The 258,683-nt window shown below is 41.0% G+C and overlaps 1 protein-coding gene across 3 annotated transcripts; it reads left to right on the top strand.

Moving 5' to 3' along the window:
- The first annotated feature begins 29,998 nt into the window (after positions 1 to 29,998).
- Positions 29,999 to 162,550, top strand: ppargc1b (peroxisome proliferator-activated receptor gamma, coactivator 1 beta). Of its 3 annotated transcripts, none has more exons than XM_078411562.1 (12): positions 29,999 to 30,104; positions 127,446 to 127,622; positions 136,849 to 137,040; positions 138,708 to 138,830; positions 139,687 to 141,064; positions 142,508 to 142,547; positions 142,783 to 142,856; positions 144,582 to 145,431; positions 149,955 to 150,051; positions 157,897 to 158,018; positions 158,128 to 158,279; positions 161,222 to 162,550. In XM_078411562.1, exons 1-12 carry the CDS (start codon positions 30,027 to 30,029, stop codon positions 161,323 to 161,325), a joined length of 3,387 nt encoding a protein of 1,128 aa, XP_078267688.1. In that variant the 5' UTR covers positions 29,999 to 30,026; the 3' UTR covers positions 161,326 to 162,550. The 3 variants fall into 3 exon arrangements, with proteins under 3 accessions (XP_078267688.1, XP_078267690.1, XP_078267689.1); XM_078411564.1 differs by having other exon boundaries at positions 139,687 to 139,879; XM_078411563.1 differs by lacking the exons at positions 29,999 to 30,104; positions 127,446 to 127,622 and having other exon boundaries at positions 137,010 to 137,122.
- Positions 162,551 to 258,683: the final 96,133 nt, after the last annotated feature.

A 258,683-nucleotide genomic window follows, 5' to 3' on the forward strand; every position in this document is an offset into this window, starting at 1 on the left:
ACTTCTTCAGTCTGAAGAAGGGTCTCGACCCGAAACGTCACCCATTTCTTCTCTCCTGAGATGCTGCCTGACCCGCTGAGTTACCCCAGCATTTTGTGTCTACCTTCGATTTGAACCAGCAGTTATTTTCCTACATAACTATTGGTAGTTACTACCACAGCTGCTATGTCTAGGTCAGCTCATCTGACCCTGTAACTTCTTTACAGTTGTCCTTGTAGTACAAGTATGAACATCCAGCTGGTGATGATCCAGTAGCCTATTCACCACACGATCAATGTGCCCACACCACTGTAAAACCATTGGTTAAATGATGAATATATGCTGATGGATAGAATAATCAAGAGATGCCTAGGATTCTGATATGAGAGTGAAAGTGAAATGGTTAACCTTTTTCTCAAGTGCGTGTTGTCTCGGCCTCACGATTGCAGAGGAGTATTCTAATGACACTGGCTTGGTACACCTGCTGTGTGTTGTCCTTGTCCGACAGTTGGTCCAGACTTTTGTTTTCTCAGCTTGAACAGGACAGGACAGCTGCAGCCTTTTCAATACACCTATTGATTTCAGCATCAAAGCACAGCTTGCTGGTGATGCAGGCCCTAGATATGTGAAGCTGTTAACAATCTCAAGTAACACATTTTCAGTAATATTTGCTACGTGAGGATAGTATGGTACTGTCCTGGCCCATAGCATTCATTTTCCTAATACTGATGTTCAATCCAAACTCTTTACAGGCATCCAGAGAGTCTGCCTATTAACTGCTAAGATGTTCTTCAGTATGCGATGCTGGTGTGGTGCCATTTCGCTGAACACCGACCCTCATTCTGCCAAGGCTAACTAATAATAATAATAATAATAATATTCATTTATTGTCATTGCAACGAGTACAACGAAATTAAAAAAATAGCCAATCCTGACGGTGCGTACAAACATATATGCAATAAATGCAAAAACAAATAAATACATAAATACAATTAAATACAATTATATTAAGTACAAGATTTTTTAACGGTGTTGCCTAGTGCAAAGGTAGTGTTCAGTTCTCGTATGGCCCTGGGGTAAAAACTGTTCTTAAGTCTGTTTGTTCGGGATTTGATCGACCTGAAACGTCGACCAGAGGGCAGATGAACAAACAGACGGTGGCCGGGGTGGGATGGATCTTTTATTATTTTGCCTGCTCTACTGAGGCAGCGTAGGCTGAACAGGTGCTCCAGGGAGGGCAGTGAGCAGCCGATGATCTTCTGGGCCGTCGTGATGACCCTCTGAAGGGCCTTCCTGTCCTTTTCTGAGCAGCTGGCATACCATGTGGTTATACAGTATGCCAGCAGACTCTCAATGAAGCAGCGATAGAAGGACAACATGAGCTTCTCCTGCAGGTTGGTTTTCCTGAGGATCCTCAGGAAGTGGAGTCTCTGCTGTGCCTTCTTTACTGTGGTGATGGTGTTGGTGTTGGTAGACCAGGTAAGATCCTCTGCTAACCATTTTAACTCCCCCTCCCGTTCCACACTTACATTTCGGTCTGGGACCTTCTCAATTGCCAGAGTGAGGCCACACGCAAACTGGAGGAACAGCAGCTTATATTCTGCTTGGGTAGCTTGCAACCCAGCGGTATGAACATTGAATTTTTCAATTTTAGGTAACCTCTCACAGCCACCCCCCCCCCCCCCCTTCCCTTCTCTGTGCCCCACCTGGACTCTCACCTATCTTTTTCCTACATGCCCCCCCCCCCCCCTTCCTGCCACCTTTACAATCACAACTTTTCAAACCTGTTCACTCCTTCCCTTCTTATCTCTGGCATTTGTTCCAACCATCTGCCTATCAACCCCCTCCTCGCCTATGCCGACCTATTGTCTACTGCACTTCGCTTTGCTTCTCACTTTTTCCAGCTTTCTTCTCCCTCCCCCCCCCACCCGCAATGTCCGATGAAGGGTCTTGACCTGAAACGCCATCTATCCATGTTTGCCGGATATGCTGCCTGACCCGCTGAGTTACTCCTCCAGCACTTTGTGTCCTTACTGGTATGGTATTGTTGGCATAGAGCAGCTCTGTTATAAGCACCTGCTATGTTGCTGCCTTGATCCTTAGGCATATAGGACTGAACAGTGTAAATTGGTACCCTCTATGGATAAGCTACAGGTATATGATAGCAACAGTGAAGGATCAATGCCAAAGAAGGTTGCCTGAGGATGTGCAGGAGTTTTGATGTTTGCCCATTATTACTGACCTTACTCTTTGTGTTGTCATGCAAACTAACTTCAGTAGGCAACCAGTTGCCATTAGCAGTTTAAATAAACTGCTCCTGCTCACACAATAGATTACTTCGGTAAGGTTGATAAAAGCAAATATGTAATGGTCAGATTAAGGTGTACCCAGTTCTAGAACCACTCTGGGACATGGGGTGATGAATTCAACTAAGATCACAGGGATGGGATTCATTATCTGGGGTTTTGCCCATGGCAAGTGAGTGGATTGCTTCATTAAACTCCTCCACTGTGGTTCAGGATCCAGCTCTCTTGTGACAGGCAGACTCTCTCTGTGCTTAGACCCTTCTCAGTGATGATGTTTCCATTGGAGAATAATTCAAGGTTGCACTCCACCTTCTCCATCTGTTTATCACGATCAGTGATGACCTCCCCTGCCTCAGTTTTCCATGAGCTGTTTCTCTGCTGTCATCTGATGCCTTTTTAATCCCATCATACATGCACCTTGTGTTCCCGATGTCAGAGGACAACTGGATGCTCATTGGCACAGCGCCCAACATCTGTTGGACTTTACTCTGACCAGTCTTATTGCACTCAGAGTCTTCTCATTTGGGTTTCTCTTGTAGCTCTTGTGAGCAAATCACTTTCCTCAATGACATGTTCAATGGCAAGAATGTTGGCTTGAACCAGTCATAATATTTTCTGAAGAAGGGTCTCGACCCGAAACGTCATCCATTCCTTCCCGCTGAGTTACTCCAGCTTTTTATGTCCATCTTTGGTTTAAACCAGCATCTGAAGTTCCTTCTTACATATAATATTTTTTTTCTTGTTTCCCACATATTGAGACTACAGTGTTGCAAATAGTATCTCCAGTTATATTCCAACATGCTTCTGCATTCTCTCCAGGATTGCCAGAGTGGAATCAGGAACTGTTGATTTTCATCCAACAGACTGTGTGACCAATGTTGGTGTAGGGAAGGCCAGTCAAGGCACTGATGAGGATGCTGTGATGAGAGACACTTTGGAATCCAAAACCCTTCAAATTGCTACCTTAACAATTCAAGAATTTTATTTCCATCAGAATACAAGTATTGTTTTATATTCCATATTTCCTTAAGACATTTTCCAGACTTCTTGATGACGTAGAGTGAGGTCATTTGGCCCATCGAGTCCTTTCCAGCTCACTGAGCATTCTCATTCCCCCACTAATTTTCTCTCCAATGTATTTTCCTTATGCTCCCATCAACTACCACTTTCCACACGTGGCAATTTACAGTGGGCAATTAGCCTCCCAAGCAGCATGCTTTTGGGGTGTGAAAGGAATGTGAGCAACTGGAGGAAACTAGAGGCAACAGGGAAAACATTTAAACTATACAGACAGCATTGGAGGCCAGGATCGAACTCTGGTTACTGGAGCTGTGAGACCGGAACTCTACCTACCGCTCCACATTCTCTGAACAATTTTATTAATTTCTAATAGGTTGTATATATTATTGGCATGCGACAAGTAATGTAGACATGCATGATATGGATGAGTATTGCATCTCTTAAATTCATGAAAGTCAAACTCAGGATAGTTGTACCTGGCAAATATAATTTAAGTAAAATATAGACTATTCAGTATTTGGTTAAGAGACATAACAAATAAATAGGGAATAAACATTCAGTAGGGTAGGTATTACATGTAGACAGAGAAAGATTATTTTATGTTTCAGGTCAAAGACTCTTCATTTATAATATTTTCTGGTTTTATTTAAGTTGGAAAAGACCATGCTAACATCCAGAACACCAGGTTCTGCTGCTTCTCTTTAATCCAGTTTGTTGCTTTTTCATTAACAGATAGTCAGAGGTTAATGTGAGCCGGGACATGAGTGCATTACCAAGGCACGTTAGAGATGGGAAAGATTTGCTGTACTGACCAGATTCCTGTCTGAGACCAGACCAGATTCATGGCTGGGCCATTGGTTAACACTATCAATTGGGCTTCAGAATGTTGCAGCTGGTTCAAAGAGGAGAAGGCCTGTACTGGAGTTGTGGCAGTGGGAGTGGGTTGGAATTCTAGTGGTTTATGGACAACCTATCAAAATTAGGGGAGAGCGTTGGGAGTAGTGTGATGAAAGACACAGCTTGTGAAACTTGCAAGGTGTGTGACCGATCCTTCTGGCCCACAAAGAATTCATAGAGAAGAAACTATTTAAAATTTAAAAGGAATAGGTGATATTTCGGGTCAAGACCTGAAGAAGGGTCTCAACCCGAAATGTAACTTATCCCTTTTCTCCAGAAGTGCTGTCTGACCCGCTAAGTTAATCCAGCATTTTGTTTCGATCATTGGTTTAAACCAGCATCTGCACTTCCTTCCTACATATTTAAAATTTAACTTGGTTTCTGCTAATTAGTTGCCTCTTCCTGCCAAAACTTCTGCTATTGGCAAACAATTCATTTTTCCTTATTACTAATATATCATCATTGTTCTGATGATATCATCAGGCTCTGAATGTTGTCTGAAGAAGGGTCTCGACCCGAAACGTCACCCATTCCATCTCTCCAGAGATGCTGCCTGTCCTGCTGAGTTACTCCAACATTTTGTGTCTACCTCTGAATGTTGTCTGTTTAGTTTAGAGGTACAGTGTGGAAACAGGCCCTTAGGCCCACCGAGTTTGCGCCGATCAGTGATCACCCCGTACACTAGCACCATCCTGCACACACTAGTAATAATTTACAATTTTACTAAGCCAATTAGCCTACAAACCTGTAGGAAGGAATTGCAGATGCTGGTTTAAACCAAAGATAGACACAAAAAGCTGGAATAACTCAGCGGGACAGGCAGCATCTCTGGAGAGAAGGAATGGGTGACGTTTCTGCTCGAGACCTTTCTTCAGACTGAAGAAGGGTCACTAGACTGAAGAAGGGTCTTGACCCAAAACGTCACCCATTCCTTCTCTCCAAAGATGCTGCTTGTCCCGCTGAGTTACTCCAGCTTTTTGTGTCTATCTTTAGCCTACAAACCTGTACATATTTGGAAAGGGGGAGGAAACCAGAGCTTCTCGGAGAAACCCCATGTAGGTCACGGGGAGAATGTACAAATTCCATACAGACAGCACCCATAGTCAAGATCGAACCCGGGTCTCTGGCGCTGTAATGCAGTAACTCTACCATTGCGCCACTGTGCCACTTTTCATAATTTCAACATATAGGAATTAAATCATCAGCTCTGTTTACTTAAAAATTTGATCATCTTTCTATGTTACATGCACTTAAACACAAGAGGCAACAAGCTCTTCTGCAAATATTGATTATTTTTTCCTGGTAATTATTATAATTACAGATATTCCTAACTAGTCAATACTCATTAAATTCTATTCTAGCATTTAAACTTCAGTTTTGCTGGTGCTTAGAAATACAAACTTTTATTTCTAACTGTGAAATAGACTCCACACACTTAATTTTATAAATTAGGTGTCAATATGCAAATATGAAAAAATGTAGTGATATCTTCATCTTTTTAAAAATATGGGATTACATTCCCCCATCTTTCATAATTTTTAACCTATAGGAATTAAATCATCAGCTCCGTTTACTTCAACATTTGATAATGAAGATGTATTTCTTGGTTGTTTTTATAGGGTTATTGAGTTAGGGAACATGAAAACCAACCGAGTGCCTATCATTAAGTGTTCATTTACAGTACACTAACTCTACACCAACCTCACATTCCCATTAACACAACACTGGGGATCAAGGACAAATCCAAGTCACCGTGATACGGCAGCTCTGCTAGCTGCAGCATTGTGCCATTTCTGGCGTCACTCCAGAAAGGAAAACAAGCACTTCCTGTGTGACTCATGGGTGTGTGGCTGATGTGCCTTTTGTACAGTCATGCTTCATACTGTTATTTGCCATGCAACACTCCTCTTGGAGCACCAAATTGTCTTGTGTGCAGCCAGCGATAATCAGGTCTTCTCACCCCCAGCATCTGAATGGGACCTGTGTCAGATTAGTCCTGTGTTTACATGTTATCTTTTGGAGGACCCTTCCCAACACAATACCAGTGCCCATCCTGCACCCATTGATCTTACACTATCTTCTACTACTCCACCCACTAATCTCTGCCTCAATGGCCCCCGACCCACAGATCTCACCTTTATTTCTACCATCAATTCAGGGTTCATTTTCCCATCCTTCTGATCGTCCCCTGCACCTCTAATATTCTTTGCAACTATTGATGTTCCTCCCCAACCTGATGACTCCATGAGGTTCTGGCCATACTATCTGACTGTTGAATCACCCCAGGCATCCACAGGTTTAGATTAGTTTACTGTCATGTAGACCAGGATGCAATGAAATTGCTTGTTTGCACGAAGCTAATAGAGAAAGCAGTATACAGAGAAATGATAAAAAACAAAAAATGAGTGCAAAACAACAAAATAGTGCAAAGAATAAAGTGCAATCTGAAGTAGTGCAAAACAAATGCAATGATGTAATAAGGGAATGAGGTAGAGTTAAGGGTAAGATTAGATTGACACAACATGCTGGAGTAACTCAGCAGGACAGACAGCATCAATAGACAATAGGTGCAGGAGTAGGCCATTTGGCCCTTCGAGCCAGCACCGCCATTCAATGTGATCATGGCTGATCATTCTCAATCAGTACCCCGTTCCTGCCTTCTCCCCATACCCCCTGACTCCGCTATCCTTAAGAGCTCTATCTAGCTCTCTCTTGAATGCTCCACAGGATCACTGGAGAGAAGGAATGGGTGATGTTTCGGGTCGAGGCCCTTCCTCAGACACTTCCAAGAGGAGGGTGTGAAAGGGGTGATTGGTTCAAGAATCTGATAGCTGAGGAGAAGAAACTGTTCATAAGTATGGGCATCCAAGCTTTGGAGCTCCTGTATCCTCTCCCACTTTCTTGAGTTTGACAAGAAGAAACCACTGCCCAATATGTCGAGTGAACAGGATTTTGATCCACTTGAGGGAACCTCTGAATCCATCCCCTCCACCAGTCAGCATCACAGCAAGAGGAGCAGGACCACGGCTAGCTCCACTGCAGGCTCCACCACAACAGCAAATCAGGTAGAGGAGAGAGAGGCAAGTCAGCAGGAGCTGATCAAGGTTGTAAGTACCATTGGGGAAAATTTTGGCAGATTTCTCTTCTCATCTATCCATCCATCCATCCATCCACCCATCCTCTTCTTTTTTTTTCAATTTACCTACCTGTATCATACTCATTTATGTTGCAGCTCATGCAACAGGCAACAGAGGCCAGGGAGGCCAGACAGGCCATGACACAGCCCCAGACACCACGTGAGAGGGCTGTTGACACCTTCCTGAGATTCTTAAAGAATGAGCTGCTCAAGATCCCAGAGAACGTGTGGTTCAACCACACCATCGCTGCCATGACGATGGCCCATAAATTCTCCCAGCCGGTAAATATTTTAAGTAACCTTTATGGAATTTGGGGACATTTGACCTTAATATTTATCTTAAAATTTATGTTTTTGTATGAAATATTCGCAATGAATTCATGTGTGTAGCAGACTCTGCAGCAGATGGGACAGCAACAGATGGGACTGATGGGACCACCACAACAGATGCCACTGACGGGACCACCACATCAGCAGGCTCACCAGGTATCTAATTTTATAATACTTTTTGTGAATTGGACTTGAAATTCTTTGTCACACACAGCTTGTTAAATGTTTTGACTTATTTGCCTTCCGCTTAATATTGCTATGTTTCTGTGTTGCAGCCACAGTCACTGATGGGACCACCACAGATGCCACCCCCTGTGATGTCATACTCACAGATACAGCAGTGGCAGGCTACATCAACACCATCACAGCAGGTCGCCCTAACTTCCACCTACACTGCCTTGCAGCCTGCAAGATCAAAGTAGCTTCTCTGTGCTCTCAGCTGCATTCACAGACTACCCCAGCCTTGACACACCCAGACCTGAACCAGTGACACCAGAGGGTGCCCCCAGAACAGAAACCCAGGATGTAAGTGTGGACTTGAGTTTGAGGTTTTTTTATCAGATCACCCCTCAGACCCCTATAATGTGTCCAGATATGATGTTAAGTCTTATGTTTGAAGTTTGAATTTTAAAGTTTGAAGTTTGAGGTTTGTTGAAACTCAACGACCCTCCTTGGGGTTTGGGAGTACATAAATAATTGAAAAACAATACATATATATAAATTTTATGTGATTACAATATTTTTGTATGTTCTTATCAACCTTTTTTTGTTGTCAAAACTTTTGTTTGTTTCAATATCAATAAAGGAAATGCTTGACATTTTGACAGCAAATTGATGTATGAAGATATTGTATTTCAGAGTAGTGTCCCATGGCATCACTTTCAAATAGTCATGATGCAGAATGGTTGGAACCCTACCATACACCCCCTTTTATAGGGAAACTGGGTGATTACATTGTTTTGGAGGCCAAAATGATGTGAATTGTCTTCAGTTGTCTTCAGTTGTCTCCGACAGGGTCGTAGCTTGTCTTAGCTTGTCGCGGGTGGATGTAGGTTGACTTTGGTTGCCGTAGGTTGTCGCCTGTGTGGTCGTAGGTTGTCGTAGGTGTCGTCGTAGGTTGTCGTAGGTGGACGTACTAAGTCACGACGATTGGGTTGCCGGTTGTCGGTAGCTTGCCGTTGCTTGACGTCGACTAGGTGGTAGGTTGTTGTAGCTTGTCGTAGACATTGTCGTAGGGGAGGGTCCAGTCGCCGTTTTTTCGGCGACCTGCTGCGACTATGACAGTCGCCGGCAGTCGCCTAAAAAATCGCCTACGTGGGACAGGGCCTTAACTGTCACAAATATCTTGTATATCTTGTATCAAAGCATGATGTGATACTGGTAAAATCTATATTTAAATGCTTTTTTTCTACGAGTTGTGCATTCTCTTTACTATTTCAACTTGACTTGTTGCTAGCCACAGGGACAGCAGGTCATTCTATGTTAATCGTTTATGTTTTCTTCTTTGTATTTATTGCAGCATTTACACATAACTGCTACTCTAGATTTGTACTTTTGATTAAACATAAGAATATGCCAATAGCAGATGAATTATGATTTACCCAAAATTGAAAAAAAAATTTTGGGGGGGGGGATATTTATATCTTTGAAATTGGTCATTGTTCCTATATATTCCATATGAAATATCAAGTAGCTTGCTGATTTAAGATGGGATATCAGTGGTGTAGTCATCTACTGAGGACTTGCAACAGTACTTACAGGCAGTATGTACTATCCATTGGAACAGAAAGAAGCACCAGACAACATGAATGGAGAACCTACAATGGATATGCCATAAGCTCTCAAAACTGTTATGATAAAACATCCAGAAATAATTCTAATAAAATGTCTCAAAAATCCCATTTAGCTTTTCCATGAGGAATTGTGGTTCAATTACCATTGGAAATTAACTCTGACAAGTATGAGGTGTTGAATGTCAAACTAGAGCAAGACTTGCACAGTAAATGGTAGAGCCCTGGAATAGGGAGATCTGTGAGTAAAGGTGTACGGTTCCCTGAAAGCGGCAGTTCAGGTGGACAGGATGGTGAAGTACTGGCGTTCTTACCTTCATTCGGAATGCCAACTTGGTCAGCATGGAAAAGTTGGGCCGAAGGGCCTGCTTCCATGCTGTGTTGCTCTTTGACTTTATAACTGGTTACCTCATGTACTAGTATCATCCCAGACAAGATATGGTGATTATTCATTGAGCAGAAATAAAAGTGAAATCCGTGTTGGAACCTCCTGCTTTTTACAGCAGATGATCTTCGGGGCAAGATTCGACTTTTCAAAAATCAAAACCAAAGCAGAGGTACATTGGTGCATAGATGGTCTCTCCATTTTAGCATTATTGAGAATGATCAGCCATGATCACATTGAATGGCGGTGCTGGCTCGAAGGGCCAAATGGCCTCCTCCTGCACCTATTGTCTATTGTCTATTACTCCCACTCAATCCATGACCCACAAACAATTGTGAACTGCAAATCACCCCTTCTGTTGTAACATGAACATGATCAAAAAATACTTACAAAAATACTTTAATTTGTGGTCAGATCAGAACCTTCAATACATTACCCAATTTGCTCCATTTTAATTAGAACTAGGTGCCATTCTGTTCGCAGTAATCTGCAAATATGGTCAAATTGGTTACTTTTTTGGCTAAAATATTTAAGTTTTTGTGTATGTGATTTTCCATTTATAATTGTTGACCATGGATCTCAACCGCTGCTGAAAATTCCATAGGCCTCATTTTTGAGAAAGATTGTGTTTTGATTGAATATCAGAAATGTGTAACCATAAGTTATTGCTGTATCTAATTTGCATTGCAGAATAGCTTGTAGCAATAACTTAATTTATAGTTACAAAACGCCTTTAAGGAGCAAAAGATCCTTAAAGGTATTTCACAGGAACATTACTCAACAATATTTGACACTGAGCCATATGAGGAGTTATTAAAACTGACGACAAAATATTTAATCAGAGTGCTAGGTTCTAATGTGAACCTGAAAGAACAGAAAATGGCAAGGAGAGGGTAAGTTGAGCAAAGGATTTCCAAAACGTTGGGGCGATCACAATGATCACAACTGGTGCGGTAGTGGAAATCAAGAGAGCACATAAGACAAGAAATGGAGGAAAGGCACAAAACGCTGGAGTAATTCATGCAGGTCAGGCTGCAGCCCTCTATATGTGACATTTTGGATCGGTGCCCCTAGTCAGACTCCCGACCTGTAATGTCTCCTATTGATGTTCTCCAGGGATGCTGCCTGAGAAACACTCGTGGCAGAAGCTCCCAGAGGGCCGCGACCTACAGGGGGAAGCCGAGCCAGTCCTACATGGTTGAACTCAAGATCCACTGGACCACACCCTGCAGGGAGCAGCTGCAAAGACAGCCCCTGCTCATAGGACCCAGCAGACCACGGCCTGGAATGGATAGGTAACTTTTCGTGTCAAGACCAGTTCTTCAACTAATTGTAATGGGGGGGGGGGGGGAAGGAGAAACCTAGAATAGAGGCAGGACTATGCCTGTTCTGTCCCCACCTCTGTAGGTTGAGACAGGTGAGGAGGGTTGGATCGGCATATGGATGGAGTAAGTGACAAAAGGCTCGAGATGAAAAGGAGACAATTGAGTGTCTGATAAGAGAGATGAAATGTAAAGCCAGAGGGAGGGATATAAGTGGAAAGGGGGGAGAAAAGAGGGGCAGAATAGTGGGAGAAATGGGTGCGCTACAGGAATGTGGAGGCGTGGGGTTGGGGCACTAAAAAAAGTGTAGGGAAGAGGGGTGGGGGGTTACTTACATTAGATAATTCAATGTTCATACCATTGGGTTGCAAGCAACCCAAGCGGAGTATGACGTGCTGCTCCTCCACCATCCATGTGGCTGCATTCTGGCAATGGGGACGGCCTGGGACAGAAAGGTTGGTAAGAGAATGGAAAGGGGAGTTAAAATGCTTAGTAAGCAGGAGATCTGGTAGGCCTTGGTGGACCGAGCGCAAGTGTTCGATGATATTGTTGCCTAGTCTACTCTTGGGCTCACCAATATAAAGGGGGCCTATTGGAAGCACTGAATGCAGTAGATGAGGTTTGAAGAGGTGCATGTTTCACCAGAAAGGGCTGCTCGAGTCCCTGGATGGAGGTGAGGGAGGAGGTATGGGGTCAGATGTTACATCACCTGCAGTTGCAAAGGAAAGTGTCTGGGGAGGAGGGGGCAAATTGGGTAGGAAGGGATGAGTGAACCAAGGAGTTGTGAAGGGAAAGCGGAAAGGGAGGTGGACAGGAAGATGCAACTGACGATGGTTCAAAGTTGAAGGTTACGGCGATGATGGAGAATGGTGTTTTGGATACGGATACTGGTGAGGTGAAAGGAGAGGACCAGGGGAACTCTACTCTTGTTCCATCTGGGGAAGGGGGTGCGAGATGAGAAATACAGGACACAGAGAGACATGGGTGAGGGATGTATCCGCAATAGCAGGGGGACAAACATGTGTATTAAAGAATGACATCTTGGATGTCCGGAGGGGAAAGCTTCATCTTACGAGCAGATAAAGTGGAGATGGAGAAATTGAGACAAAGGGATGGCATTCTTGCAAGAGGCAGTGCAGATGGAGGCATAGTGCGGATAGCTGTGGGAGTCAATGGGCTTGAAGTAGACATCAGTTGATAGCCTGTTCCCTTGTGATGGAGACAGAGAGATCGAGAAAAGAGAGAGATATGGTTCAAGTGAATTTGAAGGTAGGGTGGAAGTTAGTAGTAAAATTGATGAAATCGTCGAGCTCTGGGGGCAGCCCCAAAACAATTGTCAATGTGGCAGAGAAAGTGTTGTGGAATGGTGCTGGGGTATGCTTGGAACAATTTCTGTTCCGATATATCTCAGAAATCGAACCCTGTAATAATCTAGGGACTTCCTGTACATGGGACATACCATGAGTCAGGATTCAGGTAGCAGAACAGGAGTTTTGGCAGGTGGAAACTCATCAGGAGAGCAATGAAGTAATCCAGCCTCAAGATATAAAAATCATAAACCAAGGTTTTCAGCAACAGATGGGTTGAGACAGGACCCTGTTATAATCAATCCACATGCCTGGTTTTATTATAAATTCCCCCCTATGTAAGTTATGACTCATTTTTAAACACATATAATTTGGTTATTTTCATCTCCTAATTAAGAGATTTAAAAAAGGATCCACAATATAAAATAAGAGCAGAGATATTGCAAACATTCAGTAGTTTAGGCAACATTTGGGGGAGAGAAACGTAAAGCCAATGTTTCAGTTCACTGACATTTCAGCAGAACGTAAAACATCACCAAAATGTAGCATAACTCTTATAAACTTGTGCAATTTGACAATCCATTATAATTCTGAGTTACTTGTGATATTTGTTATTCTCACAATTCTGAAGAAGGCCTTGCTGTCATTATCATTTGTTAATAAAACAAACACCGAATGTGAAGATTTCTATTTTTCCAATTTTACTTAATAGTGAAGGTCAAGAATGCTTTCCTCCAGATTTACTCCCTGTGAAGATTTTGCGCAGTGACACACAGACGTATATTCAGAATGATGGATGATACATGCAGAGTGCAGTTTCAAATACTTACTCTTCTTACTTCCTGAACAGATAGAAGGATGCACCTTCAAGAGAATTTTGCTGAGAAACGCTGTAAAGACATCTTAAATGTTTTCTTGCATTCTATTGTCAGCCTGCAGTTAAACAAACAAAAGATTTGAGACTTAATTTGCCATTTTCCACAGTTTTGCTCATGCAATCTATTTCTGTAGACACTTCAGTTGATACCTAGTGCAATGCTAATATGAATCATGCAGCAGCAGTGTCCATTCCTCGGGCTGTATGATTCATCTTCATGAGAGCTGAAGATGGTTATTGCGGGTCTGTCTCTCACTATGAGCTGTAATGTACAGTACATCATGTTTTGGAGTACACACATTAAAACCTAACTAGATTTGGTCCTATCCAGAGAAATTCTAGAAAATTAAACTCAGTGACAGTTGAAAGTTGATAACAGTTTGATGCAGGCTTCTGCATTAAGTCTGATCAAAACCATATCTAGGGATTCTTTATAAGAGAGAGTGATGTGGAGAAAGGAGAGGAGAAGGAGAGAGAAAGAGGAGATTGCAGAGAGAAGGGAAGAGAAAGAGAATGAGTGTGTGTGTGTGTGTGTGTGTGAGAGAGAGAGAGAGAGAGAGAGAATGTGTGTGTGTTGTGTGAGAGTGAGAGAGAGACAGAGAGAGAGACAGAGAGAGAGCATCACAATAAGAATCTTTACTGTAAAGAGCAAAACCATAGTGCAAATCCTGTACTATGACCAGAGCCTTTGCAAACTGTGGAATCCCTCTCTACCTGGGGAATGGAGTCTTATTCATTGAGGCTTAAAAATGCATAAAAACCTGTTCAAGTAAAATCACTAGTTCTGTATTTGTTGCAAATGCAAGTTCTGCAACAATGCATTCTGTAAATTATCCGGAAATCAGCAACAGCATGTTTCAAGTATTTAGTTTCTCACAAGCTAGCACCAGACGTTACTGTTGGTTTTAGACTGTGGTGATTGTGAGGACAGATAGTTACCTAAATCACATCTGAAAATTCAGGGCCAAAGTCATCCAAAATGGAAATGTATTGGCATTTGCTATGAACGGGTCCTCCCACTGAGCTAGAACAACTGTTCATCATATTGACAGAAAATTATGAACCCTCAGATAGACACTGGAAGGTATAGGCACAAGAGCTTACAATGCTGGAATGTTGAGCAAAAAACACAGTGCTAGAGAAACTCAGCATGTCAGGTAGCACCTGTGGAGGAAATGGGCAGATCACATTTCAGGACCATTCTTCAGACAGATGTAATGGGGGACAAAAAGCTGGAAAAGAGAGGTAGCAGTTGGAGAAAACATGGCAAATGATAGCGGATGCAGGTGGGGAGGGGGTGATTGTCAGATAGGTGGCGATAGTGACAAAGGCTAGAGGTGAAATGGAGATAAAAGGGAGTCAGATAAGGAGGGGTGAAACATAATTCAAGAGGGTGGAAAGGGCCAGGCATGAGATGAAAGGAAAATGTGGATCTTGGAGATGGGAGTGTGCTGGGTGATGAGTGAGAGCAAGGTGACTAGGGTGCTGGAAAAGGAACAAGGTGACCTGGAGTGCTTGGAAAAATGTGTGAGTACCAGGGTGGCAAGGGTTTGGGAGGGATGGGGAGGGATAGAGGAAAGAGAAGGGAGGGAAGGTGGGTATGACCTGAAATTGCAGGTCAATCTTCATACTGTCAGGTTGAAGATTACCCAAGTGGAATATGTGGTGTTGTTTTTTTCGAGTTTGCAGGTGGACTCACTCTGGTAGTGCAGGAGGCCAAGGACAGAAAGATCGGTCTGGTAATGGGAAGTGGAAGTAAAATGGAGCCCCAGCAGGTGCGAGTGCGAATGTTCGGCAAAACGGTCACCTAGTGTATGCTTGGCCTTGCAGACATTGCAAGATGTTTAATTGGAATTTGTATACGTAAACACATATGTACAATGGTTTCTTTGAATGGGTTGCATAAGCAAATGGTTGAAGTTTGGTTTGTCAATTCTTACTGGTCAGATTCTTTGAAGTGTCAACATGAAGCTGCCCATTCCAATAATCTTCCCATATATTGCCCTATCTATTCATGGTGCCCTTCATTGCCATGCCAATTTGTCAGTACTTAGACTCATTGGTCAAACAGTTTTTATTATCTAATAAGGAAACAAACATGCTCAATGCTTTATTTTATTTGCTATTGTCTCTATGATTTCTCTCCCGGATTGCTTGCACTAGTATCCTAGAAACAATTCTTGGTGAGGCCAATCTAGATACAGTAGTTAGCAACCCAGGCTGAAACTTAATACCAGCAGCTGATGGAATTACTGTTCACTGTGGTGTATGTAAATAAACTATTTAACTGATTAAGTAGTTATGTTTGGAGACTTAATCATTTTGATGTTTTTCCAAATGTAAATTGATTAAGGCTACTCAATGAGTAAAGATTGAGTTGAATGGGTTTAGATTCTCTGGAGATTAGAAGAATGAAACATATAGGTTTCTGAAAAGGCATGAAAGTTGAATGAGACGTGGAGACACAACAGGCTGCAGATGCTGGAATTTACAGCAACAAACATTTGCTGCAGAAACAGCAGTCTGAGCAACATCTGTTGGAGGACACAGGGTGTTGGAGTAGATCCGTGGGTCAATGCAGCACCTCAGGAGAACATGAATATGTGATGTTGATGCTCAGAACCCTTCTCAGTGATGTTTATGCTCAGACCCAAAACTTTGCTTATCCATATTCGCTTGAGGAAATGCTGCCTGACCCGCTGAACTACTCCAGCACTCTGTGATTTGTTTTGCGAACACGCATCTGCAGTTCCTTATTTCAACATCTGTGGGAGAACAGGAATAGTCGACATTTTGGGTCGAGACCCTGGATTAGGAGAGAAACTAAGACGTGTCGCCCTTAGCTGGAGAGTTTAGGATTAGAGGGTCATAGTCTTAGACATTTTGTAACATCAGAGGGCATATCTTCACATAAAGGAAGTGAATCTTTGGAATTTTCCATTTTAGGGAGCTAGTGGTGTTAATGTGTAGTGTATCTGTATGTGTACCTTAAGGAAACTTTTTTGAGTATATTGTGGTGTGGTGTATGTCCCTGACTTGATAAGTGTGCCAATGTTTATCAATATGTGAAATGGTTTACTGACAATTCCATTTAGCAAAATGTCTCTTTGCCAGGACATGCTGGCAAAGTATACCCTTTTAACTATTTCATTTTTAACAGCACTCCTATGCTCTTGCTAAGTACTTGGCCATCTTCTTAACTTTGATAGTTTTAATAGCTCAATGAAAGTATCTTGTATTAACCAAACAAAAATTACTTACGCACTACGTGTACCATGTTGTACCAGGCACTGCCGTCAATTGAACATTTATTAATTACTCTAGTTTTAAGGTTTGCATGATACATGAAAGAGCTGTCAGGATTGGGATGTTGCTGCTTGAGTGGCAGGACCAGGATCCAATGTAAGGATGATAGATTTGTAGAGACATTTTTCTGAGTGGAGAAGTGATGGGGGGGAGGTAGTAATTATGATGAATAAGTCAACAACAGTGAGACACATGAATAGACCCTGCAAATGAAATGAATGGAAACATTCCAGAAGATGAATAACTTTATTAAGGTCTCAGCAGAGGGCATAGAGAAATGCAGCCACACACAAATGGAGGGTAACATCATTATCGATAGTGATTCTATTAGTGCCATGAATTACAGATAGAGAGTTATTTGAGACATATGAAAACCATGAAGAGATACAGGTTCACCACCAATTTTCCGGCAACTGGTGGTCCGGCATCTCCTTTAATCAGGACAACATTACGAGAGTGCACTTGAATTTCCCCGAAAATATGTCGCAAAGGTTGAGTGAAGCAGCTGATCTCGACTCCACCAATACTTCTGTGCCGATCGTCGGATTGAATTTGCCTCCTGTGGTCCTGGAACTCTCCGGAGCTGGCAGGTCCATTCCTATCGCCAACATATTTGCCGACTCTGCAGGCCAGCATCTCGGTCCACGAATGCCGTCACTTCTGTTAGTTCGGCAAAACGGATAATATGGCAAGACTCTGGAACCAAGGGCACCGAAAAAATCGGTGGTGGACCTGTATTTTTAATATAGTGTAAGAAAATAACTGCAGATGCTGGTACAAATCGAAGGTATTTATTCACAAAATGCTGGAGTAACTCAGCAGGTCAGGCAGCATCTCAGGAGAGAAGGAAAGGGTGACGTTTTGGGTCGAGACCCTTCTGCAGACCAGATTTTTAATATGGTTTATTGAAAATCTACAAGTTTGGCATATTACTATGGACAAAGGAAATGGTTGGCGATTATGCGGTTAAGCTGGAGACATTGACAAAATGAGGTATTTTCCATTATTGTGGGATTAATTAGCAAATGAAGCAATTCAGGTAAAACTATTTTACGCAAATATGCAATGGTGACTTTAATGAAAGTAATATTTAATAATTTGAATCAGTTTTATTCAAGGTATGATTCCAAGATGCAAGCAGGAACAAGTCCACAATAATTGGAGTGATGACATGGTCTTCAACAATGTAGCTGAATCACATGGATACTACATTGGATTTGGCAGGAAGCCAATAGGTCACATGTTTGCAAAAGGCAGGAAGGCTGCTCGGCATCTGGGTGCCAAAGGTGAAAGGGTTTGCTATGGATGTTATGGCTCCAAAATGCCTCAAATAATATGTGACATAGAGTGAGGCATATAGCAGAGGCATGAAGATTGATTGAAGGAGCAATTTTATAAGTGTACAAATTGAAACTGCAGCAAGTTTGTTGTAGGCCAGGCTACATTATTTATGGGACGGAGCATGATTGTAGGAAAGAAGTATAAGAAAATAACTGCAGATGCTGGTACAAATCGATTTATTCACAAAATGCTGGAGTAACTCAGCAGGTCAGGCAGCATCTCGGGAGAGAAGGAATGGGTGACGTTTCAGGTCGAGACCCTTCTTCAGACTGAAGGAATTGTAGGAAAGTCTCTCCAGGTTTTGGGGGAAGGTGAACTGTTGGTTTGGAGACACTTGGGTCCAGTTATCTATAATAGACATGGGCCATAGGTACTCACCAGCAATCATGCATGTGGATTGAAGATTGACACAAAATGCTGGTGTAACTCAGCGGAACAGACAGCAACTCTGGAAAGAAGGAATGGGTGATGTTTCAGGACAAGACGCTTCTTTAGACTGAAGAAGGGTCTCGACCCGAAACGTCACCTATTCCCTCTCTCTAGAGATGCTGCCTGTCCCACTGAGTTACTTCGATTTAAACCAGTCTTTGGTTTAAACCAACATCTGCAGTTCCTTCCCACACGTTGATTGGACTGAATGACTCAAATGACAGGGCTATTTATTTGAAAAGATCTTAAAATTGTCAAGATCTAGAGCCACTGTGGTACACTGGCACCATCCAAACAGTCCACTTTCCAACTCACAGATAATGGCAGACAGGCTTCAGTAACAAGCTGCAGTACCAATAAAGTACTTTTGGGAACATGATGGTTCAATGGCTACTATGCAGCTATGTGGAATAGTGAGAGAAGGCAGTGAAAGAGACGGCTCTCTGCATGAAGGCAATTACAGTCACCAAAGAACAAGCAGTGATGCACTGGCAGCATAGGAGATGAAATTTGATGATCGTCATCTGTGAGGCTTTAGTTGAATAGAGAAGCAAGCAACCAAACGTGAGATCTTCGTGATAGAAGATAAGCCAAAAGTTTGGCTGAAACATGCAAGTACTGCATGTTGAGGAAATTTGGAAAGGTTGTTTAATTTAAAAGCAAAGGGGTGGGGTGAAAGCAAGTGACAATGATTCTCTGGAAATTAGCTTAGAAATCAACGAACAAACATCAACAAGAATATACCTTCCCTAGAAAAATGAGAACATTGAGGGCAATGTTTCATGAATTCACATTGCTGACTGTTCTTGTGTTAGCCAATTAAGGCTGATCATTTCTATTTTATCATGGATCAGCAAGTGAAAAGGGTAATCATGATGGTTGTGAGACACCAAGGCTAATGGTGTTCATCACAGAGGTACCTGAAGAGATCACCATGATATATTTTACCTGTGAAGTAAAATAACAAGACAGACACAAAAAGTTGGAGTAACTCAGTGGGTCAGACACCATCTCTGGAGAAAAGGAATAGGTGACTTTCGGGTCGAGACCATTCGTCAGACTTTTCAGATTGAAAACAAAAACCTGGCCAGAGAATCAGATCAGGCTGAGATATTCCAGGGAAAAGACAGTTTGTGTCTGGAGTCTATGAAAGATGTCTATTATGATTGCATAAGTCAAGGGCTTCACTTGAACAGTGAACTGATTTTTTTCAGAACAAGGGAACTATTATTAACATTGATGACAAGCACTTTAGAGAAAGAATCCATTATATGTTGGAGCAGAAAGACAGTGCCATTTCAAAGGAGTTTCAGCACAATAGCTTTGCCATTACAGAAGTCCACAAACATGGTGAGAAGCATAGGGCTCAAGATGTTGTGGAGTAATACCAATTAAATCTGGCACAAACAATATAATGAAGGAGATGCACATATGCGTTCTGGAGAAGAACTTTTGCTATTTGCAGAAGAGCTAAATGACCTCTATCAAATATAGACTGAGCTGGATACTTTAAGAAAAGACTGCATTGCAATGAACAACCGGCTCAAAAGCTCTTAAGATACTATGTGAGATGTTACAGAGATATAAACTCACATACACTGTAGATAGAGTGTAGCAAGACAAACTGATAATAGATAAGGCACAGACTTGGAGATTATCCAGAAAGAGGAAATTAGAGATGCTTTGTGAATTTAAAAATCAACAGCTAGAAAGTGGAAAGGTCCAGTATGTATGAGTCACGGTGGGTGTCAGGGCGCAAGATGCAATGGAAATGCATGTATGAATTAAACAGGTTTAAGAAGCAATTGAAATAAAGATGAATATGAATGAGTGTGCTATATCAAGAAATGTACCAAATATAATGTATAATCATAACTACTGTGGTAGTTGACCTTAGCTGGGTGTTGTTTTATTTAAATGGTTTGGGTTTACAAATGACACAGGAAGATGGTAATCAAGAGTATGTAATTCCATGTATTCACAGTCATGAAGATGACTAATTAAAGCCATAGATGATGAGCAGGAAGTAAAATAAGGGTTTCATGAACAAAAACCAAAGAGCTGACGGAACTCGGCTCAGAACAGTCTGAAATAGGGTCCAAACCCTAAACATCATCTATTTATTTCATTCCATAGATGTTGCCTGACATGCTGGGTACTGTCAACATTTTATTTATTGTCAAAGGTTCCAGCATCAGCAGTCTCTTGTATCTCTGGACTTTCATGAAGTCCATCTGGAGAAATAATCTACTAGAATTATAAGGGTATAGAGTGGATATTCCAGAGAAGTCAACACATGTTGCATTGATGAATCCAGTCAACAAAGAGACCAAGTAATCAATTGAATGTGTAGTTTGCTGAACCTGCAATTATATATTAATAGAAATAGTTAATTGATTACATCCTGTTATCTGTGTAAGGAATTGATTATTTGAATGGGTTTAGTTTCTATAGTGTACTCTTAAAAACTGACTATACCATGTGGTATGACTTTTGATAGGTTGTTGTAACAGATACATTATTCAGAACTAAAGGGAAACAAGTTCAATCAATGGTGATTGTACTCCAGCCCCTGGTCTCCCGAACCTCAGGAATCGAGCCGCAGCATACAGAACACACGTGTTCTGAGGCTGAGATCTGAGGTACTCATTCACCAGGTCATTCAAAAGGATTGACCTTACTCTAAACATATTGCTGTCATATCCTTTATCATATAGTTTACAGTGTACTATGTTTACATATTCTGTTGTGCTACAGCTAGTAAGAATTTTGTTGTTCTATCTGGGACATATGACAATAAAACACTCTTGACTCTTGACATCAATCAGTCAGAGGCTGTGTAGCAATCTCTCCCTGCTGCACCAAAGTGCCTTGCCATAATAAAGCTTCATGATAAGATTCAGGTAAACATGGACATCTTCCCACATCTTGGGAGCCACCACTCAGTGAAAGCCGACATTAATGACACAATGCACCAGCATAGCTTTTGGTCAACTGAGGGTTTGACAAAGCAGTATAGGGCAGCAAGGTTTCTTACCTTCCTTTAAGGTTCTCTGACGTGGACCAACTACAACAGATATCTCAAAGCGCTGGAAAAATACTAACAATGCATCTTTGTAAAATTCTTTAAATTCAATGGAGGGATAACCCATCCAATGATAGCATCCTCTCCCTTGCCAACTTCTCAAGTAGTGATGTCCTAGTTAATCTCAATGTGCTACACTGGGCAGGTCTTTCAAATGCTCAATACCAGATTACTAAAGCAATTAGTCTATTTTGAGCTCTGCCAAGGGAGATTACCAAACAGAAAAAAAAGGACTCAAGGATGTGTTCTAAGCTTCCTTGAAATGCAACATCCCCACTGACTCGAGGGAATCTATGGCTCAAAACAGCAGAAAGTGCAGAAGGAGCATTCCAGAAGGCATTGTAAACCTCAAAACCATGAACAGAATCTGACAAAAGCCCAGCACAAACAGTAGGCAAAGTGGATCACCTCACCAACTACCCACCAATCCTTACCCATCTGAGAAAACGTCTGCTTAGTTGTCGAGAGTATTCAAGATGATATATTATTGTGTTTTAGATTTAGAGGGAACTCAGGGATATGGGGAAAAGGGAGTAAGATTGATGATTGTCTATGCAAAAATGCAGAATAAGCTTAATGCGAGAGGAATCTGCTCCAATTCTGTTTCCTATGTCATTAAATGCTTCGGATACTAAGATTATGTAACAATTCAGATCCTCACAGTTCATGCAAATGCAATTGAATTCCTTCAAGTAATCAGGATAACACCCATTGAGAATTCTATTCTTTTGGTTTATAATGAATATCTCAAGTTTGAAAATTAGTCAAACCAAGCATTTAATTTCTGGATAACTATTATGGGACAAGTAATCCAGCAAAACTTTTCAAAAAGCATTAAAAGAATGCATTCAGAGCATTCCTTCAAAGAGCACATATGAACGGTAGTGCCACTCACTTTATGGTGGCAAGTATGAAGATGCTGAAATACTACATTAAGTGTATGACTAAAATGAAGCAACTGCTAACTTCCTATTTTAATTTCCCCAAAAATGACTAGATTTTCTTTTTTTAATCCTTTTTATCTGCCGTTCCCTTTGATCGAACCATAACTATTAACAAATAGCAAGATTGGTATCAATACAACAATGTTGTATACAGTGTAAAATAGTGCAAAGCTGGAAATGTGAACTGGAAACAAAAAAATGCTTGAAATACTCAGCAAATCAGGTGGCATCTATAAGGAGAGAAACAGAGTTAGTGTTTCAGATCAATGATCTTTCCTCTTCAATAAATTATACCTACTAGAAGATGGAGCAAATTTTGATTTATTTATTATTAATATTCTGATATTTATTCTGAAACCTAAATCTGGTGCTTGCTCCACTGCAGATTTATATGGCAAATTTGTTGAAGCAATGTAATACCTGACGGACACAATGTTAAAATGTTGAGGAAATTAATAATGAAGGATACAAGTAAAACATTTGCAAAACTACAAAACTTCCATATTATACAAAACCTCTGTGAGATGTTACATTTTTCTGATCTCCAAGAACACAGCTAAGCTCATATATTGATACTATTTTTTTAAAATCCATCTACAAACATAGCATATTAATATGCAAGTTTGTTTTTAAATTAATAATTCAATTTCTGTGATTCTCTTGTAAATGTATTTTTATTTTATTTTTACTTTCATCTGTTATATGTCTATAACAGTTGTTGAAGCTGTCAATGGAGCAGCACTCTCCAAGGATATATTTAGTTTTTAAGGCCCAGTGACTGACATCTAAACAAATGAACACTTGCCTTGGTTCCGTCTGATCGACATTGGCCAAAATGTTGAGGTCAACATCAAAGTGTCACATGAACATTCTGTCATGGGCCATTGCAAATAACAACCTTGTCAGCAAGCGAAAAAAATAACGCCAGCAGATATCATTCTGATAGATCGAAATGTTTTCATTTTATAAAACCTATTGCAAATACTGATTTATATATTGGAAATGTTGACATATATTTTGAATTTTGCTCCAGCAATATCACCTCAAAAGCTGTTATTTGTAAATACTTGATGTGTGCCTAGTGGCTTTATAGCATTATATTCTCAATGGCTCATTTCATTCTTTTCAGCTTAACTTTTCAGTTCTCACGAAGCATCTTTGACTGGAAATGTTCAATAGACAATAGACAATAGGTGCAGGAGTAGGCCATTCGGCCCTTCGAGCCAGCACCGCCATTCAATGTGATCATGGCTGATCATTCTCAATCAGTACCCCGTTCCTGCTTTCTCCCCATACCCCCTGACTCCGCTATCCTTAAGAGCTCTATCTAGCTCTCTCTTGAATGTATTTAGAGAATTGGCCTCCACTGCCCTCTGAGGCAGAGAATTCCACAGATTCACAACTCTGACTAAAAAAGTTTTTCCTCATCTCTGTTCTAAATGGCCTACCCCTTATTCTTAAACTGTGGCCCCTGGTTCTGGACTCCCCCAACATTGGGAACATGTTTCCTGCCTCTAACATGTCCAACCCCTTAATAATCTTATACGTTTCGATAAGATCCCCTCTCATCCTTCTAAATTCCAGTGTATACAAACCTAGTCGTTCCAGTCTTTCAACATATGACAGTCCCGCCATTCCGGGAATTAACCTAGTAAACCTACGCTGCACGCCCTCAATAGCAAGAATATCCTTCCTCAAATTTGGAGACCAAAACTGCACACAGTACTCCAGGTGCGGTCTCACTAGGGCCCTGTACAACTGCAGAAGGACCTCTTTGCTCCTATACTCAACTCCTCTTGTTATGAAGGCCAACATTCCATTGGCTTTCTTCACTGCCTGCTGTACCTGCATGCTCCCTTTCAGTGACTGATGCACTAAGACACCCAGATCACGTTGTACGTCCCCTTTTCCTAACTTGACACCATTCAAATAATAATCTGCCTTCCTATTCTTACCACCAAAGTGGATAACCTCACACTTATCTACATTAAACTGCATCTACCATGCATCCGCCCACTCACACAACCTGTCCAAGTCACCCTGCAACCTCATAGCATCTTCCTCACAGTTCACACTGCCACCTAGCTTTGTATCATCGGCAAATTTGCTAATGGTACTTTTAATCCCTTCATCCAAGTCATTGATGTATATTGTAAATAGCTGCGGTCCCAACACCGAGCCTTGCGGTACCCCACTAGTCACTGCCTGCCATTCTGAAAGGGACCCATTTATCCCCACTCTTTGCTTTCTGTCTGTAAACCAACTTTCTATCCATGTCAGTACCCTACCTCCAATACCATGTACTCTAATTTTGCCCACCAATCTCCTATGTGGGACCTTGTCGAAGGCTTTCTGAAAGTCGAGGTACACCACATCCACCGGCTCTCCCCTGTCAATTTTCCTAGTTACATCCTCAAAAAATTCCAGTAGATTAGTCAAGCACGATTTCCCCTTCGTAAATCCATGCTGACTCGGAATGATCCCGTTACTGCGATCCAAATGCTCCGCAATTCCGTCTTTTATAATTGACTCCAGCATCTTCCCCACCACTGATGTCAGACTAACTGGTCTATAATTACCCGTTTTCTCTCTCCCTCCTTTCTTGAAAAATGGGATAACATTAGCTACCCTCCAATCCATAGGAACTGACCCGGAATCTATAGAACATTGGAAAATAATCACTAATGCGTTCACAATTTCTAGAGCCACCTCCTTAAGCACCCTGGGATGCAGACCATCAGGCCCTGTGGATTTATCAGCCTTGAGTCCCATCAGTCTACCCAAAACTTTTTCCTGCCTAATGTGGATTTCCTCCAGTTCCTCTGTCACCCTAGGATCTCTGGCCACTAGAACATCTGGGAGATTGTATCCTCCTCAGTGAAGACAGATCCAAAGTACCGGTTCAACTCGTCTGCCATTTCCTTGTTCCCCATAATAAATTCCCCTGCTTCTGTCTTCAAGGGACCCACATTTGCCTCGACTATTTTTTTCCTCTACACATACCTAAAAAAGCTTTTACTATCTTCCTTTATATTATTGGCTAGTTTACCCTCGTACCTCATCTTTTCTCCCCGTATTGCCTTTTTAGTTATCTTCTGTTGCTCTTTAAAAGAGTCCCAATCCTCTGGCTTCCCACTCTTCTTTGCTATGTTATACTTCTTCCCTTTTATTTTTATGCTGTCCTTGACTTCCCTTGTCAGCCACGGGTGCCTCTTACTCCCCTTGGAATCTTTCCTGCTCTTTGGGATAAATTGATCCTGCAACTTCTGCATTATTCCCAGAAATACCTGCCATTGCTGTTCCACAGTCTTCCCTGCTAGGGCCTCCTTCCAGTCAATTTTGGCCAGCTCCTGCCTCATACCTCTGTAATCCCCTTTGCTATACTGTAATACTGATACCTCTGATTTTCCCTTCTCCCTCTCAATTTGTAGAGTAAAACTTATCATATTGTGGTCACTGCCTCCTAATGGCTCATTTACCTCGAGTCCCCTTTTCAGGTCAGGTTCATTACATAACACTAAATCCAGAATTGCCTTCTCCCTGGTAGGCTCCAGTACAAGCTGTTCTAAGAATCCATCTCGGAGGCACTCCACAAACTCTCTTTCCTGGGATCCATTACCAACCTGATTTTCCAAGTCTACCTGCATGTTGAAATCTCCCATGACCACCGTAGCATTACATTTGTGACATGCCAATTTTAGCTCCTGATTCAACTTGCACCCTATGTTGAGGCTACTGTTTGGGGGCCTGTAGATGACTCCCATTAGGGTCTTTTTACCCTTACAATTCCTCATCTCTATCCATACTGATTCTACATCTCCTGATTCTATGTCACTCCTTGCAAGGGAGTGAATATCATTCCTTACCAACAGAGCTACCCCGCCCCCATAAGCAATGATTCATTGTTTATCTTTGCACAAATGATGCCTGCCTTGCCAAGTGTTCCCTGCATTTTCTGTTTAATCTTCTGCCTTAGTGTATTAGTGAGTTGAAGTGAATTGGGTGCCAGATTTGCAGCGGTGGAAGGGGATGTCATCAGGAAACATTATGGGGTAAGTGAGGAGAACAAATGATAGGCACAATTGTGGTTAGAAGATGGGGGATGATTTCACTTGTGTAGATAATGAAAATGTTTGAAAGGGTATGTAAGGAATTGGGGTATAAAAGTTCAGACAAGGATATTACCTGAGGGTGTTGATCAGACTGGACTCATTTGGACAGAGGTTTACAGAGATGATCAGAGGGGTCATAGGAGAGATGACTGGGCATGGGAGTTGTTGGCCAGATGATAATTGAGCTTGATCAATAACTTTGGAAAATTCCTCACCATCCTCCATCTGCTCCATGATTACATGTAATCCTCAGCAAATGATCCACGTCAGGCTGGTTCAAACTGAATCCATATTATCACATCTGTTCTGTTCTCAATCAATTCTGATGAAGGTTCTCTGATGAGAACTTGTTCCTCGTCTTATCAATGCTGCTTGACTTGCTGATTTTCTGTTTATGTGCTTGAGTTCACTACTGCTTGCTTCATATTCCTCAAATGCTCTGTCTGAATTCATCTTCCGAAACCTTACATAAGCTTCCTTTTTTTTTAACCAGATTTACAACTTCTTGGGCATCCAAGGTTCCCTTACCTTGCTATTGTTATCCCTCCTCGTTACTGGAAGATGCCAGTCCTAAACTCTAATCCGCTAGTGACTAGTGACTTAAATGACTCGCATGTGTCAGATGTGGACTTACTTAACAACAGCAGTTTACAATTTACTTTCTCTAGCTCCTGTCTAATAATGTTGTAATGAGCCTTATCCCAATGTTATACTTTTCCTCAAGTTTACTCAGTGACTGGATGTTAAGAAACAGAAATGCATGTGTGTGTGCACAGTTAAGGGCTGAGTATCAAACCATCTCTATTCTTTCACTGCAGTGCATGAGAGAACTCTCGCACTAAACATCTGTAACAGTGGCGCAGCAGTAGAGTTGCTGCCTTACAGCGCCAGAGACCCGGGTTTGATCCTGACTACTGGTGTTGTCTGTCTGTATGTTTTCCCGTGACCTGCGTTGGTTTTCTCCTGGAACTCCAGTTTCCTCCCACGTTCCAAAGACATACAGGTTTGTAGGCTAATTAGCTTTGTAGAAAATGTAAATTGTCCCTAGTGTGTTTAGGATAGCGTTAGTGTGTGGGAAGTGCTGGACAGTGTGGGCCAAAGAGCCTGTTTCTGCACTGGATCTCTAAACTAAACTAAAGAAAGGTCCTTTACCAATGCATGCCCACTACATCCCAACGGTCAAGATTCACGATGAGACCTTGGATAATTTATCTCTGGAATTATCTTTCAGCAAGATCAGAATCTACCATGTCTTTCAAAGCACCAACACAGCCTTTGATCATTTGAGGAGAAGTGTAATTCATAAATCCATTTTCTTGTAAAACCTTGGAGACATAGGCAACATACAGTATAGTAGCATTAAGGAAGCATCACAAACATTTCTTCCGAGAAATCTTCCCAATCTACCAGCATAAATGACAAAAACAATATCAGTGTGCTTTCCCAGGCCAACAGTCCTGGCATCAATACTTTGACCATACTCAATTAGCTCTGATACACATAACATATCCTCAACATGCCTGACATCAGACACCTAAAACAAGTACTTTGAACACTGTCATGATATTCAGGAAGATTGATAAAATGCCCTCAAAGCATCCACGGCACAAGTAACAACCTCACCTATTTAATGGAAACTCTAACTTAAGAGCACTCAAATTAGTTGAGAAGCATTGGGTAATGCCTCGCCCATGTGAGCAAGTGGAGCCAAATAGTGGAAGGACCACATAGCAATCCAAAAGATCCACCCATTATTTGAATCCAGCACCACCTCCACTATTTGTGCCAGATTTTGCAAAGGACTCATTAATCACTTCAGAACCCACAGAAGTAAGTGATCATTGACCCAAAAACTCTGTTGAAGAAGAAGTGTGAGATAATTCTACCCTGAATTAATTTAAAAAACTGTCCAGATCGCAGTTCCTTCCACATCCAGTTCACCAAATTGCCAACTAGGAAATCTAAAGTACAATTTGTCTTTGTGTACTAGAGGTGTGTGTGTATTTGCTTGTTGAATAGCATATTGATAGGCACACCCTCCATTATGCAAAATAGAATTTGGGGTGTCTAAAATTGATTGTTATTAAATGATAGACCTTACACAGTGTACTCCCACAATAAAAACACAGCATTCCAGAAATGCTCAGCAGACCTAGTAGTACTTGTGGAAAGATTAACAGAGTTAATGTTTAAGGTTGGCAATTAAAAAAAATATCAGAATTCAGATCTTTCGCAGAGTTCACCGACCTGAAATTTTAACACCACTTCCATCTCCACAGCTACTTTCTGACCTGCTGATTACTGTATTTGCAGTATTTCTAATTCTTGTTCATTGAATGTTTTATGCACAAACAAATTTAATCCACATGCATCCACAAACTGAGGGAATCACCATTCTCGGCCTATAATTCCAGAAATAGATCTCATCTCTTATCATTGACACAGAAACACAGGATCTCTTCAGTCACATAGAATTTTGTTTTGAGCGCATTTATCGTTAGTGTTTGGTTCTGAATTTCTTATTTTAGGTTAATTTACTCTTTGAATTAATTTTTTTAATTTGTCTTGAAATTGTAATAATGTACCCTTTTAAGCGACAGTGTTTTGTTGACATTAACGTTATCAATTTTTCCTACTAAATTTGAAATACCATTCATTATTTGTCATTTGAAGCCAGTGAAATGTCTGCGTTGTAAACAAAGTGTCCAGCCACCCCAAAACCTTTCGTTTTTTTGAAAGAATGTTTTTAATTAAACTTTTCGATTCAATTATCACCCAATTTTATTTATCGCAAAAATGATTAGAGGACTTCTTCTGGTCTTTTGGAGGCCAAGATGCTTCTGACCATAAGGAGGTGATTACAAGAATAACATCCAATGTTTAAATCTCCAGATCGTCCTGAGTGCCTTAGGATATGATGTTTCAATTCATATGCTTTAAATGTAGCCTAAAAACCTGGAACTTTTGTTTAATTCCCCCTGTACAATTTTATTGATGTTATTTCCTGTTGGGTTTGGTAAGCGATGTCTTTCGAAGCGAGACAGCTACTGATACATGCATTTGCTTCACTCGATAATCGGAGAACATGAAGTGGAATGTTCACCTCGTCTGACAGTTACAATATTATTGTATTCCCACCGTTAATATCAATAGCATATCACTTCCTGCTTTTCGATAGCAGAGAAAAACAACTGTTGCACTTCCATCCGGCAACTATCACTGACTATCGGTTTGTTTTTTTTCTTCTCCCGAAGCCCGCACACAACAGCCGAGCACCACGAATCCCAGCCTCCTAACTGGGGAACCCCCTCAGCACACACCGAGCGAGCTGTGTTGCATTCACGGCGTGCAGGACTTGCAGTACCGCCACCATCCACCAGCCATGGTCGGGGCAGCGGTGAGGCCACACTGCCGGCTCGGCGAGGAGGATCGCAGCAACCGTGTCACACAGCGCGGGAAGATGGCGGATTGCTCGCTCACGGACGAAGACTTCTCTTCATTCGTCTTCAATTACCTGACAGAAAACGCAGAGTCTCAGGTAAGAAGCCGTGCCCCCTTGCTGGGCTCGGCTGCCTGCTCGGTCCGCCGGTCGGGCGGGTGGATGCCAACGCTTCCCTCCCCATGGCATAGCATGCAGATGATGTCGGGTGCCGGAGCTGGAGCGAGTTGGGATCGTGCATTGCCGGTCTTTCTCTGTGGAAAGTCATGTGCATGAAGTGTAGTGACGGCGAGCGGAGGGAGCACCGGCTTGACTAGTGCTGAGAACTCTGGCCCGGGAGCTGCAGCCTGAGTGACGGCTGGTTGTCTGATTGTCTTTTTGCTACATGTTCGCCACATTGTTGCAAGTGTCATTGCAGGGGGCTCGCTTCCTTCCTTCATTCATTCAGGACACGTGGGTGCACAAAGTTACAGCAAATAGCTCATATTCTTCTCGCAGAGGGGCCGTAATTCGTTCCAAAGTGTGTGTGTGTGTGTGTCTGATCGCGTGTGTGTGTGTGATAGAGGCGTAGATGCAAAATTAATATACAACTTCTACTTTTTTTTGCCTAAAATTCAGCCGATCGAAGCAAGTCGGGTTGGAATGGGGAATTAAAAACGTATCTTTCTGTTTCCTCTTTGCGGCCAATTGGAGTTGGCTTGTTTTATTTTCACAATTCTTACAAAAGCAGTGGGACAGATTGATTCAATGATGTGGGAGCTTGCGTAACTCGGGATATTTCCTACTCAACGTTAATGCCTGTGCGATGGATCTTTGGGAAGACAGATGACGCTAGCAAACTCTGGTTGTAGCCACTTTACAATTGGTGACATGTCTAAACTCGCAGCGTTCGCTCAAAGAGGCGTAACTGAATGTCAACTGGGTTGTATAGCGGTTACAAGCCTTACTTTTCCAGCCCTCAGCATGTTGGAAAATGTACCTCGTAGAAACTTGTATAGTTTCTTGAATGCGTATATATTTTTTTAAATGCCATTGATGTTTGCGCAGGGGATTATTGTTTTTGCATTCTAATCTCCAACATTTGCGTGACCACCGCAAAAAAACATCTTGAGAAATGCTAATCATGCTTACGGTATTATTTCATATCATTTATAAACTACAACTCCTGATAATGTACATTGCGTAAGAGATGCGAGCACGGGTTATGAAAGACAGTTTGATAATGTGTCACATGAGAGCTTGCTGCACCGACGAATGCTGACGTCTCTGCTTTACTACTGGGAGCTGAGAATGAACCCGATGCCACTGCATTTCTGGCACCACACGCTGCGCATCTCAAGTAGAGCGGCCACATAGTGCGTACTCTCCAGTAATTAAAAACAAACCTCTTGTTTTGATTGTAGAATGTCACCATGTACGGCTATACCAGGCGATCGCGCCTGATCAGACTCCGGCAAACTTGTGCATGCAGTTTCATGGGTCCAGTGATGCAGCAATGTCCTGTGCAAATTGAAAGCAAATGATTGCAGTCCCAATAAATGCAATTTTTCTGACATGTTATAACTTTCTAAGTTGTGGCTCAATATATCTAATATATTAGGACAGTGCGAAAGCTTTTTAATGGGTCACCTCAGTCTGACCCATTACACTGCCATCTAATGTTACAGTTATTTTTGGATGAAGCTGCATCTGGATTGTAACAGCAGCTGAGAGAAGCAACGGCAGCATTTGAAGTCTTGAAACAATCAAGCCAATATACGCATTGACTGATGTGGGTCGGTAACAAAGCACATCAAGAGTTAAATTTAAAGTATATGCTTGGATGGAAAAGACTTGGAAAATTACACTGACATGTTTGGCATGGGTTATATTGAGAAATATTGAGCAAATTGAGAAATATTTACTTCAAATTGTCTCGGGTTTTATTCTGCAGTCTCATATTCTTTTTTTAAAAAAGGCCCATGAACAGATGCCAGAGATGAGCAGCTTGTGTCAGTTGCTGACATGGAATAGTTGAACAGTATAGGAAGGAACTGCAGATGCTGGTTTACACCGAAGATAGACACAAAATCCTGGAGTAACTCAGCGGGACAGACAGCATCTCTGGAGAGAAGGAATGGGTGACGTTTTGGGTTGAGACCCTTCTTCGGACTGGACAACATTTCCTCCTTTTTTCCCCCACATTCACAGCATCTATAATGATTGTAGGGAAGGGCTATGATCCACCAGTTCTGTGATTAGAAAGAATACGCAGTTTACAATGGTAAGGGCAATCAGAAAAATCATTCAAAACTTCACTGTCTCTTCGTCTCACCATTGTATTTGTTGAGTATCTTACCTTGGAAGGTGAGGTCGCTACATTCAGACCCTTGCAAAATTGCTTTTCTTACAAAAATAAAATGCAGTGTTACTGCATTCACGAATTAGAGTCATAGAACGATACAGTGTGGAAACAGGCCCTTCGACCCAACTTGCCCACACCGGCCAACATGTCCAAGCAACACTAGTCCCACATGCTTGTGTTTGGTCCATATACCGTCATACCTGTCCTATCCATGTAACTGTCCAACTACTTCCTCTGGCAGCTTGTTGCATACACCAACGACCCGTTGTGTGAAAATACTACGCCTCAGATTCCTATTAAATCTTTTCCCCTTCACCTTAAAACTATGTCTTCTGGTCCTTGATTCACCTACTCTGGGCAAGAGATTCTGTGCATCTACCTGATCTATTCCTCTCATGATTTTGTACACCTCAATAAGAATACCTTTCATCTTCCTGCGCTACAAGGAATAGAGTCGCAGTCTACTCAACCTCTCCCAATAGCTCAGACCCTCTAGTCCTAGCAACATCACCGTAAATCTCTGTACCCTTTCCATCTTGACACCATCTTTCCTATAACATGGTGCCCATAACTGAACATTCACACTCTAAATGATGCCTCACCAACATCTTATACTCCTGCAACATGACCTCCCAACTCCTATACTCATTATAAACGTAAACTATGTGTCACTATATGTATAACTCTATCTGAACTGTCGCCTTGCTGTGGCCAATGTAAACCTAGATATAAATGTCTACATTCATAAATTGACATAGATAAGCTTAACAAAATATATTGCATTAACCCTTTGTCACTGAGGTGGACATCAATTTAGTTTCCAGGCAAAAATTAGAAATATCCCAGATTCATTGTTTTCTTACTTCCATTATCAAAACCACTCTTCACACTCAAACAAAACCTGTTCATCCAAGTCTGAAGCTGTCTTCTTTCTTTTAGAAGGACACAATTTTGTATATTCTCGAGCTTGTATTATGTGAGCAAAATAAGGACTCATCCTGGTATGGTGTCTCCAATATGGCAGGAGATGGTGGGCTCTTGGATGGAGATGGGAAAAAATGTGGGGTTACAGTTGAAAAGAGAATGAGGAGGCTTCAGTTGACAGATGAAATAACAGGTGGTTTTGGAAAGAGAGTCCACTGATGTGATAGCTGATGTCTTTGTAAATTCTCCACTTTGCTCTTTGCTCCAACACGAATGTCCCTTTCAATGACAGAAATTGTAAGCTGGAACATGAGGTTTAATTATGAGTTTGGAGACATATGTAAATAAGGGTGAGGAATTTGACTTCAGTGTAAGGGCAAAGGATTCCATTGGACAGCACTGGTATAATATGCGGGGTGGAACGAAGCACAACATTGGATATGGTGGTGGAGTTCTCAGTCACATTGTTACTCAGAGCAATGACATGACTTGCACTAATGAATATATTTTCTCAAGAGAACATTGGCTGTCATCTCAGTAAATTTTATATGACTCTTTAGCTTAGCAACTGTACTGACAGCTAGCAGGTGTATTGATTAATAAAATATGTGTAACCTTTTATTACATTGAGGTCATCAGCTTTGCGAAACAGTATTGATCACGTTGATCTATATTAAATCACACCAACTTCAGGTTGGTTAAGACAGGATCAACAGGTTAGAAAGGGCACCAAGTAGGTTCTGCTCAAAGGTGACCTCTCATATCTTAATAATGCTAAAGGACTCAGTTGAGCTGAAGTACAGATGTATAGTATGCTTTCTAGCATGCACTACTGCAGAATCAAATTGCTTCGCCACAGTCAGCAAGTTCTTTGCTTGCCCTACTTAATTTTGCATAAAACCGAGAACCAGCTCAAATATATATTACACCAGTAGGGGGCGCAGGACTTGTAACACTTCAGCAGGCATTATATAATTATGGATCAAACATTGACCAAGTAGAATATCATGTTTGGAAAGTGGGATTATTATCTGATTTTGCATTCTTAAGCCATAATAAATAATAGTCCAATGAGTTTTAAATTTTAGTAATATTTGAATTCAAAACTTAAGTTGTTTATTTCCTGCAGTTAAACAATTCCTTATATTTGTTTTTTTGTACTTTTAAAAAATGATCATGTTGCCGTGTGTGGCAGGTTGTATTACCACAATAGTAAATGGTTTTCAATGTGATATCTAGTAGGAAAATTCATAAATGTATACCTCAGATAAGCATAACCAATACACACCTACTGCCAATGCTTTTGTAGAATACAATTGGAAATGTTTGAAAGAGTGGATGAAAAGAAATTGATTTGTTCATCAAATCATTTTACTACCTTCATTTTATGACTGATTTTTGTTTCAAAATACAGAAAATGCTTGTCACCATTTCTATGAAATGCTTGTTATATCAGTCATTTGATTTATCTTCTATTGTTTTGATGAATTTTATGAAGTGTTACAATGTTAATTTCTTGCTTTTATTTGCCTTATATCTCTTCCATAATCAAACATATTTATTAGTTTGTTTAAGATGCCCATGCTGCTTAAATGGTGGACGTTATTTGGGATTGGGGTGGTTTTATTTAGATAGCAGCTGGTATGTAATAGTGACATGAAGTGCTATGTTACAATAGTGCATGGATGTAGAAGTACTGAAGAAGGGTCTCGACCCGAAACTTCACCCATTCCTTCTCTCCAGAGATGCTGCCTGTCCTGCCGAGTTACTCCAGCATTTTGTGTCTGTCTAGGATTTAAACCAGTATCTGCAGTTCCTATACAGTAAACCCTCATTTTAACGGACTTCTTTACAACAGATTTTGGTTAGAGCAAAGTACCTGCCAATGCCACCCCTAGCTCGCACCACCTGCTTGGCTGTTACAGCCCAGGTTTCTGACGCCACCCCTGGCTCATGAGGTGTAGCGAGCACTTCTTCACCCACTGCATGGTTCGGTTGACGTGGCTGTCATTTCAGCTCACTTTGACGCCCTTGGGGCAGCGCTTTCTTCAGGCCGCCACCAAAGACAAGATGCGCTTGGTCACTATGGGACTCCCTCCACTTTCACCAGCTCCTGCTTTTTCCTAGTTTTTAATGTGAAAGGACACAAATTGCTACGGTAGCTTAGCAGACTGAACCAGTCTGAAGAAGGGTCTCGACCCGAAACGTCGCCCATTCCTTCTCTCCTGAGATGCTGCCTGACCTGCTGAGTTACTCCAGCATTTTGTGAATAAATACCTTCGATTTGTACCAGCATCTGCAGTTATTTTCTTACAATACTCCAGCACTTTATATCCTTTTGTGTGTTAACCATCATCTGCAGTTCTATATTTTAACTACATACATTGATAATACCTTACTTGATTATAGGTGACAATTGGCAATAGACCATTCCCCTGCCCCCTCTTGGTCCGTTATTACAAGGGTTTACTGTACATCTCAATGATACAACAACCAAGGTGAGGTATATAACTCCACACTGTTGAACTATTACAGTAATCTGAGCTACTTGATCTTATCAAACAAAGAATAGGCTGGTTTTAAAAATTATTTTGCATTAATGTATGCTAGTTCAAAGTCTACGAAAATATGCCAAACCCACTGCATGACGTGTTGTTTAGTGTTCTCCATTTCTGTCTTCATTATTGCCCTTCTGAAGTTCTCTTGGTGAAGACAGTTCATGTACACTGAGATTTACACGTGTCTCATGCTTACTAATCTGGAAATAAAATAATGCGTCATGGGTTATATTTTGCAAAGCACATTGTCACATTTTAATTCTCAGGATGCCAACCACAGGCCCATGTTTCACTTCAGTTTGAACATTCTCTTTTGTGCGATGTAAGAAATTTTAAGATTGTGAAATGCAGTTTAAACCATCTTAGAGCAAGTGCTTCATCAATACACTGATGGACAGAGATTTCAAAGGTCAGGTAGATCATTGAATCCATTAAGTACTGTCAGATGTTCTTCGAACAAACTGGAGTAATGCATAATATATCAGATAAAAAACAGTTTAACTCAGTCAGTAAAACATTTTTTTAGGTTTAGGTTTCTTCTTGTCATGTATACCGAGGTACAGTGAAAAGCTTTGTTTTGCATGCTATCTAATTAAATCAGACAATACTATACAAAATACAATCAAGAGAAAATCAAGTACTATAGGTAGAGCAAAGGGGGAGACACAGAGTGTGCAATATAGGTCTCAGCACAGCAGTTTAGTTTAGTTTAGAGATACAGTGTGGAAACAAGCCCTTCAGTCCACCGAGTCCGTGCCGACCAGCGACCCCCGAACTCTAGCACTATCCTACAGACAAGTGATAATTTTACCGAAGCCAATTAACCTACAAAACTGTATGTCTTTGATATGTGGGAGGAAACCGGAACATCCAGAGAAGACTCACGCAGTCATGGGGAGAACGTGCAAACAACATACAGACAGCATCCGTAGTCAGGATCGAACCGAGGTCCCTGGCGCTGTAAGGCAGCAACTCCACTGCTGCGCCACCATGCCTGCCCCAAAATACACCAGTACCTTGCAGTACACCTGTTCCATAAACAAAGCCCAATGTCCACAAGGGTGTAGAGGTAAATTGGGCAGTACCCTAGCTTATGGAAGAAGTGTTTGAAGCTAGATAACAGAAGAGAAGAAGCTGTTCCTGAGTCTGGTGGTGTGTACTTTCAAGCTTCTGTATCTTTCACCTGTAGTTGAAGCAATTCTAAAGGAGCTTGAATAATTCAGTTTAAGAATTTAGAGATACAGCGCAGAAACAGGCCCTTCGGCCCACCGGGTCCGCGCCGCCCAGCGATCCCCGCACATGAACACTATCCTACACCCACTAGGGACAATTTTTTTAAAACATTTGCCCAGCCAATTAACCTACAAACCTGTACGTCTTTGGAGTGTGGGAGGAAACCGAAGATCTCGGAGAAAACCCACGCAGGTCACGGGAAGAACGTACAAACTCCGTACAGTACAGCACCCATAGTCAGGATCGAACCTGAGTCTCCGGCGCTGCATTCGCTGTAAGGCAGCAACTCTACCACTGCGCCACCGTGCCGCCAATTCTAAGCTATTTATGGAAAAAATTGTTTTCTGTGTGTAGGAAAATAACTGCAGATGCTGGTACAAATTTGTGGTACCTTTGCTTTCTGTGTGGGAACATAAGAAAGAGGAGGTGAAACTAAGAAAAAATAATGTGATATCTGCATTCTCCTTATTCCCATAAAGCTGGTTAAAATGTTTGTAATGTCATTTGTGGAAGGAAATATATTCTTATTTTTTGAGAAGTATGATAAATTTAAAGTACCATGTCAGTAGCAGTATGCTTTAGCCAGCATACTGTCAAAAGTCCTAGAACGAATTCTGCTGGATAGATTAAATGAATTTGTTAACTCCACAGATAACCAGTTTGGTTTTAAAGCTAAACATGGCACTGACTTGTGTATATATGCCTTAAAGGAAATTGTAAACAAATATAGATGTAAAAACTCATCAGTTCTTATGTGCTTTATTGATGCTTCCAAACCCTTTGATCGTGTTAATCATAGAAAGTTGTTTGTTAAATTGAGTCAAAGAGGGATGCCCAAGTACGTTGCAGGGATTCTGGCTTACTAGTATTCCCACCAGACTATGCAAGTAAAATGGGGCAATAGGATATCAGCCCCATTTGGGGTTAGCAATGGTGTTAGACAAGGGGGAATTTTGTCCCCAGTTCTTTTTAATCTCTATATTGATGATCTGTCCAAGCAATTGAAAGCCTGTAATAATGGGTGCATGATTGGTAATACTCTAGTGAACTATGTTATGTATGCAGATGATCTTGTGGTCCTTAGTCCATCTAGCACTGGTCTTCAGCAGCTCCTTACTATATGTTCTGTGTATGGTGTGGAACATGATATCAAATATAATGCTGGTAAAAGTGTTGTTATGATCTGTAGAACCAAAGAGGATAAATGTATAAAATTTCCTGATTTTAAATTGTCTGATAATAATCTTAGTATCTGCAATAAGGAAAAATTCCTTGGACATTTTATTACAGAACAAATGACAGACGATGAGGATATTTATAGGCAACGCCGCATGATGTATGCACAAGCAAACATTCTCTTACGCATGTTTAGTGCATGTACAGATAGAGTGAAGATGTCTCTGTTCAGAGCATATTGTGCACCACTTTATACTGCATACTTGTGGTCAAACTACAGAAAAGCAAGCTTACAGAGACTTCAAGTAGCTTATAATCATGCTATTAGAATATTACTTAAGAGACCTAGATGGTGTAGTGCAAGTGAAATGTTTGTGGCTGCAGGAGTCAATACTTTTACAAACTGCCTTAAGAAATCTTTAGTATAAATTTATTTGCCGGATTAATGACTCTGAAAATGAAACATAAGGTTTAGCACGACACGCTATCAATCCCAGCTGTGGAGACATTGGGAGAGTTGTCTCGTTGTAGGACACTGATTTTTTTAAATTCTTGGTTTTAAACCATGTATTGTGCTTTTGTGTGTAATTTATTGTGCTTTTGTGTGTAATTTATTGTGCTTTTGTATGTAATTTATTGTGCTTTTGTATGTAATTTATCCAAGGTAATGTCTTGTCTTGTATCTGGATCCTGAGTCTGTAATAAAGTAAAGTAAGTAAGTAAGTAGATGGAGAAGAGGAAGTAAAGTGGATCAAAGGTCCCCTTTGGGTTTGGCCAGGGTGCTGGCAATACAACTTGAGAACCGGGAGTTCTTAATACCAGGGTATCTAATTATCAGAACACTGGCATCATAACACAGATGCCAGAGATGGATGGAGGAACTGGAAACCCTCTCAGTAGTTTGTCTAAAGATAAGTAAAAGATGTTTCATTTTGGTTATTACCACAATTTCTCAATGTAGGAATTCTGCTGGTGAGCAAAATTTAGGAAGACATTTACCTTATGCATCCCTTAATATCTTGTGCATCGTAAATCTCAATACATCCCATGCATGTTTTTTCTTGAGGAAAGCTAAAGTGGTGGGATAAAAACCTAACACAATTGGATAAAAACACAAAAGTGTATTGGGAATGTACACAGAAATACAGGGAACGGAGGGGTATGGATCACATGCAGGCAGAGGAGATTAGTAACTTGGCACCATGTTGGACATTGTAGGCCAAAGGTCTATTTCTGTGTTGTACTATTTTCTATGTTTTGAATAGAAATATTTCTCTGATCCCATTGGACAATCAAGACCAGTCCTTGAGGTTGCATTGACTGATTAACATTATAAGGCAATTCTTGAATAAGGTGATATTTCCCTATATAAACAGCAGTCCATTCACACACTGGGAATTTGTTATGGGGTTCCACTAAAATATGTCTGGGAAAAGAAAGTATCTAGCACCAGCTTGGTTCAGCCTTTGATAACTTTAGTTGTGACCTCTGAACCTCCATATTCATATTCAACTGAATAATTGATCTGCACAAGCACAATCTGGTACCCTTATTATTTTATAAATCACAATCCTATTTCCTTATGTTTTGTTCTCTAACATAGTAGGCATACTGTCTGGCTAACAAAATTGCTCTAAATGCTGACATCAAAGGAATGTTGTTAATTTGCAGCAACAAGTTTGGAAAAGATTAAAACAGACTGGAACTTGTGTGTTACAAAAGGAACAGTGATAGTGTGAGTTAATTAGTGAATCATTTGTGTTGAAACCAATTCCTATATTCCTCCATAGCTAGTTTCGCCATAGATCCAGCGATTGAAACAGTACTATTTGGTTTCTTTCTGACAAACAGCACAGAGGGTGTGCTGTGGTATGAACATGTGACTGACAACTCCTTTAGTTTGGAAATTTGTGCTTCAGCTGTGTTGCATAAGTGTTCTGTAATGTTTGATAATGTGGCAAACTTGGCTGGATCTCACACTTGTTCCATATACGTATGCTCTGACTGGCCATGGAATCTCAGATATCCTCAAAAATTCTTTCTCCAGCTCTTGTCTCCATTTTTGGTTATTTTTCAACATACTTCCTTTTATACTACTTGAACATTCCTGTTTAACTCCATACATGTACTTTTATGTTAAAAACCTATTTAAAATAAAAACAAGTCTGACTACTTTCAATAGCTTTGGTGAATGTGCAAAAGAATACTTGCACAAATTTATTTCAAAGCATTGCAGTAAAATGTGTTGGAAGTAATCTTGCTGTGTTTATTGATTTCTACGTTTAAAAAGTAATGATTTTGAAATGTGTGATTGTTTTCGGATGCAGAGGTGTGCGTTTTGGCCTTTGTAAGATCTTTGCTAAAGTTGTCAGCAATATAGGGTGTAAAGTGATCATTATTTAATTGAATAACCTGCAAGTACTTAATTATTTTCTAATAAAACCTTGTCATTTTCCTCAAGTCACAAGATGACTTACTGGTTCTTGCTTTGGAAAGGGCCAAGTGAGGGAATATGGATAACCTATTATTGTGCTGTACCTGCTCTTACTTTTCCCAACGTCCCTGAGAGGACTGCCCCCCTCCCCCCACCCCCCCCCCCCCCCACGCCGTGTACAACAGTCTTCTAGATTAGGTATAACCTGGAATTCATAAACTGCTGATATATTTGACTTTAATCATTTCACAAAATCGCCACAACAGCATAATTTGAAACTGAATATGGGAAGGAAAATGTAATGAACCATTGACAGGATGACCTGTTTGACACAAGTAATCAAGGATAAATCACTGCTCCTTCATTGTTTGAAGAATTTAGCCCAAAAATGTAGTTAGCAGCATTGTTTGCTAACTCCTGAACTGTTTGAGTACCATTTTAGTACAGTTTCTTCATAATCTTTTACCTATGTTTTTTAAAAATAAATCTCTCATACCCTTCAAGTACTGGGCCCCATGACCAAACACCTATGTTGCATGATGCTGCACCTGTTCATTATATCAACAGTCTTGTGATATGGAGAAGGAAGCCACTATTTTGACACATGCTAGTGAGAATTATCATTGTCAGCATTCAGTTCATGTTATTTTAAGCTGTCATTAAATGGTGAGAACTTAAAATGGTCGAGTTCAAGAATGGATGGTAAACAGGACATGTTAAAGTTGTCCGTCTGTCAAGCCCAAGTAGTGGGAAAATTGGGTTAAGTTTTAAATACTTTTCTGTATTACTGATGTTACAATGGTGAATACAATTCCAAATAGTTATATGTGAATTATTGTTGAGATGCCTGGAAGGCATAATAATGAGCTAGACAAATGTATGTTCTTTCATGTTCTTCTTTGGATTACTGAATAATAGATAGTTAGTTTCTCAGCACAAATGTTTTACCTTACAAAGTACTTTCTGGCTAAAATTACACACTTTAACTAACAGTGTTGCACTGTCACGTTCTTTAGTGTTTGGTAAGGTTTCATTGTACTATAAATATTGTGAAAATATGTCAGGGTATTTTTCACAAAATAATATTTAGTCACTACAAAATTTCCAATCTTGGAAAACGTATAATAGTGTCAGTGTTGCCACTAACTGCTTTAGTTTCTGTTTTTGACACTTTCACCAAAGGACTGATTAATATTTGAAAATGCCAGCTCCAACATGTCAGTTGTTGGATTATCCTTTCCTATACAAATTAGACCAGGGAGCTGAATTCCAGCAGAGAGGCGTGAGCGACATCCTTGGTGTTAAATCAGCATTTGATTTGTGTGCGGTATCAAGGAATCCTGGTAAAACTGAAGTTAATGGACGCAAAAGGGAGTTGTACCTTACACAAAGAATGATGATTATAGTTGTTTAAGGTGAATCATCCCAGCCCCAGGATATTGCTGAGGTGGTCACATACGCCTCCGTATTCAACTACTTATTAAGCGAGCTTCCTTCCATCATGAGCACTAATCTTCACCGGTGATTGCGGATTGTTCAGTTCCAGCCACCAACTTCTTAACAACAAAACTGTCCACCTCCAGTCATGGGCTGATTAATTGTGTAGCTTATATGCCAAGCGCTAATCATCTTTAATCAGAGGCACCCTAACCACCTACACTTGACAATCAAGGCATTACTGTTGTTAGCCACTGTCAATATCCTGGATTGGCACCATTACCTAGAAGCTTAACTGGACCAGTTAATATAAATATGGAGGCTACAGGAGTAGTAGGCCAGTGGTTGGGTATGTTGCAGTAAGTGACTTACCTCCTGACTCCTTGAACTCTTTCGATCATCTACACAAAACAAGCGAGGAGTGTATGTATGGAATGCTTTCCGCCTGCTGAAATAAGTGGAATTCAATGTATATTACGCAGCTTGATTCCATATAGTAGTTACCAGCTTAATTGTCTCCCCTTTTTCTTACTAATAGTTTGAGACATTTAATGGATAATTAGTGACAGAAGAAATATTACAGTGAGCTACAGGTTTGAGATTGTCTAAAGTCATTTCACACGTAACTCTTTATTGTCCACAGTTATGCTAGTGTTATATACTTTTGATTTTTGGGTCAAACCATCCACAAAAATTCCTCTTTCTGTTTGATATCTTTATTATATTTTTCCATCCTTTAGGTTTAGTTTTTCATATAAAATATGAAGCAGTTTCTAAATCTGTGCTAGATATAAATTATAATGCAGCTGTTGCATAATACGCACTTTAAATGGCAACCAGATTTACACTCTCAAAGTGGAAAATTATGCTGCCTTTACTCTCTCGCCCTTTCAAATATCAAGTCAATAACTTGCCACAAAGAAGGTGACGTGCATAAATCTGCTCGAAAGCCGCAAAGTAACTTTAATTGTTTTACAAATGTAAAACATTGTTGCAAAGGAACAAGGTGGGATTAAGCAACCCTTAGAGCCTATTCCAACATATTAGGCAAAATACCTGGACTCCATTTTCTGTCTTTGAGTCTCTTGTCCAGAGTAGGTGAATTGAGGAACGGAGGACATAGGTTTAGGATGAAGGGGAAAAAATTTAATATGAATCTGAGGGGTAACTATTTGACACAAAGGGTGGTGGGTGCATGGGACAAGCTGCTAGACAAAGTAGTTGAGGCAGGGCCTATCCCAACATTTAAGAGACAGACAGGTACATGGATAGGGCAGGTTTGGAGGGATATGGGCCAAATGCGGGCAGGTGGGACGAGTGTAGCTGGGACATGTTGGCCGGTGTGGGCAAGTTGGGCTGAAGGGCCTGTTTCCACACTGCATGACTCCATGATCCAGATCCCTTGATCTAATAGGACAAAATTTGACAATCTCACTCATAAATGTTTCATTACATCCAATATCTAGTCTTTGGGAAGAGATTTCAAGATTTCTATTAGACCATGCTCCTGATTTCTGAATGACCTAACAATATGAAAGGACATTATAAAGAAATACAGACTTCCTACATTTGGACATCTGTTCAATTAGATCAAAGCTGATTTTTGACCTCAGCACCACTATCCTGCACTAATTCTTTGATTCCCTTTATATCAAAATATCTACTCCACCTACTGATGTTAGGTTAATTGCTCTGTACACAGTTTTTTCTCTCTCACTCATTTCTCAAATAGTGGGGTGACATTTGCGACCCATCAATATGTCAGAGCCATTCATGATTCTGTGGAACTCTGGAAGATAACCAGTGCATTTGTTAACTGCACAGCTACCTTATTAAAAAATAAATTGCTGGAATTTGAACTAGTTTAGTTTAGTTTAGAGACACAGCATGGAAACAGGCCTTCTGGCCAACCAACTCCACGTCAACCACCGTACACGAGTTCTATCCTACACACTGGGGGCAACTTACAGAAGTCAATTCACTTACAAAACTGCAGGTATTTAGAATGTGTGAGGAAACCAGAGCATCCAGGCATAACACGCGCAGTCACGGGGAAAACGTGCAAACTCCGTACAGACAGCACCCCTAGTCAGGATTGAACTTGAATCTCTGTCTCTGTAAGACAGGAACTCTACCGCTGTGCTATTGTGTTGCCCCAAAGACAGCTGTCTACTGTCAGGCAGCCACTGTGGACAACCCTTTTTGGGTCGGGACCTTTCTTTACACTGAGTTCCTCCATCAGTTTCTTCTTTACGTGTGTTTCTACCTTTTTCAAAACTTTGCTATGCAGTCCATTGGATCTTGGGGATCAACTTTCAATCCAATTATTTTTTTTCAATGCTTTTTATTTGCTACTGTTCATTCCATTCATTTCTTCAATCACATTGTATTGTTCTCATTTGAGTTCACTGTCATTTGTTCCTTCTCCAATATAATATCTCCTGTTTCAGTCTCCAAGAGATCCACATTAACTTTTGATCTTCTTTGTATTTTCCATATCCACCAATGCTTTTACAGACCATCGTTATATTTCTCACTAGATTACTCTTGTATTTTGCTGCTCCTCTTTTGACGAATTTTGAAAAAATGAAAATCTCAGATATACTGTTTTTTTGTAAACATTGTAAGCCTTGGATCCAATTCTTTCTTTAACCTCTTTTGCTAGCAAGATGGACCACTGTACCTATTAGGGTTACATGCCATAAAGGGAGAGATATTTATTACAAGTCACTTGAAATGTTACTATTTGCACATTTACTGTCATATTATCAACGTTGTTTTTCTCAGCCAACTCATTCCTGTTATCTTTGTAGTTTCCTTTCCAGAGATATAATTTTATTTCAGATTGTACTATATCACTATCAATCTTTATACAAACCTGTATTGCGTCCCTACTTGAAAATAAAGCTCTTTCGGTGTCATTAGAATAAAGCAGAACTTTATTTTTTCAGTATTGATGACAGAAGTAGGAGTTCTGGAATAAAACCATAAGATGGAGAGAACATGAGTAGGCCAGGCAAAATTAGCTGTGAGGAAAACAGTTTATGTTTCAATTAATCTCTCATCATCAGACCAGTATTGAAGTTGGTGCTTCATGTTTTGAGGTAAATATGATCTGCTAATTTACCAAGAATGCTATTCTGGCATAAGAACTTGATGGGAATACAGATGAACAAATATAATAAATTATTTATAGACGATTGTAGCCAACTGGTGATGCATAAATGTCTTAAATATCAAAGGGTTGCTTCAGGATCAACATCTTTCGTTGTTGGCTTCAGATATATGAATTGTGATTAATGACACAGTGTTGAGGAAGATAAAGAGGAAAAGAATGAGTTTTCTCCCTGTTGTGTTCTTTGGAGTAAGGCCTGTAAGGGGAGTCTCACCTGTGAGAGATTCTGTTTATGAAAGGATTTTTCCTCATAATTAGCATGAAAAAATAAGATCTTGCTCTCACAAATATGAGAGATAACTGGGCATTTGCATCTGTTTGGGCAGAGAAACTTAAAGATGCCATTTATGGTTTTCATTGTTTACCAGGTGTGAATTAACAGCCATTAAAGAAATAGGAATTTTTTCACATGTTTAATGTAACAATTTTTCATCACAGTGATCCAAATGTTATATATTTATAGATATTTATATGGCTCAGTTTAATAGCTGCTGATTTTAAGTATCTTAAAATGGCATGCTGATTTTATAACCTTTTCATAATATATTTTAGATATTTAATGTAATCTTTCAAACAAAATGCTAATAGTAGTAAATTGAGATAGAACTTTAACCAGCTGTGGTATGTGCTCTTTTAAGATGAAAGAAGCTAAGGCAAAAATATTTTTTAGGGATGGTGTTATTAATTGTAACTATCCCAATTATTAAATAAAGTAGGGCGCTGAATGGAAGTCTTTTCAAAGTCTTATAGAATTGATTTATAGAGACTATAACATTGTTCCTGTCTTGGGAAAGTTACACTGACCTATGTGCTTAAAAAAACTAATCTTAAAGATAAGGTTGCCTGTCAGTGAATATTGCTTTATTTTTAACAATTGAATTTGCAGTATTCTAGCTGCTGATACACATTTTTAATGCAAACTCGTTGCCTTTGAGTTAAAATGTATAGGAAGGAACTTCAGATGCTGGTTTAAACCGAAATCATCTGCGGCTTGTTGCGCTTGCAATAAGCTGGGAACCTTTTCCAATCTTCCGGGTTTTGTACTTGGCGACCGAGGGAATTTTTTTTTTTTTAAACCAAGATAGTAATGGAGACCAATGGATGTGCAGAGGCAACATTATCTGCGACAGAAGCGCACCTGGGCTTTGAGGTTTACAAACCCACTTATTCCCACAACTATCTCGACTACACTTCTTCCCAACCTGCTTCCTGCAAATAATCTATCCCCTACTCCCAATTCCTCCGACTACGACACATCTGCTCCCAAGATGAGGTGTTCCATACCAGGACATCTGAGATGTCCTCATTCTTTAGGGAACAGGAGTTCCCCTCTCCCATCATAGATGAGGCCCTCACACGTGTTTCCTCGGTACCCCGCAGCTCCACCTTTTCTCCCCCTCCCCCTAGTCGCAGCAGAGATAGAGTCCCCCTAGTCCTTACTTTTCACCCCATCAGCCGTCGCATACACCACATAATCCTCCGGCATTTTCATCAGCTCCAACTTTCCCACTTTCCCACCACTAGTTACATCTCCACCCCTTTCCGCCTTCCGCAGAGACCGTTCCCTCTGCAACTCCCTAGTTATCTCATCCCTTCACACCCAAACCACCCCCTCCCCAGGTACCTTCCCCTGCAACTGCAGGACATGCAACACCTGACTATACCTCCTCCCTCGACTCTGTCCAGGGACCGCAACAGTGCTTTCAGGTTAGGCAGACGTTCATTTGCACCTCCTCCAACCTCATCTACTGTATCCATTGTTCAAGATGTGGATTCTTATACATCGGTGAGATCAAATGAAGACTGGGCGATCGTTTCACTGACCACCTTCGCTCAGTCCGCCTGGACCTACCTGATCTCCTGGTTGCTAAACACTTTAACTTTCCTTCCCATTCCCACAATGACCTTTCTGTTCTAGGTCTCCTCCATTGTCAGAGTGAGGCTAAATGCAAATTGGAGGAACAGCATCTCATATTTCGCTTGGGCAGCTTACAGCCCAGTGGTATGAATATTGATTTTTCCAACTTTAAGCAACCCTGGCATTCCCTCTCTCTCCATCCCTCCCCCACCCAAGTCTTCTCATTTTCACCCAACAAACAGCTAACAATGGCCTGTTTTCTTTATCATGGTTACTTTTTTTGCATATCTTTCATTCATTGTTCTATATCTCTCTACATCATCGTCTATATCTCTCGTTTCCCTTTCCCGTGACTTTCAGTCTGAAGAAGGGTCTCGGCCCGAAACGTTCCTTCTCTCCAGAGGTGCTGCCTGTTTGTGTCTATCTGAGGTTTAAATCATATTGCTTGAGTTAATTTCATCATAGTTTAAACAAAAATATTGTTCTAAACTGTGAGGGGCTTGGACACCCCTTAAGACACCCCTTTAGACAAAATAGGGCTTAGAAGCAAGTATAGCATATGACCTCTCAAATCTGCTCTACCTTTGAATAAAGTTATAGCATATGCTACTTTTCAGATATTACTTGTATTCCTAGATGACCTTGGCGACCAAAACTTTATCGATTTTTGGCAGGAATAGACTCATTGACTGAGCATTTTGAGTATGGGTTTTCCCTCTGTAAAATAAGACCTATCAAATAGCATGTGAAAAGTGATGAGATGATCTTTTTATTTGCTGCGATTTTAAGAAGATTTGTTAATTTAAGAATTGGATGAACTTCATGCTCTTCAGGTGTTGCCATGTATTTTTAATCCAGGTAAAAGACCCACACATCTGAAGTAACTCAGCGGGTCAGGCACCAGTTCTGGAGAGCTTAGACTGGTGACATTTCGGGTTGGGACCCTTCTTCGGACTGATTGTAATGGTGGCGGGGTAGGGGGAGGGGAGAAAAATGGAAGAGAGTTGGGGTAGGACAAAGCCTGGCAAGTGATAAGTGGATACAAGCGAGGGATGTTTTGGATTGGTTGATGGTTGGGTAAGGGCCAGAAATGTGAAAAAAATCAAAAGGTTGTGAAATCGGAGACAAGATTCCTTTAGTTTATTATTGTCATGTGCACCGCTGTTCAGTGAATAGCATTTGTTCGTATGCTATCCTGTCAAAGAAAAGACTGTACCTGAATACAATCAAGTCGTCTACAGTGCACAGATAAAGGGTACGATATTTTGTGCAAAAATATAACATTGAAGTCTAATTTAAAGATAGTTCAAAGGTCTCCAATGAGATCGATGGGAGGTCAGGACTGCACTCTAGCTGATGAGAGCACCGTTCAATTGACTGATAACGGTTGGGAAGAAACTGTTCCTGAATCTGGAGGTTTACATTTTCAAACTTTTGTACCTCTCACCTGATGGGAGAGGGGAGAAGAGGGAGTGACCGTGATGAGACTGGTCCTTGATTATGCTGGCGGCCTTGTTGGGACAGTGTGAAGTGTAGATGGAGATAATGGAAGAGAGGCTGGTTTGTGTGATGATCTTGGCTACGCCCATAAATCTCTGGAATTTCTTGTGGTCACGGACGGAGCTGTTCATGAACCGCTCTCTGATGCATTCCAATAAGATTCTTTCTAAGGTGCATCTGTAGAAAGTTGTTGAGGGTTGTTAAGGATATGCCAAACGTCCTAATCCTTCTGAGGAAGCAGAGGAATTGATGCGCTTTCTTGGCCATAGCTTCAAAGTGGCTGGTCCAGGAAAAGGAGGTGTGAAATGTGAAGTCAGAAGATGGAATATAGGTGGAAGAGGATAGGAGGAATGGGAAAGGGTGAGATGGGTGTTCATCTAGGTGGGGCACAGTGAACAGAGGGAGAGAAAAAGGGGCTGGGGTTATTTGTAGGTTAGTTACCTTCAACTGGTGAATTCAATGCTCATACCATTGAGTTGTAAGGTACATGTGGAATATGAGGAGCTGTTCCTCTAGTTTGCGTGTGGCCTCACTCTGGCAATGGAGAAGGTGAACACTTGCGCTCGGTTCACCAAGGCCTGCTGGTTTTTCTAGTTGATCTTTTTAACTCTTTCACAACCCCCTACTGACCATTATGCGCTGGTTGAATTGTCCAATTTGGGGTATTTAAACAACTCCCCCCCCCACCCCACCCCCTCCGCCCTTCCCTGTGCCCCACCTGGATGCACACCCATTCCTTCTTTTCTCCTTTCTCCTGTCACCTTCCACCAATTTTCCTTCCCCTGGCTTCAAATTTCACCTCTCCTTATCTCAATACCTTTTCTCTTTTCATCTCTGGCCTTTGTCCAACCATCTTTAAATCCCTGTAAAGCGTCTTTGAGTGTATGAAAAGCGCTTTATAAATGTAATACATTATTATTATTATTATTATCTGCTAATCAAAACCCTCAATCAAAACCCTCAAAACCCTAATCAGTATCCATCTATCACTTGTCAGGCTTTGTCCTTGCCTACCTCTCTTCCAGTTTTCTCCTCCCGCTGCCAATCAGTCTGAAGAAAGGTTCTAACCTATAACATCACCTATCCGTGTTTTCCAGAGACGATGCCTAACCCGCTGAGTTATTTCATGACTTTGTATCTTTTGTTGTAAACCAGCATCTGCAGTTTATGTTTCTAGATTTTGCCGAATATTCTTGGTGAACTTCTATAGGTGTAAGGTAGAAAACATACTGACTGGTCGCATAAAGACTTGAACTCCCAAGAATGAAGGAGGCTGCAGAATATATTGCCCAGTCTAAAATTGGTATTGATCTCCTCATCATTGAAGGGATTCACCGGAAGTGTTGCCTCAAAAAGGCAGCTAATATCATCAATGATTTACGATACCCTAGCCATACTCTCAAGGTATCACAAAATGCTGGAGTAACTCAGCAGGTCAGGCAGCATCTAGGAGAGAGGGAATGAGTGACGTTTCGGGTCTCACCTTCGACTTGCACCAGCATCTGCAGTTATTTTCCTACATTACTAGCCATACTCTCATCTCGTTCTACCATCCTGAAGAAGATATAGGATCTGGGAGCTGTGTCCTCCAGGTTCAAGAACAGCTGTTTCCCAGTAACCATTAGGCTCTTGAGCCACACTGCTACCTTAGCAATAAACTACTATGGACTTTGTAGAGGTTACACCACGTACTTAAGCTTGCATTATTTTTTTTTAAATCCATTGTTTCTGGTTTCATGTAATTATTCTTGTCTCGTTGCTTTATCCAATTTAACAAATATTTTTGCTTGTAATGAACCGTACTTTTAACAAAATACTTTTGCATGTTCTGATCAGTGTTTATTTGTGGCTATGTTTTGAATGTGATGCCAACCCCTATGATCCATTACCCTGAATGACGTTATTATGAGAGTGGAGTTGGAAAAATATTGAGACAGCCATTTAATTAGCTGCATTAAAGACGTAGCCAGTCCTGCTCCATCTGTTCGCATTAAGGATGCTTAGATTGGTAATGTTTTGCCTTGTAATTGCCATTAATAAAAATGCCAGTGGACCATCAAGTACAAAAACAAACAAAAACAGGTTCAGAAATAATATAATCACACACTGGTTACAGCATGAAAGGAGGCTGTTTGGCTAGTTGCTTCCACACCAACTCTAAGCAATAGCGATCCACATCACTACCTACATTCTTTCCTTTCTGATAGTTATATCAGTTTCCCTTTGAATGCTGCAATTGAATCCACCTCCGTGCTTTGAAAGTGACTTCAAAGTAGTATAAGGAATCTGTTACCTCGTCCAAGAATAGGAACTTTATATTTTACTGAGGATTTTGAACACACAGGAAATTACGGACTCTAATCTTGATCATCTCTAACATTGATCACTCGATGTTCATTGATAAAGGACCTGACAGCTTACAGTAATTTAGATTGATCTTGACCCTCTAAAATCTCACTATTTCCCTATTTTTAAAAAGGAATTGTTGCTAATTACAGTGTTTTTCATTAGTCATTTCCTGGCTTTCTCCCACATCCCTCCAAACCCTTCAGCTTATTTTCTCACTGACAAACAGTTGAAACACATGAATGTTGCACCACTGTTTAATTTAAAATTAGAATCAAAGACCTGCAAAAGTAAAAGAAAACCAAAATATTAAATACAATTAGAATTTACTAAAATGGCAGTATATCAACAATTTTGTTTTTAATTTGTCAGGCCTAAAAACACCAGTATGTGCCATTTTGTTGTATCATACCATACCATAGAGAGGTTCTGCTGCTTTGTTTCTCACAGTTTAATACCCTTCAAAGCTGAGTGAATGTTACTTGTCTAGTTAACTGATCATTGTACTACGTGGGAATGACAAATGAGCATATTGTGAGCAGATTCAGACTAGACAGGAACTTAAACTCAAAGATTTTGTAGGTGGTATCAGGTTTACCGATGAACAGAGGTAGACAGTTCTGGATTTTATTCTAGATTCATATGTAGTTCATACTAGGCATTCTGACTGCGCAAAGCATACTAGATCCATAGATTTTTCAACTGCACGATACTAATAGGCACGTTTCTGAAATAAACAATTGAGATCCTTTAAGGAGTGATACAATTTTTGCATATTCTCTGTATCAGCGATTTCATAACTGCATTCATCTTGAGGACATGAGGCCATGAATTATATTTAATGTATGGCTTTTAGACTGCAAGACAAGTGACTAGGAAAACAGTCCAGTAAATAAATGTAATATAGTAATTTACACCATCTATTTCAAGCACTTCTACAGAACTTCTGTATTTGCTTCTGAACATCTACATGTAGAGTTGTCCAGTGACTCCCAAAATTACAGGGTCCTGAGAAAGGCCAGCCCTTATGTGGCTTCCAAGGCACTGGGAGAATCCCAAATTCACCTGAAGTTTGCCTGAACCTGAGGGAACCTGTGAATTCTGATCGGAAGGCACTGGGGTTATCTTCTGCCTGATTTCCCAACTTAATGAGGGGCCATGTCTAGGAATTTTCTCTGGGGATTTAATTGAAAAATTCCTTTCTTTAGACACCATTACATCATCAGTTAAAATAACACATTGCAAAAATTGAAATTCTCAGAATTTTTACAAATACATAAAACTTTAATCACTTTTTATAAATACTTAAAACTTTAATAAATTTTCACTACATTTTTGCTTCCAATATCAGAGCTTAGGGATGATGTCATAAATCATATAAAAACCTGCAGTAAAAAAAAGCAAGGCGCCAGAAGAACTCAGACTGAAGAAGTGTCCTGACCCAAAGTATTGTCTGTCCTTTTTTATCAGTACAGATGCTGCCTGATCTGCCGAGTTCCTTCAGCATTTTGTTTTTTGCACATGATTCCAGCATCTGCAGTCTCCTGTGTCTCTATAAAAACCTATAAACTGTTGAGGCCTTACATTGTTTGCGAACTTTTGTTTTCTCAAACTTTAGAAAGTTGGTGTCAGTCACAACAGTTTGATTCTGACTTGAGACAAGGTGGACTCTCCATTGAGAGTTTGTAATGCATTGATCTAGAACAGAGCCCCTAACTGTTATTTTCTCTCTTTTTAATTGAAGCATACCCCGGTACTCCAGTTGAATGTAAGTTTAAGGCAGACACATAAACAAACTTCTCCATTCACTGAATAATGAGAGAACAGAAAGAATTAAAGTCAAAATTTATCTTCAGTTTCTATTATACACAATACTGTTGCAGTTTCACATTGTACTTTGTTTCCTAAATTTGATTCCTTTGAAATCAGTTTGCATTTGGTGCTGTTTTGCATTTCGTGCAAACAACCAAGGGCAGATTTTTACTCTGCTCTTTTAAGGTCAAAAACAATTGTTGCAAAATACATATCCAAGCATCAAAAAGCAAATATTTTGATGCATTTGTTCTTATACTGTACATAAATGGTAATAAAAACTATCTTGTGTATACATTCGGGAGAACACATTAATATCTGTTCCTCCTTCTTCAAACAATTGCTTTGGAAGTTGTCTCGAGTGATAGAAGTGAATGAGAATACTTTTATTGCATAATTCATCCTGAATTTTATGGTTACTTTTCTTTGCTTATTGATGTTCAGTTGTGATAAGAGATTGGATAATAGAAAGTTGACCTCTGCACTGTTATGCAAGGAGATAATGAAGGATGGGGGCCTTTTGTTACAGTTCAGTGGTCGAGAAGAGTTTTGAATTGTTTAGTTTGAAAGCTTGTCTTCCATTTCTGATGTTATTGGCTCATGAACGTAGATAATATTTCCAAAATGCTCTGAACGTGTATTGATCGTAACTTTGACCTGAATTGTTTAAGGACATTAAAAATATTTTACAGCCTTTTTTCCTACTTACTGCCCTCCAAATACAGATACACCCATGAACTTTCAATGTTTCTGTAAATGCTATCTGAAAGATAAGGTTGAGTTCTTTTCCTGCATAGCTTATTGACATTTAAATTCCATTGGGAGTTTGGACATACATAACAATAGTTAACATGGAAAGACATCTTCAAATGTCTTTGAAGAAGTCATTTTGAAGAATGCATTTCTTTGTCATGCATTAAAGCTGGGGAAAATGCAAAATAAACCAATTAAAGACACCAAGGTAAAAATCAATCTTCATTGTTGATGGAAATTGGGAATTGACCACTCATGCTCTTCTTCTCGTTCAGTTCAATTCTGGCCATTCAATCGGAAACTGTTTATCATTGCAAAATTAGGTTATGCTTGGATCTAAATTAATATGATGCCGAACTTCAGACTTATTCACACTTCAGTGTACTAGCCAGTCTATAAGTAGAAACAGTAAAGATATGGTATCATGGTTTGGAGTTGGATGACCATTTTCTTTAACAATAAAATGCTACAAACTTTCTGTGCTTAAAATTTAGATTTCTGAAAAGGAGATATAAAGAACTACATGTGCTGATTTACAAACAAGGACACAACGTGCTGGAGTAACTCAGTTGGTTAGGCAGCACCTTTGCAGAACATGGATCGGTGACATTTTGGGTTGGAACCCTTCTTCAGACTGATTGTGGTAGGGGGAAGGAAACTGAAAGGGGGGGATGGGCAGGACAAAATCTGGTGAATGGCAGGTGGATACAGATGAGGGATTGTTTGATCAGATGGTTGGACGAAGACAAGAGATGAAAGGACAAAAGGTGTGAGAAAAGGTTAGAAGAGGTACAAATTGTGAAGCCCCAGGAAAAAAATGGAGATGGAAGTGAATGGGAGAGAGGTAAATGGAAAAATAAACAAATAAGGGGAGTTGGTTGTAGGTTAGTTACCTAAAATTGGGAAGTTCAGTTTTCATGCCATTAGCTTGTGAGCTACCCAAGTGTCATTTGAGGTGCTGTTCCCCCAGTTTGCATGTAGCCTCACTCTGGAATGGAGAAGGGACAGAAGGTTAGCACAGGAATGGCAAGGGGAGTTGAAAAGGTTGGCAACTAGGGATCCATCAGGGCTCGGCAGACTCAGTGAAAGTGTTTAGCAAAACGGTCGCTGAGTTTACGCTTGGTCTTACCATTGTAAAGGAGACCATGTTCTCCAGAGATGCTGCCTGACTCGGTGAGTTACTCTAGTGCTGTGTTGAGATTTGTAAAATTCTGTCATTCTCTTTATGAGTGTTTGCCGTGAGTACTCTTGATAGGGATGAGTTTATTTATTAACGACATCCATTAAAACTAGGTGGACTAGTTCTGCAGTGCTGTAAAAGGTCTGATACAAAATGAATGATCTTGGGATGGTTCTACTTGCTTCACGTCATTCACAAAGAAGAGAGACATACGTGCTTTATCAACAGGGGGAAAAAACTGTACCATGAGAAAAACACTCTGGGGAAAAAAATCTGTTTCCATGTAACTTCCCCACAGTTATCAGACATCATTGCCTCTTGAGAACACAGTTCATCAATTTCACAGCAGGTGAAATTAACAACCAATTGCTTATATGGACACTGGCAATGATTATTAAATAATGTATCATACAACCTTTAGTATTTTTAGCTTTTACTAACAAAAATAAATGTATAGCTATTAAATTCTTTAAAATCCTGTAGGGTAAAATACCTGGATATTGTCAGTCTGAAACACTCTAGCCCCTAATCCACTTAACACAATTGTTTCTGCAATGTGATTTTCTATCGTAAAGGGGCAGCACTGTGGCACAGCTAGTAGAACACCATCCAACAGCACCAGAAACTCTCGCATGACCCTGACCTTGGGTACTGTCTGTGTGTCATTTGCTCACTCTCCCTGTTACCACGTGGGTTTCCTCCAGGTCTCCGGTTTCCATCCACATCCCAAAGTCGGCAGTTTTTTTGGTTAAATGTTTTCTATAAAATTGTCCTTATTGTGCAGGGAGTGGATGATAATGTGGGATAACATAGAATTGGTGTGAAATGAAAAGCATTGTGCAAATAGCATTTATTTTTTTAAATTTCTGAGGTCTTTATTACAAAAAACCCCACAATTTGAATATTTTTGTATATATTGAGTGGCTGACAGGTGGTATCACTTCCATTTAATTAGCCTTGAGGATTTTCAAAATGGCCAATATTTTTTTTTCCTTTAATTGAGTTTGTGTCTTAATGTATTGGCTCAATGCTGAATGTTGGCTCCTAAGGCAGTTGTTCAAATTATGTTTGAGCTGAAGTAGTAAACCTTGGCTGTCAGCTCATACAACATCACTCCACTTCATGCTTATCCTTATGGATTTGGAATGGAATTATTATGGAGTGTGCATTACTGTCACCTGATTTAAGACGTACCATGATTCAATATTCAAGCTTTTGAGGAGCATGGAATTATCAAGTACAATCCAGCGTACATTGGCATGTTATCTGCATTACGATGATCGGTTTCCTTTTTACTGATACTGGTCAGGATTTAAAGGTTTTGATTTTATGAGACTTTTTCCATGTTAATCGTGTCTGTCATCCAAGAGGGCAAAACATTATGCATTGACCAATGATGCAGTATCTAGAAAAGCGATATAATTTCAAAATAGCTTTTTGCTATCTCAAGGTCACCCACTGATTGGATCGTGACGGCTACAATATTATAAGTATTTTAAGTGACTGTTCTTTTCAAAGTATTTACAAACTTAAAGGAGAATGTTAAGTAATGTTTTATGATGTTGGTTGAAATTAACAGTTGAACACGTTTATTATGAAACTCGTCCCTTAAACACTAACACTAAAAACACTAACTTGGGTTACAAAGTGCCTGAGGCAATGTTTCAATGTTTAAAGTGAAATCATGTACATGTGAGTTTCACTTTGCTATGCTTTAATCTTCCAGTAGGTTTTTGCTTTGTTTATATTTTTTTCTATGTTTGTGATTTTATTAATTGATTATTTCATTGACTATATCTAAATATGTAAATATTGTGTTAAATTATGAGTGTTGAATGAATCCCACATAGTCAACATGTTCGCAGAACCAAGATTTAATTGACGTAACAAATGACTAATCCAGTGCAGCAATGATTCAATGCTCTGCTCCAATGTGTCTGGAATTGGCAAAAGGTTCTACCTACAGTCCTCCAAGGTGAACCTAGTTGCCATTATGGAGAATATATTAATTTGTGCTAAAATATTTTTGCCCCTTTACAAAATAAACATACAGTGCTAAATCTTTTGAGCTTCACACATCTGCTAATGGCTTGTGAGATGTATGAACCATTTTAGGGAATAAGTCCATGAGCCGTCATATCCAAAGAGAGGAAGAAAGCACACACTCCAAAGAAGAGGCAAGAATGGAATTGGAAAATTTACAAAAGGCAAAATCTAAAGATTGATTCATATCCAAAATGATGCACAGGGAGGAAATCATTCAGCATCTCCTTGAAAAGGTGTGGCAAAGGAAAATGGATACATTACTTATTAGGCATTTACCTATACCAATGGATTTAGTGATCTAATGCAATCAAACATTATAAAAGCAAACTTTGCACCAGTTGCACTGAGATACTATACATTTGCAATAAATAATGCAATGTGGATTGAGTAAAAAATAAGGTAGGAAATAATAATTCAGACTAATAGCAGGAGGGCAAAAATGCTTCCCAGGAATCAGTGTTGGGAATAGTGTTAATCATCAGATACACAAACGATTTGGACAAAGTATTTAAAAACAATTTGTCAACAATTGAGCATGTGACTCAAATGGGGGTATGGTTAAAATAGTGAAAGATTCTGATGCAATAAGATTTTAGCAAAAGATTTTACAGAAAGAGTATTTGCATTTCAATATGTGATGATAAAGTTTAGTAGGCAGCAAGATTTAATAGTTTGAACATTAGGACCTAGAAATTAATCTGTGCAATTTCAGGAGAAACTGATATTGTGCAGGCCAATATTGAGCATGTCTGGAATAGTAATGCCAATCATTAATGTCAGATGGTTTTTGTTTGCCAATGGTTTTCAGGTATCTCAGGATTGTTTCTCTGATGTCGAGCCTTTATCCAAATAATGTAAGCAACAGTGCCACAACTAAAACTTGTTTCCAGTGAGGTTTTCAGCTACTTTGCTCCTCATCACTCACAGGAAGGAGGCTGAAGGGTCAAACTCCATATTACTTAAATGGACATTTCTCCTGAAGTAATAGATTGAGTACTGCACAAGCTTCTGGAAAGCAAGCCTCAGGTTGATTGACTCAAACTGGGTTCTCAGCCATCACACCTCCAGGTGTGGTCGGTCTCAAAAATACAGATGAGAAATGCCAGAAAAAATTGTGCAAAAAGAGAAGTGATACTACAGTACATTCCACAGGTCAGAACAATTTGCCGCTTGAGGTTTGATTGTGATCTCCGAAATTCGCAAGTGCAGCTCGTGCAAGTTCCTGTGGTGCTCTCAGAATAAAGGTCGGGATCACAATCACATGCAGGGTCCTTGCAGGGTGTCTCATCTGATATGTGGCAACCACTAAACTTTTCAGTTGCTGGTGCATTGTAGAAATCAAGAAAGGTTTTACTGGCAAAGCAGAAATTAATTTTTGATAATGTGGCACATTCACGCCTGGAAGAGGAATTTAGCTGCATTTTGAGGCTTCCAAATATCTACTTATTCTGGACCCAGTGCAAAGGAAAATCCACAAAAGCCAAATTCTAAAGATTGATGCAGATCCAAACTGATGTGTAGGAATGAAGTTCAGCCAGCACTTTCCTGAAAAGGTGTACAAAGGGAAAATGGATACATTGGTTAACAGACCTTTAGTTCTACCAATGGATTTAATGAACCAAGCACTGTGCAAACAGACTTTGCACCAGCTGCACTGGGATACTATCCATTTGCAATAAATAATGCAGGAAGGCTGGAGTAAAGATAAGATGGGAGCTAATTGTAATGTTCACATGCACCAAGGCTGGAAAATTATATTCTTGTTGCGGCTTTAGAGGCACAGTAAGAGCAATAATACAACAAGTACATTTTCAATAAATAAATTATCAGTTATTCTAAATAAACCAGACCATGACAGTCCAAGCCAAAGTTCACAGTGCAGCCTCAGTGTAAAGTTCATTGTGGTTTAATGATGAGATATGGTTATTATTTAGGTTATGCAAGGTGGCTACGAGCTTGATGGTTGACGGGAAGAAGCTGTGCTTGAAGCTGGTTGTACAGGCACCTCGCGTTTTACACTGGGGCTACGTACTTGAAAAGCAGTGTGTAATTCGAAAACGGATAAATGAACCATATGCAACAAAGCTGTCAGCAGTAAATTTGAGTGCATTATTCCTGAAGGGGCATGTAACTCAAGCCTTGTTAATAAGGGAACAGGTGCATTATTTCAAAAATGCATAGATCAAACAGGATTACAACCCAAGGTTTTGTAGCGGGTCTTAGGCTCCTGTACCACCTTCTCGATGGCCTCGGAAAAGCAGTCAACATAATTAAAGACATCCTACCCTGCCATTCGTTTTTCTCCCTGCTCCCGTCCAGCAGAAGGTACAGAATCTTGAAAGCTCAAACAACCAAATTCAGGAACAGCTTCTTCTGCTCATTTATCAGGTTTCTGAATGGTCCTTCAATAAGCTAGGGTATAGTTCAAGTCATATCTCTGCCATTGAGGGTTGCATTTCTTTGAGGTCAGAGTTAAGGAAGTTTTGTGCAGCAGCTTCAATTCAGATACTTCCTCTCTCATTTTAAGTGAGTTCTTTGTGTTACATTGAACTTCTATTTTTGCCTTCTAAAGATTAATAATTTACTTCTATTCATTGAAGAATAGCTAATTGACACAAGTTTTTTAAAAATCGTTTCTGTTGTGTTGAGTCAATTACTATTCAATAAGGTAAGTTCTACTTTCACTGGAGTAACATTTTCAGATTGCAGAAAAAGAGCTATTCTCGGATAGACACAAAAATCTGGAGTAACTCAGCGGGACAGGCAGCATCTCTGGAGAGAAGGAATGGGTGATGTTTTGGGTCAAGACCCTTCTTCAGTCTGGAAGCTGAGTTACTCCAGCTTTTTGTGTCTCTCTTTGGTTTAAACCAGCATCTGCAGTTCCTTCCTACACAAGAGCTATTCTCACATGGGGAATGAAAAGGAGTTGCTTATTTTGAATCTTGTGTACTTACCCGCTCTCCTCGCCCCTCCCCCTTCTCAAACGTTTTAGCTGTTTTCCTTTTGCAATTTTAATTTTAGTCTAAATTCAGTTGCTAATTGAGCCGATGGAAATAATTTGATATTTAACATAATTTTATTGAATTTTAAACTTTCAATTACTTTGTTGTCTGAATAATTCAAAGTTTTATTTTCACGTGCAACCACATCCAATATCTGACCGTGAAAAGCAGATCGGGCATTGATAGCAACCTGCTTTGGCTTACTCCCAGAGAGTGCGATCTGCAGTCTCGAGGCCACACAGTCAGCTGATTGCTTCAGTCATTGGGATTCTTATAATGCTCATTCATCTGATTACTTATATGGCATCTGAGCATCAGGGATTTAGAGGAATCTTTATTTGCATGGTGCACAGACACCTGATCCCATTGAGTATAGAGGCCCAGTATAAATGCCCTTGCACTATATTTACACAGAGTAACAACCCTACGTATTCCGACTTTTTACCTCAGCTTTATTTCGAGAACTTAAGTCTTCATATATATTCATTGATGGGTGCACTGGCTTCAGTAATCAATGTCACCGCAATGATTTATGGTATTGTTGGTTGCGTGTGGGATCATTGATATTTTGCCTACTGCTCTGTGCAACGCCTTTTAATGCTCTGTTCAACTTCTTCAATCCCCCTGCTCATTTTTTTATAACCCTGCAAAGTTTTTCTTTTTTAAATATTAACCCTTTTCTCTTTTTAACGAGGCATTTGATCTGTTTCATTCACCTTTTCAGGCAACATATTCAAAGCAATTTACAGCATCAGAAAAAACCCATTCTCTTGCCAATTACTTTAAAAAAATCTGTTTCCTCTTAGTGCTGTTCTTGTAAATGAAAATTGTTGTTCCCTCTTTTCACTCTCAAAACCCTCTTAATTTTGAATACGTCTATTAATTGTCTCCTTAACCTTTACTCTGAGGTAGGTGCTGGGAGTTCAACTGCATTTCTGGCAATAGGGCAGTGACGGGAGAAATTGTTATTCTTACAAAGAGTGGGGTGTGGGATGTTTTGAGATTTAAATGGTGAATAGACTAGAAAGAGGAAATGGTTTCATTTGTGATAATTGAATGATTGGGTCCATTTTAATGATATCCAGAATTGACTGCCTTGTTAAAGGTCATTTCATAGAACATACAGAGGGTGGTGAATGTGTGGAATTCATTGCCACAAAAGGCTGTGGAGACCATGTCAATGGATATTTTTAAGATGGAGATTGATAGATTCTTGATTAGTATGTGTGTCAGGGGTTATGGGGAGAAAGCAGGAGAATGGTGTTGTGAGGGAAAGATAGATCAGCCATGGTTAAATGGCGAAGTAGACTTAATGGGCCGAATGGCCAAATTCTGCTCCTACAACCTATGAACTTATGATCTTATATGCCACAGGAACAGGCCCTTCAAAGCACAATGTCTGTGCTGACCATGATGCCAATTTAAACTCTGCAGCACCACATGGTCTATATCCTTCCTTTCCATGCCTGTTCATGTGTGTGCTTGAATGCATTTGAAACATTGCTATTGTTTTTACTTCCATCACATTCCCCTGCAGTGCATTCCACCAACTGCCACTCCCTTTATGTAAAACAAAACTTATCATATAAATCTCCTTTAAACTTTCCCACTCTCACCTTCATACTTTTCCCTCAAATACTTGACATTTCCACCTCTGACTATCGACATTACCTATGCCTCTTAAAATTGTGTACACTTCTATCAGGTCACTCCTCAGCCTCCAACACTCTAGAGAAAACAATACAAGTTTATCACACTTGTAGCATTTGCACTCTGGGACATAGAGCTGCCTGTCCTGCCCTTCTCTCAATCGCGTTTCTGTTATGACTCTCACATCCCAGTCTCCTGGGCCCTGAGGTCACCCATCTTGCCAGTTAAGCCTCTTGCATTGAAATAAATCACTTCATTTGCCATGCCCCTGGCTGTCTCCTGATCCTGCTCTCTTTGACTACAGTATTTGCCCAGCTTCTCAGCTGTCTCTTTTGTGCTCTTGCACTTAATTTAAAATCTCTTAATTTAAAATCTCCCGAGTAGCACTAGCAAATTTCCCTCCCAGGATATTGATCCCCCTCTAGTTCAAGTGCAACCCATTCCTCTTGTACAGATGACCTCTGCCCCAAGATAAATCCTAATGATCCGAGAACCCGAATCCTTGGCCCCTGCACAAGCTCTTCCGCCAAGCATTCATCAGGCTTATTCTTCTATTTCGGCCTTCACTAGCACATGGCATTGCAATAGACAAGAGACAATAGGTGCAGGAGGAGGCCATTCGGCCCTTCGAGCTAGCACCGCCATTCAATGTGATCATGGCTGATCATTCTCAATCAGTACCCCGTTCCTGCCTTCTCCCCATACCCCCTGACTCCGCTATCCTTAAGAGCTCTATCCAGCTCTCTCTTGAATGCATTCAGAGAATTGGCCTCCACTGCCTTCTGAGGCAGAGAATTCCACAGATTCACAACTCTCTGACTGAAAAAGTTTTTCCTCATCTCAGTTCTAAATGGCCTACCCCTTATTCTTAAACTGTGGCCCCTTGTTCTGGACTCCCCCAACATTGGGAACATGTTTCCTGCCTCTAACGTGTCCAACCCCTTAATAATCTTATACATTTCAATAAGATCTCCTCTCATCCTTCTAAATTCCAGTGTATACAAGCCTGTGATCACTGCCTTTAAGGTCCTGCCTTTTAACATTATCATACCTTATTACATTCCCTCTGCAGCATCTCGTCCCTTTTTCATCCGATATCATCTGTGCACAATAATTTCTGGCCGCTCACCCTCCCACTTGAGAATGTTCTGCAACTGCTCAAAGATGTTCTTGTTCTTGGCACTCAGAAGATACCAGACCATTCCTCATCTCATCTTCATCAATAGAATCTGCTGTCTGACCCTTAACGACTGAATTTCCTATCAGCATTGCTCTGTCTGACTCCACCGTGCCTTGTTGAGCCTTGGAGCCAGTCATGATGCCACAGACCGGGGCTGCTGCTGCTGGCCACTGAGACATCACCCACCTCCACCGTAACACTCACCAGAGAGGTATACCTGGGGTAATGGACACAGGGGAACACTGCACTATCTGCCTACCCTCTCTACCTTTGCTGGTGTAAATCCAACTACCTGCTACCTGCATGTTAGGTGTGGCCATTTCATTAAAACTATTTATGATCTTCTCCAACATCTTCGATGATCCTGAGCGCATTCAACTCCAGGTGATGTTCCTTGACTCGGTTAGTCAGGAGCTGCAGCTGAACACGCTTACCACAGGTGCAGTCACTATGGTTAGCGGCACGGTAGCGCAGCGGTAGAGTTGCTGCTTTACAGCGAATGCAGCGCCGGAGACTCAGGTTCGATCCTGACTACGGGTGCTGCACTGTAAGGAGTTTGTACGTTCTCCCCGTGACCTGCGTGGGTTTTCTCCGAGATCTTCGGTTTCCTCCCACACTCCAAAGACGTACAGGTATGTAGGTTAATTGGCTGGGTAAATGTAAAAATTGTCCCTGGTGGGTGTAGGATAGTGTTAATGTACGGGGATCACTGGGCGGCACGGACTTGGAGGGCCGAAAAGGCCTGTTTCCGGCTGTATATATATGATATGATATGATAAGTCTCCCTGATCTCCCCCATCCAGCAGGAGGAGCACATCACTGCCCTAACTGCCATCCTGATTGCACAGTCTGAAGAGTAAAGTGAAAAGACCTTACCTGTTCTTACCTACACCTCTGCTCAGCTTCCTTGCTGAAGCCTCACAAGCCGAAGCCTCAGCATTTATTCCTCAAACATTGCATTTTGGAACTCCTGTATATATTGTCCTTCGTACTATTTCTCTGATTATCATTTATTTCATCCTTTATTTTACTCCAGAATCATTGTAATTGAAGATAGAAGCTAAAAACATAGCAGCCTGACTGGAACCTAATGTTCTTCTGAAATCATCTATATACTAAAACTCCCGTTTGTTTGTTTGTTCCTGAACTGCAGCCAAAACGTTACACGATAGCGCGGCAATTTTAGGCCCACCTTACTCACCATCGTCCTTTTGGTGCTAATGGAAGAAGTTTCATTGAAATCGGTGTTATATTTTTTAAGTTATTCACATTTTAAAGTTTAAATCTATCTCCTAGGGAGGGAGGGGGGAGGAGGAAGGATAAGGGGAGTTAAGGGGGCTGGAGTGCGGAGGGGAAGGGGGAGGGGGGTGATGGGGTGGAGGAGGGGGAGCGAGGGGGGGAGGAGGGGGAGAGGGGGAGGAGGGGGAGAGGGGGAGGAAAGGGGGTGAGGGGGCGAGGGGAGGGAGGGAGGGAGGGAGGGAGGGAGGGAGGGAGGGGGAGGAGGGGGAGGGGGAGGGGGAAAGGAGAGGGTGCTGCAACAATGCAGGAGAGGTTTGGGCCCAACAGGTCCACTTGGTCTAGTTTTGATTAAAATTCTGCAGTATACAGATTTTTCGAATAGGGATAGTTGAAATGTACACAAAAGTTGATCTCAGTACAGTCTGTTCTTAAATTCTAATCTGATGAACAGCTTGCACTTGCATTAAACTCTGCATCATTTATTTAATGGCATTCATTCTTCTTAAGAAGGAATATGATGAATTGACAATCCCCTGTCTGTTTTATGCAGTGCTTTCCCTGAAACTAGGTTAACTTTGTGACCTTGAAACTACATTTTGACATTAATCATTTTTATTTTGCTTCAGTTACCTAATGTTTGTTAGATATTTAAACTTCAATCATTTAAGAATAATTAGCACCCTATCATTGGGAATTTACTGGGAAAAGGTTTGGCCTAAACTGCGGTGAATTTCCAGGATCTGCAGATTAAAATATTTCACTTGTGCAGTTGTCACCACGATGAGCTGAGAATGTGAATTTGATGGGGATATTCCATCGCAAGAGCTTGATGCTGAACTCACCTCAGCACCCAATATTACTCTTCAAAAGGGGAACTTTAGTAGAAAAATCCAAACTAATATTTTTGATCCACTGGTCTGCTAAGTATAGAATTAATTTCATTCATATTTAATTAAATGTAATGATAAAATGTTGCACCTGCCTAATTTTTATAATTCGTAGTATATGACATCTTAAAGAGAAGCTCGCTGTACTACATTTGATGGATTATCACTGGGTATTAACTCTAAATAGACTTGCCAAGCCCTGTCTCAATAAGACATGTCAGAAGATTTGTGAAGTATTTGGATCAATATTGATCCACATGATAACTTATCCAAAGCATATGAAATGGACATAACTGGCACACACCAGGTAGCCCTAGCAGGTACCAAAGCCATTATATCTCTGTAACAGATATCAACAATCAGTTTGCATATTCTACCAAACTTACTGCTTAATTTCTGATTAATATGTACTACACAATTCAATGTCTGTTGTATACTTTGGAATTATCCTTTTGCTGATTACATTTTATTTGAATCTTTTGCATGGATTTATAATGCCCTCTCATGATGATGAATTTGAGTCGGCATCAGGAAGGAAAATATTGGCACAGCAGAGGACATATGCTACAACTTTTCTCTCAGGACAGAAACAAATACAGATCCTCCCCAGGTTACAATGCACAATGTATGTACAGCTGTACTTACAAACGGCCCTTTGGGAAACCATGGGATGAACCTCGGCTACTATCAAGCTGCAATCATCTTCTGTCACGGGGGACCTCTGCTCACAACAAAATCTGAATGGTTGAGTTGACGTACTAGTTTAACTACACGTGGCCCTTGGTTGAGCTTTGTGTATTTTGTGTAATTTAAAAAAAAAATATTGAAATATATTTCCTGATGGCCTTGTTATGAACAGTTATCAGGAAAGGAACCCTGCCGCAACCTGTAAGTGACTTTTGTTTATTAACAATCTAATAACTAATCACTTTTATGAATATTATTTCAATTGCAATTTTGGATTCAATATGCTCCTTTACTCCTTAGAGAAATACTGCAGTGTGCAAACTTAGTAAATTTTGATATCCTGTACCTGAACAAAAATAATGATTTGTGTGCTTCATAATTCTATCGGCTCCTTTCTGATAGATTACAAAAGTGAATCCTTCGGATTAAAGTTTGGTCAACTAGTGTGTATTGTGGGATGTCTTTTCAGGACATTTAAAGTACAAACAAATGTTATCTTCATTGTGCAATTAAATGCAAATAAGCAAAACATTACATTAATCTAGTGATGTGCCTAATATTGTATACATACACACAGCCTGCCTCCATTGCACCAGTAGGTTTAGAAAGGTGCTGATGCATATCCTTCAGAGCCTCCATTCTTGAAAGGATAGCACGTGGATTGCTGCCAAAGCTGGAATTCAGCACTATTGCTGATCATTAAGAAAATGAAAATATGTATACCAGGTGACAGGATAATTTGTAAACCGATCTAAGGAAACCTCTCAGTGTTCCGGGAAAAGCAATCGTTAGTTTCACAAACAAAAATTATTGAGTGGCCTTTCATCTTTCCTTTTTTTTGGAGAAATGTATAATTTACACTTTGCAATTGCCCAGGTTAGAATTGTAAATGAGAAATGATTGCAGTGAATGTGGGCTCCTCTTACTCTTATTCGGCATCCTGACTTACCCCTGTTTCACCATATGTCTATCTTATGACTAAGAGCCTACCGCATGAGCAGATGGATTCAATATATGCTGATGAAAGTAAAAACTTTTATTTTTGCTCCTGTTTTATTGTTGCAGAAGATCCCTAAGAAGCTATCTTTTACCATGTTGACATAGGGCTATCTGGCAATATTATCCAAAAAATAGGGTCAACCTCTAAATGTGCATCGATGCTGCCTAACTCTTTGAGTCAGACTGTTTAACCTTGGGAGGTTAATTGACAGAAACCACTGTTCTTACAATACAATACAATACAATCTATCTTTATTGTCATTGTACAGGGGTACAACAAGATTGGGAATGCGACTTCCATTTGATGCAATAAATTAATTAGCTAATCAGTATTAATTTAAACAACCCAATGAAACAAATTAGAACAGTTTAAAACAGAATAAAGTGCAAGTAGATCTGTGCCGGTTCACTGTGCGATGTGACCATCCAGCTCAGCAGGACCAGTTCAGAGCAGCTATGGCCCTGGGGATGAAGCTGTTTCTGAGTCTGGAGGTGCGGGCGTAGAAGGCCTTGTAGCGTCTGCCTGATGGTAGAAGTTTGAACAGACTGTTGCAGGAGTGTGAAGAGTCTTTGTGGATGCTGGTGGCTTTTCTGAGGCATCGTGTGTTGTAAATGCCCTCCAAGGCTGGTAGCTGTGTTCCGATAGTCCTCTGAGCTCTCTGGACTACCCGCTAAAGGGCTTTCCTCTCTGCCTCCGTGCAGCTGAAATAGCACACAGGGATGCCATGTGTTAGGATGCTCTCTATGGTGCAGCGGTAGAAGATTGTCAGCAGCTGTTGAGGTAGACCAGACTTTTTCAGTGTTCTTAGATAGAACAGTCGTTGCTGCGCCTTCTTGACCAGCGCAGCAGTGTTAGTGGACCATGTTAGGTCCTCCGAAATGTGAGTGCTCAAAAACTTGAAGCTGGACACTCTCTCCACACTGACCCCATTGATCAACACTTGCTCTACAAATGTTGATATCTCCTACTGTTTATCTTCAGTTCTGCCTTTCCTATGCACTTACCAAATACACATTTAATAACTACAATACCCCTGCTCTCCTCCCATCTAAAATGTTTTGCAATATTTATCTCTCCAAACAATTATATATTTTGGTCCAAGTCATCCGTGACTCTTGACCTTTCTGAACCTGCATTTTCGCTCAGAAACATCTATTTAAAATGGCTAACCTTACTGGCTAATGCAACATTCTCATTATCCAAGTGAAAGGCTACAAGGATGTCCACATCATTTGCGCCAAGACAGGTGCCATGATTGCAAGACTGACTACCACCTAACCCACTTAGCCTTGAGTCAAAATAATGGCGACAGCAGAAATGCTGCCACAAGAAGCTTAACATTTAATGTCTCAGGACTCTGCAAAATTAGATCTTAGTCATAGAGTCATGCAGCACGGAAACGGGCCCATCAGCACTACTCGTCCATGCTAGCCAAGATGCATAGAGGCATGGAGTGATGCAGCATGGAAGACAGAATTTCACAGATGTCCTGACAATTCCCAGCCAACATGAGCTGTGGTGTGTTCACAGTACTTGGACTGCCCTGAGGTCCACCATAATTAACAGCTGTGAAGAAACTCTTAGCTTCTCTACCAGAAGACACCAAGATAGGTTAGATGAAAATAATGAAGAGGTCCAGGAGCTAATTAACCACAAGTACAACACATTCTTGCATTGGAACTGCCATCATGCCTCCGGGGGAAAAATGCACAACTCTGGAGATAGTATAGGCTGTGTTCGAACAAACATAACTCATGACTTCAAGAACAGATGTTGGATGAAATGAATGCAAGAGGTCCAGTAACTGTAACATATGCAGACTACAAGATCATTTACTTCTCATGTCACTGAAAGCCAAGAAGAGAGCAGAACTTATTAAGGATAGTGAGGTGAAGATAGACACAAAATGCTGGAGTAACTCAGTGGGACAGGCAGCATCTCTGGAGAGAAGGAATGGGTGACGTTTCGACCCTAAAACATCACCCATCCCCTCTCTCCAAAGATGCTGCCTGCCCTGCTGTTACTCCAGCATTTTGTGTATATCTTCAGTTTACATCAGCATCTGCAGTTCCTTCCTACACAAGTATAGTGAGGCAATCAGTTCCTGCTGGATCTCATCTGAGACTTTAAACTTAAGGGATGCAGCGTGGAAACATGCCTTTTGGCCCACTGAGTCTGCACCGACCAACAATAACCCCATGCACTAGCACTGTGCTACACACTAGAGACAATTTATAATTCATTTAACTACAAGTCTGTACGTCTTTGAAATGTGGGAGGAAAACGGAGCACCTGGAGAAAACCCATTCGGTCACAGGGAGAACGTACAAACCATAGTCAGGATCGAACCCGGGTCTCTGGTGCAACAACTCTACTGCTGTGCCACTGTGCCTCTACTTGAAGTGGTGACTGTAGGGCCTCGGGCCATAGTATTGTCTTGCCACCATCTGAGACAGATGAGAGGCTGAAATGTTAATATACTTTTTCAAAAAACTCAAAAATCCGATGGCTCAGAAATTGAAAGAACCCTTCCTCTAGTTTGAAAATACCCACTGTAGTTTTAAAACCTGGCAGAGAGCAATTTCAGACACACTTGCATACTCTCATCTTCCACATCTGAGAAGAGGAGGCCATGCCAAGGGATCTAGGAGATGCCATAAATATGACTATCATTGACAAAAGTGAAAAATTGTGTTCCTGTGTTAGCCAAAGGGAACGCCATCTTAAGGATTTTCCTCAACCATCAGCTGCCGGTGGCCAAAGAGGTACTCCTTGCAATGCAGCGTGGATTCCATTCATCAAGAGGTAAAATGGACATGTCATCCACCACATAACACCTCTTCAAGAAATTCAGGGAGCAGCATCAGCCACCATCAATTATGTTTTGTGACTTTACAAATGCCTTCCTCTCTGACAACCAAGAGTCACATATGGCTTCCTCAAAATCTCCTCAGAAATTTGCTGCCTTACCCAGCAAAAGCTGTGTAATCAAAAGCATGGCTTCCATGAGGTACTGATCAACTCCTGCTCTTGTTTTGTTACGTTCTTGCAGTAGGGAACAAACAAATGAAATGAGCAGTGCAATCACCTGATGGTTGTATTCTAGTTTAATCAAACTTTTAAATTTACAAGTTTTTTTAGATTTGAAATCCTTGAACATTGTTCGAACCATGCACTTTTATGAGGCACAGTTAGAAGGCATTTAGCACAACAGTAGAAAATCATTATTGCTTAAATATTAATTGTCTATTGTTGAATACCTTAGTTGTAAATCATGAGGAAGCCGAAACATTATTTCAAAGACAATATGTACTGAAGCAAAGCCACTTGCAAAATTCCGAGTAAATTGGCAAAGGTTAACTAATGTTTAGCAATAGTTTGGACCTCAAAATGTAGCACCGTAAAGTTGCTATCAGGTTTATTTCTCAATGGAATATTCCAAGGTGCAGCATTTGGTTAATATCCAATATCTCTTATGTGATGTTAGTCTGACTACTGCAGATTAGAGATTCAGAGAAATAACATCATACAGCATTGCTGAAAAACCTTGGACCTTGTCTAAGAATGAATCTTCGAGTGCTTATCTGGAACAAAATGCCAAAAAGCAAAGGTCATTGAAATGGTTATAATCTAAATAATGAAGTATAATAAAAATAATAATTTATGCAATTTTTAAACTTGCCTTACCAAACAACTATTTTCAAAGGCTCAATGAAAGTTTTGGAGTTAAATCCGCAGATTCATAGTTCACAGAAGCATACATTCCAGGAAAAGATTTTTTAAGATCAGTTATCAGTGTTTTATGGCAAAATAACATAAGATTGTGTTACAAAAGAATAATTAAGCACATAAATGAGCATGAAACATGCTACATTTAGATTATTCTATTTTCTGTAAGGAAATGGTTCTTTCCGAGAACATTGTTGGCAATCAAAGGCTCACTTACAAATACTTGATATACTCTAGAACTCTGGATTGTAAATTTAGATTGTACCCATTAATTGCCAAATGGAAAAATTCAGATTATTTTATTTCATATGCTATAAATAATTTTGAATTGTAATAGGATAATTTTGCAGTGAAAAGAATCCGAAACGAAATAAGACCTAAACAAAATAACACAATGTAACACGACACAGTGTGAGAGCTGCTGCCTCCAAATGCCAGAGACTCGGTTCGATCCTGACCTCAGGTGCTTATCGGCAGAGTTCGTACGTTCTCCCTGTGACCACGTGGGTTTTCACTTGGTGCAGGTTGGTAGGTTGGCTTCTGTAAAATGTTCCTAGTGTGTGGGATGCAAAATGGGATGACATAGCGCTAGTATGAATGGGTAATCAATGGTCAGCGTGGACTTGGTGGTCTGAAGGGCCTGTTTCCATGCTATATCTCTAAACTAAACTAAATGTGTTTATTGTAGGATGCTCCACAACTGCATGATACTATATTTGACACTACACCAGGCCTAGAAAGGTATCAAGACAGATTCCTCTCTCCTAGATGCTGCCTGACCTGCTGAGTTAATCCAGCATTTTGTGATACCTTCGATTTGTATCAGCATCTGCAGTTATTTTCCTACAAGACAGATAATATCAGTGGAGAATATTTAGCATTTTTTAAAAGTATATATTGTTTGAATGAATACCCGGTCACTAGTTTATAACATATCTCTATGATCTATGAATCTATGTCTTTAGTTGCCATTTATTAATAAACCAAGTCAGAGCTTTATGGTGATGGTATTACTTAAGAATACACCGATCAGCCAAAACATTATGACCACTGACAGGCAAAGTGAATAACATTGATTATCTTGTTACAATGGCACCTGTCCAGGGGTGGGATATATTCGGCAGCAAGTGAACAGTCAGTTCTTGAAGTTGATGTGTTGGATGCAGGAGAAATGGGCAGGAGTAAAGACCTGAGCGACTTTGACAAGGGCCAAATTGTTATGGCCAGCCGACTGGGTCAGAGCATTTCTGAAACAGCAAGGCTTGTGGGGTGCTCCTGGTCAGCAGTGGTGAGTACCTACCAACAGTGGTCCGAGGGGGACAAACTACAAACCGGCGACCGGGTGTTGGGCGCCCAAGGCTCATCGATGCACGAGGGCAACGAAGGCTATCCCGTCTGGTCTGCTGTGGCACAAGTCACAGAAAATTTTAATGGTGTTCACGGGAGGAATGTGTCACAATACACAGTGCATCGCACCCTGCTGCGTATGGGGTTGCACACGGAGGACCAACAGCATATTAGGCAGGTAATCATAATGTTTTGGCTCATCAGGTCATAATGTTTTGGCTGATCGGTGTAGAGAAGTTATCTTCAGTTGAATTACATTCAAACTGGAATTGACTGAAATCCACTGCACTGCTAGCTACCCCAGGGCATATTCAGGTATAAATTATTTGCAACCCACTGTGCATGTGAGATAAGGCTGCCTGCTTCTTTCTGAACATCAGGTGATAATCATTTCATTACACTGCAAGTCGGAGTGCGACTTTAATCTGACAGACCTTTATACTACTTAACCAAAGCCGAATGTAAACATTCCAGAGTGGTTCACTGCCCTATATTGTGTAAATGTCGCGGGTCAGAAATTTAATACAGGATTGGCCTAGGTAGATTATCTGATGAACCTAACAGAGTGATGGGCACACAGTCATGCATTCTCGGAGTCTGCAGAAATAAAACAGTTTCCTTAATTTAGCAGCCTCTTTTAGGAAGGATCTCAAGCAGATCATTCCCACTCATTAAGTCTCCTTTGGCTTTCTGCTAACATCCCAGCTGCTCTGCAGTTCAACTCCTTTGTTTTATACCTTTTGGAAATTTACCTGACGAAAACCTGCAAATTGCTGACTTAAAACATGGACTTGGCCTAACATCCACAGCCTTCAGGAGGCAGAATTTCTATACTGTTTTTATTCTAATTAACCCTGATTCCCCTCTTGATGAGCTGTGCTGCATTGCTAAGGAATACACCCATATTCTTGATTTCCTTCCCAGAAGAAATAGTATCCCTTACCTCTCCAATTACCATTTTTATCATTTTGAAGATTTCATCCAATCACTGCCCAAACAATCTACATTCATAAGTTTGCAAATCAAGTTTCTGCAACTTGCTTTGATAAATTAGCCCTTTCAGCTCCAATATCAGTTTGGTGAATCTGCTCTATGCCCTCCCTCAAGGTTAGTTGCTCAAACTGAATGCAGTTATGCAATTGGAATCTGACCAAACCCTTTTTCAACTGGGCCCTTGTGCAGTGTCCTTGTGTACTATATGAAGCATGCAAAGGAAAATCTCAAGTTGGTCTGTGATCAGGTTTGGACGCATTGAATTTGATGAGCAGAGCGATGGGGTTTCAAGATAGTCGAGTGTTTAAATGTCAGAGGCACAAACAACAGAACAATAAAATTCCTACTTGCGGTAGCTTAACAGACCTGTAAATGCAATACACACAGGCAATATGAAAAAAAAAAAAGAGAAATTAGTAAATTAATAATCATAATACTAGCTCTAATAAACAAAGTTGTTAGTATAACGAAAGACAGGCGATGGAAGTTTATAGTTGCTGAGGTTACTGTTGTGTAGTGTTCAAGAGCCTGATGATTACTGGGAAGAAACTATTCTTGAACCTACTAGTTACTGGTTTCAGATTCCTGTACCTTCTTCCCAATGGTAGGAACAAAATGAGAGTGTAGCCAGGCTGGTGTGGGTCCTTCGATGGTGGGGAGGTCAGTACCTGTAACAACCGAGCAGAGCCAACCATCCCCTGTAATCTCCTTCCTTCCTGGGATATCGAGTTGCTGAACCAGGCTGTGATGTAACCAGTCAGTATGCTCTATACCGTACAACCGTAGACATTAATTTGAGCATTTGTCGAAGTACTAATTCACAGTACTATTAAAACACAGTTGTTCAGATAATGTCTAATGACCGGCGTGCCTCAGTGCAACTTGACCTACTTCCCAGGCAATGCTGTCACGGAATATAATTCCACATATATCTAATGCTGAAACTGCATCAGCTGTGCAAGTGCAGTTCATGGCCAGAAATGCTGAGCTGAATTCCACTGAAGCACAATTCAACTAGGAAATCATTGCAGTTGTATTCCTCTTGTTAAAATCATCGATTTTGACATCCGTATTGTACTTATAAAAACATTGGTCTTGCTTGAATTTCTTAACCTCTAGTATGAAGAGCTGGAAGGCATTTTTATGGTAGAATGGAAAAGGAATGTATAATGTGGTATGCTTATCTTTATAAACAAAAATGTCTATCATTTGTGAATCAATCTCAATAGACTTGTCCCACCCATAAAGTTTAATTGATTTGCGACTTTCAATAATTAAATGCCACAGGGCATTGGAAAATAATTATAGGAACAGTTGCTGGTGACATCTTTATTCTATATCTTTATTCTATATCATTCAGAAGGGAAAACACACGTCCAACTCTTTGTTTTGAGACCTTGATGGCACCTTTGCATTACAATATCATAATATTGTATATATTAATGCAAGATAAAAATGTGTTACCAGGCTTTAAGGACCTTCCCCACTGTGATTACTTTCTGTGTTCAAACTTAACAGACAATTTATTCATACTTTAATTATAAGACAAAGGTCTGGCATCTATGTAGCACTCCCAATGTGTATTTTCAGTAAGTCTGGTGTCAGGGGACAAAGAAAAAATTCTAGACTTAAGATGCACCCAAACAAACTGATATAATGGGTGACGTTTCGGGTCGAGACCCTTCTTCAGAAAAAAACTTCACTCGTCAGTCTGAAGAAGGGTCTCGACCCGATACATCACCCATTCCTTCTCTCCAGAGCTGCTGCCTGTCCCTTTGAGTTACTCCAGCTTGTTGTGCCTATCTTCAGTTTAATCCAGCATCTGCAGTTCCTTCCTACACAAACTGATGTAATGTTGGGTACAAAGGTATTCCTCACCTTGGAAGACCAATTTTAAAAGCAGAAGTTGTGGAAGACTGATGCAGTCTTAAAACACAAATTCAATTTTTGAGCCAACTTCATGTGCACATTTACTTAACAAATACTGTTCTGCAAACATCCTAAAATGAAAATAGGACATCCAAAATACCGGCAGCTTCCTCACATAGCAAAACAGCCTTTAAAATATAACAGTAACCATGAATCATATTTATTTAAGCAGTGTTATTGCAAAAATGAATCACAAGGCAAATCACAGGAGTGATGTGTAAAAATAGCTGTGCTAAAAGAAAATTGTAGGAGAAGTGGCCAAAAGGGATGGCTTTTAGATGAGACAGAGGTGGAGCAACGGAGGGGTTTGAGGAGGGAATTGCTCAGCATGGGATCTGAAAGCAGGACAGGCACTCATGGGGCATCTGAAGGAGGAAGCTCAAGCCGGAGAGGAGACCTTGGGGATCAAATTGTAGTAACCTGTCCCATTGTGGAATGAGACGATTGAGGAATGTGACCATCAAATGATATAAGCAGAAGAAAAGCGGTAATTAGAGTTTAAAATGATAAAAGCCACTAAGACAATAGTCGAGTATGTCCTGAAGTGTACACTTTCTCCTCAAATAGAAATTCATAATGACATTGATCCTGTCTTTCGACTCTTCCTGGGTTTGATAATACATTAACTAATCACTTTGCAGATAAACTTTGAAACTGAAATTCAGGGTCACTATTGCTGAAAAATTTTATGCAAAATAATACAAGCCAATTATCTAATTGGTTGACACAGGTTAAATCTACTGATTTCAACTACGGTATACACATTTGACATTGAATTGGACAATCTTTGCTGTAGGTTTGCATTGGTCAGGTCAGAAATCACTGTTGTGCGAGTTTTGCGGTTTTGATCTTCGGACAGTTTTATCCTTAGCTGGCACAGGCTGAACTGGTATACTGAAGCCAGAGGTGAATCTCAACATTGATATATGCCTTTGCCACAGGTCCATTTTTCCAGGATTATTAATGTCAGCAGTGAGGCTTTGAATGTTTATCGGTTTACTCTGATGAGCAGGTGACATTAGAAAATAGAACAGTATGGCACAAGAACAGGCCCTTCGGCCTACAATGTTTGTACCGAACATGATGTCAAGTTAAACTGATCTCATCTGCCTGCACAGAGAAGGAATGGGTGATGCTGTGGGTCGAGACTTCTTCTTCAAAACATCACCCGTTCCTTCACTCTAGAGATGCTGCCTGTCTCGCTGAGTTACTCCAGCATTTTGTGTCTATCTTTGGTTTAAAACCAGCATCCGCAGTTCCTTCCTACACATTTAATCTGCTGTACATGATCCATGTCCCTCTATTCCTTGCACTTCCACATGTCTATCTAAAATCCTCATAACGCCACTATCTTATCTGCCTCCACCACTGTCCCTGGAGTATAGGAGCAAAGAGGTCCTTCTGCAGTTGTACAGGGCCTTAGTGAGACCGCACCTGGAGTACTGTGTGCAGTTTTGGTCTCCAAATTTGAGGAAGGATATTCTTGCTATTGAGGGCGTGCAGCGTAGGTTTACTAGGTTAATTCCCGGAATGGCGGGACTGTCATATGTTGAAAGACTGGAGCGACTAGGTTTGTATACACTGGAATTTAGAAGGATGAGAGGGGATCTTATCGAAATGTATAAGATTATTAAGGGATTGGACATGTTAGAGGCAGGAAACATGTTCCCAATGTTGCGGGAGTCCAGAACCAGGGGCCACAGTTTAAGAATAAGGGGTAGGACATTTAGAACAGAGATGAGGAAAAACTTTTTTAGTCAGAGAGTTGTGAATCTGTGGAATTCTCTGCCTCAGAGGGCAGTGGATGCCAATTCTCTGAATACATTCAAGAGAGAGCTAGATAGAGCTCTTAAGGATAGCGGTGTCAGGGGGTATGGGGAGAAGGCAGGAACGGGGTACTGATTGAGAATGATCAGCCATGATCACATTGAATGGCGGTGCTGGCTCCAAGGGCTGAATGGCCTACTCCTGCACCTATTGTCTATTGTCTATTGTCTATAATGCACTCCTGGCCCATGCTACTCTCAGTGTAAAAAAAACCCTCTAATTCAGGCAGCATTCTGGTAAACCTCCTCTGCCTCTTCATAATTTCTGTAATGGGGCAACCTGAACTGTATGCAATACTACAAATGCAACCTAACCAAAATCTTATAGAGCCGCATCATGACTTCCTGACTCTTATATTGAATGCCCCTAGTAATGAGGGCAAGCATGCCATATGCCTTCTTTTCCACCTCATCTACTAGTGCTGTCACCTTCAGTGAGCTATGAACTTGGGTTCCAAGATCCCTCTGCACATCAATGCTCTTAAGGATCCTGCCATTAACTGTATACTTGCCACTCCTCCCTCCCCTCTCCTTCACTGCCCCCCCTCCCCCCACCTCCCCCACAAAGTGCAACACCTCACCCTTGCTCGGGTTAAACTCCATCTGCCATTTCTCTGCCTATTTCTGCATATTCTGACATCCTTCTTCATAGCAACTGCTCCAATTTTGGTGTCATCACCAAACTAACTCACCAACCCATCTACATTTACGTAAAGTTTGTTGATGAACCCAACAACAGAACCACACAACTGGCACTCTGAACAACAACGTGACAAGAGATGACCAGGAGGACTGAGGAAGTGATTTGAGGATAACCTCCTCATTGACTCATGGAGGTTCCTGGGTCTAGACTATTCCAAATGAATAAGGAGAATCAAGGACAGGTCTGAAAACTTGCTGCTTGGAGATCAGTTGAAAACCCAGTGAAAACAATACAAGGATTGCATGACCCTCAAACTGCACACATACGTTCAGTCAAGCATCTTCAGCTCTCTCTGTGATTTAGATGAAGAGTCCATGTGGTCTTGTCTGTCACACAAAAACCCATGCAGTGAAGTGGATTCAAGAACAGCACTCCATTGTCTACCCAATGACACGAATACTGAACTTTCCAGCTTCATGTAACCCACTCCCTCTGTGTTCCCTTCCTCTTCCAGCAGTCCATCCAGACTTTCTCCCCCTTTGTTCACGTTTCCATCCCTTCCTGCCTTGTTCCCTGGACTTATCACCCTCCCCCACCTGGTTCAATCTGCCCAACACCCATATACCTAACCACCTAGGCCTCTATTCCCTTGGTAGATTCTTGCTCACCCTTCCTCCACCTGGTAACACCTGCCTAAAATCCCTCATATATCACCTACCAACCTGTCTCTACCTTCCTCTTGCCCTCATCTACCTAGTTCCAACTGACTATTTTAACATTATTCTTATGTTTTCACTAATCCAATGGATCCATGTGTCCATTATCTCACTCTCATCAGGTTCCACCTATCATCTCCCAGTCTCTGTCTCACCCTCTCATTTCTATCTACTGGCTATCTTCCTTCCACACACACACACACACACACTCCTGATACAGATCTCATCCCAAAATGTTGACCATTCCTTTTTCTCAGCAAATGCTGCTCAGTCAGCTGTGCCTTTCCAGTAGTTTATTTTTTTGCTCCAGATTTCAGCATCTGCAATTATAGTCAAATTATTCTTGAATTTTACGGTTTACCTGAGAAAAAGATGAGTTTGTGCAATATGATCTATAACGTTAGATAATTAATGTCTACTAGGTGTTTGCAACTTCACATTTTGCTGAACTAAACTGGTTACCGAATTTGAGGAATGTGTTAAATTTAGGTGGGACCATGTGGAATTGCAGTTTGCAAAAAGATTCTTTAATGAGGTGCATGCAGCTGTGCTCCGAGTAATTCTTCCTCTAGTCTTTTGCTGATTTATCATTTAACAGCTTTGAACAGCTGACAAATTGTTGACCTTTCCACTTCAAAGCTAATGTGAAGTGTCTGGCAATAGTTTATTCCTATTTACTACTTACTACTCTAGTTACGTAATAGAATTATGCCATTTTTATATATTGAAGGATTCATAGCAGCGTTATGCAGCAGAAAAAAAGTCCCTTTGGCTAAGCTCTTCCTTGTCGACCAAGGTGCCTTCCTGTACTGGTCCCATTTGCCTACCTTTAGTCCATATTCCTCTAAATGTTTATACTTTCCCTATCCATGAACCTATCCAAATGTTTTTTTTAAATGTTGTGATTGTTCCTGCCTCGACAACTTCCTCGGGCAGTCCGTTCCATCTAACTATTACCCTCTGTGTAAAAAAAAATCCATTCGGGTTCCCTTTAAATATTTCCTTTCTCATCTTAAACCAATGCTCTCTACGTTTAGATTTTCCTACTCTGGAGAAAAGATTGACCTTTCACTGTTGCTTTGTATTCGTGGGTTTAGCACTCAAACTAACCTGAAGTGTTAGAAAAATCATTTATCATAAACCACAGTAGAAGATCGTTTGGTCCATTGAGTCTTTGTCAGGTCTTTGTAGAAGAGATTAGTTACTCATTCACCCATTTTTCCTTGCAATCGTGCAAAGGTTCCCTTTTATTACTGACCAAATCTCCTTTTGAAAGCCAGATTAGAATCCAATCGAATTAAATATTGTGAATTCCAATTCAAATCTGCTTGCAGTTTAAATTTTTTTATTTATTTCCTCAAGTCTCCCCGGCAGCAAATGGTACTTTCTATCAGTAGATATTAAAATCTTGGTAAAAAATATAAGGGAAATGTTTTTTATGCGGAGATTACATGCAGTCTGCAACTCACCGGCTGTAGGGATGGTGATAATAGTGCCAATCAGGGCTTTTGAAAAGGAATTGGATAGGCACTTGAGAAAGAATAATCTGCATGACTATGGGGAAATGACGAGGGAATGGATGTAAATCAAAGAATACTACAGCTCTTTGGTCCACTGAATCCACATCAAATACTTGTCCCATTTTACTGTCTGTACAAACTCCGAATTCATCTCCAAACTCTGGGAATTAGGAATCAGCTTCCCCCTCTGCCACTGGATCCTCAACTTTCTGACCCACAGGCTCAATCCATAACGATAGGTGACAACACCTCCTCCACCATAAATCTCAACACCGGTGCCCCACAAGGATGCATTCTCAGTCCCCTACTACTCCCTTTACGTTCACAACTGCACGGCCAAAGTCATCTTTAATTTCATCTGCAAGTTTGCAGATGACACCAAGTGGTGAGCCAAACCACGAACAATGATGAGACCTAGTATAGGAAGGAGATAGAGAACAAAATGACGCGATGCCAGACAACAACCTCTCCCTCAATGTCAGCAAGACGAAGGAGCTCGTTATTGACTTCAGGAAGCATGGCAGAATACAAGCCCCAAACCAGCATCAATGATGAGGATGTTGAAATGGTTGAGAGCTTCAAGTTCCTTGGCATTGATATTACCAATGATCTCTCGTGTACTAACCACATTGATGTGACAGATAAGAAGGCACACCAAAACCTCTAATTCCTGCTGAGAAAGGAAATTTGGCATGTCTCTAGTGAATCATGCAAAATTCTTCTGATGCTCCATAGAAAGCACACTGTTGGGTTGCATCACAGCTTGGTGTGGGAACAGCTCTACCCGAGACTGTATGAAAATGCAGAGTTGTAGATGTAACCCAGTCCATCACAGACCAGACTTCCCTCCATTGACTTCCTGCTGCCTTGGAAAAGCAGCTAATCAAAGACTTGTATCACCCCAGTCATTCCTTCTTCTCCATGCTTCCATCCAACAGTAGGTATAGAAGCTTGAAAGCGCGCACCACCAGATTCAGGATCAGCTTCTTTTCCTCTGTTACCAGGCTTCTGAACAGTCCTTACATAAGCTAAAGTATTTTGATTCACCTCTACCCCCATCGAAGGCATTGAACATGGTCCAAGGAACTGATGTGCTACAATATGCTGCACTGCTGAGAACTATATTCTGTGCTCTGTAGCTTTCCTTTTGTATCTATCTATCTATCATACTGTGGTTTGAACTGATTGTATCTATGTATGGTACAGCCTGCAAAACAAGCTTTTCACTTTACCTCGGTACATATGACAATAATAAACCTAAATCTAAATATTCCCTTCAATCGTTCTCAGAATCTACAAGTCGCCTTCATTCTTTCTTGTTATAACAAATAACAGGTATATGAATTTTATGTATCTTTAATCAATTGGTCAATCACATTTGTGGGTTGGGAGTCACATATACTTTGGACAGGTAAGGATAGTGGATCTCCATCACTGAAGGATACTGGTGAAGATGGGGTTTTGCAATTGTAGAGGAGCTTTAAGGTCATCGTTAGTAAGACTAGAATAAAAACGATTCCAGATTATTAACTAAATGTAATTATCCATAACAGGATTTTAACTATTAATTTTGGATTATTAATTAAAGCTGGTCTGGTGGTCTAATGTGCAGGTCTACTGGGCCTTAAACCATTTCACATGGAGATCAGTGCTTTCAGGAGTTAATTCTACACTTTCAATCTGAACAGTTCTAATCTAAATTATTATAATCAATCCATTTTGAGTTTAACAGTTTTAATTTTCCTCCTCTCTTATTCCCACATAATCACTGGAGTGTAAAACTGGATGGGCTATAATGTGAATTCCCCTCAACAGACGTGACAAGTGGGTTTAGATTAAAAATAACAGAACCTGTCTTTGTTTCTTTTTTTGATCATTCTAATGAAGTTCAGCATAAGTTCAAAGAGTAGCATGTACCTTTCCATTTGGTAATTTGTGTTCTATGTACTTAATAATGTGATGAAAAGCTTTCAACGTTACTTGTTGACAATAGACAATAGGTGCAGGAGGAGGCCATTCGGCCCTTCGAACCAGCACCGCCATTCAATGTGATCATGGCTGATCATTCTCAATCAGTACCCCGTTCCTGCCTTCTCCCCATACCCCCTGACTCCGCTATCCTTAAGAGCTCTATCCAGCTCTCTCTTGAATACATTCAGAGAATTGGCCTCCACTGCCTTCTGAGGCAGAGAATTCCACAGATTCACAACTCTCTGACTGAACAAGTTTTTCCTCATCTCAGTTCTAAATGGCCTACCCCTTATTCTTAAACTGTGGCCCCTTGTTCTGGACTCCCCCAACATTGGGAACATGTTTCCTGCCTCTAACGTGTCCAACCCCTTAATAATCTTATACGTTTCGATAAGATCTCCTCTCATCCTTCTAAATTCCAGTGTCTACAAGCCTAGTCGCTCCAGTCTTTCAACATATGATAGTCCCGCCATTCCGGGAATTAACCTAGTAAACCTTCGCTGCAATGTAGAAAGAAGGAACTGCAGACGCTGGTTTGCAAAAAATGACACAAGGTGCTGGAGCAATTCAGCGGGTCAGGGAGCATCTCTGGAGAGTATGGATAGGTGATGATGCGGGTCAGGACCCTTCTTCAGTCTGGAATCTGAAGGAGGGTCCGGACCCAAAATGTCCAGTCTGAAGAAGGGTACTAACCGAAGCGTCATCTATCCATGTCCTCCAGAGATGCTACTCCAGTATCTTGTCATTTTACTTGTAGTTTGTCAGGCTCAGGTGGCACGATGGAATGGATGCCTTGGTAGTTTGTGAGCTGATTGGTACCTAAGATGGAAACGTTTCCCTGTGTTGTGGGAAATGTTTTCAACGCTTTCAATGCTTTGTACTTTTTTGCTAATGGTAAGCTAGATAAGTTTGCAGCACCTCATTACATATCTTAGTCGGGCACACATTTTCAATGTCATAAAATGCTTTTAATTTCTTATGAGATTACCTGTTGATATCATTGCAAGAAACACCCAACATCTGTGGAGAGAAGCAATGTGCTAATATTTCGAGTGAACCCTTTGCCACGGTTTCTCCACTTTCTAATTTTGTTTTGAATTTTAGAGTTAGGTTGTGACGTTTGATTGGATTTACATTTGCCTGTATGTATGTCCTCCAGCATGCTGACAGACAAACGATGTCAATGTTCATTCCTCTTGACCCATTATCGCAAGTATGAATCACACCAATGTAAAGCTCCTGGAGAATAGAGGAAGTAGTTAAGCAGAATGAAATTGGAGGAAATAACTAGATATGGAGATGTACTTGTATGCTGTAAGCTAATTTATTTATCCTGGCCTGTCAAAGCAGGAAAATGAGTTGTCTCAGGCTGATTGGTGATATTTCTATGCAATATTTTTTTAGCTTAGATCATAATATGGATTCTTTTTTAAACAGGGAACTGCTCACCACTGCTTCCAGATTATTCTGCGAAAAATGAAAGCTTGTCTTGAATAAAACAATAGGCAAGGGATAAGTTACGGATAAATGTGGAGTACCTCGGTGAATCTGGACTTCTGCCGAGTGCACTTGTGATTGTATCACATGCACATCCTGGCTCACAACCAACTTGGAACTCCATCCATGTCTGTAATTTACCCCTGACTGTCCTTTCTGCTATATATAGTAATTTTTTTTAGCATCCAACAGGAACAACCGCCAATGTTACTGCTGAAAAAGAACAAGCTTTTTTTTTTGCAGTTACAGCTAAAATTAAGACAAGTACACATTTGACAATTTTTAAATCGAACTTCCATGCTGATGTAACTGCAAACGGTGTCAATCAACCCAGTAAGATAGATGCATTTGCTTTATTTTGTGTAACAATTGACCCAGGCACGTCAGCAATTTTGGAAATGGCTTGCCGTCATCTCACAGTAGGAATTTCACACGCATTTTTTCATAGATAAATTCCCAATACGGAATTCTGTGGATCTGACAAATGGGTTTGCTATATTTAGACATCCTTGATTTTTCAGCAAAACTATTATTAGTTTTCAGTTTCAATCTAGATTTATGTCATTATGTGCATTTGTTCCAGCTGCTACCAACGCGGATTTCTTGGAAGAATTGACCTTACCCCAAATATAAATAGTAATCTGTTAGCATTTAAAATTGCTGTTCGCAAGATTTTTTTAAATCCTTTATAAATTGCTGAACCTGTGCAGCATTGAGAAAGTTACCCCTCTTCCATGTAAGAATTAATGTTGCATTTGAACATTTTGTATTAAGCTATGATTTCAGCCTAATCAGCTTACCTCATGTTGCAGTGCTATATGAAAAGGATCCATTTTGATGAAGTGCATTTGAGGTTACTGAGGACCCATGTGGATTTCAGGTCATTCTTATCAAAATAAAGACAATGGAGAAATCAATTTGTGCACAACAAAATTCCCCGATCAACAACGTGATGGTGACAAGAGAATTTATTTTCATTGGGATGATTGAGGGATAGCTATTAGCTGGGAATCTGGGAAGAATAATTCTGCTCTTCTTTGACCATGTCATTGGGCTATTTAACGTGATCTTGGAAGTCATGATGAAGCCTCTGTTTATTAGCTGCTCCAACATATTGTACCTTTTGAAAGTACAGCAGTACCTCCGCGCTGCATTGTCAGGGCACAGAATGGATCAGATCAAGAAAGTGGTTGTCTACCACCTTCTTATAGACAATAGACAATAGGTGCAGGAGTAGGCCATTCGGCCCTTCGAGCCAGCACCACCATTCAATGTGATCATGGCTGATCATTCTCAATCAGTACCCCGTTCCTGCTTTCTCCCCATACCCCCTGACTCCGCTATCCTTAAGAGCTCTATCTAGCTCTCTCTTGAATGTATTCAGAGAAATGGCCTCCACTGCCCTCTGAGGCAGAGAATTCCACAGATTCACAACTCTCTGACTAAAAAAGTTTTTCCTCATCTCTGTTCTAAATGGCCTACCCCTTATTCTTAAACTGTGGCCCCTGGTTCTGGACTCCCCCAACATTGGGAACATGTTTCCTGCCTCTAACATGTCCAACCCCTTAATAATCTTATACGTTTCGATAAGATCCCCTCTCATCCTTCTAAATTCCAGTGTATACAAACCTAGTCGCTCTAGTCTTTCAACATATGACAGTCCCGCTATTCCGAGAATTAACCTAGTAAACCTACGCTGCACGCCCTCAATAGCAAGAATATCCTTCCTCAAATTTGGAGACCAAAACTGCACACAGTACTCCAGGTGCGGTCTCACTAGGGCCCTGTACAACTGCAGAAGGACCTCTTTGCTCCTATACTCAACTCCTTGATTGCAATGAAGGGTTAGCATTAAATACTGACGATTTTGTTTTTAAATGCTTGATATTTGTTTTAAGGCTCTTTGATGAGGCTTGAAGTTGCACTTTCTGACTTGGATGAGATGCCCGATGTGTCTGCAAGTACCATGTACTATATCTGCAAGTACGATCATCTCAGCAGGCCATTAAGATTCCTGTACTTTTATATAAGAAGTTGTTCTCTTTGATCACAAATGCAAATAACAAACCACATATTCATTTTTTGATTGACTAGCTAACGAAATAAAAAGCATAGGCAGGGCAAAATATTTTTTTTAGCCCCTAATAATGGTGAAAAAAAATCTCATTTTTTAAAATGCATGTCTTGGCTGAGATATATGAATTATTGTTTGACATGGGCGGCACGGTAGCGCAGCGGTAGAGTTGCTGCTTTACAGCGAATGCAGCGCCGGAGACTCAGGTTCGATCCTGACTACGGGTGCTGCACTGTAAGGAGTTTGTACGTTCTCCCCGTGACCTGCGTGGGTTTTCTCCGAGATCTTCGGTTTCCTCCCACACTCCAAAGACGTACAGGTATGTAGGTTAATTGGCTGGGTAAATGTAAAAATTGTCCCTAGTGGGTGTAGGATAGTGTTAATGTACGGGGATCGTTGGGCGGCACGGACTTGGTGGGCCGAAAAGGCCTGTTTCCGGCTGTATATATATGATATGATATGATGATATGGGTGAGGTGCCGGAAGATTGGAGAGTGGCTAATGTTTTGCCTCTATTTGAGAAGGGATGCAAAGAAAACTCTGGGAATTATAGTCAAGTAAGCTCAACATCTGTGGTAGGAAAATTATTAGAGAAGATTCTGAGGGACAGCATATACATGCATTTGGATAGATGGGAATTGATTTGGGATAGCCAGCATAGTTTTGTACATGGTAGACTATGTCTCATGAATTTCATTGAATTTTTTAAAGAAGTAACCAAGAAGGTTGACAAGAGCATGGCTGTAAACGTTGTCTATATGGATTTCAGCAAGGCCTTTGATAAGGTTTCGCGAGATAGGGTCCTCTGGAAGGTTAGGTTGCATAGAATTCAGGGAGAACTAGCTAACTGGATACAGAAGTGGATTCATGGTAGGATGAAGAGGGTGATAATGAAAAGTTATTTCTTTGGGCTAGAGGCTTGTAACTAGTGGTGTGCCTCGGGAATCGGTGCTGGACCCCATTGCACTTTGTCATCTATATCAACAATTTTGTTGAGAATGTACAAGGCATGATTAGTAAGTTTGCAGATGACATTAAAATAGGTGGTAGACAGTGAAGATGGTTTTCAAGATATACAGTTGGATCTCAATTAGCTGGATATGGTGAAGAGACAATTTGCAAAGATCTTGGCAGGACTGCAGAGGTTGAACTGTATGCAGAGGTTGGGCAGGCTCGGACTTTATCCTTGGAGTTCAGGAGGCTGAGGGATGATCTTGTAAAGGTGTATAAAATCATGAAGGGAAGGGTGAATGCAGTCATTTCCCCAGGGTAGGGGAATCAAGCATGAGATTGCATTATTTTAAGGTGAGAGGGGAAAGATTTAATAGGAACACAAGGTAGCCTTTACACATAGAGGGTGGTGGGTATATTGGAAGCAGCTGCCAGAGGAAATAGTTGAGGCAGGTTCAGTAACAACATTTAGATGACATTTGAACAGGAATGTGGATAGGATATGTTTGGCGGGATATGTGCCAAGCATGGGCAAATGGGACTAGCTTTGATGGGGTATCTTTATCGGCTTGGATAAGTTGGATTGAAGGGAATGTGTCCATATTGTATGACTCCATGAGATCAGGGAAAGCATTAAGAGCCATCTCATGTTTTAAAATATTGTTAAAGGCAAATTCTCCCGATTCAATGCACAGTTTGTCTTGTCATTTAATATTCCACTGTTTGTGTATCCAGGAAGCAATGCCCTGACACTGTAACATGTTGCGGGTATCTGGGTTCTCCGTTGTCAAAGGTTTCCAGACCATCCATCTGGATTACTTTGTCCCAACAAAGGTTTGTGGATATTCAGAGGTGGCTTGGCAGTGTAAATATGTCATTCTACAACGTTGTAAATATGTAATTCCACAAAGTTATCTTTCTGCACTCAAAATGTTAAAGCTAAGTAGGTGATAATAGTCATTGAAAACTGTAGTTAATCATTTATTGTGTAGAAAAGAACTGCAGATGCTGGTTTAAATCGAAGGTAGATACAAAATGCTTTAGTAACTCAGCGGGTCAGGCAGCATCTCTGGAGAGAAGCAATGGGTGACGTTTCAGGTCAAGACCCTTCGTCAGTCTTCCTTCTCTCCAAAAATGCTGCCTGACCCGCTGAGTTAATCATTTATTGTTGTCCTTGTGTAAAATCAATGTAGATTCTACTGAAGAAGGGTCTCAACCTGAAATGTCACCCATTCCTTCTCTCCAGAGATGCTGCCTGACCCGCTGAGTTACTCCAGCATTTTGTGTCTACCGTAGATTCTACAGCGACAGATTCCAAGCGAATGTCTTGTTCTCTTGATGAATGGAGACTTTCTTATTTACGACATCCATTTCTGACTCATTTCACTAGTCACAGCAACCACATCTCAGTAAAGTGAGAGTAAATTGAGTCTTTCTTTAAAAGGAAATTTTGGACAACCTTCAAAAACATTTTAACCTAATGCCAAAATATGGTAAGTTGAAATGGTAAATTTGAAACTCTGGTTTAGAGTTTAGTTTAGTTTAGAAATATAGCGTGAAAACAGGCCCTTCGGGACAGGCCCATCAAGTCCACACCGACAAACACTCACCCACACACTAGTTCTATCCCACATGCAAGAGAAAAATTACAGTAGCCAACTAACCTATCAATCTGCATGTCTTTGGAATGTGGGAAGAAACTGGAGCACCTGGAGAAAACCCATGCGGTCCCAGGGAGAACGTACAAATGCCATACAGACAGCACCCGTAGTCAGGATTGAACTTGGGTCTCTGGTGCTTTAAGACAGCAACTCTACCGCTGCACCACTGTATTGCTCTAATTTGATCAAATCTGATGGTTTAAAAATTAAATATAGTAGTATACATATTGTTTATCCTCCCTCCTTCCTCCACCCCACACCCCCATTTCAAAATAAGCCCAAAATTATTGCTATTTTTCATGATGTACGGTTAAAATGCATGTTAACTGCAATTGGTTCAGTTAATGAATACACTTTGTCAAAGCTGTTTGCTCTATATAATTGCGCAGGTCACGATTCATCTAGCATTTTTAGAATATTTTGGTGAAGTGAATAAATTAACAATTTACGAAGCAACACTGAAACACATTTGAGAAGATGGTGTATTAACCCTTTGAACACCTTGCTTATTGTCAAATTATTGCTGATATGTTAACTTAACATCAGATAATCATTGTATTGATAGTTACTGACAATTTTTTTTAAATCGCAGAGTTCTTCCTGGCAGGTTAGGCTCTAAAATACCTCTAGTCTAGAGTCAGTGAAATATCAAATACCACATTAGCTTTTCAGATCTGGTACCTTAATCAATCCGTCACTAAATGTGTAATTCTCATCAGATTTTACCTTTGTTATATGCATTTACTAACATCTCATATACAGAAATATGGCAGTAGGGTGTCCTTCAATTGAGATGACATATCATGGCTGTTAAGTTCATAACATTTTATATGTTTTGAAATATTTTGCAGCTATACCTACTCCATCCAGTCTCTTACTAATTGCTGACTAGATGGGTATCTCAGATGCAATACCACAGATATTCTACATAAGTGCTATAAACTATGATGGGTATGTAAGACTTTATAGTGAACATGATTGCATTAACTGCAATCTCTGGAACACAAACAATGTTGGAGTTTCCTGAGTGACATTTCTCCTTCTTGAAGTTTCTTGAAGGGTCAGAAAACTTTGAAAATACATAATGGTTAGCTGGTGCAGCTGAAGTGATTTCTTGCTTGATTGGGTAGTGAAGCGACAGACATGTTGAACTGGGCCTGAAATGTGTAAAAGTTATCCTTGGTAACTTGGCATTAACTGCCAGAAGTACTCAATGGTTCAAGCAACATTCCCGGAGAAAGAAAGAGTCAACGTGTCAGATCAAGGGTGCTTCAGCAGACTTAGAAAAGTAGGAAGGGAAGTGCGTATTAAGTTGTAGCCAGGGATGGGTGAAGCGACCATTGTAAGGATGCCAACCAGTTATCAAAGAAACACTTTCAAAATCAGTAAAGTGAGACGGAAGAGGGGGAAAAAAACAAGTTGAAAAACAGAAAATAATATCTACATCTGGGGAGAGAAAAAAAAAGGTGGCTACCAGAAATTGAGGCCTTTGGGATTTAATATTAGCAATGCACCTAGATAAGCAATGGTGTTTCTCAAGCTTTGGATATCACTGGAACGATGAGATCAAAAATTGAGAGGTCAGAATGGGACAGATTGATAGATTTCTTTCTATAAAGAACAAATGCGAACCAGATGAGTTTTTAATGGCTCCTGTCTCTCTTTTGGTATGTACCCAATTTGCCTTTGTTGGGTCTTATTTACTTTCCGAAGCAATTCCATTGGAATTCAAGCCGCAGATATTTGTAAATGTAGCAATGCCTCAGATGTAATTGTATCTAATGCAAACCTTTATAATTGTTCATGTCTGTTGTCTCATGGTCATCATTAATGGTGAATTTATTTGAATGATCAACAGTGCAGGCCTCTGAATAATAGTCCAATAACTAAAGCACACTCCATTTTATTTACTGACCTTTTTCATTCTATTTTACCATGTTCCTTTAATAAATTTTTGATAGATTTAATGTTTTATTTGTTCAGGTGCTGTACAAACAAGACAGTACAGAATATAGTAGCACCAAATGAATAATGAAGGGTATATAAATTGTACACCGTACTTGCTGTATGTATAAATTGTACTCATGTAGAGTTGGAATTAAGTTTGGGGGAAGAAGAATATGAGAAATGAGGGAAATTCACCAAGGTAATAAAATTTTAAATGGATTAGACAAAGTAACTCAAAGATTAAACATCACCCCATGAATGACTAACAAGGACATAAATTTAATTTTGGTGGGGAGAAAAATTTTGAGCAAATATTAAGAACAAATTTGAAGAACAAGAACTTCCATAGATGCTACCTGACCCACTGACTTACTCCAGCACACTTTGTGTTTTGCTCAAGATTGCAGTATCAGCAGATTCCCATATCTCCATAAAGAACATATCCATTGCTGAAGAAATAAATAATTGAAATAATTTACCAATTGCTTAATATGATGTTCCAAATATACCATGTAATGAAAGAGCACGCAATGTGAAGGGATGAGTAAAATAGGCTAATCTTATTCACTTGTTTTGCATTCTTTTGATTAGGCGCTCATGTTTTAGACAAATAAAACCTACAATTTGTTTATTGTGGTTATACAGAAAATAAATTAGCACTACGAGATAAACAAAATGCAAAAGAAAACTAGGCTCTACCACGTTATGATAGATGTGTATGTAAGACTTTATCTTCATAGTGAAGATGAATAGGTAATTTGGAAGTAAGCCAATTCTGTCCTTGACCAAGGAACACATATACATTGATTAACTGCTTTGAGACGGGCAAGATTTAATAGAAACCCAAGGGGTAACTTTTTTACTTTGAGAGTAATGGGTATAGACAATAGACAATAGGTGCAGGAGTAGGCCATTCAGCCCTTCGAGCCAGCACCGCCATTCAATGCGATCATGGCTGATCACTCTCAATCAGTACCCCATTCCTGCCTTCTCCCCATACCCCCTCACTCCGCTATCCTTAAGAGCTCTATCCAGCTCTCTCTTGAAAGCATCCAACGAACTGGCCTCCACTGCCTTCTGAGGCAGAGAATTCCACACCTTCACCACTCTCTGACTGAAAAAGTTCTTCCTCATCTCCGTTCTAAATGGCCTACCCCTTATTCTTAAACTGTGGCCCCTTGTTCTGGACTCCCCCAACATTGGGAACATGTATCCTGCCTCTAATGTGTCCAATCCCCTAATTATCTTATATGTTTCAATAAGATCCCCCCTCATCCTTCTAAATTCCAGTGTATACAAGCCTAATTGCTCCAGCCTTTCAACATAGGGAATGAGCTGCCAGAGGAGGTAATTGAAGCAGGTGCTATTACAGTTTGAAAAGACATTTGGACAGGTACATGGATAGGAAAGTTTTAGAGGGATATGGGCCAAATGCGGGCAAATGGGATGAGCATAGATAGAGCATCCTTGTCGGCATGAACAAGATGGGCCAAGGGGCCTGTTTCTGCGCTGTGTGTCTCTAAGAAGTATGGATTTTGAGGTGATGGATGATGACCTTGTTTTACAATATGAGTTTGCAAACAATCAGTATTCTTTTTTGCACTCATCAAATAGAGAACATGTCCTTGAAGCGATAACCTTAGAAAGCATGAACAGATCAAACGAATTGATCCAGAACTACCCAGACAAATGTCTTGCATCTTGTGCTTACCTGGTGAACTTTTCATTCATGTGAAGCAAATTCATCATTGAGGCAGGATCTGTATGGTTTTCAATAGCTTCTATATGGTGTATTGTTTTTTTAAATGCTTTCAGTCCGAAAAGCATGGCATTCAATTCAAATTATATATAGTGTATATGTAATATGTAGTTCATGTGCAACGAAAAATTAATTTGAGAAAAACCTCCAATAATTCTCCACTTGTTAATATTCTTGTATGAATGCCTGTGAAGAACAAGGAACTGTCTTCTTGTGATCAACAAAAGAACCATAACAGTTGAAAAGTCTCTGCCTCCTCCCCACTCCATACTTTTATTGAATAGTTTTAGGGGGAAAACAACCCTTTTCCACGGTCACGGAACAATAAAATATGTAAATATGTTGGTCCATCAAAACTGTACTGACAATCAACCATCCATACACACTAATCATACGTTAATCCCATTTTTATTTTCACCATACTGTCATCAAATCTTCCCTGATTCTACCACTCACCCACAAATAATTCACAGCAACCAATTAATCTACCAACTTGCACATCTCTGGGATGTGGGAGGAAATTATGAGTGTCTGGAGGAAACCCATCCAGTCACAAGGAGAACGTACATATCTACACGGATACTACCCAAAGTCAGGATTGAACCCACTGTTATTTGCTGAACCACTGGGCTCTTGAGTTTAACTTTTCTCCAGATGAATGATGAAAACAATTGATTCAAATTTTAACTCCACTGTTAAGATTTACAAATAGATTGCTTCAAGTTATGGAAAATGAGAACCAACTTGAAATGTGGGTATCAGCAATTTGCATTTTTTAATATTTTGTGCGGCACGGTGGTGTAGTGGTAGATCTACTGCCTTCCAGCACCAGAGACCCAGGTTCGATCCTGACCACGGGTTCTGTCTGTATGGAGTTCACCCCATGACCTGCGTGGGTTTTCTCAGAGATCTTTGGTTTTCTCCGGCACCACAAAGAATTAGAGGTTCATAGGTTAATTGGCTTGGTATAAATGTAAAATCGTCCCTAGTGTGTGTCGAGTATTGTTAATGTGCGGGGATCGCTGGTTGGCGCAGACTCGGTGGGCCGAAGGGCCTATTTCTGTGCTGCATCTCTCAACTTAACTAAACTAATTTTTAGAAATAATATTAAATGCTACCAAGCCTAATTTCAATAGACAAATACTCCAATGCACAAGTTGCAAAAGAGTACACATCTCCCTCTTTTTCTTTTTTCTTTAGTCTGTTCCAAAAATATTCAGAAAGGAGACTTACTTAATGGCTGCTATAAATAAGCTTTATAAGAAAATAACTGCAGATGCTGGTACAAATCGATTTATTCACAAAATGCTGGAGTAACTCAGCAGGTCAGGCAGCATCTCGGGAGAGAAGGAATGGGTGACGTTTCGGGTCGAGACCCTTCTTCATTCCAATTAAATAAGCTTTAATTGGGTAGGTCTCTCCTTTGTTAAGCATGGTGAATGGGCATGCTACATAAAAATGACTTAATTTGTTGCAAGGTTAAAATCTAACATTGGACCATAAATTTGTGAATATTTATAATATAAATAGTATTGGCAAGCAATGTTACTTTCTGATGATTCTTTCATTCCATCATGAGGAAGCTATTAACATCTTCATTGATGCCAATAACAAATTAATTCAGCTGACTGATAATGTCATTGAATATAACTTGGAAACTGGGCTTTGAACCTAATGTCTCATGTAAAATTCTACCCACACTCTTCAGATTCACCCTTGAAATACACCGCAGTTGTTGCATGTAATCCGTTTGGTGATAAAAATTATGTATATCATTATTGTAATCATCTGTAATCGCAAATATTTTGTAGTGATGTAACTCATTTAATGTGAAAGGTGTCCCATGTGGGAAAGTGGATATACAATGAAAAGGTTGCAGTGGCAGGTTGGAGTGGCATCTTTATACTTTGTTTTTATGGATATTAAAACTGAAGAGAATTGGTGGATGTTTAATACCAAATTTTCATAGAGCGTTTAGTTGGGGTTCATAGTATTCAATAGCCTGGGAAGAACCTGTTCTTGAACCTGGACATTACCGTTTTCAGTCTCCTATATCTTCTTCCCGTTGGCAGAAGTGAAATGACAGCGTGGTCAAGGTGGTGTGGATCCTAGATAATGTTGGCTGCCTTTTTGAGGCAGGGTCTCCCATAGAAATCCCTTTGATGGTGGGGAGGTCAGTACCCATGAAAGATTGGGCAATGTTCGCCACTTTTTGTATTCTTCTTCCTTCCTGGGCCTTCCTGTTGCCAAACCAGGCCATGATGTAACCATGATGAGACCATGATATGCTCACTAACATACACCTGTAGCAGTTTAAGAAAGTGTCCATCGACGTACTGAATCTCCTCAATCTTCGAAGGAAGTAGAGTTGGTGATGGGCTTTCTTTATGAGTGCATCAATGTGCTGTGTCCAGGACAAATCTTCAGACATATGCATGCCCAGCAACTTGAGTCTTTCCACCAACGACCCGTCGATGAAGATAGGAGAGAAAGAAGAAGGGTCTCGACCCGAAACATCACTCACTGCTTCTCTCCCGAGATGCTGCCTGACCCGCTGAGTTACTCCAGCATTTTGTGTCTGCAGTCGATGAAGATAGGTTTGTGAATCCTCGGCCATCCTCCTCTAAAGTCAACGGTCGGTTCCTTTGTTTTACTGATGTTGAGAGCAAGGTTGTTTTCTCGCACCATTTAGTCAGACAATCGATCTCCTGCCTAAACTCTAACTCATCATCATCCGTAATTCGTCAGGTGGGTATACTCACTCTATACCCTTGAATGTTGTTCCAACTCCATCTTTAAAATCGGAACTCAATGTTTTTCATACACTAAGTCGAACTGTAATTTCAGCTGTGGGAAGATGTGCAGCTGAAAACGAACTATCCAAAAGATGCTGCCTGAGGTGGAGATAGTATTTTTATTCACTATGTGATATTATGAAGTGGGAACGGGGTACAGCTTTTGAGCCTGCTCTGCCGTTTAATAGATTATATCCTTTGGTTGTAACGGCAACTTTTCTTCCCTGTCTGCCTCGTGTCAAATTTTACTCTTAGCAAAAATCTATCTAGCTCTGTTTTGAAAACGTTTCAACCATTAAGCCACTGGAATTAAAATATCTCCCTTGATGCATTTTCATACTCGGGGTCAATTCAAATAACAGCAAATTGCATAATGAAGCTTAAAAATGTCGTGCCACAATTTGAATTTTACAGTTTGCATAAGGGTTTCAAAATGAGTGTTAATATGAAAAAGCACAAGACATTTGCACTGATATTCATATGCATATTCCTGATGTATCATTTTTCTTTTATTGACAACATTTCTTCATACTTTTCCACAGTCTTTGAGAAGTTCATTTAATATTACCCAGTAAGGAAAATTAAAGATAAAGATAAAGCATGAAGCCAGAACTATTTTTTTCACCCAGAAACACAAATATATCAAATAGAGATGTCTGTCAGATTCACTGCTGATTCTATGATGACGTTTTGGATTCTTACATTAAAGATTTTGAGCTCTCACAATTGTTTTATTTCATGTCCACACCTAGAAATAGTGTAACAATTAAGTTTAGCTTATTTTAGTTTACAGATACAGCTCGGAAACAGCCCCTTCGGCCCACCGAGTTCACACCGACCAGCGATCCCCGCACATTAACACAAGCCTGGACACACAAGGGACAATTTGCACATGCCAAGTATACAAATCCAAGCCAATTAACCTACAAACCTGTACTTCTTTGGTGTGTGGGAGGAAACCGAAGATCTTGGAGATAACCCACGTGGTCACGGGGAGAACCCACACGGTCACGGGAATTTATCTGTACGATAAATTCCGTACAGACCGCACCCGTAGCCGGGATCGAACCCGGGTCTCTGGCGCTGCAAGCACTGTAAGGCAGCAACTCTACTGCTGTGCCGCCCAAGCTTAGTAAAAAATCATTAATGCGATTAACTCTGTTCCCTGTCAATGGGAAAGACATGATGGTGGCTAAGCAGAATGAGATGGGAGCAGTTTGTTTATTCCTGCAAATTTGTCCACATCAGCATTCATGCCAGTGTAACATTAGCATTTTTACACGTGGAAAGAAAGCAAATGGCGGACTTGTCTGTCTGGCAGCACATCCTGCTTTAAAATCAGACAAAGGTAACCCTCAGCCATATAACCTGGTGAAAAGGGTAGTGGCACTTAACTGGATGCAATCTCTGGACCCAGTGATTTGTTAAAACAAACTAAGGAATATAAGTGTAATAAGAAATTACCAAAATCTGTTTAGAACTGTTACAAATCGTTCCTATATTGTAAGTGCCAACAATTAAAATAAATGTAACTTATCTTTTCCTATTCCAGCTGTTACCATTGCATTGAAATGAATGAGTTAGTGGATCCGTGGCCAGGTACGAGATCAAGACTAGATTCTGCAGCATAATCAGTGTACATAACAGTTAGGAATCTGTCACCATGTTTGAGATGACCATAGATAGGCACAAAAAGCTGGAGTAATTCAGCGGGACAGGCAGCATCTCTAGAGAGAAGGAATGGATGGCGTTTCGGGTCGAGACCCTTCTTCAGACCATATGACCATATCAGTATACACATGTACCAGCACTGAATATACTTACATTTGCACAGGTGAATGTATCACAAAATGCTGGAGTAACTCAGCGGGTCGGGCAGCATCTCAGGAGAGAAGGAATGGGTGACGTTTCGGGTCGAGACCCTTCTTCAGACTGATGTCAGGGGAGGGGGCAGGACAGAGAAAGGATGTAGTTGGAGACAGGAAGACAGTGGGAGAACTGGGAAGGGGGAGGGGAAAGAGTGGGGCAGAGGAGCTATCTGAAGTTAGAGAAATCAATGTTCATACTGCTGGGGTGTAAGCTGCCCAAGCGAAATATGAGATGCTGTTCCTTGCGGTGGGCCTCACTATGACAATGGAGGAGGCCCATGATAGAAAGGTCAGACTGGGAGTGGGAAGGGGAGTTGAAGAGCTGAGCCACCGGGAGATCAGGTTGGTTAAGGCGGACTGAGCGAAGGTGTTGAGCGAAACGATCGCCGAGCCTGCGTTTGGTCTCACCGATGGAGAGAAGTTGACATCTGGAACAATCATACAATAGATGAGGTTAGCACAGGTGAATGTCATCACTATGTTGCATGGCCCTAATTTTGTTGTGCACTGGAATTTCTCTTCTGATCCCCCAAGATGAAAAAAAAGCAATACATTCAATTTGCAGTCTGACACAGAATCTTGTCAGTGCATAAATGATTGATTGTTATTTCATGCTGAGGATAAATTTCAATAGGAACTGGCCCCCTTCTACTCTGGCTTGAGACAGCAGCCTGGATCTTGCATTCTGTGACTAAGTCAAGATTTCAATTTAATCTAGGCCATTTTATTCATGGTAACTCTTTTTGGCCATTGTAGTTTTGCTGGATGTGGGGGCACCATTAGGGATTGAATGATAGCATGATGATATAGTTTGAGAATTACTTTATTTTGCTACAAATTATATCTACGTTTGGGCAAATAGCCATTTACTACTAAGGAAAAAAAGAGTAAATGTTATTTCCATAAATTGTGATTGCAATAGGGAACACATCAAAAGATTATAAATGTCATGCAATAATTTGGTGACTTGTATGTTATATACATGATAAAACATGATTGTATCTTATAGATTTCTGATTGATTAATTGCCCTGGAGTTTACAACATAGTCACCTGCAATCTAACATAAAATTCATACAAATTCAAGACTCCAAATTCAATAAATATTTCTGTTGAATAACAGAAGGAACATCTTCTAATGTTGCAATTTTAACTTAGGCCCATATCGCAGTGACATTCTTATCTCTTCCCTACTGCAAAGGTATGCCACAAGTATCATTTCCGTTCTCTCATTGGAACATAATTTTTCAGTTTGAAAATAGTGACCATTCCATATTAAAACTTTTACTTAAACAAGCACAGAAATACTGAGAATATTCAGCAGGTAAAACAGCATCAACGAAAAGAGAAACGGATATTGGTTAGGGTTTGCAACCATTTGTCAGAATTGGGAAAGAGAAAAATGCAAGTTAGTTTTCAGTAGGAGAGAACATGCGGTAGGCTACAGAAAAAAAGGAATGCATGTGATAGGACGAGGCAAAATAGCTCCATGAAGTCTTTTCAACTTATCCTATCACACATTCACTTTGTTTTACAATTCCTTCCCCTACTTTCTTCCCAACTGAATTTTAACAATTGCCCTCTTCACAAAAAAACCCTTCGGGAGGAGTTCTTAACATGTTTTGGGGCAAAATTCAGCTCTCTGGGATTGCTTCAAAGCAGAAGAAAACATTTTAGTTGTCAGAAATGCAAGATAAACTGTTAACCTCTGTCTACTAAAATGAAAGATTTGTTTTTTAATATTTTTGCATTTATTAATATGCTATCTCTTATTGTGCTAATTGTGTGTTGATTTACTGGAAGACTCGAATTCTACATGCTCATTATGTAGAACAGTAATGCATTAAGTCACTTTGTGAATTTACAGAGTTGTGTATGGCAGCACTTCAAAAGCAACTTGAGTGTATGACTTCATATCACTGTTGGGTGGGCCTGGCAAATAACGTGGCGAAGGTGCGTTGTGTCAGATGAGATATAAAATTAAAACATATTTTTTCGACATGATGGCAGTGGTTTGATCTACATTAAATTAAATTCATAAAATATTGTAATTATGTAGTGAATGTACTTTCAGTATCTCTGAGATGCAACAAATTTTCAATTGCAATGTTTTTAAAATGCATCATTGCCCAAGCAGTACAACAACAACTAAAGTCAATTAGCAGAGTTGATCCAGTATTTTGCATTTCTAGAGTTTGTAGGTGCTTTGCTTAATATATATTTAATCTAAAGCCCACGGGGGAGATAAAACTGTGCCCAGTTATATTGGGCGTGAATCATAATTAGTGTTCTGTGCTATAAATTTTTTGAAGGAAGAGCCAGGAAGACGCCTTGTATAACGAGCTCCTTGTGTCTCATGTGTATTAGTCTGCACATTCTGCAAATAGACATTCCATAGAATTCACAGAAAACATGCATTTTACAATGAGTGTGCTGAATTTAGAACCAATCTGATTATGAAAACAGACAAGATACATTACTTGTCTGAAAACAGACAAGATACATTACTTTAGACTTTACAGATACAGCGCGAAAACAGACTCTTCTGCCCTTCGAGTCCGTGCCGACTCAATGATCACCCCATACACTTGCACTATCCTGCACATTAGGTACAATTTTACCCAAGCCAATTAATCTACAGTCCTGTACATCTTTGGAATGTGGGAAGAAACCGGAGCACCTGGAGAAAACCCACGCGGTCACAGAGAGAATGTACAAACCCCATGCAGACAGAACCCATAGTTAGGATTGAACCTGGGTCTCTGGAGCTGTAAGGCAGCAACTCTACCGCCGCGCCACTGTGCTGCCCCATGCTGACCTTCTTAGCTGACTTTGTCTTTTGGAACCTTCACTTGACACTTTGTAATTCTGTTTCCACAGTGACTCTTTACACTAATATATAAATTCATGATTGGTAAGATGCAGTTATATTCATTAAAACAAAGCTTCACGTAAAATGTCACCACTCTTCAGCCCTATCTTATCTATATCTATGTTTGGAATGCAAGAAACACCCAGCAGCATTTCCTCTGGTGACTTAATTTTGAAAATCTTTTGGCAGCAGACGAGATGAGATGATAAAAGGACATCATCTCTGTTTTAACAAATTGTGTTGATGAAATAATTGATCAAAAACTCTTGGGGATATTTTGTGTGGATTTTCTTTTGTGCGAGGAGGTGGGAAGGGGACGGTGGAAGAGAGTTGGATTGCGGGAATGAAACCTGCAGAAAATATCGCTAAGAATTGGAGAAATTGAGATAAACTTTCTGATTTGCAGATTCAAAAGTGGAAAAAAACCCAGTAAATGCTAGAAACGTACAGCAGGTCAGCCTACAACAGGGGAGAGAGACACAGATAGGTGACCATTCATTAGGAGAAGTTAGAAGTTATAAAGCCAAGAGAGACTGACTGTTGCAAATGTGAACTGAGACAGGCTTTGTTGCAGCTAATTTGTGTGGAGGTTGTCTTAGTAGAAAGAGATGAACAAGAACCGATGAGAAAGAGGAAAATATGGTAGAATTTTGCGATTTGGGACAGCACAGTGGCGTAACGTTTGGGTTGCTCCTTTACAATGCCAGAGAATCCTGACTACAGGTGCTGTGTGTACAGAGTTTGTACGTTCCCTCTGTGACCGTGTGGGCTTTCTCCGGGTGCTCCGGTTTCAGGTGCGCAAAACCCTTGAATGAAACCAAATACAATTCACAATAAAAAATGATGACCTTCCATCAGAAATAGTCAGTTCCGATGTTGGAGAATGGAAACAACACCAGAAAACAGGAAATACGCAACAAGTCAGGCATCGTCTGCATAGAGAGAAACAAAGTTCCTCCTTTCATCAGTTTTGACTTATCACCAGGTGCTGCCTGATTTGCTGACTGTCTTGACTAGTAGTATATGCTCCTCAGTTTTCATTAATCAGGATCTCTGCATCAGTGGTGATGTGCTAGACACTCCATTGCATTGTACAGTCAGAATCATTGAAAAAACAAGACCGATGACCCGTCTCTTTGGATGAGGACTAGGAGGATTGGGGAGAAGCAGGAAATGTCACATGAGCAGTGCACATTTCTGTCCTCATCTTTAGTGAGTTTACCAAGAATTTGCTTTCCAAGAATTACAAGATTAGCAGTCTCCAAGGTTCTGCATCTGCATCCAGCTGGGAATGGACAGTTTTGCACCATCTGACACTGGATTTCCACCTTCATCGCTGTCTCTAGCAAGTGCCTTGTGTTCGTACTATATGTGATTAATTGTAGCAAGCCCACCTATTTCTCTTAACGGATCTGCCAACATGTCCTTTGAGGGGAGAGGCGTGCTAGACAGAACTTAAATGGTGGTTCTCTTTGAGTGAATTACTTTCCCTGAGAAGGAGCCATTGTCATCACAATGCGGTATGCATGCCCTGATGGTGAGTGAACACCTTGCAGAAAAGAGCTAAAAGGCCTGAATTAGAATTGTCAATGTAAGCATATTTATAGTTAACATTTTTCATTTACAGTGCTGTCATGGTAATCTTAATCGAGAGCAGCAAACAATCATGTTGGTGAGCCCCTTGTCCCTGCCTCCTTTCTTCAATATTCATGAATTTGCCATATTGGTTGCATCCATAAATTTCTGCAGGTGTCATTTAGCTGAGGGCTAAATCTTCTGAATCTTCCTCATAAGAGTGCAAGTGCTCTCACATGTTACACAGTGAATTAACACTATTTACTAATGGTGATTGAGATGGCAACATGGCTCTACATAAAGATAAGATTCCAATCTCCACATCTATCTCCCCCAGCCACCCGGGCACTTAATTGATTGGCAACCACATATCATGGCACTGAATCATTGACCTCCATCCCAACCTCCCTTCTTCATGCTCACGACACAAGAATCTGCAGATGCTGGAATCATGAGCAAAGCACAAAGTACTGGAGGAACTTTAATCTGCTTTCTACCAGCACTTTGTGTTTGACTCTACATGCTCAATGTCTTCCCACTCCATAGTTCCACTCTGCCTTTCCATACTCATTCACCCTTTTCAGACTCTCCTTTTCCTTTTACTCCCTGTTGCTTCTTCCTACCACCTACCCCCTTTCACTACTCCCCATCTGCCAGCCTCTACCGTTGCTTCCTCTTTACTCTTCCCTTCCTTCCCTACCCTTGACAATCCTCCTCTTTGCTTCTCTTCGTCCCTTTCTTGCAACACATTTAATGCATCAAAATGTTATTGAGTATTCCTACAATTGACTGCACTATTTACCCCAACCAGTGCACAATTTGACCGATGAAGCAGTTTGTATTAACATGTCCAGTACGTTGTGCTATGCAGATTTATATTAACTCATCAAATCATGGCCATAAGGCAGTAAGTGAGAAATATACTTAAAATATGTTAATAACTTTAGCCTCACATGATTACCAATTAGGCTGCACATTTTACTCAAAATTCAAATAGTTTTTTCCCCTGTAAATCCACAGTGAGTTGTGTTGAATCATCGTTTTGCATTTCCATTCATTTTCCACCCGCACTCTACAAATAAAAGGGGACAAGGGGAGGGATAAGGAGATGGGTGAATGAGACTACATGAACCTTCAAGAGGAGACAGGGAGTTTGAAATGGTAGCTTTCTGGGTAATGAGACTTCCCTTTTGGAAGAGACCAATTTGATTAAATATTTTGGATTGCAACAATGCTGTCTACACAATAATAAATCTATTTGATTAGAGTGCTAATAAGTTTATTACTAGATATGTGGGCTCACTGCTTTTGTTTTCTGATTATTCCACTTGAATGCAGTAAAAATCAACTGAAGGGTGTAGAATTTCTAATAACATTCATTATATTGACAAAAGAATGCTGGTGCTTGATTGAGGCTTGGAGCCGGCTGCCATGTTTTAAATCATTTAAAAACGTAATCCAATGCCATTACAGTGATAAAGGATGTTGATGATCATAGATGGTCAGCAATAGATAATGGGATTTTAACAAGTGGTCTTGGTATATGGAGGATTAGTTGATCTATTGTGTATGAATGCATGGATTAGCAGATCACGAGAGCTATTTTTGATGGGATTTCACTTTTAGCGAACAGTTGGAGAACTGACCTGCAGCTACCACAGTCATGCCCAGTTGCAGTTTTGAACACATGCTTTCATTAATAACACACAGTTTATAATAAATGACAAGCTGGTTACAAACCACATTTTCTTTGAAAACTGGTCCATTTTCAGAATGTTAGCTCAGCATCTGTTGTCAAGAGCTTAAAGATTTAAATTTTAGTCCAGTTGAAATTAAAATGATATAGTGGTCTGAACTTATTGCATATACTGCTTAATCTTAAATTTAACTACATAAGAACTTGTGGCAAGCTTGGCACAGTGCTGGAGTTGCTACCTTACAGCGTCAGAGACCCAAGTTCGATCCTGACTACATGTGCTCTCTGTATGGAGTCTGTACGTTCTCCCTGGGACCTGCGTGAGTTTTCTCCAGGTGCTGCACTTTCCTCCCATACTCCAAGGAAGTACAGGATTGCAAGCTAATTGGCTTTGTAAAATTGTAAATTGTCCCTAGTGTGTGTAGGATAGTGTTAGTGTGTGGGGATCGCTGGTCGACTCGGAAATGGTGGGCCAACAGTCCTGTTTCCGCGCTGTATCTCTAAACTAAACAAAATTAAAACTAAATTGAGAATTTGATCTACGAATTGGGTTTTAGGATTTATCATATTATTAGCTGCATAGTTTGTGGAAATGGGTTTCAATGACAAATAGTGTTAGTGCTCATAGGAATTTAAACATTTTCAGATAAGTTTTGAATTTGATTTTTCACTTGCATCATGAACTAAATTAAAATAGTTCAAAACAATTACTGTTTTTCTGAAACAGTGGTGATCAAGACCACTTAAAAATGTGTTCTTAGCATACTGTAAGTCCAAACACAGTACCTCATTATATTGGAACAGCTGTCAGCTATAAATGCAATGCAACTTGCTTGATACAATCAATATTGCAAAAGCCTAGCAGCTCGTTTTACTGTGTAGACATTGGCTGTTGATCCCTGGAGCACACACAAATTGAAGATGTTTGTTCTAGAGATGAACTACTCAAAGTATAAATTGATATCTTAACATGTTATATCAACAAAAATTTAATTAAAAAGTTTCAATCCTGCAAAGACTTTTAGAAGATTCAAAGACATGTACTGGATGTAAGAACTGTAGGTAACTGAATCAAAAGTGTAATTCAGGACTTAATATAACTCTCTGTTAGTACCAACAAAATTCGTGCAACGCTGCAGAAGGCATCTCACAATATAATCATGAAGTAATTGAAGACAGAAAATGCTGGAGTAACAGCGGGACAGGCAGCATTTCTGGAGAGAAGGAATGGGTGACGTTTCGGGTCGAGATTCTTCTCAAAACCCTAAACGTCATACTTTCCTTCTCTCCAGAGATGCGGGGTGTCCCGCTGAGTTACTCCAGCATTTTATGTCGACCTTCAGTTTAAACCAGCATCTGCAGTTCCTTCCAATACATGAGGTAATTGATATTTGCGTCTCTTATTCTTGTATATTTTTCTTATTTGGATGATCTCCATATTTTTACTAGACATTTTAACTTCATGAACTAATACATTTGTATGACCTAATTCATCAATTAATCACTGCATGGATCTAGATGAAAAATTTCCATGTTAAAAAGAGATGATCAATTGTTTTCCAATGCCTTTGAAATCCCAGGCATCATGTTAATAATAATAATAATAATGCATTACATTTATATAGCGCTTTTCAAACACTCAAAGACGCTTTACAGGGATTTCTAGAACATAGAGAAGTGAATAAATAGATAAATAAGTAAACGAACAGAAAAAGGAGACAGAAGGTGAGGTGACCTTCAGTGGTTGAAGGCAGTGCTGAACAGGTGAGACTTCAGTGATGTTTTGAATGTGGTGAGTGAGGAGGAGTCTCTGACGGTTTGGGGTAGTGCGTTCCATAGGGTGGGAGCAGCGATGGAGAAAGCCCCGTCCCCCCAGGATCTGAGTTTGATCCGGATGGGGGGGGGGGACAGGAGATTGGCAGCAGCAGAGCGGAGGGTGCAGGTGGGAGTGTGCCTATGGAGGAGGTCAGTCAGGTAGGATGGGGCCAGGTTATGGAGGGCTTTGTAGGTCATGAGGAGGATTTTGTACTGGATTCTCTGGGGGATGGGGAGCCAGTGAGTTTGTAAAGGACGGGGGTGATATGGTCACGGATCGGGGAGTGGGTGAGTAGACGGGCAGCGGAGTTTTGAATGTACTGAAGTTTACTGATGATTTTTGAGGGTGAGCCATAGAGGAGGCTGTTGCAGTAGTCCAGACGGATTATATAATTATATTGTATTAATTAATATTATTATTATTGTATTAATAATTATATTAATTATATTGGATATCAAATATCCATCAGAAACTAGACACAAAATGCCAGAGTAACTCAGTAGGACAGACAGCATCTCTGGAGAGAAGGAATGGGTGACGTTTCGGGTCGAGACCCTTCTTCGGTGTAAACCAGCATGTAAAAAAGCTGTACCTGAAATTGCAAGTTGAGATTGATTTTTATTCGGTGAAAGTCTCAAGGAATATGAAGTAATGGTGGGCGAATAGAGTTGAGGAACAGATTAATCATGATATAAATAAATTATCTACCAAGCTTGAGCGGTTGATTACCCTTGTTCCTATTTTCCCACATCTTTATTTGTGAATGTATTAAATATTAGTGTATAGACTGTTAGTGCAGTAACAATATGCAGTCATGGAATAACCATAGAAGGACAAACAATTGGCAGACAATTGGCTAGCAAGCCAGTCAGACCTAAAATCAGTGAGGGTAGACACAAAATGCTAGAGTAAAGGGCCTGTCCCACTTTAGGCGAGTTTAAGGCGACTGCCGGCGACTAGGTTGACGTTGACAGTTCGCCGGGTGTCACGGGCATGATCGTGAGGAGTCTTCCAAGAATCATAGTGGACCTCAGTGCGTCGCTGAGAGATCATCTGGAGTGAAATTTCTCGGCGACAGCTGGTTTGTCGCCAGGTATCGTTGCTTATTGTGGGCGCTGTCACATGCTGCCCCCAGGTTTGCTAGGTTCTCTTAGATGCATTTAGAAGCACATAATATTAAAATAAGTAAAGTCATTTCAAAACACCATAAAATGCTTGTGTTTAACCAATTTATTTACCGTCAGGACATTTGACAGGTAGATTGGAGGCGACAGTTTGACGGTCAGGTAAGCGTGGGAATTTTGCGATGTTTATGGCCATCAGCCATTACATTTAAAGTGGGCTCCCAACCCAGATATGCAACCCAGAAACCAGATATGCATCTCCCGTACATTTTCGAAGAATGCCCATACACTTTTCACAAAAATCCACTTAACCACTTTTTAAATTATTTTTTTAATACAGCTATTAGTAAACTGGAAGTAAATCCAGTTTATGGCTTGTTACAGTGATGCTTGTTTTTTAAGTAACCCATACAAGATGTTATAGTTCAAAACTCTCAAGTACTTACCGACTTGTCAGTGATTTCAGGGAAAATGAGGACGCCGGAGAAGTATTGACAGCGCGGGAATTTCGCTATGTTTCCGAAGACGCTGTAATCTCGACTCGTGACTCGTCATTGTCGTGGTCATTGTCGTCGGGTAAAAGAAAATTTTGGCGATCTGCTACGACTTTGACAGTTGCCGGCTGTCGCCTAAAAAAATCGCCTATGCGGGACAGGCCCTTAACTCAGCGGGACAGGCAGCATCTATGGAGAGAAGGAATGGGTGACGTTTCGGGTCTAGACTCTTCTTCAGATCAGTGATGTTCGTTGTGCTCACCTATCCTCCCATCACCCAGTCCACCATAATTATAATTTGTCCTTTCAACCCAGATTACCAGAGTTAAATGCAAAATGACACTCTCCATACAGTATCTCATTCAACAGTCCCTCTGTCAAATTAGAACTAATTTAGTGCTGTGGGCCCACAAGCATGTCCATTAGGAGTGCATAGACGGAGACATTTTGATACTGAAGATAGACACAAAATGCTGGATATGAGACGTCACCCATTCCTTCTTTCCAGATATGCTGCCCGTCCCGCTGAGTTACTCTAGCACTTTGTGTCTATCTTCGGTGTAAATCGGTATCTGCAGTTCATTCCTAGACATTTTGATACTAGTTTATTTTAAATTGTCACTGCTAAAACAAAACAGAAATGCTATTGAATTCAAGCCAGCTGGCCAGAGCTGGAATCCTTGGCTTGTTTCCTTTAAACAGGAACTTTTGTTAAGAGCATGAGTTAAATAGTTTTGTTCCATCAGACTTTCCATCTGTGCAGTGTTACCTGGTTGACAATTTATACTGGCTTTCTTTTGCTTATTCCTTTCAGAAAACCTGCCAAAAAGTAGACAATATACTTTGTTGAGAGATTTTTTTAAAATTCAACTGATCTTGTCAATAATGGCAGCAATCTCCTCAATGTAGGAAATTACATGTTCACTAAAGAAAAAAAATCTTCCAATGCAGCCTTGCTCTTCAGGAGATGCAGCATTCACTATTGGTCACTGACTCTGGGAACATCTCATCATCTTCTTCTAGAGAGAGTGCCTCTGATGACTCTCTTCAGTTTTATGGCTTCTGAGGTGCTATTGAGGGATACGTAGAATCTTTCACAGGCCTTTGTCAGGAATGAGCTTTTCACCTAAATTATTGACACGCAGTTGTAGACTGCTGAGCATATGTAGTGCATTAAGTAGTGAGACATGAATCCATATATTTCATTCTATTCCACTTTTGAAAGAACTTCACTCACCACCGGGTAAGTGCCATTAATTAACCTTTTCACAAGAAGCTTGTTCCTGCATTTTCGGGGGAAGGAATTTTATCAAACTTCACACTGAATTAAAAGAGAGAGTCAGTTTAAGCACAATTGATAGAAGCTTTGTTACTGGCCCTGTTTGGTGGGGCCATAATCGCAAGAGCTGATAGAATCACATTTACCATTACACCACTCCTCGGAAGGACCTCAGCTCGATAATATTTTTAGGGCATGGTCCTTTGGCCTCTCACTTGCTTTTCTGTTTATAAGGCATTAGATCACCATCAGATCAGGTTACACTGCTTTTCATTACCAAAATACAGATATATTTTGCTCCAAATTCTCTTTCTGCTCATGTATTCTCTTAAATGTTTCCTCCAAACATCAGATTCTCTTCTGTCATCATAGCTGATTATCTTGCTTAAACCAAAAATGTTCCACTTATTGTAATATTCGATTCGTCATGGCCTGAAAACTTTGGGCACTGGCTTGACACCATTCATTGACTCATACTGTGTATGAGTAGAGCTCTTTGTGCGCATTGATGGTCAAATAATACTGACTACTTTGGTCAAAATCCAGTTGTGCACGGGTATGGGGGAGTCCAAATTTGTGAATACAACAAATCCTTCAAACGCTAAGAAAAAAAAAAGGTTGGCACAGTAGCCTACCACAGTAGAGGTGGAGTTGCTGCCTTTTAGCACCAGAGAACTGGGTTTGATCCTGACTATGGGTCTTGTCTGTGCGGAGTCTATACCTTCTCCCTGTAACCGCATTGGTTTTGTCCGGATGCCCCTGTTTTCTCCCACATTCCAAATACGTGCTGGTTTGCAGCTTAATTGGCTTCTGTAAATTGTCCCTAGTGTGTAGGACAGAACTAGTGTATGGGTGGTTGCTGGTCGGTGTGGACTCGATAGGCCGATGGGCCTGTTTCCACGCTGTATCTCTAAGCTAAGTTAAGCTAAGGTAAGGTCATGCAAAATGGATAATGGATGTTGTCTTGTACATCGTGATGTCGAGTGACTCTCTAATTCTCCATTGAAATATGTCACGCTGTTTTATAGGCCTTGAACCGAACCACTTTTGGCGTGACCACAAATCATCCATTTTCTTGAGCACGTTTTTGTTCTAATCTATTCAGTTCCTTCCCAGACCGATTCTATCCGGTGCACTGGACTACTCTGCACATGCAACAGATTAGCTTGGCATTGTGACTGATGCAATGTGTACATCGCACCCCATCTCACCCCATCTCACCAGTCTAGCCTTCGAAGAACAAATCAATTTACCTTTCCAACAGGGTCAAAGTATGACTGAAGTTGTAAACATTTTTCCAACCCAATTTAAGTTTTCCTAGTTAGATTAAAGTTGGCCTGCATACTTTGTACTGTAATGGATAAGCTTTAATCAGTGTCTGCTATGTTGTAAGGAATTTGCCCGAATGTATATAAAACCTGATCAAAGTTGGTTTTCAGTTCGATAATACTTTCTATCAATGATATCTGGTTGAACTTACTGGCATGAGTGTCTTTACTCGTTATTGCACAACTTTCAGCGGTATCAGTTTGCAAGTCAATGCACTGATTGTTAATCATCACTTTTACTCAAAGGTCTAACTAATTGGTGTTGCAACAGCTTGTGGCATAGGTACTATACAAACCCATTTCCTTGTTGTCTATATGAACCTGGAAACTATAAACTCCCCACAACTGTTGTCATTTTGAATAGCCACAATGATTGCTATTGGTGCATGTCTTAGCCTTGGATCTGCAGGCTGCCAAGAGTGAACTTCTTGCCAAGAGTGAACACTCTATTTCAGTGTTTCTCAACCTTTTTACCCTTGTGGAACCCTTGAAATAATTTTCATGTCTCAGGGAACCCCTACATAAAAATTTGTCATGTACAGCTCCTGTCATATCATATCATATATATACAGCGCGGAAACAGGCCTTTTCGGCCCACCAAGTCCGCGCCGCCCAGCGATCCCCGCACATTAACACTATCCTACACCCACTAGGGACAATTTTTTACATTTACCCAGTCAATTAACCTACATACCTGTACGTCTTTGGAGTGTGGGAGGAAACCGAAGATCTCGGAGAAAACCCACGCAGGTCACGGGGAGGACGTACAAACTCCTTACAGTGCAGCACCCGTAGTCAAGATCGAACCTGAGTCTCCGGCGCTGCATTCGCTGTAAAGCAGCAACTCTACCGCTGCGCTACCGTGCCGCCACTGACCACTAAAGGCCGTTTCACACTGGCGCCATATAGACGTCACTAAATATATTCCCTATGATTATTATACTTTTAAATGACATAACAGGTTGAAGACTTTATTATAATACCCAAGAATTTTCCAAGAATATGCCGCATGTGTATAATAAAATTACATATATGAAATTAAACACAAAAATTACTTGAAAAATGCATTTACATATGATTAGCAAGGATGTGCATTTCTGCTTCATATTGGTTCTAGTCCTGGGGAAAACAAACCCACATATGACCACTAATTGCAGTAATTTAGAGTATAATGTCATCTTGCTTATTGAAGTACACTTTGAAGTACTTGTTGAAGTAAATTCGCACATAAATTGATAATCAGCCCAAAAAGGTGGCAATTGGCTTTTCTGCTGTGTTTTATATTTTAACCATGTCTTAATTAATTAATATAGTTATATAATCTTGCACTTAAATTTAATATTTACTCATTATAGTTTTTTCTGGCACTCTTGGTTCCAGAAAATCAGAAAATGGTTTATCCATTTTACCTGACCAAAGGTGGTCACGGCCTCCGAGAGGGGTACAACGGTACCGGAACGGTCCACCTAGGCTGCTGGAGGGGGCCGAGATATCGTCCTGCAAAGCCGGCCAAGGAAGTCGGCTATGGGGATACATGTGCTGGCTCCAGCTGGGCTGGAGTTCCAAGGCCCGGCCGCAGGTTGCAAATTCAACCCACGGGTCGGCCATGGAAGTCCCGATGAGGTCGAGATTGTCTGCCTTTCCCAGCCTAGGTGCCGGGGAGATGTCCAGGGCGCGGGGGAATTTCTCGCGGAACCCCTAGTGACCTCTAGCGGAACCCTAGTGTTCCGGGGAAACCCGGTTGAGAAACGCTGCTCTATTTGGTAACAAGAATATTTTGTTGTCATTTTATGACAAAATTATGAAATGTCATACTGTAGATATTGTAGAGATGGCAATTGACTGAATTGGTCTCACCAGTATAGTTCAGACCTGGTTTCATCTTCTTTGGCAAGGCTGTAATTTAGCAAATTCCTCGTAAAAGACACAATGCTCGCATTCTTGAATGCTGTTTCAATTGACTTCACAATTTTGCATTCAGGTTTTAATGTTAGTTTTTGCGTGCACAGCAGCTTTGACTGAATTCGTTCAGTTACCAGTACACACACAAATCTATCACAGATGGCAAGATCTAAATGTTATCAAAATTGCAATTGCATCAAGTTCCTTAACAAAAGAATGTACTCACTATATAGCCCCATATGTTTCTGGGCCAATCACCGTCAGGAATATTGCTATTTTGCACTCACTTGATATTATTATGGGTTCTCTCAACATCACCATCTCTTTAATTCTCCAGAATATTGTTTTCTTTGAAGAATGTATCCATTGATTAAGATCTAGGCCTTAGTCATACATGCAGGAACTCTTGATATAGGCCTTGTTATTCCCTTTCTGTTCAAGAGTGGCATGACTACACTGGGTGTATGGCATTGGCCAAAGGTACTTGCAACCACTTTACCGATTAAAAGAGATAATTTAATTGAGGAAAGCATTCAAATGATTCCAATAGTAATGCAATCAGTTACATAGAAGCAATCTATAACATACAGCAACTGTTAAAAAATGTTACTATTTCCTAATTATGTTTAATCCGCATAGTCATAATTCCTAAAAAACTTAATTAAAATGGAGAGAGAAAATGTTCTTAAACGCTCATCTATTATGGATGAAAATGTCCATTCTTTGTTAGCATTCATTGATCCACCACATTTTATTCAATGTATCATTCCCAACTTTCCTCAATTCCTATATTACACCTCCAGGCTTGAAAGACTGATGCAAATGTACCGTTAGCTTTGAACAGGAGAGCCAGCTAGTTAGATCCAATGGTCGAAGGGATATAAATATTGAAGAGCACCTCCTAATTTAATATTTATGTTGTTAATTTAAAAAACAATTATATTGATTGAGATCCTGCTTTATGTTGTACTAATAACATTATCCCTCTTTCATATTCTGTTACAGATCAATTTCCAGTTTGTAATCTTGTCATAAAATACATTTTCTCAACAAGCAGTTTATGATAAAAACTATTTATGAAGTAAATTGCTGAGGGTTGCTGAATATAACTAGATCCATTCGTCACTGTGGTGTACTTTGCCACCTGGACAGGTTTTTTACTGAGGCGGCCAGGTGGTCACTTCATGCTTTGTATATCTCTACTAATTGCAGATGATCAAAATGAGAGTTGTAGGTGAGAGAATGAGATCTTCATGCCATTCCTAGAAAATTCCTTCATTATAGTTTATTCCTGCAATATTGGACCTGGGTTGGTGAAATTAACTTCAGGCTGCTCATCATGACAAATACCATTAAATCAATGGTTAAGTGTGCAGGCTTAGCAGAACTACCCCATTTAGTTTTCATTGAAGGGCTTCAGTTCATTGCTTTGTGATGTCCATAATGTGTTTTTAATTTGAATGCCCATTTTCTATAATATCACTATTATCAGTATATTAAGTGCAAACTTAACTTAAGCATTAACATTTAAAATTAAAAACTGGGTGCAAAGTGGCTATTGCCCCTTTTGTACTACTGCTGAATAGTATTTCAGCACCATTATGTGAATCCTTTTACCACAGAATGTATTAATTTTAGAACATTATTTAAAAGATATTGCTCCTGTTCCAGTAACCCCATAATGATCAAATTTGGATAACAATGTTCTATAGACTAAATAAACGGGCGTCATGTTCCATGCTGTAAGATTTCTGAGGTGCTACGCTTCACTTTTGTGTTTGGCTTTGTTGTACTCCCTGTTCAGGTGACACCAACGTTTAGCATGATCGGTCACAAGGTTCGTTACCTTGTCAGTTTTACAAAGGTTGCATTTCAATTCCAGTAAACGGATTTGCTTTAGTTTAATTGCTTAACATTTATCAAGAATGCTTATCCTTATCAACCACATTCAGCAGTTGTGTGGCACATAAAATACATATTCATTTTTACAATTATTTTATGGTCCTTTATGTCTGCAAAGCAGAAAACCAGTCAAGGTCTGTCAAGTCAAGAGTATCTATTTGCCATATCCACTGCATATGAACTGGAACAATGAAAGCCATACTTCCTGCGGCTTTGTATGCACATTAGATGCAACACCAATAACAATAAATATACAATAAATTGGCCGTTATTCCAGGTAAGATTGTCCATGATAGTGCAATAACCTAAATACATTGAGCAACTATCGTAGTGCAAAGTCCGTAGTCCTTCAGTGCTGAAATAGAGCTGTGGTTAGGGTTATGCAGGATACTTTAAGAACCTGTTGGTTGATGGGAAGAAGCTGTTCTTGAACCTGGAAACAATGGTTCTCAGTCTCCTGCACCTTCTATCTTATAATGGCAGTGAGCAGAGAGAGTGGCCAGGGTGGTGTGGGTGTGTGATATTAATAGCCTTTTTGAGGCAGCACTTTCTGTAGATCCTTTCAATGGTGGGGAGGTCAGTACCTGTGGTGGACTGGCCAGCACTTTCAGCAGCATCCTCTATTATTGAGCGTTTGAATTTCCAAACCAGGCCATGATGCAACCAGTCAGAATGTTCTCCACCGTACACCTGTAAAAGTTCAATAAAGTATTCGGCAACAAGCTGAAGCTCCTCAAACTTCAGTGGAAGTAGAGGAATTGGCAAGCTGTGTTAATGATAGCATTAATATGCTGGGCTCAGGATAAATCATTAGAGATGTGCAGGAATTTGAGGCTGTTGACTCTCTCCACCACTATCCTGCCAATTAAACCAGGTGCATGATCTCTCGGCTTTCCCATCCTTCAGTCAGCAATCATCTCCTTGGTCTTGCTAGTGTTAAGAACCAGTGGTTCTTGCTAGTGGTTCTAGCACCACTCAACCACAATACGGACTCCCTCTTATACTCTGTGACACATTTTCACCCATTTATTCAGCCAATGAGTATCATGAAGTTAAAGATGGTGGTGTAACTGTGTCTGGCTACACAGTCATGGATATAGGAAAAGTAACGCACATAGCCTTGTGGTGCCTTCATGTTGATGGTCAGTGAGGAGGAAGTGTTGTTGTCAATCAGTACTGATTGAGGTTTGCTGACGGGGAAATTAGGGATCCAGTTGCACGGGGAGGGGATGAAAACTAGTTTCCTGAGTTTGACAATAAATATAGAAGGGATAATGATGTTGAATGCCAAACTGTAGTCGTTAAACAACAGCCTGACATATGTGTTCCTGATGTCCAAGTGGTCCAATGCAGAATGGAGAGCCAGCAAGATCACATCCGCTGTCAATCTTTTGTGGCGGAAGGTGAATTGAAGTAGGCCCAGCTCATTACAGAAGCTGCCGTTAGTTTGCATCATAACCAACCTCCTGAAGCACGACCACCTGAAGCATCTATCACAATGTACATGAGTGCTACTGGTCGGTAGTCATTGAGGTATGTCGGCTTGATAAAGATGTTAGAGTTCCAAATCCAAATGAAAGTAGATGGCAATCATTGTTAATTAAGAGTACCATAAATGGTTTGAAATGAAACGATCTAACGAAGAAACACAATCTGAAAAACCTACAGAAAAAAACATTTGGTAGACACAAAATGCTGGAGTAACTCAGCAGGACAGGCAGCATCTCTGGAGAGCAGGAATGGACGACGTTTCGGGTCGAGACCCTTCTTCAGACTGATGCCTTTTTGAAGAAGAATAGAACATTTCCTTTTTCCTTGCACTATCATAAAATGACCAGCAAAAAAAAAGATTTATGTAAAATAGCCAGTGTTTCACGAGTAGAATAAGATTATAAATACTAATAATATAAAAATGTTATATTAATTATTAACCATGCTATATATTTTAAGATTAACTAGACACAAGCATAGGATTTTGAGGCTCACTAAAAATATTAACTGGTGAGCATTTTAATGATTTTTTTAATCCAACATGCAACTTTCTTTATCAATATTTATTATTGACAAGAAAGTGAGATTAAAATAAAGAATTTACATTCATATAGTGCCTTTTATGCCCTGAGAATATTCCAGAGCACTTCACAATGCAGCTTGAATCCATTGCTTGTCTGCTCAGAGGCAAGAGAGTTACTATGGCTTCCTGCAGCACAAAGAACATTTTCAATAATAGAAAAGTTCCAAATCATGTCATGGTGATGCCACGTTATTAGTATTTTAAAAAAAGGAGCTTTTTTTTAACATTCTGTTTTATTGCCAGCAAGCAGCCTGTGGCCATATCTCACTGGTGCTTCCATTACAAATTGTAAAGTAGAATATGGGAAGAGCAAATGAACACTGTTTAAAGGACCATTCTTTAACTTGCAAAATCTTCCCCTTTTCTTTAACATTCTCACCCAAGCCTTGATACTACAAGCATTAATCACAAGAACGATCCCAGTGTACAGTGTGCTCCATATTACCAGTACATGCCACATTGCTTTGATATAACTTGCCATCACTTTGTGCGCTTTTCTCCTTTGATCACATTTGGTGAAAAAGAATTTTGTACTTGAGTGATATTTTCCCTTCTGTTCACATTCTGTTCACATTTTATAAATGTATTTTGTGAACAATGGTGAAGGTAGATTCTGCTAGATTATTGCAATTTAATATGAGGAAGGAGGCAAAATACACTTATGACCAAGACTGTAAATATATGTTGCAATTTTGTAAAGAATTCCATTGTGGAGCACTGAACTTTGAGCTTATTTGTACTCTAGAGACCAAGGTGCTTCACAGTATTACTCAATATTTGAATCAATTCAACTTAATGTTAAATTCTTAAGCTGCAGTTGATAACTGGAAGATACTGTTGAACAACCAATACAGATCTGTGGAATAGTTGTGGCAAAATAGATGATTTGTAAAGAAAGCTTTATCCTTTTAAAATACACGTTTCAGATTATCACATGTTTTTCCAGTAACCAGTTATAGTTTAAGAATATGAACTGTTTCTGAACATTACAGTTTCATTTGTTATCATTAGTTGTTTCTCACAAATGCGTCTTCAAACAGACTGTACAGTTATCAATTATAATGGAAATAGTTCTTCTTGGATTTACATATATTTTCACTATAATTTATCAGGAATGAAGCCTGTTCGTAGCTCATTGTTTAAATAAGCAAATCTTCCCTCTGCTTTAAAGATTGCTTTTTGAACTGAAGAATTTATTGTGTTAAAGATAAGTTAAAAAGTACTTGAATTTACGTAAACGTTTTAAATTTGTTTTATGCTTTATGATTCACAGTTAGCATTAAAAATCATTACACTCGTGAAATTTTAATCCATGTGCTCAAAGCAGAAGATTCCTCTCACAGGCTAAATTCTTGTTCCTGGTGAGCCAAAATAGATTATTTTGCGTAAAGTGAGATTACCAGTTAAACAATGAACCCCTTTCTTTGGTACATAATTGAAGACAAAATGGATTGTCACTACACACTCTTGATTTCTCTGAAATTATGAAAATAAATTGGACATTACTGACTTAGAAATAATGTGGCAGTAGAATTAATATAGTCTTGCATTTCTTGACTATTATTCTCTGAAAATAATTTCAAAATAAAGTTGTAAATCGCTTTTTTCTATCAGTCTTTGGCTGCAATTTGTTTTCAATTAAGGAAGACATCCCATGGAAACCTCCATTTGCTTCGGGGGCATGTAGTGATAATACAAGAAGGGACCGCAAGTGCATAGAATACAGCACAGAAGCAGGCACGTTGGCCCACAATCTCTGTGCTGAGCATGATGCCAAGTTAATCTCCTTTGCCTGACTAAAGTCGGTTCACAGGCCGTACTTCCTTTCAATTTGGATTGGGGCAGAAGGAGATGGACACTTAAGCATGCCTAATTCATTAAACTCAATCTATTATGATAGACTTAATCAGGGTTTCACAATACTTGAGACCACAAGTGACTAGATTCCATTAAGGAAGAGAGCTGATACCTCTCAGGCTCATCAGTACCTTCTAAATTTGTGTTTTTTTAAAGTGAGCATATGTGGAAAGAGAAACAGGGTAAATGTTTCGGGTGGAAGACTATTTGTCGATGGTTGGTGACACATTGTATTACTTTCATGCCTCGTTTGTATTGCGGAGCCATTTCGAGTGGAAATGGTTTCCCAGCGTGGGTGGGAATTTTCCCTGTTTGTGTTATGTAGTTGAATTTGACAACTGGTGGCAATATTGAAATAATGATGTGCACTGATGTGGAAGGAAGGAGATTGAGCATCAACCATCTGAAAATTGGATTACTGGTTCAATTTGGCAGTTTCAGTGCTCGATTCATCTGTGACAACTGCCATTTTGTGTACCTTCGGTGATGGTTATTAACATCTGCTGACGTAACACTTTTCCTGGGAAGTGAATCCGGTCATTCAAGATTAATTGACTAACCCCAAATTGTTCATGTATATAAATGGCAAATGTGCTCTAAAACTATCTGTGTGGTTTTGTATTCTAAGTTGCGATATAAAATAGATTCATTTAATTAAAGCAATTGCATTATAATGCAGAAGAGGCCAAAAGGATTATGTCAAACCAAACTACCAAATATTTGATAATCAATATAATGATAAACCTTGAAATAAGTGAAAAGAAATATTATGAAAATCACCATAGACTGCATATGCTGGTAATCTAAAATTTAAAAAAATTTAAATTATGAAATTTCCAGGCAAAATCCAAGCAAATATCTCTTTGTGTTTATACTGGACGGCACTCCAACCTTGCTATTATTGACAATATTCTTTAACCCTTAATTAATCATTCTCAATTGGAAGAAACAACACCAGCAAACAAAGGTTCAATTCTTCTCCTATTCTGAATGGCCCCAGACAGCAATGGTCCAGGAGTCCTGTCCAGACCAGGATATATGGTCATCAACAAATTGTTAATAATTTCTGCTGAAGGGAGTTTTCACACTCCTTGCACGGCTCTCCTATTCTGAAGTTAAAGTGTGGGTGCTGCTAAAGGGGTTTAGTGAGACTCCAGCAAGTATATTAGCAACGAATCCTTATTATCTGGGTGGTGCCCAAACAAGTCATCCAAATAAATCAAGGGGAGCAGTGGTCGTAATCGAATACTCTATATCCAAAGGAAACATTAGGGGAAATGATGGAAGAACTCAGGCAGTCAATAAATAATAATAATAATAATAATAATAATAATAATAATAATAATAATAATAATAATAATAATAATAATAATAATAATAATAATAATAATAATAATAATAATAATAATAATAATAATAATAAAATATTCCTTTTTTCGTCCCACATCTGGGAAATTTACAGTGTACAGCAGCAAAGTGGATAGCAAGAGAGCAAAAATATTTATGGGGAAATAAAACAATTAACGTTCGGGTCAGGGGCCCATCCTCAGAACTGGGGAAGAGTGGTGGCGAAAACATTTCTGAAGGAAACAGCTACATTCTTCACTCCAGTTTGAACAACTTGTCAATTAGTAGTTTTATGCCTCTTAGCCAATTTCTACCCATATTTACTCTCACGAGTTTCAATTCTGATAGAATGTTTATTATGTAGAATTTACTAAACCCAATATTAAGTTACATGCTCACATCATCAACTGCAATACTTAATTTGTAATTTCTGCTAATTTATCAAAGAACTGGAGCAAATCAATAAAACACAATATGTCAGTAACAATTCTCTGCTGGCTTCGATTATTCAACCAATGATTTTTGTAAGCACCATTCAGTACAACACAATTCAATTCAATTGTACTATCTCTAACTTTTTTTCCAAACCTGAAGGTTAGGCCATTAGCCTTACATGTGAATTGACCACCTATTCATTTTAGAGCGGCTGTACAAACTGGGGAGTCATTTAGCTGACAATTGATGCCTTCTAACGTGGAGGCAATTGTCCTTGATTTTAGTCACAGTTGCAAAGAGGAAATGACGTGCACCGCAGTTACTCGCACAGCAGCAGGCTTCTTAACAAAGGCTGAAGGCCAATACATAAATAGACGTAGGTTGACAAGGATGCAAAGGCTGACCAGCATTGACCTCTCAATGAAGACTTTTGTGGGCAATAAATGATTTCCAACAAGAAACCAGTGAAGAAGTGAATTGGCAATGTGTGAGGAAGACTGCAGAATACTTCAAGAAGATATCGCTAGGCTAAAGGAATAGGCTGTCAGGTGGAATGCTATCTAATATGGTCGTTATGGTTTTTTACAAGGTGTGCATAGAAGGGGATTTGGTGAAAACCTGCAGAAAGTTGAGAAGATACAACAAGTATCACAGAATCATGATTTCAATCATGAGTTATGAATTGCACAGAAAATGAAAATCATTTGGCCCATTAAATCTATGACAACGTTATGCAAGGAGTGCTAACTACTGTGCAACTTCACAGCCACTTCCTCCCAAACCCACACATTCTATACCCCCCCATACCAAATCCCTCAGATTTTTTTTAGTTTCAAGTAGTTAAGTTGCTCGTCTGGGGGTGAAATAAAGGCCACCGCCACTCTGCATTAAATAAGCGTTGCCATAATATAAAAGCATTGTGAAGTTACGAAATTTGCCCAAAATTTATATGTAATGTTGGTTAAGCAGCAGCTGGAATACCGAGTTGGACACAACATTATGGTGGTAGTATTGAAATGTAAGTGAATATTTTAACTATTATTCTCCTGGTTCTAAATCATAGCTTTCTGTACCATTTCCACTGGGATAAAAATGGACAAAATGTTTAAAGGCAATTTCCCAAATCAAAGATGCTCAGAAATTAATCCCGTGTCAGCTGTGCATTGACTCTATTTCTGAAATGTTGTTCCATTATTGGCAAAACTGAATTTCAACACCGAGTATGAATTTCTAATCAGGCCTATTTAATAATGTCAAGTGAGAAAGGCTGTTTCTTCTTTTTTTAGTGACTCATTAACGTGTTCATCAGGGGTTTAAGTCACATTTCTACTGGTAGCAAATTGTTAGAACCCGACAAGCTTTGCCACAACAAGTTAAGGCAGAAGACATTGTGTCTCTCCAGAGAAATTTGGATGAATATTTGAAGAGCTAGCATATCTTTACAGAAAGTTAAAATGGTGCAATTAGTTTCGATAGCTGTAGCAAAGAGCAAGCAAGCAATTCTGTGGTGTAAACATCTGGAGTTCAATTGTGAAAGGTCATCATTCCAACCGTTCAATCACAGGTGCTTTCTTAATACCCACAGGCTGGGAATTGGTTTGATGTATTTGACTGAGAATTATCCTTTATTCCTTGCACAATGAAAGACTGCAGGATATATTACTGGAAAATTAATATTCAGTTTTGCAAAGCTGGTAATATATGCCTCACATATTACAATTTCAGAAGGACTCCATTAGTTGCAGAGTATTTTGCAATATCCTCAGGCAATGAAAGGTACTGTATAAATACAGACTTTTCAATTGGTATAACTAATGCATTCTCTTCAATATTTGCAACCTACTTTGGATGCACCCTACTTACAGGTTTTTCCCTTAGTTAAGGCAATTCTGTAGATCTTTAACCACGGGTTGTAAATAGTCATGCTACTCAGTTTTGCAACGATTCTTAATGGAGCTGCACATTGCATATTACCTAGAACTTTTTTCAGAATTCAACTAAAAATATTGTGGATTCTTTCTGCATTTAGTAACTTTAGCTACTCAGATTGAATAATGTCAGTTACTTTAAGGCCTCAACTTTGGTTGTGAACAAGAGTTCCAGATATTAGCTCTTTAACCTTTAGGGAACTGTAGGAAGCAAAGACTCCTTTCCCAGAAAGGTGGGTTGCATTATGTGGTAAAACAAAAAGAATTGTGGGAAGATGAGAAAGGTTTCTGGTGAGACGGAGTCGAGGAAGGAGAATGATGAGACAGGGTACAAGAAGGAGATTGAGAACCTCGTGTCCTTGTGTCGAGACAACAACCTTTTTCTCAATGACAAAGGAGATAGTGATCAACTTCAGGAAGCGAAGCTGGATACATACCCCAGTTTACATTGAAGGCGCCAAAGTAGAGATGGTTGGAAACTTCATATTCCTAGGAGTCAATTTCACCAACAACTCCTAGACCACCCACATTGAAGCAACAACCAAAATAGCACACCAACGCCTCCACTTCCTTAGAAAGGTTAGGAAGTGCGGCATGTCCCCAACAACTCTCACCAACTGCTACAGATGCGTCATAGAAAGCATTTTATCGGGATGCATCACAGCTTGGTTTGGGAACAGCTCCATCCAAGACCGCAAGAAATTGCTGTGAATTGTGGACGTAACCCAGACCATCACACAAACCATCCTCACTTCCATAAATCATCCAGAACCTTCCAGAACCATCCAATTTCCCTCGACTAACACTCTACTCCGCCTAGCGGAGCTGGTCCTCACACTCAACAACTTTGACTCCTCCCACTTCCTCCAAGTCCAAGGCGTGGCAATGGACACCCGCATGTGCCCCAGCTATGTCTGCCTCCTTGTAGGCTACGCTGAACAATCCCTGTTCCAGGCGCACACTGGCCCTTTCCCCGAACTCTATCTCCGTTACATTGATGACTGCATTGGTGCCACTTCCTGCACCCATGCAGAACTCATGGACTTCAACCACTTCACCAATTTTCATCCTGCACTCAAATCTATTTGGATCATCTCCGACACCTCCCTCCCCTTTCTTGATCTCACAGTCTCCATCACAAGAAATAGACTAAGAAAATAACTGCAGATGCTGGTACAAATCGATTTATTCACAAAATGCTGGAGTAACTCAGCAGGTCAGGCAGCATCTCGGGAGAGGAGGAATGGGTGATGTTTCGGGTCGAGACCCTTCTTCAGTCTGAAGAAGGGTCTCGACCCGAAACGTCACCCATTCCTTCTCTCCCGAGATGCTGCCTGACCTGCTGAGTAACAAGAAATAGACTATTGACTGATGTCTATTACAAACCCACTGACTCCCACAACTATCTCGACTACACTTCTTCCCACCCTGCTTCCTGCAAAGACTCTATCCCCCTACTCCCAATTCCTCTGTCTACGCCGCATCTGCGCCCAAGATAAGGTCTTCCATACTAGAACATCTGAGATGTCCTCATTCTTTAGGGAACGGGGGTTCCCCTCTCCCATCATAGATGAGGCCCTCACTCATGTCTCCTTTGTACCCCACAGCCCTGCCCTTGCTCCCCCTCCCCTAGTCCTTACCTTCCACCCCATCAGCCATCGCATACAACACATAATCCTCTAAAATGTCCGCCACCTCCAACGGGATCCCACCACTAGCCACATTTTTCCATCTCCACCCCTACCTTCCCCTGCAACCGCAGAAGGTCCAACACCTGTCGCTATACCTCCTCCCTCGACTCTGTCCATTTACCCCGACAGTCCTTTCAGGTTAGGCAGAGGTTCACTTGCACCTCCTCCAACCTCATCTACTGTATTCGTTGTTCAAGATGTGGAGTCTTAAACATCGGTTAGACCAAACGCAGACTGGGGGATCGTTTCGCAGAGCACCTTCGCTCAGCCCACGTGAACCAACCTGATCTCCCGGTTGCTGGACACTTTAATTCTCCTTCCCATTCCTACACAGACCTTTCTGTCCTTAGTCTCCTCCATTGTCAGAGTGAGGCAATGCAAATTGGAGGAACAGCATCTCATATTTCGCTTGGGCAGCTTACAGCCCAGTGGTATGAATATTGATTTCACTCACTTCAGGTAGCCCCGGCATTCCCTCTCTCTCTATCCCTCCCCCACCCAAGGTGCACGAGCTTCTCATTTTCACCCTACAAATAGTGGCCTGTTTCCTTTATCATCGTTACTTTGTTGCATATCTTTCATTCATTGTTCTTTATCTCTCCACATCACCATCTGTATCTCTCGTTTCCCTTATCCTTAACCAGTCTGACGAAGGGTCTCGACCCAAAACGTCACACATTCCTTCTCTCCAGAGATGCTGCCTATCCCGCTGAGTTACTCCAGCTTTTTTTGTCTATCTCCCATCCATTAACTCCATTTATACCTCATGTTGCCTTGGCAAGGCCAGCAGCATAATCAAAACCAAGTCGCACACTAGCCACTCCCTCTTCTCCCCTCTCTCATCAGGCAAAATGTATCGAAGTGTGAAAAGGCACACCTCCAGATCCAGGAACAGTTTCTTCCCAGCTGTTATCAGGCAACTGAATCATCCTACCACAACTGGCGAATAGTGTTGTACTACTATCTACCTCATTGGTGACCCTCGGAATATCTTTGATCAGACTTTACTGCCTTTACCTTGCATTAAATGTTATTCCCTTATCATGTATCCATACACTGTAAATGGCCCGATTGTAGTCATGTATTGTCTTTCCGCTGACTGGTTAGCACGCAACAAAAGCTTTTCGCTGTAGCTCAGTACACGTGACAATAAACTAAACTGAGCTGAACTGAACTGGTTTGCATTAGTGAAAGGTATTTGGAGCCTGAACCAAAGATCCTGCCATTATAGTAAGAATAACTCACAAACAAATGATCGCTGTTTTACAGAGCATAATTGAGGCAACAATATGCTCCAAGCTTTCGATAATGTTGGATAGTTCTGCAATATCTGATGCCTTGCAATTGAGAGAGTGCAGCCTAGGAATCAATCTAAATATAGATTTATCATCTGAGGAGACATTAAGTAGATTACGCTTGTATTCTCTTGAGTTTGCAATAAGGTGATTACATTGAAACGTTTACATTTCTGTGGAATTTGACATGGGAAGATGCCGAGCTGATGATTCTCCTGGCTAGGGTATTTAGAACAGGGCAGCATGGTGGTACAGCGGTAGAGTTGCTGCCTTACAGCGCTTGCAGCGCCAGAGACCCGAGTTTGATCCCGGGTGTTGGTACCACTTCGATATACGGGTGTTGTCAGTACGGAGTTTGTACGTTCTCCCCGTGACCGTGCAGGTTTTCTCCAAGATCTTCAGTTTCCGCCCACACTCCAAAGACGTACAGGTATGTAGGTAAATTGGATTGGTGTATGTGTAAATTGCCCCTAGTGTGTAGTTTAAAGTGCGGGGATCGCTGGTCGGCGTGGAACCAGTGAGCCGAAGGGCCTGTTTCCGTTCTGTATCTCTAAACTAAACTAAACAGGACATTGCAGTCTTAAAATGGTTTAGCCATTTAAGACAGAGATAAGAAGAAATGTCTTCACCTGGAGGTTAGTAAATGTTTGGAACTCATTACCGAGAACTATGGAAATAAAGTCGAGGAGTACCTTCAATGCGAAGTTCATTGGGGTTTTTGATATTAAGGGAATCAGGGAATGTTGGATTAGTGCAGGAAAGTGGGGCCAAGATCAAAGATTAATCACAATCTTCTGGAATGGTGGGACAGGCCTGAGGGACTGAATGGCTATCCCCCATTTCCATTTGTTCTGTTCTTATATTCACAGTTCTTTACTTTGGACAGTAGTATTGGTTTATTACTTTAATTTTCTTCAATTCCTGTGAATATCTGAGCCTAATTGTAATCTATCAGTTTATGCAGAAATAAATGACAGCAATGATCTGGCCTTGAATCTTTAACTTTGTAAAAGAGAAGTGGGGCTGTCTGTTTCCTTGAAACCCAATAACCATCAATTTAGTTAAGAGACCATTATTTTTTGTTTTTGTGTGTTGTTCGTAATGTATTTGTTTTTAATTTATTTAGTAAGATGTAAATCTTGGTGATAACATCAGTCATGAGAAAGCTGGAAAGTAAGATTTGCCATGGAAGGAAATTAAGTTAGCTGGATATTACAAGAATCAAAAAGTGCTTGCTGCCTGAAAATAAATGGGCATGGGATTGAAAGGTGCCCAGAGATATATTTCAGATTCCAAACTGGAATCGCAATGAGAGACAGCTGTGATTTTAAAAAAGTCACACCCCGTACTTTTGCTGCAGCAGGCAGTCATCACGACACATAAAGGAAAATGCTGTCTTGGTAGGGGATTTGATATTGAGAAAGAGGTGGGGATTTAAGTGCATTTACCTGTCAACAACACAAACTGTATGCCCGCAGTGTGATAGCAAGATTGCTGCCAAAGACTGGAAGGGAACACACTCAGGTTAATTGCATCTCCACTGTATCCAGAATGTGACTTTCAACAAACTTCTAAAATTGATTATCTCAGGTCCACAGATTCACCGGACCGATTAGAAGAACTGATGTAGACAAGCAAAATAGATTTAAATCGATTTGATGAGGGAATGTTTGTTTGTTTTATTGAAAATATCATTCAGTCCTGACCAGACCAGAATTTCTCCTTGTACTTTGCAATGTGTGTCAGTAAAACAAAACAAATCTTCGGGATAATAATGTGTTTAAAATGTACACTATAATATTTGGTTACAATTCTTATTCAACGGTTTTGTCATTCAGAGGTAGTCTGGTGCAACCAGTGAAAGGAATTCCTATTTATGACTGGAATCATACGCTCCAGGGACAGGGGTTCATTTCTGGTCTCTGATGCTGCTTACCATGGAATTTGAGCGTTCTCTGTTACCCCATAGGTTTGCCAAGATGCTCCAGTTGCCCCAGTCAGTGGTGTCAGTGGTGACAGGAGAATTTGGGAGGGGAGGTGGGGGGGGGGTTGATGGTCACATGAAAGGGAATAGCTTACAAGGAAATAGGTGGCACGGAGGCGCAGCGGTAGAATTGCTGCCTTAAAGCGCCAGAGACCTGGGATTGATCCTGACTATGGGTACTGTCTGCACGGAGTTTGTACATTCTCCCCATGACTGCTTGGGTTTTCTCCGGATGCTCCGGTTTCCAGCCACACTCTAAAGACGTCCAGAATTGTCGTTTAATTCTAAATTGTTCCTAGTGTGTACGTAAACTAGTGTAACGGGTTGGCGCATATTTGGTGGGCCGGAGGGCCTGTTTCCATGCTGTATCTCTAAAGTAAACTAAACTAAACTAAAGAGGGGGGAAACAGACTCCTGAGAGCTGGTATTGACTCAATACGCTGAATGGCGCGTGCTATAAAACACAGCACCAATGCATCATGCTTTACTGCTATATATCTTTCCTCTGAAAGGTTTACACAATCCATGAGATAATAACTGATTCATTTGTTGGTAGACATAAAATGCTGGAGTAACTCAGCGGGTCAGACAGCATCTCTGGAGAGAAGGAATGTGTGACGTTTCGGGTCGAGACTCTTCTTCAGACTGATGTCAGGGGAAGGGGCGGGACAAAGATAGGATGTAGTTGGAGACAGGAAGACTGGTGGGAGAACTGGGAAGGGGGAGGGGATAGAGAGGGAAAGTAGGGACTATCTGAAGTTGGAGAAGTCAATGTTCATACCGCTGGGGTGTAAACTAACCAAGCAAAATATGAGGTGCTGTCCCTCCAATTTGTGCTGGGCCTCACTCTGACAATGGAGGAGGCCCAGGACAGAAAGGTCAGATTGGGAATGGGAGGGGAAGTTGAAATCCTGAGCCACTGGGAGATCAAGTTGGTTTAGACAGACTGAGCAGAGGTGTTGAACGAAACGATCGCCAAGCCTGCGCTTGGTCTCGTTGATGTAGAGAAATAACATCTGGAACAGCAGATACAAGAGATGAGGTTGGAGGAGGTGCAGGTGAATCACTGCCTCACCTGGAAAGACTGTTTTGGTCCTTGGATGGAGTTGAGGGGGGAGGTATAGGGACAGGTGTTGCATCTCCTGCGGTTGCAGGGGAAAGTACCTGGGGAGGGTTGGTTTGGGTGAGAAGGGACGAGTGGACCAGGGCATTACGGAGGGAACGGTCTCTGCGGAAAGCAGAAAGGGGTGGAGATAGGAAGATGTGGCCAGTAGTGGTATCCCGTTGGAGGTGGAGGAAATGTTGGCGGATAATTTGTTGTATGCAATGGCTGATGTGGTGGAAGGTGAGGACAAAGGGGATTCTATCCTTGTTATGAATGGGGGGAGGGGGAACAAGAGCGGAGCTGCGGGATTTTGAGGAGACCCTAGTGAGAGCCTCATCTATAATGGAAGAGGGGAACCCCATTTCCTAAAGAATGAGGACATCTCCGATGCCGTAGTTTGGAACGCCTCATCCTGGGCGCAGATGCAGCGTAGACAGAGGAATTGGAGTAGGGAATCGAGTTTTTACAGGAAACAGGGTGGGAAGAAGTTTAGTCAAGATAATTTGAGTCTTCGAGTGATGCAAAAATCCTTCTCTCCACCAACTCTAAAAGTATATCGATTCTAACTGAACAATTATGTGTATAATTGTAATGGTTTTGTAGGTCATCATATTGTCATTAAATAGAATAAAATGAAGACCATAGACATAAAATGCTAGAGTAACTCAGCGGGTTAGGCAGCATCTCTGGAGAAAAGGAATAGGAGGAGAAAAGGAATAGGTGGAGAAAAGGAATAGGTGGGTCGGAACCCTTCCTCAGATCTTTTCTCCTGAAATGCTGCCTGACCCTCTGAGTTACTCCAACATTCTGTGTCTATCCGGTATAAACCAGCATTTGCAGTTCTTTCCTACACTAAATCAAGAGCGTGTTGAAATTGTAACTTTATTCGGGCACAGCATGTGAGATGCATCCCCACAGAGCCAGCACTATAATTAGGGATTAACATGGTGTGAGTGGGAACAAGAGGCATTTATGCTTTTTAAAAATTCTTTTCTCACATTGGCCTCTAATGATCTTGAATTCAGAACATCAGTTATGTTTCATAACATCTTAAGCTATTCAAGGGACGTGATGACTTATTTTAAGAGACCATAATTCCACAAATCAAAATAGAGTTTGACATTATTTCAGACACTGTTAATTGGTTGGCTTGCTAAATTAAATTCATTTGCCTTCATTAACTGCAGGGACCATGAACAGCAAGTTCCAATATAATTCTCCAAATGACAAATAAACACTCAACCCCTTCCCCCGCTCCACTCCACACACACGTACACACACACACCTATACACATACACACACCACACGCATGCGTACCCCTGATAATGAGATCCACTAAATTGAAAACGTACCTTCTACCATTTAATCATCATACGTTTAATTCTCAAAAAGTAATATTGAAAAGCCCAAGAAAAGATAATATGGATATTTTTGTTCCTCAAATACATTATATGTATGAGCATATAACCTTGTAATAATATAACATCTTTCACTCTTTCAAGGCAGCCAAATTCATCTCACGGTGAATGATTTTTATTGAACTGGCATCAATGTTCTTTTGTAAGCAAGTACAACAGCCAATTTTATGAACCTTAAGGTCATACTCACAGCAAACGAGCCAAATAGCCGGTTAATCTGTTTTGATGGTGTTGTTTAGGTGTGAATGTTGGTTAGGAAATAGAGGGTGAAAAACATTTTATTTATTTCTTCATATCTTTCTGATGGGTAAGATTATAAATTGCCAGCAAAAGGCTCATTACCTAAGAGTACAAAATGATCATCCAAAAATTGATATAATCTCCAGAATCTTTCTAACCTATCCTGCTGAAAATAATTTCCTGTTGATTAAAGGCACTTAAAAATCCTTTTTACCTTTTGCAGACAATTATATTTAGATGGAATGGCAATAATATGCCTAAATTGAAAGAAAAAGGTTCATAGAAAAAGAGTTGCTTCCTTTTACTTTAGTGTGAAATTTGCAATCTCAGTAATCAGGAACAAGGTATTACTACATGGAGATGTTTAAATGATACTTATATGTATGACTGCAGTTTAAAGTTGCCTAACTCTGATTTTATTTCTTTTGCAGTATGGTTCAGTGGCTGGTGAGGACCGTTTATATTCAGATTTTCCAGAAATTGACCTTTCCCAGCTGGATGTGACTGATCTTGATTCAGTTAGCTGCCTTGATGAACTTCAGTGGGACAATGACCAAATGGAAATAAGTTCCAGCCAGTATAGTACGGATGATTCTGAGCTTTTTGAAGTAAGTAATACATTTGAATTCTCCTGCTGCACTCCGAAAGTGCTAAGCAACTTTACATTTGTGGCCCTAACCCAAAACCACCAAAATATTTTGTTATGACAATCATGTTGACAATCAGGTAGGTTAACTTGGCTACTGTAAATTGCCATTTGGTTGAGGTTAATGACAAATGGAATCAAACGAGAGTTCATGGGCATGTGTGAGAGAGACTGTGTTGCAGGAGTACAGGGGGAAACGACAATGAGTTGGTAAGTGCATGCAGAAGATAAGATTTTCCTTTCATTTAATATAAATATGCAGATAAATATGCAGTTGCCAGGATGTGAACTCTACACCAAACAACGGTCAAGGTAATTTAGTACCAACACAATAAATCTCATTAATAATGATCTCAAAGTCAATGCAGAATTATAGTTGATTATTCTTTCCCAATTAATCTTTACTCTAGTCCTGGTTTACCTATTTCCCCAGTTTTATCAGTCACTGAAGCCTGTGCCCGTCATTATAGCAAGGAAGTTTCAAGGATTTTAAGAAATGATACTCAGTCAATTTTAAGCTAAAGAATCTTGCTATAATAGAACTGGTTGTGTGATATCCCAATTAAATAACACACATTTAGAATGGGTTCTGTAACGAAATTGTACATTATTAAGCATCCCTCCTTTCCAATCCCTGCATATCATGTTTCTTCTCTCATCATCCCGAATCTATGACTTCTGATACCTGGATGGATTTCAGAAGCCTGGGAACACCACCACCTTCAAATTGCACATCATGCTGCACTGAAAAATGATCACTGTGCTTTCATCATTATTCAGTCTACATCTTAGAAACTTCTTCTTAACTGTTTTCATAAAATGGAAGAAAAAATTACAACACAGAAGCATGCCATTCAGCCTATCTTTTTCACGCCAGTAGGAATTGTTTAGTTTGGTTTAGTTTAGTTTAGTTTAGAGGTACAGCACAGAAACAGGCCCTTCGGCCCACCAAGTCTGCGCCGACCAGCGATCACCCCATACATTAGCACTGTCCTACACACTAGGGACAATTTACAATTTTACCAAAGCCAATAAATCGACAAACATGTACGTCTTTGGAGTATGGCAGGAAACCTGAGCAACTGGAAAAAAACCCACACAGTCACATGGAGAACATACAAACTCCTACAGACAGCACCCGTAGTCAGGACCGAACCCGGGTGCCTGTCGCTGTAAGGCAGCAAATCTAACGCTACGCCACTATGCTGTGACCCAGCCAAAACCTATCTTCCAGAACGAGGTGCGTGATCTTGGCGGACACACTTCCAAGTACAGATCCTGGTCATTTTTATTGCTATTGTCTTTCTGCTTCTACTATCTTTTCAAGTTCTGAGTGTCCCAACTTTCTTAGGAATTTGTTTTTGTTCTTCCCCTATTTCTTTGACCTATTACTTTCATTTGTTGCCCTCTCAATTTTGACCCTTCTGTTAAACAAATACATGGAAGCTGGAGTAGACCACCTGGCCTCTCAAGTCCGTACACCATTTGATATGATTATGGATGAATCGTCTTGGGTCTCATCTTGTTTGTTGTGATTTTCCCAATTATCTCCAAAGTCCTCAATCACCCAGCCTTTCAAATTTACAATTACAGCAAGCCAATTAACCTGCACACCTGTATGTCTTTGGAGTATGTGAGGAAACCAGAGAACCTGGAAAAAACCCACGCAGGTCACAGGGAGAACGCACAAACTAGGTACAGACAGGATCGAACCCGGGTCCCTGGTGCTGTAAGGCAGCAACTCTACCGCTGTGCCATCGTGCCGCCCTTGTTAGTGTCCTTGTAATTTTAAACACTTCCAATAAATCTCCCCTAGGCTTCCTCTGTCCCAAGTATGCAACTCTACTATATCAACCGTTCCTCAGATACAATTTTCCAGTTCTGGCAATATTCTAGTCATCTCTACACCCTCTACAGTTGCATATTTCCTGTAATATGGTGATCAAAATAGCACACTGTGCTCACACAATAATTGAATTAGAGTTATATATCTATTCCAACATAATATTATATTTTATGCCACAACTAGTGAAAGAAAAGATCCCATATGTCTTTTCAGCAACCTTATTAACCTATCCTTTAAAAGTTGTGTGGACATTAATTTTGAGACTACTCTATACCATATACAATACTAAAATGTATTGAATTTTCCATTGTTGCTATTGCCAAATGGTTTCCCGCTTACTGCAAGCAATTAGATTTTATTTGCCAGTTTTTAACTGAATTATCCAGACGATCTAATCTCTTGCTGCAATCCAATACTTTCCTCCTCCCCCTCAACCGCACAGTTTATAAATTACCAGCAAGTTTTGTTTTCATGCCACCTACATAAGCTTAATTCATTAACACATGGAAACCAGGAGACTGACTTCTGATCCTTGTGGAGCACTACTGCTATAAATACATAATTCACATAAACACTCGTTAACCATTAATCCTTGGTTCCTGCCAGTGAGCAATTTCAGATCCAATTTGGAATTCTTTCTTGAATCTGATGAGCCTTCATCTTTTTGAACAACCTTCAGACAGGTAATAAGATCACATAATCTACAAAATAAACACACCAATCCTCCTTGTTACCACCTGAAAAAGCTCTGTCTAGTGGGTCATAGAGTTATACAGCGTGGAAACATGCCCTTTGGTCCAACTTGTCCACACCAACCAACATGCCCCATCTTCACTAGTCCCACCTGCTTGCATTTGCCCCATATCCTTCTAAACCTATCCTATTCCTGTCCAAATGTCTTTTAAATGTTATTATAGTATCTGCCTCCATATAACACCACCACGAAGTGTAGGGTCACCCCTGCAGACTGAATGCAGCTGTTCCGCAAAGCGATCTTCTAATCTGTGTTTAGTTTCTTCAATATAAAGGAAGACATGTGAACACTGAGTGCAATACAATAGAATGGGTGATATGCAAGTGAATAGCTGGTTCAGCTGGAGAATATTTGATTCTCTTCCTTTTAACTACAGCATCATTATTGTCCCAGAGTATAAGAAAATAACTGCAGATGCTGGTACAAATCGATTTATTCACAAAATGCTGGAGTAACTCAGCAGGTCAGGCAGCATCTCGGGAGAGAAGGAATGGGTGACGTTTCGGGTCGAGACCCTTCTTCAGAAGAAGAGTCTGAAGAAGGGTCTCGACCCGAAATGTCACCCATTCCTTCTTTCCCGAGATGCTGCCTGACCTGCTGAGTTACTCCAGCATTTTGTGAATAAATCATTATTGTCCCTCCCGTTTTGTGAAAACAGCTAAAAACGATTAATTAAGAACATTATCCTGTTTTTTCCTTCTTCACATCTGTTACCGTTTTGGTTCCTAATAGGCACTATCTTTTCATTTTGTATCCTCATGCCCTTTATATACTCACGTGGATTTTCTATGATTTTGCTTGCTGGTAAATTTTAAATGTGCATACTTTACTTTCCTCTTTCTGGTTTTATTTCTCTGCAATATGTGTTTTCTTTATATTTTTTTATATTTTATACTTTATATTTTATGTATTTTCTTTAGGCTTCCTGAAGTATTAAACTCTGCACATCTGATGCAATGTTCTTGTTTTATTGCCTTATCTCACTCACTCTCTGCATTTTGTCATCCAAGTAACTCCTGTTAAGCAGTTTCACCCTTTTGTTGGAACCTGTTTAACCTGAACTCATTGAAACTCCTTTTTCTCCAGCTCCCATTAATTTGACATTGATATATTTTTGTACGTTCTAGTCCCTTTTTGCCAAATTATTTCTCTATCAAATAAAACTGGCCTTGCCCCAGTTTAGAAGCTTTACTTATTTTACCTTTGTCCTTTTCCTATCAGCCCATAAATTTAATCAAAATATGATCATGCTATTTCTCAAAAATGGCAGCAAAGAGCGCCATTCAGAAATACACAACCTCACCACTCACATCTGAGAAGAGAGGAATATTCTAGGTTACTTTGGAGATCCCATGATCTTCAAGAAACAATGCAAATCTGACAGTGGTAACCGTAGAGGAGTGTCCCTAACATAGGGAAATTCATCACCAGGGTTCTCCTTAACCACCTCCATACAAAGGGTACAGAACTCCTCCCCTAATCATCGTGTAATCTGTCCAGCTTCAGGCACTGCGGATGAAGAAAAGTGTAGGAAGCTGTACCAGGTACAATAGCTGGTCTTTTTCAACCTCACCAATGCCATTGACTCCATCAGTTGGGAGGTACTGAATAACATGCTCTGTGACTGCACATAGAAATCTATCTCCCTGCTACAATTGCTCGACGATGGAATTCCTGCTATGATATTAACCAACAGAACCACTCTCAATAAAAAAACTGGTGGGAAACCAAGGCTGCCTCAAAATTTATTGCCGTAGTATTACATCTATCATTTATGAGAGTGGATCTAATCTTTTAAACTAATAGGAAACCGTTCAATCTGCAGCACAGGTCCAAGACAATACAATGGAGACACAAGAGACTGCAGATGCTGGAACCTAGAGCGTAAAACAAAACACTGGAGAAACTCAGCATGCCAGGCAGCATCTGTGGAGAGAAGTGGACTGACATTGTTTTGAGTTGGTACCCTTCCTCAGAGTAATCATGAAATGGAGGGCTAAGTGTTCGGAGATGGTAAGGTTGGAGTGGGTAAAGAGAATGTAGAACTTGAGATGGCTAAAGTTTTGATGGCTATTGGAGATGAAAAGATTGTGAGAGGGTAGAAGGAGGAGGAGGAGTGTTGGAGACAGGAGAAGATAATGTCAGTGATCAAGTTGCGATATTCAGATGAACTTCCAATTGCACATGCTCAAAAGCTGAGCACCAAGTCATCATTGACACTCCCACAGAATCATGCGTGAGAATGAGGCTTGGATGCAGTGACCCCTGGGGCACCGCACTGCTCTCTGAAAATAATAGATTGTGGCTAAATGTCGTACAACATAGACTACTTGGGCGGCACGGTAGCGCAGCGGTAGAGTTGCTGCTTTACAGCGAATGCAGCGCCGGAGACACAGGTTCGATCCTGACTACGGGTGCTGCACTGTAAGGAGTTTGTACGTTCTCCCCGTGACCTGCGTGGGTTTTCTCCGAGATCTTCGGTTTCCTCCCACACTCCAAAGACGTACAGGTATGTAGGTTAATTGGCTGGGTAAATGTAAAAATTGTCCCTAGTGGGTGTAGGATAGTGTTAATGTACGGGAATCACTGGGCGGCACGGACTTGGAGGGCCGAAAAGGCCTGTTTCCGGCTGTAGATATATGATATGATATGATGATACTTCCCATATCTCAGAAGCCACTTCAGTAAAGGCAGATGTCATTGCAGAAGTTCACCAGTGCCTTCGTGGAACGACTACAGCCCACAAGTGAATGAAAGGAAACGGTTTGCCAATGTATCCCAGCTGTTGATGCCATTTTTGTCTGACTGCTTTCTATCTCTTATACCTCACATACCTAACCTAATTTAAAACCCATAAATATTTGAGCCTTAATGGACAGGATATTCAACAACAATTTTTCGGCATCTACCAATTCTCAGTGCAACATGAACGGTGCAGTCAGAACCAGACAAGATGACACATCGACGAATGCAAGGCACACCTATATCAGCCATTTTTGTTACCTGTCAAACAAAGAGGCCAAACCAGTTCAATGAAATGTGCAGAAGATCACATTAAGAGCAGCCTCTGCTGATTCCAACTTGATGATGCCACATGCATCCTAATCTGCAGAAGTAACATGCTGCCAAAATGGGCACAGATGCATTAAAATGCATGCAAACGGAACTTTATGCATGATTTTGCACAAAAAAACCTTTGCATAACCAGTGCATCTGAATAAAGCTCTAGAATCCTGCGACACAGAGTTGTGATGGTCTGTTTTGATCTACTCATTGTGCATAAATATAAGACCTATTGCATTGTCTGTCCCATCTACCCAGAAAATCGAAACATGGCAATTCACAGCTGTGAAACACCTTAATATTTGCTGTCATTTTTCTGGTATCATTCATATACATGAAGATGTAAATCATCTGCGTGGCACTTATTTTGCTGATATGGCAGAGATTAGATCATAAAGTTGCAACCTGCTAATTTCAATTTTATTCAGTCCAGCAAGGAGATCTATAAGTTCACCATGGACATTATGGGCTGAAGGACCTGTTTCTGTGCTATATGTTCTATGTGCTAATTTGTTCCAGCAGCCGTGACATTTCTGTGGCAAGATTAGTTAAATTTCAGGTCCAAGGTCACTACTTCTCAATCCAAACCTGGATGCTGTCCAGGTATTTACATACATATATCTAAACTGCAGCAATAAAACTTGAAATTTGGCAATAACTTTGAAATGTTTTGGAGCCACATTCTCATGTTATCACATTTCTCCCAGACCCTAGCTCCATTTGTATCTCAATGTACTTCCAACTTGCTGGGTCTATTTTGCGAATGAAGCATTAAATACCTAGATTTAATGATGCAGATCTTAATTGAGTATATTCAAGACTGCAATGGGAAACTCTAAGGCCAGATGGAGCAGGCAAAAAAGTGAATTTATGGTCAGTGAATGGATCAAGCATGAACATTGAATGGAATCTCAATGCTTATTTCTTCTATTTTTCTTGTGTACATCTACATTGACTGATTCTGCAAATAAACCTACTATTAATGAGACTTCGAAACAGGCCCTGTCTCTTGGGGGCGGGTTTGCCGGTTCTGGAGCGGCGGGAGAGCCAGGCCTGGTGCCAGGGGAAGCAGCCGGAGCCTGGGCCTGGACGTGACTGGGTAACCGCGAGCCTGAGGTGGGCCAAGGGGAAAGGCGGCAGCAGCAGCAGTGGTGGTGGAGGCTGAGGCCTGGCGCTGGGACTGCCCTCAGCTCCCCCGTCCCCCCTCCTCTCCCCGCCCAGAGTCCAGCCGCCCAGACCACTATGAATCATGGTATGAGGTCGGTTGCTATGCAATCTCTGTTAGGGGGGGAGGGGGAGGAGGGGAGGAGGGAGGGAGGAGAGGGGGAGAGGGAAGGGGGAGGGAGGGAGGGAGGGAGGAGAGGGGGGAGGAGGGGGAGAGGGGAGAGGAAGGGGAGAGGGAGGGAGGAAGGGGGGAGGGAGGGAGGAAGGGAGGAAGGGAGGGAGGGGGGATGGAGGGAGGGAGGAGAGGGGAGGGGAGGGGGGGAGGGGGGGAGGGGGGGGGATGAGAGGGTGCTGCACCAATGCAGGAGAGGTTTGGGCCCAATGGGTCCTCTTGATCTAGTATCTCTCTAAATATGTCCTATCAATGTATATGTCCAACTGACTTTTAAATGTCGTAATTCCTCCAGCAGCTAGTTCCATTGTCAAACATCCTTTGTCTGGAAAAAGTCACTCCTCAGGTTCCTGTTAAATCTTTTCCTTCTTCCTTAAACTCATGCCTTCTAGTTCTTGATTCCCCTACTATGGGAAAAAGACTGTGAATTCACCCTGTCTATTTCCCTAATGATTTGAATATATCTCTGCAAGATCACCCTTCAGCCTCCTGCGCTCCAAGGAATAAAGTCCTTGCCTGTACAACCTCTGCCCGTAGCTCAGGCCTTTGCATCCTGCCAACATCCTCATAAATCTTCTCTGCACTTTTTCCAGCTTAATGGCAGATTTCCTCAAGCAGGATGACCAAAACTGAACACACAGTACTCTAGTTGTGACCTCATCAATGTCTTGTACAACTGTAACATAACGTCCCAACTTCTATGCTGCATTCGCTGGCTGATGAAGACCAGTAGGTCAAAAGTCACTTTCACAGCCCTTTCTACCTGTGACGCCACTTTCAGGGAACTATACAATACAATACAATACAATACAATATATCTTTATTGTCATTGTACCCAGGGGTACAACGAGATTGGGAATGCGCCTCCCATACGATGCAACAATTTAAGTAATTAACAGCAACCCAACGAAACGAAACAATTGTAACAGTTTTTAGACAGGGTAAAGTGCAAGTTGATCTATGCGTTGTGGCCATCCGGCTCAGCAGGACCGGTTCATAGCAGCTATGGCCCTGGGGATGAAGCTGTTCCTGAGTCTGGAGGTGCGGGCGTAGAAGGCCTTGTATCGTCTGCCCGATGGAAAGAGTTCGAACAGACTGTTGCAGGGGTGTGAAGAGTCTTTGTGGATGCTGGTGGCTTTTCTGAGGCATCGTGTGTTGTAGATGCCCTCCAAGTCTGGTAGCTGTGTTCCGATGGCCCTCTGAGCTCTATGGACTACCCGCTGTATACTTGTACTCTAAAATCCCTCAACTACACAACATCCCCCACACCCCTACGGTTCACTGTGAAGATTCTGCCCTGGTTTGACTTCCCAAAACATAACAGCTCACACAACTGAATTAAACTATTTTTTTTCATTCCTCAGCTCACTTGCCCAGCTGATCAAGTTCCCACTGTGATTCTTGATAACCATCTTCATTCTCTACATTATCACCTATTTTAGTGTTATCAGCAGATGTATGAATCTGCAATGGGACAAGCACCAACCCCTGAGACACAACAATAGCCATAGACCTCCAGTCCAACAACCTTCAAACATATAAAACAATCTTATACCACCACCCTTTGTTCCCTATCATGAAGCTAGTTCTACTAGAAGATCAGTAGGGTAGAATTTGATTCACTCAACATAAATCTACACCAAGCAATTTGTCTTACTTATAGGAGCATGCTTTCAATTTTAAGAAGCTCTGAGTTTTGGTCTTTTGAATAATCTTAGAAAGTCTCTTGAGCGTTGTTTGCTACCACCAACTAGCAGAGCAATTATTTTGGTTGGTCTATTTTGCTTATTGCCATTATTTTCATCCTGCATTGATACAACAAGGACAATAGGCATTGTGTACTACTCCCATCAGGCAACAGATTGGAAGTTACGCAGAAGATTGAATACCTCAAGATTAAATCTTCATGGGGCGGTACGGTGGCACAGCAGTAGAGTTGCTGCCTTACTGTGCTGGAGTGTTAATGTATGGGGATCACTGGTCGGCGTGGACTCGGTGGGCTAAGGGGCCTGTTTCCACACCAAATCTCTAAACTAAACTAAATTCCGATCCCAAATGCGTTCAAGGGATCAGAAATTCATCTTGCTACAGACAAAGGAGAATAAAACGTAAACTTCTCCATTCTCAGAATTGGGAATTCAAGTTCCATGCAAATATGTCCAATCGTATTATCTATTTTTATCTTGCAGGCTATTGAAGAAGAAAACAAGGCCTTGCTGGCTGCTCTTACTGAGACACTGGACGACATCCAAGTAGATGATGTGAGCCTATCTGCGTTCAAGGGACTCGCAGATGGAGTTGTGACTGATTTGTTGGAAACTGCCTCTTTACCAACACCAGATGGCAGTCCCCCCATCACAAAGGCTGATGAACCGTCTCTAGTAAGAATCCTTGCTACTGTTTAAAAGGAATTGGATGAGCCTCTGGTTACCCGCTGCATGGGTATAATGTAGGCAAAATAAGGTCTGAATTTTTTTAATTTTCAGGTTTAAAAATAGCAAGATAAGCTAGTTTCTTTTTTTTGTTTCTTGTAAAATTGCATGTAACAATAATAACATCTGATATTAAATAGATTGCTAAAATTCAAAATGCATGGATGGAGTGAGATTATAAAATATATGCCTTTCATTTAAAAATGTTACAAACAGTGGTAGCATTTTCCTTAAATAATCTGTCAGCAAATAAGTTTCTATTGTCTCCTTGGTGACCGACCATGTTTTACCATAAACAGCTGATCTGAAATAAGATGCTAAGACCTTCCCCACTCTCACCTTACCAACCCACTATATTCCACTCATCTTCCACCATTTGCTTCTCTTTTGCCCACTCGGGATTGTGAAAGCTCACTGCAACTGTACCTGACATATTTGACAAAGAGACAACCAGCTGAATCAGAGACGCAAGGAATTGCAAATGCTGGTTTACAAAAAGAGACAGAAATTGCTGGAGTAGCTCAGCAGGTCAGGCAGTATTTCTGAAGAGCATGGCTAGGTGATGCTTTGGGTCACGACCCTGCTTCAGAAGGATCTGAAAAATGGTCCTGACCTGAAATGTTACCAATCTATGTATTCCACAGATAATGCCTGACCCACTGAGTTAATCCAGCACGTTGTGTATTTTCTGTACTGAGAACAACAGCCTTGGCAATCTGTTACATTTTGCTGGGAAGCCATTTTCACAGCAATCAGGTTATCCCCCCACCCCCCCCCCCCCCCTTCTACTTCTACGTAATATCTAAATATCAAATTATGTGCCTAAACTAAACATAATATAACCCAGTAATTATTTCAGGTTTGGTAGATTGAAAATAATTCTCATGTGATATAGATAATTCATTTAATGTGATTTTATTTTTACATTTAACATTGAAGTCACTCAGATCATGCATTTGACAATGGTTCAATGACACATGACATTCTCTTTGTATTGCATCGTTCAACTTCTGTCCCATTTTTAAATTAGAAGAGTATGACCATTCACTTAAATTTTTCCAGTATGAAATTTTGCACCAATCATTTTTATGCCAAAAATGACTTGCGGATAGTTTTTGAAAAAATGATTCTAGCAAATTTATCAAAATTTGAAATAATTTGGTTGTAAAATAAAAGTAACTACATTGGATTACTGTTAAAGGAAGTCGAATTATATGACTCAGATGATGCTGTTAACCATTCTGCCAACAGTTTGCAATCTGTCATCTGAAATGCAAAATTCGATTATAGCTTTTATATTGTTTCCTGGTGTCTGTTATTATTTATAATATATACTGTTTCAATTTTATTCTGTTTTTGATCAGGTTTGGGGTCAGGAGCAGCTGTCAGTACAGACACCAAGTGTCAGTGTGTTCGTGTCTTTGATGTGCTTTGACGTTCATACGAGAGGATTACTGCAGGTTTTTTTTAAGACGTGCTCTGCAGTCAGTCTTCTGCCCAGTATATATTATAAAGATCTAACACCAAGAAAGTTTGAAGTGTTATACACATTTTAAAATCTGTGAATGAAATTTACGCTGAAGTGGTGTGATATTTTGACTTGTATTTTTTGATAGTTAATGAAGCTGCTTCTGGCTCCACAAAATGCGCAGTTAAACTATGAACGGCAAAAAGACAGCAACGCGGTGCGCCATGCATCCAGTAACCAAAGGTCAAAATCACGTCGTTCTTCTTTCAAGGTATTCTGATTATGAACTTTACACCTACCATAATCTATATACTAAAACTCTCGTTTGTTTGTTCCTGAACTACAGCCAAAATGGTACATGATAGCGTGATAATTTTAGGCCCACCTTACTCACCGTCATCCCTTTGGCGCTAATGGAAGAAGTTTCATTGAAATCAGTCTTATATTTTTTAAGTTATTCACAGTTTAAATTTAAATCTATCTGCTAGGTAGGGAGGGAGAGGGAGCGAGGGAGGGGGGGTGGGGAGGGAGGAAGGGGGAGGATAAGGGGGGTTGAGGGGGATGGAGTGGGGGGGGAGTGGAAGGGGGGGTGGGAGGGGGAGGGGGGAGGAGAGGGTGCTGCACCAATGCAGGAGAGGTTTGGGCCCAATGGGTCCACTTGGTCTAATTATTTATAAATATGAGCAATCTGTATGTTTGTATTGTTGAATCATTATTTCAGTCTTTTCGTGAGTTATAAAAAGTATTACTTAATTACTTAAAACTAATATCAGGGCTGTGAGGAAAAGAACTGTAGATGCTGGTTTAAATCGAAGATAGACACAACATGCTGACTTAACTCAGCGGGGCAGGCAGCGTCTCTGGAGAGAAGGAATTGGTGACGTTTCTGGTCAAGACCTTTCTTCAGACTGATATCAGGGCTAATGGGTTATTAGGGAAAGCCTGGTGCATTTCTATATCTATTCAGGCACAAATGAGGTAACAGATAGCATTTTGTACGTTTGAAACTGTCCAGTGCATTGTCAACTTACTCTGTAAGTTCTGTTCTGTAGAAGATGTTTTAATGTGATGAGCTGTTTCATCTTTATTATACTCCGTAATGCTTTCTTTGTTTTGTTAAAAAAAAGGTGGACGACCCACAGGACACTAAGCCACATGGCATCTGTCAACATCAGCATCGACCGCACACAGAATTGCACAAGCACCTGACTTCAACTCTCTGTCCTCCCCTGTTTAAAACAGATGATTCCAAAATCCCTAAAAAAGACCAAAGCAATCCAGTGTGGACCTCACAGCATCATCAGTCACATCACCAGCAAGGTGAGAGTGAGGACGATGGTGATGTTGATGATGATTGTGTTAATGATGGTGCTAACAAAGAATTGGATTGCTTCAATGATGGGAATGGGGAACACAAACAAGGACAGCACATTCTGCAACATAGTGCTTCTTGCACTGCAACCATTAAGTCTGAAGATGTGGTTGCATCAGCAAACAACATTTGGACCAAAAGCTCTCAGTTTACCACAGAAGCTGAATTGTGTTCAGTAGTTGAGCTTATTAAATATATGCACACCTATTGTCTTCCGCCTAGGAAATACCCACTAGTCACAAATCACCAAGGTGATGACAGCAATGCTGGTAACAAAAAGCAGACAGATGACTGCTCTTTGCAGAGGTTGATGCTCCCTAGTATAGAAAAACAGAAGCTGTCAAATTCTTTAAAGTTAAACATCGGTTCTAGGCAAGGAAGGAACACTCCAGATTTGTGCGAGAGGAATGCAAGAAAACTTTCCAAAAGTTCCATACTGAGGGAGCTGTTGGAAAAGAATATTGCACTAGATGTGAGCAAACCTTACAGACTTCACAATCCTTTATATCCTGTGCTTGTTTGCACTCACTTATCGTCTGATGTTAGCCAGGTTGTTCTGCCTCAGTTGGCACCCAAGCAGGAAGGCGATATTGAATCCATCAACAGTACATTGAAAAAGGACAGAAAGAAATGCTGCAAGAACAAGGCTGCTAAAACAGGGGATACAGCAAAGAAACAAGAAAATACATGCCTTGCAGTTCGGCGCTCGTTGAGATTGAACCCTCAGGTTAGCGGGATCCTGAGCATTGATTTAGAGTCAACTTCAGTTGGGGGTTTAACTAAAATAGATGTGGAGGGAACACCAAAGGAGTCTGGGACAGCAGATGTGCAGATGAAGGTTGAGGAGGAGAGGGGTGAGCGAGCGGCAGAGATTGAGGTAGATTATTCTGAACAGCAACTCTATGGCAGTGGCACACATATTGTGCCAGATGATCAGCGGTATCTGCAATCCAGTAACCATGTGGAATGGACTGAGGAGAACAACAATGAAGAAAGTTTGTTTACTACTGACCTTCCTGCACTTTCCATGGTTCCATGTTCTAATATAGTTGAGGACCACCGAGCCTTCACTGCACAGGACTTCCCATTAAATGAAACCAAGATGCAAGAAAACAAGACTAGCAGAAAGCTAGGTAATCCTGTTTAGCTTCTCTGCTTCATTCTCTTTAATAATTACACAAAACTATGACCCTAAGCCACTTTTAAAGCTTATTATGGAATTCCTGCAGTCTCTTGGAAAATTACATTCATTTTCATTAATTCAAAGAGTTAACCCTTATAATCATTTTCAGACTGTTTATTCTCACTGTTTTATTACCTTTCTCAAGAGACATTTCTCTGCTGATTACTACTTACAATGATTCTATTGGCTTTTGCTTGTTAATTTTCTCATTTTCTCTACTGGGAATAGAGAATGCCCTTCAGATACAAAGGGATGGCATCTTATTTCAGGATGTCAGATTGTTGCGTTCTTTAATGTTAATCTGGAAAAAAAATGTTAAGGTTATATAAAATAACTCCACAATCCTCTATTAATACAGATTTTAACTTACTTGGTATGGAAGTGCTCAAAAATATAAGCAGACTTCGCATCTTATATCAATTTGAGTATAAATAATATTGCCATGCTTATTTTAAAAATCCTTTCACCCCATCTCCATGTCCTTACATTTCCCTGATTAATCTTTAAAATAAACATTTTTTTTCTTTCTGGAAGGTTGCTACAAATTGATATGGTACCAATAGATTGATGCCAATTTTTTTTTGGAAAACCCAGATGAAAGAAATTAAACTTTTCTATTTTCCTCTGATGATGTCAGTATTTGGTTTACCATATTCGGTATTTTCATTTACACAGAAACATAATTAGCTGAATCTAGATCTCTGTGTTGCAAAGGTGCAAAGAACTTGCATCACAAATTTACCTCCATCATTATGGGGCAGAGGATATACCAGAATGTAATATGTGATACTGCCAATCCTTTTCATGTTTGTTCAGGCATTTCAAATGATAGTTTCACATAAAGTTTCACATTTTCATTAATTGACTGAAAGTGATGAGGAATAAGCAATTTTAATAATAGCTCTAATTTTAACATAATCATAAGATCACCTGTACACCTCACACCATAGCAGTGGAGGCTAGGATGCTTATGCCAGTAAAAAACTGCCTTACACAAGTCTGTTCAGAGGATGAATTTGTTTCACAGTAGTTACAAAAAAACAAAGTGCCGTTGATAATGGAATTCTGAAATAAAATGTTATATATCCTTTCCAGCTGAAGGATAATGAGGAACATCCTTTCACTGCAAGTGAATGCTTTTAATTCATTTCTGTTCTCATCTCTGGCCCAGCTCAATGGTGTGTTTAAAGTGTCTTAAAATAGTTTCTATGTCCCTTTTTTTGCCTGGTCTGTGTGTCTTTTGTTCCTACCACAAACCGTGTTCTGACACATACTCTGAGACTGAAAATTGTTATCATTTATTTAAAAATATCCATCAAGTATTTAATAGCTAATACTTGAATGATTTGAATACTTTAGTAATTGACACTTTATAAACATTTATTTTTTGCAGCTAAACCTACAAGTTTGTTACTTAGTCCAGAGTCTGAAAGGTAGGTGGTGCATTTTCTTATGTCAGGATTCAGCAAATTTAAAACACGACCTGACTTTTAAAACTAGCTCTTAAAGTTTGAATTCTTAAAACAACACCCACCGCCATCTTTATTAGCTCTTAATCACTTCAGCCACTGTTTGGTAATGTAATTACATGCTCTTCTAGTTTGTATATTTAATATGTAACTTGGAGGATAACAATCGTTTAATTCATCTCATATTTCCTATTTTCAGTGATTGCAAAGAATCTCCGATTGATAACAAACCATTCGAACAAGCACTGAGTGTAGAACTGTGCGGTACTGCAGGTAAGCGGTTGATCTGAGTTAGGTTCGTGTTATCACTGCGTTATCCTCACCGAATCAGAAGGGAGAAGAATTTAAAATTAGACCAGACCATTTTTCATTGACACTTGTTTTCAGCAGGAAAATATAATTTACAAGTAGCAGTTAAATTCAAAAACAAGGGGAAAAGCAATTTCTTACATTCATAGAAATGTTCCAGTCCATTGAGCTTGCTAAATATCTGACGACTGCTTAAAATAATAATGTGAGCATGTGCTGAAACATGTTTTATCCTTCGAGTGTCCACAGTGTATCATTGTAAATATCTCAATTCTTCAGTAAGTACTTTGTAAATTATTTTTCTGTATCTGCTGGGAAGGGAATGGCATTGTGATAGTGTGAGCAACATGATCATTTTCCATATGTTTTACAGTCTTCAAATATTCATGAGCATCGCTTTGGACGCTAGTCTAAATTTAGCAAAAAGCTGGAGCCAAATTTTAAATGAGGAAATTTGTTCTAAAAAGGGATAAAGTAATAGGCTATCTGGGGCCGAAAACACACATCGTGTAACTATTTGTAGAGATCAGAGCTAAAGTGGAAGCAACCATATTGTGGCCCTTGCATCTTTCCGACATTCACATTCCCTCGGCCATTGCATTTTAAAAATATAAACCTCCTTTTGACATTAAAACATTGAAATTTGAATTTTGAAATTAGAAAAATTCCAGTTACTGGGAACAGAAATTTTAAAATAGGGGGTCCACATTAAGCAAACAAATTAAAGGCTTCAATATTCAAATGATATGTTTTCTCACGCCTTTGGGTCATTCAGTATGCAAGTTCTTACTATCATTTCATCAGTGATTAGTAATTTGTAAGTAACAAGTCAAAATATTTTATGGCACCCAAGTCAGGGCAAGACAGCAGCATATTGCATCTACTTCCTCATGCACAGATTGCAAGAATACAAAAATATTCAGGATTCTGGCCTGTAATGGCCACATGCTTGATTGCTTTTCCCTTTGTCATTGATTTAGATAGTTACCTCAAAATTGTGTTTTCAATGAACACTAAAATAACGACATTCAGCGGTTCTTTAAATACATTTCTTTCGTAAATTTGTTTATTCTATTTCTGGCCAAAGCAATTAACTTTAGAAATGTCAGATTTATTTTGAATGGCTACATCATGCTGACTGAGAATGCAAAAGATGCGCTACTGCGAGGCATTCTTTTCATAGTTTTGTCAGGTCTGTAATGCATTTTGTTGTGCTCAGAATGTAACCGCACAGGCTGCTTGTAGTTTACCTGCAGACACAGACAGCATATTGGATTTTTTTTTAAGTGAGATGCCAGCTTACTGTGTAGCTCAAGGCTTTTATGTTATTTTGCTTGGTGTTAGTTTGTTTTATTCGATGTTTATGAATAATATAGATTAAATGGGTTTCTGATGGGCTTTTCACATCTGAAAGAGACAGCTCTGGTAGGGCAAAGTGAGAGCTATCTCAAACAAAGTCATATGGAGCTGTGCCCATTATTAACCTTACAATTATAATATAGGAATGTAGAAAAAGGCCTGTTTCATTTTTTTTGTGCCTGTTTCACATTTTACTTGGGAAAATATATCATGCCATCTTTCAAAGTTTAAAGTGTCCAAATTTCACATTAATATTGTCGAAACTTTTCCTTTCTGTTCATAAAATAACAATCATTACATGGATATCAATGCTAATTACTCTTTTTCCAGGACTTACACCCCCAACCACACCACCACACAAAGCAACGCGAGATGATCCTTTTAAGACAGCAATAAAAATTGATTCGTCCGTTAACAACGCCATTACCCAATTACCAATAAAGAATCACTGGAGTTCTTTATCGAAAAGTCTTGTCAATAAACACCCTGAGCAAACTGAGCTGTATGCTTACCTTAGCAAGGCCACCGTCGCCACAAATCAGATGGAAGGCAAGAAAGTTAAAAGGTCGTATACCAGATGCTTTGGTGACCATGACTATTGTCAATTGTACAAGTCGGAAACTGAAACCGAAAAAAATGTTTTGAGACTTTATGAACTTCCAAACTCCAGTAGTTATCAGAATGGAAGAGAAAAGTATGATGATGATTTACTTTACAGTGATAAGAAACAGAAGATGTCTCCCATTCCAAATCCAGGACTGAATGGTAAGAAAGTGGAGATAAATAAAAAGCTTTCAGATCAAAGCAGCAATAAAAAACCAATGAGAGACCAAGAGATAAGAGACAAATTATTCAAACACTTTGGCTACCCTGAAGAAGCCATCACGGATGAGGTGAAACAAAGTTCACTTGAAGACAATGATTGTGCCCCTAATGAATGCTGCTATCATTCTGATGTAGAGCTGCAAACAGGGATGAAAAAACCTGGGACTAGTTCTCCAGTTCAATCGTCATCTATTTCCTTACATAAAAATGCTCAGTCACTGCCAAAGGACCCTTTGCAAACTCAAGAACATCAGTTAGACGTTGAAAAAACGAGGTACTATAACCAACAGCACAAAATAATCACTGGATCTCCACATGCACAATCCCGATCTCCAGTGAAAAGGGAATTTGCCAGGTGGGTCATTCAGAAGAAAGTAAAGACATAAAGTTATAAGCAAGAATGAGCCGTTGCAAAAAGAGCTTTGTCTTAACCCTGCCTTTTCTCCACCTACTCCCCAGCCTTCCCTCCACACCTTTTTGCAATCTCCAAAAATATGCAGAATGGTTTATTGTTGAGTTAGGTATTGTTTCCAATTGTAAACCCTCCCAATAAGAATGGTATGCGTGAGGCAGATATAAAACCCATGAAGGAACAACCAAAATCTGCCTCAGCTACCTTTGTGTCGAAGAAACATCTCATTCAGTAATCCTGCCACTACTGCAGGAAAAGGAATTTAACACTGATCTAAAATGCAGTGAGAAATAGCACTCACTGTTGTAATAGAGGAAACCTGCAACAACCTCTAGGGGCAGTTATATGAAGAAATCTATTATGGCTACCAGTAATATCCTATTTCTGCACAGTCTACATTATTTGTAGTCTCCTCTAGCAAAACTTCCAGAAACCTGTAAACTGATAAGTTCAGGAGACACAGCAGTCTACAGATGCCGGAGTCTTGACTACTGGAGTATTCAGTGGGTCAGGCAACATCTGTGAAGGGAAGATTAACAGGCAACGTTTCGGATTGCGACCTTTCTTCAGACTAATGAAGAGAAACAGTGGCTGGTAGAAAGAAGTGTTCGGAAGGCGTGATGTAGGAGCTGGCAAGTGACAGGTGGATCCAGGGGTGAATAGACAGATCAGTCAGACGAGGGAGAGAAGGATAGAGATAGTCGCTAAGGCTGAAGGTGAATAATAACGAAGACAGAAGGGTGAAATCTGGTAAGGAAGGAATGTGAGAAATGAAATGTAGAAACAAAGGGTTCTGCAGAGGGATGGTGGACAGAAGGGAACAGTGGGAAGAAGTAAAACAGGGAATCCAGAGTAGGGAGGGTTGGGAGACAAGCAGATAGAGGAAGTGGAGGAGGAAAAAGGAATTGGCAGGTGGCTGCAAGGGGAATGGAAAGAAAGTTATGACCTGGCAGGGGATGACATGAAGCAATGTCAATGAGAGGTGGGGAAGGGGGTAGCAGCTGAAATCGGAGAATTCAATGTGTTCATGCCATTGGGTTGTAGACCAAGAGAAAGGTGAGGCACTGTTCTCCCACTTTGTATGTGGCCTTACTCTGGCAGTGAAGGAGGCTAAGGCCAAGGTTGGTATGGAATGAAGGAGTTGTAGAGGAGCCCCTATCAAAATCATTGAATGCAATGGACGAGGTTTGGAGGAGGTGCATGTAAACCTTTGTCTCAGTTGGAAGGGCTGTTGAAATCCCTGAAGACGGATGAATGGATTGGTGTTGTATTTGCTGCGGTTGCAGGGGAACTTGCCTGGCAGGGTGCTGGGATGGGTGGAGAGTGAGGAACGATGGGTGGGGAGTGGGTGTCTAGCCTATCTGTGCCTCTCATAATTGTATGTACTCCTATCATGTCTCCCTCGACCTCTTGCAGTCCAGAGAAAATAATCGTAAATTTATCCAATCCCTTCTTAAACCTAATGCCCTCTAATCAAGGCAACATTCTGGTAATTTTTCTCTGCCCTTCGCCAAAACCACCACCCTTCTGTAATTGGTGCCACAGAAATTCACACAATTCTCCAAATGTGGCCGTACCAACGTTTTATAAAGCTGCAACTTGACTTCCTGACTCTTATACTCGGTGCCTCGAGTAATGAAGGCAAGCATACCATACACCCACTTTACTACTCTGAGTACATTGTGTTGCCACTTTCAGGGAGCTATGGACTTGGACCCCTCAGTACATCAATGAATTTAAAGGTTGTGCCAATAACTGTATACTTTCCACTTACATTTGACCTCCCAAGTGGAACACCTCTCACTTGCTCAGGTTAAACTCCATCTGCCATTTCTCTGGCCATATCCGAAACAGATCTAAATACCACTGTATCCTTTGATAGCCTTCCTCACTGTCCACAACTCTACCAATTTTGCCAAGGTTTCCGAGAATGTTTTATGAAATGAGGGACCACTGTTACAAGAGTAAATTAAAGAGGCTTATTTTCCTTCGGGAGATTTGATAAAGGTACATAAAATTATAAGGGCAACGGCAGAGCAGTCAGTGGGAGGATGTTTCTGTTAATGCCAACGTCACAAGTCTAGAGGAGCAGAGCAGAAAATTACGAGAGACACAAGGACATTTATTTTTAATGCAGCATATGTTTAGAATCCGTACTGTAGTGCATGCACATGTGATGGCAGCAGGTTTCATTATGGTCTCCAAGAGGGAGACAGATAAATATATAGTGAAGGAAAATTTATCAGGTGATGGAGAAAGAGCTGGTTTGGTTGAGAACTGGAGAGTTGTTATTGTGGGAAACCAGTGTGGACAATAGACAATAGACAATAGATAATAGGTGCAGGAGTAGGCCATTCAGCCCTTCAAGCCAGCACCGCCATTCAATGCGATCATGGCTGATCACTCTCAATCAGTACCCTGTTCCTGCCTTCTCCCCATACCCCCTCACTCCGCTATCCTTAAGAGCTCTATCCAGCTCTCTCTTGAAAGCATCCAACGAACTGGCCTCCACTGCCTTCTGAGGCAGAGAATTCCACACCTTCACCACTCTCTGACTGAAAAAGTTCTTCCTCATCTTCGTTCTAAATGGCCTACCCCTTATTCTTAAACTGTGGCCCCTTGTTCTGGACTCCCCCAACATTGGGAACATGTTTCCTGCCTCTAATGTGTCCAATCCCCTAATTATCTTATATGTTTCAATAAGATCCCCCCTCATCCTTCTAAATTCCAGTGCATACAAGCCTAATTGCTCCAGCCTTTCAACATACGACAGTCCCGCCTTTCCGGGAATTAACCTAGTGAACCTACGCTGCACGCCCTCAATAGCAAGAATATCCTTCCTCAAATTTGGAGACCAAAACTGCACACAGTACTCCAGGTGCGGTCTCACCAGGGCCCGGTACAACTGTAGAAGGACCTCTTTGCTCCTATACTCAACTCCTCTTGTTATGAAGGCCAACATTCCATTGGCTTTCTTCACTGCCTGCTGTACCTGCATGCTTCCTTTCAGTGACTGATGCACTAGGACACCCAGATCTCGTTGAACATCCCCTCTTCCTAACTTGACACCATTCAGATAATAATCTGCCTTTCTATTCTTACTTGGCAGTATGAGCCATCTGGCCTCCTCCCACACGGTAGCCATTTATAACTCTCGGTGCATGGCACACACTTTCACTTTGCTTTCCCTCAATTGTTTAAAAGTCACTTAAACAATTGGCCCTTTTTATGATTGTTTCACTTTCCGAGAGAATTCTTCAATGTGATTGATTAGCTGCCAAACCTGTCTGTTGGCCACATTGGCTCTGTTGACCAATCGTGTCAGGAAAGGTGAAATGCACACCACAGAGATTACTGGATCATTATGGGCAGCTTTCCTCAAAGTCAGGAGCGGAGTGCCATTGCTTCACTGCTGACCGAAAAATGTTGGCTCATACACGACAGCAATTTATCATTGTAAATTCCATTCACTGCACCATCCAAAAATGTAACAAGTGTTACAGTTATTTAAGATGAAAAGCCTACGCGAGACAGTTGAAATAGAGCTTTTCAATTAAATTTGAAATAGAATATAGTGAACAATCTATCATTTTAAAATATAATACATGCAACAAATGACATGCCCAACTCGATTCTGATGGCATATTTTTAATGTCACTATATCTATCAAATCACATGTTCATGGTATTCCAGCTTTTTAATTTTCCAAGTTTTTCCCCTTCCTGACTTAAGATGAGATATATTTCCAAGAGTACTGATAACATGCTGCTTTTGTATCCTGAACAATGGGGTTCCACAGGAGAGGTGTAGGACCATTCCTATCATCTCCTCCCACTCTACCCCGTTCTAAACTCCACCTCACACCCAATGTAGCATTCCAGATACAGGATGTGAACAAATTGTAGTCGAGTTGTGCACTGTGTCATTTTAAACACCAGAGTAACAAATGTTGATTTTCTCTTTAACCACAACCTAAAGAATCACTGCTTAATCAAATATGCTTTTTAAAAAAAATTTCATTGCCACCAGTTTGGGTAAGTTGTATCTTGAAATGTATTTCATGAACTAGCAGATTAGTTGGCTGGACATTAGTTCCATACCACCAGGTCATCCAACCCACTGTATCTGACTGTCCTCCAGTCAGGGTTACCTAATCACTTTAAGATTTATCAGTAGAAACAAGGAACTGCAGATGCTGGTGTACCAAGTAAAGACACAAAATGCTGGAGTAACTCAGCAGGTCATCCTGTACTGCTCCTCCAATCTTCTAGCTTTCTTTCCCTCCCACCCTTGAAATCAGTCTGAAGAAGGGTCGCAATCTGAAACATCCCTATCCATGTTCTCCAGGGATGCTGCTTGACTGAGTTACTCCAGCACTCTGCCTTTCATAGAACTTATCAGTGATATTTGAGATTGACTGATGGGTGTATTTTAAACCTCTTGCTTTCTTTCTGAAAATTCCATAGGAATACCAAGCAAGACAAATGTTTAAATGGGAGACAATTTTGGAATGAAGAGGACTTAAAAAATGTTAATCCAAGGGATAGAAGGAATCAAGCCATGGTAAGTCGTGCCTGGAAGAAAACAATGATTCTGGTACTGGGCACTTATTTTAAACGTGATCTGGTGGGTGCCATAAAGATATCTCTACCAGTATAGAAGAGTAAAATAAGTTACAGCCACAAAGACTGATTGTGCTGAATATTTCTTCATTAGGTTGCCAGTAGGGAGAACAGTTGAATATGATGGGAAATCAAATGCCAAAATCTACCATATGATTCCGATCAGTGCCTCAGTTTTCCTTCCCCAAATTGAACTGGAAAGATCTTGACGTGTCCATTTCCCTGTTTTGTAATGTCAGCCACACTGATGTCCTGCATCTGCCAAAAATTTACTTCCCTTAAATCACTTCAGATATCACTCACCTTGGATCTGACAGAAGTCCGGCTGCCTATTTCATCACCCCAACTTTCCTGTGAGGTAGCCAGAAAGTTAGCTGCTATTTTGCAGAAGGAAACCCCAATCACACTCTTAGTTTCTCAACCTAACCAAGAAGATGGGTCTGTATTATCCTCCAAGTCTCCAACCCCTTTCTGCTTTTCATAGAGGCAACCATGTTCCACTTCCCATAGGATTCAACATGATTCCCCCTACTAGTCACATCTTCCACATTCCCACCTCTTTCTGCTTTCTGTAGAGTTCATCTTAATCCTACTTACTACCTGTCACATTTTCCTATCCCCGCCCCTTTCTGCTTTCTGTAGACCCAACTCCACAACTAATTTGTTTGCTCGTTCCTTCCTGTAATGGCAACTTCCAGACTTTTCCAGTGACTATTTTTTCCATTGCCATTACTACACAGGGAGTCGGAGTGGTCTTCAGCAAATCCAACAGAACAGATCTTCCGGTTGTTTTTTCCAGTTTAATTAGTTGTTTATTGAAGTAGTTGTACAAACAAGGAAATGAACATACCAGGCTTTACTTATTTCACATACAAGTCGTAGCTGGCTGCTCTTACCCTGGTCTGGTCCCAGGTCTCAGGTCTTTCCATTCGATGGTCTATCAAGTCAAGTCTATTTGTCACATACACATAAATGTGCAGTGAAATGAAAGATTACCCACAGTCCAACAACAAGAACAATAAAAATAAGCAATAACACACACAATCAAACAAAAAGAAACATCCATCACAGTGAGTCTCCTCCAGTCACCTCCTCACTGTGATGGAAGGCCAGAATGTCATTTCTCTTCCCCTACCGTCTTCTCCCGCGGTCAGGCTGTTGTAGTTGCCACGTTCCAGGCCGCGCCGGATGGTGAAAGGTGCGCAGCGGGTCGACCCAAGCCCCGCGATCCGGGGCGGGCGAAGATGCCGCCACTGCCGCTGCACATCGGGGCTCCTAACATTGAAGCCCCCGCCGGGCAGAAAAAAATCCTGCGACCTATTTCAGGCCTCGCCGGACGGTGAAAAGTCCGCGGCGGGCCGACCCAAGCCCCGCGACTCGGGGCAGGCAAAGACGCTGCCGCTGCCGGAGCTCTCGATGTCGGCCCCCACCCAGGGGGCTGCGAGCTTCCGACGTCCACGCGGCCGGAGCCTCCACAGGTCTGTACCCATGTCTGGTAAGAACTGTATGCTCTCCCTCCCTGTATCTGGCCACTCCCGGTCCCTTATGCCCATATATATATATACACTATCCTGTGCATCTAATGACCGCCCCCAAGTGTTCAAAATAATACGGCAAGATATATCTAGACAAAACAATATAATATGCCAACAGTAGCTAATCTAAACATAAATGGCTCCTACACTTCCCATCCAACCCATCCCCTTCCCACGCATTTTCCACTTCAGCCGCAAGAGACGTGACTACTGTCTGCTCCTCTCTCACTTCCATCCAGGGAGTCCTTCCAGGTGAGACAGAGGTTCATGTGTACCTCTTCCAACTGAGTAGATTGCATTTGATGCTTTTAATCGGCAAGACCATCTGTAGATTAAGTGACCATTTCACCAAATCTTGTGCGCTCTGTCCACCAAAGCTGCTGGATCTCTGAATTGCTGACCATTTTAACTCCTCTTCCCATTCTCATACGGCCCTTTTTGTCCTGGCCTCCACTATCACCAATGAAGCCCACACAAACTCGAGCATCTGACAACGCAATGGTATGAACTTTGAATTTTCCAAATTTCAAGTAACATCCCCATATCCCTTTCTTGTTCCCTTGCTCTCCCCCACCTGAACCACTGAATTACTCCAGCATTTTGTTCCTTATTTCCAGAAAGTTGATTGTTAAGCATGAGTTGCACTTTTACAGGCTACAGAACAATGGAAGTATGATCTGATTGTCAAGCAGGAAAAGGGAGATTGTGTCGGGGAGTGATCTCAGGGAGTGTGTGATTTAATACCCAGATGCCATTGTGTAGAGGGATGGGAGCATTGTGTCTGATAGCAATATCATGTGAGCAGGAATGTTTGGCTCAGGCAGTTATCTGCTTCAATGAGGCTGTCCTAACTCTCTCCAGTTGACAGATTTTTGAGGCATGCAAAATCCAAATGTCCAACCTTTAATGTGGAAAGCAGCTCATATCTGAGGTTAGCAGCATTTAAACTCTAACAATTCATCGAATGACAACAAACGGACAAATGGACCCTTGTTCCTAAAAGCTGAATGTTGGTAAGTTAGAGGTTGTTTAGGTAGGAGTTCCGATTTTTAATTCAACCATTTTGAATGGTAAAATTTGATTGATCATCTTGAAAGACAAGGCAGACACAAAATGCTGGAGTAACTCAGCGGGTCAGGCAGCATCTCAGGAGAGAAGGAATGGGTGACGTTTTGGGTCGAGACACTTCTTCTGTGATGTCAGGGGAAGGAATAGGACAAAGATGGGATGTGGTAGGAGACAGGAAGACTAGTGGGAGAACTGGGAAGGGGAGGGGAAAGAGAGGGACAGAGGAACTATTTGAAGTTAGACAAGTCAATGTTCATACCACTGGGGTTTAAACTACCCAAGCGAAATATGAGATGTTGTTCCTCCAATTTGCGCTGGGCCTCACTATGACAATGGAGGAGGCCCAGGACAGAAAAGTCAGATTGGGAATGGGAGGGGGAGTTGAAGTGCTGAGCCACCGGGAGATCGGGTTGGTTAAGGATGACTGAGCGAAGGTGTTGAGCGAAACGATGGCCGAGCCTGCGCTTGGTCTTGCCGATGTAGAGAAGTTGACATCTAGAACAGCGGATACAATAGATGAGGTTGAAGGAGGTGCAGATGAACCTCTGCCTCACCTGGAAAGACTGTTTGGGACCTTGGATGGAGTTGAGGGGGGAGGTAAAGGGACAGGTGTTGCATCTCCTGCGATTGCAGGGGAAAGTGCCCGGGGAAGGGGTGGTTTGGGTAGGAAGGGATGGGTGGACCAGGGACAATAGACAATAGACAATAGGTGCAGGAGTAGGCCAAACAGCAATGATATTCAGGATCGAGCCTGGGTCTCTGGCGCTGTGAGGCAGCAGCTCAACCACTATACCGCTGTGCCTCCCTTATTCTATTTGTTGATCACTGCCTTTCTTATATTGGAGGGTCCACTATAGCAACAACACACTGGCATTGCTCACAATGCTTTTAGAGGTCATATTCGGAAAGTGTCTGCTGTTGCCTCAATGGTATAGGGTGACTCCGTACCCACTGCAATTCCCTGCAGTGCCACACTGGAGCAGTTGTGACCCTATACCCATCTCATTGCTCATACGTATGAAGAAGTTTGCAAAAAGTAGCAAACACTGCCCAGTCCATCACGGGTACTGACTCCCCCACTATCGAAGGGATCTACAGGAGTCACTGCCTCAAAGAGACGGCCAGCATCATCAGAGACCCACATCACCCACTACACTCTCATTTCACTCCTGCCATCTGGAAGGTATAGGAGACTGCAATGTCCAGGTTCAGGAGCAGACAACCAACAGGCTATTAAACACATTAAGCTCCAAATTACACAGACTTGGGAGCTTTGTTTTTGTCTTTGCACTAACATATGCATATAACTTCTTTTGTTCTATTATAGTGTTTACAGAATAATATGTTGACATATCTGTTATGTTGCTGCGAGTAAGAATTTCATTGTTCTATTTTGGGTCATATTCCAATAAAACACTCTGGACTCTTGACTCAATGGACTAGAGATAGTATTTCAAACATTTGCCCACCACTGCCCCCTGCAGTATTTAGTTGAGGTTAGAGATACGGCGTGGAACAGGCCCTTTGACCTGTGGTCCTGCTGAATAGGATCACTCAGACAGACTGACCATGATCTTTTCATCTGCTTCAGAAGTGTTTAAAAAAATCTCAGCATTTTTTATTTATTTAAGTGTGACAAGTATAAATATTTATTGATTTGGATATTTCCAGCAGTGTTCAGCCTATCTCTAAGTTGCATTAGGCTTACTGTCTCTGATTAAACCAAGATTACCATGTCTACTAATAACGAGTAGGACTGCACTCATTTCCCTTGTCTAAGTAGGATTTATGCTCAGGACCTCTATCATTTAAATCCTTTGCGTCAATAGTCCCCAGCTTTAATCTCGGCACTGGCAAGAAACGTGTTGCCTGTAGATAGTAACTAGCTTTGTCACTCATTCAGTTTCTGTCCACGCTTATAATTAATGGAATGGAATGGAATACTTTATTGTCACATGTGACTAGGCACATTTGCTGCATACCCAATGTATACAAATAGCAGCCACCTACGGCGTTAATAAAGTTACAAAGCACGCCGGCTCCTCCTTTTGTTCCCCCACCACCACAGGGGTTCCCCCATGCCGGTCCCCATTGCCCTTTGTTCTCCCACCCTCCCCAATTATCCATTGTTCTCCCCCTACCTCACTCACGCCAATCCCCCCACGCCGGGTCCTCCATTGTTCTTCCCCTCCCCCTCACAACGGTCCCCCCACGCCGGGTCCTCCATTGTTCGTACCCCCCTTCACGGTGGTCCTCCACGCTTTCATCAACTGTCAACCATGGGTCGACCCGTGAGGCATCGCTACCGCCGCACGGTTTCACCACCATCGAGGCCCCATCGTCGCGAGTGCCCTCACCGCTGTCGACGCCCCACTTCACGCCTCCGTGGTGCCGACCCATGCCCCAGCCGCGGACTCCGTGAGGTTCGGCTCCTCCGTCCGACCCGCGAGGCCCCGGCCGGGCCCGACCTGGGCTTTTACGCACCGATCCGGGAAGCATTGGGACCGCGGCGCGTCAATAAAGGCGCGTTCCCAGTCCGCAGCCGCGGCCCATCGGGAATGCATTAGTGTTTAACAAACTCATTCATGTCAATTAAGGACAGTTAGTTTTTAGTGCTTAAGGTTTCATCAGATTATATTTTCACAATGTTTCTCTGAAAAGCAAGTTTTAAGTTAAAACTAGACCAAATGGACCCGTTGGGCCCAAACCTCTCCTGCATTGGTGCAGAACCCTCTCCTCCCTCCCCCTCTTGCACCCATCCCCCCTCCTCTCTCCCCCCCTCCCCCACCACCCTCTCCCTCCCCTCCCCCCTCCTCCACACTCCCCCTTCCCTCTCTCCCCCCTCCCCCCCACCGTCCCCCCTCCCTTCCCTCCCCTTCCCACCTACTCCCCCCTCCCTCGCTCCTTCCCCTCCCCTCTCCCTCCACTCCCTCCCCTCCCCTCCCCCCACTCTCCCCCTCCCCTCTCCTCCCCTTCCCCTTTGTCCCCTTCCCCTCCTCCCACTCCATCCCCCTCATCGTCCCTCGTCCCCCTCTCTCCCTCTCCCCCTCCTCCCTCCCTCATAGATAGATTTAAACTTTAAAATGTGAATAACTTTAAAAATATAACACCGATTTCAAAGAAACTTCTTCCATTTGCACCAAAGGGATGACGGTGAGTAAGGTGGGCCAAAATTGTCACGCTATCATGTACCGTTTTGGCTGTGGTTCAGGGCCAAACAAACAAACAAACGACAGTTTTAGTACATAGATTAGGATGTTTTTAAATTCCATTTCACAATGTGAGTATTGAATTTTGAACATAGATTTTTCATTAGTCAGTTACGTATCACATCTGCCTCAACCTGCAAAGATTCATACATTCTAATCTAAAAAGTACTAAGCTATGACATCGAGTCAGTTGATACATTATCATGAAGACGATTCCTCAAAAATGTCCTTGGATTATAAACCGTTGTCATGAAAATGAGCTTTATAATTTGAGGTCCAGCTGTTCCTTTGTTAACATCAATGTCATAAATATATGAAAAGAGAAATCCAGGTGTTGATGTACCAAAATTGATCAGTCATGTCAGGAGAGTCGAGAGGCATGTTTCCTGCGAGAGAAAAACATGCTGCGTGAAGAGTTTACACCTATAATGTGGTCATGAAAATCAAACGCCAGCATTACAATTCTCAGTAGACGAACTAAGCCATGACAACAATACAACAGTAACTTTCATTTGTGTTTAGCTGTGGCAGAGGAGCATTGGACAGCTTTTGGGTCAGAAGTCCATATCTTTGGCCCTGGCTGGTTGAAGGCATAGCGATGGGTGTTCTAGGGTTAAAGCAAGGACCTACACAAGAAGCCAGAACCAGACAGGGCAAACTCTTAGGAGTGATTGGGATGGGGAATATTAACAGAAATAGGGAGGGGGAATAAGACAAGAGGCTGTGTAGATCAGCAAGCACTGAGCCAACAACGATTGATATGAATTAAGTAGTGGCACTGAAGCTCGGAAATTTACCATTTACATTCTGGCAGCCTCAGACTTCCCACGAAGCGTCATAGAGGCACACTGCTTCTTTTAGGTAAATTCATACATCTGACTTTTTTTGCTGTACGTCAAGCTCTCCTTCGACCTTTCCAACAGGTTCATCTCCAGTTTCCCCCTCAGTTCCTCCCTCTGCCTCTTCATGTTTCAATTCGGGACTAACTAATATTGCCCCTCAATTTAATTTGACTTCCCTCATCCTCTCCTCAACTCAGGAATTAAGACCAGCCTACATCCGCTATGATCATGTTCATTTCCTTGTGTTCTTGCGTGTTATCCGCCAACAGCTTGTACGACAATTCTTTGTCCACTATTTCATTGGAAATGTGCCCTGCTTAAAATAAATCAGTTTAAATAGACAGAAGGATATCATATGAGAATGTTAAAAGTTCCCGTCCAAATATCATCAGTAATATTATAATACAAAAGTAACAGGTGCCTCGAGGTGACTTTGAGGATATAATCCAATCCTTCATCAAGGATTCTATGGTCGTTGCAAATTGCTTAATCTTTGGTGCCCTGGTTCGTGACCTCATTTGAACTTCACCATTAAATACCTGCTCTGTAATAACATTTTATAAATATGTAATAGTTTAACAAAATCACTTCTGCTTATATTGTTCAGTTTTATAATTGTTATTATTTTTTTAATCCACTGTTTGTAGCAATTTAAGGCCTTCCCATACCTAAAGTTTGTTTTTAAGACTGTCCATGTCCATTCCTTGTACATCAATATGCAGGAACGAACTGCAGATACTGGTTTAAATCGGAGATAGAGACAAAAGGCTGGAATAACTCAGTATCTCTAGAGAGAAGGAATGGGTGACATTTCAAGAGTTATGGGTCTGAAGAAGGGTCTCGACCCGAAAAGTCACCCATTCCTTCTCTCCAGGGATGCTGAGTTACTCCAGCATTTTGTGTCTATCCTTGTACATCAATAGTATTTTGTATTAATGTAGTGCCTTTAGCAAAGTAAGGTGTTCCAAGACAATTGTGTCAGGACAGAGAGAGTCAAATGTAAATGTTGTAAACAATAGATATGTGCTAGTAATGTATGCCATTCTTAGGATTTAAAGCACCTCACTGCTTTAAGAAGTAAACAACTGGAGGAGATTGTACACATTGATTCAAATTATATTTGTTTGTTCAGGATGAGTGCCGTATTATCTACATTGGGAAGTTAGCCTACAATATAACTCCAGCAGAATTAAAACGTCGTTTTGAAGTTTTTGGAGAGATCGAAGAATGCAAGCTACTGACTCATGATCGGGGGTAAGAAATTTACTGAAGTCACGACATATTTACGTGTATCTCATATTTTTAAGTAACACCATGTCTTGTCCATTCTTAATTGTTTTAATGTAACTTTTTAAATTCACAGTGTTCAGTGTGGATTTATTGCGTATCGCTATAGTGAGGATGCTGCTTCCGCTCTCAAGAATGGGCATAAATTGCAGAAACGGAGTGAGCCTGCATTGCATTTATATTATGGAGGGCCCAGGCAATTCTGCAAAGCCAATTACACTGACCTGGGTAAGGATCGACTGAAACTTTTACTTCACTGTGTATGGTCTTTGCAATTCACCTCTGTCAATAAGCTTGATTTGTGATGTTGATCAGGACAAAACTGACAACTACATCCCACTGAGAAATGCATAATCACGTGGATATTCACTGGAGCTCGTTGTCAGTATGTGTGAGGAGTGAATTGCAGATGCTGGTTCACACCGAAGAAAGGCACGAAAGGCTGGAGTAACTCAGCGGGACAGGCAGCATCCCTGGAAAAAAAGGAATAGGTGACATTTCGGGTCGAAACCCATCTTTAGACGTCGACCTGAAACGTCACCTATTCCTTTTTGCTAGAGATGCTGCCTGACTCACTGAGTTACTCCAGCATTTTGTGTCCAGCTCATCGTCAGTGTTCGATTTATTTAGGTTTGCCTGGTAAAGTGCACTTGAGGCTACCACCACTGTCTCCTGCCAGAGCGAGCATTTCCCCGCAGAGCAGAGAAAGTATACGTTTTATGTATCCTGGGATCCGACTCAGTGCTATCCCACATAGCAGTGAGTCATTGTACCGTTCTTGGTCCTCCAGCCCAAACATTCATAGTTGCACACCTCCTTGTACATTAAAAAAAAGCGCATCTACCTGGGCTATGCACTGATGTGTCAGAAACCTGCCACACACACCTGCCCTCCCCGCTGCCGTGCTGGGATCCTGGGTGCCTGGAATTTGGCTCAAACCCAGCAACGTGTCACACCACAGCACAATGTGGAGAAGCTGCCTGCTTTTATTAGATGTGAGAATCACTGTCTCTCCTTCTTGGCTGCACAGCTCTGCCAAGAGATTTCTTGAAGGTAACAAGCTCAGCAGCCAACGAACATCATCAACCACAGAGAAATGTCTAGGTGGGTTCGGCAAACTGCATTTGTGCCAACATCCTGGCACAGTTTTGCCACTGGTAATCCATCTCTTTGTGTTACCGTTGATTTCACAAACAAGCTCGTTTTTGGGCACACATCCCCCCAGCGGGCGAGATAACTGTGTCTATGTTCAATATCGCTTTATATTTGACTTCACTACTGTGTGTCTCTCCCTTCTACTCCTAAAATCCGAGGCAATTCCAATACCTTGACTAATTCTCCTGAAGACCTATCAAATGGAAAAATCACAGCTTTTATTATCAAAGCTGCCACAGCCAGACATAAAAACAGCTTTTTTTCCATGAGCAGTAGCCCTGCTCAACAACCAAAAGACTGTAGCCTCCTTTTGCTCTGGCATTTCCACCCTGAAGAAAGGGTTCTGACTGTCTATCCCATCTATGCCTCTCATACTTTTATATGCTTCTATTAAGTCTCCCATCAACCTCTGACGTTTCAGGTAAAAACAATCCAAGTCTATCTACCCACTTTGTGTCGCTGAAACACTCGAACCCAGGCAGCATTCTGGTAAATCTTCACTGCACCCTCTCCAAAGACTCCACATCTTTCCTGTAATGGAGCGACCTTAATTGCACATAATACTCAAACGCAACCTCAGAATAAAAGGATGTTCCTTTAGAAAGGAGATTAAGGGGAATTTCTTTAGTCAGAGGGTAGTGAATCTATGGAATTCATTGCCACAGTTGGCTGTGGAGGCCAAGTCATTGAAGAAGGGTCTCGACCCGAAACGTCACCTATTCCTTCTCTCCAGAGATGCTGCCTGACCCGCTGAGTTACTCCAGCATTTTGTGTCTACTTTCGATTTAAACCAACATCTGCAGGGTTTTTTTCCACCAAGTCATTGGGTATCTTTAAAGCAGAGATTAACAGATTCTTGATGAGTATGGGTATCAAAGGTTAAGGAAGAAGGCAGGAGATTGGGTGGAGAGGGAAAGATAGATCAGTCATGATTGAATGGCAGGGTAGACTTGATGGGCCAAATGGCCTAATTCTGCTCCTATGACTGATGACTAATCATGACTTTCTGACTTTTATATTTAATCCCCATAGGAATGAAGGTGAGCTTAACATATGCCTTCTTTACCACCCCATCTACTTGTGCTATCATGTGAACTTGGACTCTAAGATCCCTCTGCTTTTAGGGCCTTACCATTAACTGTATACCCTTTCCTTACATTCAAAATCCCAATGTGCAGCCTTCCATTTGCTGACCTGCTGCTCTCTCTGGTTCTCACCCCACCTGCCATTCTAGTTGAAACCCTCCCGAGTAGCACTAGCAATCCTCCCTGTAAGGAGGTTGGTGCCCCTCCAGTTCAACTGCAACCCGTCCCTCTTGTGCAGGTCACCTCAGCCCCAGAAGAGATCCCAATGGTCCAACAATCTGAATCCTGTCCCCTGCACCAACTCCTCAGCATTCAACTGTCCCATCTTCCTATTGCTAACCCTCACTAGCATGCGGCACCAGTAGTAATCCAGAAATTACCACCCTCAAGAGCTTGCTTAACTCCCTATATTCATTCTGCAGGACCTCATCCCCTTTCCTACTGATGTCATTAGTTAAATAGTTCAATGTCAAACAATTCTGCATCCAAGCCTTTGCAGTCGTATTTTGAACTTTGCATACCCATAAAGTAATGACTTTGATAATTAAGGGTTCATTACAGTGCAAATTTTTCACCTTAGATTTGGTTTGTGAGTCACTGAATGTTCTATTACACTTCACAGAGAATGCTGGAATAGTTTGTGCATACTTAAATGCATTTTGTCCTCACTGGCAATTACTAAATGAACATCTTTAACAAATCGTTCATCTGTGAAGAGAGTGATCGTGCCCATTACTCGTATTGAAATTCTTTTGAATACATGGACAGAAACCTGGAATTGCAGTTGTCCCTGTAAAATATTATAATGAACAGATATTGTGTCGAAACAACCATAATTTGTTCGGGAACAACATAATCCTGAGTTTATTGAAATGCTTGTTTTACAACACAGAAGTAATACTAAACTCAAAATGTCCCGGTTAAATTTAGATTCCAGTGCTGAAGACTTGGACCCTGCACCAATGAAAAGCAAGTATGACACTATGGATTTTGACAGCTTATTGAAAGAGGCACAGAAAAGCCTGACTAGGTAACAGCCTTACATCTTATTGCCTGCAGAGGATGCCAAAATACCTCAACCAAGGCACTTTTCATTTGTTTACCTCTGTCCATTAGAACAGGACACTCATCCTTTAACAGTGAAATCAAAATGAAGTTTACATGAACTAAGCTGCTTCTGTCTGTGATTCTTTGGTAGATGTCAAATGTCACAAGTTTGGGCAGTTTGGTGGAACTACTGCTCCTTGGTTGTTGTGTTCCCATAAGTAAACATAAAATCAATAGTGGAGTTGCAGCTGTGTTCACCACTTTTAATGTCTGTAGTTTGGGATACAGTGTTAGTATAATGGGAATTGGGGTTATACACTCGGGTATTTTATGTGTTTTATGTGCTGCATTTTAAAATGTAATAGTTTACATGTATCAAAGCGTTTTCTGTTGTAATTTATTGTGTGCTTCCATTGTTTCAACTATGCACTGTAACTGTAGCCTTGCCTTTTCAGTCCTGAAATTTCCTAACCAGAAATGTTTACATGTAATATTATAGACTTTACTATCATTATAGTGAACTAACATATCTAGATTGACAGAGCTGTACTGTAAGTCATTGAATAAGTGCATATCAAGGAAAAAATTTATAGCTGGGTGCATGGGTGATTATTCCATTAAATGGTGGGATCATCAGAATGTTATAACTACCTGATGAAAGTAGGTTATTCTAAAATCATACACGGACACAAATGAAGAAATTGTTTTATTATTTAAGTATGTTCAGTATGTGTGCGATTAATTTTTAAATGTATACGTGGGAAGGTATGGGGAGTTCAGATAAAAGTTTGATTATTTCTTTCAATTTTTTTAATTTTTGGAATGCCTAACTTGTTTCATTAATGTTTTATAATTAGATTTTTTCAGGCAGTTAAAATACGGTTCACTTTTGGTAATCTAATGTACTTTATTTATGATCTTAAGATTGAAACTTTGGAACCTTATACCTTTCCACATTAGCTTTAAGTGTGATTAAATAGGTCTCTAGCTTCTAAGCAAATGGCATATTATGTATTTTTAAACCATATCTTATAGTTTCTTAGAGAGTAATTCAAAATCACAGACTGTATTAAACATAATATTTTAATGTCTTGTAAATACGTTGAAACCCTCTCAAAGCCCCTTCAAAGCACTTGTTTACATTAATAAAATCGCAGAATGTAACCACGTTCTTTTAACAATTGTATTTTATTTTTCGGTATTTCAATGATTTGCCACTGAATAAAAATAGCAATAAAATGATGTCGGAATGGAGTTCCTTTTTGCAATTATTGTTTTTTCTGACTCACACCTAAATCCTGCAATTGAAAGATTGAAAATTAATTATTTGTCCTCTGACAATGCAAAATAAATATGGGACGGCTTTACAGTTGCACTCAGATTTAGATTGGCAATCTTTCTATTTTGAACATTTGTAAAGTGTTTGTTATTTAACCTTCACACCCTACACCGACCTGTTAGTCTGCAGCTGTAATTTCCCAATGATATACACATAAGGTGATAACAAGTTGTTATTTTGGGACGTGTTGCTCTTGCGTAGCAAAGCCCTGAGCACCTGTGTGGCCCCACATGCAACATTTAGTCATTTGTTTCTGGTTTAAAGTAGACATGAAAGCAATATTTGATTGTAGTTTATAATTTACAGAGTCCATAATGCAAAGATGACAAAAAAAGTCATCTTAATACTCAATCAATAGTAATATTTGTTCAGAGTAGGAAATCAACAAAGAGGTGCAATATATGGCAGAGTCTCTCAACCACACCTTCAAAAGTACATTATTTAATATCTTGAAGGTAGTTGCAGTCTCCAAACCTGATATGACATGAGGAAATTAGGGGTTGAACAGTGGCACAGTGGCTGCCTTAGAACGCTAGGGACCCAAGTTTGATCCTGACCACGGGTGCTGTCTGTATGGAGTTTGTACATTCTCTCTATGCCCATGGGTTTCTCCGGGTGCTCTGGTTTCCTCCCATATTCGAAAGGCGTACAGGTTTGTAGGTTAATTGGCTTCTGTTAATTGTAAGTTGTCCCTAATGTGTAGGGTAGTGGTAGTGTATGGCGTTATCGCTGGTCGGCACGGACTCAGTGGGCAGAAGGGCCTGTTTCCATGCAGAATCTCTGAAGCCTAAAAGCTTGGTGCTTTAAAATTAATCAACAGAATTCAGATGTCTGACACCAATCAGAATGGCCATGATTTAATCCTTGTGTGACTCTACGCCTCTTCATGCAAACGGCAGCAATGCATGCTTTCTTTTTAAATTTATCATGGATTTATATGAGTAATGCAGACCAGAAATGCACGGGAAATTGAAAAAACCCAACATTGCAAAACACCAAGATCACTTTGACCAAAAAGGGAATAAAAACTGTAAGGAATACCCTTCATACTGTAGAAACAAGTAACTGCAGATGCTAGCTTACAAAATAAGACACAAAATGTTGAAGTAATAGGTCTGGCAACATCTCTGGAGAACATAGATGGTGATGATTTGGGATGGGACCCTTCTTCAGTCCTGAGATATCACCTACACATGTCCTCCAGAGATGCTACCTGACCCTTGATTTACTCCAGCACATTGTGTCCTCTCCTATGTACTCAGGCTTTGCAGTGTGTACTGGTTGGCATTTTCCAGATTAGCTTTATTCATCATTGTCACGACAGTACATTTGAGTGCTGACAATTCAGCACTTTAACATCACATCTGTATTCTGCCCCTTGCCTTTCTTTATGACTCTTCTACTTTCAGAACCAAATGGGTTCAGTGCAAGGGAGGGCTAAGTGTATATAGATCTCTGAGCTATTCAAGGGGAGAGGGGTGGCATGTTAGCAATAATTGAAAGGTTAAACATAAAAAGACTGGGAGATGGGAGGTTTTAAGCTACCATGAAACTGACAGGTAATATTCTCACAAATTATTTTCATATCAGACTCGGTAGAACAGTTGAACTCCAAAAGCACACTGACCTTCCAGCACATAACTGAAAAAATTATGCAATGTAATTGAAATTACAATTTGATCACCTAGGTTGAAAATCTGACTTTACAAGAAGGGAGGAATGGAATTAAGCTCCTAAAATTGCTTTGCTGATGTGCCCACTTCAATAGTATATCTGCTATTTCAGATTATTATTGCAGAATGTACCACAGAGCCAGTGAGTGGGATGAAATTATCAATTAACATTGGCCTTCAACAGACATTAACCTCTTTAACCAGGTGGTGGCAGCAATGGCTGCCTCGCCAACAGTCTGTCCCTTCCTTCATTTGTTGTTTGTTTGTTTGTATGTGTTAAATGTGTGTTTTAGTGTTCTTTAGCTTGTTTTGTGTAGGGGGTGGGAGGTTGGGGGAAACGTTCTACTCTCTTACCTCGACGGAGATGAGTTTTTTTCCCCGTATCTTATCTCCATCCGCATTGCAGCCTAACATCGATGAGTTGGCGGCATTTGCCGGAGATTGACTTCGGGAGCTCCACCGCGGACTTACCATCGTGGAGTCCGTGATCCCTTTGCCAGGGATTGACCTCTGTGCTCCAACCGCGGGAGCCTGCGGACTTTAACACCATGGAGCTCGCGGTCTCTGGCCAGTGGCTGACTTCGGGAGCAAGCTACAGGATCTTAGTCCACCCCGACGCAGGAGCTTTGATCGCCCCGATGCGGAGGCTTCGATCGCCGGCTGCGGGAGCTTCGATCGCCCCGACTGCGGATGGTTCGACTGCATCGACTGCGGGAGAATAAAGTGGAAGTAGATTAGACTTTATTGCCTTCCATCACAGTGAGGAACGTGGGGAATCCGCTGTGGTGGATGTTTACTTTAATTTTTATGTAGTTGTGTGTCTTGTTGCTTTTATTTTAGGATGGCTGTATGGTAATTCAAATTTCACTGTACCTTAATTGGTACACGTGACAATAAACTGGCCTTGAAACCTTGTACCTGTTTGAACAAAGTGCTCATCTCTATCATAGCATCTTTGGAATCTGGTGTTTAAGGCCTGCTCAAATGCAAAGCATATCAGCTGGGATCTTTAACATGACAACGGTGTCTACATTTCTAGTGATTCATTGGTAATAAAGCTGGTTATAACACTGAAGACATGAAAGATGCTAAATGATTGAAGGTCTTCCTTTCATCCGTCTCTTACCTACATACCAAGTACACTGCTTAGTTGGGGAAAGATGGATATTATGTTTTTACATTTGTTCTGGAATGGTCTTATATTCAATAATTGGTCATATAATGACCACAGCTGTGCAATGTGCCACCATGGGATTAGTTTTTGTCAAGGTTCAAACTCCATCTGTGGTTGTGTCAAGGACCACCTTGCCTTGTGCATTCCAGACAGCGTTGAATAAAATTAATGAATGCCTCTACCAGAAATCTGCCTTTACGTCCCAAAAAGATCCATTAATGTGCAGCTGGAGAATGACTAGACCTGAAGTAAAGCAATTTTTCACATATTGTGCATCCATTTTTTGGCATTTTTGTTTTCCCTATGGCAAATTTCCCAAATTACACTGACAACTGAGCACCAAGCAACATTTGTCTGCACTGAGATTTTCAAATTCATTATTGGTGTGAAAATCTATTTTGTTTGCAGACAGAACGGGCTTCCATGCAAGATACAAAGTGCCGGAGCAACTCGGCAGGTCAGGCAGCATCGCTGGAGAACAGGAACAGGTGACATTTCAGGTTGTGACCCTTCTTCAGACTATCAGTCCTTCTTTGCATACCAGCATCTGTAGTTCCCTGTTTCTCAGTTTCTATGCACTTTTTTTCCCCCTGAATTTATTCTATTTTAAGAGTTGATCCTTAAACTTTGTCCTACTGAGATGTATAACCTCAAATATAGCCTTACATGTTCCCATTGACTGCTTTACCCATGGGTGTCAAGATCAGGTGTCCTGGACAAGTGATCATTCCACATTGCTACTCAAGATTTGTTTTAACAGCATCTCACAGTTACCTGTTACTCCTATTAGTAAGATAGACAATAGACAATAGGTGCAGGAGTAGGCCATTCAGCCCTTCGAGCCAGCACCGCCATTCAATGCGATCATGGCTGATCACTCTCAATCAGTACCCCGTTCCTGCCTTCTCCCCATACCCCCTCACTCCGCTATCCTTAAGAGCTCTATCCAGCTCTCTCTCTTGAAAGCATCCAATGAACTGGCCTCCACTGCCTTCTGAGGCAGAGAATTCCACACCTTCACCACTCTCTGACTGAAAAAGTTCTTCCTCATCTCCGTTCTAAATGGCCTACCCCTTATTCTTAAACTGTGGCCCCTTGTTCTGGACTCCCCCAACATTGGGAACATGTTTACTGCCTCTAATGTGTCCAATCCCCTAATTATCTTATATGTTTCAATAAGATCCCCCCTCATCCTTCTAAATTCCAGTGTATACAAGCCTAATTGCTCCAGCCTTTCAACATACGACAGTCCCGCCATTCCTGGAATTAACCTAGTGAACCTACGCTGCACGCCCTCACCCAGAGATCACCCAGATTCTATTCTCAAGGAAAGAAGACCTACTTTTTCTTCAGCCCTTGGGTGGACATTCATAGATGGCTCTCATACCATTACAGCATCCTTCCTCACAACCTCCTCCAGAGTACTGACTATCCCCCATGCTATGCTCTACAATCCCCCACCCCACTATCCCCTGCCTCTCAAAGAACAAGCCTTTATAAGCATTGTCCTTCATCTGTTTATCCAGGAGAGCACTCTCCCGTCCTCCGCCTATTGCTGAAACATTCAATCACTCAGTGGCCATTAGTCTTTGTAACTCAAAAGAGTATTGTTTGCATCGTATGTCCTCATATGATATGATACGATAGAACTTTATTTATCCCAGGAGGGAAATTGATCTGCTGGGACGAAGGATCTCCTGTGGCATTCTGTCCTACATCTTGATGGAACCAGTCTGTTGCTGGAGGTACTCATGTTGACCAGTGTGTTATGGAGTTATTATAAGAGCTAACTACAGAACTCATACGGTTGTGTTGTTTGCTGGCAGCTGCAGGAACCTGTTATACACTAAAAGGGAATGTCATGCTGAAATAATGTTTGAAGTATTATCTAAGTACAGAGTCATGCGAGGTTATGTGAGTTTACTGTGAGAATTAAATTCATCTGAAGACATTTTGTAGAAATGCTTATTCATGTGAATTAAGAGATACTGTAAGATCCTCACAGATTTTCCAATGCTTTCTCATTTAATCTGCCTTCCTCCTGAAATGGGTGGTTTTGGCACCAGGTAGAGCAAACTATATTATGTTACCTTGAATTTTCCAATATTTACTGTCAGGTTCAGAAAGCCCAGGGTGGACTTTGAGAATTGTAGTAATTGTGTACAACTGACTATAAAATAAAGTGCTAGGCTCTGTGTTTCAATTTAACTAACTGGAAAGAACCAAGGGACATGCCTTTACATTAAAAAAATGGTTGGATGTCAAGCTGCCCTTAACCCAGAGTGTAGTAATCCTTTGGAACATTTTGCTTGTGTGTTGTCTCTGCAACCTCTCAAACTGGCTGGATAGATTATTGGCTGAGGCAGAGCTCACAAGATAGAGAAGGCAAAGATCGTCATAATGGTTGAGATTACCTAAGGGGATTGCTGAAGAATTTGACACAATCTGATAGTGGACTGAAAAATAATCACATTGCTTCTGGCCATATATGTTTGAAGCACTCTTGATGGGATTGCTTGGCTTTTCCTGCTCATCACTTCTCTCTGTCCTTAGTTCCACAAACTATCAATAGTCTAGGGTCAGCACAGTAGCGCAGCTGGAAGAATTGCTGGGTTTGATTCTGAAACAGGTTTGATCCGAACCACAGGTGCTGCCTATGTGGAGTTTGCATGTTCTCCCCGTGACAGTGTAGGTTTCCTCTGGCTACTCTAGTGTCTTCCCATATCCCTTAGATGTGGGGGGTTGTAGGTTAATTGCAAAATGCCCCTAATATGTAGGGAGTGGATGAGAAAGTGGGATAGCTTAAAACCAGTGTGAATGGGTCGGCGTGAACTTGGCATGTTTCCATGCTGGATCTCTAAAACTAAAAACTAAAATGACTTCCCAATAAACTTGCACAGATTGTCACATGCATAAATACTCTTGTGTGACTGTCAGCATGCATTAAAGAAACAAAATGAACTGGCAATGAGTGTTGGCACAGAAACAGACTTAAACTGACTTACGTAGATGGCACAGAGCGAAGCAGGCCAGATGGTCTGCTGATGTACTCCACATGAGTCTCCTCCCATTCTAAACATCTAATCCCACGGTGCCCCTGATTCACAGAATGGATTCAGCACAAAAGGAAACGTTTGGACTGCGGAGTCCATACCATCTCATATAATAGCAATGCACCACATCCCACACCCACACCTGCCTTCCATAGTCCAGCAAATTATTTTCTTTTAGGGCGGCACGGTAGCGCAGCGGTAGAGTTGCTGCTTTACAGCGAATGCAGCGCCGGAGACTCAGGTTCGATCCTGACTACGGGTGCTGCACTGTAAGGAGTTTGTACGTTCTCCCCGTGACCTGCGTGGGTTTTCTCCGAGATCTTCGGTTTCCTCCCACACTCCAAAGACGTACAGGTATGTAGGTTAATTGGCTGGGTAAATGTAAAAATTGTCCCTAGTGGGTGTAGGATAGTGTTAATGTACGGGGATCACTGGGCGGCACGGACTTGGTGGGCCGAAAAGGCCTGTTTCCGGCTGTATATATATGATATGATATGATATGATACCTATCCAGCACCTTTTTGAACATTATAACTGAAGCTGTCTCCACTCTATTGCCCCAACAAGCCATTGAAAACCGCAACGATTCTTTGGTTTGAAACAAGTTTTCTCAAATCACATTAGGTTATTTTGCCCAGAACTTTCATTCCCTGTCTCCTACTTCTTGAACCACAGCCAATAAAAATTGCTTTTCCCTTTCTATTCTGTCTATATGCTTCATGATTTTAGATATTATTATCAGATTCTCTTGCAACCTTGTGTGTTCCATAGACAACAACCCCAGCTTCTCGTTCTACTCAAGTAACTAAAGTCCCTCATTCTTTTAATCATTTTGATGAATCTCTTTTGCACCCTCTCCAAAGCAATCACACTTTTACTAAAGCATTAGATCCAGAACTAGACAAAATACTCCTGCTGTGGCCAAAGCAGTTCTAAACGTTTATCTTGATTTCCTTGATCAGGTACGCAATGCTTTTATTTGTAAAGCACAAGGTGCTGTGTGAGGCTTTTCACCACTTCCTCAGCCTGTCCTGATATTTACAATGAACAAACCACACAAACTCCAAGGTTTTTCTACGCTTCCAGCCCGTTGTGAAATGTGTCCGCTACAATGCCTCTTCTCATTCTTCCAACTAAAGTGTAACACTTCACACCTCAGCATTAAGTTTCATCTGATGTCTCTCTGGCCATTTCATCAAGGCTGAATATTCTCCTCTTCAACATTCAATACACCTCCAAGTTTTGTGTCACTTACAAATTTAGAAATGTTCCCATCATTCAAGATTCTTTCACAACTGTAAACTTCTCAACATCAACCCTGCCAGGCACTCCTCAACCTCCAAAATCTTGACCATCCATCATTCTTCTAAACTCTAAAGGAACTAGAATATTAGTTTTATTTAGTTTAGTTTAGAGATACAGCTCGGAAACAGACCCTTTGGCCCACCGAATCCACACTGACCAGCGATCCCCGCACATTAACACCATCCTACAAACACTAGGGACAATTTTATATTTTATACCAAACCAACTAACCTACAAACCTGTACGTCTTTGGAGCGTGGCAAGAAACCGAAGATCTCGGAGAATACCCACGCAGGTCAGGGGCAGAACGTACAAACTCTGTACAGACAAGCACCTGTAGTCAGCATCAAACTTGGGTCTCTGACGATGTAAGGCAGTAGCTCTGCCTTAACTATGCCACCATGCCAACGGAAAGAATTATTTGGAAAGAATAAGTGCTGGATAGAAAGTATGTACAGTGTGTCCAAATGGAATGGTCATTCAAGGAGCTGACATCGTATGATGTGCTGAATGGCCTCCGCCAGTGTTGTATGATTGCATTCTGCTGTTGGGTTAAATGCATGGGCAAAATATGGTAGGCAGAAAGCCGATGATGTTCTGTTTTTTGCATTAAGATGACAAAGCAGGAGCAAGGATTAATAAAAATAGATCTCTAATCCATACTAGGGAATATAATATCTATTATAGTCTATGTACATTTACCCCTATGATTTGTTCCTTCCTCGTCTCCAAAAAATAGGTATGTGAAGAAATAGCTATTGGCTATAAATGATTCATTACATTTAAAAAACGGTGAACCATAAGCTGCGGACAAATGAAATAGAGCTAACCCCTAACATTATTAATTTCGAAAAGATGCGTTGCTTGTAAAATTGGAACCAAATGGTTGTAAACCAGACACAGAGCTCATTTTGGCTTCAATTAATATTATCGTGCCCTTTAAGAGCTGAAGGATTACTGAAATGTTCCCAGGTTAATAGATATGATTTCTGCCACCAGAGCCATTTTCATTGAATGATGAATTTAAAGCTGTTCTTTGCATCTAAAGTACAGTCGTGACAAAATATCTGTTGGTGACTGTGAACAACATATTGCATGTAATGGTTAAACCTAAACCAAGTTGCTAACAATATACAGTGGAATGGAAAAGCAACAAAACCTGGATGTACAATAGACAATAGACAATAGACAATAGACAATAGGTGCAGGAGTAGGCCATTCAGCCCTTCGAGCCAGCACCGCCATTCAATGCGATCATGGCTGATCACTCTCAATCAGTACCCCGTTCCTGCCTTCTCCCCATACCCCCTCACTCCGCTATCCTTAAGAGCTCTATCCAGCTCTCTCTTGAAAGCATCCAACGAACTGGCCTCCACTGCCTTCTGAGGCAGAGAATTCCACACCTTCACCACTCTCTGACTGAAAAAGTTCTTCCTCATCTCCATTCTAAATGGCCTACCCCTTATTCTTAAACTGTGGCCCCTTGTTCTGGACTCCCCCAACATTGGGAACATGTTTCCTGCCTCTAATGTGTCCAATCCCCTAATTATCTTATATGTTTCAATAAGATCCCCCCTCATCCTTCTAAATTCCAGTGTATACAAGCCTAATTGCTCCAGCCTTTCAACATACGACAGTCCCGCCATTCCGGGGATTAACCTAGTGAACCTACGCTGCACGCCCTCAATAGCAAGAATATCCTTCCTCAAATTTGGAGACCAAAACTGCACACAGTACTCCAGGTACATTGATATTCTTGAACTTTATCCCTCTCTCTCTTTCTCTCTCTCTCTCTCTCTCGCTCTTTCCTCTCTCTCCCCCAGTGAAACCAGTGAAGCCTATAATGAAGGTCGGTTTCCAAGTAACGGAAGAATTGTAACCAAAAATAGACTGACCTTGATGTGAAATTTAAAGAAAGGGTTAAAGAAAGACCATTGCTTGCTCCCAGTTTTTACCAACCTTGCACGATGTCGCAATGGGCGGCACTGTGCCGCAGAGGTACAGTTACTGCCTTACAGCATGAGAGACCCGGATTCGATCCTGACTGCGGGTGCTGCCTGTACGGCGTATGTACGTTCTCCCTTGACCGCGTGTACCCCGGTTACCTCCCACACTCCAAAGACATCAGATTTGTAGGTTAATTGGCATTGGTAAAAATTGTAAATTGTCCCTAGTGTGTAGGATAGTGCTAGTGTACGGGGATCGGTGGTCGGCGCGGACTCAGTGGGCCGCAGTGCCTGTTTCCACGCCATATCTCTAAACTAAACATGCTTTGCAATAGCTGGGGAATTTAAATTAAAATATATAAAGTTGATACCTTACTGCAGGCCATAAAACTATTGAATCGTCATAAGACCCTATCCAGTTCCTTCAGGAGAAGAATCGCTGTTTATTCTTAATCTGGTCACCATGCGATTAGAGACCCACCAACATGGTTGGAACTTAACCACCCCAGCAATCCATTCAGCTGCAGGACATTGAGGAATGGACAATGTACACTTATCTTGCCTAAAGGCTGCATGATATCTGAACGTTGTCATAATAGAACAAAAGCAGAAAATGCTGAAAACACTCAACAGGTCAGACTACATCTGTGGGAAATGTTAACTCTGCTACGGGCTGATCTGCTGTTTACAGCAATTTCTGATTTTTGTTTCGGGTTTCCAACATCTGTGTTTTAAGATCATTTTTACTTGGATGTAATTCTAGATTTTCACATTTAGTGATTTGAGTCTGATTTATAGGTCTGAGATACTTCTAGATACATACTAGATACGGGTTTGTAGGTTAATTGGCCTATGTAAATTGACCCTAGTTTGTAGAGAGTTGATGAGAAAGTAGCAAGTGGATTCTTGAATCTTTCCAGTAATGTGCTGTGAAGCAAGTTTGTGCAGTGGACAATGAACTATAAAGAAATTGTGAGTTTTTCTAAAACTACAAGAAGCTATTATTGGAGACAAAACAAACTGTATATCCTCAAATCTTGAGCAAAACAGTGCTGGAGGGAGGAACTCAGTCTGAACAAGAGTCCTGACTTGAGCACATCTGTCTATTCCCTCCATAGATTCTGCCTGACTCGTTGAAATCCTCCATCACTTTGTGCTTTGCTCAGGAAAGCAATATTAGTATTTCCAAAATATATTTGCCTTCTCACTCCTAATTTCTTCCATAAGTATGTCCATTAATATAAATATTCCTCCTGTCTAAATGGTCATTCATTATGCCTAAATGTCTGTGAAAATAAATTATGTTTTGGAAATTGTTTCTCTGAACAGAATGTTCTGGATCCAATCTAAGATCAGGCTATTTTGCCCCTGGTGCTTTGCAATGTTATAATATTAATTAGTGACCTTGTCATGAAGGCACATTAGGTAGCAGGAGTCATAAGAATTTTACATTCAGTTTGAGGGGAGGGATGAATGGGTCCAAGACTTAAACCATTGAGAGGACATAAGAGCAGAACCAGTGAACCAGCAAATCAAGTTAAGGGAACAGTCAGTCAAGATGTGAGGGGGGACATTTAAGGGGATCTTTCATAATACACAGAATAGGTATTCCCATCAAGAAAGTACATTTTATGGAGAACCAGTTATCCATGGTTAAGTAAAATTGTTAAAAATAACAACGTACTTAAATAAAAAAACATCTAATTCCATGTAAACTAGGGGCAGGCCAGAGGATCGGACAGAATTTCTAAACAGCAAAGAATGACTTAAGGATTAATTATATTTTATAACATTTTTCCTTATGAAATAATGGAAGCCATTCAGTCCATCGAGTCAATCATTAGCAAATTTGCAGATGATACTAAGCTGGGGGGTAGTGTGAATTGTGAGGAAGATGCAATAAGGCTGCAGGGTGACTTGGACAGGTTGTGTGAGTGGGCGGATACATGGCAGATGCAGTTTAATGTAGATAAGTGTGAGGTTATTCACTTTGGAAGTAAGAATAGAAAGGCAGATTATTATCTGAATGGTGTCAATTTAGGAAGAGGGGATGTTCAACGAGATCTCGGTGTCCTAGTGCATCAGTCACTGAAAGGAAGCATGCAGGTACAGCAGGCAGTGAAGAAAGCAAATGGAATGTTGGCCTTCATAACAAGAGGAGTTGAGTATAGGAGCAAAGAGGTCCTTCTACAGTTGTACCGGGCCCTGGTGAGACCGCACCTGGAGTACTGTGTGCAGTTTTGGTCTCCAAATTTGAGGAAGGATATTCTTGCTATTGAGGGCGTGCAGCATAGGTTCACTAGGTTAATTCCCGGAATGGCGGGACTGTCGTATGTTGAAAGGCTGGAGCAATTAGGCTTGTATACACTGGAATTTAGAAGGATGAGGGGGGATCTTATTGAAACATATAAGATAATTAGGGGATTGGACACATTAGAGGCAGGAAACATGTTCCCAATGTTGGGGGAGTCCAGAACAAGAGGCCACAGTTTAAGAATAAGGGGTAGGCCATTTAGAACGGAGATGAGGAAGAACTTTTTCAGTCAGAGAGTGGTGAAGGTGTGGAATTCTCTGCCTCAGAAGGCAGTGGAGGCCAGTTCGTTGGATGCTTTCAAGAGAGAGCTGGATAGAGCTCTTAAGGATAGCGGAGTGAGGGGGTATGGGGAGAAGGCAGGAACGGGGTACTGATTGAGAGTGATCAGCCATGATCGCATTGAATGGCGGTGCTGGCTCGAAGGGCTGAATGGCCTACTGCTGCACCTATTGTCTATTGTCTATTGTCTAATGACAACTCTCAGTGCACTCCCATCAAACCTCCACTTACCTCAAATTCACAAGCCCATCAACTCACTCCAGTTCTCCTCCCACCCATCTGCAACAGAACCAATTTACAGAGGAGAATTAAACCCAACCAGTACATCTTTGAGACCTAGGAGAAAATTAGAGCACTCAGGGCAAAATCCTGTATTAATCCTGTAGAAAAACACCATACTTTTTTAATCTTGTTACCTTTTTGTTTGTTTGTTAGGTATGTTACCTGTGGAGTATTGTTTTTACAAACCTGTTGTGCTGCTGCTGCAAGTAAGAATTTCATTGTTCCATCTTGGGACATATGAGAATGAAATACTCTTAACTCTCGTGACTTTTGATTCGCACAGTGACGGGGAGAATGCACAAACTCTGCACAGAAAGCATCTGAGGTCATGATCAAACTCTCCATGCTGAAGCTGTAACTGCTGTGCCACTGTGCTTTCTGAGGTAAGAATTAGAGTATGAGATAAAACTGGACAGAAATATTAAACAGCTAATAAGACTATCCATACATATTATAAGAGTTAATAAAGTTAGGCCCTGGGGAATTAATAATGGAAACCAAAGAAATGGAAAAAATAATCAAACAGGTAGTTTTCAACAGTCTTTAGAATAGAGGAATTAAGTACATTCCCTAAAAAAGCTCCAAACCTAGAAATGGATGCAGAGAGGAACTCAGGAAATACAATTTATAGGGATACACAACTGAGTAAATTGATGGATCTGTAGGGTGGCAAGGGTCTGAGACCTCATCAACTTTATCCCAGGGTCTTAAACAAAATGGCTTGTGAGATAGTTGATGTGTTCATTTTAATTTTCCTAAATTCTGTAAGTTTGGGATGAAGCATTAAATTGGAAAGTAACAAATGTTATTCCTTTGTCAAAACAGGAAGATAAAGGGGAAAGGCAGGAAACTACAGATTGGTTGAGCTTAACATCTGACATAAAGAAAATGGAAGGACATTATAGCTGGGTGATTAAATTTTTAAAAAGTAATCAGAGAAAGTTTTGTGAAAGCAAAATCATATTTAATACATTTATTGGAGTTCTTTCAAAAAATAACATGAGAGGAAAAGGGAACCAGTGGATATTTATATCCTGAAGGTGTTTGCTGCGATACTGCAAAAGTTACTGTAGAAAACGAAAGTTCATGATGAAGCAGATACCCAACTGGCTTGGATAGAAGACTGGCAAGACAGAAAGCAGAGAGCAGGCATAAATGAGTCGGCTTCTGATTGTCAACGTCTAACGAATAATGTGCCACAGAGATTAGTGCTGGAAACTCAAATTTTCACCAATTCATGAAAATGTCCAGAACGAAGGCATCAAATGTATGATTATTAAATTTTCCGATGACACAAAGATAGGTAGGAAAGTAAATTGTGAAATTGACATAGAGACCACAAATTAGATAGAGCTCTTAATGATAGCGGAGTCAGGGGGTATGGGGAGAGGGCAGGAACGGGGTACTGATTGTGAGGCCAAATGGCCTACTCCTGCACCTATTGTCTATTGTCTATTATTTATAAAAGGGATATCGATAGGTTTGGTGAGTGAGCAAAATATAGGAAAATGTGAAATGTTCCATTTTGGCAGGAATAATATCAATGAACCACATTATCTAAATAGTGAAATATTGCAACACTCGGAGATGCAGAGCAAGCTGTGTATGCAAGTACATTATTGTGAAATGTTAATATGCAAGCACTGTACGTGAGTAGGAAAGCAAACAGGATATTATCATTTATTGCTGGGTGAATGGAGTAGAATAAGTAGAAAGATTATGTGTAGGAAGCAACTGCAGATGCTGGTTTACACCAAAGATAGACACAAAATGCTGGAGTAACTCAGCAGGTCAGGCAGCATCTCTGGTTAAAAGGAAAAAAAGTATTATGGAGATTATGAAGAAGAAAGATTATGTTTCAGTTACTGAGGGCATTGGTGAAGCCACACCCGAAGAACTCTCCTTATCTAAGAAAGTATGTTAATGGGTTGGAAACAGTTCAGAGGTTTAATAGATTAATTCGTGGAATGGGTATGTTGAATTACAAGGAAAGGTTGGACAGGCTTGGCTTGAATCCACTGAGTTTAGAAGAATGAATGGTGAACTGATTGAAACATTCTGAGAAGATTTAGTATGAGATAAGGAGAGGGCATTGTGAGAGAATCTCGAACTGGAGGTCACTGTTTTAAATTATTGGGTTGTCATTTTACGACAGAGTTGAAGTGATTCTTTTTTCACTCAGTGGGTAACAAGCAGTGGAAACAGACCTTTTAGGCAGGTTAAAAGGTACTTGATAAGTAAGGGTGGAGCTGGGGGTGGGGAGGGGGTACATCTAATGGGTTATCAGGGATAGTTGGGAATGGGAAGTTGAGATTACAAGCAGGTCAGACATCAGGGCTCACTGGGTACAAATACTATATTTCTAAGCATAAAATAAAAAGAGAAAATGTTGGAAATGGAAGGTTGCACTTGACCCGGTGGAGTTCTCATGAAGTTCACTGACCTACAATGGCTACTCTGTTTCTCAATTCACAGAAGCCACCTGGCCTTGCTGAGTATTTCCGTTTTTATACCAGAAATTTGAATCTGCTTTTGTTTTCCTCTCCTTGACTTGGGCTTACTATCTGCTGCCAATCAACCTGAAATCAGATGACCCAGTTCGCACCTGGAACAGGCCAAGCCCTTCCATTGTCTTCATGGCCCGTGAGCATATCACTCGGCTGCCATGCCAAAAGAGTCCAGAGGTTCCTTTGATTGTAGGATGTGCAGGTCAGAGTATCCTCAGAGCGGTGTGCCTGGGTGAGTAAACCAGAAAGCAGGAAAGGATCATCAACCAAGCTTTCAATCTTTAATTGTTTTCACTGAACAGTTGGAATATACGAGCATCAACCTTGAAGGAGTGAGAAGCGTTCGGCTGTGATGTGCTCAGACACTGTGACAGGTTCCCAGGAAATAAGAGGTGGGTGTGTCACAATAATTCCAGCAGTATGTCATTTATATGTACAAGAATTGCTGAACTTTGTTGACAAAATTAGAACCTTCTCAACGAGAGTGCAGTCTAAGCTATCTGCACAACAATAACCTGAAAAAATCTATTAAAAATCACAAAATGCTGGAGTAACTCAGCGGGTCAGGCAGCATGTCTGGAGGAAAGGAATAGATGACATTTCGGGTCGAGACGGTCTGAAGAAGGGTCTCAACCCGAAACGTCACCTGCTCCTTTTCCAAGCCCAAGTCAAGGAGAGGCTGCCTGACCTGTTGAGTTACGCCAGCATTTTGTGTCTATCTTCAGTGTAAACCAACATCTGCTGTTCCTTCCTAGATATAAAAAGTCACATCTCAAGTTGCACTCTTTAGCAGAACCTCTGCCTCTGAGACAAGGGTCAATCGTTCCAGCACTGATGCAGCAAATGTGACAAGTAACGTTGCCTTTCACTGCAATACTGAGATGGTCCAGCACTATTGGAGCTGTTATCTTTACATGAGGTTTATCTGCCATCTCAGATGTATAATCGCAAAGAACATTCTGCGGAAGGTTCCTCCCGACATTCCAACCAATATTTATATTTCAACCAAAGTAATTAAAAATTAAAAGGGCGGCACGGTAGCGCAGCGGTAGAGTTGCTGCTTTACAGCGAATGCAGCGCCGGAGACACAGGTTCGATCCTGACTACGGGTGCTGCACTGTAAGGAGTTTGTACGTTCTCCCCGTGACCTGCGTGGGTTTTCTCCGAGATCTTCGGTTTCCTCCCACACTCCAAAGACGTACAGGTATGTAGGTTAATTGGCTGGGTAAATGTAAAAATTGTCCTTAATGGGTGTAGGATAGTGTTAATGTAGGGGATCACTGGGCGGCACGGACTTGGAGGGCCGAAAAGGCCTGTTTCCGGCTGTAGATATATGATATGATATGATATGAAAATATATATCTACTTCATCTCTTTGCAGTTTGAGGAATCCTACTGCTGTTATATTAACTGCTGACTTGCCTTGCATTGCAAACTATCTTCTTGATTGTGACCTCCTTTGGGCCATCTTAGGGTCATGAAAATAGCTTTATAAATGCAAGTTCCTTTTTGTTTATCCTTGGTGCCAGCAAATTCTTTAACAGACCGAAATAACAGTTCATAACTAGAGCATTTTTTTTACATACAAAATGCTGGGCAGATCTCAAGCTCAAACTTTCAATAGAATGGAAATGGAACCAAGAGTTCTGTATGATGTCTTAATCAGTGAGAAAGTACCAAAGTTTGCTTTGAAATTTACCAATCAATTCAGTCTGTGTATTTCTTTGAAAAGAACATACACCAGGGCTTTGTTTAAATATTAACTTTCCAGAATTGATTTTCTGTTACATGGACAATGAAGCTGGAAATATCATTACCTCTTGTGCGAAGACAGGAGCCGGGAATGCAAATACTTGCTGAATGCTTTCAGTCACAATCACTGGTCGCCTAAAGTTAATTCAATTTCATGAACATAAATTGAAGAGTACGGACACAAGAACATAAATTGAGCACGCAAAACAAATCATCATTTTGTGCATGCAGCCCCATCGGTTGCACTGCCCGGTTGGAATTATGGCCTTTATGTCAATGAAGTTAATAATAAAAAGCATGTCCAGGGACTTCGAAGTGGAGTCTAAAGGCAGAGTGATGTTTGATGAAATTAAAAAAGAAATATGATTTCAATTCTACTAAACCTCGCTTTTTTTGACTGAGTTTAGAGATTTTCAGAAGATGAGTTGTCCATGAGAGATATGGAAGATGCAAGGGTGCTTAGAGAGGGGAGGAATCAATGGATATTTTTAAGGCAGAGATAGATTGATTCTTAATTAGTACGGGTGTCGGGTGTATGGGGAGAAGACAGGAGAATGGGGTTAAGAGGGAGGGATAGTTCAGCCATGATAGAATGGTAGAGTAGACTTGTTGAGCCGAATAGCCTAATTCTGCTGCTATTACTTATGATCTTATGAATCAGAAAGAAACTGGATGTGTGGTATGCTCACATGTAAGCAATAATGAAATCCTAGCAGCAATTATTCAATCCTCCCAGCTGAATTAAAGGAATCAAAATATATAGGGACAAGTATGGTAAACAACAAGGATTTTTCAAAAATGTTGCTTAATTAGCAAGAATATTATATTAGTTAGTCAGACAAAATACTTCAGCATTTGCGTCTTAATACATAGCGCTAAACAGAACATGGCTACTATCATAACAAAGAAAATAGAAACTTCTATTTTACTCTTGAAATTCTTTAAGAGAGACAACAACATGGAAACAGGCCATTCGGTCCAACTCATTATTAAAGTTTCATAATTCATTTTGTTTCTGAAGAATTCACCTTTTCTATTTCTAATTCAGACTTGGTAGATCCTCCCAGATTGTTAGAGGTATCCTTGTGAAAGTGTGACTGAACTCTTTAGAATTGACGGTTCTGCCAGTGATTCATGATAATGGGCTTTGCTGTTCTGCAGTGTCCACTGAATCAACTTCTTGGATTCAGAAACAATCACAGAATTTCAATTTTATCTGACTTTAACCAAAGATAAATTACTTTGGGTATGAACACCACACATGGGCACAAAAGTCACTGGATTGACCACCAGAATTTTGGATGTAAATTTTAATCCCAATATGGTAGATGGGCAATTTAAATTCATCGAATTAAATAAATTTGAAATTAAAAGAAAAAGTCTCCTCAGTAAAAGTAGCCATGAAATTGCCACATTCAAATAAAATGGTGTCTGGTGATGGAATGGAAGGCTCGCCTACCTGATACTGTCCCAACCAAAACTGAATGTGCAAGGCCAACCCACCTTTTACTCGGTCCGTGTAGTTCCCTGGCCACAGCCTCTCACTCCTAATATCAAGCACACATAGTTTCCTAGTGTGACCCTCTCATGCCTCCTCATTCCGGTTACATAACTGGCCACATACATCATACTTGTCTCATTGTTCTCACTCAAAAGCCTCCAAAGCCATTGTTAATTCCCTTTCTGCTGCGGAATTACTCTCAAGCCCATACTTGCTTGTAGCATTCATGTTGGCTCAGGAACAGTGCAAATGCCTCAAACTGTCACTGCAATCAACATTGCCATGTTCAAGCCTGAAACATTTATAGTCCCAAGGAGGTCCATTCTACGTATCCACATTGCCAGTTTTTTAAAATTGTATGCAAAAAAATATGCATGGCCCTTTTTCCAACAATGGTTAACGCAAAGAATATGGAGAATCACAGCTGTGAGAATAAATGCAGCTCTTACAAATACCACACCTCTGTGCCTACATCAGATACATATGGCATAATTCACTCCAGAAATCGAGGATTGGTGATGAGGACAAACAAGTAAATTTAGTGAAATAAAATTTAAAGAAAACTAATTTATATCAAATGGTAATATCATTTAAAGGACTTATTTCATGAAGATGGCATCAGAATTAAAGTCATCATCCCAAAAATCACTGCGATTTCCATTAAGCAGCATCCTGCTTAAAAAGATAACCACTGTTACATTCAATAAATTAAATACTATCTGGGAACGTTACAAAATGAGCAACTCAGGATAAAATTTATGTACCATTTGTGATGACAATCATGCCCAACTTATGACATTGTCATTCACGAGTTATCTAATCAGCCCACCCACAATGAAACAGCATAAACAGCTTTTTATCCCACAACCTCTGTGTCACTCTCTGTAGGTCAAAGATATTAAATCATTACAGACAAGCAGTTGGAAAAAAGAAGATTCACATAAATTATATTAACAGTACCAGAACCATTCATTACAAACTGGAGAGCTACTCGATCTTCTCTGCAACTTTTATCCTTGTACCAAACTGTATATCCAAAAATAATGATAATTATATATGATAAATAATATCCATAAATAATCACTAATTCCAACGAGTGGATTCAGAGCGGCACGGTGGCACTGCGGTAGAGTTGCTGCCTTACACTGATAGAGACTTAGGTTTGATCCTGAATACGGGTGCTGTCTGTATGGAGTTTTACGTTCTCCCTGTGACCGCGTGGGTTTTCTCTGGGTGCTCCGGTTTCCTCCCACACTTAAAAGATGCACAGGTTTGTAGGTTACTTGGCTTCGGTAAAATTGTACATTCTCCCTAGTGTGTGGGATAGTTTCGTTGTACAGAGTAATTGCTGGTCGGAGTGGACTCGGTGGGCCGAAGGGACTGTTTCCATGCTGAAAAGTCTAAACTCTAAAGGCGATATTGCACAGGCAACTGCTTGATTTTTCAGACGGCAAGTGGGCTGAAAAATTATAATTTCTTCACCATGTGGAATGAATGAAAGTCTTCCAGACTGTTAAGGCCCAACGTACTTAGTGGAACAGTACACCGGGCAGTACTTGTTTGTGAAAACCTCAATCTATCAATCACCATTTTGCCCTACTTTCAATGACTTCATTCCAAGCTATTACTTCTGAGTCCATTCCTCTTAGCAACAGCTTGTGTGACAGGCTGACAATGCTAACAAAAGGTGGCATGTCAAATTCTTTTAAGCTTGTGGCTTCCCAATTTTGCAAGGAATTAATTCAAAAGCAAATTGCGAGTTTCCACTCTTAATTACCTTATTACTTCAATATCGTGACTCATTTCTTGCACCTTTGTTTTGCTGCAGAAACTAATCTAAGTCCATTTATCCTCTCTTTATAGCTCATTGATCCCGATCCTCAAGGAAATTGTTCTTATTCAAAAGCAAACACGTAATTATATGAAACATAATATGATCTTTACGGTTTAAAATAGCTTAAATTTAAAAAGCCAATATCATCAAGAACTTGTTCTTTTACAATATTTTCCGACCCTTTGTGAATTAGTTTTGTGCTTGCTACGTTATCCCTTTCCTAAAAATATAAAATGAAAGACAAAAGGTCATTCAGGTCTTCAAGGGTTACACTAACTTAAACTACCATGGCTAAGTAAAATATTTGATTTTGTATCCGTTTCTGTAACGTTACTTCCCCCTAGTGTTCACTAAGGGTATTAAACAGAAGCTTTACTAGAAATCCATCTTTTTATGCAGGATGGTGTGAATCTGAGAACACCATTAAGAATACGTCACTGAAATGATATACACATCATAACAATTACATTTCTGTGCTTTAAACAAACAAAACTCAAGATCTAAATACAAAGTGTTGGAGGAACTCAGCAGATCAGGCAACACCTGTGAGGGAATGGACAGGTGACATTTTGAGACTGAACCCCCACCTTCAGACTGATTTTATTGGGGGTGGGGGAGGCAGGGTGGGGAGAGAAAAAAGGCACAATGTGTTGGTCGGAAGATTCTACCTCCTGAGATGAATGGGTCAGCAGGCACATTGTATTCAGATGCTGCATTTTATGGAGCCACACCTTAGCAACAGAAAGGAAATATTATTACACTCAAAATATGTAAACATTTTTACAGCACACACAATGAAATCAAGTCAAGTCAAGTTTATTTGTCACATATACATACACGATGTGCAGTGACATGAAAGTGCCAATGCCTGCGGATTGTGCAATCAATCTAATCGTATTTAAGACTATTTTTATGTGATGTCTTGTTCTCCTGATATTCTTTACTTGCATTATTTTCTCTCAAGACATGTTTTATTTAAGAGACTTTACTCTTTTAAAATATATCAAGTCTGAAGAAGGGTCTCGACCTGAAACGTCACCCATTCCTCTTATCCAGAGATGCTGCCTGTCCCGCTGAGTTTTGTGTCTATCTCTAGCTAAGGCTTCTTGTTTACCTACATGAAGGATTGTCCTCCTGTCTTTCATCAATATTATGGAAGTTATCACCATCCAATTCAAAGTTCATCATTAAAATCAGTGTCTCCCATTTGCTAATGATTATTTGCACCATGAGCTTAGCTTTCAAGATTTATTGAAAATGTTGACATTAGTGCATAAACGGTTTAACAGTTACTTGAGAAGCATTCAAGGTCATTTTTCTAGCTTTGTCAAGGTTGGCTATTCTTTCTATTCCTTACTGCTGAGAAAATGTGGTTCTAGGTAAGGTACAACTGTGTGTTCTGCGATTTTGTTAACTGCAGGGAAAGGGGGGGGGGGGGGGGGTGGGAGGGGGATCTTTTATTTATCTTTTTGGAAAAGGAAACAGCCCAGATTTGAGAGGGACTGTCAGAATAGCATGTGTATTGCTGGTTATTCATGTTGTCACAATGTGACACAGCTAAAACGTGACATCACTACACGGCTTCTAATAGAGTGTGACCTCATAATGTCCACTTGTCCACAAGGCAGAACTTGACTGGCTGAGGGGAGGTCTACATAAAGCCACTGCAAGAGTCACTATTTTTAAAGAGGACATTTAAAATTGAAGTTGTTTCGTGAATAGCTATTCTCCTGCAAGGTTACCACAGTAAACCCAATGTGATTCAATTTTGCACAAGCTTGTGCAATAAATATCATTTGATCTTATGACATCATAAGTATCATATTATGATACAATTAAATAGTTTGTAGGTCACTTAGGTCTCAGGTTCATTGCTACTGAGTATGAGAATCAATGACACACTGTCTCCTCGCGGTATTTAACACAAATTCGGTGAGTTATCTCATTTCTAATGTTCTTACTGTGCATTTCTTGAGTGTTTTCAATTACATAACATCAGAATAAAATGTTATTGTGACAGAGAAATGCTGATATTTTCTGTGAGAGCAATGCTCATGCCTAATTCCAGAATAATGTAGGTCAAATGCAGTTCAGAGCATTCACTATTCTTTGCCATCAGTGGATCTTAATGTCAATAACAAATTGAATTGCAGATAACCTTCCGCCAATATTTATCATCCCTTTAAAATCTTCTCAAAATTATTATGCCTGGAATCCAAATCCTTTTATTATCCACATAGGTTTTCAGTTTTATTGGAATTATTACATAGACACATAGAAACCTCGCACAGGATTAGGCCCTTTGGCCCATTATGTCTGCACCAACCATGATGCCAGATTAAACTAATTCCATCTGCCTACACATGGCCTGTATCCTGCTTTTCCCTACCTGTTCACATGTCTGTTTAAATGCCCTTTAAACATTGCTATTGTATCAGCTTCCATTACCACCCATCCCAGCGCATTCCAGGAGCCTACTATTTGCTGTGTAAAAAAAGATTTGACTTTCAAATCTCCTTTAACCTTACCCACTCTCACCTTTCACCTACACCTTCCAGCATTTTAGATTGTCTTCCTTGTGCAAAACAAACCCCTATTACGTTTCCCATAATTTTATCAGATATTTATATATTTCTATCAGTAATATGTCTAAGGTCAGACAGGTTTTCGCATTAGAGCCATCATCTTATATCTACTGTTTTGGGATGGCTATGTTTTTGTTAGCATACTAAAATATTATCGGAAGTATATTTTCAAGGGACTTTCCAACAAAGATTTGTAAGTGAACAGCAGAGCTGTTCCAGAAGCAAATATTTACGGTATTCAGCAGGGCAGACAATGTCTTTGGATGAGAGAAACGTTCCATGTGTTTTCTCCACCTCTCCCAGCCTCTGCAACTTAAAACATCCTTGTTTTGCACTTTTCCAGTTCCAATGAAGAAACATTAACATTCTGTAAGTGATGGCCACAGGCAAATTCTTCAATTGGGATGTCTACATTTAGGTCTAACGGTGGCATTTAAAGCTATTTGTTTATATTCATCACTTATATATTAAGTTATTTATCTTAAACAATTGTTAACATTAGAACTGAAATTTCACCAAATTTAAATGAAAGAATGAGCAATATATTATCATATTGAATTAAATTTTTGAAACTGCTATCACTGCAAATTTCCCCGGTGTGGGACAAATAAAGGAAAATATTATTATTATTACAATGTAATTATCTAAAATAGTATTTAAAACCTCCTCCCAAAGCTTTGACAAACAATGGTGAGAAAAGTTCAAGAGATCATGTTTAAAAACTTTTTTACTTATTTACATTATTTTACTGAAGTCAGGGTTAGGGATTAAGAGAAATCCGAAAAAAAAAAACTTTTTTCTACTATGCAATTGTTGCTGTGAATGATCAAACTCTCTTACGCTTGTGAGAGTTTATGTGCAATACTTAATGGTGGTTTATCATGACACCCTAAAATATCCTCGTTGTGGGTCACATAACCATTATGTGAGGGTATTTTAGGCCAGTGAACCTCATGACAGTGGTAGGGAAGCACTTGGAGAGGATTCTTCTGGACAGAATTTACTCCCACTTGATAGAGAATGAGTTACTTATCGAGAGTGAACATAGCTTTAAATGCGGCATGTCTTACTAACTTGATCAAGCATTTTGAGGAGGTGACAAAGGTATCGATGCGGGTAGAGTGGTGGATGTTGTCTACATGGATTTTAGTAAGGCATTTGATAAAGTCTCCCATGGGTCTGATCTAAGATACACCGGCTTTGCGGTGACTTGGTCATATGGATTCACAACTGGGCTACTGGAGCGGCACGGTGGCGTAGCGGTAGAGTTGCTGCCTTACAGCGCCAGGGACCCGGGTTTAATCCTGACTACAGGTACTTGTCTGTACGGAGTTTGTATGTTCTCCCCGTGAACGGCGTGGGTTTTTTTTCTGAGATCTCCGATTTCCTCCCACACTCCAAAGACGTACAGGTTTATAAGCTAACTGGCTATGTATAATTGTAGATTGTCCCTAGTGTGTGTAGGATAGTGTAAGTGTGTGGGGATCGCTGGTCGGCGTGATTCGGTTGGCCTGTTTCTACGCTGAACATCTGTGATCAATGGAGTTCCATAGGAATCTGTGCTGTGATGGGTTGGTTGGTAAATTTTCCGATGACACTAAGATTTCTGCAGTGACAGACTGCGAGGAAGGATGTCAAAGTGTACGGCGGGTTATACATCAGCTAGAGAAATGGGCGGAGAAATGGCAGATGGAGTTTAGAATTTTTTTTAGATTTAGAGATACAGTGCAGAAACAAGGCCTTCGGCCCACCGAGTCCGCGCCGCCCAGTGATCCCCGCACACTAACACTATCCTACACACACTAGGGACAATTTTTACATTAGCCCAGTCAATTAACCTACAAACCCGTACGTCTTTGGAGTGTGGGAGGAAACCGAAAATCTCGGAGAAAACCCACGCAGGTCACGGGGAGAACGTACAAGCTCCGTACAGATTGTGCCCGTAGTCAGGATCGAACCTGAGTCTCCGGCGCTGCATTCGCTGTAAGGCAGCAACTCTACCGCTGCGCCACCTGATCTGAGCAAGTGTGTGTGTTGTACTTTAGGAGGTTGAATCTAAGGAGAAAATATTCAATTAATGACAATAACCCTTAACAGCATTGATGTACAGAGAGATCTTTGGGTCTGTCCATAACTCCCTGAAAGTGGCAGCACATGTGGATAGAGTAGTAAAGAAGGCAAATGGTATGCGTGCCTTCATTGATTGAAGCATTGAGTATAAGAGTCAGGGAGTCATGGTGCAGCTTTATGGGACTTTGGTTAGGCCGCATTGGAGTATTGCGAGCAGCTCTGGTAACCCCAATACAGGAAGGATATGGAGACTTTGGCAAGGGAGCAAACAAGGCTTACAAGAATGATGCCTGGATTAGAGGGTATTGTAAGGAGAGGTTGGACAGACCTGGATTGTTTACTCTGGGAGTTTGAGGGGAGACCTGATAAAAGTATATAAAATTATGAGAGACATAGATGGGGTGGACAGTCAGAACCCCTTTTCCTAGATGGAAATATCAAATACTAGAGGGCAGAGCTTTAAGGTGAGAGGGGCTAGCTCTAAAAGAGATGTGCAGGTCAAGCTTTTTCATAGAGGGTGGCTGGAACATGCAGCAGGGGATGTCGATGAATTTGGCTTGGTATCATGTTCGGCACAGACATTGTGGGCCGAAGGGCCTGTTCCTGTCTTGTACTGTTCTATGATCTATTTTCTAAGTGTGTAACAATAATATCTTCTTGTAATTTTAGTTCAGTCTACGAGTCTTTCGCGCAAATGTACTAATCCTTTCAAATGAGAATTCAAAAACCATCGGATGAAAAGATTTAAAATGGATCATTGATCTGCTTTATTTCACAGAAAATAAATAGAATAGGGAGAAATTCAAAATTTGCCATGGCTGTACTGTTTACATTCATTTTTTGTCAACATTCTACATTTAATTGGCTCAAAAACCAATTATATTGTGATTTTCTTTTCTCACGTTAGCATATTCTGGATGTGTGATATAATCACTAGCCACCATATTTTTAAATGAGACAGCTTTAAAAGGTTGCAATACTTATTAACTTACTCAGGATCATTACATTGATTACCTTGTGATTTTATGCAACATAATAAATTAAGACGAAATGAACATCCTTCAGATTTAGTATAGCTCGATGCTAAATTATGAGAAAATTGAGCTTCTGAATCCAATCAATGCAATCCACCTAAGATCTGTTTATTTCTCAGTAGTAATGTTGGTATGCCTGGTCTCATTCAGATTAATGTCAGTCCTCAGGAGCTGATTATGGTGGACTCAGCAATGCATTTCTGTTGAAAATCATGGGCAGATTTGGGGGAAGTTCTGTTGTTTGAATTTGCTGATTAACTGGTACTGACCTGCACTTTGTAAATGTTACATCCTGTCTTGCTTTTCAATTTGGCAAAGGAAGCATTGTTATCAGGGTACTTTCGAATATGTTACTGAATTGTAGGTGAACAATACCACTCATAATATGATTGAGTACATTTAGATAATTGATAAAGCATCAAAAAATGTTTTGGCAGATTGTAGCGACCATAGAGAATGGTCCAGGTCGTCGAACCCTCAGATTGGCCAGCGAGGTCACGTGGGAACGCGACCATGGGGATTGGTCCAGGGAGCGACATCGCTGATTGGCCAGCGATGTCATGTGCGCGTTTGGTGCCCGATTTAGTCAGTTCGGCGAAGTCTTCAAGGAAGACAGTAAGTTTGTAATGGTTGTCCTTTACCTTGTTGTTTAACTCTGTATTCGAATATTGCGGCTGCAATAAACTTCTTCTACAACCAACAAGTTTCGGACTCGCCATATTGGTGACCCCGACGTGATCTGGACGATCACCGACTGAGCAGGAACCCGACGCCTCGTTGACGATGACCGAGCCGGGCACACCGGAGTCAAGCGCCGGAAGCGTTCATCTTCCGTTGTTTTGGACGCACGCACCGCAAGCTTGGTTTATCCACACCGAGGCTCAATTTCATATAAAGAAGGTGTCGGACGAATCCACGAAGTACTACTACCTCGTCAGCGCTCTATCGCCGGACACAACCAAGCGCGTGATGCGGTTCATCATGGATCCACCTGCGGAAAACAAGTACGAGGCCATGAAGAAAGTATTACTGCGAACCTTCGGGTTTAATAAGCATGGTGGTGCGGCAAAACTTCTGCACCTACCAGATCTTGGAGACCAACTGCCTTCCGTCCTCATGGCCGAAATGATGATGCTAGCCGGTGAGCATACGGATTGCCCTATGTTCGAACAGGCATTCCGCGAGAAACTTCCCGAGGATGTCCGACTGCTGCTCACGGATTGTTCTTTTAAGGACCCCGAAGCATATGCAGCGAAAGCGGACGCGCTCATAGCGGCAAAAAACAAGGCAAGTGGTTCGATCAACAAAGTCTCGACATCAGTGACCACGCCACAGCGACGGCAAGATGGCGCCACGTCTCCCGCCAATTCTCCAAAAGCCCGCCAAAAAGATCCGCACAAGCGCGGCTGGTGCTATTATCACCTACGATGGGGTAACGAATCCCGCAACTGCCGTTTGCCTTGTACCTTCGCGGGAAATGCCTCGGCCGATCGTACATAGGGGCAGTTACGATTGGCCAGAACCGGCGCCTCTATGTCCATGATCGATTCACGGACACAGAATTTTTGGTAGACACGGGAGCCATCGTCAGCATAGTGCCGCCGACCGACCTCGAAACCAGATCGGGTAAGACAGGTCCCACCCTCATCGCGGTTAATGGTAGCCCAATTCGCACTTTCGGTACACGGAAGATGTCCCTTGTGTTAGGCCTCCGCACGTACGAATGGCCATTCATCATAGCCGACGTCAAACAAGCGATCCTGGGCGCAGATTTTCTCTGGGCTTTTTCACTGGTTCCTGATGTCCGCGGTAACGACCTCCGACCCTCCGCCGAAGATGAGCACGTCGCTCCGACAATCGCCTCCTCGCCCAGCCCTACTGTCCAGGCCGTCGTCGCGGCCCCCGACTCGTATGCTGCGATTCTGGCAGAGTTTCCGGAGCTGCTCGTCCAACGTTTTGACACGCCTTCGGCTAAGCACGGTGTGGTCCATCACATCCGCACCGAAGGCCCTCCCATTTTCGCTCGGGCCAGGAGACTACCGCCAGACAAACTGGTGGTGGCAAGGGCGGAGTTCAGGAAAATGGAGGAAATGGGAATTGTCCGTCAGTCTGACAGCCCGTGGGCCTCGCCGTTACACATGGTCTCCAAAGCATCTGGGGGGTGGAGACCATGTGGCGATTATCGGCGTCTCAATGCTGTCACCACGGCTGATCGCTATCCCATACCGCACCTACAGGATTTTTCATCTGGGCTGGAAGGAGCGGTGGTGTTTTCCAAAATCGATTTGGTGCGAGGATAACATCAGATTCCGGTGCGACCGGAGGACATACAGAAAACTGCAACAATTACTCCGTTCGGGTTGTTTGAATGGTTGCGTATGCCTTTCGGTTTAAAGAACGCGGCACAGGCTTTCCAGCGACTGATGGACCGCGTGGGACGGGGTTTACCGTTTTTGTTTATTTATTTAGACGACATCCTGGTAGCCAGCCCCTCCGTGCAGGAACACCAGGCCCATTTGCGGACCGTGTTCCAGCGGCTCCAAGACCACGGGCTCATAATCCAACCCTCCAAATGTCAATTCGGCCTTCCTGCTCTTGATTTTCTAGGGCACAGAATTACCCCTGCCGGCGCCTCCCCTTTGCCCGAAAAGGTGGAGGCTATCCGGGCATTTCCTAGGCCCACCACAGTAAAAGGGCTACAGGAGTTCGTAGGCATGGTTAATTTCTACCATAGGTTCGTTCCGGCAGCTGCGCGAGTCATGCGCCCACTCTTCCAATGCCTTGCAGGGAATCCGGTAGAGTTGTTGTGGTCCCCGACCGCTGAGTCGGCTTTTACAGCAGCTAAGGCAGCCTTGGCAGACGCCACCATGTTGGTCCATCCGAGCCCCTCCGCCCCCACGGCCCTGACGGTTGACGCCTCTGACGTGGCGGTGGGCGGGGTTCTGGAGCAGCAGGTCGGTGGCCGTTGGCAGCCTTTAGCGTTTTTCAGCCGGCAACTAAATTCGGCCGAGCTGAAGTATAGCGCATTTGACCGAGAGCTTCTGGCTCTCTATTTAGCTGTTCGTCATTTCAGGTACTTCCTCGAGGGCCGCCCATTTGTGGCCTTTACGGACCACAAACCATTAACATTTGCTTTTTTGAAATTGTCTGACCCATGGTCGGCCCGCCAGCAGCGGCACCTGACTGCTATCTCCGAATTTACCACCGATGTCCGTTATGTCGCGGGTAAGCTTAATGCCGTTGCTGACGCCCTGTCTAGACCCGCTTTTCCCCCTATTTCGGCGGTGGACTGCGAAGTGGATCCCCAGGAGCTTGCGGAGGCACAGCTTCTGGCGGATACCGTTTCGGCTTACCGGTCCACCACTTCGGGATTGAAGTTGGCCCAGGTAGCTTGTGGGTCGGCGGGCACAAAAGTCTGGTGCGATGTTTCTCTTCCCCGTCCCAGGCCGGTAGTACCGCTCTCCCTTCAGCGCCGGGTTTTCGATGCCATTCATGGGCTGGCGCACCCGTCCATCCGCTCCACCTCTGCCTTGGTAGCAGCGAGGTTTGTCTGGCATGGCCTACGGAAACAGGTAGCGGGGTGGGCACGTTCCTGCGTGCCCTGTCAGACCGCTAAAGTCCAGCGCCACGTCCAGCCCCCCGTACAGGATTTCGAGGTCCCGGCTGTTCGTTTTTTCCACATCCACGTGGATTTGGTCGGGCCCTTGCCTTCCTCTCGGGGCTACACCCACCTCCTCACGGTGGTGGATCGGTTCACCCGGTGGCCAGAGGCTTTCCCATTGTTTGATATTTCGTCAGCGTCTTGTGCTAGGACTTTGGCCCTTCATTGGGTAGCTCGTTTCGGGGTCCCGGCAGTTATTACCACTGACAGAGGGCCACAGTTCACTTCGTCCCTCTGGGCCGCGCTTGCAGAACTGTACGGGTCCAAGTTACAACCCACGACTGCATATCACCCCCAGGCAAATGGACTCGTAGAAAGGTTCCACCGCCAACTTAAGGCGTCCCTCAGTGCAAGGCTGGAAGGCCCGGACTGGGTAGACCAGCTCCCTTGGGTTCTGTTGGGCATCCGGACTGCTCCCAAGCTAGATCTCGGTGCGTCGTCCGCAGAGCTAGTATATGGCTCGACACTTCGAGTACCCGGAGATCTGTTTCCGGACCCTTCAGACCAGCTGCCTACAGTCCCATCAGTGTTAGCGTCTCTCCGGGAACGGGTGGGCTCCCTGGCTCCAGTTCCGACTTCACGTCATGGGTGTCCCATGGTACATGAACCGCCTTCCCTGAAGGACTGTGAGTTCGTTTTTCTGCGAAAAGATTCCCATCGCGCCCCGTTGCAGAGGGTCTATCAAGGGCCGTTCCGGGTTTTGCGTAAGGGAACGGCTACCTTCACCTTAGACATGGGCGGCAAGAGTGAGCTCGTCTCGGTGTCCCGGCTAAAACCTGCCCATTTGGATCCGGATCAACCAGTCCTGGTCGGTTAAACCCCTAGGAGAGGCCGACCTCCGTTAGTTCCGCCCAGTCCAGGACCCCCCGTTCCGACAGTCCCTCCAGGACCCCCCGTTCCGGCAGCTCCTCCAGGGCCCTCCGTTCCGGCAGCTCCTCCAGGACCCCCCGTTCCGGTAGTTCCTCCAGGACCTCCCGTTCCGGCTGTTCCGCCAAGTCCGGAACCCCCGGCTCCTGTGGTTCAGGCTGTCCCTCTCCGTACTCGTTATGGTCGCGAAATCCGGCTCCCTGCTAGGTTCCGCACCTCGGGTTCTGGGGGGGGTCATGTAGCGACCATAGAGAATGGTCCAGGTCGTCGAACCCTCGGATTGGCCAGCGAGGTCACGTGGGAACGCGACCATGGGGATTGGTCCAGGGAGCGACATCGCTGATTGGCCAGCGATGTCATGTGCGCGTTTGGCGCCCGATTTAGTCAGTTCGGCGAAGTCTTCAAGGAAGACAGTAAGTTTGTAATGGTTGTCCTTTACCTTGTTGTTTAACTCTGTATTCGAATATTGCGGCTGCAATAAACTTCTTCTACAACCAACAAGTTTCGGACTCGCCATAAGATGATCATTTAGTTTAGTTTAGTTTAGCTTTAGATTAGTTTAGTTTAGAGATACAGCACGGAAACAGGTTCTTAGGCCACCGAGTCCGCACCGACCAGCGATCCCCATAGAACCAGCACGGAGAGGTTGCCGTCAAGCTCGGCGTCTGCTCGTAGACCGGAGAGGAGGGAGTCGCACATAGGGCTGATAGACAGAATGGCGGCAGGAAGCAGTGCAGGGCCTCAATGGTGGAGAGGGCCGCTGGAGGTCGGTTGTGGAAGGTACCCCCCCCCCCCCCCCCCCATGGGAACAAGGGCTGCAGGGCACCTGGTGTGGAGAGGGGCATTGGATCATGGGACGTCCAGAATGGAGGATAGAGGTGACGGTTGTCATAGGCGGCCAGCTGCAGATGGGACTGTAAAGTGGCACCAAAATGGCACCTCTTGCATATGGACTCAGTGGTCTGTTCTGAGCTGAGCTAGTCATGCTCAGCTGTATGCACAAAATGTATTTCACTGTACCTGGTACACATGACAATAAAGAAACCATTGAACCACCAACACTATCCGACACACTAGGGAAAAAAACATATTTTTACTAAAGCCAATTAACCTACACACATGTATGTCTTTGGAGTGTGAAAGGAAATTGCAGCACCAAGAGAAAACCCACATGGTCACGGGGAGAACATACAAACTATGTATAGACAACACCCGTAGTCAGGATTGAACCTGGGTCTCTGATGCTGTAAGGCAGCAACTCTACTACTGTGCCCCCTACAATCTAACTTTTCATGATGAAGTGCAAAACAGATGAAGTGCAAAAATATCACATGGGGATGAACTATTTCTTCTTGTTAAAAATTAGTTCACAAGCACAGATTTTAGGAATGTTAAGACTTGCTTTACAGTCTGCAGTGGGATTGTAGTTCTGTTGCACCTTGCTTATGCTTTCTTGACAAGTTTATTGATCCTAAATAATTTCTTATGTTTTATCTTTCCATGTTCAATATGTTCTATGCTCTCCTCATTGCAATAGTCAAAACTTCCCTGTACTTCACTTTTGCTCTTTGTACAAATAAGGGGCTGAGGGAGTGTTATGGAATGTTTGTTCATCATTTGCTTCATCTTCCCGTTAACAGAAAATTATAATATTTGGATGGTGGTAATGAAAATATTTGGAGAAATCACTTACGCAAATTCAGTAATTACTTCCTTCAATGTTTAAAGAAGCATTCTTGAATCAGTTATCAGTTATCATGGGAAAAGGAAGTGAGAGATATAGAAGGGATATAATACATAGAAAGTACATAGTACGTGAATGATAGATTTTCAAAAAGCAATGATGATCAAGGATAGTTGAGCCCATAATGGTCCATTGTTGGCTGCGGACTAGGTGATAATGAGCTGTACAGACAGTGAAACTCAACAGCATGACAGTGAAACTAGTACAATGACTTGGTGGGGGAGGGACAGAGAGAGAGGGGAGGCAAGGATTACTTGAAGTTAGAGTAATCAATATTCATACCGCCGCATTGTAAGCTGTCCAAGTGAAATATGTGGGGCTGTTCCTCCAATTTGCATTTGGCTTCACTCTGACAATGGAGGAGACCCAGGACAGAAAGGTCAGACACTTAGGATTAGGCTGTGAAATGTCTTCACTCAGCGTATTGAACCTGTGGAGTTGTCTATCTGGAAGGCAATGGAGTTCAAGTCACTGATTATATTTTAAAAGGTAAGACTTCTAGGCACCAAGGACATCGTCGGGTAGGAGAGAATAGAATATGGTCTAGAGATCGAAGATCAGCTACGATTGTATTAAATGGCAGAGCTGGTTTGAATGGCATCACTGCTCCACATTTTCTATGTTCTTCTGTTTTAAGCAGGAGTAGAAACAATTTTGCCAAAGGGCAAATTCTTACAAGTAGCCTTAGGTTTAGTTTAGTTTGGAAATACCACGCGGAAACAGGACCTTTGTCCCATCAAGTCCGCACCGGCCAGCAATCCCCACACTCTCCTAGGTATCACAAAATGCTGGAGTAACTCAGCAGGCCAGGCAGCATCTAGGAGAGAGGGAATGGGTGACGTTTCGTGTCAAGACCCTTCTTCAGACAATCTGAAGAAGGGTCTCGACCCGAAACGTCACCCATTCCCTCTCTCCTAGATGCTACCTGGCCTGCTGAGTTACTCCAGCATTTTGTGATACCTTCGATTTGTACCAGCATCTGCAGTTATTTTCCTGCTCCTCCTTAACACTCTACTACACGCACTAGGGACAATTTACATTTACATCAAGCCATTTAAACTACAAACCTGTACGTCATTAGAGTGTGGGCAGAAACCGAAAATCTCGGAGAAAACCTACGCAGGACACGGGGAGAAGGTACAAACTCCGTACAGCCAGGCACCGTAGTCAGGATAGAACCCAGGTCTCTGTCGCTGTGAGGCAGTAGCCCTACCGTTACACCACCATGCCACTCTTGAAATAGTGATACATGATCTAACATTTATATTCAACCAGCCACTGGAACCTCAGTTTAAAAACGCGGAACCACTCCCAGTCATATCTACACAGAAAAGCTTCCAATGCTTTGTTTATGTAGACTAATCACAATTATTTATATTTGTACGACTACTATAAAAATTCCTTCCATTTATTGGGGCATATTTGACCTTTCAGTGTATTACTGTTTTATCAGCATATTAGTTATTTGGTTACCAGATTGAGTCATTACCTTATTAGTTACCTTGATGTTTGAGGCCATTGATGACCCTTGTGATGCAGCACAGCAACTGGCGTCATTAAATTTGTACACCAGTGGTATTTCTGGTCAGCAATTCAGCTAGGAATTTTAAACCGAAACCCATGGGATACTTCTTTGTCAAACCTTTGTATTATCAAAAAAAGTATTTGGCAACAAAAAAGATCTGCAAGGAATTATTCATTTACAGGGTGCAGGATGGATAAGGTATTGGTTTCTTTAATTATCTAAATGGATTTAAGTTCTCAAGATGCAAATGGAGATAGCACAGTTCTTTACTGTGCATTATTGGAGAAAATATTTAGGCAGGAATCAACATGGAAACCGGCCCTATGGGTCAACCAAGATCTTGCCCGTCTAAGCTGGTCCCATGTGCCCATGTTTGACCCATATCCTAAACCTTTCCTATCCATGTAAATATCCAAATGTCTTTTAAATGTCGTTACTGTACCTTCTTCAACCACTTCCATTGGCAGCTCGTTCTGTATAAGTACCACCCTCAGTGTGAAAAAGTTGCTCCTCAGTTTCCTGTTAATTCTTTCTCCTTTCACCTTATACTTAAAGTCCTCAAGATCATAATTCCTCAACGCTGGAGAAAAGACTGGATGCCTTCACCCGAGTTTTGTCTATATATATTTATTTGCAGAATGTAGACATACTGATAGGACCCACGATTTTGCCAATTCCTAATTGCCATTAGGAAGGCATAGCCTGTTGTGATATAATTGAATGGTTTTTCTACCTGCTACAGGGGCAGTTGAGACCAAAGCATGTTAGTGGATCTGGTCAGATAAAGGCCAAATCCAGTACAGGTAGCAATTTTCCTTCCTTGAAGGACATTGGTGAAACCAATAGGTTTTTTAACAACAATCCGATCATCGTTACTGAGACTGGTTTTTTGTTATACAATTTGAAATGATTTAATTAGCAGCGTTTGAATGTCATGATGGTATTGAAATTCACATTTCATCATTGAATCAATGGTCCTGTACCATAATTGGCAAAGCCTACCCTAATTATATCCACAAAGCTGTTTTTCAGACTTTCGGCTCGATATTATAGACCCAAAGTCCGGCATGTTTCAGATCACCTCCATTTTTAGGCATAAAAGACATCTTTCACCACTGGCGGCCACAGAAATGGCATTTGATGCCATTTTCTGCAGCAGAATCTATTCTAAAATAAAATAGAACAAATTTTTAGTAGAGGTTATTATTGAATACTTAGATTAAGCTATTTTAATATGAAGATTTATTACTTCTCACCTGACCTGATAAGTTTTTCCGGCATTTTCTGTTTTTTATGAAAAGACACTCTCCTCTGGAGGAGAAACTCGGAGAAAATTACAATTACCAGGGCACTGATACTGAGCAAACCGCTGGAGCACTGGATCAGGTCTTTATGGGCTTCAAGGGAGTGCCTTAAAGGAAACAGTTAGTTAGGTGGTTTATGTGAGACACAAGGAACTGCAGATGCTGGTTTATGGAAAAAAACATACAAAGTGCTGGAGTAACACAATGGTCAAGCAACATATCTGGAGGACATGGACATGTGATGTTTTGGGTCAGGATCCCATTTCAGAGATAGTTAATGTATAGGTTTTAATTTTCCAAAATTCCTCAGATTTGTGGAAGGTTCCCTGAGATTAGAAAACAGTAAATGTAACTCCTTGCTTCGAAAGGGAGGGATACAGAAAACAGGAAACAACAGGCTGGTTAGCTTGTAGGAACAAAGAACTGAAGATGCTGGTTTACTCCAAAGGTTAGCTTGTCATTTGTCAAAGCGAAATTTTGAAAAAATAATATTATTTTTACATTAGCACAGGACATATTAAACAAATGAAGGTCATCAGGCAAGTTGGCATGATGTTTCACCTATTTATTGGAGTTCCTTCGAGAAGTGAATAGTGAAAGGCTTAGATAGAGTGGATGTGGCGAGGATGTTTCCACTAGTGAGAGTTTAGGACTAGAGGTCATAGTCTCAGAATTAAAGGACATTCTTTTAGGAAGGAGATGAGGAGAAATGTCTTTAGTCAGAGGGTGGTGAATCAGTGGAATTCTTTGCCACAGAAGGCTGTGGAGGCCGTCAGTGGATATTTTTAAGGCAGTGATAGATAGATTCGTGATTAGTACGGATGTCAGAGGTTATGGGGGGAAGGCAGAAGAATGGGGTTAGGACAATAGACAATAGACAATAGGTGCAGGAGTAGGCCATTCAGCCCTTCGAGCCAGCACCGCAATTCAATGCGATCATGGCTGATCACTATCAATCAGTACCCCGTTCCTGCCTTCTCCCCATACCCCCTCACTCCGCTATCCTTAAGAGCTCTATCCAGCTCTCTCTTGAAAGCATCCAACGAACTGGCCTCCACTGCCTTCTGAGGCAGAGAATTCCACACCTTCACCACCCTCTGACTGAAAAAGTTCTTCCTCATCTCCGTTCTAAATGGCCTACCCCTTATTCTCAAACTGTGGCCCCTTGTTCTGGACTCCCCCAACATTGGGAACATGAGGAGGAAGAGATAGATCAGCCATGATTGAATGGTGGAGTAGACTTGATGGGCCGAATGGCCTAATTCTACTCCTATTCCTAATGACATGACCTTAAGTAACAAGTGGTGCGGATAAAGGTTAAATAGTGGACATGTTCAGATTTTCAGAAACTTTTCATAAGGTACAGAATCAAAGTTTATTGCAGAAAATACAAGCTCATTCTTAGGTGATAGCATCCAGGCATGCATGGAAAATTGGTTGGTTAATAAGAAGCAGAAAGAAGCCATAAATAACTTCTTGTTTTTCTGATAGCCACGACACAACACCTACAGGGATCAATGATACTCAGGTCTTTATGATTTATATAAATGACTAGCATGAAGGCACTGAAGGTATGGTTACTAAATTTGCTGATGATACCAGGGAAAGAAAAGGGGTTTGGAAATGGACAACAAGACATTGCAAAGCGAGATGGATCGATTAACTCATTGGCAAAAAATTGTGAAATTGTCTATTTGACAGGAAGAAATTAAAACGAAAGAAGCTTCTTATATAAATCGTGAGCGATTGTTGACCTCTGAAATGCAGAGAGATCAGCGTGTTCCAGAACATGATTCATAAAAGGGTGTTGTGTAGGTGGAACAACTACTTAGGGATGCTAATAGAGTGTTATCATTGAAAATCAAAAAAACTGCAGAGGTGGAAATCTAAAATTAAAAATAAAACATGTGCTGGAAATACGTAGAAGGTTTGGTGAAGGGTCATTAATTCTGTTTTTCACTCCACTGAATGTTATCATTTATTGCAAGGGGAATTGATTAAAAATTAGAGGAGTTAATAATAGAATTGAAGCATATCATCTAAATGATGTGAGATGCCAGAGGTGTAGGATACTGAGGGCTAAGTGTTCTCATTCACAATTTGCTAAAAGTTACCAAGCAGGTGATGATAATTAGGAAAGCCAGCTGAATATTATCATTTTTTTGCAAGGGAAATTGCACACAAAATTATGGAGATATATGGTAATGGTTTGATCATTTTTGTATTCCACACAGTATTTGTCCTTTTCTTTAATAGAGGATACTAATGTGCTGTAAGCCATTTAGAGAAGCATTATGAGAGAGGATAATATTGGATTTGATAGTTTATCTTATGGGGAAAAGTTGAATAAGCTAGGTTTGCATTCTCAGGCCTTTATAAAAGTGAGAAGGGATCTTGAAAGGGTGATGTGGAAAACATCTTTGCTTTTATGGGACAATCTAGAGTCGCTATTTAAAAATAAGAGATCACCAATTTACCTCAGAAACAGCATGATTTCTTTTCCCTCCGAAGATCAAACATCATTGGAGTTTCTTCAAAGGACAGGGGAAGCAAAGGGGAAAAAGTTTACGAAACTAGATAGAAATGGGAAGGCATGCTAGTCAGTTCAACCATGATCTTATTCCATGGTGGACTTGAGTGTCCTCCACCTACTTCTAATTTGTACATTCATTGTTCCATGTAGATACTGCTTTTGCATATCACTCAAAATTCACCTAACTTTCATAAAGGTTACGTGCATCTTCTACGACCAATTTAAAGTACTAATTGCCTTTGTATCTACTTGCCCTCTTCTAATTGTTTCCCTTTGATAGAATGTTGAATGCAATTTATTTTTATGTGCCCTGACAATTATGCATGTATATTTTTCTTAAATGTGATTGGTACATTATTTTCTTCAACTTTGGCTTTCAGCAAATTTCCTCCAGTATTGTAGGTTCCATAACTGAATTAATTATTTGCAAATATGTTCTAATCGTGTAATATGTAACTTGTGAGATACATCGGATAATCCCTATTGCAGGTTGGTTAGGAAACCAAGAGAGGACTTTTTGTTTTCTACGTGGAATCAATCCGTTGCTTTTAGTGATTGCAACTAATCACTAATTCTGTGTCTGTCCTATGTGACAGCAATATGGTGGTTTAGACATGTCACAAGGAAAATAATTCTTGCAGCTATTTGTGCATGCTATCATGGGTTTGTTATCTGAGAGGCCCTGGGATGTATCTGCAGGAACTGTATATCTTGTAAGTCTTAAATATTATCCTGGAGTGATGCCCAGCATTTCTAAACATTAATGCACTTCAAGGATGAGTTTTCTTAGTGCCTCGCCGTTGACTTGAATTGGCCTTCTTACATTCTATTACCAGTGGTAGTTGCAAGGTTTTTTTTTTCTTACTTTTCTCCTTTCCATCTACCGTTAGCTGATGATATGGGCATCATTTCATTTGATCTGCAAGCAAGCATGAAGCAAAAGGCAGAGCAGTAAAGAAGTGAATGTACAGTTCCCAGGCCATCTGCTATGAACAGACCTTTGACAGAATGTTGGATTTTCAGCCAGTTATTGGAACAGGATAACCTTTGACCATTGCCTAGGATATGGCTTAGTGTTATTGCACCACAACAATTCATATTCATCCAGTGCCTCTTGAATAATAAAATGGTCCAGGGCTCATCGTGTGAGCATTATTCAATAATGGTTTCAGAAAGTTTAGTTAGGAGAGGGGATTAGTTAAGTCAGGAGGTACCCTGTTAGTAGTTTGTCAAGGCTAAGATGGTACTGCAATCATCCATAACAAGTGCATGTATGTGAATTTGCAGGTTGCTGGACTTTTGGGAGGTAAATGCAATAGGGAGGATGATAGTGGATCGTCTCGCGAAGTCTGCAGAAATGCCTTGGACGGATAAGTGGGAAAACATGGGTCAGTCCTTGTGTATGTGCTGCATTGGACGCCCATCAAAAGAGTAAATTGGAGCCTTTCGGTTCCTGCACAAGAGGAGGCGGTGAAGTGTGTAGGGCACTCCTGAGTGGGTGCTCTGGAGGAACCATTAGCAAGTACAGAAGGGAGTTGTAGACTCCTATAAGATGGTGTCCATATTGCTGAAGATATTTCCTTGGGAATGAATACGTGCTGCGCAGAAACGATTTTTGGACTTGGACTGCGTCACATGGAAATTGCACAGGACTAGGAAGAGGCTGGCTGACTCTAATGTCATTGCACCATTTTGTCGTCCCAATGGTTGACGGACATTTCAGATATGAGGCTGTTCCAGTAGTTTCTAACTAATCTAGTTCAGTATCACTGAAGATCAGTCATGTGTGATTGCAGAGAATAAATTATCGCATGGTTTGGTTAGCTATCTCTTTTAAAAACAGACCTCAAATTCAAGGAAGTGGCATAATTGCTGATGCACTCTATCAGATTTGGTTCTGGACAGTGTTTAGTAGGGTCTATTATTCAGTACGGGCTGCATTTTCAGGTAAGTAACGAATGGGAATATAACAAAAGAATGAGGTCTGACTTTATAACATACTAATATGTTTGGAACTCTTGAAAATATCAAGAATGTTGTTAATCACTTCTGTATAATAGTGGAATTTCAGAAGGAGAGCTTAGAATGAGGGAGAATTTGAAGACTGTTTAGCCAAGTAATTATGAGATTATTGGAACATTGGGGATGCCTGTTACCTTCAATGTATCCTTAGCTGAGACTGAGGAGTTCAGTAAGTCTGCATCCTCGGCAGAGAGTTGGGAAAATGGAAATTGGCAAAAACGCCTCAGAATCTCAGTTCTGTCCCACACATTTATCATAGAATTGTACAGCAAAGAACAAGCCCTCCGGCCCATGCCTCCAAGCTATTATGCCTCTCCATACCAATCCCGCTTGTCTGTATTAATTCCATATCCCCCTAATCTTTCCTCGTTCAAGTGCCTGTCCAGATAACTGCTAAATGTTATTGTCCCTGCCTCCAACACTTTATTTGGCTGCTCATTCCCGATACCATCTACTCCTCACTGTGCAAATTCTACCACTTGGATCTTGTTTAAACCCCCTCCCTCTTACCTTAAACCTGTGCCTTCCAGTTTCAGACCATGACAAACAGACTCTGGCTATCTGCACTATGTGCCTCTTATAACTTTATATACCTCCATCATGTCACTTCCCAGCTTCCTTTGCTCCAGGGAAACTAGTCTCAGCCTGCCTAATCTCTCCAATAACTCAATGTCGGCAACATCCTGTGAATCATTTCTGCACCCTCGCTAGCTTAATTACATCTTTTCAATGGTCTTGAAGCCAGATCTTCACACACTCCACATGCCTTAATCAATGTTTTGTACAACTGTAACATGTTGAACCGACTCTTCTATCCAATGCTTTGGCTGATGAAGGCATGCGTGCCATATGTCCTTTTCACCACCTTGTCTACTTGTGTTGGCACTTTCAGAGAACTATATACTTATACCTTAAGATCTTTCTGTTCATCCCCATTCACTGTATATGGCTGTCCTGGTTTATCGCCTAAAATGCATCACTTTGCACTTGTGTAACCTCCATAGTGCCATTCCCTTGCCCTTTTTCCCCATTTGATCTCTATCCTGTTATAGCCATTGGCAACATTCTTTTCTGTCTACTATGCTAGCAAGCTTGTTTGAGGTGATTGATTGATTGATTGAAAGATACAGCACGGAAACAGGCCCTTTGGCCCACCGAGTTCACGCCAACCTTTGATCACCCATTCACATTAGTTCTATGTTATCCCACTTATGTAACCCCTCCCTACACACTAGGGGCAATTTACAGAAGCCAATTAACCTACATACCCGCACTTCTTTAGGATGTGGGAGGAAAGCTGAGTAGCAGGAGGAAACCTATGCCGTCACAGAGGGAATGTGCAAACTCCACATAAATAGCACCCAAGATCAGGATCAAGCCAACATCTCTGGTGCTGTGAGGCAGCAGGTCTACTAGCAACACCACTGTTCCACCGCTGTGGACATGTGCAAACTTAACATCCATGCACCTACATTCTCGTCCAAATCCTTGAAATATGTATCAAGCAGCAGAGGAAGCAGCACCAGCAAGTGTCACACCACTGGTCACAGATCAATCTGAAAACCAACTCTCCACTACTAACCTCTGCCTTCTGTGGCCAAGCCAATTTTTCATCCAATTTTCTCAATCCCTCTGGGTACAATGGGTTCTGACCTACTGAACCAGCTTACCATGCAGGACCTTGTCAAAAGCCTTGCTAAAGTTCTTGTAGATTAAAGATAGACACAAAAAGCTGGAGTAACTCAGCAGGACAGGCAGCATCTCGGGAGAGAAGGAATGGGTGATGTTTCGGGTCGAGACCCTTTGTTTGGTTTAGAGATACAGTGTTGAACCAGGCCTATCAGCCCACTGAGTCCGCGCTGACCAGCGATCCCCATACATTAGCACTATCCTACACACTAGGAACAATTTATAATTTTTACCGGCCAATTAAACTACAAACCTTGTGCATCTTTGGAGTGTGGCAAGAAATAGGAGCACCCGGAGAAAACCCAATAGTCAATAGTCAATAGTCAATTTATTTGTCACATACACATAAATGTGCAGTGAAATGAAAAATTACCCGCAGTTCAACAATAAGACCAATAAAAATAAGCAATAAAAATATGCAATAACACATACAATCATAAACCAACACTAAACAAAAGAAACATCCATCACAGTGAGTCTCCTCCAGTCACCTCCTCACATGGTCGTGGGGCGAATATACAAACTGCGTACAGACAACACCCGTAGTCGGGAATGAATCTGGGTCTCTGGCGCTGTAAGGCAGTAACTCTGCTGCTGCATGACAGTGTTGCCCCATGTAGATGATGTTCACTGCTCTGTCTCCATCAATCTTCGGCCACCTGGTCAAAAAACTCAAAGAGTTCAAATGACTGTTTATTTTTTCTCTGCAATGTAAGATGCTCACTGCACCCATTGATAAAATATTACTTATGATATGATATGATATGATCAGAAGTAGGGCTCATGCATCTTTACAACTGCGAAGCTGGCGAAGACTTCTCAGAATAAAATCTTCTAGAAGGGAAATTGAATAAAGTATAATTTCTGAGGGAAGAACAATATTTTTTATTATTATTGTCATTCTACCATGCTGGCAGCTGTAAAATAGATGGCAAAGGTGGAAAATTGAACTGGAACATTTAAAGCCATTTTTCAATGTTAAATGTTGTGTCATAATAACATGGGACTGGCAATAGTACAGTAGTATTGTTGATTAACTCCTAAATGGAGCAGGTATAAATAACACTGAGGAAAAGCAACACTAACATTATAATAACAAAAGAAAGATAGCCAATTGTTTGTGGCATCTTGGAATGACAAACCTACTTCAACCATTTTGGCATCTTATTTAAATCAGTAAATTTTTGAACAAATTTGCCACCCCAGTAACATTTCTGACCCCACAGTGAGCAACCAAGCATAGACACAAATTCAGTCGTGAATGAACAAAGCACTAAGATTAGAATGACCATATAAAATGTCCTAAGGTTAATGAGAAATCAAATCCCTGTGAACAATACCAAGAAGTATACGAAGATGTGCACCAAGAAAAAACTGCAACATGTTCTTTTAGTTTGACATTACATGAGTGACACCTATGGTTCATTCGTGGGAAGGCAGTTTAGAAACCTCTGCTTGGTTATCAAAATCCTCAGAATAACTATCATAGTCATAGAGACAGTCATCGAGCTATACAGAACAGATACAGGCTCCATGGCACAACTTGCCCAGGCCAAAAAAATTGCCTAACTGATCTAGTCCCACTTGCCTGCACCTGGTCTTCCAAATCTTTCCATTTCATGTACCTGCTCAAGTGTTATTTTAAATGTTGTAAATGTACTCACCTCTATCACTTCCTCAGCTTGTTCCTCAGTGTGAAAATTGTGTGAAAATAATGCCTCTCACATCAAGGTCCCTTTTAAATATTCCATCTCTCACCTGATATCTCTGCCCTCTCGATTTAAACTCGCTGACCCTATGGAAAAGTGGCTATTCACCTTATCTATGCTTCTCATGACTTTATAAACCTATATAAGGTTTGCCCTATGCCTCATATTCCAAGAATAAATGTCCTAACCCATCCTGCCTTTCCTTATGATTCAAACCTTCCAGATTTAGTAACAACCTTGTAAATATGTTTTACATCCTTTTCAGTTTAATGATATCCTTCCTATAGCTGGGTGACTAGAACAGTACGCTGTAGTCCAAAAGTGGCTTTGCCTGTATCTTGTGCAGCTTGTCCCTGTGATTGATACTGCTTTCAAGCTCCTCTCCCTCCAAAGGAAAGAAATAAGTCTTCCTAGTAAGCACTATATTAGGACATTTTTAGATAGTAACATTTTGCAAGATCAAAAATCTGCAAAGAAGTTCCTGGTCCATTGAGGCACCTCAATGATTAAACCAACCTCAACTCACTAACTACTGAACTACTGAACTACTATCTACCGCTTTGGTGACCCTAGGACTATCCTTGGTTGGACTTTGCTGGCTTTACCTTGCACTAAACATTATTCCCTTATCAGTGTTAGGAAAATAACTGCAGATGCTGGTACAAATCGAAGGTATTTATTCACAAAATGCTGGAGTAACTCAGCAGGTCAGGCAGCATCTCAGGAGAGTAGGAATGGGTGACGTTTCGGATCGAGACCCTTCTTCAGACTTCAGTCTGAGGAAAGAAGGAATGGGTGACGTTTCAGGTTGAGACCCTTCTTCAGACTTCAGTCTGAAGAAGGATCTCGACCCGAAATGTCACCCATTCCTTCTCTCCTGAGATGCTGCCTGACCTGCTGAGTTACTCCAGCATTTTGTGAATAAATTATTCCCTTATCATGTATCTATACACTGTAAATGAATCGATTGTAATTATGTATTGTCTTTCTGCTGACTGGTTAGCATGCAACAAAAGTTTTTCACTCTACCTCGTATACACATGACAATAAACTAATCTGAACTGAACTAAGGTGCCCGTTTCCACTGCTTCTCCATGAACTACACCGTGATGAGAAACTCCTGGAACAGAAAATAAATTAGCCCTGATAATTACTGTGCCGGCGTTTCTCGTTATTCAGTCATTGACATGACAAGCAGCAGTAAAATGTATTAGAGATCATTTTAAGTTGGTCATCTGTGCAGCTGTGGCTTATGACCTCTCCGTTTCTGATTAGATACCAACTATGGCTCTTCGATGGCATTTTCATCTCTGACATAGAACACTAGGGTTTCAAACTTCACTCTTGGATTCTTACACTGGAGCTCAGGTAATATTCCATTGTAGTACAGAACGAATGGGGCCTTATCAGTGTGTCATCCTTCAGATCCTTTAGATCTGACCCAGTTCCATAATACCCTTAGTCATAGAGTCATACAGCATGGAAACAGGCCCTTTGGCCCAGCTTTTCCATTCTGCATCTCAGCTAGTCCCCATGGCATTCCATGGCTTCACAACCAAGCCCGCATTTACCATTTCCTTCTGAACCTTTCCAATCCATAGGTGGAGATGAGAATCCATGGCATTATTCTAAGAAAATCAGAACTGTTCTATTTGGAACACTCTGTTCCAGTGAAAAACAATGCTCCAACTTACATGATGAAATTAATTTCATTTATTCTGACCAACTCATCGGGGAAACATGGGAGTAAAAAAGCAATAAAAACTGGTGGCGGTATGTTTAGTTGAGTATATAGTTCAGTATAGTTGAGTTTAGATTAGTTTAGTTTCGTTTATTATTACCTGTACGGTGAAAAGCTCTTTGTTGCATGCTATCCCATCAGCGGGAATAACTACACACGCTTACAATCAAACCACCCACAGTGTACAGATACAGGATAAAGGGTTGCTGTTGGAGTAGAGGTGTAAAAGAGTGGAGTAACTCGACTGAATGATCGCAGACCCACTCTGAGACCACCACACAGAGTACATTCCGGCATTGCAACAATGACTGCACTTCATATTTCATTGTATGTGAGGTTGTAAATCAACATTAATCGACTATTATTATGTGTTAATTAACCATTTGGCGAATCTTTTACAGCTGCTTGACTTACTTTGGAGAAATGAAAATGGCTTCTACTTCAGCTGTTGGTAATTTAAAAGAAGAATTAAATTGTTCAATTTGCTGGAATATATACACCGAACCAGTTTCACTGTCCTGTGGGCACAACTTCTGCCGTAGTTGTATTGAAAAGAACTGGGACAAAAAAGATACTGGGCCAGGGTACTCCTGCCCAGAGTGTCGAGCAGAGTATGCTCAGAAACCTATACTACACAAAAATCTGAAACTAAGTAACATAATAGAACGTTTTGAAGCCACCCAGATGAACGAAGAACCACCTAAGATCTTCTGTGATTTCTGTTTGGATAGTCCTCTCCCTGCAGTGAAGACATGTATGAACTGTGAAGCCTCTTTATGTGAACATCACTTGAGGAAGCACTCTGAGAAAGCTGCTCAGAAAAACCATCTACTGATTGAGCCTGCAAGTTCACTGGAAGACAGAAAATGTTCAGATCATGAGAAACTAATTGAATATTACTGCCTAGATGACCATTCCTGTATCTGTGTGACATGCTATGTTGCTGGACCACATAAGAACCATGACATACGCATTTTAAAAGACATACACAATGAGACAAAGGTGAGAGATTTTGCACTCAATTGGTAAAATTACAGAGATGCCATCTCAATTATAAAGATAGTCTGTTGCACACATTTTAGTGTTTAGCAATACATTTTACTATAACTGGTGCAGTGATCTTCTTTTAACAGGCTAGCCTTTCTGAGAAACTGGAGAATCTGCAGAGCTGCAGACTGACCTTAGAGGAAGCTACAAAAGAATTGCAAGGAACTGAAGTGAACTTAAAGGTAAATCTGTGGTAATATGCTACTTTTTAATATATTGTCTGACTGGAGATATATTTCATATATTTCTTGTGAAGTGATAAGCAAGTACACCGACGTTGGTAACCATTGATATAAAGTAGCCCGATCCACTTACTGCAAGACGTACATATGAGAAACCTCTTGATAATTCATAGAGTAGCAGAAAAAGCCCAGAAATAACATACACAAGCAAAACAGGAAGAATACAACGATAAAATATTGAATTTTATTTGTTGCTTCTTTAAAAGCTGTGAATGAAAAGCAACCAACAACAAAACTGACAGTGTCCCAGAACGATAATATAATCTCTCTCCACACAAACATGTTTCTTGATGGAGCTTATTACATCCCACACCCTGTCTCTCGTCCCTAAATGTACAATGTCTCTGTTTGTTCCCAGTCTTTACTCAGCCCATTGTCTCTTGCCCCAGTTCCAGATCCCTATGTTTTATATTTGCCTCATCGGGCTCTCACCCCACCCATCTCTAACATTTGTCCACACCAATTTCCTGAACTGATTTCCTTCCCGCGCGGCGATGAGCCATCTTAGTGGTTCGCACCACACCTCGGATAAAGGTGCTCTCACAAAGCATCTGGTGAAGGAGTTCCAAGGTTTAGACTTACCAGTGATGATGGGATGGTGAAATATTTTAAGTGTGAGACATGGAGGGGTATGTTATAGATGTAGACTGCAGTAATAATACCTTGTTGTCAGCGAAAATGAATGCTTACAGTGGTAGAAGGGATACCATTTGTGTCTGGTGGATGATGTTGAGACCTTGAGGTGTCAGGACACAAACCGCTTGCCGCAGGATATGTAGAGTCTGACCTGATTTTGGATAGTATTTATGTGATTAGTGCACGTGAGTGATCAGTGCTGACACTCAGATTGTTTATAGTGGAGTACTTGGCTAAACATTGGTGGTCATATCATATCATATCATATATATACAGCCGGAAACAGGCCTTTTCGGCCCACCAAGTCCGTGCCGCCCAGCGATCCCCGCACATTAACACTATCCTACACCCACTAGGGACAATTTTTACCTTTACCCAGCCAATTAACCTACATACCTGTACGTCTTTGGAGTGTGGGAGGAAACCGAAGATCTTGGAGAAAACCCACGCAGGTCACGGGGAGAACGTACAAACTCCTTACAGTGCAGCACCCGTAGTCAGGATCGAACCTGAGTCTCCGGCGCTGCATTCGCTGTAAAGCAGCAACTCTACCGCTGCGCTACCGTGCCGCCTTGTGGTGATGAGACTCTGTCTGAATAAACATGTTTAAGGCCAGTCACTATTTTAGTTTAGTTTAGTTTAGAGATACAGCGTGGAAACAGGCCCGTTGGCTCACCAAGCCCGCGGCGCAGGCACACTAACACTAACCTATACACACTAGGGGTAATTTACCTTTTTGTACCAAGTCAATTAACCTTCAAACCTGCACGTATTTGGAGTGTGGGAGGAAACCGGAGCTACCCAGGGAAAACCACGCAGATCACAGGGAGAACGTACAAACTCCAGACTGACAAGCACCCGTAGTCAGGATTGAACCCGGGTCTCTGGCGCAGTAAGGTAGAAACTCTATCGCTGCGCCACCATGCTGCCAGTGGTACCTAATAATACATTTGTGGTCCCTAATTAATGGAATTGAACAAAGTTCAATTGTAAGCCAATATCATCACTTCTAAATTTATGATAGAAGGAAGACCTTCACTAAAGCAGTTGAAAATGGTTGGGCCTAGGACACTGCCCAGAGGAATTGCGGTGATGTTATGAGGCGGAGATAACTGAGGTCTAACAACCACAGATGCCTTCCTTTGTGCAAGACATAACTTCAACCATAATGCTGTTATCCCATGATGCATGTAGGCTTCAGTTTTACCAGGATGCCATGATTCCATGCTTGGCCAAATGCTGCCGATCCATGAACAGGCTACCCCTCTAACCTCACCTGTTCAATTCATATCTTCAATCCAAGACTGTTCTGATCTGGATCTGAGACATTTAGCAAAATCAAAATTGGGCATTGATGGGCCGCTTATTGGGTCCTTTTTGCATTCTGACAGCATTGTCGACAATACTCATTCTCACTTTGTTGATAATTGAAAGTAATTGATTGCACTATTCTAAGCAAGATTGGATTTGTTCTGCTTTTTGTGAATAGGATATGCCTGGGGAATGTTCCATAATTTTAGAGAAATGCTGTTAATATAAATGTGCTGTAGTGCTTGACTACAGAAGCGGCCAGTTCTAGAATCTAAGTGATCAGTACTTGAGTCAGGATATTATCTGGTCCATACCCTTTGCTGCATCCAATGTTCCCAGCATTTACTTGATTCTGTGTGGAAGAATCAAATTGGTCAAAAAGTGGCTCTATGATGGTGGCATCTCAGACGGAGGCCAGGATGGATCATCCACTCAACACATTGTGCTGAACATGGTTGTGAACGTTTCAGCCTAGTTTGTAGCACTTACTCACACAATGAGCCCAACCATCATTGAGGATGCAGAGGTCTAGGAATGCCTGCCTCCCACTATCCAATTATCTATCAATATTTATGATTAGAGGCTGCAAGAATGCAGAGCTTAATATGATAAGCTGGTTGTGGGTTCATTTAGCTTTGTCCATTGCAAACTGCTTTTGTTGTCTGGTGCACTTAGAGCCTTGTACTGCATTTCGACAGGAGCCACCTCTTTTTAAAGATCACTTCTGGGCACTACAGCTTTGGAAAGATATATAAGGCCTGAATAATTACGGATGATACAGGTCTCCAAATGTTAAGCAATAAAGATGTATTGCACAAATTGAGGAAAGATGTATTGCACAAAAAGTCAAGGTTTTCTCTCATTGAAGCTTTAAAGATATTCACTGATACTGAGGGTAAAGAGATCAAAACAATTTCTATTCAATGAGGAGTCCAGCATTAGGGGACAGAGCCCAGAATTGAGACAGGCCTTCCAGTAGTGAAATATCTAATACTTTAAAATGTTAGCCACATAAAGTGGTTGATGCCAATTCAATTATAAATTTCAAATCTGCACAAATCTGAGAGAGATTATGTATTAAAGGACATTTTTAGTTTTTTAGTTTAGAGATACAGTGTGGAAACAGGTCCTTCTGCCCACTGAGTGTGCTCGGACCAGCGATCCCCGCACACTTACGCCATCCTACACACCAGGGACAATTTATAACTTTACCAAGCCAATTAGCCTACAAACCTGTATGTCTTTGGAGTGTGGGAGGAAACCAGAGCCCCCTGGAGAAAACCCCCACAGGTCACAGGGAGAACATGCAAACTCCGTATAAACAGCCCCCTTAGCCAGGATCGAACCCGGGTCTCTGCCGCTGTAAGGAAGCAGCTTTACCACTACGCCACTGTGCAGGGAGTGGAAAATGGCAACCTTCCGATGGTTTATTGGGCATCAACTCAATTACTGAACTTTGATCAACAATCATCAAGGTAATGGCCCAATCTTCCCAATAAATAAGTTTACAATTAGGATCCAATTTAATGCTGAAGAACTTTCCTGGGGAACATCTGGCAAACATGTTGGACTCAAAACGCAGACATCCTTGCAGTGTGAGAAATCCATAACTACAAGGATCAATCAGCCTACCATTGCCATATCTTTGTAAATGATCTTATGACTAATCTTAACCAATATATTGCCTGGCAGTTCACACGAAGAATGCCACCACAGATTTCCAAAATGATCTTCCACTTGAAGAATCCATCCACACCATCACAAATCAAACAGTGGAAATCGGCATCAAGATTAGGGTGTAACTCAGAATGGCTGAAACCAGTGTTCTACAATACATCAACCCCAAACTTGCGTGTTGACAAATTTACCAGCCACCATAATATATGGACCTATGGCACAAATGCTGAGATTCCCATGGACTGTGGAACATCTATCTTTGATAACTAGAAGATTGCATGGTAGGCTGCTCTGGAAGGTTAGATTGCAAGCGTTCCAAGAAGAAATGGATACAGAATTGACTCGATGGTTGGAAGCAGAAGGTAGTGGTGGAAGTGTAGGCCTGTGACCAGTAGTGTGCCTAACATGCTCATACTCGGTCCATTGCTTTTTGTCATATCAACAATTTGGATGAGAATATACAAGGTATGATTAGTAAGTTTACAGATGACACTAAAATAGGTGGTATTGTAGACAGTGAAGATGGACGTCAAGAATTACAACAGGATCTTGATCTCGTGGACTATTGGGCTGAGGAATGGCAGTTAAGTTTAATTCAGTGTGAGGTGCTACATTTTGTGAAATCAACCAGAGGAGGACCTTCAGATTCAGGGACAGTTTCTTCCCAGCTGTTATCAGGCAACTAAACCATCCTCCCACAGCTAGAAAGTGGACCTGAACTACTATTTACCTCATTGGTGATCCTCGGACTATCTTTGCTCGGACTACAGGCTTTACCTTGCACTAAACGTTATTCCCTTCTCATGTATCTATACACTGTAAATGGCTCGATTGTAATCATGTACAGTCTTTCCGCTGATTGGCACGCAACAAAAGCGTTTCGCTGTACCTCGGTACACGTGACAATAAACTAAACTGAACTGAACTGTAGGCTCCTGTGGGATTTAAGAGTACAAGCATAGTTCCCTGAAAGTGACATCAACAGGTAGATAGGGTGATGAACTAGGCTTTGGCATGCTCACATACATCAGTCAGGGAATTGAGGTAGAAGGTGGGACATTATGTTCAAGATGTCGGTGAGGCCGCACTTGGCCGCAATTATGTTAAATATTGGTCACCGTTGTGTAGGAAAGATGTCATTAAGGTGGAATGATCGCAGAGAACCGGACCCTTCTTCAGACTGATTGTGATGGGGGAGAAAGTGTCGTGGTTACCATTATCTCCCATAAAAGCTGGGAGAGAGGAGGGGCAATGGTGAGTGATAGGCAGATACTGGTAAGGGGACAGGGGGTGATAGGCAGATGGTTGGACAAAGCCCTGAGATGAAAAGGCAAAAGGAATGAGGATAGAAGTGCAAATTGTGAAGCTTGAGGAAGGAATATAGGTGGAAAGGGAGGGGGGGGGGGAGCAAAATTTGTATGTGTCCAGGTGGAGGGCACAGGAAAGAAAAAGGGTTGGAACATAGGGAGTGAAGAAAGGGAAGGGGGTGGAGGGGAGGGGGGGGGTTAATTACCTAAAATTGGAAAATTCAATGTGCATACCATTAGGTTGTAAGCTACCCAAGTGGAATATGAGGTGTGGTTCCTCCAGTTTGTGTGTGGCCTCACTCTGACAATGGAGGAGGCCCAAGACAAAAGGTCAGTATGGGAATGAGAAGAGGAGTTAAAATATTAACAACTGGGACATCCAGTTGGCTTTGGCTGACCGAGTGCAATTCTTCAACAAAATGGTCGCCTAATCTATGCTTAATCACACTGATGTAAAAGGAGGCCACATTGGGAACACCGGATAAAGTAGATGAAGTGTGATTAGGGTTCACACTTCGCACTTCTTCTCTCCTTATCTCGCACCTATTCTCTATTCATACCTGGCCTTTGTCTAACCATCTCCCTATCACAGCCCTCCCCAACCCCTCACCCGTATCTATCTATCCCTCGCCAGGCTCGGTCCTGCTTCTCTTCTCTTCCAGCTTTCCCCTGCCCACCATAATCAGTCTGAAGAAAGGTCCTAACTCAAAACGCCACCCATCACTGTTCTCCAGAGATACTGCCCGACCCACTGACTTTGTGTCTGTATCTATCATATAGTCATTGATTCATAGAGTAATACAGCACGGATGTTTACTAAGCACCCATGTACAGTAATTCTACACTAGTCCCACTATATTCTCCTCACATTCTCATTAAACCCCTTTCCCCAGAAGCTTTTTGCTGACCTACAAATTAGAGCAATTTACAGTGGCAACTTAGCATGCCATCCATGTGTTGGCATTGAAATCCAGCGATTGACTTGAAAAGAATACAATGTTGGAATGTGGCAAAGCCAACTGAACCGGTTACAAGGAAGGTGATGAAGAAATATTGATTTAAATCGGATTAACTTATATTAAGGGTCTCAAGGGACTAAATTGTCTTTTTTTGATTTGATGTTCCTTTATTCTCTTATGCTAATTGGAGAACCTGTGCCTGAAATATCTGGAGTGTTTTCATTTCAATTTATTTTATGCACAAAGAAGAATTCTGGTAAATGTACTTAAAAAGTGCATAAAGATTATTCTTTTATAATTAGGTTTGATGACCATTAGACCTATGTTTTTACAATGCAGGCATTAATCCATGTAATTAAACCTCACTTTAATTTGCATAACTTCCAGTGCCTGTTATTTTGTTCCTACATGTGAATTGGATTTTTTTTTAATTTTCACAGAAAGACAGTGCTATTTTGAGGAAACAAATTTCAGACCTGTTTCAAGAAATTCGAATGCTATTAACCAAGCAAGAAAAGCAAATCTTGGACACAGTTATAACAGAGAAAAACATAAACCTTTCAAAAGTCTTGAAGAAAATCCAAGAATTAGAAATTAAAAGAGAAGTTATTACTCATCTTATTCAGGAAGTCCAAGACCTGAAAAATCAGAAAGACCCGCTGTTCTTTATTAAGGTAAAAAAAGACTTTAATCATCTTGATATATAATGTGTCAAAAATGCTCTATGAAGTGTGCTGGTTTTAAGAGTATAAAGTCATAGGAAGATATGGCAAGAAAATGGGCCCTTCAGCCCACTAAGCCTTCTCTGACCATCAACCATCATTTACATTATCCCTACTCTAATCCCATTGTATTCTTTCCATATTCTCAAGAGGCTGACATGGGTTGATTAAGCAGGAATGCCATAAAATAAAACAGATTTCAGCTGAATGTATTGATGCTTTTATGAAGTTTAACATTGAGTAAATCTGCCTTCCCTGCTTTTACTTTTTCTGAAATCTCCAAAATGGTAAAATCCAATTTTGATACAGCTTATTCCCTACTGTCTAATTTACCCTGCCTTCATTTTCCACTTTTCTAACCGGTAACATATTTGGTTTCAATAGTAAAAATGTAAAAATCATTGTGCATCATCTTGTTGGAAGTGGCTCGTTTACAAACTGCACAAACTTGTTCAAAATCTCAATTTAGAGTTTTGTAATATTTCTAATAAGACAATTTCTATGTGTTAGTTCAGACATCTATGCTTTCTAAGATTGTGCACAGCTATGTTTGAAGGAGGAGAGTTTGTTTGCATGGAGGCTGGTGTTGGTCAAACGGTGTACATATATCATGTTGGATAAACCAATTGATCTGCTGCAAAGAGGTACACAATCCTACAGAAAGAGAAAAGAATATAGAAAAGCAAACTTGTATGTTGTTTCAGAGAAACTGAAATCGCAGCTGTGAAATCATCAATTACACAGTTTCATTCATTTTTGGACTGGGCTACTTATGAAGTTATTAACAGTGATTGACATTATCACACAAAGTTTGTAAGTTTTAAAATGATACACTAGTGCATTTTCAAAACGAAATGGAATAGTACAGCATGACTTTTCTATGAAGTACACAGTTCCTTGAATTTGAATATTATGTAATAAAGTGAAAGATGGTTTATTTCTTTTCCAGGATTTCAAGTCTACATATGAAAGGTAGGAATTTGCATAACATGTAGGTATGTAGGTTAATTGGCTGGGTAAATGTAAAAATTGTCCCTAGTGGGTGTAGGATAGTGTTAATGTACGGGGATCGCTGGGCGGCACGGACTTGGTGGGCCGAAAAGGCCTGTTTCCGGCTGTATATATATGATATGATATGATATGATTGGATAACACAAGCAAAAAGATAAATTTTAACCTAGCCTGTTCGGTAGAACAATGACAAACTGAAGAAGGGTCTCGACCCGAAACATCACCTATTCCTTTTCTCCAAAGATGCTGCCTGACCTGTTGAGTTACTCCAGCTTTTTGTGTCTATCTTCGGTTTAAACCAGCATCTGCAGTTCCTTCCTACACAATGATAAACTTCTTGTGGCATTATAACCGTCTTGGTTTATTGATCAAGACCAAGCAACCCATGTTTCAAGTGACCTTTGTCTCCAAAATAAAAATGAGAGCACAACCCTTCTCCAAATTTGAGAAAGGATATTCTTGTTATTGAGGGTGTGCAGCGTAGGTTTACTAGGCTAATTCCCGGAATGGCGGGACTGTCATATGTTGAAAGACTGGAGCGACTAGGCTTGTATACACTGGAATTTAGAAGGATGAGAGAGGATCTTATCGAAACGTATAAGATTATTAAGGGGTTGGACACGTTAGAGGCAGGAAACATGTTCCCAATGTTGGGGGAGTTCAGAACAAGGGGCCACAGTTTAAGAATAAGGGGTAGGCTATTTAGAACTGAGATGAGGAAAAACTTTTTCAGTCAGAGAGTTATGAATCTGTGGAATTCTCTGCCTCAGAAGGCAGTGGAGGACAATTCTCTGAATGCATTCAAGAGAGAGCTAGATAGAGCTCTTACGAATAGCGGAGTCAGGGGGTATGGGGAGAAGGCAGGAACGGGGTACTAATTGAGAATGATCAGCCATTCTCACATTGAATGGCGGTGCTGGCTCGAAGGGCCGAATGGCCTCCTCCCAAATAGCACAATAGGTGCTATTGTCTATTGTCTATTGCCTATAACTCGCTCTTCCTTTCAATCTGCGCCCAATCCATGACTGCTTCCATAATAAGTCCTTTACCGGTTTCAAGCAGGGGGTGACGGATGTGTCAATGTTGCGTCAGTCAGAAGCAAAAAATGTTCGGGCTGATCCCTTTCAGGTTATAAGTCAGGTGCAGCATGGCAGAAAGCGTGACCTCAAAATGTACTCAGCAATCTGAAAGCCCCTCCTCGTGAATAAAAATACAAAATAGAACTATTACAACAATGACACTTAATATAAAACTATCTGCACAATGTTCACTTCATATTGGATTTTATAAGGCTAGAAAGGATGCAAAGCATAAAAGTTCAAAAGAATATCCATAATTGGTATCTAGAAAGTCAGATTTGAACCTGAATTTATCACTGTATGAAAATACTGAGCATCTTAATAGGTTTGATCAATTACATCAATGGTCTGCAGATGCTGGTTTGCAAATAGAGATTTAAAAAAAAAATTCTATCGTCTTTGTGGTTGTAGGTTATTTCACCATTCCTATGCTCTTTTTGTGTGAGAAAAGAGATGGGAAGGAACAACAGGCAAGATTTCTCATAATATTTATATATAGATGGTGCAATGTATCATGTCAACGTGATCTGCATTAATGAGATAGGTCAAAAGGCCCATCAATTTTACTCTGCCATTCAATCATGGCTGATCTAACTCTCCCTCCTAACCCCATTCTCCTGTCTTCTCCCCCATAACCTCTGACACCTGTACTAATCAAAAATCTATCTATCTCTGGCTTACAAATATCCACGGACATGGCCTCCACAGCCTTCTGAGGCAAAGAATTCCACAGATTCTCCACTCTCTGACTAAAGAAATTTTTCCTCATCTCCTTCCTAAAAGAAAATCCTTTAATTCTGAAGGACAGGTTGAATATAATAAAGCAAATTGTACCTAACAGATTGAGGTATAAAGGATTTTAAGTAGAAACTCTTGGTTTCAATCTAACGGCTGTAAAACTATTTCAGGATTTCCAACAACAATACTGAAGTAGAAACACTCAGGGTTTCCTGGAAGAAGCTTGATGAATCTACAATATCGACCATTAAACAAGAAACTAAACGAATTTTTGAGATGTTAAACACACTCATTTTTGACCACACTGGTACGTACTTAACACTGGTTGTTTGAAACCTATTAAGGCAAGCACCTATTTGATATGTAATAAAAATATGTATGTGTGAGAAATACAGTACAATTTAGAACTGTGGTTTATAATGGCCTATACATTTCAAAAGTTCAAAGGTCAGTTTATTATCTCATGTGCCAATTAAGGTTCAGCGAAACTCAAATTACCTTACAGCCATACTAAAAAAGCAACAAGACACACAACTACATAAAAGTTAACATAAACATCTACCACAGCGGATTCCCCACATTCCTCACTGTGATGGAAGGCAATAATGTCTAACCTTCTTCCTCTTTATTCTCCCACGGTCGGGGCAGTCGAACCATCTGCAGTTGGGGCGATCGAAAGTCCCGCAGGCGGCGATCGAAGCCCCCGCATCAGGGCGATCGTAGCTCCTGCTTTGGAGCAATCAAAGCTCCCGAGTTGAGGCGATCGAAGCTCCCGTGTTGGGGCGATCGTAGCTCCAGCATCGGCGCGATCGTAGCTCCTGCTTCGGGGCGATCAAAGCCCCCGCATCAGGGCGATCGAAGCTCCTGCTTTGGAGCGATCAAAGCTCCCGTGTTGAGGCGATCGAAGCTCCTGCTTTGGAGCGATCAAAGCTCCCGCGTCGGGACGATCGAAGCTCCTGCTTTAGAGCGATCAAAGCTCCCGTGTCAAAGCGATCGTAGCTCCTGCATCGGGGCAATCGTAGCTCCCGCGTCGGGGCGATCGTAGCTCCTGCTTTGGAGCGATCAAAGCTCCCGTGTTGAGGCGATCGAAGCTCCTGCTTCGGGACAATCATAGCTCCTGCTTTGGGGCGATCGAAGCTCCCGTGTTGGGGCGATCATAGCTCCTGCTTCGGGGCAATCATAGCTCCTGCTTTGGGGCGATCGAAGCTCCCGTGTTGGGACGATCGAAGCTCCCGTGTTGGGACGATCGAAGCTCCCACGTCGGGGTGATCGAAGATCCCACGTTGGGGCAGTCGAAGCTCAGGCGATCGGGGCAGTCGAAGCTCCTGCGGCTTGGAGCTCCCGAAGTCGGTCTCCAGCAGAGGTCGCTAACTCCACGATGTTAGGCCGCAGTGCGGATGGAGATACAATACGGAAAAAAATAGCATCTCCATCGATGTAAGAGATTGAAAAAAAGTTTCCCCCAACCCCCCCCCCCACGTCACTTCCCACATAAACAAGCTAAAGAACACTAAAACATACATTTAACACATACTAAAATCCAACATAGAAGGAAGGGACGAGACAGACTGTTGGCGAGGCGGCCATTGCTGGCGCCACCCGGTGGTTGATCACTAATTCTCAAAGTAAATTGGAAAGATTTAAAAAAAGTAGATGAATTAGTATATCAGGAGTACAAGGGTCACCGCAGATAAATTATATATATTTTTTGCAATTTTGTTGCACCGAACTTACATTATTTGATATTCAGTAGGCAATAACCAAATAAACAAATAAGCAATAAAATAGGAAATATGCATATAAGGAAAAGCAATCCAAGGAATAAATACTCTTGTATATTTAAATCAGAAAAGATTTATCTAGAGAAGAAATTGTAACATCATTTTTCATAAGATGGTATTGATAAAGTCAGGTGAAGAAGGGAGGAATAAGTTACTGCCAAGACAGTGAAGTAATTCCACAGCAATCGAGGATGATGTATTGAAAGATATAGCTGGCTTTCACTACAGGCAAGAGGCACTAATGGCGAGAATGAAAGAAAAATTCTAGGTGGCAAGATATCAAAATTTGCCATTAAAGGATAGGTAATTGTGGCCAAGGAGGTCTCTGATTATATATGAAGTGGTGTATTTATAACGATACATTCAATCATATGTTTTATTGTGACTGAAATGATATTGGAGAGAATGGGGAACAGGAGCTTAATAAAGAAACTGCAAAAAATGTTGCATGGTGTGATTCAGAGCAATAAACATGTTTCAGAATGTAGCAATCCTTCACTTTGAAAGAGAAGGGAAGACTGTCAGCAGTCCTTCATTCCTCAAAATTATTTGAACGATGGTTTTATTCAAACATTTTCTACGAGATATTGTTTTATGTGTAATTTTTATTCTGACAGCATGGGACAAATTTAAGATGCATCGCAGTTTAAGTAAGGGAAGTGGAAAAGTCGAGGCTGTTGATATCCTGCCAGCAGTTGGAAATGAAAAGGTCTAAAGAAGGTAGAGGGCCATCCGGGGGAGTCCAAGAGGAGGGGGTCTGGTGGAGACGAGAAAAGCGGGGTCATTACTGGGTGGTGAGGACTCCTTCCCACAGAAAATCTTTAGCTGCCAAGAGTCTGCACCTGAAGATATCCGCCCCAGGAGTTCTGGGACTGGGGCCATGGCTCCATTAAGCCAGCAAGTGCCAGGTGCTGATGGCATACACCAGTACAGCTTAGAGTAGGAACCTCAAAAAAAATCATAAGGATGTGACATCGAGACAGTTCACCAAATGATTCTGATCTGCTCAATTTCTGTACCATATGACAGCAGAGAGAAAATTTAACAATGAAAGTAAGCATGCAGGTACAGCAGGCAGCGAAGAAAGCTAATGGCGTGTTGGCCTTCATTGCGAGAGGATTTGAGTATAGGAGCAAGGAGGTCCTACTGCAGTTGTATAGGGCCCAGGTGAGACCACGCCTGGAGTATTGTATGCAGTTTTGGTCTCCTAATTTGAGGAAGGACATTTGTGCTATTGAGGCAGTGCAGCTTCACCAGGTTAATTCCGGATGGCAGGATTGACATTTGATGAAAGAATGGATCAACTGGGCTTATATTCACTGGAATTTAGAAGGATGAGAGGGGATCTTATAGAAACATTTAAACTTCTTAAGGGATTGGACAGGCTAGATGCAGGAAATTTTTTCCCAATGTTGGTGGAGTCCAGAACCAGGGATCAGGGGTGGATAAGAATAAGGGGTGGGCCATTTAGGACCGAAATGAGGAAATACCTTTTCACCCAGAGATTTGTGAATCTGTGGAATTCTCTGCCACAGAGGACGGTGGAGGCCAATTCTCTGAATGTATTCAAGAGAGAGTTAGATATAGCTCTTAGGGCTAATGGAATCAAGGGAAATGGGGAGAAAGCAGGAAAGGGGTACTGATTTTGGATGGTCAGCCATGATCATATTGAATGGCGGTTCGAGGGGCCGAATGGCCCACTCCTGCACCTATTTTCTATGTTTCTATGTTGTCTACCTTTTTGAGGCCAACATCAAGTGGATGGTTTTACACCTGCTGGTTAGATTGCAATATTTCCAAAAAATCTGGCTGGAGTATAAAGCACATACTTCACCCAGCAGAAAATGTATTTTGGCGTGTTTGAAGATGGGGCCAGGGCCATGATCTATATGAAGATAGACACAAAAAGCTGGAGTAACTCAGTGGGACAGGCAGCATCTCTGGAGAGAGGGAATGGGTGACGTTTCGGATCGAGACCCTTCTTCAGACTGGTTAGGGATAAGGGAAACGAGAGATATACACGATGATGTAGAGAGATAAAGAACAATGAATGAAAGATATGCAAAAAAGTAACGATGATAAAGGAAGCAGGCCATAGTTAGCTGTTTGTTAGTTGAAAACGAGAAGCTAATGCGACTTGGGTGGGGGATGATCTATATATTCTATATGCTGCACTTGCCATTTAAGGCACAAATGTCAGGTAATATTAAGGAGTTTTGTGAGTTGTTTATTTTTAAAGGTGTTCCTTAGAAAACAGACGCCCTCTCTAAGTATCGTTTATCAGCTTAATGAAAAGTGCAGAAAACAAAGAGTGTAATGGATCGTATGGTAAACAAAGATGTAATCAACTTAATAATGTATCTGGTTATTACAGTGCAAAAATGTAATAGCTAGTTAGAATTTAAGAACAAAGCCTATTAATGTAATAGTTAGAATTGAGAAGCTGGACCTGAGGTACAATCAGTGGCTGGATCAGGAATTGATAATAATAAGTAGAAAGCATTAATGTTGTTTTTAGATATCATATAACACATGAAAAAATCAAGATTCTATAAAGGCTACATGTATGTCTCATCTGATTTGATTATTCAAATAATTTTATTTCTTCTGGATTTATTACCATAGATTAAATTAATCCCCGAATCTATAAGAGCACATATTATAATTTGATAACCTTGTTCTGTATATGAATTTAAAAAAAACATTTAGTTCAGTCAAATGATGAAGTATTGGAAGAAAGAGTTCCATTAGAAGATGAAAATGAGGAGGATAATTTGCCAGAATCCATGTGAGTAATAGTTCAATAGTTTAATGTACTTTATTGTCACTAGGTACAGTGAAAATTTGCATGCAATTCTGTGAAAATCATGCTGTACATATGCTGTACGTAAGAAAATAGATTGCACTGAGGAGGTACACTAGTGTTGCCACATTTCTGGCACCATCTTGCATCCTTCATGTTTTCATGTAGAGTCTTAACTTGGTCTGAAAGGCCTGTTAACCTTGTGACAGCACAGGGCCAGAGCTGCTGGGGTTGGCCTGGTCAGGCAATGTTGTCGATGTCCTCCTCCACGTGCTTGGCCTCTGTGGGGATTCCAGAGGCGCCCGATCCCACTGATCTCCAGGCAGCTGCAGGGCCTTCAGTGACCTTTTCCACCAACACATTGACCCGGATATATCGACCCACTAACACAGCGTCCCTTGCTACACACGGCCACTGCTCCCATTCTGTGCACCAGGGCACCTCCTGCAGCTGACCTTGAAACACCCAGAGCACCCATGATAGGTGCGGGAGATGAGTGCCCAGCCACTCCCCAGTCCACTGTTCCTCTCCTCCATCCACCATTCTGTGTTACCAAGATATTGAAAGCTAGTCTACTAATTTATTACCTAATATCTGCAGTAAAGGTTGGATTCCTTAATATGGTGATGCCACTCAACCTTATGACATTAGAAATAATACTGCTTTAAATTCAGAATAAGCAGAAAAGAGATACTAAATCTTTATTGGTGAGTTCAATCTGCACAGATAGTCTGATTAATCACGATGCTCCAGTAATTTGCCAGATTATTTCTATATTTACCATTCATTTTGAGAGAGTTCACACACATTGGAATGAACTGTTATAATTTGTGGAAAATTTATTTGTTAAATTTAAGTGACTAATAATATATGTTCCAAGGCAATGAGAACTAGGATGTCATTACAAATTGCTTCTCTGAGCTTTATTGCTTTATACTCAATTGAGGTCATGTAGACTAAAAATAATGTAATGATTTTCCTGACAAAACCAGCACACATCCTCTCAGCTACTATTGTACGACAATGTGTCATTGAGGGTCTCTGCTTCCCAAAATGTTAAATGTTATTTGCAATTATACTATTAGTTTGAGCAAAACGATAATGCTCAGCTAATATTCCACATAAAATATTTTATGGCTGAAATATTTCGTAGGTTACGTCAGGGGTGCAATTGAAATAACCTTGGGAAATTGCTCATTTTGCTTCTGATTAATGGTGCATGCAACAAGTGTGGTGTATGGCAATAAGCAGAGGGGTAGATATGAAGTTCAGTAGGAGACACAGTGATCTATGCAGCGGAACTACTCGAGAATGGTATGCTGTGGCTACGAAGGGGATCTTATCAAAACATATAAGATTATTAAGGGGTTGGACATGTTAGAGGCAGGAAACATGTTCCCAATGTTGGGGGAGTCCAGAACCAGGGGCCACAGTTTAAGAATAAGGGGTAGGCCATTTAGAATGGAGATGAGGAAAAACTTTTTCAGTCAGAGAGTTGTAAATCTGTAGAATTCACTGCCTCAGAAGGCAGAGGAGGCCAAGTCTCTGAATGCATTCAAGAGAGAACTAGATAGAGCTCTTAAGGATAGCGGAGTCAAGGGGTATGGGGAGAAGGCAGGAACGGGGTACTGATTGAGAATGATCAGCCATGATCACATTGAATGGTGGTGCTGGCTCGAAGGGCTGAATGGCCTACTCCTGCACCTATTGTCTATTGTCTATTGTCTATTGTCGAACAAACATTTGTTTTTTTTCTTATGATAGGAAACCCACAGGTACTACTGGAGAGGTCAGAAGAACACAGTATACATCTTTGTTTTGCAAAGGTATTTAAAGTGGACTGATCATATATTAGCGAACCTGTCAGAAAATGTGAGGCAACAATAACCTTATGGCAATTTGTAATCATCATTATATTCAAACCATGAAACATTCTTTTTCCAAGTGTCGAAAATATTTCTAATCTTTAGTATCTTTAATTTGTGGAATTCCCTCATTCTGTTCTGAATGTCATACAATTCCATTTTTATTATTGCAAGGCCACTCCCAATAAAACACTATTAGGATAATTCAAATTTGTTATAAACAAGATATATCTGTGAGTGAAAATATGTTGTCCCTTTGAAAAATATAGAAGACAGCAACCCAAGTAAAAGAATGAAGCATGTATTTTACTGATGCAGTAAAAATAGAGATAATTATGAATGGCAGAAGGCAACAATGGCTTAAGTCATAGGTATTCATAAATATAGTTCACATAAGAAAATGTATTTGCATTACAGTAAATGTGAATGTGATATCATGAAACAATGTCACAAATGAAAACTGAATACATAAAATTATCAACATCACAGCAAAGAAATCAACTAACTGGAAACAAAGGCTGACATTGATAGAAGAAAATGGTTGGAAAATATCTTAGAAAAGATATCTTAGAAAATCGATCACCTGTTCGCATTAGTTCTACGTAATCCCACTTTATCACCCACTCCCTACATATTAGCGACAAATTTACAGTGGCCTTTTAACTTACACACCCACACATCTTTGGGATGTGGGAGGAAACTGAAGCACCTGGAGGAGACCCAAGCGGATAAAGGGAGAACATGCAAACTCCATGCAGACACCACCCGATGTCAGGATCAAACAAAGGGCTCTGGCGCTGTGAGGCAGAAGCTCTACCAGCTGCACCACTGTGCCACCCAATGTCGTTTTGTGCACTTCTGAATTCACAATCCAAATCCCTACCTTGATGTCATATTCAGCACCATCACTGAATTCACCCCTTTCCACATTCTATAGTGAACACTCCTTCTGCAACTCATCACTTCCACCCAATGCGCCCCCTCCCCAAGTTTGCTGGAGCTTCCGATTATGAATCACTTTAAGTCCCTTCCCATTCCCATATCGACCTTTATGCTCTTGGTCTCTTCCATTGCTAGAATGAAGCCACATGCAAACTGGAAGAACAGCCACATGGGTAGTTTACACCCAACAGTATGAACAGTGAATTTCAAGTATTCCATTCTACCTCCCCTCTCTCTTGCACCTCCTCATTTCAGTGCTTACACATTTTTCCCACCATCTCCCAAACCCCAGTCACCCTGCTCCTTTCCCCTCCCAATTTCCCTTTTAACCCCAATTTTTTCCTTCCACCTGTCCTTTTCCCCCATATCTCTCCCATCGGCTTAACATTTCATTTCTATTCTTTCTTTATCTGACCTCCTTTTGTCTCCTTTTTATCTCTAGACTATGACATGCTCCATCCTTATGGCAATCACTCCCAAATATCCACCGGATCACTTCCCAGTCTTTGTCTCAGCTCCACTGCTCTTTTCCAGCTTTTAGTCTGAAGAATGCTCCTGACCCGAAATGTCATCTGTCCATTCCCTCCACAGACGCTGCCTGACCTGTTGAAATCCTCCAGCACTTTGTTTTTTGCTCATGATTCCAGCATCCGCAGTTTCTTATGGCCCCTGAAAGTTAACCCGGGCAGTACAATGGGTGGAACAGATTGATGCAGTGATCTGTTATCATTCGCATGTCATCCCTTCAACTTGAATAAGTTGAACTGTGCCTCCTGTTGCGATCGATAGTTTTATCATCATCACACCAAATGCAATTTGATTAATTCTGTTCTCTAGATTGAAGCAACTGCTTAACCCAGAGCTCATCAAAGGGTAACTTCATGGTTGTCTCCACAGATGTGCCAGTCCGTTTAGTACTGGAGAAGCCAGCTAGATCGAGCATCAAGATAACTACCAGAGGAGCTCAAGATTCATCACGGTCCCCTGTGCTGCAGGAGCGTTCAATGCAACTGGCCACCTCAGAACAGGCAGTTGTGGCACAGTTGGTGGAGGAGACAGTTTCCAGACCATCTGCAAGGCTACGTAGGTGTCACCAGATGCAAGTTGTAATGCCACAGGATCTGCTTGATCTGAATATTCAGGCTCTGTTCTTGGGGCTACAAGAAGCTAAGAATGCAATCAGTGGGGACCTACAAGCTGCTGTGGCTGATCTCGAAGCCCACATGCATGCAAATTTCACTGATATGCATGGAGCTGAACCGCTTAATGTGGCAAAGCTGCAAGCTACAAACCAGTCTGGTGCAACGGACATGCATGCAGCCATCCTTGCAGACCTGCATAATGTTTTGCAGGCTGGAATGACAGACCATTTGAAAGCCCTAAAGATTGGGCTTGCAGAGATCCAAAAAGCACTTCAGGTGGACATGGCCAATATATGGAATACTATCCATATTGGCCTGAAACAGATCAATACAAATCTGTACAACATGCACACGGCATTGCAAAAAAGTTTAGGTGAAATTAGTGAGGATATTAGTTCCATGGTTAGTCTTGTAACTGAGGAGGTTTTGGAACAAGCTTACTGCTCCAGTCAGTTCATTGCAGAAACTAACTTTTCATATTCGGAGATGGAAAGTAATCCATATTCAGGAGTTAGTGGCTTTGAAGTTCCAATTCTAAGGAATCTTTGCTTTTCTGCAGAAGATATATACACAGCCAATCCCTCCACTAGTAGTGCCAGAATTAGCACCAGACCAGTGGAGATTGTTACATTTGCAGAGAAGCAGTACATGACCAATATGTGATGAAGCAGTAACATTTCTGGTTCATTATCCTTAAAAACACTTATCATCATATTAAAATTTACTTCTCACATTTTCCTTTTTCTTGTGCTGTGATTTTATTGTGGTGAGGTGACGTATGCGTGCAGCAAAGGGGCCAACAACTGAAAATGTCATGTCTCCTGGTGTCTACCCTTGACAAAAATATATAAAGAAAACTTCAGTTTTAGTTAACGGTTATTTTTATATATGTATCTAGCTTGGACAATGGAATGATGCTAAAATATAGTGTACTTATCCTTCATATAAAGTGGTTTTTTTAAAGGCACAATGGGATGTTGCCTAACAGGTCACTTTGATGGAAGTATGACAAATTGAAATGGCTGAGTTTACATACTACAGACCGGGGTAACTTTTCTGGGATCATTCTAAATTACATCTTTTAGAAAGCTCTCGGGAGCATACCTCTGGTAGAGACATTAAATATGTCCCTGGGCTGGTTCTTTGAGCTGTCTACATTTATTCAAAAACTTTCCTGGTTGAATTGAAATTGTCCAATTCATCGCTCTACAATTATGTCCTGTCCTGGAGATTTGGAGCCAATTGAGATTTAAACTAGCACTGGACACCAAAAATATTAGTGATGCTTCTCCATTTATTAACCTCAATATTTATTTGAACACATAAAATGCTTTACATCCCATGACCTGAATCTCAATCACAGATTCTACTAAAACCAACTAATGTGCCCCAGACCCTCCTACAATCAGACTTAAGGGAATTATGACATTGACTGTTCAGAATCTAACTGTACACCTCATATAAATTGTTAATACTTCCTTGGTAAACCTAAATCCCAAACACTGCATGCGAATGATTTTCTTCGCTGGCCAGTGGAGTTGGATGTGTGCGCTGCCTCTTCTTCTGGTTTCCCAGCAGATATGAAAATTATCAGTGCTCTACCAATATAGATTTGCAGAGTGGTCTGCTTTTGAGATGAGATGAAATTTAGATTAATCCAAGGGTCAAGGGAGTCAGGTGTGTCTATTTTATCAAATTGGCATTTGATGCTGACTGGAAAATATGAACTGAAATTCTTTTACATATTCGTAATGATTAGCTTAAATTGTCAATGAGTAACATTTCCCAAAACTTACAGCCATTTAATGTGATTTAAAAAAATGTGAACTAACATTTTGGGCATTAAAAACTACCAAAAGGAAAGAGAAAGAATCATCTGTTTATGACTTTTAATTTCATGAAATTAAGGTAATGTATCCCCATCCAGGTTGAAAGCAAATGGAAAAGAATTTTATGACAAGGAAAAAGGCAGTGATAAATAACCTTAACTCACTTTCTTCAGTTCTGATGAAGAGTTCTTGACCTGAAACATGAAATTCTTTCCCCACAGATGTAACATGGCCTGTTGAATGCTGTCAGCTTTTTCTATCTTTATTTCAGGTTGCCACCATTTTTTATTTATGCCTAGAAATTAAATTTTTTAATGCACTACCGCATTTTTATTTTGCTTCTAATTGGAAATCTTATTGTTCAGAATCTTAATACCATGTTCGTATTAATTGCGAATGATTCCACTGAGAGCCCGAAGCCTAAGATGGCGCCTATCTATGGCGACATGTGGTTGCAAGCAACACAAGGCTGATGCTGGCATTGGAGGGTTGTAGTTAGAAAGAGATATTGGGTAGGCTGTGTTTATGCTCTCTGGGCCATAGAAGGCTGAGGAGTGATCTTATAGAGGTTTACAAAATTATACAGTGAATAAATAGATTTGGTAGTCTGGAACTAAAGGGAACAGGTCTGAGGTGAGAGGCGAGAAATTTAATGTTCTGCAGGGTATGATTTTAACACAGAAGGTGATGAATATGTGGTAGGGAAAATCTCTCCAGAGATGCTGCCTGTCCTGCTGAGTTACTCCAAGATTTTGTGTCTATCTTCAATGTATGGTTGGAGTTGCCAGTGAAGGTGATGAAGGCAGATGCCACTACAATGATTAGAAGGCATTTTAGCAAGTGTGTAGAGGGGTGTAGAGCAGACACCTAATGTAGGCAGATGGAATGAGTGGAGGTAGGCGTCATAGTTGGCTTGAAGTAGGTGGTCCGGAATGACCTGTTTTTGAGCTGTCTTTCAATAATTTTATGATTTCTATGAAATTACAACGCGAGCAATTAAAAAAAAATTCAATAAGCTAATAAATGATTAATTTTTGCCATGCTTATTGATTTATGAGGTATATAATCATATGTCATAGGAAGAAACCATTCAACTATTCAAATCTATGCTGGCTCACAGTGAAACAATCCATGGTCCCGTTCCCTCACTTATTTCCCTGTTGGCAATTCTCTCTCATTTGTTGGCCAACTCCTCCTGATTCTGCTGCCCCATGTTTACACTAGGGCCAATTTGTTGTGAATCGGTCAGATTCACACCTGGGTTTTCTGGACCTGTGCAACAGCACCACCAAATACTATGCCACCAATTTATTCCTTATGATGGGTGCAAAGACAGCGTGGCGCTGCAAAACAGGTCCAAACTGGAATGCCTAAGGCCATTATTGGACCTTGACTTGCATTGGTATCACCTGGAAGTACTATCAACATCATTACAGGTTCACAATATTATTGGACTGTTTGTTAGACTATTAGATTATTATCAGTAACTGTTTGTCTCACTGGCAAACATCTGACATTAAGTCTTGAAAAACAGGTGCAGCAAGGAATCCTGTTAAATTTGGGGAGTACTCTGCACAGCAACATATTTTTAACTTTTAATTGAAAGAAAACAGCTTACATTTTGGTGTAGAACTCCGAGATTCTGCAGAACCCTGAGTAAAGGAAACCTAATGTTACTGGACTCTGCAATTATCCATTTTCATAGCTGGAATGAAAAACTGGCATTTCAGCATTCACTAATGCTGGTGAAATCGGTTCTAGATGGCCAACAAATTCTTCTGAAAATTTCTTCAATCCAGTATTAGGTTAATTTCTCAAACCTATCTCATTTTATTGTGTAACAAACCTTTTTTTCACAAGCTTAACAAGGATTAATTTCTACCTCATGTTGCTAAATCCCAAAGGAAAAGAACATTCCACTACAATAATTGTGCTTTTGAACCACACTAGTGACTTCTTAAATTTTAGTGACTGATTCTACTGATGCAAAGCCGAAGCTAGCTGAGTACTTAATGATAAACTCATATTGACCGATAGTTGTATAGAATGTGCTTGAACATATTTCTGCTAACTGGAAAAACAGCCTACTTTAATGCAGTACTTTCCTAATGACATTTAAATGTAAATCACAACCACTGAATTGGTTGAATTGTAGCCACTTGCAGTAGCTGGGAAATGACTGCACAGTTTAGTTTCACTAAAATCAAATTGAGACAAATCACCATTTGTTTATGATTGAGAGATAAATGTCAGACAGAATCTTTGAAGCATTGCGTTTGGAATCTTATAATCATGTAAAACATTTGAACATCTTACCTTTTGGTTGCATTTCTGGTAGTCAATCCAGGGCAGAACTTTCAGAGCGAATGGTAGGGCCCTGGGGACTGTCATGGAGGAGAAGGATCTAGGAATGCAGGTACACAGTTCCCTGAAAGTGGCATCACAGTAAGCTCGAGTGGTTAAGAAGATTCATCGTACGTTAGCCTTCCCATCAGTCAGGATATTGAATGTAGATGTTGAGATGTTACAGTTTTACAATACGTTGCTGAGACCACATTTGGAACATTGTGTTCAGTTTTGTTCACCCTGCTATAGGAAGGATATCTTTAAGCTGAAAATAATGCAGATAAGATTTATAAGGATGTTGTCTGGACTTGAAGGCCTGAGTTATAGGGAGGCTAGGACTTTATTCCTTGGAGCTTCGGAGGATGAGGATGCCATTAGAAATTATTTCTTGGCCACATGGACGTTTGGCTTTATAGTGTATCTGGATTGATATTTTCTTTTTACTCAATTTTCCTGAAAATTCAATGTGAAGGTGTTTCTATATTACATGTTTAGCACTGACAACCAGGGATGAACTGAAGGTATAACAAAATGCTGGAGTAATTCAACAGGTCAGGCAGCATCTTGGAGAGAAGGAATGGGTGACGTTTCGGGTCGAGACCATTCCTCAGACGTAATTAGTCTGAAGAAGGGTCTCGACCCGAAACGTGATCAGTCTGAAGAAGGGTATCGACCCGAAATGTCACCCATTCCTTCTCTCCAAGATGCTGCCTGACCTACTGAGTTACTCCTGCATTTTGTGATACCTTCGATTTGTACCAGCATCTGCAGTTATTTTCCTACACAACCAGGGATGAACTTATTCCTATGCAGCAACCCCTAAGAATGAGCCATCAATCCTGAAAATGAGTGCACTCTCACCCCACTGTGATTCAACAGCAGGTCATGAGCTGGAAGTCCCAGGAACGACAGAAACAATGCTAACCCATCATGTCATTTAATCTTTGATCTTCAGGAAGTTTGCACGTTTGTTAATTGGCTGAATATGAAATAACAAGGAAATATAAAGACAGGTCCAACTCTTGCAGATTTTTTTAAAGTCACATTATATGCTGTCAAACATTCTTCCTCAGTGATTAATATTTTCTCCCTGGAAGTTAGTGTACCTACAACCTACATCCGGAAGAGAATTATATATATATATATATATATATATATATATAATATATAATGGAAATCAGAAGCAGATTTTTGCAAATGTTTATTGGAGATTCACTGATAATTTTCCTGACAGAAAATGCACATATTCTGTCCAGTATCTGCATCAATGATTTAAATGTTGTATATTTGTAATAAAACTGGTAGAAAATATGGTAGAAAGAGTAAATTTCTGTACCAATAGTATGTATACCAATGATATGTGAAATTGTTAAAAATCTTTTTATGAAAGCTATATCACAGGAAGTAATGCAGGAGAGGTTTCGATTAGAAGACTACTATGCAGAGGATCATATAATGGAACACACGTAAGTAAAAGATGCATGTTGCTTTTGCAAATCACTCTATACAAATATCAAAGGGTAATTATAGTTTTAACACATTTCTCGTCGAATTTGTATGTGTGGTGGGGTAAGAAGCGTGGACCTGAGGTCTGTTCTATGCGTAGAGTCATAAAGTCATACAGCGTAGACCCTTCGGCCTATGTTGCCCACACCGACCAACGTGTCCCATCTATGCTGGTCCCATCTGCCTGTGTTTGGCCCATATTCCTCTAAACCTGTCCTATTCATATAAGGTAAGGCTATAAAATATGGAGTAGGAACGCTTTAAATACTGGTCACATACTTAAATTGTGTTAAACACAATTTCAAATGTTTAAACTTCTAATATCCCACTGACTGAACAGAATTTTTACACTGCATAGAGATAGCCCTCGACATGTTGATTTTCATGATGGGTACATTGGCAGAAGCAGTGACATTTAGTTCATATCCAGAATTTGCTTGAATAGGTGCTGCCAGACATTTTTAGATTCACTGTAATGGTGATAGAAAGGGAATTCCAAGATTTTCACCTAACCACGTTGAACTTAGAGTGATAAATATCCCTCGGCTGCTTTCTTCCCAGATCCCAAAGTAACTGATCCGTCTGAAGAAGAGTTTCAACCAGAAATGTTACCCATTCCTTCTCTCCAGAGATGCTGCCTGTCCTGCTGAGTTACTCTAGCATTTTGTGTCTATCTTCGATTTAAACCAGCATCTGCAATTCAATAGACAATAGACAATAGGTGCAGGAGTAGTTCATTTGGCCCTCCGAGCCAGCAGCACCATTCAATGTGTTCATGGCTGATCATTCTCAATCAGTATCCCGTTCCTGCCTTCTCCCCATAACCCCTGACTCCACTATCCTTAAGAGCTCTATCTAGTTCTCTCTTGAATGCATTCAGAGACTTGGCCTCCACTGCCTTCTGAGGCAGTGAATTCCACAGATTTACAACTCTCTGACTGAAAACGTTTTTCCTCATCCCCTTATTCTTAAACTGTGGCCCCTGGTTCTGGACTTCCCCAACATTGGGAACATGTTTCCTGCCTGTAACATGTCCAACCCCTTAATAATCTTATATGTTTCGATAAGATCCCCTCTCATCCTTCTAAATTCCTTCCTACACAAGTATCTTAATGGTGCCTATCTTCTTGAATGAAGTGCAACTATACTCATCCTAGCAGGGAATGGGCATTCCTTCACTCTCATGCTATGTGCCAAGTAGGTGCATGAAGAATATCACAGATGTAGGCAAGGGAGGTTCCGTGGTGGTAGAGGATTTCTCTGCAGAAACAGAAACCTACTTGTTTGCAAAAAAGATTCAACGTATTTTTCATACCTTTTAAAGATTTACAGAATGTCAGCTCGATTCAAATAAAAATTGGTATTCACTTCTTTACCATCAACAATTAAATATTAATTGATATATATTCATAAATTGTTACAATATTTATATAAATTAAATATTTTGCTTTGTTACTATCAAATCTTCAGCTCCCTCCCATTGGAAGGGGTCAGACAGGATACCCCTTTCGGTTCTTTTCGTAAGAAGGAATGACAAACAAGTGCACATCAATCACACAGTGGTTTCCACACCAGAATATGTATTTTTGTCCTGTTAATAAGGAATAGAGCTTATAGATAATGCGGTTTAAAAATAACATTGTCACTATCTATTGCTATCTAACTGCCACTGGCCTGAACTTGCATTCCACCTAGTCAACTGTTCGCAGGTATACTAAGCATGTCATAAAACATTATTTGCTTTAAGTTAATTAATACATTTTCCCACACAAATTGAATGACATTTGGTTGCAAGGGCACAGCATTATTCCTGAGCACCAGAGTCCACAGGGACAAACTAGTGCTTACATGCTGGCTCGTTCACACATTACTTATGTCAATGGGAAAGGAATGTATTAACAATGTGTAAAAATATTTGTGATTGAATCAAAGAGACATGGCAAACTCCCCCCCCCCCCCCCCCCCCCCATGGTCATATCTTGACATTGTCCTACCTCCAACAACCTTGACATTTAGTGCTTTCTCCTCATGGAGCTTCTAACATTGAATTATTTGTGGGATATTTTGTGGGTTGCAAGTAAAGATGTGAATAATGGAAACTTCCTGGTGAAGCTGAGGGGTCTGTGGCATTATATTTCCTCACAGATGGTTATCAAAATGGAAGAGACTGTATTAGTGACTATCTGGGGTTTTTTTCTGAGGACCTCCTTTCACTTAACTGCCACTGCGTTCCTTCATCTCCATCAGTTCCATGTTGAGACCTTAACTGAATCTGACCTTGAGAATTAGTGCTCCAACATCTTAATCTGTGCTCTGTGATAAAAATATATGTAGTTATATTACAAAATCGTTATTTAAATTCCTAATATTAATCACATTGGGTTTTTTTTAAATATAGGAGAAGCGAAGACACTGAATCCACCATCTCCGCTACAGATAACCTTGTGTATTATGCAGGTAGGCTTGAAAAATGTCAATAGTCCTGTTCTCTACTCAGGTTCACAAATATATTGACTAAGGAGAAAAGAAGGTTCATTCAAATTCCAATGAGTTCATACCACTGAGGTGCCTTCACTTGTGAACTAAACACGCTCTTTTATCACTGAGAATAGGCAATCAATACTCCCTGAAGTTAAAGTTGTAAGAGGTGAGCCTGCGACGCATCAGGCAGTGGAAATAGACTCCTTGGCTTTCCGTCTATTGTGGTTGAAAAAAGGACCCAGAATAGTTGAAGTTTTCCTTTGCTGCCATGGCTAAATTGAAAATCAATGATGTAGGAAATGAAAGCTGAAAATCCACGGTGACCACACTCGCACAACATCCTGAGATACCTGAGTGGTGTCATCAAAGTGATTATGATGTTGTTGAATTGCTGTAAAAACCCACTGGGTGCACAAATATAATTTGGTGACCTACCTGGATCAGAGAATTTGGTTATTCAACCTTGAAAGGAAATAAATATGAGGTACAAATTGCAGAATGAATTGCTATAGAATTCTACATTCATTGAAGTAGTGACATTAGAACTTGGTTTAAATAAGCAAAAGGTAAATGTCAGGAAATTCTTTGTGTGAAGAGTGGTCTTCGCGTGTTATGACTCGCTGAGCACATTAGTGGCAACAAAATAGCCCCAGAATTGTCAGGCACTGTCAGGAGGACAAACCCTACAAATATTCAGCTAAAGATGCTCCAAATGACTGTTCTCATCCAAAACTAGTTTGTGATTTTACTCCTTTTGTCCCTTGTCTGAGATCTGAAAAAGCTTGGTAATCAATTTTGATTAGTAGTCATTGATCTTATAGCCCTATCATTTATTAAATACATCAGAATAAAATTGCTACATTATTACATTTTGCAATGATTCCTGTTTATGGTGAATGTTGGCAACAATACAGATTTGGAAAGGTTAATCTTTATCCCATTACATCAAAGGGTCAATGTTTTGTAAACACAATAAGAGAATGTACATAATTGCAAAAATAACAGGGCATTCAGCTCTTATGTCCAAGCTATTAATATTAAAACAAAATACTGCAGTTGCAAGAAATCTGAATAGAACTTGAAAATGCTAGCAAAAAATAAAAGGGATAAAATACTCCAAAAGGAAAAGAGAATTTAACTTTTCTAAATGACTCAAAATGCTCATCCAAAAGATGCTGAACAATTAATGATGGTAATTAATGGAGAATTTATTTCATGCTTGAATTAGCCATTGAATTAATATATTCTGCTTTTTGCTCTGAATTTAAACAAGAAAATAATGGTTGTTAATCGAGTGACTTACAGAGAAATATATAGTTCAGGCCTGAAATAAAAATTAAGCAGCATCTGGATAGAGAGAAATGGCTAATATTTTAGTGTTTGGTCTATGAGAATTCTGTCAGTCCTAATAATAGGTTGTTTCCCTGGATCATTCTTTCTCACTCTCTCTCCACATAAGCTGTTTTTACTTCAAGCAATTTCAGACTTTTATTTCAGATTTGGACGTTGTTTCTCTGTATGAGCCATTTAATTTATGAAGCTCTAGTTTGCTTGTGAGCAAGGAAACAAAATATAAAATTATCTTTTCCTCATTTGTTCAATGGTTAATTCAAGCAAGAATTAGTTCTCCATTAATTGCAGTCATTATTTTTTCAGCACTGTGGAGAAGTTACATTGTCTCTTCCGTTCATGGTAGTTTACCCCATTCATCTTGTTTTCTTTGCATGCTGCGTGCGTTGTTCCAAATACATAACTCTAACAACAGGTCCTACTCTATAGAAAATATATCTTTCTGTGTTATGGAGCCCTGTTTCCAAATTTTAAAAATAAAGAAAAACCAGAAATGCTTAATGCATCCTGATATTTTATGGGTAAATTCTGCAGGCACATGCATATTTTGTTTAAACATACTGAAATCTCTCTCGTTGTTTGTTCAGTTAAATAGTTTTTTTTTGTGTTTGGAACAAGATGCACTTCATCTATTCAAGCATTTACACAACCAGTTGAATGATTTTTTTTTCCTTGTTCCAAATATTGTTGCAGATGTTTCTTTTCTTAGGTGGGCTAAGTTTTTAAGAAAAGGGTAAGAGGCCAGATTGCAAGGTTTCAGGAGTAAATCTTTCTGAAATATGCAATTTCAGTCTAAAAAATGTTCTGCACGGCTGGGTTTATTTGGAACAATTCCAGTAATCAAAGGTCCTGGAGTGCTGTCACTTTCAAACAGTACGTTAAGCTTCAAAGTTTCAAGGTTTCAAGGTCAGTTTATTGTCACGTACCAATTAAGGTATAGTGAAATTTGAGTTACCATATAGCCATACTAAGTGAAAAGCAACAAGACACACATCCACATGAAAGTTAACATAAACATCCATCACAGTGGATTCCACATTCCTCACTGTGATGGAAGGCAACAAAGTTCAACTTCTTCTTCTTGTTCTCCTGCGGTCGGGGCAGTCAAACCATCTGCAGTCGGGGCGATCAAAGCCCCTGCAGCCGATGATCGAAGCCCCCATTGGGGTGATCGAAATGCCCACGTTGGGGCAGTTGAAACTCTCTTTGCAGCATGGAGCTCCTGTGTTGGCCTCTTCTTACCAGAAACCGTGAGCTTCACGATGTTAAAGTCCACAGAGCCCACGGTTGGAGCTTCGATCCCCGGCAAAGGGATCGCAAGCTCCGCGATGTTAAATTCCCGCAGACTCTTTAGAGCACCAGGTCGGTCTCCAGGAAAGGGCGCTAACTCCACAATGTTAGGCCGCAGTGGGGAAAGAGGCACGATACGGAAAAAAATTGCATCTCCGTCGAGGTAAGAGATTGAAAAAAAGTTTTCCCCAACTCCTCCCCCCCCCCCCATAAAACAAGCCAAGGAATACAAACATATACTTTTTAACACACACTAAAAATAACCAAAAGAAGAAAGAACAGACAGACTGTTGGCGAGGCTGCAACTGCAGGTGGCGCCACCCAGTGTGATTTGCTTTATATCTGAAGATGTTTACATGTGTTTTAATGCTGAATCCTTTTAATTAAAACAGAGTTTGAAGAGGAAGGAGGTGAAATGCCTTACGTGATGGAAGATTCACTGGATGAGGAGTACCTGGATGTTTTGTATATGAGAAAGCGAAGAGACAAATTTTCTACAAAATCTGTATAATTATTAAGATAATACTGAGCAATGAAAGACTCAAAAACTAATTCTCAATAAACTAAACTCAGCTGTATACTTCCCTAAGCAGCTACATGATATTTATTAGCCAAAAACAAATTTTGCATTTCCCTATGCACATGGGTTGTTATTCCAGACTTAGTCTCTCATCTGTTCTTTATGTTCTGGAAATTGCTTCACGGACATACTTTTTTCAAAATTCTTCCAACCATCTCTATTTCTTTTGTTTCAAATCTATTAATTTAGCCAACAATAAAACCTATTCTGGTGGTAATTTAGGTGACACACGTCTGTCTGATAATAATTTGAATGCAATTTGCTGTTGGACAATTTTATATAACAATTTCCTCTAGGTAATCTGCTCAGATACACTGAATAGTGGAACTTCATTTTAATAATAATAATAATAATATTCATTTATTGTCATTGCAACGAGTACAACGAAATTAAAAAATAGCCAATCCTGACGGTGCGTACAAACATATATGCAATAAATGCAAAAACAAATAAATACATAAATACAATTAAATACAATTATCTTAAGTACAAGATTTTTTAACGGTGTTGCCTAGTGCAAAGGTAGTGTTCTGATAATAGCTCGTTTTAAACCATTTTGTGGTGTTACTTTTCCAAAATTGTTGTGAAAAAAGTACAAGAAGCAGTCTTGCCTCAGTCCCTACGATTACCAAAAGTTCTTCATGCATTTTTATCTGGTTTGCCACTTTGTGAAACAACTCAGTCATTTATGAAAGATTCCACTAGAAGCCAGTATGTTACGTTACTATCAGCTCAGGCACAGTTGACTACAAATACAGTGCTTCCCAGTTTTCCTCAATTAGGCAATGGAAAATCGAGGTATTCAAACATGCAATGTGAGAACAACTGTAACCGTGCTGTTTTGCAACCTCTGAAAAATTAGACCAGCCGGCTCTGAGTGTGAGTCACTCTTGTGTCCTGAACACGATTTTATTGCCTGAGGCAATGACATTATTCCCACATACCATTGGGGGTAATACCAGAGATTAGAGGGTGCATCCTGGGGCAAAAACACAAAAACATAGAAACATAGAAAATAGGTGCAAGAGTAGGCCATTCGGCCCTTCGAGCCAGCACCGCCATTCATAGAAACATAGAAAATAGGTGCAGGAGGAGGCCATTTGGCCCTTCGAGCCAGCACCGCTATTCATTGTGATCATTAACCTGTGCCTGCGTTCTCCCCATATCCCCTAATTCCACTAGACCCTAGAGCTCTATCTAACTCTCTTTTAAATTCATCCAGTGAATTGGCCTCCATTGCCTTCTGTGGCAGAGAATTCCACAAATTCACAACTCTCCGGGTGAAAATGTTTCTTCTCACCTCAATTTTAAATGGTCTTCCCTTTATTGTTAGACTGTGGCCCCTGGTTCTGGACTCCCCCAACATTGGGAACATTTTTCCTGCATCTAGCTTGTCCAGTCCTTTTATGATTTTATACATCTCTATAAGATCCTCTCTCATCCTTCTCAACTCCAGTGAATAAAAGCCTAGTCTTTCCAATCTTTCCTCATATGACAGTCCCTCCATCCCAGGGATTAATCTCTTGAACCTACGCTGCACTGCCTCAATAGCAACGACATCCCTCAAATTAGGAGACCAAAACTGCACACAATACTCCAGATGTGGCTCACCAAGGCCCTATACAATTGCAGAAGGACTTCTTTGCTCCTGTACTCAAATCCTCTCGTTATGAAGGCCAACATGCCATTAGCTTTCTTCACTACCTGCAAGCTTACTTTCAGTGACTGGTGTACAAGGACACCAAGGTCTTGTTGCACTTCCCCTTTACCTAATCTGACACCATTGAGATAATAATCTGCCTCCTTATTTTTGCTGCCAAAGTGGATAACCTCACATTTATCTACATTATACTGCATCTGTCATGCATCCCACTCACTCAATCTGTCCAATTCACCCTGCAACCTCCTAACATCCTCTTCGCAGCTCACACTGCCACCCAGCTTTGTGTCATCCGTAAACTTGCTAGTGTTACTTCTAATTCCATCATCCAAATCATTATGATCAAGTAAATATGATCAAGGTTGAACATCCAAAATCAGTACCCCATTCCTGCTTTTTCCCCATATCCTTTGATTCTGTTAGCCCTAAGAGCTAAATCTAAAGAACCTGTCCCGCTTAGGCAATTTTTTAGGCGACTGCTGGCGACTGTCAAAGTCGTAGCAGATCGCCAAAATTTTCTTTTACCCTACGACAATGACCAAGACAATGCCGAGTCAGGTCGATACAAGTTACTTTTTTTGTGAAACTAGCACCTGGCTAAGAAATTACACCATCTTCGGAAACATCGCAAAATTCCCACGCTTATCAATGCTTCTCCGGTGTCCTAATTTTCGCTGAAATCACTGACAAGTCTGTAATTACTTTAGAGTTTTGAAATATAACATCTTGCCCGGGTTACTTGAAAACCAAGCTTCACAGTAATCAAGGCATAAACTGGATTGACTTCCAGTTTACTAATAGCAGTATTAAGAAATTTAATTTCAAACGTGGTTAAATGGATTTTTGTGCAGAGTGTGGGCATTCTTTGAAAATGTACGGGAGATGCATATCTGGTTTCTGGATTGCATATCTGGGTTGGAAGCCTACTTTAAAAGTAATCAGTGATGGTCACGAACATCGCGAAATTCCCACGCTTACCTGACCGCCAAACTGTCGCCTCCAATCTACCTGTCAATGTCCTGACAGTAAATAAATTGGTTAAACACAAGTATTTTATAGTATCTTCAAATGACTTTACTTAATTTAATATTATGTGCTAAATGCATCTGTGACAACCTATCCAACCTGGGGACAGCGTGCGACAGCGCCCGCAATAAGCAACGATACCTGGCACAAGCCTGCTGTCCCCGAGAAATTTCTATCCGGAAAAGTTCTCAGCGACGCGCCGAGATCTACTACGATTTTTTGAAGACTCCTCACGATCATGCCCGCGACACCCCGGCGAACTGTTGGTGACAGCCTAGTTGCTGGCAGTCACCTTATAATCGCCTAAAGTGGGACAGGCCCTTTACTCTCTCTTGAAAACAACCACTGCCTTCTATGGCAGAGAATTCCACAGATTCACAACTCTCTGGGTGAAAACATTTTCCTCATCTCAGTCCTAAATGGCCTACCCCTTATTCTTAAACAGTGACCCCTGGTTCATAACACATGGTTAACATCGGGTCCGGGTGGCACCGTACATGGCAGCCTTGCCAACAACCTGTCTCGCCTTTCTCTTCTGTTGCTGTTTTGGTCTGTATTTACCTGTATGGTTTTTAGTGTACTTTTAGTTTTTGTATTATGGGGGTGGAGAGGGGGGGGGGGGGGGGGGGGTTGGGGGAAACCTTTTTTAATCTATTTCCTCGACGGAGGTGCGACTTTTTCATCATATCTACATCTGCACTGCGGCTTTGAAACAAAACAAAACATCGCAGAGCCGGTGGTCTCTTTGTTAGGGATACACTGCGGGAGCTCCAACCACAGGATCTTCAACCAATCCGATCGCAGGAGCTACGATCGCCAACTGCAGGAGCTTTGATCACCCTGACTGATTGCCCCGACCGCGGGAGAAAATGAGGAAAGAAGGTATAAGTTGTTTGCCTTCCATCACAGTGGGGAATGTGAGGGTGCCGAAAAAACAAGATGGACGTGCTGCCTGCACTGGTGAGGACTCGGAGTGAGTGCAGTGATCTCGGTGTTTTGCGGGGTCATGATTCCATGAGGACATCCCGGAGTCTACTGCGAGTGTGGACGGCTTTCTGACTGTTCTGGCGGACAGGGACTGCAGAGAGAGTGACAGCGGTCGGTGCAACTCTGGTCCACATCACGGAGCAGGAGCGTGTGTGTGTGTGGCCCGGACATTGAACTGATGGCTGTGGATCTCCGCTAATGCTGTGTGCCCTGAAGATTCTCACACGCCGTTGTGGTGGCTGTTTAAGTCTATGTTTAATTTTTATGTGGTTATGTATCTTGTAGCTTTTTTGTGTGACTGCTGGTAAATCAAATTCTTTGTATGTTTACATACTTGGCTAATAAATTAATTACAATTATAATTCCATAATGCTGAGGGGGGAAGGTCTGCACGGTTACTGTATTACATTCATCATTGAACCCCTTCTCTCTGCCCCATCCCCTACACTGCACTTTTCCAAAATTCACCAGCGCTCCAACATCCACACTTCCTTTGAAACATATTGGAATACCATTCCCACACTCCCTTTAAACTCTCCAGCTTATGGTTCCCCCTGGTTGCTTCAAACTTTGCTTCACTCCAGAATGTATTATACTACTAACATCTCAAAAAGACGAATTAAAAATATGTTAGTAGGTACAGTATAACTTCCATTAGTCCAGAAAATCTGCCAATCCAGTTCCACCAAAGTCCCAAGGGTGCTAGATTATTGGAGTTTGTATAAATTTGTATGCGAGATTTGGTTAAGTGCTATGCTACACTAAAAGAATACTGCATCAAAGTGCCTTTCCCCATTGACAGTCATTATCAGGTCTTCAAAAAATTGAATTTAGTTAGTCATGTACAAACTTCCCTGTGCAAACCCATCTTGATTTTCATTATTGCTTCTCCAACACTGATTTATTCTGTCCCTCAGAATTGTCCCCAGCAGTAACCCCACGAATGCAGGACTTGGCTGGCTGCCAAAATTTGGTCCACCAACTTTTCTAGTTTAAAAGGGCAGTATCACACGACAAACCTTTCTGTCTTTCTTCATTGACCTGGAGCCCGAAGGATTAGAAAATAGTCAAATGCTGTGCTATTTTCTCCCAAGATTCTTTTATAGAGTCTGCTACATAATATTTGATCCTTAAAATGTATCCACTTGTAAACCCGTGAGACACTTTACCATTTCTTTTCCAGCTATGCTTACCTTTTTCATACTGTACATCTTTCTTCCCACCGTCAGTTCCACTATCATGCTCATTTTCCATGAAGGGAGATGCAAGGTATTCATTCAAATGTTACACAGACTTCCCATTTGCTGCTTTATGCCTGCCATGTTTGTTCAGGTTTTTAGTTTAAGAGACACAGTGGGAAACAGGCCCTTCGGCCCACCGAGTCCACACCGATCAGCAATCCCCGCGCACTAACACTATCCTACACACACTAGGGCAGTTTACAATTTTACCAAGCCAATTAACCTTACAAACATATACGTCTTTGGAGTGTGGGGGAAAACCGGAGCTCCTGAAGAAAACCCATGCAGGTCATGGAGAGAACCTATAAACTCCATACAGAAAGCACCTGTGAACAGTTGTATACACTGGAATTTAGAAGGATGAGAGGGGATCTTATCGAAACGTATAAGATTATTAAGGAGTTGGACACATTAGAGGCAGGAAACATGATCCCAATGTTGGGGGAGTCCAAAACCAGGGGCCACAGTTTAAGAATAAGAGGTAGGCCATTTAGAACAGAGATGAGGAAAAACTTTTTCAGTCAGAGAGTTGTGAATCTGTGGAATTCTCTGCCTCAGAGGGCAGTGGAGGCCAATTCTCTGAATACATTCAAGAGAGAGCTAGATAGAGCTCTTAAGGATAGCGGTCAGGGGGTATGGGGAGAAAGCAGGAACGGGGTACTGATTGAGAATGATCAGCAATGATCAAATTGAATGGCGGTGCTGGCTCGAAGGGCCGAATGGCCTACTCCTGCACCTATTGTCTATTGTCTATTGTCTATTGGATCGAACCTTGGTCTCTGGCGCTGTAAGGCAGAAACTCTACCGCTGCACCACCGCAACATGACAGGTTAGGTGGTTGGTTGGTCAGGTAGATTGGAGATTTATTTATCTTATGTTGGCGTCAATAGTGTCTGAACATTCAACATTTCCTCCTTGAATGCTTCTCACTGCTCTGACATTCAAGTCACTGCTTCCAGTCTAAACTAAATTAAGCTTTTGGTGAATCATATCTCAATCTGGTAAAACTGAGCTTACACATTTCGAACTTGATTCCTGGTCTATCTTTGTTCATTTTAATTTTCTGCCGGGTCTAATGTTAAGCACGCTCACACTCCCCAGTTCGCCGATTCCCTGCATCAAAACTTCACTCAATGATCTTTTGTTTTCTCAGCAAAAGTAAATCAGGACACATGATCCAATAGAATCTTGTGAATCTGTCAACCAGAAGTTATCCAATGTTAAATGATTAGTTACTTCATTTGTAGTAAGTGCTGAAATGCCAACACGCAAAGTAATCCCTATCCGATGTGCTCCTCTCTGCATTGTAACTGATTTTGGGTTTAATATGGCAAATTAATCTCTTGTCAGAACTAGAAACATGTTTGTTTATTCCAGGCGGTGTGGCAACAGTTGACATTTGTCTTTGCGATTTTTGTTCACTGCTGCACAAACTCACCCAAGTCCGCAACAGTGGTTTGTTTTGTTTGATGGGATTACGTGGCTCAGTGCACATTACCCTGTTTAAATGGGTGTCTGTTCACAATTACTTTGTCACAAAGCAGTTCATCTTGAAATCTGACACCTTTATCCTTTGAAGAAGGGTCTCGACCCGAAACATCACCCATTCCTTCTCTCCAAAGATGCTTCCGCTGAGTTGCTCCAGCATTTTGTGTCTGTCTTTGATTTAAACCAGCATCTGCAGTTCCTTCCTACACCTCCATTCTTTAAATTGCATTATTGATTATTAGCGCCATAGTAATTCTTTCATTCTTTACAGTTACAAATTCTCACCTGACTATAATTTTTTGGTGTTAACTAATTATCGTGTCATTTTCTGAATAGTGGCATATCTAGCGTGACTCAGTAACTCTGAAAATGGAACTTGAAACTGCATATGTTGCAAGAATTAGGAGCATATTACATTTCACATACTTTGCCCATGCTTATTTTTGCAAGAATTTAAAGCATGTGGCCTCCACGTCAATTAGACCTTTGTAATAGTACATTATGAACCAAATTACTTTCTGTTGTATGGTCTTTGGTGCGACAAATATTAATTTCCTTCCAGTTGTAAGAACATGAAACACAAGCATATGGCTTTAGCACAAGTTGTACAACTTGCAAATAACTGGGTACACTGTTCAGATGTACTCCAGAAAATTTGCAGGTTAAGTAGCTGATGGCGTCTATCCTTGTAAATCTTCAGCAATGCAAATTGTGCTATGATAATCTCGCTAACATTTTGTATTAATCACTCACAGAAAACAGGACTCCAAATGACCCCAACCTGAACTTTAAAAGGGAAGCTAAATGATTTGCAGGTTTATCAGTGATTGAGTATGAAGCTGATTGATTCAATAGAACTACATGGAGTAAATGATTGGAGGAGATAATGACCTAGAAATGTATCTGTGAAACACCAGAAAAAACTGCAATTCACAGCCAAAAATCACATTAGCACAGCGGTAAGCAACTCTGCACATGTTTCTACGTGAATTAATGCCTCTGATCAATAAGGTTTGGACTTTGATAAAAAATCACATGGTATAGCACTGATCCTCAGATATGTTAAATAACAGTCTCATGCTCAAATGTTGTCTCCAGCAAGCTTTTCAACTACACTGTTCTAAATCAGATGGTGGTGTTCATTCACAGACAAACCAACTTTTACTGCAGCTAAAGACTTATCTCTTCTGCGGTCGTACACATCTCTCAACAAAGTAGACTCACTCCAAACAGGGATCATGGTCATCACGCCTCAAAGTTAAGTCCTCAGAAAACAAAACAGAAGATATCCCATTGAGGAAGGAACATCTTCTGAGGTGAGAACGTTAACTATCCATGTTCTCCAGAGATGCTACCTTACCTGCGGAGTTACTCCCCCACTTTGTGTATGTCTGTGTACCTCCTCTGAGGTATGACTGGTTCCAAGTTTATCAGATTTGAAGTGATTACAAGTTAGAAGTCTGGAGAGATATATCCAGAACAGTGGGAACCATCCAAGCAGGAGATAGTGAAAGTGCAGACATTATTGTTGTCATTAAAGGAAGGAACATTCTCAGATATAATCCCCCACCCACATGAATGTTGAGGGACAGTCAGATAAGAGAAAAGCTACTGGGGTGTGTTTGCAGTGAAGGAGCCTGCACGGCAACAATGTGGGATGGGAAGAGGGGAAGAGGGGGATCGGCAGAGTCCTTCCACATTGATAACTGAGGCCGTACAAACTTTTCAAAACCAGAAAAGGTAATAATACATATTGATGAAGGCAATGATGTAGTCAATGTTGGGCTTAACTAAGGCCCTTGACAAATTCCTATCTATAATACTAATCTGAAAGGATTGAACCCAGGAATTCAAGGCAAGTTGGTAAATTGGATCTAAAATTAGCTTAGCACTAGGGAAGGGTGATGGTGGAGAGTTGTTATTGTGAATGGCAGTATAAGCCCAGTGGTGTAGCACAGATTGATGTTGTGACATCTTACTGTTTGTTATATACAGTAAACCCTCATTTTAATGGACTTCTTTATAACCAATTTTGGTTATCACGGACTGACCTACCAATAGCTGGCCATGCTGCCCCGCCTCACACCGCCACCCCGTCCAGACCTTCCGCAGCTACCGTTGGCTCACACAGCCTCCTCGCCTGCTTCCAGCCCATGTCCACTGGTGCCACCACCACTGCCGATCAACGACCCATTACCTGCACACCAGCCGCCCGAGAGCCATGACTATTGACTGTGCCGATCCTTGCCTCCCTCCCCGCCGCCAGCAGGCCGGGGCCATCAAGTCACCCGGATTCCAGACCCAGTTGTGGACCGAGTCTCAAGAAGTGTCTCGATCCAAAACGTCACCTATCCTTGTTCAGAGATTCTGCTGATTGTCTGGGTTACTCCAGCACTTTGTGTCCTTTTGTATAATAACTAGCACTTGCAGTTGTTTGTTTCTACTACCTATACAATGATAATCCCTTACTCGGTTATAGCAGACATTTGGCAATAACGGAGACCCTCTTCTGCGTAGATTATAATGGAAAGCAAAGGAATAACCATTGGGAATTCAATACTTAATTTGCTAATGCTCAGATCAAGGACAAAACTACCCTATAATCACTCTGACACTCAAATGAGATTCCAGCTTTATATTGTTGATCAGCTCTACAACTTTCTCTTCAGCTCTAGTTATCTGTAGTCAGAGTTTCTCTCTCTCTCTCTCTCCTCCTCTCCCCCTCCCTCTTCCTCTCTTTCCTCCTCTCTCTCCCCTTCTCTCCCTCACTTCCTTCCTTCCCAGACATCCCCTCTTTGCCCTTTCCCCCAATCATTACTTGAGGCACGCGCTCTGCCATTTCAGATTGATGATCTTTTAAAGAGCTCTGGGGAAAGGTCATAGACCTGTAATATTGACATTGATGTCAGTTGCCCTGCTGTGTGTTTCCAGCACTTTCTAATCTAGTGCCTGCACTTTTGGACTGACAGTTTTCCTTCCACTTCCAATATTGATCAGTTATTAAGATGGGGCAGAGCAATGGCCAGTGGAATTTAATTGTGCTAAGTGCAAGATGATATACTTTGGTATATACAGTGGAATTGAATTGTGCTAAGTGCAAGATGATATACTTTGGTAGAACTAATAGAGCATATACAATGAATTACAATTCCACAGATTCACAACTCTGGGTGAAAACATTTTCCCCATCTCAGTCCTAAATGGCCTACCCCTTATTCTTAAACAGTGACCCCTGGTTCATAACACATGGTTAACACTGGGTCTGGGTGGCGCCGTACAAGGTATACAGGATAATACTCGCCTTTGTTAGCCAGGCATAAAATGTAACAATAGGGAGGATATGGTATAAATTTATCAAACAAAGGTCACACCGGAGTTGGAATACTATGTGCAATTCCAGTTGCCACAGTATAGGAAGGAAGTGATGGCACTTGGGAAGGTGCAGAGGAGGTTGACCAAGATGTTGACCTTCTTCCGTCTGGACAAGTGTCTCAACCCAAAATGTCACCCATTCCTTCTCTCCAGAGATGCTGCCTGCCCCGCTGAGTTACTCCAGCAGTTTGTGTCTATCTTGACCAAGATGTTGCCTGGTATATAGTGTTTCAGTTTTGAGTAAAGATTGGATTGACTGGATTTTGGTATCCTTGGAATGAAGGAAGTTAAGGGGGAAACAAACCGAGGTGTACATAATTATGAGGGACCTTGACAAAACGTTCTCCACAGTAAAGGTATCTAAATCTAGAGAGCACATAAGTTCAGGATAAGGGGCAGGAAGTTTACAGGGATTTGAGATAGAGGATGGATGGAATCTGGAATGCACAGCATGAGTTGGTGTTGGATTTCTCACAACATTTAAAAATTGTCCAGATAAAGGCTAGAATCACCAAGGAACCATGTTATAGGAAAGATGTTGTCAAGCAGAAACGGGTACAGAGAAGATTTACGAGGATCTTGCCAGGACTAGAGGGTCTGAGCCATAGGAAGAGGCTGGGACTCTATTCCTTGGGGCGCAGGAAGTAGAGGGGTAATTTTATTGAGGTATATAAAATCATGAGAGGAATAGATCGTGTAGATGCACAAAGTCTCATGCCCAGAGTAGGTGTATCGAGGACCAGAGGGCATAGGTGAAGGGGAAAAGATTTAATAGGAATCTGAGGGGCACTTTTTTACACAAAGGGTGGTGGGTGTAAGCAACAAGCTGCCAGAGGAGGTAGTTGAGGCAGGGACTATCACAACATTTAAGAAACAATTAGACAGGCATATTGATAAGAAAGGTTTGGAGTGATATGGACCAAAGGAGGGCAGGTGGGACCAGTGTAGCTGGGACATGTTGGCTGTTGTGGGCAAGTTGGGCCGAAAGGCCTGTTTTCACGCTATATATCACTCGATGACCAAGGTAAATTGTCATTTACATGAATGAACATGATGGGTCAAGGGGCTTATTTTTGTGCTGTTTAAATTTGTGTCGCTGTAACAATGCAAACAGAAGTAGCTTCATTATGCAAAATGTACCAATGGCAGGAGGTCACCAGAGTGATTTATTTAAGGGCCCCGAGTCCTTTATGAAAGGCTTTGCAATGCAACCAAATGCCTCTTTTAGATTTAGTCATAGAGTCAAACAACATAGAAACAGGCTGTTTGGCCTAATTCATCCATGCCATCCAAGATTCCCATCTAAGCTGGTCCATTGGAATGCCAAGTTCACCCTCTCAAAAATAGGTTCCTTTCTTTGCTGGTAGAGCCCTCTAGAGTTCTGCAATGCAGCAGCAAGCAGACAATATAGCAACTATCAACAGAGTCAGCCTGCAAGGTTCATGGGACATGGTTTCTGAGTGTATGAGGGGTACTTTGACCACTTTTTTGTCAAAAAAAGGCACTTGCAATTGCTTGTCACTTTTAGTTATCGTAAGCCATATATAAACCTCAAATAGCTAACGAACATAGGTGCCTGGAGATTGGGTGACTGTTTTGCAGAACACACCCCTTTGAGCCCAAAAGAGTGATATTGAGCATCCAGTTATCTGTCATTTTAATTCACTCCACTATTTTTTACTCTGATCTCTTTATTTTTGGGCTCATACGTCATTCCAGCAGAACCCAAAACAAATGCAAGGAACAATACCTCATCTTATGTCAAAGCACCTTGTTTTGTTTAGGATTTGATATTGAATTCAACAGTTACAGACAACCAACCTCTTCTATTTGTGTCGGATCTGACCAGTTCTGATATCAGATCATCCAGCGACTTATTCACTTTTCCCCCAGATCCCGCCTGCTACATTGGATATTTCCTGCATTCTCATGAGGTCACAAGTGATAGGAGCTGATGGGTGATCTACCTCTCCCTCCCAGCCCCATTCTCCTGCTTTCTCCCCGTAACACCTGACACCCCGACTAATCAACCCGCACTAGCACTCGTTTGTTTTACATCTCCTTTGAATGTTTCCTTTCTTCATTTTATCTGTCGAACTATCAGCACCAAAAGTATTTATGCCTCTGGGATTATTTTGATATCCACCTTATCGCAAGCACTCCTGTCCACCCCTCCTTCTCTCTGTAACTTAAAACAAACTCGCTGACCTTTCAGGTTGATCTTCTCTTGCATGCTGATGAGAAGGCCACTTGCCTGAAACATTGCCAATTTCTCCCTCCGCCGTTGTTAGCTGATTATTTGAGTGTTTCGAGCATTTACTTATTCTACGCCTGCCCGTTGGGATCAACAATTTTACATTAGAAGATGTCAAAATATGCCTGTAAATAATTTTCCTTCTTCTTAAATAAATGCAGTCGATTTAAGTGGGCTGTTTTAAAAGAATATGGTCTGACTTTTTTAATTTTACTCCAACCGCTGCATTCAAACATTACACTGCATTTAGAAACAGACACGTGAATGTCTTATTGTCTCTGAAAGCACAGCAAACGCAGTTGCAAATAAAGCAATTGTTTAAGTTCAGCAGAGCAAGTGCACATACGTAAACCGGAGGCAAATAATTCAAACATTTCTGTAATCAGAAGGCACCAAGGCATCTAAATGAGGGACCAAGGCACACAAGGGGGAACGGTTTGCACCTGAACTAAAGGGCTACCAATATCCTTGCAGGGAGGTTTACTAGTGCTACTCAGGAGGGTTTAAGTTATAGTGACAGTGTAGTGGGAACCAGAGTAGAGGTTTCGACAGGAAGAGGATAAGGAATGTGTTGAAGCTGATGGGTGGAAGGGTGTTTATTTCAACACGAGAAGTATTCTGCGTCATGCAGATTAACTCAGAGCCTGGATCAGTTCTTGTGACTATAATGTTGGGGCCATTACGGAGACATGGCTGCAAGAGGGACAAGACTGGAAGCTTAACATTCTAGGTTTTTAATGTTTCAGATGTGCTAGAGGGGGAGGTAAAAGGGATGATGGAGCTGCTCGACCAATCATGGAGGATGTCGTGGCGGCACTCAGAGAAGGCATAAAGGAGGGTTTGTCGGCTGAAGCGAGATGGGTAGAGGTCAGAAATAAGAAAGGTGCAGTCACTCTAAAGGGCACGTTTTTTCACACAGAGGGTGGTGGGTGCCTGAAACAGGCTGCCCGTGGTGGTGGTGGAGGAGGCAGATGTGATCGTGATGTTTAGGAGGCTTTTATATAGGCACATGAATGTACAGGAAACGGAGGGATTTGGATCCTGTGTAGGCAGATGAGATTAGTTTAGCTTGCCATCATGTTCAGTACGGCCACCGTGGGCCAAAAGGTCCGTTCCACTGCTTTACTTTTAATGTTCTATGTAAATACAATTTAAGATTTAATTTCACTGTTCTATTTCTTGAAGGGCATTCATAACAGATTCATTTTGTATATCTATCATAGCAATTTAGAGGTGGAGTTATACAGCACAGAAACAGTCTTTTTTCCTCACAAGGTATACATAAAATACTGGAGTAACAGCGGGACAGGCAGCATCTCTGAAGAGAAGGAATCGGTGACGTTTCGGATCGTGACCCTTCCTCGAACTCTTTGGGATTAACAATTGTACATTAGAGGGGTCTGAGGAAGGGTCTCGACCCGAAACGTCATTCAGTCCTTCTCTCCAGAGATGCTGCCTGTCCCACTGAGTTACTCCAGCATTTTGTATCTACCTTCGATTTAAACCAGCATCTGCTGTTCTTTCATACACATTTTCTCCCCTCTGTAGCCATGCTGGTGATCATGTACAAATCAATACTATCCCCATTTCCCAGTTATCAACCGGTAGCTTTCTAAGCCATTGCATTTCTACTCTTCACCCAAATGCTTCTGAAATATTGCAGACTTTCTTGTTCCTCCTCACTCAAATATTTCAGTCTCTCCTGCATCCTCTCTCAACCTCACAGACCACATCCTCTGGAAGGGACATAAATAAAACTCCATTTATAACGAGGCATTCAAATTATCTGCATTTACTAAGTGGAAGGAAAATGAGTCAGTCCAAAAGTGCAGACACTAGATTAGAAAGTGCTGGAAACACACAGCAGGGCAATTGACATTAATGTCAATATTACAAGTCAATGATTTTTACCCAGAGCTCTTAAAAAGCTCATCAATCTGAAATGTCAGTGGGTGTGCTTCAAGTAATGGTTGGGGGAACGGGCAAAGAGGGGATGGCCATGAAGGGCTGGAGATTAAGTTTGACCACGCACCATGAATACTTTTGATGCTGGAAGAGAGTGAAAGAGAGAAAGAGGGAGAGGGAGAGGGAGAGGGAGAGGGAGAGGGAGAGGGAGAGGGAGAGGGAGAGGGAGAGAATAAAGAAAAGCAGGAATTCCTGGGATTCTGGCTCCAAATTGTAGTGACTTGCCTGGCTACATGGTCTTGAGTAAGACCTGAAGAAACTCTGACTACAGATAACAAGAACTGAAGAGAAAGTTGTAGAGCTGATTACCTATATAAAGCTGGAATCTCATTTGAGTGTCAGTAATTATAGGGTAGTTTTGTGAGGTAGAGGATGGGGGGAGGTGGGGAGGGGGGAGGGGGGGAAGGGGAGGGGGGGAGGGGGGGAGGGGGGGGAGAGGAGTGGGGGGGGAGGGGGAGAGTTTCCGTTATTGCCAAATGTCTGGCATAACCGAGTAAGGGATTATCATTGTATAGGTAGTAGAAATAAACAACTGCAGTTGCTAGTTATTATACCAAAGGACACAAAGTGCTGGAGTAACCTAGACGATCAGCAGCATCTCTGAAGAACAAGGATAGGTGATGTTTCGGGTCGAGACCCTTCACAACTTGGTTGAGACTCAGTCCACAACTGGGTCTGGAATCCAAGTGAGTTGATGGTGGCTGGGAGAGAGGCAAGGATCGGCACAGTCAATAGTTATGGCCCACGGGCGGCTGGTGTGCAGGCAATGGGTCGTTGATCGGCAGTGGCGGTGGCACCAGTGGACATGGGTTGGAAGAGGGCGAGGAGGCTGTGTGAGTCAGCAGTAGCTGCGGAAGGTCTGGACGGGGTGGCGTTGTGAGGCGGGGCAGCATGGGCAGCTATCGGTAGGTCAGTCCGTGATAACTGAAATTGGTTATAAAGAAATTGGTTAGAATAAGGGTTTACTGTATATAACAAACAGTAAGATGTCACAACATCAATCTGTGGTACACCACTGGGCTTACACTGCCATTCACAATAACAACTCTCCAACATCACCCTTCCCTAGTGCTAAGCTAATTTTGGATCCAATTTGCCAACTTGCCTTGAATCCCTGGGTTCAATCCTTTCAGATTAGTATTATAGATAGGAATTTGTCAAGGGCCTTAGTTAAGTCCAACATTGACTACATCAACTTCATTGCCTTCATCAATATGTATTATTACCTTTTCTGGTATTGAAAAGGCTGTACTGCTTAAGTTAGCCATGTGGAAGGACTCTGCCGATCCCCCTCTTCCCCTCTCCCCATCCCACATTGTTGCCGTGTGTGCTCCTTCACTGCAAACACTTCCCAGTAGCTTTTCTCTTATCTGACTGTTCCTCAACATTCATGTAGGTCGGGGATTACATCTGAGAGTTCTCCTTCCTTTAATGGCTGAAAGAAAGTAATTGTTAATTGCAGGTAAAAGTCCGTTTAAAAAGAGTGCCAAAGAGTGCAAGCAATCAGTGAAGCGCATACCTCCAAGCTCGTCAGAGGAAGGCAGGATAGGAGTGAGCACGTGGATTGGCTGATCAATTAAATTAGAAGTTTGGTAAATTTGCCAATTAGTCAATTTAGTGACTGATATAAACATGACCTCAGGGCCAAGTTAGGAAAAGGGAACGTACAACGAGATCTGGGTGTCCTAGTGCATCAGTCACTGAAAGGAAGCATGCAGGTACAGCAGGCAGTGAAGAAAGCAAATGGAATGTGGGCTTTCATAACAAGAGAAATTGACTATAGGATCAAAGAGGTCCTTCTACACTTGTACAGGGACCTAGTGAGACTGCACCTGGAGTACTGTGTGCAGTTTTGGTCTCCAAATTTGAGGAAGGATATTCTTCCTATTGAGGGCGTAAAGCAGAGGTTTACCAGGTTAATTCCCGGAATGGAGGGACTGTCATATGTTGAAAGACTGGAGCGATTAGGCTTGTATACACTGGAATTTAGAAGGATGAGAGGGATCTTATCAAAACATAAGATTATTAAGTGGTTGAACATATTAGAGGCAGGAAACATGTTCCCAATGTTGAGGAAGTCCAGAACCAAGGGCCACAGTTTAAGAATAAGGGGTAGGCCATTTAGAACGGAGATGAGGTAAAACTTTTTCAGTCAGAGAGTTGTAAATCTGTGGAATTCTCTGCCTCAGAAGGCAGTGGAGGCCAATTCTCTGAATGCCTTCAAGAGAGAGTTTGATAGAGCTCAAGGATAGCGGAGTCAGGGGGTATGGGAAGAAGGCAGGAATGGGGTACTGATTGAGAATGATCAGCCATGATCACATTGAATGGTGGTGCTGGCTCAAAGTGCCTAATGGCCTACTCCTGCACCTATTGTCTAATGTCTGCACTTTTACTATCTCCTCCTTGGATGGTTCCCACTGTTCAAGATATATCTTCCCAGACTTCTAACTTGTAATCACTTCTAATCTGATAAACTTGGAACTAGTCATACCTCAGAGGAGGTACACAGACATACACAAAGTGCGGGAGTAGCTCAGCAGATAAGGTAGCATCTCTGGAGAACATGGATAGTTGACGTTCTCACCTCAGAAGATGTCCCCAGCTCAATGGGATATCTTCCGTTTTGTTTACTCAATACTTAACTTTGAGGCATGATAACCATGATCCCTCTTTGGAGTGAGTCTACTTTGTTGAGAGATGTGTACGACCGCAGAAGAGATAAGTCTTTAGCTGCAGTAAAAGTTGGTTTGTCTGTGAATGAACACCACCATCTGATTTAGAACAGTATAGTTGAAAAGCTTGCTGGAGACAACATTTGAGCATGACACTGGTATTTAACATATCTGAGGATTAGTGCTATACTATATGAATTTTTTTCAATCAAAGTCCATACCTTATTGATCAGAGGCATTAATTCACTCAGAAACACATGCAGAGTTGGTTACCGCTGTGCTAATGTAATTTTTGGCTGTGAATTGCAGTTTTTTCTGGTGTTGCACAGATACATTTTTAGGTCATTATCTCCTCCAATCATTTACTCCATGTAGTTCTATTGAATCAATCAGCTTCATACTCAATCACTGATAAACCTGCAAATCATTTAGCTTCCCTTTTAAAGTTCAGGTTGGGGCCATTTGGAGTCTTGTTTTCTGTGCGTGATTAATACAAAATGTTAGCGAGATTATTATCATAGCACAATTTGCATTGCTGTAGATTTACAAGGATAGACGCCAACAGCTACTTAACCTGCAAATTTTCTGGAGTACATCTGAACAGTGTACCCAGTTATTTGCAAGTTGTACAACTTGTGCTAAAGCCATATGCTTGTGTTTCATGTTCTTACAACTGGAAGGAAATTAATATTTGTAGCACCAAAGGCCATACAACAGAAAGTAATTTGGTTCATAATGTACAATTACAAAGGTCTAATTGACGTGGAGGCCACATGCATTAAATTCTTGCAAAATAAGCATGGGCAAAGTACGTGAAATTTAATGTGCCCCTAATTCTTGCAACATATGCAGTTTCAAGTTCCATTTTCAGAGTTACTGATTCACACTAGATATGCCACTATTCAGAAAAGACACGATAATTAGTTAACAACTTAAAAAATTATAGTCAGGTGAGAATTTGTAACTGTAAAGAATGAAAGAATTACTATGGCGCTAATAATCAATAATGCAATTTAAAGAATAAAGATGGAAGAAGGAACTGCAGATGCTGGTTTAAATCAAAGATAGACACAAAATGCTGGAGCAACTCAGCGGAAGCATCTTTGGAGAGAAGGAATGGGTGATGTATTGGGTCGAGACCCTTCTTCAAAGGATAAAGGTGTGAGATTTCAAGATCAGCTGCTTTGTAACAAAGTAATTGTGAATAGATACCCATTTAAACAGGGTAAGGTGCACTGAGCCACATAATCACATCAAACAAAACAAACCACTTTTGCGGACTTGGGTGAGTTTGTGCAGCAGTGAACAAAAATCGCAAAGACAAATGTTAACTGTCACCACTCCGCCTGGAATAAACAAACATGTTTCTAGTTCTGACAAGAGATTAGTTTGCCATGTTAAACCCAATATCAGTTACAATGCAGAGAGGAGCACATCGTATAGGGATTACTTTGTGCTATGGCATTTCAGCACTTACTACCACTGAAGTAACTAATAATTTAACAGTGGATAACTTCTGGTTGACAGGTTCACAAGATTCTATTGGATCAAATGTCCTGGTCCAGTGGTCTGCAGCGGTAGAGTTTCTGCCTTACAGTGCCAGAAACCAAGGTTCGATCCTGTCCACGGGTATTTTCTGTACGGAGTTTATACGTTCTCTCCGTGACCTGCGTAGGTTTTCTTCAGGAGCTCCGGTTTCCTCCCACACTCCAAAGTCGTAGAGGTTTGTAGGTTAATTGGCTTGGTAAAATTGTAAACCATCCCTAGTTTGTGAAGGATAGTGTTTGTGTGTGGGGATTGCTGGTTGGTGTGGACTCGGTGGGCCCAAGGGCCTGTTTCCGCGCTGTGTCTCTTAAACTAAAAAACGAACAAACATGGCAGGTATAAAGCAGCAAATATGAAGTCTCTGACTGATAACAGCTCAAAAATCCAGCATGGTCTGAGGAGAATGGACAGTGGAAGAATAAAATTGAAAAGGATATTAGGAAGACAAAAAGGGTGGATTAAGAAGTATCACCATAAAGATAAAGGGATAGAAGACAATTGAGGAAAAAATAGTCTCAGATACCAAAATGTACATAGTTTGTAAAGGTGAAATCTGTGTAACGTTAGAATGAATACCTTGCATTTCCCTTCATGAGCATGATATTGGAACTGACAGTCGGAAGAAAGGTGTACAGTGTGAAAAAGGTAAGCATAGCTGGAAAAGAAATGGTAAAGAGTCTCACGGGTTTGCAAGTGGATACATTTCAAGGATCAAATATCATGTAGCAGACTCTTTAAAAGAATCTTGGGAGGAAATAGCACAGAATTTGACTATTTTCTTCTAATCCTCTGGGCTCCATGTCAATGCAGAAAGACAAAGGGTTTTGCCGTGTGATACTGCCCTTTAAAACTTGAAAAGTTGGTGGACCAAATTTTGGCAGCCAGCCAAGTCCTGCATTTGTGGGGTTACTGCTGGGGACAATTCTGAGGGACAGAATAAATCAGTGTTGGAGAAGCAATAATGAAAATCAAGATGGGTTTGCACAGGGAAGTTTATATATGACTAACTGAAATTAATTTTTTGAAGACCTGATAAGGAATGCCAATGGGGAAAGGCACTTTGATGCAGTATTCTTTTAGTGTAGCACAGCACTTAACCAAGTCTCACATACAAATTTATACAAACTCCAATAATCTAGCACCCTTGGGACTTTGGTGGAACTGGATTGGCAGATTTTCTGGACTAATAGAAGTTATACTGTACCTACAGTGCCTGAGATGCACCTGAGATGTTAGTAGTATAATACATTTTGGAGTGAACCAAAACTTAACGCATCCAGGGGGAAACAAAAGCTAGAGAGAAGGACTGGAAGTGAGTATGGTAGCATCGGTGAAGAATGTGCCCTTCCAGATATTGATCGTCAACTCAAGGAATTAGCAGTTCATGTGGAACTCCTTAAGTGCACAAATGAGGAGAGCTGCAGAAGTAAAGTGCAGTCCATTCAGGTGCTGACGCAAAAAAAATATGGCTTCGATAATTTGTCTGGAAACTTTGCAAAGATGACAACCCCTCCCCATCTTTGTGCCAATGTTAAATTTGAAGCAGCTATGTCATAGCAACTCATGTACAATCAGATATGTATTCAGCAAATGCTGCCATACTTTTCTGCTGTGAGATTGATGAAACAATAAGGCAGCATTACAATAAGACCAGAGAGTTTTATTGTTTTAAATTTAACTGACGCAAAGATTGGGTAGATGATTTCCATGTGGGCTATTAAAGTTGGAACTTGGAACCAGTTAAGACTTATAATGCATGGCTGATAGCCAACTGCGAATTTAACACTCAATCTCTACATGAATATTCCACCCCTTTATCATATTACATAAGACTAAATAGTTTCTTTGTGCCGATGCATGGCATAACTACCTGATTGAATAAATTAGCATGAAATGCAAACACACTTTCTTGAATAAATACAGATTCTCTCAACAGCAGACCACATAGACATGTACTTTCTTCTCAACACAAAGGGTTCAATCTGATAATAAACTAATCCAGTTTCACATTGTGCTCCCATTAAGTTCACCTGAATAAAAACACACCATTTATTATGGCACCATGGTAATCTCTGAGTTTAGTATTTTCCTATTTAGTTGCCTGTCCTCCCCCAGTATTCTCCACTAAATCTCAAAGTATTTAGGGTTTTTTAAAGGCAGCACTATCAATTTCCAAGCCACGCAGTGTTTTATTCCCAATTTTGTAAGGTTAACATTATGGAATTACCACTGCATAAAGAAAAAAAGCTGATGATTGCAGGTCAGTGTAACCTTGGTTTGGGTGCAGCAACTAAGCACAGGTCCCATTTACATTCTTTATTATAATGAAAGTTCACAAGCTGCTAAATAACACAGCAAAAGGTTTATAAATGGGTTAAAACGTTGGGAGGTCATGTTGTAGGAGGATGAGTGATGATCTTATAGAGGTGTATAAAATCTTCAGAGGAAAAGATCGGGTAGATGCACAGAATCTCTTACCCAGAGAAGGGGAAACGAGGACCAGAGGACAAAGGTTTAAGGTGAAGGGGAAAAGTTTTAATAGGAATCTGAGGGGTAACTTTTTCACACAAAGGGTCGTGGGTGTACGGAACAAGCTGCCAGCGGAGGTAGTTGAGGCTGGGACTATCCCAATGTTTAAGAAGCAGTTAGACAGCTACATGGACAAGACAAGTTTGGAGGAATATGGACCAGGCACAGGCAGGTGGGACCAGTGTAGCTGGGACATGTTGGCTGGTATGGGCTAGTTGGGCCGAAGGGCCTGTTTCCACGGTATCACTCTATTCTATGACTCTAAATGCTCAGCAACGTTTGCTTAGATTAACAAGCTCTAAAACTATTGTAAAATAATAAACACCAATAAATGCCCAGAAACAGTATGTTATTAGGTCTAACATTTATTTACTATTACAGATGGAAATTAAAGTTAAGCACCAAATCTGAATGTATGTTAATCACATTTGTTCCATCAATTCATGTACAAAGCTATAAATTACGATAATTAGAATATTATTTAATATATGGAGACTGAGATGCTGGAATTGTGAATAA

This window comes from Rhinoraja longicauda, chromosome 14 (genome assembly GCF_053455715.1).
Source record: "Rhinoraja longicauda isolate Sanriku21f chromosome 14, sRhiLon1.1, whole genome shotgun sequence".
Classification (NCBI taxonomy): Eukaryota; Metazoa; Chordata; class Chondrichthyes; order Rajiformes; family Arhynchobatidae; genus Rhinoraja; species Rhinoraja longicauda.

Bases quoted from the DNA above. Each gene is read 5' to 3' on its own strand.
- ppargc1b (XM_078411562.1), top strand. From the start codon at position 30,027: ATGGCGGATTGCTCGCTCACGGACGAAGACTTCTCTTCATTCGTCTTC. The intron at 142,857-144,581 runs GTAAGCGGTTGA...CTCTTTTTCCAG, and splicing joins AGAACTGTGCGGTACTGCAG to GACTTACACCCCCAACCACA. The intron at 145,432-149,954 runs GTGGGTCATTCA...AAAATTCCATAG, and splicing joins GTGAAAAGGGAATTTGCCAG to GAATACCAAGCAAGACAAAT.